This window comes from Myotis yumanensis, unplaced genomic scaffold, assembly GCF_028538775.1.
Source record: "Myotis yumanensis isolate MYYU_CA2020_CCGP unplaced genomic scaffold, mMyoYum1.0.hap1 SCAF_16, whole genome shotgun sequence".
NCBI classification, from domain to species: domain Eukaryota; kingdom Metazoa; phylum Chordata; class Mammalia; order Chiroptera; family Vespertilionidae; genus Myotis; species Myotis yumanensis.
Window position 1 is genome coordinate 51,072,816 of NW_027223767.1, and position 239,303 is coordinate 51,312,118.

Consider the following 239,303-nt stretch of genomic DNA (forward strand, 5'->3'; position numbering starts at 1 on the left):
CACGGGCCACCGTTGGAGGCGCAGTGACCCCTCGGGTGTGGGGGTGGAACTGCGTCCCCTCCTGCTTGTTCAGTTCTCTTCACTTCGGACTTCTCCTGAGCCTCTCCTGGCATGACTGCCATTCCAGACCACGGCCTGTTCCCCACCCACCCCAGCCTCTGAGCACAGGTGCTGGTCCCTTCCCAGCATCCATTGCAGGCGCAGGCTCGGGCGGAGCTTCTGCCCCATCACACCCCTGGCCCAGGCCCTGGCCGCCCAGGCCCGCAGGCCCCCGGCCCCCACCCATCAGTGCTTGTCCGTGTCCCTCCAGCTTCCAACCATCTCGGATCAACTGTGCACCCCGTGCAGCATGCCTGCCCCCGCCCAGGCCCCCAGAAACACTGCCACCCCATCCTGTGTACAACCCCCGCCCTCCCTGGGCCACCCGGCCGCCCTCCTGGGCTGCCCCGCCACCAGCCATGAAGGGGGCCCCGGGGCCCTGAGAGTCGGGAGGAGCGGCCTCTGGGCTGCCTCCCACCCGGACCCTCTCCCGGCCCGGCCGCCCTGCAGCCGCAGACACTCAAGTCACCAAGGACCTGACCTTCGGGGGAAAGCAATAGAGACTCTCTTCTCTCTCTTTTTTAAAGATTTATTTCTTGAAATAATAAATATTTTATTGGGATGTGAGGTGCAGAGGAGGAGCCTGCTGTTTCTCATCTTTTCTGGGATGCGAGGGGCTGGGGGAGTGAGGGGCTGGGAACGCCCAGCGGGAGCCCCGGGTCCCTGCTCCACATCGTAGAGGCTGGGGCTCCGTGGCAGGCTGCCCGGAGGAGGGCCCTGCCTCCTGTCTTAGACTCCGAATGAGGTGAGTGGGGTGCAGGGGCGGAGGGGGCAGAAGCAGGCTGGTTGCAGGAGAAAGAGAAGTCTGACCTGCGCCCAGATACAAGGCCAGAGGGTGGCGGGAGGGGTCCTCCATCCCTTCCTCCCGAAACCCAAGTGGCCGCCTCACTTCAGGCCCCCCAAACCGAGGAAACCACAGGCCCAGGAGCCTCCCCCTCCCGCTTACAGGTGAGGGAACAACCATGGCAAACACCTGGGAGCCTCGGCCATCCCCACCCCTGCCCTGACCCGTCCAGCCAGCGTCCGCGTGGGCCCGGGCGTCAGAGGCTCTGAAAAGCACGGAGTCAGGGTCTCTAGGGGCAGCGCCTGGCAGCACCTCTGACCCCAAGGATCTGGGGACCGGCTGCAGGGGGCCTTTGAGGCCTGTCCCTCCAACTCCCACTCCCACTCCCACTCCCACTCCCACTCAGGCCCCAGGCCAGAGGCGCTGCTCCCACAGCCCAGGAGGGGAGGCCGCAGCTGCTGATGAGCCCGGGGATGAGGAGGGAAGAGGCGGGCGCCAGCTGGGCCTGGGGCAAGGAACACACGCGCTCGCACACACACACACACACACGCACATGCACACACACGCACACACAGCTCTGTGGGAGCTCACGGGCAGGAGAGGGTGCGGAGGCTGTGGACAAGCACCCTTCCCAGAACCGGGAGGTGGGCGGGAGGGCTGCAGAGGCACGGGGCCTCCTGGGAGGCCAGGAGGCTGGGAGGCCTGGGCGGCCAGCAGACTCTGCTTTGTCTCTCAGCTGGACCCCCTCTTAGCTGGGGGGGCCTGGCGGACTTGCCCTCCCTCCCGCCTGGCACCGCAGCTGCCCCTCCCTTTGGTTGACTCCAAAGGCCCCTCAGAACCCCAACCTGCTCCGCGGGACCCCCCCTGTGGTTCTCGTGTTTCTCCTGTGAAATAAGGAAGGTGATCCCGGCACACGGGGCTGAGGGTGCATCGAGGTCAGCTGTGAAGTGTGGTGAGCTGGGGTGAATGTTCAGTAACGGAGCTACGGGCCGCGGTCCTCAGGTCTGCCCCCAGTGCCCCCAAGAACCTCCAGGGGCCTCCAGGGGCCTCCAGGTGCCCCCCAGTGTCCTCAGGGGCCTCCAGGGGCCTCCAGGTGGCCTCCAGGTGCCCCCCAGTGTCCTCAGGGGCCTCCAGGGGCCTCCAGGGGCCTCCCAGTGTCCCCAGGGGCCTCCAGGGGCCTCTAGGTGCCTCCAGGGGCCTCCAGGTGCCTCCAGGGGCCTCCAGGGGCCTCCGGGGGCCTCCAGGTGCCTCCAGGGGCCTCCGGGGGCCTCCAGGTGCCTCCAGGGGCCTCCAGGTGCCTCCAGGGGCCTCCGGGGGCCTCCAGGTGCCTCCAGGGGCCTCCAGGGGCCTCCGGGGGCCTCCGGGGGCCTCCAGGGGCCTCCAGGGGCCTCCGGGGGCCTCCGGGTGCCTCCAGGGGCCTCCGGGGGCCTCCAGGTCCAGGGGCTCCTGCCCCTTCCTGGCGGGTGAGATCAGTGAGGCTGCAGGGAGAGCAGTTCCCAGCCTGTCGCTGCCCAGACCGGACACCAGACATTCTGACCCCAGAGCCGGAGGCAGTCGTCCAGCCGAGCGGCTGGTGGGCGGCTTATCCTTGGGCAGCGGAGGTGGCAGGGTTGTGGTTGAACTGTGTCCCCTGCGGTGACCTGATACGGAAGAGCCTTTGCAGACGCAGTGAAGATGGGCCGCTGGGTGTGGGCAGACCCTGAGCCCGATGACTGGCGTCCTGGTAGGAGAGGGAGTGGGGCACAGACACACGGGGGAGGAGCCACGTGGAGACGCGGGCCGAGATTGGAGGGGTGCAGCCACGGGCAGGGGTCAGGGAGGATGCGGGCAGCACCAGGAGCTGGAAGAGGCGGGAAGGGGCCTCCCCTCCCCATACTGGGGAACTTGGCCAGCCCGCCCTCCATCTCAGACGTCTGGCCTCCAGAGCTGTGAGAGAATCATATCTGTAACTTCGAGCCCTCCGATTTGTGATTGTTTGTTGCAGGAGCCACAGGAACTAATGCAGGGGTCATGGGCCCCCTGCCTTTAAAGATAATAGCCCACAGGGCTCAGCTGTGTCCAGAGAGTCCCGAGCCCAGTGGCCCCCCGCCAGGCCACTGGCCTGCATGCAGCTCAGTCCACCTTTTCCCAGAAAAACGTGGAGACTTCTCAATAAAACCCCCAAGGAGACAGAACGCTGGGTCCCAGGGATTCAGACCCACTGGAGATCACATCGGTAACCCCACCCCTGCCCCCCAGATATCCTCCCAGGCACGGGCCCTCGGGGTACCCGGGAGCAGCACCAGGTGCTCCCAGCAGAAGGGGGTGCTCCCAGCAGAAGGGGGGACCGCACACCTCCCGCTGGATTCAGCCTTGATTGCCGCCTCTGCCTCGGCTAAAAATAGCCCAGCCCCGGCTTGACTTCTGCATATATTTGCATATTGGGCTTGAGACTCATGAATATGGAGAAACAGGGCAGCTGACTTGTTTGTGCAGCAAACCCAACAGAGGACACTTGCCCTCCTGGGGTCATTCCCGCTCCCCCAGCTGCCCTGGCTGCCCAGCCCGACCATCCGACCATCTGCCACCTCTCCCTTCAAGAGCCTTGGCGGTGGGGTGGTCTCCAGTGGGGGTCCCAGGGCTGGGGGGGACTGGGCTTGGGTTTTGGAGCGCTGGGAGTGCTTCCGGCTGGGGGCTGCATGAGACACCCTGAGGCTCTGTCCTCTGACCCTAGACCCGCCTGGTCCCTCAGAACCGCTCCCCGTGCCTGTGCATTGTGGGGACCTCAGCAGGGGAGGTGGAGGGGGGCAGATGGCAAACTCCCGACCTCGGCTAAAGCTGGATTCAGGGCTCCCCATGTCCCATCGTGTCGCCCACGGCCCCTCGTCCATCCCACAAACCCTCACTCAGCACAGCGCGTGGTGCAGCGCTTGGCAGAGGTACACAGTCTCCCCCTTCCCCCCTCCCGCCCTGGTGCCCGTGTCCTGAACACCAGTGTCCAGGGCCTGAGCCTGTGGGGACCCCCTGGCTTCCCGGGTCTGGTGACACTTGCTTTTCATCAATCCTGGAGCCTGCCCAGCCAGGATCCCCTCGAACTTCTCCTCGTCTCTGTGCCAAAAGGGGTTTCCTGCCCCATCCTGTCCCTGAGCCCAGGGTCCAGAAGAGGCCTGGCTGCAGGCAGGAGCCCAGCTCCCACCTCAGGCCCAAGGCCCCGCGTGTTAAATTCCCGGCAGTTTTTATAAGCGGGGGTTACAGTGTTGGTGTCTTGAACGGGGGTGGGGGGAGTGTTTGCGCCTCAGAAATTGGCATGTGCAACAAATCCAGGCTTTTGATGTCTCATGTGTGTTGTGTTTTGGGGAGACCTGCCACCGATGGGGGGCCCTCCACAGGGGCGTCTCACCCGCATGGCCCTCACCCCGCCCTCTGCTTCCTTTCTGCGCCCCCTCCCGGGCCCTCAGCGCCCCTTTCATCCTGGGTTTGGCAGCTGACTGGGGCTGCGCGGGGCCCTGCCTCCCCTCGCCGCTGCTCAAGGAAATAATTAATAATAATTAATGAATAAGCTGTGTTTATTGAGAGCCGTTTACACAGAAAGCCTCAGGGTACACGGCACTCAGACGTAATTAAAAGTGACACATTTTAAACTTTGAAGCGCAAAGCTGTGGCCCAGGGCAGGGCTCCCCGCAACTTCCTCGGACCCCCACTTTGCGGGTGGGGCCTGGGAAGGCGGGAAGAGGGGCCTCATCATGGGGCTTAGGGTACAGGCCGAAAATCACCCACCTACCTGTGTATCCACCCACCACCCATCCATCCACCCACCCACCACCCACCCATCCACCCATCCACCCATCCACCCATCCACCCATCCATCCATCCTCCCACCCACCCACCCACCCACCACCCATCCACCCACCCACCCACCCACCACCCATCCATCCATCTACCCACCCATTCATCCATCCACCCATCCATCCATCCATCCATCCATCTATTCATCCATCTATCCATCCATTCACCCACCCACCACCCATCCATCCATCCACCCACCCATTCATCCATCCACCCATCCATCCATCCACCCATCCATCCACCCATCCACCCACCCATCCATCCACCCATCCACCCATCCACCCATCCACCCATCCATCCACCCATCCATCCAAAAGCCCCACAGAGTGCACAGCCGAGCCAAGCACTGGCTCTGAGCCCCAGGATGTCGCTTCGTCCCCTCTGTCTCTGGGGAAGGAGGGCTCCCTCGCATGTTTAATGCTCCAGTGGAATGACAATTATGAAAAGTGCACATGTTGCAATTTGGGTTTAGGTTGAAAGTATTAATTTCCTGGTTTTAATTATTCAATAGAAATTAATGAAAATGTGAGAGGAACCTCACGGGAGCCTCTCTAAGCATCAGGGGCGGGGAAGGCAGGAGAGCTGCATCACATGGAGCCTAGGAGAGTGGGGTGAGTGAGAAGGCCAAGGGCCCCACCCCGCCCCCGCCCCCGCCCCCAGCCAGGCAGGGAGCCTCCTGCACCCACCCACCCGCCTGCCTGAGAGTCTGCCAAAGGAAAGGTGGGTGGGGGGGGGGGGGGACAGCACGCTTGAATAGTCTTAGCCTATTTCATTATTTCCATTGTCTTTTACAAAAACTTATGTAGCACTTGCTCTATACCAGGCACTGCGGGTGGATGAACTCATTTTGCGGAGAAAGGCCTGGACACGGGCAAAAAGCCAGCAGCAGGAGCAGCCGGCTCCCTCCTGGGGGCCCGCTGAGCTGAGGAGGTGTTAGCCAGGGAAGCAGGGGAGCAGGGGCCGCATTTGCAAGGGAAATGACGAGGGCCTGCAGTGGCTGGAGGTTTGGATTAGCTGCTGCGGAGGAAAAGGTCCCTCATGTTTTATGCATGAGGAGCTGGACCGGGACCCCAGGGGGCGCCCAGAGAAGCCAGGGGAAGCCGGAGGAGGCCAGGGGACCCGGCGGCCAGCAGCAGACTCCCACCCTCTCCTTCTCTTCTCCCAGACCAGGTTTCCCAGGGGGCAGGGTCGTCCAGGCCCACACCACCCCTCGATGGTGAGAATGGAAATTTCCCGAAGCGGGGCCCCTCGTCCTCTGTAAAGTGGAGGCTGTAAGGCCTGGTCCTGGTCGGAGGTGAGTTTACTGGGCTGGGCCTGCAGGTGCCTGACACCGAACCCGGCACCCAGCCTGGCACCCAGCCTGGCACCCAGCCTGGCAGGAGCAGGAGCTTTCAGCTTCCATCTACCCGCCCAGAAACCCACGGCACCCCAACCCCCTTCCTGCAGCCCCACAGTGTCTACTCGGGACTCGGGGACCCCCTGGGGCCCACACTTTTGCTAAGAAAGCAGTGGAGCGGGCATTGAACTAAAATCAGCGATTCTCAACCTGTGGGCCGCGACCCCTCTGGCGGTCGAACGACCCTTTCATAGGGGTCGCCTAAGACCATCCAGAATTGTCCCAATTCTGGGGACAATTCCCCTTTAAAACCGGGCCATCACTTCCTGTTTATGTTTTTGCCTTCCCATCACACCTTCCCCCTTTCCTTGCTTGTTATGTTTCCCACCTCCTGCTCTGCAAAGGTGATTGACGGCTGAATCAAGCCCAGCTGGCTGCGAGGGCTGGCGGCCACACCCCTGGCCGGGGCAGCAGCTCGGGGTCAAGGCCGAAGGGCCAGGCAGGTGATGGAGGACGGACCCAGGATCCTGACCGACAACGCTGGCTGTTTCTCTCTGACGGGGGTAAGGGAGCGGCACAGCCCGGAGGCCCTGGGACTCAGGCTTTGGGGCGTGGCTGGCCCTCGGGAAGGGGGGAACCGTCACGTGCGTGGGATGCTGTTGTGAGCACCTTCCAGACCCGGGATAAAGTCCGGCCCTGCCACTGACCAGCGGGTTGTCTCACAAGTTAAATTTTTATGTATATTTTTATTGGTTTCAGAGAGGAAGGGAGAGGGAGAGAGAGAGAAACATCAATGATGAGAGAGACTCGTTGATCGGTTGCCTCCTGCACGACCCCCAGTGGGGATGGAGCCCGCAACCCGGGCCTGTGCCCTGAGTGGGAATCAAACCATGACCTCCTGGTTCACAGGTCGACGCTCAACCACTGAGCCACGCCGGCCGGGCTCACAAGTTTCTTAACCCCTGAGCCTCAGCGTCCCCGTGAGCACGGAGGTGGCCGCCCCACCTGAAGGCCACTGGGAACTGGAGATGCTGGACTGAGTGCCCGGGCCGGGCAGGCTCACTCGGCGGCAGCAGCTGCAGACCAGGTGGGGGTGAGGAGCGGCTCCGCCTCCGGCTCAGGTGTCCCTGCCCCGCCAGGAGCATCTCACCTTCCCGCCAGCGGCCGCCAGAGCAGGGGGGTCCCCAGGGGTGTCACTGAGGGCAGCTGGTAAACATGGAGGGGGCTGCACATTAGAATCACCTGGGAATCTTTTTGAAATTCTGATTTCCGGGCCTCACCTCCGGAAATTCGGTTTCTTTGTTACTAATGTTGTGGCCTCACCCCATAACAAAGAAACAGAATTTCCAGAGGATGGGGCCCAGAAATCAGGATTTTAAAAAGATTCCCAGGTGGTTCTCATGTGCAGCCCAGGTTGAGAACCGCTGCTTTAGAGAAATCCGGTCCTGGGGGCTGGGCCCCAAGCCCTTTGCCCTGCCCTGTTACACCTGGAATATTGCCTCCGTCCTGGGCGCCCTCTCCCCTCCTGTCTACTTACATTGTATTCGTTAGCTTGTTGGGCTCAGCAAGACATGCAAATGATCCAAATTCCAAAGGTACAAACGTCCCGCAGGAAACCTGTCTCTTCCTGCCGCCCCTCTCCCAGCGAGGCCGTCTCCTCCTCAGAGGTAAACGTTGTAACTCTGATGGTTCCCAGCGTCCTGTGTGGGGTTCCAGAGATGCACCTCCCGTGTGTGTGTGTGTGTGTGTGTGTGTGTGTTTGCGTGTGCGTGTGCGTGTGCGTGCGTGTAGAGCTGGATACCCGTCTGTTTGTAGAGAGAGGAGGGTCTGCACCGCTGGTCCTCGGCCTGCTCCTGCTGCGTTTTATTTGAACGTGAAACCTCAGAGTGTGTCCCCACCACAAATCCGCAGCCGCCTCATCCCTGGGAACAGCTGCACCGCAATGGAGTCAGCCAGCTCCTTAGGGATCCACATTCGTTTCCAATGTGTTTCTCTCACCAGCAGCGAAGCGGCAATGCCTTTGTGCGCCTGTGTGCTCGGTGCCAAAGTTTAACTTCCAAAGGGTGGAGAGCATGCTCCCCCTACCAATGCCATGGAGCCGTGAGGCAGCCGAGACTCCGCGAGCCCATCCGGGAAGGGGCCGGGGGTGGGAGCGCTGGTCCGGAGAGAGCAGGAGAGGCTGGTGCGGGCAGGCTCTCCGGGACGGAGCGAGGCAGCTGTGCGAGGCACAAAGCCGGCTGATGGCTAGACGCCAGGGCAGCAACATGGTCACCGTTGGGATTGGCTGTTCTGCGGGAGGAAGTCATTTGCATCTCTCCCAGACAAAATTAATCTGAATTGTTATTAGACGAGAAGCATTTGCATAGCTAACAGTTCTCCGCGAGTTGACATCTGCCCTTCCGGGTGTACAGTACCCTGAGCCACAGCAAAAAGTAGGTCAGACGCAGGTGCATGTGTCTATGTAACTAGACGCCCCGGTGGGGGTCTGTCCGCGTCCCACCCACCACCCCTGTGGGTCCTCATTGCCAACCGGCTGGTGGATGGGCCAGCTCCAAACTCCAACCTGGCCGGGCATTGGGGGCACCTCTGTGCACCTGCTGCCACAGGTCGGGTTCCTGGGAGACAGGTGACAGGCAGCGATCGGCATCACAGGTTGATTGCTTGGGGGCCTGCCCAGGTGAAGGTATTAGGTGGGGCCTCTGGAAGGTGATTGGGTCTAAGGGCAGAGCCCTCGTGCAGGGGGAGGGGGAGGGGGAGGAGCCCAAGAGCGCACCCGCTTCCTGCCACAGGCAAGAGGCCCCCTGCCCTGGGCCCCACACTTGAGAAGCCCCCACTCCGGCCCTTCTCCGGGGACGCCCTCCCAGGGCAGGGGTCTACCTGGGGTTGAGCCACACCTCACAGGCTAAGGGCCCGTCCATGCCCCTGAGGGCAGCTAGCACACCAGGAAAGCCCTCCCAGGCCTACCCAGTCCCCCCTCCTCCCAGCCCTGCCCGGGGAGCTGTTTCCTCCCAGTGTGCCGCCGGGAGTTGGTGCACATCTATTTGTTTCAATGCACAGCCGCCGGGAGAGCGGGACAGACTGCACTGTGCAGTCACATTTGGAAAGACCCCGGCGCTGGGAGCATCACCAGGCAGGGCCCCCCGATTTTCTCATCCTGCACAGCCCCCACCGCCTGGTCTGCTTCTGCCCACGCGGAGCCGATGGGGGGAGAAGGCGAGGCCCTGTGGTCACTTCAGCCTCCGACTTCCTGCCGAGGCTTGGCGACATCCATCATGGTTCCTCTCCAAATTCATCGACTGGCCCGTCCCTGGTCGCCATAGCAACCACCCCCCCAGTGCTTTTGTGATCAAGACATGGAATTCATCACTGTGTCATTTGGTGAACTCTTCTCCAGACACATGGAGGGAGGAACAGTTACCGGAAGCCCAGCACCTACAAAAGGGCCTTTGTTCCAGGACAGTTCAATTGCCGAGAGGCTCAGACACCGCTCGGAAAAGGGCGGCTCCTGGTTAAGGAGAGCCGGGGGTTCTAGGGCGGCGGGGCTCCACACACAGCTCCCAGCCCCCGCCCCCCCCCCCCCCCCCGCAGGTAACCCCCGGCCGCAGGTAACCAGAGCCCTCCTGACAGCTCAAAGGCAGTGAGGCCTAATGCGTCTCTCCCACTGTCCTGGGTTCGGCTTCACTATTTCCCACGAGGGATGTGGGTGGGATGGGTTCCCTCTGCCCCCCTTGGTTCTTCTAGCTGCTCCAATGGTTAAAGTAACATAAGGCAGCTCAGCCGGCGGGGCTCAGGGGTTGAGCATCAACCTATGAACCAGGAGGTCACGGTTGTTCGATTCCCGGTCAGGGTACGTGCCAGGCTATGGGCTTGATCCCCAGGAGGGAGTGTGCAGGAGGCAGCCGATCAATGGTTCTCTCATCATGGATATTTCTCTCTCTCTTCCTCTCCCTTTCTCTCTGGACCAACAAAAATATTTAAAAAATAAAAGAAGGCAGACTAACCGAAGAACAGCAAGAACATAGCGCAGGGAAATTCGCAGAGCATGAGAATTCCAAAGGTTAGAAATGCAAGATGAGGTGTGTGCGTCCTTCCGGACGAAGGAGAAGGAAGGACAGGGCCGGGCCTTCAAAGGGAGTGAGGCAGTTCACAGGGAGATGGAGGAGCTAATGTTTAGTGAACAGATGCCCACTGGGCCGTCTAGAGACTGAGTCACAGAGGGACTTGGACCCCAGGCCTTGCTGGGCCCCCCTGGCCACCCCAGGTTCTGATCACACCATGGTTAGTGGCTCTGTGGTCCTAACAGGCCTCCATCTTCAGTTCTTTCCCAAAGTTTGGGGGAAGGTCAAGGGTTATTCCTGAGTCTTATTTCTTTTACTATAGATATAGATATAGATATAGATATAGATATAGTATAGGTATAGATATAGATATAGATATAGATGTAGATATAGATATAGATATAGATTTCAGAGAGGAAGGGAGAGGGAGACAGAGAAAATCATCGATGATGAGAGAGAATCATGGATCAGCTCCCTCCTGCATGCCCTGTACTGGGGATCAGGCCTGCAACCTGGGCATGTGCCCTGACCAGGAATCGAACCATGACCTCGTGGTGCATGGGATGACGCTCAACCACTGAGCCACACCAGCCAGGTCAGAGAGCTCTTCAGAGCAATGAAAAGAGCAGGAGAAATAATTTTGCACGCAACATTTTAAAAGATGATACAGAGAAATGCACAGGAAAAAAAAGGGAAATGATCAAGCTGTCTCAAACAGGAATAGAAAACCTGCGGCAGGAAGGACATCGGGCCGCAAACCAACCCACAGAAAATGCAGTCCAGTGGATGAAGGACAGGCCAGGCTTTCCGAGCCCTCACGGAGCACATGGCCCCTCCCCTCTCGGATACCAGCTGCTCTGAAGAATCTGGGACAATGGTAGCAGGACGGGCTCCCCACCCCCTTTCACAAGGACGGCAGGACTTTGATGCCAAACACAGGCAAGAGCAGCACCTACAAGGGAAATGCGAACTCAGATGCGCCAGCCCGAGGTCAGGATTAGCGAGCCCAATCCAGCGATCTATATATAAACACTTCACCCTGAGCGGCATCTCACTCGGGGACAGGAAACCGCTCAGCGCTGACACATCTGCGACAGGGACCCACCACACTAACAGGCCGCAGGGGAGCCCTGGCCGGCGGCTCGGTGGCTGGAGCATCATCCTGTTCACCAAAAGGTGGGCCCGCCAATTCGCCTTTGATGGTCCATTTAATGAATCACCTTTCCGAGCAGGATTGAGCCTGGACCATCGGGGGACGCTCTCTGGCCTGGATGGGGGAGAGGAGTGTTTGCAAGGGGCGGTTCCTGGGCGCCAGCTCTCTCCAGGCGCGCCCTCCACCCCGGGGTCAGGATTTCAGGGCTGCGTGTGCGCAGCAGCGTGCAGGGCTGGCTGTGAGCAATCCTCTCTCTGGGCTGTGAAGGGGAGAAATAATCGCCAGGGCCCCAGGGAAATCGCAGCCGGCAGCTGCTCTTTCACACCCACCGAGCCATTCTCCAGGGCAGATCTGGTGGAAGACTGATGGAGCCTCGCACAGTACAGAGGGGCGTCCCCTGCAGAGTCCTGTGGGGGCGCTGGGCTCCCGCCCCCTGTGCCAGGCAGAGGTGGAGCTGCAGAGGCCAGAAGGGGGTCAGGCAGCACCCCACTGGGGGCCTCAGAGCCACACATCACAGCATCCTCTTAGGTAGAAGGTTCGAGCCCATTGAATGCCTGGGCTCTGGGAAGTGGGTACGGAATGTCACTAGACCAGGGGCTGAGGTTCAAGGTCGCGTGGCTCGAAAATAGAGGAGGCAGGACTCAAACAGACTCCTAGACTGACCCTGGAGCTGAACACATGGCCCTGAACAGGCAGCACCCAGACTGCGGGTGGGGTGTCCGTCTCCTGCCAGGACAACAGCTTCTGGGGTCACGAGCTCCCCGTTATCCTGTGCGCAGCGTGCCTGGTCCACACGCCAGTGGGAAGGGAGCCCCAGCTCTGATGCCTTCCTAACTCCCCCCACCCCCACCGGCAGCCGCCGGCCAAGAGCCACCTCGTATGAATGGAGTTTAAGGAGAAAGAAACAAGGACCCACATGGCTCAGTGGTTGAGCATCGACCTATGAACCAGGAGGTCAAGGTTCGATTCCCAGTCAGGGCACATGCCTGGGTGCCTGGGCGGCGGGCTCCGTCCCCTGTGGGGTGTGCAGGAGGCAGCCGATCCATGATTCTCTCTCATCATGGATGTTTCTATCTCTCTCTCCCTCTCCCTTCCTCTCTGAAATCAGTTAAAAAGGAAAGAAACAGGGACCCAGCTTCAGACAAAGGGGCATCTTCAGAGGCGGACGGAGCAGCCAGGCCAGCGCGACACTGCTCCAGCCCCGCCATTTAGCGCGATTAACTGAAGCCGCAGCCCCAGTCGATAGAATAGCAGGCGCATTATCAGTTTTTCCACAACCGTTACTCATTATCCCCGGCTTCTGCTGGCTCGCCTGCAGCCGCTAGAGCGCGAGCCCTCCCTCCCCCGCCCCCGCCCCCCCACAGTCAGCTACGTTTTAATCAGCGATGGCACAGGAGACTGCCCCGGAGACAATCCTGGCATCACTCGGCGCGTCGCTGCTCACAGATCATCGGAATAGAGAGGTTCCAGGGTGCGTTCAGGTGGCCTGACACCGTGCAAGTTAATTTCTAGAAAAATTAAGCATCACTTGGAGATGAGCGGGGACTAGGGTGGTTTCCAGATGGCACATGGACGGCCCGGGGTGTTGATCCTGCAGGAAACCTTTGCAGAGACTCACCGTGGCCTCTGAACGTTTGTCCAGAATCCCCACCCTCAGCATAGGCGGGACAGAGGCTTGGAAAGCGAGAGCGGGCCCACATTTAAAAGCGTCTATTTGGTGCCGGAAGGAGGGGGTCAGCTCGGAGAGGGTGGCGTGGGGCCGGGAGGGGAAGGGACCATCAAGTCCACACACGTTTCCTGAGCCAATTCCATGGGCCAAGCCAGGTGCTGGGCCACCAAGGTGGGGCCACACTGTCCCTGACCTTGAGGCCCACTGGTGGGGAGGGAACCCCCCATTAAGCAGTAGTGGGTGGCTGAGCGCATGGCACCCGGTCCTGGGCGGGTGAGCTGGTCAGCAGTTTGCAGGTAACAGATGCTCACAGCCTGGGGGAGGGAGACTCCACGCGCCCTGTGAGGCCACACGGGGGTTGCAGAGGGAGAAACCAGGATCTGGGGGAGGCGGCTTTGTAGCAACAAGAGGGTGCGGTCACCCCAATTCCCATTGGAGGATGTAACTGAATGATTCTGCAGGTGGGAGGGAGGAGAAAGCCACAAGGTGGAGAACGGTAGGGGTGGGTAGGGCGAGTCTGGACGGCAGGTGGGGGAACCTTTCCTGCTGGGGGAGGGGACATCTGGCGAGAGGCGCTGAGCTCAGTTCGGCCTCTGGGGTCTTGGGGGGCTCCAAGGTCCAGGCGCGTTCAGTTCGGGCCGTACCCACGGGAGGTGAGGAGAGGAGAGGAGAGGCGGGAGCCATGGGCGGGAGGGCTCCCCTCTGGGGGGCGAGGTGCTGGAGGCTTCACGGAGCGGGTGGCATTGAAGGTTGGCCATGAAGGATGAGCAGCGGCTGCAAAGCTCGAGAAAGGGGCGCACGGTGTGGGGGCGTGGTGAATGAAGGGGAGGGGAGGCAGCCAGGGGCAGGGCCTGGAAGGGGGTGCAGGGCCCGCAGTGAGGAAAGGACCCAGGTGTGGAGAGGGGGTGGTGGCGAGGCGCTGGGAGTGGAGGAAGCCGAGGGCTGAGGCCAGGGGTGCCGCGCTGGGGGGAGGGGATTCTCCGTGTGAAGAAGAAAACGATTAGAAGGAAAACAGGAACCAGCAGTGGTGGCTGCAACGATGAGCCAGACCAGGAAGGAATGTCACAGCGAAGGGGTCCCCGGGTGTTGAGTGCCACTTGGACCTCAATGACCCCCAAATGGTGAGTCCAGGCCAGGATTCTCCCAGAATTCCAGGCTCAGATGCCCAGGCAGGTCTCCACCCACATTCACTGCCTGAGCATCTGGGGTACCAGGCACCGGGTGAGGCCAGAGAAGGCCCCACCCCCGGGCGCTCCTCAGTGGGGTTCCCGCTCCTTCAGGGCTGCGCTGATGCCTGGGTGTGTCCCCACTGAAACCAGCACAGTTGCTCCTTCTCCTTGGACCAGCACCTCCTCCTGAAGCCTCTGGCGGGGGCAGTGCCCGCGCTCCCCGCACCGGAACCCAGGAGGCCTGTCCTGGCTGCTCACTCACCTGGGCCACCACACCCACCAGTCACTTCCTCCCTTTCTTCCAGGAAGGAGCACGTCTCCCACCCCCGGAGGTGCAGCCACGGGACCAGCCGGGGCTCTCCGGGCCCCTGGGAGGGGCACCGACCGCGGACTCTGTGAGAGGCCAACATGCTTGCCTTCCCGGGTGCTGTGTCCGTCTCCAGACTGAGCCTGTGTGCTTGCTGCATAAGTAAAACGGAATCACATGCCGTTTCATGCTCTGCCGTTTCAACAGCTGCTAACACCTCCCCGAAAACATTGTATTTAGTAACTAGTGGGCCTGTGTTTTGGTTTCGGGCTCCTTGCTCTTCCCAGCCTCTACGATGCGCCAGCGATTTCTGTGCAAACACAACCACATCTTTGATATATTGTTGGCAGGCTTGGCAATCCCTTTGCCTTCTTTGCCTGGTGGTGATGGAGGCCCTACTTATCCCTGCCCCGCAACCCACCCCCGGAGTCTATAAATAGAGGGAGAGATACACACACACACACAGAGAATTTTTAATGCTGCATAACTGCTCAGCTCAAAAAAACTGCAGCCCTAGCCGGTTTGGCTCAGTGGGTAGAGCGTTGGCCTGTGGATTGAAGGGCCCTGGGTTGGATTCTGGTCAAGGGCACATGCCCCGGTTGTGGGCTTGGTACCCAGTAGGGGACATGCAGGAGGCAGCCAATCAATGAGTCTCTCTCATCATTGATGCTTCTATCTCTCTCCTCCCTTCCTCTCTGAAATCAGTATATATATCTGCCAGCATATTTTCCCAGCCTCCAGGGTTCCCTTAGCCCCTGTGATGGCAGCCATCAGCTTCTAGGTTCCTGTATCAGTTATCTATTTTGTACCTCCTTCAAGGACCTATGAAGGGCAGGAGGGCCGACCCTGCCTATGCAATTGCTAACTGGAACGAATGGGTGCTGTTGAGTTTTGCCCTCCCATCAATGTCTCTCTCAGGACTCTTCCCGTTAGAATACAGACCACCTTTCAGGTGTGTGTGTGGGGGGGGCGGGGGGAGGTGGTGATAAATGACTACCCAGTAAATATTCTCTATGCACACTGTGGGCACAGCACACTTCCCTGCCCCCCTGACATTGAGCTTGACCTTGGGATTTGTTTGGATCAATGAAAAGTTCGCAGACAGGAGAGGAGCAGTGGGTTGAAGTACACTTGTGTGAGTTGGCTTGCCCTCCTGCCCACCTGCCTTTCCTGATGACTAGGATGGGCCCTGGGTCACCCCCAGTCCAGTAAGGACGAGAGGACACAGAGCAGGTCCGACCCCACTCACACCTTGGAGCTGATGCCTGCTGAACAGAAACAAGATCCACCAAATTCCCACTGACCGACACATGCGTGAGCAATCAATGCCTTTGTTGCATGCCACTGAGTTCTGCAGCTGGTGGTTAAGCAAGAAGAGTTGACTACTTCAGAAGGGCAGGCTTCCTTTCCTTCCACCACCTCCCTAGTTGTCCTTTTGAATATAAACGTGTCATTGCTGGTCATCCCCGCCCCCCAAAGAAGAGTATGAACTTGGGGTAGATTTGCCAGGAGTGAAGGTCTGATTACACGGAGTCAGACCCATTATCTCAGGCTCCCCAGCAGACAGCCCCTGTTACTTATCAATATGGTTATAAATAGAGGGAAGCTAGCTCAGCTTCTCAAGCCAGTTGGTCGATGCCAAGCTCCAGGCTGGGGCCTTGGCCTCCTTAACATCATGTGCTAAGCAGCTGAACCTAACCCTAACCCTAACCCAAACCCTTTCCCCACACACACACACACACACACACGCTCAGGAAACCTGGCCTCCTGGGGCTCTGTCCAGTGGCGGAGGTGCTGAATCAAGATAGAGGTCCACCCTTGGGAACCTGGCCTCGAAGCGCTGTCCAGTGGCGGAGGTGCTGAATAGAGAGCAGGCCCTCTGTAGGGTCTTGGACAGCGGAGCTCAAGGGTCCAGTACTCAGCGGCCTTTCCTCCTACCCTGACCACTGTGGTTTCACTTGCCAGTGTCTTCATCCAATCTAGTCTCTTGCTCACCCCTTACCATTGCCCCAGGGGGGAAAATTGTTCATCCAGAGTCAAATCTCCAAATCACCCAGATAATCAATTTTTTACTACCATGCTACAGAGCAGGGGATGGATTTGCTGCCAGCCATTGCTAGGCAACTGGAAGCCTTCACACCTTCCTCATGCAGCTAAAGGAGCTGTGAAGAGCGAGGCAGCACCATGGGGCTCGTTCTTACGGAGCAGCAGCATGTAAAACTAGGGAATCAAATCGCAGGGTGAAGAGGGACTTGCCGCTTTCAAGACATTAGCGATGCTTCATCCCACACTCTGGCTTAGAGCAAGCCACTCACAAGTCCTTCTTATTGCAGAACATTTCAAATATTTATGGAGGGAGATGCTATAATGAATATCCGCGGACCCATCACTAAGCTCCCAGAATTATCAACTCTTGGCGAATTCAGTTTTATTTTATCTCCCACCTGCTACCCCACCCCTGCCATCAGATTGAATTAAAGCAAGTCCTCAGCATCATGTGTAAGTATTTCGGTAGGCATCTTTGAAAGGGAAGGACTCTTAAAAAGCAAAGAAAACCCCCCACGGCACTATTATCGCACTTTAAAGAAATTAACCTTCATTTCTTCAAAACATCACATAGCCAGTGTGTGTAACTGCCTCCATATGTCATAATTTTTTTTCACAGTTTTACTTTCATCAGGATCCAGATAAGTTTCAAACATTGTCATTGGTTGGGAGGGTCCTCTGGTTTCTTTTACTCTATCAGTTTCCCTGGCTGAGGGGAGGTTATTTGTGCTGTAGAGAGTCCCATGAGCTGAGTCACAGGCATGTGGTGCCATTTACCATGTTCCTCCATCCCCGATATTTCCTATTCATTAGTAGTTCGATCACAGCTTGGTCAGATTCAGGTTTGATGTGTTGGTAAAACTGCTTTCCAAGTAGTCCTTATCATCTTTATCAGTAGTCTCTAATGCTGGTCTCTCTCTCTCTCTCTCAAGGTTGGCAGCTCTTGATTGATTATTAGGGATTGGCAATCCACCGAGTGGAAGGAGATATGTTCAGTACATATCAGTGACAAAGGAGTCACGTCTGGACTGTATCAAGAGCCCTTAAGATGATGAAGGAGCGGGCAGACACCCCACGAGGGTGACACACCACTGTTTCTGATCCCTTTCTCCTGAAACCTAATATAAACATGAGCATCAAGTAACAGAAAAGGCCTGGATCGTATCTGGAGAGACCCGGGACACAGGAGGGACGTAATGACAAGTCATCTCCACTCAACCGTGGAAAGGAGCGGTCACGTGTTCGCTGCGGGGGGAGGAGGGCTGCTCCGGAGGAACCAGCCGACCCATTTTCCAAGCCCGACTCGCCAAGATGCTCGAGTTCCTGAGGGATTCATCCGATGACGAAGACCATCAATATCAATCATTAACGTCCCGTGCTGCAGGCAGTGGCGAGGGCGGCCCCGGAGTTCAGCATCTCCACACAGACCGCGCTGGGGCAGAAATGCGTAAACGTCAGTCGGTTGCCTCAGAAATTTTTTCTTTTTTAATTAACTGGAGTAATTTTGCAATGACCCCCACAGCCTTGTATCTTCCATTGGAAATTAGCTATGGATCGAATCCGTCTTTTGATACTGTTCCCCTCGCTCTGGGGCTCACAGGCGCAGGCTCAGCCCCACGGGTGGCGGGCACTGGAGGCCATGGTAAGGCCACGGGACTCACAGACTTCACTCCCACTCAGCAGCCGGGAGCGAGTGTCAGGAGCATTCAGTCAGGCCCTGCATTAGCCCCTGATTTACGGAGCCGTCTAGCTGCGTGTCTGGGATGTGAGAGGTGGAATGAGCGTCTGAAGGACTATAAAGAGCCTCTTGAGGACGACGGGTTTGAGCGGCTCACGTTCCCAGATGCCGTGAAAGGGCAAGGCCAGGCCCCGCGCCTCTTCACTGTGCACGCAGAGCAAATTGAACCTCCAAAGACAATGGATTCCACAGGCCCCAATTCCACGGAGGACCGTGGGCTGTGCACACAGCTTCACAGCCGCAGCGAGCCACAGGGCCTCGCCCTCTAATTCCTGCTGTTTGAACGGCCTTGCAAACGCTTTCCGAAGCCGAGTCACTCGGGTGCTCATGTTGGGGCTTCACAGAGTCCCGGTGGGGGGATGTTGTGACCCCACAGCATCCAGGGTGGGTAATAATTATTACCCCATTTGATAGGCGGGAACACCACCATCCGAAGTCTGAGGCCCACGGAGAGGGAGTGAAGGCGCTCACAGAATCCACTTGCCTCCTGCTGAGCCTGGTTCTGGCTCCAGCTGGCCTGGCACGGGGTGGGGGAGGGGTGGCAGAGCACAGGGTGGGGGAGGGGCAGGGCACCAGGGGGCAGGGAGGGGTGGTCCTAGCGGCCAGAATTGGGGTCTTCATCCATGAATTCTGGCAGCTCAGTGGTGCCTGGCACTTCTCTTGTTAATCCAGAGACAGCAAACCCAACAGGTCATGAGGCGGACAGTGTCGTCTTGATGGCCAGGAACTGAAGCCCGAACGGTGCTGTTGTGGGCGAGCCTCCGTCCTCGGTGGCCAGGACCCGGCTGGATTTACATCTTCCTCTTACATCCCTTCCTGAGGGCGCAGCGCTCTGTGCACCGGACGCCGCAGGCAGGTCAGTGCGGAACAACCGGCGAGCTCTCTTGGGGAGGACAACGCGGCCCCGTGGTCTCTCTCCAGGGAAAGGGGCCCGTCACTCAGTCACCGTTGTCCCATCGTGGCACAGTCAGAGGGGCGAGATGTCCCGGGTGCGGGCTCTCCGTGCCCCCAGACTCCAGGCTGACCTCTCGACCACAGCGGGCGAAAGGACACCCTCACTTCTCTTGCAGGCTCACGTGGGGCGCACCCTGCAGCCCTGCGCCTCCCGCTTTGCCCGTGGAGTGTCTGCAGTGGCTGGAAGGCTGCACCCCATCTCCCTGGGCTCACAGGGTCTGCTGTGCTGGCGGGGACGCCGGAGGAGACGCCGGGAAATGGTTTGGAAAGAAAGGCCGGCAGCAGCTGCCAAGGCAGAACCAGCCCACTCCCCTCGGCTCCTCCGGGCAGCAGCTCGCTTTACATCCCGGAGCTCCATGATCACACGCTCTCAGCCTCCACCTCCCGGGCCTCGGAGGAGGGCAAGGATGGCCTCAGAGCCTCAGCCTCCACCTGCCCGCAGGGCCCTCAGATCACCTGGCTGCTCCGCCCACAGCAAGTCAGCCAGGTCAGTGGACTCTCTCCGGGAGGTTCTAGCTGCTAGAACCTCCCCCCCACAGGGAGTCCGAATGCCCAGCCAGAGCAAGAACCATCCCCTTAAGGGGACCCTTCATGCCAGGGCTTCCCACCTCCCCTGTGATGGGAGCCTCTGGGAGCTTTAACCACCGGAAATCCTGTTTAATGGGCTCGGGAGCAGCCTGGGCAGCAGGATTTTTATTTTTAAAATATATTTTTATTGATTTCAGAGAGTGGAAGGGAGAGGGAGAGGGAGAGGGGGGAGAGAGAAAGAGAGAAACATCAGTGATGAGAGAGAATCATTGATTGGTCTCCTGCACTCCCCTACAGGGGATGGAGCCTGCAACCCGGGCATGCACCCTGACCAGGAATCGAACCCTGACCTCCTGATTCATAGGTCCACACTCAACCACTGAGCAGCACCGGCCAGGCGACAGCAGGATTTTGCGAGGCTCCCCGGTGAGTGTGATGTTCAGCCCTAGGTGAACCATTGCTCTAAAGCTTCTATCCTTTTGCTGTAAAGCGAGCCCGGGAGCTCCGGGCCCCCGGCTGGAAGGAGCCCTCAGTCTGGCACGGCATCTGCAGGCGGGGAAAGGGCCTGGGACTTAGCTGGCAGGTGGACCCCTAGGAACGGCTTCGTGTCCTTCAGGAGGAGCCAGAATCCCGGGCTCTGCAGTGCTTTCAACCCAAATGAGCCTTCCGTGAATGTTCTCGTTTGAACGTGGCCGTGGGGGAGCATTTGTGCTTCTTGGAATTTCTAGTTCCTCATCTGTAACCGGCTGAGTGGCGCGTGTGGTTGTTGGGCTCGGGGTTCAGGTCCTGAGCTCTGGGCCTTTCCGCCTGAGCTGCCTTACGGCACACAGTGGACGGCCAGGGGTGGGGGTGGGGGGCTGCAGGGGGCAGGCGCTGGTGTTCTCTCTGCAGAAACGGAGCATCCAGCGCCCTGGCCGGTTTGGCTCAGTGGATAGAGCATCGGCCTGTGGACTGAAGGGTCCGGGTCTGATTCTGGTCAAAGGGCATGAACCACAGTTGCAGGCTTGATCCCTGGTCCTGGTCCGGGCTAGTGTGGGAGGCAACCAGTGCACGTCTCTCTCTCTGTCTCTCCTCTCCCTTCCACTCTCTCTAAAAATATCCTTAGGTGACATTTCCAGAGGGTCCCTCGGAGGTTACAAATGATGACGTCAGGCTTTGGCATTTGAGCGTCGGGTTGGGAGGGCAGGGCTGCCTGCAAGGCCAGACCAGCTGGGTGGCGCCGGGCAGCTGCGGGAGGCTGGCTCCTCTGGAGGCCGGTGACCTTAGCTTGACCTCCTCGGTGACCCTGGAACACGCCTGGCCGGGCCTGGGCTTTGGCTCTGGAAGGCTCGGTCTCTCTGGGTCTGGGATGGAGCCCAGATGCGGAGTGAACCAAGCAGGTCCCTTTATGTAGAGGGATTTCAGAGTCAGCAGGAGCTCGCCTCCCACTCACCCTCCCCTGGAAGCTACTGGAAGATGTGCCCCAGCAACATGAGGATAGAAATCAGGTTAGAGAAAGCACAGGGTCCGGGAGCGGAGCTGCAACCCCAGGAAAACAGTGAGGGGGCCCGGAGTGACCGGGAGGAAAGCAGCATGGAAAGGAGGGCTCAGGCCAGAGCAGGAGAGGGGCCTCCAAAATATTAATAATAATAATAATAATAATAATAATAGCTCCTAACAAATGTACGAGGAGGGGGCCAGGACTTTGAAGGATCAGAGGGGAGAGGGAAGGACTTTGGGATGGGAAGGGGCAGAAAAGCCCGAAAGGGACAGAGCAGGGTGCTGAGGGGCCGGAGAGCAGGATTTGGGGGGGGGGGGGGGGGCAGTGGGGCTAAAGCTGGAGCAGGCTTTTCTCCAAAACCCCCCAGCCCAGGAGCCAGTGGGCACAGCAGCTCCCCCCCCCCAGCCCAGGAGCCAGTGGGCACAGCAGCTCCCCCCCCCCACAGCCCAGGAGCCGGAGGGCACAGCAGCCCCCCGGGGGGGGGGGGGGTGTTGTGACCCCACAGCATCCAGGATGGAAACAGAAAGCTCTCAGCTCTGCTTTCAAGGTCAAAGGGTCATGAAGCAGAACCAGGCAGAGGTCACAGCCCTGCAGGTGAGCAGGAGGGTCATGTTGCCTCTCTGTCACCTCCCTGGGCGGTGCCTGGATTTCACATTCAGCCTGGCCAAGCCCAGCCCCCTCCCTCCCGGGGACCACCCTCCGCCACCTCCGCTCCTTCTAGAAAAGCGCAGCTGCCCCACTCGGGAGCAATTGGCAGGCGGGCGCTTCCGCAGAACATGGAATCGGCAGGCCAGTCGCTGGGCTTCGGCCTCAGTCACCACTCAGATCCCGGGTGCCAGGAGCCTGGAGGGCGGCTGCACCAGCCTCCGGATTCTCTGTTAACCTGGAGAGTCTCATCACATCCTCTCCTGCTGGCAGAGGTGTGTGTGCGTATCTGTGTGTCAGCGTGTGCATGTGTGTGCAGTGCCTGTGTGTACTCATCTGTGTGTGTGTGTGTGTGTGTTCACATGATCTGGCTGTAGCCCGGGGATCTGATAGCAGGGATGAGATCAAGTTTCACCTCAAAAAGCCCAGGCCTGGGCTACCTCCCTGGCCGCCAGCCGGGCATTCGGTGGGTAGTCAGAGCTCATGCCAGTCACGCATGCACGTCCACACAGAGCCACAGGCTCACACACACACTCACACCCACACATGTGGCAGGTGGCCCTGGGAGCCCAGCAGACAGACCTCCACTCTGAGCAGACATTCAGGCCCCCCACACCCCTCCCAGCTGCGGCCCTCGGGGAGCCTCCCGCAGCCACTGCGAGGCTGGGAGGGCCAGCTCTGAACCTCTGGGCTCCCTGCAGCCCCTTTGGGCGCCCTGCCTCCGGCTCCCGCACCCGCACAGGCCTGCACCTCGGGAAGGGCCACGGTCCTTGGCGGAAAGCCAGGCCTCCGCCTCCAGGCCCTGCTCTGAGTGAACAAGGCAGAGACGTGACTCCAGACCTTCCCGTCAGCCCTGCTTGCACCACCGGGGTAGGAACGGTCCACTGTGTCCAACACATCGCCCCGCCCCGAAGGAGAGAATGATTTTTCTTTTCCAGGCAGCACGTCCACCTCCTGGAGGGTCCAGAGCTCCCCCTTGTGGCAAAGCCGCGCAGGTGCAGCGTCTGGACACCTGGGGTCCAGGTGCCTTCCTGACACCGCAGGAGGAGTGGGAGGCGGGAGAGGAGCCGGACCTCGGTCCCCGCGGCCCCCCTCCCGCCCCCGAGTCCTGGGTGATGGGGAAGAAACCTGCATTTGAGTGCTTTTCACCAGGCAGATGCCTTGGATGCCTGGAAACATACCTCCCCTGGGACACAAGCCATCCCCAGGTGTCACCTGGACTCAGCCAGGGGCTATCGCATACCTTTCTCAGCAACAATCTGCTGAGAGCGCGCCAAAGCCCTCTGCACAATGCCTAGAGCTGATGGGGACCTCAGTGGGGCGGGGGGGGGGGGGGGGGGGGGGGTGGGGGGAGACAGGGAATTCTCACCACATCTGCGACAATTGCCAGGACAGGAAGTAGCTGTCCTACCATGTCCCAGGGGCCCACCCACGCCCGCCCAGGCCCCGCTGCCCCCCCCTGCCCGCTCACCGGCACACGCTCCACTCCTGAGGAAGAAGGAAGAGTTGTTTCTTTAAACATTACCTGGTCGGAAGCAGAAATCATTGTAATGAGAGCAAATGCCCATAAATGCAGAGATTCCTGTTCTCAGTCATTTAGAAACATCGACTCAGTCAGCCGCCCAGCGTTTTCAATGTAGAAAATGTGTAAAATGCAAAATTACAAGGAAAGAAAACAGCCCGGGGATCTGATCGCAGGGATCGCAGGCGCATTCCCTCCGGCTCCTCACGGGCACGCGGGTTCTTCACCAGCCGGGGGCCAGGTGCCTGTTCTCTGGGCTCCGCTCAGGGCCCAGGCCAGCTGTCCTAGAGCGCAGCCTGACCGGCTGCGTTGAGTTCCCTCTGCGGGGACGCACCATCATGTCCTTGACCTCCTTGGTGGGGTGGGGGAGAATGCTGTCTCTACTGAGGGTGGGAGCCTGTGCGTTGCCTCCTCATGGGGTTGCCTCCTCTAGCAGCTCGGACATGGACTTGGGGGTGTCAGTGCAGTAACGTTCGCCCTCACCCCCGTCTGTGGGCATCTCAGATGGGTGTGCGGGCGCATGTGTGACCATGTGTGTGCTCACAGGCTTAGACTTACCCTGTGAGACGTCACAGGTTCTAGGAATATGTTCAAAAGAATGAAAAACAGGCACCCAAACAAATACATGTACTGGTATACGAATGCCCCATCATTAACTTCGAGATAACCCCAAGGCAGACCCAACCCCAAAGTCCATCAGCTGATGAGGAAACAGTGGCAGGGCTGCGGCCGTGAAGAGGCGAGAGGTCCTGCTGCGTGCTCTAACGTGAGCGAACCGTGAAAGCGTCATTATAAACGAATGAAGCCAGACCCGGAGGCCACCGGTTGCATGATTCCATTGATATGAAAGTCCAGGGCAGACCGGTGCGTGGTGCGGGGAGGAGGAGGGGGCAGCGGCTGCGTGAGGGACCGGGTTTGTTTTGGGTGATGAGAACGCTGGAACTCGATAGAGGTGGTGGTTGCACCACATGGTGGACGTACAAAATGCTGCCCAAATGTCCACTGATGTGAATTTTACCTCAATTTTTTGCAAATGTTGCACGAATGACTTCTTTTAAGCCTGACTCTCACAAATTACCCATTTGTGGTCAAATGCTGCTTCCTGGTTTGCTGCCCATTTCCCAGGGGCCTGCAGCTGAGGCTCTGACCCTGCACAGTGAGGCTCTGACCCTGTGCAGTGAGGCTCTGACCCTGTGCAGTGAGGCTCTGACCCGGCACAGTGAGGCTCTGAACCTGTGCAGTGAGGCTCTGACCCTGTGCAGTGAGGCTCTGACCCTGGACAGTGAGGCTCTGACCCTGTGCAGTGAGGCTCTGACCCGGCGCAGTGAGGCTCTGACCCTGTGCAGTGAGGCTCTGACCCTGCACAGTGAGGCTCTGACCCTGGACAGTGAGGCTCTGACCCTGCGCAGTGAGGCTCTGACCCTGCACAGTGAGGCTCTGACCCTGGACAGTGAGGCTCTGACCCTGTGCAGTGAGGCTCTGACTTGTGCAGTGAGGCTCTGACCCTGTGCAGTGAGGCTCTGACCCTGCGCAGTGAGGCTCTGACCCTGGACAGTGAGGCTCTGACCCTGCGCAGTGAGGCTCTGACCCTGTGCAGTGAGGCTCTGACTTGTGCAGTGAGGCTCTGACCCTGCGCAGTGAGGCTCTGACCCTGTGCAGTGAGGACTCTGCACCGCAGGCAGCGGCTCCATCGTCCTATTCTGCCCCTCACCTTCCCCTCTGTGCTGGGGCCTACATTTGCCGGAGAAAGGACGTCAGTCGGACGTGGGATGAGGACTGGGAACCTTCCTCTTATGTTTAGGCCGCGTCCAAAGAGACCAGCAGCGAGGCCAGGTTTGGACAGCGGCCAAGTCTGAGGGCGTCCCGCACTGGAAGCGCCGAGGGAAGGTGGGTACGTCGCCCAGTAACCGGAGGCTGTCTCCTTAAGCCGGCCCAGGAGCATGCACCCCTTTCCATTCGCGCAGACTGCAGTCTCCCCACGGCGGATTAGGATGCAGCCCCACCTCCCCGGCCCCTCCCTCAGGTCTCTTCATCGCTGGGGGCACTGGTTCCTGGGAAGACCTAAGGCTCCGGCTGGTCTGACTGCTGGCCCCGCAGGTGCACCCCACACGCCTAAGATTGCCTGCCAAGCGGCCCCTGTGTCTCGGCAGCCTGACCTTGACGTGGGGCTCAAGGAGACCGGTTAGCGGTTAGCGGTCTCTCCCGCCCTCACACGGCAGCTCCGACCATGAAAAGCGCCATGAAGCGCCTGTGGGCCCTGCTGGGCGCCCTGCACTGTTTGGGCAGCTGCCTGTCGGGGGTCGGAGTGGGTGCTTTTAGCCGCAGCGGCAGAGACCCTGATCCATTTGGCTTTATCATCGGGGTGCTGCTAACTGTGGGGGCAGGCCAGGGAGCAGGCGGTGTCAGCTGATGAGCGATGTCACAGGGACCCGGCTTCATTCTCTGGGGCTCCCTCTCCCCAGGTGCTGGCCTGGCCCCAGGCTGGCTCCCCTCGAGGGTGGAGGTTGGGGGCGGGGGGCTGCTGGGTGGCTGAGGCAGCTGCAGGCATCCAGCCCAGGGAACAGCAGTCGGAGGCAGAGTGAGCCAGGCAGCCCTCTCCTAGCGCTTCAGCAGCCTTCCTCTCACCCCCATTGGGCAGCGTGCAGTCACGTGCTCGTTCCTGAGCCAATCGCTGGCCCTGGGCATAGGATGACCTGGATCAAAATGACCAGTGGTTCTCAAAGTGGGGTCCCCCGACCAGCAGTGTCAGCAGCACCGGGGAGCTTGTTAGACATGCAGATTCTTGGGCCCCATCCCAGAACCGCCGGCTTGGAAACTCGGGGCGTGAGCCTCAGCCAACTGCAGCCTTTAAACTGTGCTTTATTGGTGACATTAACCGCCGTCCAACAGGAGATGAACTTAGCACCACATGTAATTGTCTCAGGGAAGGAAAGTTTCCTAAATAAAATTCCTGAGATTTGACAACATGAAAAGCACATGATTTATATAAAAGCATGTCATCCAATTACACCTGAAATGCTGTTGGTATCCGCCCCCCCCACCCCCCCAAATACATGTCCACAGGCTCTCGGGGTGGCGTAGATGGTTTAAAAGCTCCTGGGGGGGGGGGGGGTGTCAACTGGGCTGGGCTGGGCGCCGGGCACGGTGCTCCCTGCTGCACTGTCTGGGGGAGCCCTGCCAGGTAAGCACAGTCATTACCCACGATGCACAGGTGAGGGGGTGAGGCACCTGGTTCGGTTCACCTGCTGCTGGTGGGTCTCAGGCCTGTAGCTCCATCGGCCAGTGCTCTGCCCTGTGCTCCCCTCCCCACCCCTCCCTCTCCCTGGGTCTCCCTGATGGCCACCCTCTGGCCCTCTAACACCCACAGGGACAGCCTTGGGCGCTGGAAAGCCACTGCTTCTAAATGGGGGGCCAGGCGACTCCCCCAGGGACCTCCACACGTTGGGCTTCCGGCCCACTCTCACCGCACACTGCCCCTCTGGTCCCCCTTCCCATGGAGGCAGGGGCCCTCCCATCTCCTGCCTGGGCCTTGGGGGTCTCCCCCAGCCCCCCTCCCACGCCCTCCCCCTTAGCCTTGGTCTGGGCTCGGTCTCTACTGCCACCCAGTGGCTCCCAGACACAGCGCAGGGAGGAGTGGTCCAGAGCAGAGACCGGAATCCACCCGCCTTTCAGATGATGCTGAAGCTTCCAGCTGTTCTGTCAAGGAATATTCTGGAAAGCCAGGCCTTCCTGGGTCCAGGTGAGCCTTTCAGTCTGTTAAATAAATGTTTTTCCAGGTGGTCCCAGAGCCCCGGGGGGGATGGCAGCCTGGCGGTCAGGGGGTGGTGACCGGGGAAGATGTTGGAGCGTCCAGCCTCCAGGGCGGCCAGAGCAGGCCCCGCGGTCGGGGAGGCTGGTGGCCAGTGTGCAATACGGGGCGGCTCACTGCCCCCCACCCCGCCCCGTCCTGGCCTCCTGACCTCGGCCCAGTGCAGTCAGCTGGGTGAGGGCAAGCGAGTCCGGGCATGAGAATGAGTCTGTGCTCAGCCGCTCCGGGGAAACTGAGGCAACGTACTGTGGGGTTTTCCATGATATACGAGTTTCCTGCAGCTGCCGTCACAGCGTACTGTGAAGTGGGGACTTGAACGCGTCATTGAGCAGAGGGGGCCACCGTCTGTGGAGACCTGGTTCTCCAACCGGGGCCCCTGGGCAGTAACGCGGGGCGGACGCGTTGGGATAACCCAGCTGTGATGCCTTCGGAGCGCCCCTGCCAACCTTGCTCATTCCTTTCGTCACTCGTTCAAGAAGTATCTTCGTGCCCTGGCTGGTTTGGCTCAGTGGATAGAGCGTCGGCCTGCGGACTGAAGGGCCCCAGGTTCGATTCCAATCAAGGGCACATGCCGGGTTGTGGGCTCGATCCCCAGTAGGGGGTGTGCAGGAGGCAGCCAATCAATGATTCTCTCTCATCATTGATGTTTCTATCTCTCTCTCCTTCTCCCTTCCTCTCTGAAATCAGTAAAAATATATTTAAAAAAAATATCTTCAGTACCACTCTATGCCAGGCCCTGCTCTGACTTCTGATGATATAATAATTTTTATTTTATTATTATATTTAATAAATCTTTATTGTTGAAAGCATTACATACGTCCCCTTTTTTCCCCATTGACCCCTTATAGCTCCTCCGTCCCCCACCCCAGGCCTCCACCACCCTATCATGTGTGTCCATGGGTTATGCATATATACATACAAGTTCTCTGGTTGATCTCTTCCCATCTTCCCAGCCACCCCCACCTTCCCCTGATGATATAATAATTTTTAAAAATAATCTTCCCTACCCTCATGGAACCCAAACTCTATGGAAGTGAACAGACAGTAGACAAAGAAAATGTATACTGATCAGACTTGATCCGTCCGCGAGGTGTGGCCAGTGGATGAGAAATGGGTCCTGCTCACCCGTGTCAAGCCCAGCAGATACCGTCTCTCTGGGGCTGGTCCCCATCACGCTTCCCCCTCCTTCAACCCCGGTCGGTTGTGCTCGCTCCACCTCATGTGCCAGGATCTCCCCGCCCATCACTCTAGACACCCCTGGTTAGAGCCAGACGTCAGGGTGAGTACTGTCTATGTGTGACAGTCTCCAGGAGGGCTTGCAGCAGCCCACCTTGGAAGGAACCCCTAATTGCCTCCTTGTGGCCCCACCATTGCTGGGTGCTTATGTAGAGAGAGCCCTGGGTGGGAGGGACAGTATCATCTAGTGAATGGGTGTCTGGTTCTCCCCCCCACCCCGTCCCACTGCCTCTGTCCCAGGAGGCATGTCCAGCAGATGGGCAGAGATGGCGTGCTCGGCGGGGTGGGGGTTAAACATTCTGCCTCCTCCCCCCACGACCGATGGATGATGTGTGGCAGGAGCCTGGTCAGAAAGACACATGGGCGTCAGGTCACCCCGCTGGGCTGTCGCTGGGCCTGGCACTGCAGGGTCATGGGGCACCGCCTTCGCACGTGACATCCACTGACATCCCTGTGGCAGCTTGAAAGATGAGGACCTCCCGAGAGACACAAATTGGACTTTATTGTCTTGAGAGTCCTTCCTTAGTACTCCGTCTCTCTCTCTCTCTTTCTGTCTCTCTCTTGCATTAATGTCACGGTAACATGGGAACAGGTGTAACTGTTGTCCTTGTCGTGTACCAGGGTGATTTCCAGACCTGCCCTCGGACCCCTCTGGGCACTACGGACGCTGGCTGCTGAGTGACATTCCCGGGGCTGAGGGCGCCCAGCAAGGCCCAGCCCCACGCGGGGCCTCCTGGCTGCGAAGCAGGGAGCCTGGGGCAGGGGTGGCGGTGCTGGTGGTGCTGAGTGACAGCTGGAGCAGCGTGGGCCCAGGTGATGAATAAATGCCGAGCATTGTGGCAGCTGGAGCCTCTGACGCCCCGGCTGGTTCTCCCGTCATCGTAATGGATTGGACGCTCGCCAAGAAATCCAGGAGAGGGAGACAGCATTCATAAGACATGAGCCTGCGACTCATTCGGTAGCTGCTGTTGTGAAAGGAAGGCGCGAGGAGAAAAGAAATGTAGCGACTGATGGATGTGGCCACGTGGGTCGATTTCCTTTTCAAGCTCCACTGACCATCAGAGACGCCAGGACACAGCGCGCGGGGGTTCGAATAACCTCACGCCGGAGAGATTGCTCTTGACCAGATGCCTTCTGGGTTCCAATCCGGCGGTTATTGTCCTTCTGGACGGGGTTCCAGGTCGTCAGGTGCGTCCGGACAAGGGTCGTGACTCGCCTCTGCAGAGGAATAAAATCGCCATTCGTGGAGCCTCGTGTGTACCAGGCCCAGCTGTGCAGACAGCATCCCGCTGTCCCCATAGGCAAAGGCAGCCTCCCTGCAGGGACCCTTGCCCTGAGCTGCCTCCTGCTGCCACCTCGGGTGGTGCAAAGAGCACGCGCTGGGCTTGAACCTTGAACCTGGCGCTGCCCCTTCCTGGCGGGCGGAGCTGGGAAAAGGAACTCAACGTCTCTTTCTGGGAAAATAGGGGTGATCACTGTGCCCGCTCCCTTCACAGGGTGCATGAGGAGGAGGAAAGGGGATGCACGCTCAGCTACGTGCACCTGGCAGGCTTCTCCTGTCCCGGGGTTCTCCCCTCGGGCCTAGGCGCTCATTCGCTTTAACCAACATCTCGCCGGCTGCGGCCCCTTTAAGACGGCCTTGGAGGACCCAGTTTCAAAGCCGCGGGCGACCCTCTAGCTGCCGCCTCGATGGTAAGTCGTCACTTCCGGCCGGAAGTGCGCGTGTTCCCGGGTTTCGGCGCGAGGGTGGGAGTATGTGGATCCGCGTGCTCGCTCGTCTCCGAGGGGAGGGTCCCGCTCGGCCCCGGCGGTCGCCGGCCCTGGCCCCGGGGTGACGCGGTCCTGTCGCCGCCACCGGCGCTAGCGAAACCCCGCCGATGGCGGGAGGCCCCTGCTCGCGGCCCGGGACTTCAGGGACGGCTCCCCGCATAGCAACGGGGACTTGGACCGAGGAGGGAACTGGGCGGACGCAGGGCCCCCAAGTTGGAGGTGAGCGGTTGCAGGAGGCGCCGCAGACGCCGGCAAAGCCTCCGGTCCCCGGCTGGGCGGCCCGCGCCTTTTCGGGGAGCGTGTAGACCCCGAATGAATGGGACCCTCCTTGACTCTCTTCCCCAGGGTGTCCTCGGAAAATGAGGAGTCGCCAGTCCCGGCGGCTGGGGGAAGAAGGCGTGCGACGGCTGCCGCCTGCTCCTCGTGATGAGAACTTCCGGAGTGAGCGCCGCGTGGGGGATCCGGGTATGCCAGGCCCGGGACGGGGTGTCGGCGGGCCCGGGACGGGGTGCCGGCGGGCGCGTGGTCTGGGGAAAGGCTCCTGTGTTGCTGAACCTGCCCCGTTGCGGGTTCGGCCTCGTACCTGGGCAGCCCTACCCTGACCTAAAGCAAATTCCCGGGAGGAGTTCTTCCCGGGTTTTGAATTTGCAGTAACAGGTGTGAACATTCTAGAAGCAGTTTGATGATCATGTATGATACTGCAAACAAGACCTGCTGTGGTTATTAGTAACCAGAGAGCGGGTCGTTTTCAAAAACCTGTCAACAGTGTCGGTTCAATAAATATTTACTGTTCCTTTGGCCGGGCACCGCCCGGATGGTTAGGGGCACCGGCAAACGAAGCAGCCCTGGCCCTTGTTCTCAGGGCCTCCAGCCCAGCCGGAGAGACGAGATGGCCGCACTGAAGAGGGTGAGGGGGCTGCTGGGAAGGGAAGCAGGGTTTCCAGGAGAACGCGTATCCCCAGGAGCCTGAAGGAGGCTGGAAGGCATTCCTGAGGATGGGACCCTCGAGCTAGACCAGGGGTCCTCAAACTTTTTAAACAGGGGGCCAGTTCACTGTCCCTCAGACCGTTGGAGGGCCGGACTATAGTTTAAAAAAAAACTGTGAACAAATTCCTATGCACACTGCACATATCTTATTTTGAAGTAAAACAAAACAAAACGGGAGCAAATACAGTATTTGTATTTGCATGTGGCCCATGGGCCGTAGTTTGAGGACCCCTGAGCTAGACTCTGAAGGATGAGCAGGAGTTCGGTGGGCAGGCCAGGGGGCGGCATGTGCAAAGGCCCTGTGGTCTAGCAAGTGTGGCCGGTAGATGAACTGGAAGAAGGCCATGGTAGCCGAGAAAGCAAGGCGGAGAACGGGGTGGAACAAGCCGAGAAGGTGGGGAAGGGCCGGACCACACGGCCTGTGGCTCATGGGAGCATTGGGGTCTTTCCTAAGAATGTGGGGGTCGTCATGGGTTTTAAACATGGGTGATGGGCTGAAGTCTGTAATTTCAGAAGCACACTACTTGCAGAACAACACTGAGACCACTCTGCAGTGATGGACATGGTCCGTGTCCTCCCGGCCGGCAGAGCGGCCACAAGCTGCACGTGGCCCTTGAGCACCTGCAAGCGAGGCTGGTGCCGCTGAGGAACTGGCTTTGAAAATGGAGCAGCCACTGCTGGACAGGGCGGGGCTGGAGTGTATTGGAGGGCGTGGTGACACCCGTCTGGGAATCGTGACACGGGTGCCCTTCTCCATCTCCTGCTCCTCCTCCTCCTACTCCCTGGGGAAGGCCAAGATGGCTTTCGCTCTGGGGAGAGTCCGTGTTGACTTCTCCTGAGGATCCCACTTGGAGTGACGGCTGTGGACCCGCGAGTTTATTTTCCTGGCTGTCGGTCAGCCTGCTCCTTGGGAAGCGGCATTCTCTCTCCCATCTTTGCCTGGTTTGTTGCCAGCACAGAGGGGTGACATCTTCAGCACCCACAGTGGTCAGGGCGCTGTGTCTGAGCCAGGCGGGTGGGGGGAAGGAGAGTGGTCCCTGGTGGCCAGGGCTTAGATCTGGAGAGGTGGCGGCAGTGAGTGCTGGGACATGGGGAAGGGGCCCGTCAGGGTGTGGCCCTGTAAAGGCTGTTTGCAGCTGATGAAACTTGACAAAAGGCAGGAAGCACAGAAGTGCTTGAGGGTGTGGGGAGCTCAGAGCTGGGGATGGGGTGGGGAGACACGGCGTGAGGAAGGGACGAAAATGCAGGGATGAGAGGCTGGTGGGTGGTAGGGGCTGTGCAGTGCAGGCAGGTTCCCGAGGAAGGCCCAGGTGGCGGTGTGCACATGGCGGCCTGGAGAACATGAATGGGGAAGTCCACTGCCGGGAAGTAGGGGGGCACCAGCCCTTGAGGCCAGGGACCCCGAAGACTTGAAAAGAGGAGGGACTGATGGGAGCAGGGTCCCCACGGGGCACCTTCCACATCATATGGGTGGAGGGAGAGTTCGGATCTTGGAGGGCACTCCCTGGCACTGAGTTGTAGCTTCGCTGCATGCTGGCTGCTAAGGTAGAATGGAAACTGACGAAGCGCTCTCTACGCAGGTGAGCTTCCGGGAAGACGTGTGTGCTGCGCGGGAACCTGCTGATTGCACTCCTGCCTGCTTCTCGGGGCCTGAAATGTCGTTGTTCGTCTTAGGACCTGCCAGGTCTGCTGGGTTGAATCGCTGACCAAATCATTTTGAATGTTGACCCGCACAAGACCCCGTTTTGCATGGATGTGAATAAATGGAGACAGACTCCAAGGAGACTTTTCGCACTCTGTTTTCTGTGCCCAGTGACATGTGTCTGCGTCGCCTGTGCTTCTGAGATGCATGGATGGCAGCACTGTTCCCCAGGAAGGTGGCTCACAGAGCACTTACACAGGAGGTGTGAGCGCTGGGGGCCTGTCACCCTTGGGAGCATGAACTGTCCAGAAATGACCATCGCTCGCTGAGCTGATGGGCAGGGGTGGCTGGTGCGGGGCAGCGTGGTGGTCACCTTGTTCAGAGGAGCCACGTCCCTGTTTACCTTATTTCTTCGGTAAATGGGCCAACAGCCATGATGGTGACTCCTGCCAGGCGGGCCTGGCGAGGGTGCGACATGAGCAGGTCCAGTGACCCCTCGGGAGCACTTCGGACGCGTGCGTGATCGTCGCTCACCGTCAGTTACACACGCCTGGGATTTCAGCGCGTTGCCAGCTCTGACCGCCCAGGTGCTGCTGTGGGAGGGTTCGGGGTCTGGGCACTGCCTGCTCCCGAGGGGGTTTCTGTGGGCTCTTGGCCTTTCACCCTCATCGTGTTCACGTTTGGGCCACTGACTACTTACTTGTCTTTCGAGGGAGAAAGTGTAATGATTGCCTGTCACACACTGTGTTAGATGGGGTGGGTACTGGGTAATTGGTACATGACTGGTATTTCTGGAATAAATGTGGATGCCCGGTCGCTGCCTCTCGAGTGCAGATGTCGCTTCCTCACCGTGGCTGCGGGGCCGCCTGGCCTGTCTGGCCTGGGGTCAGCCTGGCCCAGCAGCTGGGGGCCCATGTCTGCAGTCTCGGGTGGGGAGCGGGTCAGCCTTTGGTTTGGCAGGTTAATCAGGAGCGTTAGGTCCTGATCAGCTTCCCCTGAGCTGTGCCTGGTATTTCTGGTGTGACACGGTGCATGGGGAGGCGGGCTCCTTCGCCTGCCTCTGCTTTCTCACTTGCTGGGACACTGATCGACCGAGGAGGGTGTGAGTATCCCCATTGGTCGGTCTGGGACTTAGGGTGGAAGAGCCTGTCGAGAAGAGGGAGGTGAGGACAGGAGTGACTATCCCACCAGTGGACACGGAAGGCCTGGAGTAAGGAGCAGTTACAGCAAGTCAAGGTCCTGCACTTCTCTCTCTGTCCACCAGGGGACGCAGCCTCACACCAGACTTCCCTTTTGTAACTATACAGCTTTTTGGGTTTTCTTTTGTAATTTAGCCAGGACCTTATTTCACTGGAAAGTTATGTAGGGAGTTCATCTGCAGGGCTGGGCTCTTTCTTTGGAATCTGCCAGGGTGCCCAGTGGCATACAGTGCCCGGGAGTGTTAGGGTGTCACGACGTGGACGCCCCCCCCAACCAGACGCAGTCATGGGACATGGCCGGGCTGTGCACTTGGGGATGAGAGCGCGTTCCAATGTGGCTTTTGGTCGAGATTCTCTGCGGGTGACGACGGCCGGTGTCACTCAGCGCAGCCTGAGGAAGGGTAGGGTGGGTGCAGCGCAGACCAGTGTCTGAAGTCCCGGCCAGCGTGTCGGGTGTAAAGGGGCTTACGAGCGGCCAGAGCATTGCTCAGACTTGGACTCGAAAGCTACTTGTCAAGACCGAACACAGGCTGTTGGAGCCGGTGTGGCTTAATGGCTGGCTGTCCCCGTCAGAAAGTGCTTTGACTTGGAGAAGGAGGCTACGGCTCTGCAAGTGCAATCCCCGTGCAGAGCTGAATGTTCTCTGGCTCCCAAGCCCGGAGACAGCTTTCTGATGGATTAGACATGTCAGATTGCACACTTGCCGCCGGCCACCTTGGGCTTCCCTTCCCGTGAGGGGAGATGAGACGCCGAGGGCTTTGGGAACAAGGAATCCACAGGGCGGGGGTGGGGGGGGAGTAGGGTGGTCAGGAAAGGCCCCAACCCTCAGGTCAGGGGGTAAGTCCTGTGACAGCCTGGAAGCGTATTCAAGGTCGAGGGACAGCCAGGGCACAGGTCGCCAGTCCAGCCAATATAGAGGAGCGCGAACAAGAGGCGTTACGGGGAGGCTGGGAGGAGGCGGGACCAGGTCTCGCAGGGCAGGTAGAAGGTTTGGCTTTTACAGTGAGTAGCATCAGTAGCCCATTTTCTCCTCATCTCTTAGGGACCTTTTTCCCCAGCGGCAGGCTGCGTTAGAAGTATTTCCTGTCTGTGCTGGCACATCTGCCCATTGAGCCGACCCCCGGTCTGCAGAGGGAGCGCTCTTCCCTGGCAGCTGTAGAGGCTTGCTCTTGGCTCTGCTGAATTCTGACGGGGCGAGGGACAGGGACAAACAACGTTTGGATGTGACAGGTAAGTTCCTGCAGCCAACCTGTGCCTTCACCTCGTAGGGGAAGCCAGAGAGGCCTGCGTGTCTGCTGCCTCCTCATGAAGCCACCACCTGTATTCCTGCCCGTTTGCACCTCGGGGAACAGCTTGCTTGCTGTTCCAACAAAGAGTAGGTGAGTTTTATTTAAATCACGTAAACTGCTATCCAGAGGGCTACCCAAGGGCGTTCTCCTGGCATCCTCACTAGCTAGAGGCCTGTTTGCTTTCACATGGTTGCACATAATGAATGCATTTAAAACAGTTACTCGTCCTAACACTTTTTCACATGAATTATGCAGCTACAGCAGAAAACTGTTCTTTCATTGCAAATTTAATTAGCGTGGAGCCGCATGAGCTGTCGGAGGGTCACGTGTCTTCCGGGCCGTCCCGTCCACTGTGCGGTGTGGTGGTTCGCAGCGCCGCTTCAGAAGGGCAGCCGCCCTCAGCAGGACATTGAGAAATCGCGTGGCATTAAAATAAGACTCTACCTCCTTTGCACCCCAAATTCCTTTGCACCCAAATTCCACGACTTGGGTTTTTGATACTGACCTGCCTGAGGCTGGCTGTCCCCAGTGGGTGCATTTCCTTAAGTCAAACCGACATGTGTGCCCACGTGAGTTATGGGCAAAGCTCCTGCAAATGGCCTTCACTAATGTGCTGTCTTTGTTCCAAATTCCTTCAGCCCTTTGAAGGTTAACGAGGGAGATAAAAAAGAAGATATTAAGTCAAAATGAAATAAAGCGTGCACTTCCTCTGGTCATTTGAACTATGTGTAACACTGCTTGGTGTTGGACTATAATTTTTCCCCTGAAGTAATAATAATGCGCTGTTGTTATTATCGTGGGATCAGAGGCTGAGAGGGAGCAGCCCCTGCCCCACCCACCCCTTCCCCCAGGCCTCCCTCCGGGATCGTCTTCAGGTCGCTTAGCTCGGTCTTCCAGACCCCCCCCCCCCAGTTCTGAGTAGCAGGTTGTGCTGCTCCTTTTGGCTCATTCTGCCTTTGCCTGCGGACTTGCTCTCCGGTGGATTCAGGCTGCGCCTCGCTGCGACCCCTCCCGTCCATCTTGTGTTGCTTGTTGCGGTTGCAGGCAGTGTGTGTGATGCACCCACCAGGGCTCCCCAGCACCTGGCGCGGCAGCTCTGCATTTCCTTCTTGTTCTCTCCTCGTGGTCTTGCTGTGTCTTGGCTGGGCTTTCTCTGAACCTCTCGCTAATTCTCCCCACATGTCCTGGTAGCCTCGGCATAACTTCACACGAGGTCAGCACAGTGAGTGCTCTGTCCGTTCCAATTTCATTAGATGAGGGAGAGGAGACTTCAGACCGTTTCGCTCTGAGTGTGTGTTAGTTTTGTTCTAGTCTCGGGTGCCAGGGGCGAGGTAGGGATATTTCATAGGAAATAGGCTGGATTATCGCCGTCAGGCTGAACACAGAACCGCTGGCTCCGGGTCCCGGCCGCCAGCTGGGCGGGTGACTGGTTTCCCCCAGGCCTTGCAGATGGTGTCAGGGATGCCAGCCTCACCCCAGAAGGAGGCTGTGCGTTACGTCGGGTTCAGAGGGCTCTGTCCCAAGCCTGGTCCAGACCAGGTTTTTATTTCACGAGCCCTCTCTGGGACCTCGGCGTCACGTCTGTCTTGGTTAGACGTGTGACTTGGTCAGGAAGGTCTGTACATAAACGCGTGTACGGCCTAGTTCAGCGCTTCCCAAGCAGTGAGCGCATGAACCCCCTGGTCTGTCGGGCAGGGTGTGGGCAGCGGCCGGGGCTGTGCCTGGGACCCTGCGTTTCTCGCCAGCCCAGCCGCTGGCCTGAGGCCACACCGCGGAGCCAGGGCGGGCACTGCCCCGGACACTTCTCCCAGGTGGTGGTGTGGTGCCGTGTCGTAGCCAGTGACAGGAGCCAGTCTCCCAGGCCGTGACTCAGCCTTGGAGGGGATTTATGACATCGAGTTCTGTGGGAGGTTCTGCTTTTAGGAAGACGGAGTTCAGAAAGCAAAACAAAAGAACTGGCATCCTTCACCTGCCTTTTTAGTCTGATTTTGCTAATAATCAAGGAAATCACCCTCGACTCCCTCCTCCAGGGAAGGGGAAATGGAAGTGACTCAGATCTGCCTGCGGTCAGGAGAGAAGTGGCTCCAGCCTCCGTCCTGAGCCTCCCCCTGCCCTCACCTCCCCGGCAGCCGAGGTCCCCTGGGAACACCGTGTCCAGCCAGCAGCTCCGCGAGCAATGGCTTGTGCGTCACCTGCAGGAGCTCATTCATCCCCCGGGGTGCAGTTTACATCAGGTCACTGTGTATTGGAGGGAAGCAGCCCCATGTCGAGTTTTAATGACTTCAGATCCGGGGCAGGAGGAAGGCTTTTAATTTATTCAGCCACCCTCGCTATGGACCCATGGAGGGTAGGGGGAGTTCCAGCTTCACTTGGGAGGTTCCAGCCCATCGGTGGCACTGGAAGTCCCTGTGACAAAGGGCCCCTGCTGATGGGTTTCATTCCACCGTCTCTGAATGTGATGGGATTGACCTTCATGCCATTGTTTTCAGCCCCTCTGCCCCACGCACTCCCACGTGCGTGCACACACACAGGTGAATGAAATGAGACAAGCCAGGGGGTGGGGCCCCAGGTTTTTGTTTTTTTAAAAAAATATATTTTACTGATTTTTTACAGAGAGGAGGGGAGAGGGATAGAGAGTTAGAAACACCGATGAGAGAGAAACATCGATCAGCTGCCTCCTGCACACCCCCTACTGGGGATGTGCCCGCAACCAAGGTACATGCCCTTGACCGGAATCCAACCTGGGACCCTTGAGTCTGCAGGCCGACGCTCTATCCACTGAGCCAAACCGGTTAGGGCTAGGGCTCCCAGTTTTAGAAGGTTATTGTATATAGGCGTCATTTCACTCGAAATGTTTATTTCATCTCCATTCTGTTCAAACTGTCTCAAGACAAAAATGATGAAATAAAGGATGTTTAATCAGATTGTTCAGCTGCCTTCCAGTGACTGACTGTTCTACTTCCTGTAGCATTTATTTTCATACCTGGCCCTGGAAGCGTTTACCGCTCCACGTGTTCTAAAAGGAGCAAAATAACCCACGAGTGCTTGGTATCTGCTGCTAAAGGACAGCGTTCGACCCAGTAAACTTGGAGGCCCGCTGGGCGCATCCCATTGGACAGCCGAGGAGCTCCGAGGGTCTTACAGCTGGAAGGGCGGGGCAGGGGAGTTACCAGCAAAAGGAGAGAAAGGACCCTTTCTCGCCAGGTCCCTGGGTGGAGGGGTGGCAGGGTCTTATCAGGCAGATCACCTCACTCTCAGACCCATTGGTTTGAAATTGCACTCCTGGGAGGAGCGGCAACTGCAGTTAGATCGGTTATAAGGTTTGGGTTTGCTGACGTGGCTGAGTAAAAGCGACTCTATTTTTGGCCTGTTTCTTCTTCTAACACCGCTCACCCCCAGCCATCAGAGTCCCCAGTTTCACGGTAGGTCAGCAGATAATCATCCACCACATTAACCAAGTCAGTAAAACATGAATATCCTAATCTGCACATTTTTGGAAAGTGGTATCATAATTCATCATTTGTCGGCTTACAAATATTTTCCTTGGAATACCCTGTGCTTCTCAGTTCTGAACTTCCCGTACAAACAACACAATAGTTGGAACCAACTGCAGGCAAACTGCCTCGCCTCTGACTTCTGCCTGTTCCCCAGAAGAGAGGAGGGGACTTGTTTACTGGGTGTTCACTGAGGAACATTCTTTGTCTTCCAAGGAGCACAAGAGGACAGTTCCTGCATGAGAACAGGAAGCCCAGTCCCTGCAGCCCTTGGACCCCTGACTGAGCTCCGAGAGGAAGTGCCCTTGGTGGCCAGGCTGCAGGGGGAGGAAGTGGCCTGCGTCGTGGGACTAAGAAGACAGTCGTCTTGGGAGGGGGCGGGGAGACAGTCCTCAGTTTCCCATCAGAGCCTGGCCTTGCACAACCAGTTACGGAAGTGGCTGGTGTGAGGACAGTGGGAGGAGCCAGAGGCAGACCTACACCCTCTCGGAGTGAAAGAGATTTAATTCTCAAAATTAGCCCAAACTGGAAGCAACCAGAGGCCAAAAGGGGAGATCAGTTACCTGAGGTACAGTGGAAAGGGCTTAGGAGCGAGGGGAAAGCAGGTGTCAGCGGACTGTGTGGTTTCATTTACACAAAGTCTAAAATCAGGCAGCAGGAATGCTGTGTGCGGCTCAGGAAACTGGTTATGGGGGCCTGGGACATGGGCTGGCAGGGGTAGGGGGCTTTTGGAACAGGTCTCTCTCTCTCTCTCTCTCTCTCTCTCTCTCTCTATATATATATATATATATATATGTTTTTTACAGAGAGGAAGGAAGAGGGATAGAGTTAGAAACATCGATGAGAGAGAAACGTTAATCAGCTGCCTCCTGTACACCCCCTACTGGGGTTGTGCCCGCAACCAAGGTACATGCCCTTGACCGGAATCCAACCTGGGACCCTTCAGTCTGCAGGCCGACGCTCTATCCACTGAGCCAAACTGGTTAGGGCAATCCTTATCTTTTTTAAATAAATATGTTTTTATTGATATCGGAGAGGAAGGAAGAGAGATAGAAGCATCGATGATGAGAGAGAATCATTGATCAGCTGCCTCCTGCATGCCTCACATGGGGGATCAAGCCTGCAACCCGGGCCTGTGCCCTGACCAGGAATGGAACCTTGACCTCCTGGTTTTATAGGTTGATGCTCAACCACTGAGCCACACTGGCTGCTAGGCAACGGGTCCTTATCTTAATCCATCCACAGGGTGGACGTAGGTGTCTCCTTGTGTATGTGAAAAACAGACCTAACGTGCTTTTCACTGTGTAAATATTTCCTCAATAAAAACGAAAACATTGTGTGCTTGTGTGATTCCAGTTACGAAGTTCACGAACAGGAAAACTAGGCTATGATGCAGATGTCAAGAGAGGTTGCCTTTGGGGAGGGAGGGGGGGACTAGGGTAAGGGTACCCGGGACCGGGGTGTAAGAGTTCGTGGTTGGTTGGAGCTGTGGTCTCTGACCTAGTTCAGCCGTGTGCTGAGGATTTGTGATTTCCCGCTTGGATGCTATGCTTTATAAGAGATTATTCAAAATGTTACATACAGTGTGGTCCCGGATTTTGGGTGAAAATATGTATGCAAAGAAAAAGAACTAAAAGAATTGTATTCGTTTCCTGTGGCTGCTGTAACAAAGTACCACGCGCTTAGTGGCCGAAAAGGACCCAGGAATATGACTTCATAGTTCGAGGCCCCCCTCTCACTGAGCTGCAATCCCGGTGTGGGCAGGACCCTTGGGGTGACCGGGCCACCTGGGCAACCCAGGCTAATCTCTCCCTATATTAAGGTCATCTGATTAGCACCCTGAATTCCATCTGCAGCCTTAATTCCTCTGTCGTGTGACCTAACATTCTTGTAGGTTCCAGTTTCGGAGGTGGGGGCCACAATGAAAAGTAAAGAAGTTGAATTTCTAAGTGTAAGGATCATCCCCCACCCCTTTTTTTCTTACCTGTATTTTCTGGGTTTCAAGAAGAACGCGTTGCTTTGGTTGCAACGACAGACAGGGTCACCAGAGGGGACAATGTCCCTTAGACGGGCAGCTGCAGCGAAGGACTGTAGGCCGCCCCCCGAGTGAAGGCCCCGGAGACCCCTGAAGTTGTCGTGGGCATACACATACCGCCTTTGAGACGAGAAGAACTAAAGCGCAGTTGTCTGTACGGATGGTGTCTTTCCGAGGCGTGTCAGCCCAGGGGCTGGGGCAGCCCTGAGCAGCTAACAGCTAACTTGGGCCTTGAGCAATCGCCACCTGTGGTCCTTGCCCTCGGAGACCTCTTTCCAGACATGCACGTGACCTTCTCGTCCAGAAAGACAGCTTTTCTGCTTAAACTTTGTTTGCATCACACTTTGAGGTTTAAATATTGCAATAGCAGGATCCTTTACTTCGGAATTTCAAAAATACGTGAAACAAACGGATTATGTGTGGGAACGGAATATGGGCGACTTGCCAGGGATACCTTCCCGTTCCTTGTCCCCGTGGGGTTTCCTGGTCACCTCCCCGTGTCCTTGAGAGGCCGCGCCACCCCTGCCCGCAGGACCGCAGCGTGTGAGGCTGGCACCAGCTGCTCGCTCTGCCCCTTCGCCTTCCCCTCCAGCCCCACTCCAGGGCGCTTTCAGGGTCACAGGCTGGATAATGAGGTGGAAGGAGAAAGTCCTGAGTGTTCCCGGCTCGCCCACCCCTGACACCGCCGGGGCCGAGGTGGTCACTGCGTTTGGGACAAACAACAATTCAAGAATGAGGATCCGTAAGGCCCCGTGTGTCCTGGGAGGGCGACCGAGAAACCTGAGACACATTCTTCTTACTGGATTCTTACTTTAGGCCACGGTTGCCCCTGACACCACTGTAAACAACCTCCTCCCAGGCCTGGGATGCTTCCTGCACAAGCCGCCTGGTCCCCAAGAGAGGCCCCTGGCTGCTAACTGTGGGTGCAGGCAACTCACAGGCCCTCGCAGGAAGGAGATGCAAGTGTCGGGGCCGCCTGAACATCTGTGGCGAGTGAGGCTGTCCCAGCACCCCACTAGCCCACCTGGGAATTCAGGGGTCAGGCTCGCACTCAGACACCGGGAGTCCCTGCAGCTCCCGGAGGCCAAGCCATCAGCCTCAGGGTGCAGAGTTGCTTTCTTGCTTTGCCTGTTGTAGTCTATGTTAGTCATTCACGCAAGAAAACTACCCCCTCCCGGCTCCTTCCTGCGTCTGACGTCCACTGGTTACAAATAAGCTGGTAAACGTGAATGTGGGTGTTTTCCACGGGGAATAGCAAGCAGGGTGTCTCCACAGCCGTGTGATTTCAGAGCTCCCTGGGGTGGCCCTGGCCAGCTGTGTTCGGGCCAGGGGGTTTCATCGGTGACCCCATTGCTTCAGGCTCTTTTGGGGACCAGACCCTGGTTCGCTGTGTGTGGGTGTCATGGAGGGGTCTTGGGCCTTCTCGCTGAAGGATGGTGTGCAGGGGGGCTCCCATCCTTCGCTGAGGCTGCCCCCCTCTAAGAAAAAGGACATTGTCCGCTCTGGTGACCCTGTCTGTCGTTGCAACCAAAGCAGCGAGTTCTCTTCTTGAAACCCAGAAAAATCAGCCCTTGTTTCCTAAGTCAGAAGGAACAGGATCCCGGCGGGGAGTTCACGGGAGACCTTTCCAAGGATCTGCGCGTCCTTGGCAGCAGCACAGGGCCCTGGGGCTGACACCCTCTTCCTCGGGCTGGAGGGCAGCTCGGTGGGGGCAGGGAACAGTCACAGAGAGGAAGGAAGTTCTGACTCCCATGATTTCAACCCCACAACAGCTCTCGTGGATGAAAGGTGCCTTGGGGCAGCGGTTCTCAACCTGGGGGTTGCGACCCCTTTGGGGGTCGAACGACCCTTTCACAGGGGTCGCCTAAGACCATCGGAAAACACATATATACTTACACAGTTTTTGTGATTAATCACTATGCTTTAATTATGTTCAATTTGTAACAATGAAATTGGGGGTCACCACAACAACATGAGGAACTGTATTGAAGGGTCGCGGCGTTAGGGAGGTTGAGAACCACTGCCTTGGGGGCTCTCTGCTGGGGGAGTTGGTGTGCAGGGAGTCCGCACCACGCAGGCGCACGGGCGTGTGCTGACATGAGCGGACCCGGGACCCGGGACCCGGGAAGGGACTCTGGCTGACCTTTCATCTGGTGCCACTTCGCCAGGCGGGAGGGGGCGTTTCAGAGACGGAGGCTGGGAAGAAGGCCTTCCAGGTGGAAGAGGCTTAAAGTTCTAGAGGCAACAGGGTGCGAGGTGCGTGTGCCCAGGACAGCGAGTCCTCGGGCGGCGGCGGGATGGGCCTGGTTTTCAGCCCGAGGCTCCTGGGCCCCAGGAACATTAAAATCTCATCTTTTTATCACTGTCCCACATGGTGTTCACAAGTCTGAGAACCGGCACAGCCACACATTTGCTAAAAGTCAGGGTTTTTGACTTAGAATTTGGAGAGAGATTTTTGTCAGTAACAGCGCGTTCTAACCACCTCGGCGTTCCGGGGCGTGTCCGCAGCCGCCTCGCGGGACCCTCAGGAGCTGAGAGTCTGCGTCCACCGCCGTGGGTGTGAGTGGCGTGGGCTGTGTGTGGGGGATTTCTGGAGTGATTCCTGGCCAGCACCCCGTCTTTACAAATAAAACCGGAAGCGTGCTTTCATCCCCCTAATGGTTACCTCGGCGTCTGTTGAATGCCGTCACCCTACAGCTTCCAGTCTTTGTTCTCTGCAGTAAATGCTGCTGAAGGAATCTGTGTGCAGAGGCACTTTTGGGGGTACGTGCAGAAACCCCATCAGCATCTTTACAAAAGGTTGGCCTTTGAAAAAGCCCCGGTAAGCTCTTCTCACCGGCTGGAAGACCGTTTTGACAGCCGGGTGGTGATCCGCGAGCTGATGAGTTACGGAGCAGCTTCCTCAGCAAGCCCAGTGAGCGCTCCCCCAGGAGAGGGCCTCTCACCACCCCAGCGGCTCAGGAGAACCCAGCCCCATAAAAACATACAACAATGAAACCCAGCCCGTGTGGCCCCCCATCTCCGCAGAAGGAACATGCAGCAGGGCTGAGGGATTCCGAAAGCCCCTGGTTACAGCGGGTCTTGGGGTGAGTGGGGAGGGTTTAGTTTGGGGCATTAGATCTTTGAGACTCAAGACCACGCCCCGTCCTCCCTCTCCACCCCCATCCTTAGGATGGCAGGGCGAACAGGCCTTACAACGGGCCTAGTGCCGTGAGAGGACCCTGAAAAGAGCCAGCCTGGCAGATGGTGAGGCCCCGCACGGGGCAGGGACGTTCTCTTGAACCCACGACCCGAAGGCCTGGGGCTTGGAGGCCAGCAGCAAGGTGAGGATCGGTCAGCTGCAGGGTCCACGATGCAGGAAGGGTTGGAATCTGTGAGCCTCGGCGCCCTGAGCAGGCCGACAGGTCCACCTGGCTCGGGCCAACCACCCAGAGCAGACCGCTCCTTCGAGGGTGTGGGCAGGGCCTCTCCCTATCCCTTCCCCCTTTGACACGGCACATCTCAGTCTGCACCTCCAGCAGGCTGTCCCCCTCCGTGTCCTCCAGGGTTTCAAACAGAGACCGTGGAATTCATCACCCAGCCGCCCCGTCCTGAGGGTGAAAAGGGTGTTATTAACAAGCACCGACCCAACAGGCATAAACCGAAACTGTCCGGGCGCGTCTGTTGCCGTAATTATAAGGGAGGCAGGAGGCAAAGGAAAGGAATGTGACTCAGGAATGAGGCCCATAAACCGTCTCCTGTGGGACTGCCCTTCGAGCCCACACCTTCCTCTGTTACATAACGCAGCCTGGGTGCCGCCGAGGCCAGAGGGAGGGAAGGGACCGCACGCACAGCCCAGCCGGCTGCTGTGCAGGTGTCCCTTCACTTAGGGAGCCGGGCCGGCGGCTGAGGTTACAATGACGCCTCCTTCCCGCCTTTGTTCTAGCCTTTGTTCTAAGGTGCGTGCGGGCGCTCCGCTCCGCTCTGCTCGGGAAGGGGCCGCTATACTTAGAACTTAGCTGCCGCCCCGCGCAGCATCCTGTCTCCTCCGCAGGGAGCGCCCTGACTGGCAGGCGGTCCCCGGGGCCCAGGCGGGAAGAGTGGTGCCTTCCAGAACGGACCCGCCACCTCCGGTGCAGGCAGCCGGCTCTGCGCCTTCCTCAGTGGGTCCCAGGGGCCGCCGAGCATCCAGGACAATGAGCCTTTGCATGTAGCCACGGGGAAGATCCCGCGGCCGCCGTCCAGAGGGGCTCTGGGCGAATCCCGGCCCTGCCTACCCTGTGGGCCCTACATCAAAGCCAGGCACGGGCGGCCATCTGCTCCCAGACGCTCCAGGAAACGCTGCAACGGGGCCAGTGTCCCCGAGAGAGCGGGCTGGGTGCTGGCAAGGACGCCTGCTCTCCGGTGGGGCAAGAAGCACCGGTTATTGTCCTTTTTGTTTGTTTTAACGTACAGCTTTTTATTGATTTTAGAGAGGGGGCACAGAGAGAGAGGGAAACACTGACTGGTTGTTCCACTTATTTCTGCATTCGTGGTATGTGCCCTGACCTGAGATCGAATCTGCGACCTTGGTCTATAGAAATGATGCTCTAACCAACTGAGCCACTGGCGAGGGCTTGTATCTGTCTCCGCATAGAGTGTTAGCACAGCAAGTGTCCACGGAATCGCGAGCGCAGAGTGACAGCAAGGGCACCTGCAACCGCAGGGCATTGGCATCTCCTCCGTAGGAGCGGGCCTTGCGCTCTAGTTCCCGCGTCTAGGATGCGTGTGACCCCGGACCTGACTCTCCAACCCGCGGCCCCTCACTTCAGCGCAAAGGCTGGGACTGTGAGCCAAACCAGAGCCTGTGCAGATGCGTTCAGCTCCTGCGGGGCAAACAGGCAGCAGCTTAGAAAAGCAGGGGCATCGGCCTGTGGACTGAAAGGTCCCAGGTTCGATTCCGGTCAAGGGCATGTACCTGGGTTGCGGGCACATCCCCAGTAGGATATGTGCAGGAGGCAGCTGATCGATGTTTCTCTCTCATCGATGTTTCTAACTCTCTATCTCTCTCCCTTCCTCTCTGTAAAAAATCAATAAAATACATTTAAAAAAAAAAGAAAAGCAGGGGCACCTTCCCAGGCTGCAGCCCTTCCTGACAACGTCTCCCTTTGCTGTACCTGAAACAATGTCGCTAGTTTATTGCGCTGCTCCGGCTGCTCAAGATTCCATCCGGAGGTGAGAGGGACACGCCCGGGAGGACAGGTTTCCCTCCGCCTGCTCGGGGTCCTTGCTGGACCTGAAAGTTACACTGACAAGGGCATGCGCAGGAGGCAGACATCCAGATGATGTAACCCAGTCTCGTGCCGGGAGCCTTCCTGAGGCGGAGGAGGCCCGAGGAGCAGTTAGCTGAGTGCTTTCCTGCGGCCAAGGAGGGTGAGGGTCAGGGTGAGGGTGAGGGTGAGGGTGAGGGTGAGGGTCAGGGTTAGGGTTAAAGTTAGGGTTAAGGGTTAGGGTCAGGGTCAGGGTCAGACAGCAGGAGTCCACGCAGCCAACGGGAAACCGAGCAAGGCCTGTTTGGGTTCTCCGTCCCTCTGTCTTCAGAAATGAGGATGCTCCTTTCTGGGGGTGTCGGGCGGGCACCGCTCCCTCAAGGGGTTTGTGGCCTGTTTCAGCGGAGGGAGTGGGGGTCAGAGTGGGCTTCCTGCCTCTGCTGTGGTCAGACTCCTTCAGCCGAGCACTCAGCATGCCGGTGCCATATTTGGGGGGAGCGTGCCCTGAACCCCATCCCAAGCATCTTCTTAAAAGTCAGATATGAAGGACACACCTCCCATGTGCCCCTAGGATGGGTGGCGGGCGTATCGCCTTGCTCTGCCTCCCGTCTGAGCCCAGCGAGGCGGTCACTGGAGCGTGTCACACTCCCCTCTGTCCGCTGGGCCAGGACTGAGGGACGCACCTTCCCGCCCGCACACCTGCCTGTGCCCCGTCCACATGCCGAGGCTGCCAGGGGTTTCACCCCTTCTCTCCCCACTCTGGGTGTAATCAGGGTTCCAGATCGCGGGTGTCCCCTTTACCCCGTGGAAGCAGAAGGCCTGCGGGGTCAGATGTGCGATGTAGATTCAGCGAATCCCACGCTCCTGCAGGAGCAGACTCCCCAGGCAGACGCAGGCAGCAGGGCGCCGTTTTTGTCAGCGTGGATTATGCCCAAGGGAGCTGGGCCTGGAGGCGGGAGCCAAGGCGGCAACTGACCTGGCAGCTTCCTGATCCTGGTGAGTTGGCAGGTCCCCCGGAACCAGTTCCGTCCCAGTTCCTGGAAGCCTGGCCAGGGCCCGCATCCGTGAGCTCTCTGTCTCCCCCTCCCCCCTGGCACCAGCTCACTCCAGTGGGTCCCACTGTCTGCAGCTGAGACGCCTGGCTGATACGAGGGAGCAGGACAGCAGTGGGCGGGGCAGGGCGCCAGGAAGTGGCAGAAGAGTCCAGACAGCGATGGGGGAAGCTGGCAAGTATTTTGAAGAACGATGACCATTTGTGGGGCCTACCAGGTGCATTATCTATAACCCTCACAGCAACTCCGTTAGCCGTCTTTCTTCCCACTTCACGGAGCAGGCAAGGCTTACCAGGTGTACCGGCTAATAATTCGGATTTTTTCCATAGATGGAGTTGATATATATGCGATTTGATATGTAAGCTATTTTGTTGTATTGACAACTGCTGGGGTCCAATCCCAGCAGGTCCAGGGGTCCCCAAAGGTGTGGACGGAGTCGGCGAAGAAGGAATGACACGAAGACAGCCTTCAGTTGGTCAGCAGCCTAGTCAGGACCTATAGCCAGGATCTCCAGCCAAAGTTCTGGTCGGAGTTCTGGTCAGGAACTGATGAGGATCTGACGTTTATTGTCTTGTTACATCCGTATTTATACCAGCCGATTTTAATCCTGTCAATTTCTATTACAAGGTGTTTCTCATCTTCATTCCAGGGAGTAAAGACCATGTAGCTTAACTACCCGCCTGGCACTTAATTAAGGGGTTATATCCCCTCCCTAACCTCAGGGAAAGATCCCCACCTGGGGAAACAACCTTTCTCGGAGAGGTGACCTTGGTTAAAACACATGGCGCTAAAGGGAGCAAACATATTAAAAACAGTATGCTACATACGCCAGGTCCCTTGAAACATATGCTGTGCAGATGTTTCTTTCCTGCAGCGACTGCGTCAAGCAGCAAGGATGGACCGGCCTCTGGCAGACAACAAGCTTCAAAACATCATATGTCAAATTTTCTGAAGGTGTTAATATCATATTTTTCATGCCAAAAAAAGAGCATTTGCAGGAAGTTTTAATTCATTATTTTGAAGAAAAGTGCTGTTGAAAGTGATCGTATACTTCTGGAAGCTTATGGTGAACATGCTTCATCTTAAGATCCTTGTGAAAGCTGGTTTAAACGCTTTAAAAGTGATGATTTCGATGTGAAAGACAAAGAACGTCCAGATCAATTTGAACCACGCTTTGATCATGAAACGACCAGAATGGGCCAGAAGACACGGCAAAGTAATTTTGCTTCATGATGACACACCATACACACTTCTGAACCAGTTAAAGACACGTGAAAAGATCTTGCCTGGGAAGTATGAACCCACCCGCCGTATTCACCAGCCCTCGCTCCTTCAGATCACCACTTGTTCTGATCGAGGGCACACGCGCTTTCTGAGCAGCACTTCAAAACGTACGAAGAATGGAAAATTGGGTCTCTGAATGGTCTGCCTCAAAATAGAAAAGTTCTATTGGGACGGTCTCCACAAATTACCTGAAAGATGGGGGAAATGTGTAGCTGGCGATGGACATGACTTTGAATAAAGCACTTTTGATGTTTCTCTTGAAATGATGGTGTTTTCTTTGATGACAAACTCTGCATTATTAGCCGGCACACCTAGTAGAATGGCTAGGGGACCTGCCCGAGCCCACGCAGCCCTCAGCGGGGATCAGGAATTCAAACCCAGAGGCCTTGCGCTCCAAGCCCAGCAGCTCTGCCCTTGGCACTCTCGGCCAGGCCCGCCCTGCTGGCGGCAGGAGTGGAGACCTTCCCCCACCCCCTGGCTTCCCTCGTCAGAGCCCAGGCGCCTCGCTGGCCTCAGTCACACCGCGGTTTACCTGCCTGTGGGCTGAGAGGTCATGGGGCTGGTCAGTCAGGAACAGCCCACGTGGCAGAAAACAGCGGGACAGCCGGGCAGTTTCCAGACCAGGTGAGCAGACGCATGGAGGCCGGGCTGTGGGGATGGGCCCCAGGGGCCATCTGCTCCACACGCGTGCGGGGTGCTGCTCGAATCCTTGCGGTGTATCCCCTGAGTGATTGTCTGTCACACTTAGCACCACCCCGGCAGAGGTTTAAAAGGGACGGAAAAGCAGCACACCCGGCCGTGATTATTGCTGGACGGGGGGATTAGAGGGATTTCCTCTTTCCGGGTGCTCCGCGTTCCTGCATTGCCTCCTCTCAGAGGCGGCACGTGCCCAGGTTGCCCTCAGCCACAGGGAACAGACAGTCCTTCCTCAAACTGGATTACGCAACGGGGACGTGAGTGCAGGTGACGGGAAGGCCCGAGAAGGAGGCCCCAGGTGTGGCGGGTCGGAGATGCCACTAAAGGCCCTCTCTCCTGGTCCCGCTCTCCTGCCTGGGCCCCAGCACACCCCTCATGGACGCCTGGTCCCCCCGCAGGCACCCACGTGCAGCAGTCCCGGGAGCCAGAGTGGGCACTGCAGCGTCCAGACACAGAAATGGTGCCTCCTTCTTCGGGGTCTCATTTTTTCAGAGTGCAGGACCCTCTAGAAACCCCTGCGGGTCTCCTGCCCACTCCTAAGTCTGAGCCTGGGAGAAGGGATGCCTTAGACGCCCCCGGCCGCCGGCTGGAGCTGGCACGGGGCCGGCTGTCTGGAGCCCCCCTCCCTCCTCTCTGCCGCCCCCCACTTCCCCCCCGCATGGAGCAGGTGGGTGCCTGAACAAAGTCGGGGCCTTGGGGAGGATGATGCCACGCAGACAGTCTGCTATGGTGTATATTATTTTATAATTTAAAATTTAAAAAATTACCCCATGTGGTTAGAACCTCAGGCGAGGCCTTTGATGGGGGCTGGGCCCCACGTGTGGGCCCCATGGTTCCTCCATTCACGAAAACTTCCTGCTCTTAATGGGAAATGTGGCCAAGCAGGAGCAAACCCTGCCCCATTTCTGCTGCAGGATATGGCTTTATCGCTGGGGACATCAGGAGCCCAAGGGGTCTCACCGGGCAGCTGTGGGGCCCACACGTCGTCAGGGCTGTCTGCCATACGGATCCCAGGAGCCAGGCCATGACCGGGCTCCCTTCTTGGCCAAGAAAGTCCTTTCTCTTTTTTTAAAAAATAGATTTTATTGATTTTTTACAGAGAGGAAGGGAGAGGGATAGAGAGTTAGAAACATCGATGAGAGAGAAACATCAATCAGCTGCCTCCTGCACACTCCCTACTGGGGATGTGCCTGCAACCAAGGTACATGCCCTTGACCAGAATCGAACCCGGGACCCTTGAGTCCGCAGGCCGATGCTCTATCCACTGAGCCAAACCGGTTAGGGCTCCTTTCTCTTTTTTAAAAAATAAATTTTTATTGATTTCAGAGAGGAAGGGAGAGGGAGAGGGAGATAGAAACATCAACGATGAGAGTGAATCATTAATTGGCTGCCTCCCGCACGCCCCACACTGGGGATCAAGCCTGCAACCCAGGCATGTGCCCCGACCAGGAATCAAACTGTGACTCCTGGTTCATAGGCGATGCTCAGCCCCTGAGCCACGCCGGCCGGGAAGAAGGTCCTCTCTTACGCTGTCGTGGCTCAAACGTAAGTGCTGTCCTTCCCCAGGACCAGGGCTGAGCTTTTATCAGACGGGACTTGATGGAGGCTCCTAACACGCAAGGGCTCGGCCACGATGAATGAGATGGCCCTGAGGGTGGCTCGGACCCCAGCCTTGCAAATCTGAGCGGGGGAGAGGGGGGCGCCACTGGGAGGACCCTTGGGTTCTCCTGACTCCCCAAACTTCCTCAGCTGCCTCCTGGCAAGTGGGGACCAGCTGCAGGGAGCTCAGGGCCTTTCAGCCGGTTGTACATGCGTAACTGTCTGAGGCGAGGGGCGCAGACACGAAGACGCCGGTTCAATGTCTTCATCAGAGAATAAGCTTCACTTTGTGTCTAGCAGCCGTCTGTGCTGCTAGGACAGAACCGTATGTGGATTTAAAGACAAAGAAAGAGCCGTAACGGGTTTGGCTCAGTGGATAGAGCGCCGGCCTGCGGACTGAAGGGTCACAGGTTCGATTCCGGTCAAGGGCATGTGCCTTGGTTGCGGGCACATCCCCAGTGAGGGGTGTGCAGGAGGCAGCTGATGGATGTTTCTCTTTCATCCATGTTTCTAGCTCTCTATCCCTTCCCCTTCCTCTCTGTAAAAAATCAATAAAATATATTAAAAAAAATAAAGACAAAGAAAGAAAAACCCCACTTTATGGTTTTCTCCGAGTTCAGGGTGTCTCTGACTTAATAAGCTGGAGTGACTTGGGCTGGACCCCTGGCTTTCGAGGCTGCGGGGTTCTTCCCTCCGTGAGGTCATGTGCCAGGCATTACTCTAAGTCTCAGAACAATAAGCGGATGAGAGCGTAAATGGGCCATTAAAGAGTCACTGGGGTTATTGCCACTTGCTATTTAAAGAATTTATGAGTCAGGCCAATGCACCCTTTCCGCAGGGGCCGTATGGAAATGTTTCAGGCCAGATCCGGTCCTGGTCGCCTGCTCAGCAGCGTGTCCGAGGGTGCGGGCACCTGCATGAATCAGCTGCTCCGCCCGGCCGGCTGGCGGGGTACCACCTGGGCATTCCGCACGGCTCTGTGCCTGTGGGCGAGGGGCTCTCACCACCGCACCTGCTCCTGCCGGAGAGATGCAGCCTGAGGCAAGGGATGCCTGGAGCCCCCAGAAGCTGGAGAGGCAGGAAGGACCTTCCCCTCCAGCCTCAGGAGGGAGCGTGGCCCTGCCCACACCTGGACTTCACCTCTATCACCTCTGGCCTCCAGAACTGGGAGAAAACCCATTTCTTTTTTCAAAAAAATATTTTTATTTATTTCCGAGAAGAAGTGACAGATAGAAGCGTCAATGATGTGATGAGAGAGAATCATTGATTGGCTGCCTCCTGCACAGCCCCCACTGGGGATCAAGCCTGCCACCTGAGCATGTGCCCTGACCAGAATTGAACCTGGGACCCTTCCGTCCACAGGCCAAGGCTCTATCCACTGAGCCAAACTGGCTAGGGTGAGAACCCATTTCTTTGTTAAGCTGTCCAGTTCCTGCAGTTTGTTATGGCGGCCCCAGGACATTAGCACGTCAGTGTGGGTGCTTCCTGAGCCTGAGGGGTGAAAAGCCCCCTCTCCCTGCCAGGTCCAGTTCAGAGGTGTGCCTGCGTCCCTGCGGGTGTGGATAAGGTCGTGCAGGCTCTTGGCTTTTCGTCAGAGAGGTGACTGATTTCTGAGAGCAGGAGCACCCCAGCTAATGTCCTGAGGGCAGCCGCCGGACACGCCTGGGCACTAGCACAGTCCCCGACAGAGGCACCCTGGGAGGGAGGCAGGGATCAGACCTGCAACCCAGGTACTTGCCCTTGACTGGGAATCGAACCTGCAACCCCCTGGTGGATAGGCCGATGCTCTAACCACTGAACCATGTCATCCGGGGCAAAAATCTACTCTTATACCTTGTGTCTTCCCACACTCCGAATTACAGGGCTGAGCGAATGTTTGCTGAGCTGACAATGGGATGAATCCATGAACAGATAACGTGGAGATGAAAAGAAAATCATTCTGACAAAGGAAAGCTGGGGGTGAGATTTAAAGCCGCCTCGGGCCGCCGGCCTGGGAGATTCACACACACTACTGCACACTCACACACACTACTGCACACTCACACTCACACACACACTACTGTACACTTACACACACTACTGCAACTCACACTCACACTTATACACACTACTGCACACTTACACACAGTACTGCACACACACTACTGCACTCACGCACACACTTCTGCACACTCACGCACACCACTGCACACTCACACTCATACTCACACACTACTGCACTCACGCACACACTACTGCACACTCACACATGCACACTACTGCACACTCACACTCATACTCACATACTACTGCACACACACTACTGCACACTCACACACACTACTGCATACACAAACACACACACTGCTGCGTGCACACACACATGCACACGTATGCTCACACACACACACCAAGGAAGGGGCACCCTGGAAGGACAATGTTTGTTCCTCCTCCTCTGTCCTCCTACTTGCTGGCTGGAGGTAGAGGACACATTGGTAACAGCCAAGCAGCCAGACACAAGGAACCTCTGTCCCTGGCGATGAGGCTGCGGGCTCCCTGCGGCCCCGCGGCCTAACCATCAGGCCTGAGCTCTAAGCCTCCTGTGTCAGCGCGCCTTGTTGTTTCCCCAGGAAATTCTTGGTTAGGAAGATCAGACTGTCAACCAATAAATAACTTCACTGTTTGCTGCAGGAAATCGTGAAAAATAATGTCTGGCTCATCTTGACAAACAACCCCCTTCTCAGGGTAACAGATTGCTCCCTTGGGCAAACAGCCCGTTTATCAAACAGCTGTTTCTACTCATCAAGACTCAAATATTCAAGGCTGCGTGCACCAGGCCCACACTGCTGCATCACCAACGCGGCTGCCCTGAGACCCCAGCCTTGGGAGACCCCACACCCCGAAAGGTCCACCTGGACCTGCCCCGCTGACCCGCCAGAGTGTGTGCGGGCGGGCAAGGCGGTGCTCTGCCGCCTGCAGCGGTTAATCCCCTGAGCTTGGGGTCATTGGCAGGTGTTTCTGCTGGTCTCTTGGGGAGGTTGACATTGATCATGGAGGCACCACCCCAGCCCTGGACTTCATCCCCGCGAGAGGGACATACATCTCCGTCTTATCAGGACACTTGTACTTTGGGGTTTTGGTCAATGGCGGCCAAAGGTGACCCAGTCCACTGTCCATTCCCCTCCATGCTGTACTACCCGGTGTGATGCCCTGCGCAGTATGGTGCGCAGGAGTTTCTTGTGGATTTTGGACACCTGCCCGATAAAACTATTTTAGAAACTATCAGACACACCATCACGTATACCTCTAAACAAGTGTTTCTTTCAAATTATCCACCTAGCGCCGCTGTTCATGTATCTCAATGATACGGCTACTGCTTGAGACACTTTCAAACGCTCTTTTTGTAATTACATCTTGATTTCCCCTCCTCAGTGGTGACAAACCATCTTTTTTTGTGTGAAAAACGTTTTATTATGGATAATTTCAAACATACACAAAAGTGGGCAGAATGATATACTGCACAACGACCAACTTAGGAGAAATCTTAGTTCATCTAGTCCTTCCCTTTTCCATTTGGATCACTTTGAAGCTAACCCTAGAGATCACATTTTTTCACTCAGGAATATTTCAGTTCATCCAAAAGGTGAGGCTTCTTGAAAAAATATTAGCCCACCTAAAATATTAATAGTAATTTCTTAATATTATATGATCAAATAGTATTTAAAATTTCCTAATGCATAATTTTTGTACTATTTTATTTGTTAAAATCAAGGTAGAAATAAAGTTCACATATTGGTTGATGCCTCAGGTGTGTTTTTCTTTAACATTTTTTTTTTAAAATATATATTTTATTGATTTTTTACAGAGAGGAAGGGAGAAAGATAGAGAGCTAGAAACATCAATGAGAGAGAAACATCAATCAGCTGCCTCCTGCACATCTCCCACTGGGGATGTGCCCGCAACCCAGGTACATGCCCTTGACCGGAATCGAACCCGGGACCCCTCAGTCCGCAAGCCGGCGCTCTATCCACTGAGCCAAACTGGTTTCGGCCTTTAACATTTTTTAAAAAATATATTTTATTGATTTTTTACAGCGAGGGAGAGGGATAGAGAGTTAGAAACATCGATGAGAGAGGAACATCGATCAGCTGCCTCCTGCATACCCCCCACTGGGGATGTGCCCGCAACCAAGGTACATGCCCTTGACCGGAATCGAACCTGGGACCCTTTGGTCCGCAGGCCGACGCTCTATCCACTGAGCCAAACCAGTCAGGGCTAACATTTTTTATTGAAGCAAACATAGGAAAAAAAGCATATGAACCTTATGTGTATGGCTCAATGAATTTCCCAATCTCTGTTACTCTCCCTTTGGAATTTACTTGGTCAAGAACATGTTTGTCCTATAGTTTTCCACGGCCCTTCTTGGCTGGTGGCCCATGGTTTCGTTTGGCATGTTCCTCGGTCTCTCTTCCCTGTAAATTGCTGGTTACATCCAGAGACTTATCAGATCAGCTCCGCTTTGGGCAAGACCATTGGTAGGTGCTGCTGTTGACTCCTAGCAGTGGGCTCATGGTTCCCGAGATGTCTCTTTCTGACAGCATCTTTTAAAAATATATATATTTTATTGATTTTTTACAGAGAGGAAGGGAGAGGGATAGAGAGTTAGAAACATCGATGAGAGAGAAACATCGATCAGCTGCCTCCTGCACACTCTCTACTGGGGATGTACCGGCAACCAAGGTACCTGCCCTTGACCGGAATCGAACGTGGGACCCATCAGTCCACAGGCCAACGCTCCACTGAGCCAAACCGGTCAGGGCCTGACAGCATCTTTTGAAGGTGGATGTGATGTTACCAATAGGCCAAAGCCAGGCCAAGCTGGCTGGTGAGCAGTGTGAGTGATCAAGCTGGAAAATGGTGGTTTGAGTTGAAAAGGTGTGATCAAGCCATGACTGACTTTCTTGTGAGGTTGGTGAACTGTCCCCCGAAGGAAATTCCAAAACAGTCCCCAAAACATCCTGTGCAGTAGCAGCAGCAAATGTACAGCCACCCAGGGTGACTAACGAGAACGGAACAACAGTGACATTGACGGAGAAATTGCACGTCGGTTATAGAACCAGCTTTGCTGTGGGGGCGGGCATCTGCGGTCCCTCTCTAGTCATTAGCTCCTCTCCAGGCCCCCACGTCACACCATGTGTCACACTTGTGCTGTGAAGTGGGAGCCGGGACCGCGCCTCTCCTGCTGAAATGCAGCCCTCAGCTCCCCGCAGGGCAGACCCTGGCTCTCGCCTCAGTCGCACCCCACAGCCTGGACGTATTGACGGGTTGCTGCTGGGTCCCACCCAGCCCCTCCCCAGCCCTGGCGTTTGCTTCATCGGCGAGAATGTGGGCAGGGCACTGCAGGGGAAGCCTGCCGCTGCTGAGCCGTCCACAAAAAATGAGGAAGCTCGAGGGGACCGGCAGCTCCGGCCGGCCGTCTGGGGGCAGGGGCTCGGAGCAGACGGGCGAGCCCGTCTTTTTGGAAACCATGCAGACTTCCCTATTCCGATTCAGCGGAACTGCTCTTCGCAAGAGCCCGCCACCCGCTTGGCGTTTCGCCCCGCCCCTCACCCCGGGCCCGCCCCCATGACGTGACTGGGCGGAGCCAGCGTCCTTCGGCGAGACCAGCCGAACTGCGGAGCCGACCCCGCTCGGAGCTCCTCCCACGCCCGCCGGCCCGGAGTTGGCGCCTGCGCACTCGGCCCGGCCGCGCTAGTCCCCACCCCCTCCCTAGCAACCGCGGCTACGCCCGCCTCCCCCGCCTCGGCCGCGTCCGCGCACGCGCGCCGCTTCCGGCCGCTCGGCCCCGCCCGCCCCGTCACCCGTAACAACCACTGGAGCCGCGCCACGCCCCGCCCGCTCCCGCCCACTCCCCCCGGAACCGGTGGCCGAGCTCCGGCCGCGGGCAGTGGAGCAGCGACGGCGCCGCGGAGCCGCCGAGATGAGCGCCTCCCGCCGCCCCGCGTCCTGGGCCCGGCCCTTCTGACAGAGGTAGGCGCGCGTCGCCGCGGCGGGTCCGAGAGCACCCCCGGCGCGGCCCCTCCGGCCGGCCGCCTCCGCGCCCGGCCCGCCCTTCCCGGCCCCCTCGGCTCCCCTCGGCTCCCCTCGGTCCGGGCCCTCGGCTCCTCTTAGCCCCTCTGGCCCCCCTGGGCCCCGAGCCGGCCCTCCTCCCGTCCCTGGCCCGCTACCCCTCGGCCCTCGCCGCCGTTCCCGTACCCGTCGCTGCCTCCCCGCCCCCACCCCGCCAGCCTGCCCACTCGGACACCCTCCTTGCGGGCAGCGCACCTCCCCGGTCGGCCGGGGCTGGGGGGCCCGCCGGAGCCGCAGCGCTGCGCCCCCTGCCCGGTGACCCAGGGCCCGGCCGCACCGCGAGCCTGCTCGGGACGGACCCCCTGGGTCTGGCCATTGGCTAATTCTTAGGGACCGATTGTCATGCAATAGAGGCTGCCGGGGCCTGGACGCCCTCGGCCGGGTAACTCCGATTCCCACGGAGGACGTTCCCCTGGACCGAGCATCCGACGCGGGGAACTGGCAGGAGCCTGTGAATTAGCAGGTTCCTCGGCGCGGCCCCTCGGGTCCCGCGGGGCAGTGGGTCCTGAGTGGGGGCACGGCGCCTCCACCGAGCACCCTGCTTTTCACGCCCCCCCCCCACCGCTTTTTACCCCCGACAGTCAGCCGCCTCCTTACCGGGAGGCGCCCTGAACTCACTTCCCCTGTTACATTTAAAAAGATGATGGGATCCCCCCTGCTGTGCACCCACTAAATGGAACGGGGGTCCCAGCATCGGAGAGAAACGACGCTTCCAGCCGAGCGTGGCTCTGAGTCTCATGATTGTAGAACTGGACGTCTTTCAAGGTTATCTCACCCGAAATCGCATCTTACCGAGGCGACCGGGTCCGAGGGAAGTCACGTGACTTGCCCGAGGTCGCCGCCGATCATCCTGAGCCGTTTTCAGGCTGTGGTCAGGGAGTGCGTGCCCTTTCCCACCGTCACCGCCTCACCGGCGAGGGATGCTGAGCAGAGGACCCGGGAAGCCCGGACCTGCCTGGCGGTAGCGCTGCCCACAGAGTCCCGGCGCAGCCTGTCTTTGTGATTGTGTTGTGTTGTGTTGTGTTGTTCGCATCTAGACTTCGGGCTCCTGGAGGATAGTCCACGTCTACTCTTGAGGATCCTCTCCCCGGACTCGGCGCACAGCAACACCCTTAATGATCATCCTCTGCAGGGCAGGTAGGCTCTTGGGATGTATTTTTCTTTCTCACGTTTAAATGAGGGGGTGGGGGGGTGGGGGGGGGGAGTACAGTGTGTTTTCAGAAAAACCCCTGTGGGCGGGGTCAGGAGCGTGAATTCCTTGCCGAGGGAAGGAGGCGCCAGCATTGAATTGATTGCTTACCGATATTACAGCTGTTTGAGGCTGGACACCTTCAGAGGAGCCTGTGGCCAGAGTTCTGGGTGGCGCTGCCATTGGAAGACAGGTGTCTGAAATGGTGCCTGTGCGCTTCCAAAGGGGGGGTGGGCCAGTTTCCTTTGAAGCTAGCTTTTTTTTTTTTTTTTTAAAAGAATATATTTTTATTGATTTCAGAGAGAGGAAGAGAAGGATAAAAACCCCAGTGATGAGAGAGAATCATTGATGTGCTGCCTCCTGCACGCCCCCTATTGGGGATAGAGCCCACAACCCAGGCATGTGCCCTGACCAGGAATCAAAGTGTGACCTCCTGGTTCATGAGTCCATGCCCAGCCATTGAGCCACACTGGCCAGGCCGAAGCCAGCTTTTGAGGAGTAGTCAGTCCATAATTTGAGATAACAGTGGTATTCCACCCCCCCCCCCTTTGTTCCCACTTTTAAATTTCTGTGTGGCCCTGCACTTAATATCTTACAGTGCCACCATTTTTACTTGGCTTCTAGTAGAAGTTGTCTAGGAGAAAACAATTCAGGAGCTGTTTGTATTGTTATCAGAATAATCAGATAGTAACGTTTCACTGCTGGAAAGGACTCTAACCCAGGGCTGCCCTGGGAAAGGCCCAGCAAGGCGGCTAGAGGCCTTCAGGCCAGGGCTGTTCCCCTCATTTTACTTGGGCTTCCCTCTCCCTCGCTCACTGTCCATTGCCTTCCCCTGCCCTTGGTGTCACCTTGGATTTCTGTGTGCATGGAGTTATGACCTGCTGTGGTTCCTTCCTACCCTCAGAGTGTAGTGTGATGTCCAAATCCAGGCTCAGTCTTTCCCATCCTGGCTATTTTTCACGTTTGTATTTTGCAGGTGTGAGAAGATTGCAGGTACATTACAATCATGGTGCAGAAATACCAGTCCCCCGTGAGGGTGTACAAACACCCCTTCGAGCTGATTATGGCCGTGAGTACTGCACTTGTCAGTTTCCTCTCTGGTTTCTTATGTTTTTTAAGTGTTTGGATTTGATGATCTATAAACGGATTTGTTGTTTGTCTCCATTGCTCCCTTTGTACTTTGTGTTTTATGCTTATGAACTGTATCTAGATTCTGTGAGATGTTTTTAAACTCTAAGTCTCTGGAAATCAAAATCTGCACGATTGTTTTTCAGACACGCCCCTCAGGGTAACGTCTGAATTTGAGTTGGTTCTCCCTTTGGAAACACAGAAGTGGGATTCTGACTAAACGCTTCTTCCTCTGGGTTTTGCTCTGTTTTTTGTTTGTTAAAGTGGAACAAGGATTCGGAGAGGGTTTCCCCCTCCGCTGCCCTTTCGGAAGAGCGCTGTGGTCATGGGTGAATTCTTTTACCTGCAACCGAGCACCATATGATGGAGTTGAATCGACATTATTCTGATTCCTCTGCTGAATTAGTGTTTGTCCCTAGTATCAAGTTTATGAGTCATATTAGAATTCCAACAATGGGGTTACTAGTCTTTGTGATTTACCTGAAGAGTGTGGCTGAAAATAAACATTTCGCTAGATGCAAAAAAACGCAGACCATTTCCAGTGCTTTCAGATCACTGTAGGTGTTCCTGCCCTTCTGTTCAGTGTTGCTGTTAAGGTCTAACACGCACACAGGAAATGCTTCTGGCCTGAACATGTGCTCTGAGGACCGTGTGAGCTTAAACCAAGGTCGGAACCACGGCATACCAGCCCCCTGATAAGCCCCACTGGGTCTCTCTCAGCCCCCCTCCCCCACCCCCCCACTGCAAGCACTCATCGAAAGTCAGGTGTTTAAGCTCCTCGATTCTGTTCTGCGTCGTCAGTGAGGTTTATCCAGATCAACCCAGTTTTGAAAAACAAAAATTCAAGCCCTCTCAAGGGAATAATTTAGGGTTAGGGAGTGAGATACCGTTTACTCGGCGTGAAGTGGTCACTGGTAGGTGTACAGTTTGATCAGTTTTGACAACAGAGTGGCCACACCTCTGCCAGGATCAGACCCTTTGCACCCGTTTATTCCCCCAGGAAGTGCCCTTGGGCCCCTCTGCCAGGTGTGAGGCTTTTGTTTGCTTCTCTTCTGGTCTGATTTTAGCTCCGTGTTGCCCTTAAGGGCCAGAGCTGTGCAGTGTTTATGGCAGCAGATTATTGAATGGCTCACTTCCTGCTTGCAGGTCTGTGTGCTGGTTTAGCTTTTGGTTGTAAGAGCAAAGAACCCACTCGAGGGAGCTCCAGGAGGAAGAGGAGGGGGGATGGGGAAGGGGAAGGGAGGGGAGGGAGGAGGGGGGCAGGATTGTTAGGCTGGTGATAGGAATGGTGCGGAAATGCAGGAATGCGAGCTGGGGGGGGGTTCCTGCAGTGCTGGGGCCTCAGCAACTGTCTCCCTGGAACTTCACCCGCCGTGGGCCTCTGTGTGCGGAGCCTCTCCCCACCACCAGCTGCTGCTCTGCCCACTCCGAGTGCTCCCTCCCCTGGGTGTCAGCCCACGTGCTGTGTCAGCTGCTCCAACCCTGCGGCCCCCATGCCGTGCTGTGGCCTTCCTTGCTGCCTTCTTTCAGTTTCTGAGTGGCCATTGCTTGTCATGCTTCCTAGTTGAGATTCTAGTGAGACTTGGCCTGGTCATCTTCCCCTGGACCGAGGCAGGGACCCAGGTCACTGGCTGCTTCTCACATCTTCTGTCCTGCAGGTCACCCTGCATTCTTCTGCAGACACTGTTTCCATTGGCCAGCCCTGTTCCAGCCATCTGTGCGCTGGCGTAACCTTCTGAACGCCTTCGCTGCTGCTTCAAGGTCCTCCGTGTCCTACCCTCTCTGCCCAACCTTATTTCACATATTATGCAAAGTTGGCAACACGGACACTAAAGTCTTCTCTGTGCTGGTTTGCCACTCACAATGTCATCTCCTGCCCGCCCCTCTCTTTTGATACTTCCTTCCTGTCTTCCGTGTTTGCCTTTCCCCATCTGTCTCTGGGAATCTTTTTTTTTTCTTAATCTTCACCCAATGATATTTTTTCTATTGATTTTCTAGAGAGAGTGGAAGGGGGGAGGGGAGAGACAGAGAGGGAGAAACACCGATGTGAGAGACACATCGATGATCAGTTGCCTCCTGCATGTGCTCCTGACTGGAATTGAACCCAAGACCCTTCCGTCTGCAGGCTGATGCTCCAACCACTGAGCTAACCGGCCAGGGCAGTCTGGGAATCTTAGTCTTCCTGACCCACCCCTTCCCTGCACCCTGAGAGGCCTCACGCTTCCCTCTGTGCCTCAGTGTAGGCAGCGTTGTCCTTTTACTTGTTAGTGGAGTTTCTTTTTTCTCAGAGGTTCCTGGCTTTCTTTCTTACACCTTTATAAATTATGCAAAACCCTGTTGACAGATACCATAACAGTAGGTTAAGCGATGTACTTCTATAGGTTGAATAACCAAAAAGACTATTTGCCAGTGTACCGTTGATTAAATGGCCCCAAGAAAGCGTGCCTTGTTGCTCTTTTCATTCTCTGGTTTTATTTTTGTTTGTTTCATTATCCGGTGCGATTTTGAGTTGCCAACAGGGTATAACATATTTTCTCCCCAATGGAACTGGGTCCCTTATTTATAGTTACTTTTAACCACTTTGCCAGTCCTGATGTGTATGCAGAAAGCACCCAAGGAGTTTATTGGCAGGTCTGACGCGGAGGCTCCTTATAGCGGCTGCGGGCGGGCGTGGGGCAGCCTGGCCTGGGGCTGGGAGCCCGAGGTGCTGCTCAGGCAGCCAGTGCTTTGTGCCTCGTCCGTCCGTCCGTCCGTCCGTCCGTCCGTCCGTCAGAGGCCCGATGGGGATGTGGGCTGGTGTGGAGGCTCCCACTCAAGTTCACTGAAGAGGAGGTCCTGGTGGCCACTGTTATCATTGGTCCTTCTTTCTTGGTTTTTAACCTGTACAAGAGTGAAGCAGACAGTTCCGTATATTTCTCCTGGAATAATTTTACATGTTGTAACAATGCTTATGATGCATTATAATCCTCGAGAGGTACATTTTGATGTTAGGGCTGCTAGCCTTTATTTTTTAGGAAAGTCTTTATGTGTATGTCATTAGCGCTGCATGTAAGATGGTTGCTATATGTATCTTGAGATGTGCTCAGCCCCCTCTCCACTCAGAAGGCTGCCATCTGTCCCTCTGAGATCTCCCGCCGGGCTGGGCGGCAGAGTCCACCAGGCACAGTGAGCCTCAGCTCTGGACGCCGTTCTCACCACCCGTTCTCTCTCGGCTGCTGCCCCAGGCGCTCTAATTGGAAATCTGAACATGCCACTTGCTAGTTGAAAATTCCTAAGTGGCTGCACCTCACCTTGAAGAAGTTCAGGTTCTTGAGCGTGGTCCCCAGAGCCCTTCCCATCTGTCCCCTCCTTTCTCTATTGCTCATGGCGCATGTAGGCCCCACACCCGCGCCACACCTCGCTCTTGGGGTCCGGGCAGTGTCCGAAGGTCACCTGTACACCAGCCTGCGGGATCCCTTTCCCTCTTGCTCGCCTGTCTGTCTGGCTGCTCAGGTGAACTGGCCGGGTTCCCTTCTAGTTGGAGTCCCGCTCTGTGCACCGCTGCTCACTGTCACCGCACTGCTCACTGTGCCTTGCCCTGGTCGCTGGGCTTTCTGGCTTCCCCTGCGGGCAGGTGTCTTGATGGTGCGAATCCAACCATCTTGCTTTTTATCCTGAGCACATAGGAAGCCCCCAGAAATAGATTTGAGTACCGACTAAAGGATCCTCGGAATGTCCCCATGGAAACCAAGTCCCATCCCCTCCCCAGCCCCTGGCGAACACCTCCCCTTCTCTACCTGGTCTCTGAATATGACGTGACTGTTCCCTCTGGGAGTGGCATCATATACAGTATTTGTCCTTGGTGACTTGCTTCCTTCACTCCGCACGGTGCCTTCAGTTATGTGGCAGTGCGTGTCAGAATTCCTTTTTAAGGCTGAATAGTTTATTTCACGTACAGACTACATTTTGTTTATTCATCCATCAGTGGACACTTGGGTTGCTTCCACTTGGGGCCATTATGTTTATTGTACAGTTTTAACATCTAGGTTTTAACTATAATGTCAACCAAAAATAATTGCGTACCTCTTTAGGTTTTTTTTTTTTTTTTAAATATATTTTTATTGATTTTTTACAGAGAGGAAGGGAGAGAGATAGAGAGTTAGAAACATCGATGAGAGAGAAACATCGATCAGCTGCCTCCCGCACATCTCCCACTGGGGATGTGCCCGCAACCCAGGTACATGCCCTTGACCGGAATCGAACCTGGGACCTTTCAGTCCGCAGGCCGACGCTCTATCCACTGAGCCAAACCGGTTTCGGCTCTTTAGGTTTTTTATTTGTCTTTTATATTTGATAGATTCCAGATCTAAAAGACAAGTTCCCAAGGAATTCACTCACTGTACCTTATTCCATGCAGTCTAAAGATATCTTTAATTTACATCTCATGATTGCCATGCTGTTAGTTTCTTAGCAAAGGAAGACCAGCAGCTAAAAGCAGGTAGAGGATGAGCTAGTGGTGACCGCTGGGCGCAGAGGGTGGGCCCCTGGGGCAGGGGAAGGAGAAGTAGACGCTTCAGGGCCTGTGCGGCACAGCTCGTGCGTGAGGCGTGGAACCAATAGGACGTGATGGATATCTTCCTGATGGGTGACACCAGCGCCTGCTCGCAGCCCCCTGACGAGGCAGTTCTATTCTGGCTCACGAAGCCAGATCGTATTTCCATCGCTCATCCCGTTCCTGTGTGTGGGCAAACACACGGCAGCTGTGAAGCTGGCAGCTGCGCTGCCCGGACACCACGTGCTCTTCTGAAGTTGCAGTTTATTTTTCACGCTCCGGGAAGGAAGACGCGCTCTTCCCAGTCCCCCGGGTCGGCAGAGGAGTGCGAAGCTGCTGTTTGTTGTCACGTAAAGTTTGCTCTTTATTAGACAAAAAATCGTATGGAAAATCAGGGCTTGTTGTGGATCCCGTTGGATCATGAGTCAGTCATGTGATTGCTTTAAAGACACAATTAAGCCCGTGAAAAACGATGAGAAGAGAGACCTTTCCTAGTACTGCAGATGCTCTTGTTTGCCTGGGGCTTTAAGAAACTGGCCAGTGAAACATTTGACCTTCCAGGCTTATTGACAGAAATAAGATATCTTAAGTATCTACTTAGAGATGTGGGTACTTCTAGTTTTTCCAGCTTGTATCCTTGAATTCTCTGACAGGGATGGGGGAATACTTTTATTTTGACCATCGAAAAAATACGTATTGCCCTAGCTGGTTTGGCTCAGTGGATAGAGCATTGGCCTGCGGACTGAAGAGTCCCAGGTTCGATTCCTATCAGGGCACATGCTTGGGTTTCGGGCTCGATCCCCCGTAGGGTGTGTGCAGGAGGCAGCCAATCATTGGTTCACTCTCATCATTGATGTTTCTATCTCTCTCTCCCTCTCCCTTCCTCTCTGAAATCAATAAAAACATAGTTAAAAAATACGTAGACACGTGGAGATAGCTGGATGCTGTCAGACAGTATGCGGTTTGTGTGTATGTTTATTTTTGGGGCACCAAATGATACTACTTTAACAGTTGGAAGCAAATTCGAGAAGAGTGGAGGTGGAACTAATATGTAAAAGGTGTGCTGGAGCCAGGTGTAGGCTAAGTTTCTTACACAGGAGCGGACAGACAAAGGTTTAATGGAGAGAAGCAGTGGGCGGGGAGTCAGCAGCCACCTCTCGGGCCTGGGGGGGGGGGCGGCGCAGCTGCGCCGGCCCATCATTTCCTCTTCATGCTGAGCGCCGATGGCGGCCACGAGGTCATCCTTCCCATTGAATGTGCCGCTAGTTTGGTTTGACCGTTGTATGAGTTTTCCCCGACTTTGTACATATTTGAGTAAAATTATAATAAAAACAACTGGTCAACTCTGAAGGATCACGGAACCTGTGCTCTTTTGAAAGGGGTTGTACTGCAGGCTGAGTGAGCAGTTTCTCCGAGTTAGAGATTTTGCTTGCTTTGATTAACCCCAGTCAGCCAGGCCCTCCGATCGGGTTTTGTTTGGAACCCAACCAGAGGCCGGGGAAGAGATAAAGGTTCTTGTGTTACTCTCTCTGCTTCTCCTGAGCGGCTGGTTGGCTCAGCTGTCTCAGTGGGCGTCCCTCCTTACAGTGAACCCGTAGTGATAGTCTTAATGTTACTTTAATTGAGTTTTGATGGGGAGGCTGAGGAGAGGGTGTCTGTTCCCAACTTCTGGGTCTGACGGATGTGCGGGATTAACACAGTGCAGCTTCCCGACTGCTCTGTCGCCCCCCGTGGGAAGGGGAGGAAATGCCCTTCTGTGTTTTCCGTTCTCCGGGTCATGCTGTTTCCCATGAAGGAGATTTTAGAGCCCTTTGTCTCCTGTCTTGAACAGGTTAGAACGTTCACAGCAACTGAGTTTGAGAATGTTGGCCGTGTCCACAGGAAGCAGAGCAGGGCTGGGTGCCGTGGGGAAATGATCTGACACAGGTTCTCCTGCAGGGTCCCACCTCCGGAGGGTGTGCTGGGCTCCCAGCCGGGCCCAGTGCAGGGGCAGCCGCACGCACCACCTCCGTGGGCTCTGCTCTCGCCCAGCGGGAGGCCATGGGAGGCCTGGTGGCCGGGGCCCTGGGGACGGGTCCTGCTGAGGAGCCACCATTCAGGAGACACTTGAAGAACATCTGAAGGTCTGAGGAGCACGGCGAGCGTCCCGGTTCCCGCTCACACTGGCTGGGCAGGCTTCTCCCCGCTGTCCTGAGTCACAGTCCACAGACAGCGCGGGGCAGTGTGAGGGGTGCAACACGATGCTGTGACAGGTGAAATGAGCGCCACAAATTAGTTCACATCCGTCACCCCACGGAGTTACACTTTTTTTCTTAGGATGATAACTTTTAAGTTAGTCTCTTAGCAACTTGACAGTGAATGTACGGAACAGTATTGTTCGCTGGTCACATGCTGTCCCTGACATCTCCAGGACCTACTTATCTTCCGACTGGCAGCTTGTCTTATCTATTTGACAAATGAGACAGGCTTCAGGTGCTGGCCAGGGACCGGCCCCGCCTGGCTGCCTCACCTGCTCTCGGTGCAGACTGCCCGGGTCCCACAGCTCGGAGCTGCCATGGGTCTGCACAGCCTGCCCGCGGCCGCCCACCTCCAGACAAACCGGCTTGCCAGGCAGCCAGCAGCACCCAGCCCGGCTTCCCTAGCTCCGGAGGCCCGCTGCAGTCCTTGCTGTACCCCTCCCCGTGGTCTCCCGCCTCCCTGGCCCTCTGGTCTCTGACCTGGTGCCCTGCGGGGAGTAGACTTCCCCCAGACTCCATCCTTGGTGGCCCACGGAGTGGCTGGTGGTGGCCCTGGCATTCAAGTCGAGGCCTGTTAACGCTCAGACTCTCCCGTGGCGCTGCTCTTCCCCTGGCTGTGTCTTACTTAGCCTAAGTGACAGGCCTCCAGGGCGGGGAGGGGGGACGCTAGGGAACACGGGGCACTGGAGGGCTGGGAGGCACCAGGGAAGTCAGAGGAGCTGTGCGCGGAACTGGCAGGGTGTGCGGGGCTGTCTCTGGTGAGAGTGATGTGAGAGAAGGAGAGGGCTTTGTCCTGGGAACAGTGGCTGAGCCCCCAGGCCTGTGGGAACCAGGCCGGTGTTTACATTCATTCAGACCCGGACTGAGCTGAGCGATTGGTTTCCTGCGTGAGCTCTTGCCCTTCCGAGTGTATTGTGTTTCCTCGTTCTGTGGAAAACGTGAATACCATGAGCATCAAGCTGGCCGGGCCGCTGTAACCCTAGCCTTTCCCAGGACGCCTTGTCATTCGGCCTCCCCGCCCGCCCTCTCAGGAGCTCTCCCAGCCCGGCATCTGCAGGTCACGGCTGCTCCAGCGCCAGCAGTTACATAACGCGCAGTCCATGTATTTCCTTCCTGTTACAAGGGGGATAGTTTACTCTTAACACCTGAATTGAAATAGGGTCATTTCTATCTTTACCTTCTTTTTCTTTTCCTTAGAGAAGGAAAGAGACCTATATGATATTATTTATAACTACTTCCTTTTTTTAAAAGTTGCTAATAATAAACAAAATAACTGGTTTCCAACAAAGCCTCATCGTGTGTTTTTAGGGCCATAGGGAATACAATTATCATTTTAGTCTGGTGAACACATGTGTTTTGGGGTGCATTTTCAAAGTAGAGTAAAAAAGATGAAATGAGAAGTGTTCCTTTCTAAAGCTGTTCGCGTGAGAAAGGTTCCCGTTCTGTGCTTCTGCGTCGCCGCCTTGCTTCCTGCTGTTAGTTGGCAGTGTCTCTACCCAGCACTTGCCCCTTTTTACTCTGAGACGTTCATGTGCAACATGGAACAGTAGCCACTTTGTTTTTAATCCTGACCTGAGGATATTTTTTCCATTGATTTTTAGAGAGAGTGGAAGGGAGGGAGAGGAAGAGGGAGAGGCAGAGGGAGAAAGAAACATGGATATGAGAGAGTCACATCGATTGGTTGCCCCTGCATGTACCCCAACCCGGGCCAGGGATCAAACCTGCAACTCAAGTATGTGCCCTTGACCAGAATCAGTGCGTGGGCTGGTGTTCTAACCACTGGTCCACATTGGCCAGGGCCACCCCACAATTCTTCCTGCCTTGTACTTTTCCTACGCACCCTAACAGACCTCTGCCCCCGGGCGACCATGGACTTGCTGGTAGATGCATTAGTTTCTCCTGGGATTTCACAGAAATAGAAGCATATGCTTCTTCCTTTGCCTCATCTCTTTGATTCACCATATTATCTTGGACTCATTCATGTGTGCATGAATAAATAGTTCATTACAATGTATTGCTAACGAGTGTTCTATTGGTGGGACATACCATGATTTGTTTATTTATATATATTGCAGCAGAAAACATTGCCATTTTTAAAAAGGTGGTACTTTTTTATTTCGTAGTACTTTTCTAAGATTTTGGATTTGTTAGAATCGAGTAAAGCCTATAATTTATTTTTAAATCTGTATTAATATGTGTAAACTAGAAAATAAAGAGATACTTCTCAGGCTGTCAGAAAAAAAAAAGGAAAGAAAAGCAGTTACTAAAGTTACATTCCAGAGAAACTATATGCCACCAAATTCAATAAACGAAAAGAAATGTAAAAAAAAAAAAAAGTGATATTCCAGGCAGAGGACAAACCTAGATCTGTGAATCTTGGAACCAAGACAGTGGAGGGATAAGTAGGTGAAGTTGGGGGAGAGTTGAGGAGGAAGGGAGTTGGGGTGGGGGCTTCCAGAGGCAGAGTGGGGGCTGGGGCCTGATGGTGGTGCCGCTGCCTCCGGAAGGTCTCCCGAGAGCCTTCCCTCGGGGAGCTGTCCTTGGGGACGGGACACGTGCTTACCGGCAAGTTCGCTGTGGGGGCGCGGGGCTCAGAGCCCGCTTGCTTTTTTACAGATTTACTTTGCCAGAAGCTTCTAACCGGGTGCAGCCTTCTATTCTGCATACAGACAAAAGGCTTTCAACAGCAGAGTCTGTGGATGAAACAGACTTGAAACTCCTGCCGTGTAATTAGTTTATCCGTGAGGATCAGCGACTCTGGGTTTTAGAAGAATTTATCTTAAGGCGTGTTCAGGGCATCTGCCCCCACAGCCAGGCCCCCGACATTCTTCTAAGGACAGGAGTTAGGACGAAGGTATGTGGTTGTCGGGTCAGAATGTTGGTTACAGAATCAAGTTATTCCTTGTGAGTCAGTCGAGAATATCAGAGCACCTTTTTGAACTTGAAGTGTGGCCAGTGACGCTAGGGAACGGAATTTTAATGGCTCCTTTTAACTAAATTTAAATAGCTGCTGGTTTAGACGCAGGAGCCATCTGCTCTCGAGTGGAAGAGTGGGCGCGCTCCTCCCTGCTTGCAGTCAGGTTCTCGTCCCCTCCTCCCCACTTCTTTTTGGGGTTCATGTCCACGGTCAGATTTGTGTCTAAGAGTGCATTGGTGGGGTCCCTGCTGTATAACGGAGAACAATTTAGTTAAATACAAATATGTTAAGTGACAATCTGTAGGCTGTATGGCTCTTTCTGTTCATATAAGGGTTTTTGTGCCTCACAGTTTTGACTGCTTGGCATCTGAAATAACTTGCATTTTTGTGAGAAAATAATTCAGTGGAACCCACTGCGGTTAATCCGTGCGATCAGGAGAGGACACTGTGACCTGCGGCCTGGTTTTGGGCTCGGGTAACAGTGGCCTTGCCATTTGGAATGGTTGGGGGAGATTCAGGCTAGTCATGACGTGAAGTGTATGAAGTTCAAGCATCAATGCTGTGAAGATGGTGCTAGCGGGCCCGGCTTTCTCCCTGGCTCGCTGGGTTTCTGAGGCTGCCCTGTCCTAGGAAGGCAGACTTGAGTGTTGTGACTGAGCCCATCTGGCCACAAAGCTGAAATGCTCACCGCCTGGCCCTTCGCTTACAGAAGAAGGTCACCCACCTCTCGGGTTTTTAAAGGCCTTTCTGCAGAAACGGGAAGTTTACTGGAACGCCGGCCCCTCTGCTTCAGTAGGAAGTGTGCCAGCAGAGGGTGACGGAGGGGGCTGGGGGCACTGGTGGGGAGTTTGGATGATGCACCTGTAGGCAGAGGGGTTTCTGGGTTCAGGCGTTCAGTTCAGAGCACTGCGTTCCCAGGCGCCAGAGCACCAAGGAGCTGAGGAAACACGGTGACGCTCGGCATTTCCTGGACACCGGCAGCTCCCAGTTCGTCGCCTTTGCACGAGTGCGTCGCTGTGTGCCTTGGGGGGGGTGTCCTGTGTCTGTGAAGCCGGGCTTGGGTGTCGCTGTGCAGCAGCACTTGAGGGAACGGGGCAGCAGCAATGCCCGGGCGTTGGCCCTGGCACACCCTGGAGAAGTGACCGAGGTGCTGACGTTCGGAAACCTCCGGCGTGGCAGCACGCGGCAGTGCTCAGGGCACTGTCCTCTCGCCAGTCACCAGTGTCACCAGCAGCCCGAGAGCAGGGCGCCCAGGCAGGTCAGAGAGGGCACCCGCGAGACCTTTCCCAAACGGGCCCAGTTGAACCGCGTGGGCCTGGGCTGCTCGTCTGAAGGAAACTTAGAAAACTCGCCGGCAGCCTCTCACGTGGCGCTGACAGGCCTGCAGGGGTCTGGCCTGGAAATCGAAGACCTTAGTTGCTCCTAGTCTCATGCTCGTGTGAAAATAGCCAGGCCGACTGGGTTGTCAGTACGTATTTGGATGAATAAGGCTTATCATGACTAACTGGATTTTAATTTTTCCTTTAAAGGGCTCAAATTTATACAAATTTTAATTTTTATGAATAGCTCATGAACACATTTGTGCAAAAACAGCAGGGATTGGGACCTCAGTTTAGGAGTGGACTGCATAGAGGTTTCTCTGAGAGAAGGGGGGATCGAGCCCACGGAGCACTGAATGGTGGGAACATGAGCGCCGGGGCCTGGTCCCTGGGTGGCTGTCACTCTGACATCTAGAATGAGCCTCGGGCGCACAGGCTCTGTGTCCGCAGCGGACCCAGGTGCCCGAAGCTGTTCATGGAGCAGCTGCAGCTCCAGCCAGCATCCCGTCCTTGGACGGTCTGGGCGGCTTCTCTGGAGCTCGGCCCTGCTTCACTCCCGTTTGGTTTTGCTCAGGTTCCTCCCCCAAGACGGTCCCCTCCTCCCGGGGCTGCTTCTCCGCCGCGGCCGCTCCTCAGGCCCTGGGAGGACGCCCTTCCTCAGCAGGGCCTTCGGCGCCAGCACCAAGGGATTGCCCCGAGGTCCTGAGCATTTTCTCGTCAGTGCATTCTAGAAGGTTCCGCCTCCTCGGTCTTCTCCCTTGTCCTCTACAGAGAAAGCTGTTTACGTCTTGCCTCTGCACAGCCCATTCCTGTGCCTTCCACTTTTGCATTCTCTAGAGCCCAGCACAGTGTCTGCATATGGCGCGCCCTCTGCATCCATCTGTAATTTTTAAAAATATATTTTTATTGATTTCAGAGAGGAAGGGAGAGGGAGAGAGAGGGAGAGAGGGAGAGAAACATCAACCATGAGAGAGAATCATTGATTGGCTGCCTCCTAAATCCCCCCTACTGGGGATCGAGCCTCAACCCGGGCATGTGCCCTTGACCGAAATCAAACCCGGGACCCTTCAGTCCACAGGCAGACACTCTGTCCGCTGAGCCAAACCGGCCAGGGCTCTGTCTGTAATTTTGATTGTGAATGAATTACAGAATTTTAGCTCTGAGGGACTTTGGTCAATTTACCACATTTGCTTGATATATTGTGTTTTGGGATTTTTTTTTCGAGCCACTGGCAACTTCTAAGAGAGACAAGGCATATTTCGTGTTTTCGTGTATGGATTTTCCAGAGCAAAACCAGAATTGCTCATAAGTGAGTCGACAGCCAGGCCTACTGCCATAGCCATCCAGGTGGGTACATGGAAAGCAGCTGGCTTAGCTGGTTGGCTAAATTGGATGTGAACATAGTTCAATTTAAAGGAAGGTTCTTTACATGGAATTTCTTTTAAATGGGTTTTCCTGGCAGGATGCAATATTAAGTTCATTAGTTCTCAAGTTAAAATGTCTTCGCTAAAATATGGTTTTCTTTCGCACAGTACAAGCTTTTAATGTCAAAACTGCATTCAGAGGTTGACGAAAAAGCTGAAGGCACTGTTGCCAAGCTCCCAAATTGCAGGTTCAGAATCCCTTTTGAAAGACGAAGAGTGGGCGAAGAAGGTGGGAGGAAGCCGAGTTACCCAGAAGGCAGCTCTCCTCTGGGGGCCGGTGGCGGAGGCCCTGGTCTTGTCTCGTTACTGGAACACTTGCTGCGTTGCCCAGAGAGACTGACAAATGGCTACAAGAGTTATCGCTCTCACAGAAGTCATGTTTCCTTTTCAGAGGAGACATCACAGACCATTTCGCCCTCCGCCAGATCACTTCTGGGAGAGTTCATTGTGTTTGGCATTTTCTTGATTTCATAAATGTGAGTGTGACGAGCAAATGACCTGGTGACATTGCAGATAATTGGTGGGAAAGGAGACACTTGGAAATGAGGGCCGCTCTTCTGAGCGTGGACAGGAGGCGCCTCCTGGGGGTTCTTCGTGCGGAGGGAGAGTGGGAGGCTGCGGGGTGGGCTCTGCGGCCCAGGCAGGGTTTGAAGATAGGGGAGCTTCTCCTAGAAACTGTGCGCTTTCGTTCCGTCGCCTGCACGGGTGGCGCCCAGTGAACTAGTCCGGTACCTGTGTGTATTTCCCACGAGTTTGGATGAATTATATATAGGGCAAGTCTTTCTTTCTTTAATTAAATAGTTTGTTCCAAGATAATTGTAGGTTCACAGTACACGAGCATTGTTCACAAGCAGGAATACGGAGAGGCCCACGCTCCCCCCCCCCCCCCCCCCCCCGGCCCCCCCGCCTCAGTGGAAGCATCTGGAGAAGCCCAGCACATCTCCACAACCAGGGCACTGGCGTAGGTGCCATCAAGATGCAGAGCCCTTCCCACCTGCGCCCCGCTGCCCTGTTACAGTCACGCCCGCCGCCCCCCCCCCCCCCCCCCCCCCCCCGTCCCGCCTTCACCCTGGCAGCCACCAGTATGTTCTCTGTTGCTATAATTTTATCACTTCAAGAATGTTACAAAAATGTTTAAAGCTGTGATCCATTTTGCCCTCGGCGGTTTGGCTCAGTGGATAGAGCCTTGGCCTAAAGACCAAAGGATCCTGGGTTCGATTCCGGTCAAGGGCACATACCTTGGTTACAGGCTCCTCCCCGGCCCGGGCCCTTACCTCGATGTTTCTGTCTGTCTTTCCCTCTCTCTTCTCCACACACACACACACACACACACACACACACAGAAATCTGTGATCCATTTTGAGTTAATTTTTATAGTTTCGGTGGAGGCCTGTTTTTTGCCTCTGGGTGTGCCGTTTCTCCAGTGATTTGTTGAAAGGCTAGGCTTCCTCCGTTGGATTGCTGTGCACCTTTGTCAAAAGTCATTCGGGCCTGTTCGTGTGGGTTAGTTTATGGCTGTCCGCTCTGTCCATTGAGCTGCGTGTCTGTCTCTCTACCAGTCTCAGACAGCCTGAGTACCGGGTCCAGCCATTCCTCCCAGCTCACTCCTTTTCAAAAGTGTTCCGTTCTTTTGCCTTTTCATGTACATTTTAAAATAATTAAGTGGGTAGCTACAAATAAAAACCTAGCTGGGGTTTGGATGGAATCCTGTGAAATTTCTGTGTCCATGTGGGGAGAATTGGCCTCTACCATGTTGAGCCTTCCAGGCCCTGAAGAGCAAACACAGAAAGTTTCTCCCTCTCAGTGGGAGCTGGAGAGGTGAAGACGCGGCCGCTCTGATGTCTGTGATCACCCCTTCACCCCTCTTTCTCCACATGTCTCCCCAGGCCTACGAAAGGAGGTTTCCCACGTGCCCGCTGATCCCGATGTTTGTGGACAGTGACACTGTGAATGAATTCAGGAGTGAGGACGGGGCCATTCACATCATAGAAAGACGCTGCAAACTGGACATAGACGCACCCCGGCTGCTGAAAAAGGTGACCGCAGGCCGAGGAGTTCCCCCGAACCTGAGCGAATCATGCACACCACCACTGCTGCTGCTGCTGCTGCTGCGATTGGGCGGTACTAAGCATCCTTCTCTCTGTTCTTTTTTACAGATTGCGGGAGTTGACTATGTTTATTTCGTCCAGAAAAACTCACTGAATTCCCGGGAGCGCACTTTGCACATTGAGGCTCATAATGAGACGTTCGCTAACCGGGTCATCATTAAGGAGCACTGCTGCTACACCGTGAGTACCGGCTGTCCTCTCCACGGCTGCCTCCCGGTGGGGTGGGGGCCAGGAGCAGGTGCGGTTACTCAGAGTGCAGGCGGCAAGTGCTGCCGGTCTGTGTGTGGATTTGCGTTACGTGCCTGCTTTGCTGGCCACTCTGACTTCAGATGTCTGTTGAAGGTCACGACACTGGGACCTCCGAGGGTGGTGCTGAGTGCATTGATTGCCCTAAGCTTCACGCTTACCACCGTTTCCAGAACTTTTCCTCCCAGGTCGCTAGAATAACCTCCTGGGTCTCCCGAGTCTCCCCACCCTCCTATAGAAGCAGCCCTGAGTCCCCAGCCACCCGCGACCGTGTGTCAGATCACGTCACGGGGTCCCGGAACCCAGCAGGGACTTGGCTTTGCACTCAGAGGTCGTACCTTTGCTGCCTGCCTGCCTCGTGCACAGCCCCGCTCCGTCTGCTGTCTGCTCCTAGACGGGCCTCACAGGGACCTTTGCTCCGGGGCTCCCTGCCAGGAGCCTCCGCCCCGTCCTCTGCGGGACGCCCGCCCTCTCCTCCTCCAGCCTTTGCTGACCACCCTCCCTGATGAAGCCAGCCCTGAATATTTTAGAAATAGTGCTTTGGTCTCCGTGATTTTGACCCTCTCTGTAATTTTTCCATCTGCAGCTTTCACGATAATCACATGATTAGTAAAATAGGTTTTTTCTTACGCTGACTAGTTGATTGAGGGGCAGACATGATAATCTCAGTTATCAGTTAGTTAATGCAATTCTTTCTCAATCTGAAGGTTCACCCTGAAAATGAAGATTGGACCTGTTTCGAACAGTCTGCAAGCTTAGATATTAAATCTTTCTTTGGTTTTGAAAGTACAGTGGAGAAAATTGCAATGAAACAATATACCAGCAACATTAAAAAAGTGAGTCTGTCCTGGAGTTTTATGGAAAAGGGTGGGCAGGCGTCCCTGGGATGATTGGTGCTGGCGGGCTTTCTGGGAGGCTGGGAAGGGGGTAGTCAGGGTCCCAGCCATTTCTCTGGGGGACTGCTCTGACCTTCCCCAGGCCTTGGATCCCTGGGAGTGGGAGGTAGGTTGGGGTGCACAGAATGCTGGTTGCCAATGAGGTGAGGAGGAGCATGTGGCCAGGGGGGCCGTGCGTTCTCGGCTGGGACTTGCCGGGAAGGTGAGAGTTGGGGTGAGGCAGGAGCAGCTCACTTGCAGCAGCAGCCCTGGTGCCTGCCAGGATCTGCGGCCGGAAGTGCTGCAGCCGGAAGAGGCACCTCCCAGGCGTGCTCAGGGGTCCACCTTGGGTCGTTGGCTCATCTACATGGAAGAACTTTCCTTCTCTTCTTTTTTATTTTTAGATATAATTTTTAAAAAACATATTGTTGTTGATTTCAGAGAGGAAGGGAGAGGGAGAGAGATATAGAAACATCAACGATAAGAGAGAATCATTGACCGGCTGCCTCCTGCATGCCCCCTACTGGGGATTGAGCCCACAACCTGGGCAGGTGCCGTTGGCTAGAATCGAACCTGGGACCCTTCAGTCCACAGGCTGATGCTCTATCCCCTGAGCCAAACCGGCTAGGGCTCCTTCTCGTTCTTTTGCTGCTGTTTATTATTGTGGGAGTTTGGTTTTGAACTTACCAATTTGGGGTTCTGAGTGCTTTTGAAGGCTTGCTTTATTTTGGGACTTTGGAAAGAATTTGGATTGAGACAGAAAGCACGTATTGAGTACAAGTGTGGTAAAACAGTGCTTCTAATTAGTCATAAAAATCCTGTCTCTTTAGATATTACTTCCTAGACCTTTGGAGAAGAGGAAGTAAAATGTGAAAAACAAAAATGCAGAGGCATTTGACTTCCCCCTGTTCATTCTGCAGCAGTTCAGTTTTTGTTAGTGTTACAAAGGCCTTTGAGGGACGAGCGATTTCAATGTTGAATGCGTGCTCACCTGACACTGGTTTTGTTTTAAAGGGAAAGGAAATAATTGAGTACTACCTTCACCAGCTGGAGGAGGAGGGCATCACCTTCGTGCCCCGCTGGACTCCGCCGCCCCTGGCGCCCTCTGCAGAGACAGCCGCGTCGTGCAGGAAGCGAGCCGCATCGCTGGCCTCGGTGGCCCCAGAGGCTGCGCAGAAGGAAGGGCTGAGCAGCGAGGCCCTCAGCAGCCCGAGCGGGGCCTCTGAGCCCGCCGCGGGGACCCCTGACGGTGGGTCGCTTCCTCTCCAGTGACTCCGCCTCTAGTTCTGTAGGACATTAGACGTCACGTAGGAGGAGACGCAGCTCGCGCAGGCCCCCTTCCTCCAGCTTACGAAGCACTTCATCGAGGTGTCTCTGAGTGAAGGCGCGCAGTCTGTCTTCAATGGGCGGAAGGGTCACGTCAAGTTATGACACCAGAAATGTCTTCCACTTACTGTAGCTGATCGCATCTTCAGTGAATGCAGGGTGGCACCTACGGCTTTAACACAGCTCTGCGTCGTCGCTTTGCGCTCACTGTGCCAGGCCCTGTCCTAAGCACTCTGTGAACCCCTTTCACGTGGGCCTGGTGGGTCGGGAGTGCTCCACGGGGCACCGAGGTGCGGAGGCACCTGCGTAGAATCACAGCTGTTGGTGGCAGCTGGCAGCAGAGCAGCGGCTGGCTCCGAGGCTGGTCAGCTGGGCTGTGCGTGTGCACACACTCACATACACACACATACACACACCTTTTTCATTTCTCAGAGTGAAGCCCATTGTAAAATAAGAAAATACAAGAAAACTCTACCACTCGGGAGCCTTGTAAAACTGTTGATATTTACCTTTCTCTGCAGCTGAACTAGGCCGTTTGCTGCTTTCAGCAGGTGGCAGGCGTTTCCCCGGTTGGGCCTATGTCCTGTTTTGCACCTTGTGAATTTTTCTTTGCTGTGCTTAATTTTCTACCTCATTTTTGCAGTTTATGCTGCCTTAGCATGAAAGAGACTTCTTGTCTTCTTGAACACAGCTCTGTTTAAAACAGGTTTAGATCCATTTGTTTCATTTCATAGTTTTAGATCATGTAAGTTCTCTTTATATAACTTTTAATGAAAAGTCATTAAATACCTGTAATGGCCATTATTCTGCCATGAATACTTGAGATTTTGCAAATCGAGGGGATGTGCTGGCAACTAGGGAACAGAATACATCCAGCTGGTCACCTGGGGCTGGGTCAGTGATTAGGTTTTAAAGGCTGCCCTCGAGGTGTCCTGGGGTGGCCCGGTTCCCTCTGGAGTCCCTGAGTCCCGAGACTGGACCACACGTGGCTTCACGGAGCAGGGCCCTGTGGTACCGAGGTTCCGGGGTGCTTGTTGTAACGGATGGCATGTGACTTCTGTTGCAGACAAGCTGGATGCAGACTACATTAAGAGGTACCTGGGCGACCTGACTCCACTGCAGGAGAGCTGCCTGATCCGGCTGCGCCAGTGGCTCCAGGAAACCCACAAGGGCAAAGTGAGCATTGGTCGCGTGTGCTGTGGGGAACCGTGGGCCTGGTCTCGCCCACCATTGCTCAGAGTCACTGTCCCGCCTACCACGGCGGGGGCTGCCCTTCCAACCTAAAGTCGTGCATCAGGGTCTCGTGGCACCAGTCCCCTGGCAGGCTGGGTGCCCTTTCCCAGGCTTCACAGAGAATGGTCTCCTACAAGGTTTGGAAGGAGTTCACAGGTTGTTCAGAGATGAGAAATGGTTGAGCTTTGGTTTTGAAGTTTTTGGTAGAATTTTAGCCTCATAAGGAATCAGGTTTTATAGTAAGCCTCAGACTAACGGGGTCTGGAGCGAGCAGAGGCATGTTTGTGTGTCTAGTCGTACTGGCATTACTTAGTAAAGGGAAACCAGAGACCCTTCAGTCCGTGGGCCGATGCTCTATCCACTGAGCCAAACCGGCTAGCGCCAGCCCATTCGTGATACGAAGTGAGCGTTTGAGAGTCTTGCCCAGGTAACTTGTGTTTCTCTGTAGCAACTTCCAGCATCGCTTGCTTACAGCACCTCCTCTCAGCAGATCCCCAAAGATGAGCACATTCTCCGGTTCTTACGCGCCCGGGACTTCAACATCGACAAAGCCAGAGAGATCATGTGCCAGTCGCTGACCTGGCGCAAGCAGCACCAGGTGGACTACATCCTGGACACCTGGAACCCGCCCCAGGTCCTGCAGGACTACTACGCGGGAGGCTGGCACCACCACGACAAAGGTAGCGAGGGACGTGCACGCAGGACGTGCTGGGAGGGAGACCTCCCACAGAGCGAAGTGGCCCTTGAGGGCCTCCTCCCTCCCCGCCCGCCGCCCGGACACATTGATGCCCATGTCATCACCGCAGCATCGAGCTCCTAAGCCACCGGGAAAGGCCCCGGAGTCTGAGGAAGGGCCGGGCCCTTTGCTTCCTCCTCAGGCCTCATGGAGGAATTACGTGGAGTTTTGGGACGTGAAGCCAGAGGCTGAGGGCAGCTGTGAGCAGCACAGTGCTGGTGGGGGCACGCCAGTGCCTGCGCCTGCGCGCGCCTGTGAGGGTGCACAGCCAGATTCCACCTCCGGGCAGGGGGGGTGGCAGCTCTGGCTGGGGGAGGAGCAAAAGCAAGCCGAGGACAGTGGCCACCTAAACGCGCGTGAGTGGGAGCCCCTCCTGGGCTGCTTTGCCTGTCACGCCTGTGGGAGAGCTGCGCTGTCACAGGCATGCGCCCTGTTCCCCGACCCAGACAGCGCCCAGAATGGAACCCCAGACGCGGCGCCGCCCCAGGCCGCCCGGAACTCCCCGCCCCCAGGCAGGTGCTTCTCACCCAAGCAGCTCAGGTGGCTCCCTTCCCTGACTTACCTTTCCTGCCTCTCCGGGCTACGTGTTGCTTTACTCATTTTACTGGAGTATATATTTATTCCATTTGTAACCCTCAAAGGTGGGAAGGTTTGGTAGAAGACACTGACAAATGTATCTAATTAGTCCTGGGAGGAGTTTTTATAAATCTTCCTTCAACAAGACCAGGAGCACAAAGCCCTCTTTGCTGCAGTAGATGCAGCAGATCGAGGCCACACCTCCCAGGAGGTGCAGTTCCGGGTGGCGATACAGGGAACGGTGGCCCCGGGTCGGGGGACAGCGCTGACCCTCCTGGACAGCAGGAGGCGTCTTGGTGTCTTCTCAGCAGCAGTGGCACCTTGTCCTCTCCGCTGCTGTCCTGCGGCCCCGAGCAGAGGGCTAGGACCGCTGGGGACACTGGCCATTAAGGCCATTTCCGTCTGTGTAGCGGCTCCTGGTGACCAGCCTGTCCCCAGGGCGTGAGTCCTCCCAGGTCCAGCCATGAGGCTCCAGCTGTGAAGAAGCAGAGCCGGCGTGTGCTGGTTGGTAGGGGTTTCTGATTCCACAAAGTGCTCAGTGACCCTGGTGTTCAGGGCGGGAAGGGAGGGAGCTGGCTCTCCCAGACCTTGACGTTGCGTTGTCGGTAGCCTGTGAAGGAAGCACAGGGCTGCTCACAGGAAAGCTGTCCGAGGGGGATGCCCTGCCGCTGAGGGCGGAGCTCTGCTCAGTCCTGGGTGTGAAGTGAGCCTAGTGGGTGCCCAGGGGGCACCCCTCGTCAGTGCAGACCTGTCGCCACCACCAGCTGAGCTGCTCTGTTGGCGGCTTTTGTTTTCCCTTTTGCCATCTTTTGGGAAGAGATTGGGCGGCTCCTGTACGCACGGAAGCTGCTCCTCAGTGGGACAGGGCTTGAAGCTCGTCCCGAGTACGAGGGCGCGTTCCTCATCGGCCTCGCACACCCAGCGCCGCGTGTAATCACCTGCCTTCCTCCTGCAGACGGGCGGCCCCTCTACGTGATCCGGCTGGGACAGATGGACACCAAAGGCCTGGTGAGGGCCCTCGGGGAGGAGGCCCTGCTCAGATACGTAAGTGCTCGGCCTGGGCTGTTACAGGCGTCCTGTGACAGCACGCATGTGTCGCTTTTGTCATCAGGAAGGAAAAGCCGTTAGTATATGTGAAAAATGTCAGAGGCGGGCACAGAAGTTATACAAACGTTTCTCACGGGGAAGCATTGACCAAAAGGTCACCATAAGCACTCGGATGTCACTCCCGACGCTTCACAATGGTCTTCCCACTGGCACCTCCTCGATCCGGGCTCCTGCATCTTTCACCTGAACCAGACAGTCTCCTTCCCTCCCCGACGCGGCTCGCCCTGCCTCTGCAGCCTCCACAGTGGGCAGTTATGAGGAGAGGAATACGATCTGTCAGTCAAAAAAACAAAACTTTACAGGCCACATCCACAATCCAGTGATCCTAAAACATCCACTGTTGGCATTTTATTGTGGACTCTTAGCCCGCCTGTGTGTGCTTATATGAGCGTGCAAGCACATCCACACGCGCGCACGCACAAAAAGATAGACCGTAAAGATGTGGTGGCCGCTTGTACGGGGGTAGGCTTGTTATCCAAACAGCGTTCCCTCTGGCCGTGCTTCCGGTCCGCCTGACGCCGCCCTTTCCCTGGGCTGGTAGGTGTGGTGTCGCCCCCCACTCGGCCGCCACTTCCCCCCACAGCAGGCACGCCCTCCTGTGACCCCACTCGGGGTTCTGTCCCCCGCCGCAGAGGACAGCGCTCACTCTCTCCAGAGGGAGACTCTGTCGGGGATAAGCTGTGTGTGTGCAGAAAGCCTAACAGTAGCGTCACCTCCTAGACCAGTGGTCGGCAAACCACGGCTCGAGAGCCACATGCGGCTCTTCAGCCCCTTGAGTGTGGCTCTTCCACAAAATACCACGTGCGGGCATGCACGTACAGTGCAATTAAAATTTCATGGCCCATGCGCAGAAGTTGGTTTTCGGCCTGGGCGAGTCTGTTTTGAAGACGAGGCGTTAGAAGAAGTGGGGGGTGTCAGTCAGTCGACGGGCGACGGGAGACACAGCGCAGGCGGGCCGCAGGATACGCAGTGCGGGGGAGGCGCGCTCGATTCATGCACGAGTTGAGGATGGGAGAGTTGGAAGGGGTTGACCTCAGCGAACGTACCTCAATCAGATTGAGAACGTTTTTAGCAAAGGCCAGCTTAGGAGTACCCTGATTAAGTTAATAACAATGTACCTACCTGTATAGTTTAAGTTTAAAAAATTTGGCTCTTAAAAGAAATTTCAATTGTTGTACTGTTGATGTTTGGCTCTGTTGACTAATGAGTTTGCCGACCACTGTCCTAGACTGACAGTTTTCGTGGTCTCCTATGCGTAGGTCCTCTCCATCAACGAGGAAGGGCTGAGACGCTGTGAAGAAAACACCAAAGTCTTCGGCCGGCCCATCAGGTAGACATGAGGCTTTGTTTTCCTTCCAGCTGATGGAGCCTCTGACCTAAATGTTCCCGGTTGATTCTTAGAACCAAGTCTAAATAGTGTCCTGAAAGTAGAAGACAGTGAGCATGTATGTGGCCGTCAGAAAGGTGGTGCTGGATTGGGTATTTCCAACCCCTGGGCGTTGCCGTCCCTCATCTCAGGGGCGTGGCCAGGCTGGCTAGTCTGCATGGTCCTTGAGAGCCCAGGGTTGCAGTTAGGGTTAGTCTGGGTTTTTTTTAATTTTTTTTTTTGGGTGGGGGGCGCGAGCTTCAAAAATTAGTGCATGCTCCTAAATCCTACTGCTAGTTCCGGTGAACTGTTACCTAAGTGCGGGATTGAGAGGCTGACCGGGTGCGGGCAGAGGGTCCACTGGAGGGAAGCTCCGAGGGCAGGGCTCCAAGGCTGGTTCCCGCCGCACCCTCAGCTCGGAGACGGCGCTGGGCTCCGGGACACTCGGAGAGCTCACCACAGCTCAGGCATGCTGCCGCCGCCCCAGTGCAGACCAGCCCAGGGTCATCGCAGCTGGTGCCCTACTTGCTGGTCTCTGAGCACGTTAGGCCGAGGGTTAGGCATTGGCCGTGAGCCACCGGTGCTTGGGAGTGCAGGGCTGGTGCCCCACACTGACCCGTATGCCTTTACAAGCAGGTGCAAGTCTAGTTCATAGCACTGTCATTCTGAAAATGGGTATTTTTTGGAAATGGATAGAAATGACTACGTTATAGTATCAAGAATACAGAACAATAGCTGTGGGAACCAGTGTGCCGAGGTGCGTCTGTGAAATAACGCATCTGCTCCCGCAGCTCGTGGACCTGCCTGGTGGACCTGGAGGGGCTGAACATGCGCCACCTGTGGAGGCCCGGCGTCAAGGCCCTGCTGCGCATCATCGAGGTGGTGGAGGCCAACTACCCCGAGACACTGGGCCGCCTGCTGATCCTGCGGGCCCCCCGGGTGTTTCCTGTGCTCTGGACGCTGGTGGGTGGATGCTGTTCCGGCAGCTGCTAGCATCTGCGAGACACACCACGCAGTCATATTCACGTGTCTGTGACTCCCAAGTCCTGGCGAGTTAGAAAAACCAAGTTGTGGAAAGACATAACATTTCTCAAATTGTTTAGGGGAAGAAAGGGTTCCTGAGTGTCCCAATGCCATGTAAACGGACTTTACTAAGTGTATCAGACTCACACTCCCTTCCCCCACTCATGGTGTCACCATATCACTCAGCCTCTGAAAGCCAGACGGCCCAGCAGAGGTGACTGCGCTTTCTCTCTGACAGGTCAGCCCGTTCATCGACGACAACACCAGGAGGAAGTTCCTCATCTACGCCGGGAACGACTACCAGGGCCCCGGGGGCCTGCTGGACTACATTGACAAGGAGGTCATCCCCGACTTCCTGGGCGGGGAGTGCATGGTACGTGCCGGCAAGTCCTGCCCATTCGGCTGCTTACCGGGAGGGGGCGTGGTCTGCACAAGTGGTTTTCAGAGTTTTAGTCTGGATTGTTGGTTTTGGGTTCTGTTATTTTTGGCTGGCATCTCTCTGATCCACCGTTTAGGTAATCTTTGGTAACGTGCACATTTCCTCACTGTAACACTAATGGGAACTTGCTGTAGAGTCTAATCTAATTGCAACTTGCTTATTCCCTCCGCTTTGTGTGAGTCAGATGTTCGTTCATTTTGTTCATTAGATTCCCCATATGAGTGAAATCATAAAGTACTTGTCTTTCTGAATCAGGTTTTTGAGCTGTTTTGGAGGAGCTATGTGTTTTCTTAAAACACTATTAACAAAATCAACGTTATTTTAAAAAAGATTTCCTTATTGATAATAAATCAGGATGACATTTTAAAGAGGACAAATCAAGGGAATTCCCACTCTTACATGTAATTTCGGATTTTTAATGCATTGAGTTGCTCCTCCCCTTCTATGCCCTGCGCTGTGAGGAGGAATCAGGATGTGTGATTCCCTGAGGACCTTGCAGCCGCTGGGGCTCCCTGCCTGCATGCAGGGGGGGGAGGGCACCGCAGCTGCAGAGGCCCAGGGACCAGGAGAGGGCGTGGCTTCGGGAGTCAGGCTCTTATTAGAGAAAGGCTCTCATCCTTCCTCGTGGAGAAAGTTGTCTTCAAGGTGGGTACACCTGGCCTTGACGCATGTGTTTAGCTAATGAGTTGGGGTCTAGGAAAATCTTTCTGGACGGTGAGAGGAATTTAAGCAGCATTCACATTCTGCTCCGAGTTCCTCAGTCCTACCGTAGGGAGTGGCAGGTGTACCCCGGTGCCGTGCAGGGGCATGTTGGTTACAGGGCCTGGACTTCCCCGGTGCCCGTGACCTCGTCCTGAGGTCAGACTCGCAGGAGCCCACCAGCGACCTGTGTTCCGTGAGAGGACCGTCAGGCGGTCGCTCCAATGAGGAGCTCGTGGGAGCAGAAGACGACTCACGGCCGGTGGGCCCTCGTGTCCCCTGACCACCGTGCTGCGTTCAGGTGGGAGGTCCTCGAAGCTGACAAGGACCGCCAACTGGCCTTCGAGCTTCCTCTCTGCGCTTCTGTCCAGGCTGGTGTGGAAGAGGCGGCACTCACCTCGTTCTACTGCACAAGAGGGTTTAACCGTCTCTAACGAGACGTCATGTCCGTCATGTTTGTTCCTGTGGTCGCCTCCCGGCGCCGATTACACAGGAAGCACGTGGGTTTTATGAGCTGCGGTGTGAAGCCATGGTATCGAGGTGAATTAGGAAGCTTGTGAAATGCACAACTTCCATTCAGGACAGCCTGTTGCAGGCAAATCCCAAAGAGGCGCCCTCCCCTCTCCCAGGAGGCGCCCTCCCCTCTCCCAGGAGGCGCCCTCTCCCAGGAAGCTGTCCACCATGAGCGTTTGGCTGATGTTCCGGCTAGTTGGCTAGTCGGCTAGTCATTTGACTTGCGGTAGACGCGGAGCTTTCGTCATTGGTCACGGTCTTGGCCGTAATTACATGAATAAAAGCAGTGCCTGTAGCTGCTGAGAGGAAACCCCTTTCCGTGGTCACTTTCCCTTTGGGTGCAGTGTAAACACTCGTCACCTCACATACACCCGCCGTAGTGAGTGAGTCCAGAACTCAGACACATTAGTGTGAATTCCGTGGTGGATCAGCTTCCGCTCGTTCTCATTTACTGAAAGCAGGACGGGTCTGTCAGGAGGTCGGGGAGTCCGTGGGCAGGTGCTGCGGCTCACGCACCGCCAGCTTCCGCTTCCCCCGCAGCTCCAGCTCCGAGGCGGTGCCAGGCGGCGGGCGGTACCGCCTGATGGTCGGGTCAGAGGTGTGTGTGCGCAGCTTCATCGGTGTTTGCTTCGCAGTGTGAAGTGCCGGAGGGCGGGCTGGTCCCCAAGTCCCTGTACCGGACCGCGGAGGAGCTGGAGAACGAAGACCTCAAGCTCTGGACCGAGACCATCTACCAGTCCGCCAGCGTCTTCAAAGGAGCCCCGCACGAGGTGCGCCCCCTCCCCGCAGGGGTCAGGGTCCTCCCCAGGCGCCTGTGGGAGCGGGGAGCGGGTGCTCTCGCGGGGCTTGGTCTCCACACTGTGGTGGAGCAGGCGCCGCAGCATCGAGGGGGCTGCGCGGTGGGTTCCCTCCGCTCGCTGGCCACACGGAGTTGGACTCCCGGGGTTAGTCTGTTTAGGATTACAGGTTCATTTCTTGTGTTTCGTTGGCTGAGTTTGGTTATTTATATTTTGAAAGGAATTTCCCCATTTTTGTTAGCCTAGTGGAGTGAGGAGAAATTTCCCCTCTTGCGTCGCGTTGCGCAGAAGCGGCCTGTCTCTCACACGCACTGTCCTGAGACGCTGCGGGTGTGCGGCCCTCACAGCCAGTCTCCCTCCCTGAGCCCCAGCGCGAGGCTGCTGGCTCGGCCACTTCACTTCCGCTTTGGATATGCAGTCACGCACACACCGAGGACAGCGCTGTGCCTGACATGAGGCTGATTAAGTGCCCACTGTGAAGGCAGGAGAGCGGCCCGTCAGCTGAGAGCTTCGCCCTGGGAGCCACTGGGGGGGGGGGGGGGGGCAAGTCGTTAGGGCCACCGCTGCTCTTAGACATGACCCTCCTGCTTTATGGATCTGCTCTTTAAGGAACTTCCAAAGTGGTGTTTTGGCAGCGAGAAGGGGCAGTGGTGCAATTGGGGGGGGGGCGGTAGGGGAAGGGGCGCGGGGGAGGAGCGCGGGCCTCGCTTCTGCTGGGGCTTCCAGTGAACACATACCTTCCCGCAGCTGCTTCTGATTCTCACGTCCTCCCACGGTAATCTTCTGAAACTAACTTTTTTTTTTTTAAGTTTTTGTTTTAAATATTTTTTTATTGATTTCAGAGAGTAAGAGAGAGGGAGAGATAGAAACATCAATTGTGAGAATCATTGATTGGCTGCCTCCTGCACGCCCCCCACTGGAGATCAAGCCCGCAACCCGGGCATGTGCCCTTGACCGGAATCGAACCTGGGACTCTTCAGTCTGCAGGCCGACGCTCTATCCACTGAGCCACACCGGCCAGGGCAGAAACTGTAACTTTGATCGTTCCCTGCTGGGAAGCTCTCTGTGGCGCCACATAAAATGCAGATTTTAGATCGGCCTCAACCCCGGGCTCGTCCCACCCCATGCCACGTGGCTCCCTCCTCCCGCCCAGCGGCTGCCGCTGTCCCACTGAGCAGAGGGGCTGCCTGTCAGAGCTGCCCCCTCCTCCGTGTGCTCTCTGTTTAGCTTCCACCTGCTCTGGGCCTTCCCTGAGCTCCCAGCCAGAGCAGTCATGGACCCCTGTGCCCCGTCTTGACTTACATCCGCTTTGTATTGTTGAGAGTTTTCTCAGCCGGGACCCAGTATTTCCGAGTAATGATCGTGTACTGGGAAGTCCTGGGCTGTAGGGTGGCTAACCAAGTGCCCAGCTCAGGGCCCCAGCCACGGAGCAGCACCAGGGGCTGAGGGGGAAGGCGGAGGGGGAACCGATGGCTGATTGGATCTTCTCGGAGCACACAACTGGCTGAGTGCCCGGGAGCCCCGCAGTGGGCACGGGCCTCGCTGCCCTGGAGTGACGCCTGTCCCCCTCCTCCAGATCCTCGTTCAGATCGTGGATGCCTCTTCAGTGATCACGTGGGATTTTGACGTGTGCAAAGGGGACATTGTGTTCAACATCTACCACTCCAAGCGGTCACCACAGCCGCCCAAGAAGGACTCCCTGGGGGCGCACAGCATCACGTCTCCCGGGGGGAACAACGTGCAGCTGATCGACAGGGCCTGGCAGCTGGGCCGGGACTACAGCATGGTGGAGTCGCCGCTGATCTGCAGAGAAGGGGAGAGCGTGCAGGTAAGACGTCGGCAACGCCCAGCTCGGTGGTGTGTCCTGAGGAGGAGGCTGCCGCCTCGCTCCCGCCCCGCATGGCCGGTGCTGTCTGTCTGTGGGCACAGGTGTGTCCGGCCTAGTCCGATCACAATGCCTTAGAGCAGAGGACTCGGGCCTGGTTTTGCACAGAGCCCAGGCCTTACCTCTAAAGGGCGTGAGTGGCTTTGGAAGTGTATTCACAGAGGTGACCCGGGAGGAGGGAAGGCACTGTGCGCACAGCTGGGGTTCAGGGACTCCACCACCGTGCCCCTGGCTGCGTTCCATGTGCTTCTGTCACCCTAAAGGAAGGGAGAGAAACGAGTGCTGCGGGGGCTGTTAAGTGTCTTACTGGGCGTTCCAGTTTATTTAAAACGAGTGGCCCGGTGCACGGATTCATGCACATTGAAAGGAAAGTAATTAGAAGAAATATTTTAATATCGCTCTCTGCCCTTTCTTTATAATAGAAGTGTCAGAGATGAAAAAAATTAGTAAAATGTATCTATACACATAAAAGGCCTAGTGATCAATAGTTGTGCCAATAGTTGGTCTTCAGATATATTCTGTCGACACTGCTGGCTTCTTTCAGCTTCAGAATGTCAACAAAAACAACCGAATTCATGACCGACAATGACAGAGCAAAACACACGTGTGCTATTGGCACCAGCAAGAGCTTTATATGTATCGCGCATGCGCAAGTCACTGTTTATTTTTATTTTTTATTTTTTTTTATTTTATTTTTTTTTTAATATATTTTATTGATTTTTTACAGAGAGGAAGGGAGAGAGATAGAGAGTCAGAAACATCGATGAGAGAGAAACATCGATCAGCTGCCTCCTGCACATCTCCTACTGGGGATGTGCCCGCAACCAAGGTACATGCCCCCGACCGGAATCGAACCCGGGACCCTCCAGTCCGCAGGCCGACGCTCTATCCACTGAGCCAAACCGGTTTCGGTCAATGTTTATTTTTAAATCGCCGGTGCACATCATATGTGCCAGTCGACGGTTAGATGGTCGGATGGATGGACGGACGGACGGACGGTTGGTCACTTAGCCTTTTATATACGTAGGTGCCCCGTCAGTTCCTCGGTAAGACTCGGCAGCTGCTTTGAGTGCCTGCTCAGAAGGTGTTCTCGGTGCTTCGGGCTCTCAGAGCAGATGCGTGGTTTTGCTGCCATTCGTTTTAGGGATGAGCCTGTCAGTGTCCTGGTGTCTTAGAAGCAGAGTACAAGGAAGTAGCTGCTTCAGTTTAAAAATCATGGGCATTTTAAGCTACATCACAGTCCAATTCCAGAATTAACGGAGGAGGTAATTTTCACAGATTGACATTTGGTTTGGGATGGACTTCCTGTTAACACGGAACACATTAGTAAGATCATGGAAGTGTGTCTGAGAGCATTGCCTGGTCCACACGACCTTCTTTGACCCCCTCAAGGCCGAGCGAAGGGCCCTCTTGAACGCTTATGTCCTGGTGTCCTCCCCCTGAGGCTGTGGCAGGTCCTGGGGGCAGACAAACTCAGTGTCACCCTCAGGGCCTTCCCAGCACCTAGCAGAGGCCTGGCTGGCAGCAGCCCTGGTAATGACCCAGAGCAGCAGGTCCTTCCCCTCCCGGTGGTCAGTGACCCCGCCGAATCCGGGTGGACGGGACGCTCCCCGGGCTCTGGCAGACCCCCTGCGGGCGGGGGCCTGGAAGGGAGACCTCAGCAGCTTGCCTGACTCGTTCCAGGGCTCCCACGTGACCCGGTGGCCGGGCTTCTACATCCTGCAGTGGAAATTCCACAGCATGCCCGCGTGCGCCGCCACCAACCTGCCCCGCGTGGACGACGTGCTGGCCTCCCTGCAGGTCTCCTCCCACAAGTGTAAAGTGATGTACTACACCGAGGTGATCGGCTCCGAGGACTTCAGGTACGGCCCCTGGGCAGGGAGCCCAGGGCAGCGGCTCTGTGCAGGCGGAGGTGGCTTCTGGGCCGTTGGCCATCGTCAGTTCACGAGGTTGTCTGTGTGCAGGGCAGCGGGGAACCTCATCCTGGGGACCCTGGCGGGAGGAGGGGGCTGCTGAGTGGGAGGCGTGGAGAGCAGGTGGGCACAGTGAGGGGAGCGGGCAGCTCGGGCCTCACGCCTCGCCCTCGCTGTGCTGTTTGCAGAGGCTCCATGACCAGCCTGGAGTCCAGCCACAGTGGATTCTCCCAGCTGAGCGCCGCCACCACCTCCTCCAGCCAGTCCCACTCCAGCTCCATGGCTTCCAGGTAGTGCCGCGCCGCCTCTCCTCGGACAGCCCAGCGCTCCACCAGCGGCCAGTGCTGAGCCTCTCGCCCCACCCTAGGTAGCAGGTAGCTCTCGTAGTCACTGATCCCGACTCTGGACAGGTAGCTTCACTCTAACTCACCAGTAGCCATAGGTGTTGTACGCAGCGCGCACAGGATCACCCGAGCGCAAGGGCTATCGCGCAGGAGCGCAGTTCATATGCCAGTTAAGAGGTAGGCTCTGCCTCCAATGTTGATGCAAAAAATGCCTGGACCACCTCCACACTGTCCACGCATCCCTCCCCACCCTCCTGCGGGGAGCAGCTGCGACTTGTCCCCCCACCGCAGCCCTCACCTCCCTGCTGCACCGGCCTGTCACGGACTGAGCGGCAGCCTGCGGCCTCCTTAGAACAGACGCCGCTTAAGCTGGAAGGACTGAGAGCCAGATGATCCACGGCTCTCCAGTGGGTGCTGGGTCCGGGCTCCTGTGACGCCAGGCACCCGCCATCATTAAACACGATTGTCTCTCTCCTTTCTCACCTTGCGGGCACTCAGAGCAGGGCTTCCTGTGCGGGCCCTGGGCTGCGGGCACTCTCCCTCTCCTGGCGCCGTGCCCTTCCTGCCCGCACATGGGGTCTGAGCTCATTCCAGGCGTAGCCCGCCTGCCCTCCCTCCCCGCCCCCCCGAGCCTCAGAGCAGCAGAGCCGGGCTACCCCTGGTCACCGGGGGACTTTGAGCAGTCGGTCACTTTGCCATTTTGAAACTGCCCGCTGTTCACTTTTGCCAACGAGCGCGCTCATGGTGTGGCGGCTCCCGCATAGCGGGGGCTGTAGGGGCCCTGGTCTCTGTGGAAGGCAGTGACTCGTGTGGGCATGGCAGTGGGGCTGGCGGGCCGGGCAAGGAGGACCTAGTCCCGTGTCAGGCTTCTCACAGAAGCGAAGCAGCTGTGAGCTTGGCTGGTCTTCTACGTTTTCTTTTTATTCCCATTTACAACGATGGGTCTGTCTTGCATCGGCCCTCGTTTTCCGCTTTTTACGGGGAAAGCAGTTATTTTGGAATCTGTCTGGACGACATGGGTCGCCTCCGATGGAGACGTTGTGGCTGTGGCTGTGGCTGTGGCTGGCGCGGCAGGTGCGCTGCTGGAGCTGAGCGCTGAAACCCACGCACCAGCGCCGCTGTGTGACGGCTCACAGTCCTGGCTGCGTGGGTTTCCGTCCGTGGGGATGGAGAGCTTCGTGGGCACGTGTGCGGCCCCAGGGGGGTGCCGGGGGGACTGGGGCAGTGCGCAGCCCTCCGCCTGGTCAGTGAGGAGCTTGGCCCGCCCGCACACTGACGCGGTGCTGGGCTCCCGTGACTGTGGCCCCCCTGGAACACGGCTGTGCATTCCTCCAGAAAGGGAAGCTCCTCACGGGCACCCCAAGGCTCCTTCTAGAAAGCACAGCAGGGTTAGTGCTGCTGCCAGTTGGCGCCTCCTGCTTCCAAGTCATAAGGACCTGAAGGTGGTCCCTTCTCTCTCTCCCCCTCTCTCCCTCTCTCTCTCCCTCCCTCTCTCTCTTTCCCTCTCTCTCTCTCCCTCCCTCCCTCCCTCCCCCCCTCCATCTCAGATGGCGACTTTGCTGACAGCTGCCAAGAAAACACTCCAGTCACCAGTGCACATCAGCCCAGGGATTTGTGTAGAGCTGTCTGGCTCTCAGCCCCGCCCCGCCCCCACCACCCCCAGTCTGAGGCTGTGTGCTTTTTAAGTTGGTTGGGAAGCGGCGCTGGTTCACCCAGAGAGTTGAATGCGTCTGTAGGGCCGGGGCACAGACAGCGCACGCACTCTCCTTGTGCGCCCGGTGCTCCTTGTGCAGGGTCTTGCCCAGCTCCGTGACACGGTCCCATCTCCCTGTGCCCTGCGCTCCCAGCGCTGCTGTCCCCCTGCCTTCCCCAGCACTAACCACTTGGTTTCCACTTTCCTCCCTGAATGCATTATTTGCATATCAACTTCTGTAAATGTTTTGTAAACCTATTACCTCACTCTTGGTAATACAATACTGATAGTCTTTACAAGATTTTTTATTGTTATCGATAATAAATGTGAGCTGTTTAAAGAAAAGTGTCTTTCTCTTACTGTGACGTCTCCTGGAAGAGCCTGTCCTTCTTAAGGGGCTGGAGACAGAGGAGGTGACACCCGGAGCGAGACTGCCTGTGCCACGCGTCACCGGCTCGCAGTGCCCACGGGCCGAAGGCTGCAGTTTTCCTTAAGCGCACGGCAGGGCCTGACACGGATGTGGCCCGAGGCCGATGCGATGTTTCTTTAGTAGAACAGCGGTTCGCAAGGCAGGTGGCTGCAGGGCGGAGCCGATGGGTAGGGGGTCTGCAGGGTGGCGGGGCTCACGTGGGCAGAGCAGCTCCTGCCTCCGCTGCTGCCAGGACCTCCAGGTGCGTGATGTGTTCTCGAGCAACAAGCAGGCTGCACCGCTCCGGGTGCGTGTGTGTGGAGAGGTTTAGGGGTGGTCAGACATACCCTAAGTTCTGAGTTTGGCTGTAACAAGCAGGTACAGGAATGCACCCATGCGTTTGATTTTGTCATCCCAGAGTTAGCAACTCCGGCGCACAGTATGCAGATCGGAGGGAAATGGGTGCCAATGAGCGGGACGTTGGTTCTGTTTGGGGCCTGTTCTGCCTCCCTGCGACGGCATCGGACAGCAGCAGGGTTTCTGTCTCCCTCCCGGCACGTCCCGAGCCCCGAGTCAGCGTGTGTCCTGCCCCTGGAGGGCTGTTGTCTTGGAAGCCGGGCTGGGTGTCTGCAGGCCCAGACGCAGGCGCCCCACTGCGCTGACTCCCCGCTCCAGGCCTCAGCTCTGCCCTTGACTCGTGGTGTGACCTCGGGGAAGCAGTCGGCCCCTTTAAATCTCAAGAGGTTATTCTCTGGTGGCAGGAGCTGGCATGCATGGTGTGTTGGCACTGAGCCTGGAACACGCGTGGCAAGTGTCCTATACACATTAGCCGCCGGGATGAGGCGGCAGTGACCGCAACTCAAGGCTGAGTCAGGCCCTTCCGATCACACGCTTGGGTTCAGCCCTTCCTGCGAGGCGGTCCGGCTGATCCATCCGCCAGGCCCGGAGCCGCTTCGCTTGGTCCTGCAGGCGCAGCCCAGCGGCGTGGCCATCGCTGTCGACTGTGCTTCCCGTCGCTCCACCTTCACGGCCGTGGCGGAGGGCAGAACCCCACACCAGGTGCTCAGCCAGGCCGTGCGTCCGAGTCCACTGGTCCTGCGGCCGTGGTCCTGGACGGGCCCCGGATGGGCACGGGGCCCAGAGCCCGGGTGCAGCCACACCGCCCCGGGGGCCAACTCAGGTGGGCTCCCCAGGCCGGGGCTCAGGCCGCCGTGAGGGTGGTGGTGGTTGAGAGACCAGCTGAAGCACCAAGAACAGTACCAGTCTGCACTCTCCGGCTGAATCTGGTGCTGAACTCCATTGAGTCATTAAAAGATGAATGAACCCGGCCCCGTAGTCCAGAACCCCTTGCCTTGGGATTTCACAACGCCCGCCTTGGGTGCTTCCCCAGGACCCAAGCCAGACCTCGGTCCCCAGCTCGTCCGAGCCTCCGGTAGGTAGGACTTCAGCAGAGGAACCGCCCTGAGCCACGGGGCCGCCCACGGGGCTTCTGCCTGTGAGCCGGGCCGGCGTGGCACCGCCCTCCGTGCCCCTGTGGACGAGGACTGCTGCTCACCAGCCCAGCGACCTTTCTCAGGCCACAGATTGTCAGACGGTCCTGGTGGGGCCCCCACACCTCGCCCTGTGTGACCTCACTGGGAGGGTAGACACCCCTTCCACGGAATTTGTGCTGGGAGCGTCTGCGGGGTTCGCACTGCGCCCCAGAAAGTCCCACGGCCTCAAACGACGGCTTCTTCCTGGGAAATGGAGCGAGTCCTCCAGGCTCATGGGAGGGTGCGTCCAGGTGGCGGACGGGGCGCAGGCTGGTCTGCAGGGCCTGGGACGTGAGGAACACCTTGAACGGGGCCAGAAGTCCTCACAGCGAGCGATGCAGGGCTCAGAGGTCTGGGGAGCGGGGGCGCTGTTGGCCAAGGGGGGGCCTCCCACAGTCCAGAATCCTCTGGGCGGCTCCCAGACCTGGGCCCCGCTCTGGCCGTCCAGGTCCCCGGTGGCTCTGTGGATCCTGGACGAGGAGAAAGTGGCCCCTGGGGTCTTGAGGGCTTGTGCTGAGAGCCCACGGCCCCCGGCACCACGGAACTTCAGGCAGCCCGCCCCCCCAACGGAAGGGCCCAGCTCACTCTGGTGGTGGCTGCCCACGTCCTCCATGGGCTCTGCGCTCGGCCCTGAGTAAAAGTTAAAAAAGCCGTGTTATGAACAACGTCAAACGCGTGGAAATGCACAGAAGCAGCGTCAGGAGGGCCGCGGACCATCGTCTTAACCAGCGTGAGCGTGTGCCATACTGACTTCATCTGGTTTCCCCTAATTTTAATTTTAAAGTACGTTTCCAACTTCATGACATTCGTGTGCCGTGTTCGGGGCTGTAGCTCCAGAGCCCAGAGGACCGTGGGGCAGTGGGAGCGGGCGAGCGGAGGAGTGGGGGGCCGGCACCGGGACGGCTGGCTGTGGGCCTGCGGGACTGCTGGGTGCTCTGGTCTGGGGTGCGGGGTGTGTGTGTGGGTGTGTGTGTGGGTGTGTGGCAGCAGGCGGCTTTGGTGACACAGGATAATTGTTCTCTGGTCCCCTTGCCGTCCCCCCCCCCCCCCAGTCCTGCTTGTCACTCTTCCTGCTTCTCTGGAATGGGGAACAGCAAATGGTCATTCCTCCCACTTTTCTGATGGGGACACGCACCCAACACCCATTCCGACGGGCGACAGTGCCACCTGCTGGAGCACCTGGGGTTCCGCGGCTTTTTCTGGGGTGTCTGGCAACTCCCGATGGAGGAACAGACTTTGCTGCCCTCTCTGAGTGCCTCGAGCGTCGCATGTGTGAGAACCCGTGTTTCAGCCGTCACGCGTGGTTTAGAAAACACAAGAGGAGACCCGACTGTCCTGTGACCTCACAGCTCGGCCCGAGTCAGCGTGGAAACACCTCCTCGGGGGCACCAGGGGGCGCTGGCGAGGCAGGCGACTTGGGAGATGGGAGCAGGAGGAAAGGGAGACCCCAGCGGCCAGTTGTTTTCTGTCTTAATCCTTTTCCTTCCGTAAACGTAGAAAAGGCTTCCCAGCCCAGCTCTGTGCTGGAGAAAGGGGGGCGGAGGGGAGCGGGGGGCACAGCCAGCCCAGACCCTCCGTGCGAGCCTCAGGTCCTTGGTCCAGAGCTCAGCCCAGGAGAGCTCAGCAGGCCTGGGCCTGGGGCCTGGGAGGGGTCAGAGGCAGCGTCTGTGGCGGGCGGTCTCCCTCTCAGCTGGCACCTGGCCAGGCGCGGGCGGGCGCTGCTCCCTTGTCACGGGGAGCTGAGGCTCGGAGGGGTCTCATGGGGCAGTTGCCCGGCACCCACCAGGCCTGTCCTGTGCCCCGACCCTCTCTTCCCTGCTGGGGCCTGTCTGTGGCTCCTGGAAGGCGTGACCTGGGTCGCCCTAAGCAGAGGCCCTGTCCCCACCCCCAGACCTCCGGCCTTGCTGCCAGCTCTGCCCAGCTCTCCTGCCCCCAACATGTCTACCAGGGGCCACTCCTCTGGCCGGCGCCCACCGTGCGTGGAAGCCTGTAATTTCCTAGGGCTGAGTCACTGCCGGCGGCTGGAGCGGGTCTGCTGCCGTGGGCCCCGGGCGGCCTGGAAGGGAGCTGCAGGCTGCACCCTGCAGTTAGCAGCCCAGGGACCTGCTTCCGGGAGCCTTGCCTGCGAATCCTTAAAACAGAGTCCACACAGGAGTAACCACTGGGCAACCCCGCACCCGCCCATGGCAGGCTGCGCTGGGCCCCGCACCCTTTCCCAGGGCTGACTCCTTCCTGAAGTCTTTACATCCACGATCGCACCCTCTTCACGACAGCGCTGGCGAGGCTTGCTGTCCCGCCTCCCGCCGTCCCCACGGGTTCTGCCCGCCTCCGCCGTCTGATGTCCTGTTTCCTAGCTGCCGCGGTTCTGTGTCCCCTTTTGCTCTCCTGCTGGGCCGGCGCGGGTTTCACCGTCCTCTTCCCTCTGTTGGTTCCCAAGCCGCAGGGTGCAGCCGTGGGCAGGCGTTGAAATACAGACACTAGACATGGTCCTCACCATGAAGCCCTTCAGGATGCCACGCGCCTTCCACCGAACATAACGCCCCACAGGCTGTTACCGTTGTTAGAATCCCGGCTCACTCTCCGTCACACACGAGGTTAGCTGTTCGCGCAGCCAGTGGTGAGGAGTCAGCCAGCGTTTCTGTGCGCACCCTCGTTCCCAAGTCCTCTCTCCCCTCCTGGGCCGGCTTTCTCCGCGCGATGTTCACCCTTTCGGGGTGAGCCTTTCGGGGATGGCTTGTCGGGGCCACTCTTTCCGAGACTGCGCGGCCCAAGACGCCGGCACCGCGTGCGCACCCCCCAGGATCGTTCAGCTGGCTGCGCAGTTCTCGGGGGACAGTTGTGTTCCTCGGGCCCTAGGAACTCCTGCCCCGGACCAGTCTGCTTTGTGGGTGATCGGTCGCCTTGTGTCGGACAGCTTCTCGGCTTTTCTCTCCTCCCTCCGATGTCGTACAGCGTCGCACCTCGGTTCTCGGACGGCTCCCATCGCTAACAATTCGCTTTTTAGCCTGACGCCCCTTTCACTTTTATCTGCTTCACGTGCTCATCTCTGGGCCCCTTTCTCAGTCACCTCCCAGCTCCCTGGCTCTGTTTTCCGTGTGTCCGACCCGGTGTATTCTGTCTGTCGAGCTGCGACTTTCAGGAAGCACACCGTTCAGTTCCAGGATTTCTCATCGACTCGTTCTCATGACGACCTGTTTTTGCTTCGTTTAAGCCAGTTTTGCTTTCCTAGGTTTTTCTGGTCTTCGGTGACCCTAAGCGTTTTATCTGAGAATTATTTCCGTTTCCTCTGGAGTGATGTCACCTCTCCATGGTGGCTTCTCTTGGTCGTCTTTATTAGCTTTAGCCTTGCTCACGTTTGGGGGATCAGGTGGGTAGGTTCGTCTCGAGTAGCTGATTCCCTTCAATCTCGTCTTCCTCTCCCTCCACCTCATTTCCAGCCGCCCCCACTGGGCCCCTGGTGGCTCCACTCCGGGAAAACGAAGTCATTTGTGTTGGCCCAGAGCACCCATCTCCTGGGGGGATAACGGGGGTGTTGGGGTCCCTTTCATTGAGTCCCTGGGGGGGGTCAAGGCCCGGGAGTTGTAGCTGTTCCCCCCACTCGCCCAGGTGCACAGCTGGGAGCCCCGCGGCCCCTTTGCAGAGCGTGGCTCTGGCTCCTGCCTCGTTCGGTGTCTGTTCTGAGGCGGAGGCTGTCTTTATTACAGCGATGTCTTTTAAGTTCCTCTTTTTATCATTTATTTGTCTATGCTACATGGGATGCCTTGAAAAATGAACTTTAAAGTGCCATCTATTTTTTACACTCTAAATATTTCCTTTTATTGTCAGTCCATTAAAAACAGAAAGCCAGTGTAAGCTTTCAGTTTCCTGGAATGTAATGGGTTTGGAGGTTAATCTTAAGAAATAAAACCTCATCAAACCGGCCCCCGTGTCAGCTCCGAGGAACATTTTCCCACAGCGGTGGGCCCTGCCAGCTGCTCGCAGGCAACGAACCGTAAATCGCTGTTCCCACGTTTCCTTGCAGATACAGTGTGTCCGCCTCTCTCTACTGAAGCCTCCTTGCCCGCTGATCCCAGTTGCTAATTGTTGATAAACTATTTTATTGATTTATGGCATCGACACAGAAAAGTGCACCTGTTAGAACATCCCACGTGGACACCCCGATCTCGGGCAACCCCGCGACCCGGGGAGGCCATTGTCTCCAGTCCCCGGGGGGAGAGAACGAGAGATCGGACAGGCTCAGTGCTTCCTCCCAGGTCCCCAGCTGGGAAGGGACTTAAGGGAGGCAAGGCCAGACCGCCCATCCCACGGTCAGGGAGCAGGTCTGAGAGGCTGGGGGTGGGGTGGGGGTGTGGAGGCTGGAAAGGTGGGAGGTGCCAGCTGGGAGCAGAGAACTGAGTGGCTGAGCCAGAGACACTGAGGGGAGATGGACCCGGGAGGGTGTGGAGCAGCCAGGCATGTGTCCTTTAAACTATATCTTTTTGGCAAAATGAAAACATAACCCCCGCGTCTTAAAATCTCCAGTTAAACTCGGCCGACGTGGCTCAGGGGTTGAGCGTGGACCTATGAACCAGGAGGTCACTGGTTCCATTCCCGGTCAGGGCACAGGCCTGGGTTACGGGCTTGATTCCCAGTAGGGGGTGTGCAGGAGGCAGCCGATCGATGATTCTCTCTCATCGTTGATGTTTCCATCTCCCCCTCTCCCTTCCTCTCTGAAATCAGTTTAAAAAGATAATAAAATAAAATATGCCAACATCGACCTCAAAAGCAGGCGTGCGTGGGCCAGAATAGTACAGGCCATCGCGACGTTCCTGCGCACATGTGTAAACATGGCACGTGTGTCTATTCTTTTTCAGATTGCGAAAGCAGCATGTGTTTATTGTGGGGAGCACAGAGAGATACAATAAAGAAAGTAGGTCGCCCGGCCGGCCGCCGCGCCGTGACATCTGGCGGAGCGCGTTCCCAGAGTTTATGTTTTTCCTTCGTTAGATGTTTTATGTGCCTGTTTTCTACACAAATAAAACCTTTAGTACAGAAAGCCTTTGTAGTCTCTCTTTTATTGATTTTTAAAAAATATATATTTTATTTATTTTTTACAGAGAGGAAGGGAGAGGGATAGAGAGTCAGAAACATCGGTGAGTGAGAAACATCGATCAGCTGCCTCCTGCACACCCCCCACCGGGGATGTGCCCACAGCCAAGGTACATGCCCTTGACCGGAATCGAACCCGGGACCTTTCAGTCCGCAGGCCGACGCTCTATCCACTGAGCCAGACTGGTTAGGGCTGTAGTCTCTCTTTTAGAAATACTTGGTGGAGGGGAAGTTCACATTCAAACGTGAGCCATTGGGCGGCACTTGGTGCCTTCGGGGTGCTGGGACCCGCCTGTCCCCACGCACTCCTCGCTCTGCACACGCTTCTCCCAAATGAGAGCTGTTACTGTTGGGCTCTCGAGCCACGGCCGAGTCCCAGCTCACTTTACGTGTCCTGGTCTTGCCCTTCGGCTGCTGCGAGCACCCTTTTACCTTTCCTCCTGGTGTCTGCCTGTTTCCTTATGGCAGGACCAGCTACCACGCCCCACCCACAGCTCCCACCCCGTCTCCCAGCTGGCTCAGGGAGCTGTATCTGCAGGGAGACCTCCCACACCCAACCGCTGGGCCTCCCACACCCGCCCGCCTGGGCCTCCCCTGGGTGCCTCAGAGCCTCCCCAGCGCCGTGTCGCCCCGGTGTGTGGTCCTCAGGCTTCCTTCTCTCTGCCATCCCGCTGTGCCCCCTCCCCAACCCCAGCCATCCTGCCACCTCCCGCCCGCCCACCCGCCTCCCAGGCAGCCCACCCCAGGTCCAGGGGACTTATCTCCAGGAATTCCTCTCACTCTGTCACTTGCTCCCATCTCCCCATCACCTCTGCTCCAGGCTCCCACCTGGGCTCTGCAGTTGATCTACAGCCGCATTTTCAGGATGCTGATCCGGTGTGTCAGCCCCACCCTCCCTCAGGCCTTCCGTGACTTCCCATTCTTTTAGGTTAAAGATCTGAGGCCTTGACGTGCCTGCAGGCCTGGTTCCTGCACCCTCGCTTCAGCGGCTGGGACTCCAGCCTCCTGGGTCCTCCTCCAGCTCCTGGTGCGCATTTGTTCTCCACCTCAGGGCCTTTGCACAAGCTGCTATCTGTCGGAATCTCTCTCCCCTCCTTTTGCCCTGACTAATCCTTGTTCATTTCTGGATCTCAGCCCAATCTCCCTTCTGCGGGAAAGGGAAGCCCTCCCTGGGCCCCGACCACCTGTGAACCTGTGAGTGCCCTTGGATGATCGCTTGGTTGCTGTCTGTTTTCCTACCAACGAGGGACCGTATTGACTAATCAAGAAATGTGTTGACTCAGCCGACAAAAAAACAATGTAGTTACTGGGACGAAGCCCATGGGCCGTTTAAAGCTCTTGCTATATACTGCCAACGCGCTTTCTGGAAAGGGGCGCAGTACACGCTCTTGCATATGAGGGTGTTGGCATAGCCACGCCTCCAACGTCAGTTCCATATGTTGTGGCCGAATGCACGGAGCACGATGAGCCAGCTCTGAGGGAGGGAGGTTTAACCTGTATCTCACAGATCTGCTAGTCCAGGGGGTTCCGGATCCAAAGCCTGCACTGAGCTTGTGGGGCGGCTCTGACCTCTGTATCTCCTCCTGTGGCGGCCCCTGAGGCCCCGCAGCCCACCAAGTCAGCTGTGGCGGGGCCCTGGGGTTAGGCTCTGCAGCTCCCCCAAGTCAGTCAGAGTGGGGAAGGAAGACTACAGTTTCAGGCCGAAACCGGTTTGGCTCAGTGGATAGAGCATCGGCCTGCGGACTCAAGGGTCCCAGGTTCGATTCCGGTCAAGGGCATGTACCTGGGTTGCGGGCACATCCCCAGTAGGAGATGTGCAGGGGGCAGCTGATCGATGTTTCTAACTCTCTATCTCTCTCCCTTCCTCTCTGTAAAAAATCAATAAAATATATTAAAAAAAAAAAGAGACTACAGTTTCAACCAGATATTGAACTAGGTTGCAAGCTCCCCGCCCCCCCCCCCCCCCCCATTTTCCTTTTCACATACACTCAGCAAGCCCTTGGTCATCTAACCGGTCCAGAGGACAGTCAGCAGCAGAGCCGCTGGGCCCCGCAGGGAGAGAGGCTGAGCATGCAGGTGGCCAGGGCCCTCTCGGGTCTGAGGGCAGGAGCCATTGCTTGGTTGGCCTGGCAAGGCCAAGTCTGACCACTCGGGCCTGGAAGCCTGGGGGGAAAGGCCTGGCAAAAAGTTGACAGAAGAGAGAGAGAAGAAAAGGTGAGTAGAGCCTTAGCTGGTTTGGCTCAGTGGATAGAGCGTCAGCCAGTGGAGCGAAGAGTCCTGGGTTCGAGTCCAGTCAAGGTCACATGCCCCATGCAGGAGGTAGCCGATCAGTGATTCTCTCTCATCATTGATGTTTCTCTCTCTCTCCCTCTCCCTTCCTCTCTGAAATCAATAAAAATATATTTAAAAATAATAATAGACTAAACCACTAAGTGTGGAGTAATTTGTTATGCAGCAGTAGATACCGAACACACTCCCCCAGTGTGGAGGTCTCAGGGTGGCCAGACTCCGAGTTCAAGGATCACAACCAAACAGGCCCTCTCAGATCCAAGGGGAGGGGACCAGGGAGGAGTGAATGGCAGGGCCATGCAGGAGGCTGGGAGAGAGCCCCGCACCGCCCGCCCACGGGCCACAATGCGCATCCCTCCCACGTGCAACATGTGCCCACCCAACCCTGGGGACCCTCAGGACCCATCCCTCGTGGTTTGGGGCTCAGATCCGAGGTGCAGGACGTGGTCATGGAGAGCGAGTCCTTGCAGAGGGGCCCTGGGAGAAGGGTCTCCAGTCCTGGCCGGGCTCTCCGTGCCCTCTGACCCTGTCTGCTGAGTCATCCTTCCTTTTCGCAGGAGAAGTCTGAGCTAGGACCAGCAGCGTTCCCAGCCTGCTTCCTCCCCTTCAGGAGGTCAGAGTGCAGCCGCCTCCTCTCATTCTCTTCTGTCCTCGTCCCATTTAGCCCGAGAAACTGAATCCTTGGAAAACGTGGGGGAGGGGGGTGCGCTGCCTATTAATTTAAAATCTCCATGAAATAAAACCGTACCCAGAGGCCTTTAAAAAGATTAACAGGCCGTAGCCGGTTTGGCTCAGTGGATAGAGCGTCTATCTGAAAAGTCTGGGACTGAAAGGTCCCAGGTTCGATTCCGGTCAAGGGCATGTACCTTGGTTGCGGGCACATCCCCAGTGGGAGGTGTGCAGGAAGCAGCTGATCGATGTTTCTCTCTCATCGATGTTTCTAACTCTCTATCTCTCTCCCTTCCTCTCTGTAAAAAATCAATAAAATATATTTTTTAAAAAAGATTAACAGGCTTAAAAATATATATATTATATATATATATATATTTTATTGATTTCAGAGAGGAAGGGAGAGGGGGAGAGAGAAACATCAATGATGAGAGGGAATCATTGATCGGCTGCCTCCTGCACACCCCACAACCCGGGCACGTGCCCTGACGGGGAATTGAACCATGACCTCCTGGTGCGTAGATCGATGCTCAATCACTGAGCCACACCAGCCGGGCTGCACAGACTTTGTTTTGAGCAGTTTCTGTTTACAGAAATAGTAACTGGAGCGTACAGAGTTCCCATATGCACCCCCAGCCCCTGTTCCCCTAAGGTCTCATTACCATGAGGAATCTTTGTTACAACTGAGGAGCCAATATTAATATATGGTTATTGCCCGGAGCCTGTCTCGCACATTAGGTTCGCTCTTGGGGATGCACATTCTATCTGACGAATGTCTAATGGCGTGTGCCCACCATTACAATGTCAGACAGGGTGGCTTCGCTGCCTGAGCCTCTGAGCTCCACCGGCCTCTGCCTCCTCCTCCCCCAGCTCCTGGCCCCTCTGCTTACCGTCTCCTTTTGCCTCGTGGACGAAAAAGGGGCCACACGCTCCCCCGACAAGCTCAGGGGAGGCGCAGTAACCCCACAGGGCGGTGGGAACATCAGTGTTCCTAACGCAAAGCGGGGCATCGTGGGTGGTCACGTCTAGGCCGGTAGCTTCCTGGGCAAAGGTCAGCCTTTACCTTGGAGCTGTCTGTTGTCTTCGGGCATCTGAGATAACATACCTGTAAATGTCGGCCGAATCTTCACTCCCAGACCCCGGAAGGCACACCCTCGGCACCAGGGCCGGAGCTGAGCCCACGTCACTATCTCTTCCCTCAGACCATCTCCGTGCGCCGAGTGTTCGCGGTAACGGTCCTGGACCCACGGAGGGGCCGACTCCAGGTCCCTCTCCTCCGCCCATGGGTGAGCACCAGGGCACCTCCGACATGAGCCAACGACGTGCCCATTCGCTGGATTCTTGAAAGGTGGTTGGGTGTGGGACCCACAGGATTAGCGTTAGGGTCGAATCATCACGCTACCGGCCAGAACCAGACACAGCTAAGCCTCTGGTGCAAGTGGCAATTGTGTGTGTGGGGTGTGTGCCCGTGGGGTGTGTGTGTAGGGGTGTGTGTGGGGTGTGTGTGTGTGGGGGGGGGGGGGGTGTGTGCATAGTGTGCGTGGGGTGTGTGCCCATGGGGTGTGTGTGGGGGTGTGTGTGGGGGTGTGTGCCCGTGGGGTGTGTGTGGGGGTGTGTGTGGGGGTGTGTGCCCATGGGGTGTGTGTGGGGGTGTGTGTGGGGGTGTGTGCCCATGGGGTGTGTGTGGGGGTGTGTGTGGGGGTGTGTGCCCATGGGGTGTGTGTGTGTGTGTGTGTGTGGTGTGTGTGTGTGGGGGGGTGTGCATAGTGTGCGTGGGGTGTGTGCCCATGGGGTGTGTGTGGGGGTGTGTGTGGGGGTGTGTGCCCATGGGGTGTGTGGGGGTGTGTGTGTGGGGGCGTGTGTGGCCATCCCAGAATCCAAGCACAGCTGTTCACAATTCAGCTCCCCTCCCAGGCCTGTGGTTGCTCCCTGCCGACCCCTTCCCTCCCTCAGCCTCTGACTGATCCCCAGATAAGGGTTTGGGGGTGCTCCAGGTGGAGTCTGCGTCCACTCAGCTCCCGCCAGGGGGGAAGGTCACCGGCCGGCTGCTCCTTTGCAGGGCTGTGGCTGGACAGATTTCTTCACAAGGGGGTGGGGCACCCACAGACCAGCTGGGCCACATGTGCCTCGGTTCCCAGTCACAAGTTCCCACGCTCTGGAGAGGGACAGGGAGGAGAGTTCTCGGTGCTATTTGCGGTGGAGGGCAGGGGCAGGGGAGCTGTGCTCAGCTGGTGTGTGCCCACGGAGTCGGGGCCTCGCTGGCAAACCCAGGAGTGCCCACGCGTGTGTATCCCTGGCACATTCCCTGACGCCCCGCCTCCCCGCGTGGCCCCGCCTCTACCCTTGGCTCCCTGGCATCACCTCAATAAAACTAGACAAAACTCAGCGCTTTCGCCTCTGGACACACAAGGCATTTACTAGGGAAACTATCCGGCACAAAAACAGCTTCCCGCTGCCGTGTCTGCCTGGGACGCACACCCCGACCCCGCACTACCCGCGTCGGAAGCACGCGAGTCCGTGCTGCGCTTCCATGGCGCTTACCGCGCACGGCACCCGGCGCAGAGCGGACGCGCCACGGGGCCCCACGCACCCACTTTCCAGGTGAGGCCCCGAGGCCCCGGCTCATCAGAGAGTCCGTGCCGCTGCCCTTGCCGGGAGGTAGCGGCGAAGGCGCGGAGCCTCGCCAGCCGGTCCGGTCCGACCCCGGGCTGTGCCCCGCGCCCGCTCGGCGGCTCCCGGCGCTCGTGGCCACCTGCAGGCCCGCCCCACCCGGGCTCCAAAGGGAAAGCGGCAGCGACGCCCGGGACGAACCCCTGGCGCCCGGGGAGGGATGCGCGCAGGGCTGCGCGGGGGCGGGCGCAGCGCCGGCAGCCGGGGGCGCACCTCCCGCACTTGGGGCGCGCGGGCCCGCGGGTCGGCCAGGTGCAGCGGGCGGGCGGGGCGGGGCGGGGCGGCCCGGGAAGGGGCGGGGTCGGGGCCGTCCCCCCCCCCGCCCCCGCGTCCAGCCTCCCGCCGCCGGGGATCAGCGAGCCGGGAGCCCGCCGGCCTGGCGCACACTGCGGAGCGCGGCGCGGAGCACCATGAAGAAGGTCTCAGGTGGGCGCCGCCGGGGCGGGAGGGGCGGGTCCGGGGCCGGCCCTTCTCACCTGAGCCCGGCGGTCGGCGGTCGGTCGCGGTGGGCGAGGCGTCCCGGGCGCCCAGCGAGTCCCGAACTCCCGGGGCGACCCGGGGCGCGGGGCCAAGTGACGCAGCGCCCCGTGGGGAGGGGGCCCGGCATCGCCGCCCTCGCGGAGTTAGCGCTCCCGTTCTCCCGGTGCGGGGTGGGGAGGCCGCGCGCCGAGCCCTCTGGCCTTGGCCTCGGGTCCCCCCCGCCCCCCCCGCCGCTGTCAGCCACTGCCCGCGTGGGGCCGCTGGGCTGGCCGTCCTGCACCGTGTGTGTGTGCGCGCGTGTGTGTGTCTGCGTGTGTACAGTGTGCGGGTGTGTGTGTGTGTGTGTGGTGTGTGTGTGTGTGTGTGCGCGCGGGTGTGTGTGTGTGTGCGTGCGGGTGTGTGTGTGTGTACAGTGTGCGTGTGTGTGTGTGTACAGTGTGCGGGTGTGTGTGTGTGTGGTGTGTGTGTGTACGGTGTGTGTGTGTGTGTGTGCGCGCGCAGGTGTGTGTGTGTGTACAGTGTGCGTGTGCGTGTGTGTGTGTACAGTGTGCGGTGTGTGTGTGTGTACAGTGTGCGGGTGTGTGTGTGTGTGGTGTGTGTGTGTACGGTGTGTGTGTGTGCGCGCGGGTGTGTGTATGTGTAGGTGTGTGTGTGTGTGTGGAGGGGTGTGTGTGTACTGTGTGTGTGTGTGGAGGGGTGTGTGTGTGTGTGGAGGGGTGTGTGTGTACTGTGTGTGTGTGTGTGTGTGTGTGTGTGGAGGTGTGTGTGTGTGTGTGTGTGGAGGGGTGTGTGTGTGTGTGTGGAGGGGTGTGTGTGTGTGTGTGTGTACGGTGTGTGTGTGTGGAGGGGTGTGTGTGTGTACTGTGTGTGTGTGTGTGTGTGTGGAGGGGTGTGTGTGTGTACTGTGTGTGTGTGTGTGTGTGTGTGTGTGTGGAGGGGGCAGCTGAGTGGAGGACTCTCTGGGCTCCGCCTCCTCGGTCTGGGCGCTGCATGCTTCCTTCGGGTAAATTCCTGCCCCCAATGGGACCAGGCCCCACTTGGGTGGCAGGTCTGAGTCCCGCAGGGGAGGAGGCCTCCCGGGCTCTCAGTGCGCCCAGGACCCTTCCCCGGGGTGGGGAGGGGGGTTCCCTGGAGTTCTCCAGGGCAGGTGCAGGTACCTCGGTGACCATTCTCCTCACCTGAGGGCTTTTCCCGCATTGATTTCCAGGTGCCGTGGGAGGGAGGGAGGGAGGGAGCAGGAACACGGACACAGGGGTTGGTGCTGGCCCTCCTGGCTGGGAAGCCTGCAGCTGAGGTGCCGGCCACCAGGTACTGCCCTTGACCGGGAGTCGAACCCGAGACCCTTCGGTCCGAGGGCCGATGCTCTAACCACCGAGCCAAACCCGCCAGGGCTCTTTCTTCGTCTTGTCTTTGTGGTTTTCCTCTGAGGAGCCAGGCGGGATCCTTTGTCCACTCAGCCGCCCAATAAACACATCTCCCTGCTCACCCTGCAGGCCATGCTCCTCCCTCGGGCTGCCAGGGACCAGGAATCAACTTCCATTGATAAGAGGTCTCTGATAAGAGGTTCCTCTGGGCGCCCCCTAAAACACCTTCTGGGTCAGTGGCTTCACATTTCAACCTTCGCCCCGCATCGAAAACAGCATGGCCCTCAGACAGCCCTGGACACAGCCCCGGACACAGCTCCGTCCCAGGCTCGGGGCGCTGGTGTGAGGGGGGGTTCCAGGTGGCAGGTGCTGGGGTTTGGCGCTCGGCCTCTCCTCCCCAGCATGCTCTGGACACGAGATGGTTGTGGGCATCGCTGCCAGGACGGCCCCTCCCCGACTGCCCGTGGCTCCCTGCGCTTCACCTCCTGCTGGACAGTGGGGGCCATCGGGGACCCCCAGGTCATAGGTCCTTGGCCTTTTCCTGGGGGGACCTTTGAGATGCCAGAGGGCCTGGGAAGCGGCTTGCTGTTCCCCTCCTCCAGCCCACTCCCTCCCCCAGTGAGGAAAAATGAGGCTTTCACAGTGGGTGGAAGTGGAGTTTATGGGGTGAGTAGGGACCCGCTCTTGAACGGGCAGCCTCCCAGCTCCTGTGTTTACCAACGGGGCGGGGCCTGGAGGATGAGGGGGGGAGGGCTTGGAGCACGTCCAGTCGGCCCCCCTCCTGGCAGGGGGCCAAGGGCGCAGGGCAGGCTGGTGTGGGCTGGCCGGGTGGGCAGGTGGCCTCCCGGCCTCAGTCTGAGCTTCTGCAGTTCTCTTGGTGGCCCGTCCGAATCAGGACACCTTGTAGATGATGATTCAGGACACCTTGTAGACGTCAGATCCACCCCCACAGAGCGTCGCGCGCGGGAAAGAAAGGAAGGCAGCGAGCGGTGTTAAAATGCCGCCTTGGGAATCCGAGGACCTTTGCTTGCACCTGGACTGGGTGGGGTTACTGTGCTGGACCTATTTACGGGCTCGAGACTAAATGGCATAATTACAATGTCCTCATGGAGCTGGGCTGAGCACGCATGAGTCTCTGAAAAGAGGGAAGTTTTAAAAATATGTGTTTTTTTGGGGGGGATCCCCAGTGCCTTGGGCCTATATACACTCACTGAACGCCAACCGTGGTGGGCAGGTGCCGCCAGGGCTGGCCGTGGCCCTCGTCTGCTGGGAACTTGCACCCTCACGCAGAGGCAGGACACGGGGGAGGCGTGGCTCTCACACCCCTCCCCCCTGAGCGTGGGCCCCGTGCTGCAGAATGCCCTAGAACAGCGGTTCTCAACCTGTGGGTCGCGACCCCTTTGGGGGTCGAACGACCCTTTCACAGGGGTCGCCTAAGACCATCGGAAAACACATATATAATTACATATTGTTTTTGTGATTAATCACTATGCTTTAATTATGTTCAATTTGTAACAATGAAAATACATCCTGCATATCAGATATTTACATGACGATTCATAACAGTAGCACCATTACAGTGATGAAGTAGCAACGAAAATAATTTTCTGGTTGGGGGTCACCACAGCATGAGGAACTGTATTAAAGGGTCGCGGCATCAGGAAGGTTGAGAACCACTGCCCTAGAAGGAGGCTGGGCCTGATGGGAGGTTTGGAGGCAGGCGAGATGGAACTGGGCCGTGAGGAGTGAGACCCGTTGAGTAGGTGGAGAATGAAAAGGGACTTTACAGGGGGGCACAAAGCGAAGGCCCAGCCCTGGCCGGTGTGGCTCAGTGGATAGAGCGTTGGCCCTCGGACTGAAGGGTCCCGGGTGCAGTTCCGGTCAAGGGCATGTACCTCAGTTGCAGGTTCCCCGGTGCTGGTTGGGGTCCGTGCAGGAGCCAACCAAGCGATGTGTCTCTCTCACATGGATGTTTCTCTCCGTCTCTTCCCTCTCCCTTCCACTCTCTCTAAAAATCAGTGGAAAAACATCGTTGGGTGAAAATTAACAAAAAAGCAAAACACAGGAAACCCCACGAAGGCCCAGGCGGGGCTGGAGGACCGCAGGTGGGTGCTGGGGGAGGGGAGCTCCAACGGGCCCTGCTTTTCCTGGACGCGCTTTGCCTGTCGTTCCCTGTCGTTCCCCCGGGGCCCAGCGGACAATGGCCGGCAGCAGTGCGGCCCACAGGGTGCGGGCTCCTGGGATTGGGTCCCAGGTCCCAGGTGCGCACCTGCTGGCTGTGGGGCAAGGCACTTATCTCGGCGCCTCATTTGTTGCTAATTTGCTGTGAAGATTAAATGAGTTCATACACAAAAGGCTGAGAAAGGCCTCTGTTGCCTTCATTCGTAGCAGCCGCAGGAAGGGGAGGAGGCCTGTGTGGCCGCCTTGGCCAGGGCGCCGGGGCTGCTGGCACCCTCCCCGCACCCCCACCCGTGCTGGTTTGGGGGCCAGGAGGGGAGCCCTTCGCTGTGGGAGCGGGCTGCAGGCTGAGCCCCTCGGTTGTCGGGTGTCTCGCTGCACGTGCTGGGTCCCACACAGCTTGCCCTTCAGTGCCCTGACTCCCCGGGGACCCTCAGTGGCATGGGGGGCACTTACCCGAGGCCAGAGCCACAGAAATGGGACACGGGGGATTGGTCCGCGTGTGCATGTATGTTATTGGTTTCAGAGAGGAAAGGAGAGGGAGAGAGAGAATCATCAATGATGAGAGAGAATCATGGATCAGCTGCCCCCTGCACACCCCACACTGGGGATGGAGCCCACAACCCGGGCATGTGTCCTGACCGGGACTCGAACTGTGACCTCCTGTTCATAGGTCGACGCTCAACCACTGAGCCACACCGGCCGGGCTATTCTGAGATGTTTTGTGGCTCTCAGGAGATTCCTGGCTACCTAAGGTTACAGAGCTCTGTGCCGTGGTGACAGCCCCCCCAACCGCCCCCACCCCCACCCCAGGCCCAGGGCAGGGCTGGAGGCTGCACTGGGGTCCCTGCTCCCTCCTCCACCACCCAGCGCTTCAGGGGCTGACTTAGGGGAAGGAAGAGGAACTTCCCCAGGGAGCTGCGGGCCCTCCCCCGCCCCCCCGGAGCAAGGGCAGGGTTTCTTCCTCTTCTTTGCCCTCTGCCCCCACCCACGTCCCTTCTCGTTGCCTCATGCCCAGGGTCATGGACCTTGTGGACCCCAAGGCCCCCCAATCCCGGGAGAGCTGGCTGAGCCTGTTTCCTGGGGCCCGCCTCCCCTTAGCCAGGTGCAGAGCAGGAGGCACCCCCAGACCACGGCCACCTGCCCGGCAGCCTCTCCGCAGCCTGCCCAGCGGGTTCCAAGGCGAGCTCCAGCACCTGGCCTCGCACCTGAGTGTGAGCCCGCCCACCCGCGTGGGTTCAGGCTGAGCCAGGTGTAGGGGGGAGTCCACGTCCAGGTGGAAATGGGGCGACCACGTGCGGGTGGGTGTCAGCAGAGGACACCTCACCCGAGGCCCCGGGAACCCCAACAGCAGCAGGGAGCCCTCCCTTCTCCACCGACGGTTCCCTCCTCCCAGACTCCCGGGCTGTTTGTCCATGGGCAGCCTGGCGTGGGCTCTGCAGTTTGCTTAAGATGGACTTGATACGGAGGGTTCAGCACCCCGGAGGCTCAGGGCCCAGCCCGGGCCCAGCCGGGGAGCCAGGAGCCAGGGCGGGTTGCTGGGCAGGCCTGCTGGTGGCCGTGGGGGAGGGGAGGCTGCGGAGAGCCCAGCGGAGGGGTGTGAGCCTGTGGGCGCTGACACGCTGGGCTCCTGTGCCTCTGCTTGTTGGGGCAGCGGCCTGGGAGCACCCGGGTTGAGCGTTGCCAGGGGGTTTAGGGGCATCCATGGGCACAAGTGGTGAGGGGAGGCCCCGGGACCACCATGGAGCCCACGGGTCACAGCCGCCACCAGGCCAGGATGGTCTCCTGCAGAGGCCAGTGTCCCCGGGGCAGCTGCCAAGGTCAGCTGGTCCAGAAGGGAGACTGGGGGCGTCTGCGGGGCGGGGGGGGGGGTGGGGAAGGGGGCGGCCACGGTCAGGCCTGGGGCCCTAGGGAGGGAGGGGGGACCACAGTCAGGCCGGGGCCCTGGGGAGGGAGGGGGGGGACCACAGTCAGGCCTGGGCCCTGGGGAGGGAGGGGGGACCACAGTCAGGCTGGGGCCCTGGGGAGGGAGGGGGGCCACAGTCAGGCCTGGGCCCTGGGGAGGGAGGGGGGCCACAGTCAGGCCGGGGCCCTGGGCCCACAGAGTCACTGCAGCCCCGCTGAGGGGGTGCCGGCTCCGGCCTGAGTCCACTCCCGGGGGCTCGGTCCTCATGCAGAGGCGCCTGCGGGACCCTGAGTCCGGCTTGGGGTCCCTCAGCACCGGGCAGCTCAGCACAGCACCGGGGGCGACCTGGCGGGCCCCAGGCTGAGCGAGGCCGCTCCCAGCCCAGTTCCCCGGCCTCATCTCCATCCGGGGCCCGGTCTCTCTCAGTCCTGGGTGAGGGGCACCAGCCGATGCCGATGCCGCGGGGCGGCTCCCGGGAGCTTTGCTCTCGGTGGCCTCTCGGAAGCTGCGAACAACTGAGCTTTGTTCAGGCGAATCTGACCTGGTTCTCCGAGCGAGCGAGCGGGCTGCGGGTGGCCCGAGCCTGCAGGATGAGACCGGCCGCCTGCGGCGTAAGATGATCCCGGGCCCAGGCTGCCGCCCTCCCGGCAGGAATGCCAGTCCCTGGGCCTCCTTGTCGGGGAGAGGAACCCTGAGCGGCCACTCCGGTGCCATGTGGGCCCAGCTTCCCCGGGGCCCCTCGCAGCACTGGGGAGCGGGGGAGGGGGCGAGGGGGGGCTGGAAAGGCCTCAGTCTCCCCCCCAACCGCGGGGGAATATCGTCCCCGCCCTCCTGGCCTGGGTTGCAGAGGGGGGCCAGCTAGGAGCCTTCTTTCCCGATGGATGGTGCGGGATGGCATTGCCCCCCCCGCCCCCCAGCAGCTCCGGGGTGTGCAGTGAGGCCTAGGCTGTGGCTGGGACCCTCTGCCCCTCAAGGCTGCACCTGGGAAATGGGGGGCCGCCATGGCAGCCGTGCCTGGGCCCCTCGTCCCGGCCAGGCCAGGCATGTCGGGGCAGCAGCTCGGATGCGGGCAGCGGTGACTGTGCACTGTGCTGTCGGAGAGGCTCGCAGGGAGCGGTTTCCAGGAAGGGCGGGCAGCAGGGCGGGCGGACGCCTGGGGCTTGTCCTTCAGAGGCATCTGACCCGCATCCCCGTCAGCTGGGCCTCCTGTTCCCACCAGATCCCAGCGGGAGAATGACTCGCCCGAAACCCGAAACCCCAGCCGCTTGGAAGTGGGTTAAATCCCAGCCCTGTTATCTTCCGCCCGACCGACCCGTTGAGGGCTGGGCTGGTCAACCTGGAGGGACTGGAGGCGGGGGTTGCAAAACTCGGTCATAAATGCTTGACGTTAGCTCTGTAGCCACAGGGTCAGGCGTGTGTTAAGGGTTAGGGGTTGGGCTGTTTGCAGAGGTGGCCCAGCACGGACGCCGTGGGGGCACCGTGTGTGGCATAGCCAGCGAGGGCAGGGGTGAGGTGGGGGGGTTCTTGTCAGCGCCAGCATCACCAGCGCTGCCTCGGGCGCCGGGGGCCCAGGCGTGGCAGACCTCCGCTGGGGAGTGAGTCAGCTGGGGGCTGAGGCTCAAGCTGCCATTCCTGGGCCTCACTTTATCCTCTAGAGCAGCGTTCTCGACCCTCCTAACGCCACGACCCTTTAATACAGTTCCTCACGTGGTGGTGACCCCCAATTTCATGGTTACAAATTGGACATAGTTAAAGCATAGGGATGAGTCACAAGAACAGTATGTAATTATAGATGTGTTTTCCGATGGTCTTAGGCGACCCCTGTGGAAGGGTCGTTCGCCCCCCAAAGGGATCGCGACCCACGGGTTGAGAACCGCTGGTCTAGAGGGAAGCTCTGAAACACCCTGCGCCTCTGCTCCTCCTCTTCTGCTTTTGTTGTTCGTTGTGCACGTTGCCCGTGACTTATTGCTCAACAATGTGAACAGGAAGTGAACGGGAGACGTTCTCCAGGCCGCTGGGTCACAGCTGCGCTGCGTGTGCTCCCGCAGGACGTGTCTCCACACGCGCCTTCCGTCGGATTATCAGAGGGCCACGGCGTGTTTTCAGAGCTGCGGTCCCCATAGCAACCTCTTTATTTTTTGTTAATCCTCACCGGAGGATATTTTTTTTTAAGTATATTTTTATTGATTTCAGAAAGAAAGGGAGCCCTGACCAGTTTGGCTCAGTGGATAGAGCGTCGGCCTGTGGACTGAAGGGTCCCGGGTTCGATTCCGGTCAAGGGCATGTACCTTGGTTGCGGGCACATCCCCAGTGGGGGGGGGGGGGGGTGTGCAGGAGGCAGCTGATCAATGTTTCTCATTGATATTTCTAACTCTCTATACCTCTCCCTTCCTCTCTGTAAAAAGTCAATAAAAATAAAAATAAAAAAGAAAGAAAGGGAGAGGGAGAGAGAGATAGGAACATCAGTGATGAGAGTGAATTGTCAATCGGCTGCCTCCTGTACGCCCCCTACTGGGGATTGGGCCTAAAACCCGGGCATGTGCCCTTGACCGGAATCAAACCTGGGACCCTTCAGTCCCCAGGCCGACCCTCTATTCGCTGAGCCAAACCGGCTAGGGCACCCCTATTGATTTTTAAAATTTTTTTTTTTTAATTGATTTCAGAAAGAAAGGGAGAGGGGGAGAGAGAGAGGAACATCAATGATGAGAGAGAATCATTGATCAGCTGCCCCCTACTGGGGATCGAGCCTGCAACCTTGGCATGTGCCCTTGACCGGGAATCGAACTGTGACCTCCTGGTTCACGGGTTGATGCTCAGCCACTGAGTCACACCGGCCGGGCCCCCTTGATTTTCAGAGAATGGAAGGGAGGGGAGGAGAGAGAGAAACACTGATGAGAGAGACACATCGATTGGTTGCCTCCCACATGCACCCCAACCGGTGCTGGGGATCAAACCTGCAACCCTGGCACATGCCCTTGACGGGGAAGGGAACCTGAGAGCCTTCGGTGCAGGCAGACGCGTGGAAACCGTTTTTCAATCCAGCTCCTTTCACTTGAAATCGGTCTCACCCGTTATAACTTGCATGGCTCCTCAGAGTGGCTGTCCCTTAAGTGACTTACCCGTCCTCTCCCCAGCTCACCGCGGCGCTCTGCCTGCGGCCGTGGCCCGGGACCCCGAGGCAGGGCTGCTGGGCGGCGGGCGGTCCAGTAGCCGCGCTCTGGGCAGTGGGATGGGGGCTGCTGGGACCCGGGGGTTCCTCCAGGTCATTCATTTGTAAAGCATGGCCCGTGATGCTCCCTGTCCCAGCATTCCTGGGATCGCCCCAAACCAGACACGAGTTCTGCTGCCGCGTTTTGTGAAGAGGTTTAAGGAACAGGAAATGCCCTGATTCCCCACCTGCTCATCGCCAGCCCCCTTGCCTGCAGGCTGGTCCCCCTCCCTGGCTGGGTGCGGAGCCCAGAGCCCGGGAGGAAGTCTCGCTCCCAGAGTCACCTGATGAGACCGGACCAAAGTGGGCCTGCCGGGCGGGAGCCGCAGCCTCAGAGGACAGACCTGAACCCTCTCCAGGCAGAGGGGGGAGGCCGGGCCTGGCCCTCCCTGCTTCCCCCTGCGGCTCCTGCGAAGCCTCCCATTGGTCCCTGAGCCGGGGGACCTGGGACGGCAGAGGTCAGCCCTCCTGCCAGTCAGAGGAGAGCCCGGGACGGTGCAGAGGGAGGGATGTGCTCAGGCTCAGAAGCATCCCTTGTTTGTCTGAAACGCAGATTTAACTGTCCCGTATTTTACACGGGGGACCCAGCGTCCAGGTGCCCGGCTGGTGACGAGGGGAGGCTCCGTGGGTCCGGGCTCAGCACAGGTGTCACGTGATGGACTTGGCCAGCTGGGGGTGAGCTCTCCATGTGCAGGAGCCGCTGGCACCTCCCCACTGTGGGCGGGGACCCGTGGGCAGGCTCCTTGCAGGGCCCTGAACGCCACCAGGAGAGCGGCCAGGTCCTGTCGGTGACCCTGTGTCCCAGCTCCTGGAATAGAGGTCGATGCTCAGTAAGTGTTTTCATGAGCCTGCGTTTTGTAGGTGAGGAAACGGAGGTTCAGAAAGAACTCGCCCCAAGAGCCAGAAGCGCTGGCGGTGGATCTGCCTCCTGATCGTTACTCCACACACAGCTCCGGCCCAGGACCTGGCGCTGCCCTAGCCTCCTCCAGCTTCCGGCCCTGCAGCTGGACCCCAACCCTGACCCCGACCCTGGCCACAACCCCCACCTAAACCCAGACAGAAGCCAAGGGCGCTGCCTCAGCCGGTGGCCCCCTTTGGTTGGCATTTTGTATCGGGGCACCTGCTCCTTGCACCGGCTGGCAGGCCAGGCGCAGCCCCTGCACTTGGCAGAGGGAGTGGCAGGGCAGGGGTGTCAGAGAAGGGGCTGGGACCCTGGCTGCAAGGCCCCAGGCTTTGCTGGGAGCAGAACTTGCTGCAGCGTCCAGCCTTTTGTGGGAGCCCGTTCCCACGGCCAGAGGTTCCATTTGTAGATGAATAGTCCACATCCGAGCTGCCGGCCTTGGGGTGGGGAAGGGGGCCCTGCACTGGGGGCGGGGGGCTTGGAGCATCACAGGAGCATCTGTCCGCCTCCCCAGTGCACACCCCACAGGCCCCCAGTGCGCACCCCGCAGGTCCCCAGTGCGCACCCCGCAGGCCCCCAGTGCGCACCCCACAGACCCCCAGTGCACACCCCACAGACCCCCAGTGCACACCCCACAGGTCCCCAGTGCACACCCCGCAGGCCCCCAGTGCGCACCCCACAGGCCCCCAGTGCACACCCCACAGGCCCCCAGTGCGCACCCCGCAGGCCCCCAGTGCGCACCCCGCAGGTCCCCAGTGCGCACCACACAGGCCCCCAGTGCTCACCCCACAGGCCCCCAGTGCACACCCCACAGGCCCCCAGTGCTCACCCCACAGGTCCCCAGTATGCACCCCACAGGCCTCCAGTATGCACCCCCCGCAGGTCCCCAGTATGCACCCCCCACAGGCCCCCAGTGCACACCCCGCAGGTCCCCAGTGCACACCCCACAGGCCCCCAGTGCGCACCCCACAGGCCCCCAGTGCGCACCCCACAGGGAGCAAAGGCCAAGGGCAGAGAGTAGAGAACAGAAGGAGGCTTATCTCCTTATCGGTTCCTCTGAAGATAAGCCTGGAATTCACTCTTCACTCCCCACCCAGCCCTTGACTTTGATTCAGCCCTCACCGCTCCTGTGAGCAAACGCTGCTGTGGAGGAGGGGGAAGGTGTGTCCTGGGGCCCCCTCCTGGGCTCACAGGGGAAGGGCCGGCAGAGAGAGGTGGGTCCTGAGGGACTCGCAAGGGTTTTAAGGAAAAAGGGAACTGATTTTCTGTAGATGAGCTCCTGTAGACCCGGTGTGTGTGCAGGATGTCCGAGCCTCTTCCTCACAGCCCTCTTTGGGGACAGAGGGACTCTGACTATTGGAGGACTGTCCAGCCCAGTCACTGTTGGTGCCCAGCGGTGGTGTGTGTGTGTGTGTGTGTGTGTGTGATCTCCCCCAGGGACGGGATAGCTCCTCCTCTGTCCTCTCCTCAGGTTAAGGTGTCGGGGCTGTGTGAGCCCCGAGGGGGGTGGGGAGCATGCCCGTGGGTGCAGACAGTGGCTCTGTGACCGGTGGGCGCAGGCGCAGTGCCTGGCAACACAATAATAACAGCGCATGAGCTCCAGTCTGTTTAGAGTCTCAGCCTGTTTAGCCATTTCAACCTCGTGATTGATCAGGTTCCATCATAACAACTTGGTTGAAAGGGAAGAAGAAAAGGCCTTCACTCCTCTGTGTCTTCTCTCTCCTGCCGGCTCCCCAAATTATGTACCCAGGGGAGAGCCAGGACACGTGGGCCAGCGCCTGTCTGCGGGCCTGGGGGACTGTGCCTGGTAGAACTGTATCCAGTGGGGCTGTGCCTGGGGGGACTGTGCCTGGGGTGCTGTGCCTGGTGAGCTGTACCTGGTGGGGCTGTACCTGGTAGAACTGTATCCAGTGGGGCTGTGCCGGGGGGGCTGTGCCTGGTGGGCTGTGCCTGGTGAGCTGTGCCTGGTGGGCTGTGCCTGGTAGAACTGTATCCAGTGGGGCTGTGCCTGGTGGGGCTGTGCCTGGGGGGCTGTGCCTGGTGGGCTGTACCTGGTGGGGCTGTACCTGGTAGAACTGTATCCAGTGGGGCTGTGCCTGGGGGGCTGTGCCTGGTGGGCTGTGCCTGGTGAGCTCTGCCTGGTGGGCTGTGCCTGGTAGAACTGTATCCAGTGGGGCTGTGCCTGGGGGGACTGTGCCTGGGGTGCTGTGCCTGGTGAGCTGTACCTGGTGGGGCTGTATCTGGTAGAACTGTATCCAGTGGGGCTGTGCCGGGGGGGCTGTGCCTGGTGGGCTGTACCTGGTGGGGCTGTACCTGGTAGAACTGTATCCAGTGGGGCTGTGCCGGGGGGGCTGTGCCTGGTGGGCTGTGCCTGGTGAGCTGTGCCTGGTGGGCTGTGCCTGGTAGAACTGTATCCAGTGGGGCTGTGCCTGGTGGGGCTGTGCCTGGGGGGCTGTGCCTGGTGGGCTGTACCTGGTGGGGCTGTACCTGGTAGAACTGTATCCAGTGGGGCTGTGCCTGGGGGGCTGTGCCTGGTGGGCTGTGCCTGGTGAGCTGTGCCTGGTGGGCTGTGCCTGGTAGAACTGTATCCAGTGGGGCTGTGCCTGGGGGGACTGTGCCTGGGGTGCTGTGCCTGGTGAGCTGTACCTGGTGGGGCTGTATCTGGTAGAACTGTATCCAGTGGGGCTGTGCCGGGGGGGCTGTGCCTGGTGGGCTGTGCCTGGTGAGCTGTGCCTGGTGGGCTGTGCCTGGTGAGCTGTGCCTGGTGGGCTGTGCCTGGTAGAACTGTATCCAGTGGGGCTGTGCCTGGTGGGGCTGTGCCTGGGGGGCTGTGCCTGGTGGGCTGTACCTGGTGGGGCTGTACCTGGTAGAACTGTATCCAGTGGGGCTGTGCCTGGGGGGCTGTGCCTGGTGGGCTGTGCCTGGTGAGCTGTGCCTGGTGGGCTGTGCCTGGTAGAACTGTATCCAGTGGGGCTATGCCTGGGGGGCTGTGCCTGGGGGGGCTGTGCCTGGGGGGGCTGTGCCTGGGGGGGCTTTGCCTGGAGGGCTGTGCCTGGGGGGGCTGTACCTGGTGGGGCTGTGCCGGGGGGGGGGGGCTGTACCTGGTGAGGCTGTACCTAGTGGGCTGTACCTGGTGGGGCTGTACCTGGTGGGGCTGTGCCTGGGGGGCTGTGCCTGGTGGGCTGTACCCAGTAGAACTGTACCTGGTGGGCTGTACCTGGTGGGGCTGTACCTGGTGGGGCTGTGCCTGGGGGGCTGTGCCTGGTGAGCTGTGCCTGGTGGGCTGTACCCAGTAGAACTGTACCTGGTGGTCTGGGATGATGCCAGCAGCTGAATCTCACATTGTCTCCTCTCTTTCCGAATGTTTTATTTTGAAATCACATAAAAATAAGTTCTCGGCTGGACCTCCTGAGCCCTTGGTGTCTGGGAGACGTTCCAGCTGCCCCTGCACCCTGGGGGCTTGGCCGCAGGCTGCATAACCAGGTCTGGGGATGGGGTGGCCGGGGGTCTCTGGGACATAGCAGCGTGTTAGGTGCAGGCACCGCGGCCACACAGCTCCCCCTTCATTCGCGGGGAGCATGCCCTGCACCTACTCGGTGCCACGTGTTCTGGGCAACTGGAAAAATGAACTAAATAAAATAAAAACTACCGTCCCCCATCAGTTTGGGAAGATGGGAGCCCTGCGGGTTCTTGGGGCTCAAATGCCTGCCGGTGGGGCGCGGGGGAGGGTATTCCGGACAGATCCTCTTCCTTTGCCGTTGCCCAGAGCCAGAGCAGGGCCCGGTGGGTGTCGGACAAGTGGGGCTGGGACGGCCCGCCTCCTCCTGGCCTCAGCCTCCTCGGGGCCAGCGCAGCCTCTCCTCCCAGCCCTCGGCGGCCACGGAGCCCGGGCCAGTGGCCGTGGCTGTGAGTGCGCAGTGACTGCCCGCCCCCCTTCAGGGTCGGCGTGGTCTGCTGGTCCCCCCATGGTGGTCCCTACCCGCCTGCCGGGGGCTCTGGGCCCTTTAGAGGCGCTGCTGGTAGCCTTCAGGCCCCGCGGGTCTCGGTTCGGGTTGTGTTTGTGGAACGAGTGAATGCAGGCTCGAACGAGACGACAGCCTGTCCGGAAGGCTGCGGGAGGGGCTGTCAGATGGGGGGCTGCAGCCTGGACCCCCCTGAGCAGCTTGCCTTGCTGTTGGCGGGAAAGGCCTTCGCTGGGCACAGCTTGCTGAAGGCGGGCCTGGTTACCCCGATGACACCCCCAGAGCACGCGACCTGGCAGCCGTGCGGGTGCACGCGGCTTAGCACCTCAGCAAATCTCTTCAAGTCGGGGCTTGCGGGCCATAAGCCTCCGAGGCTGCAGTGCTGGGCGAGGCGTGTGCACGGGGAGGGCGCCCTGCAGCTCGAGGCCACGGAATCCGGTTCTGTTCTTGTCTCCCGGGGGGTGGGGGAGAGGACGGCTCCAACCCAGCCCAGATCCAGCCCCGTGGCCCCTGTGGCAGCCCCGTCCCCAGGAAACCCCGTCCCAAGACAGGTAGACAGGGTCACACCTGGGGCTGCCTGGCGCCCCCTCCTCTCTCCATCCCGCCGACAGTCCCGGCGCCTGGCACACGTGCCCAACTCCAGATTTGGGCGTTTGATGGAGTTGGGTGTCTTCCGGCCTCAACTCCTCGTAGCCGTGCGGCCTTGACCAGTTACTCAACCCCGTGGAGGCCCAGCGCCCTCATCGGCAAAATGGCGAAGGGAGGGTTCGGTGGGAAAATGTGTGTGAAGGCTCTGCCCAGGGCCCGGCCAGCGCCGACGGTGGCGGCTGTCGCTGCAGATGGCTGCTGGGTCCAGGTGTCACCTGGGAGGACGAGGGCCTCTGGCCTGGCCAGGGACCACTTTCTGGTTCCGGAGCCCCCGCAGGGCCGGAGGGAGGAGGTGCCAGTGTTACCGCCTCCCGAGGCCTCTCGTGACCTCTGCCCTCTGCCTTTGCCTCTAGGAGTCACGCGGACACCCAGCGGCCGTCTCCGGAGGTTCGGTGACCCGGCGGGCCCAGGTAAGTGGCTGCTCGGCCTCTGCCCCTTCCTCTGGGGCAGCGGTGACCCCTCACAGGCTCGGACGGGCTCTGCCGACCTCGGGGCCCCGCCTGGGCAGGGCAGGGCAGGGCGGAGGGGGCGCTGCCTCCCAGCCTCGGCGCCCGGGTGAGTGTGGCAGCCTCTCCCCTGGGCCTCCAGGCCTCCCTGACCCGACCCCCGTGTGACCGTCACTGGAACCCACCTTGTCCTGCTGCTGCCGCGCCCAGCAGCCCGGCCCGGCCTGTGCGGCCCCTCCCCACGGTCGCTGAGCCAGAGGTGATGGGACTTGCCCCCCGAGGAGACAGCAAGCTCCTGGAGGCCCCGCTGGGTGCCAGACCGCAGGCGGGACCAGCGAGGGGACTGGTGTGTGTGGCAGGCGGCCGTGCCCTTACGGAGCGGCCGTCCTGGCGGAGGCCACGTGCCGCCGGAGCGCACTCCCACCTCCAGGCCCCCCGGCCACAGGCCCTGACGGTGGACACTTCCCGAGTCCGTACTGTCCCGTGTGGGAGCCGCCAGCCCCATGTGACTGTTGACGCCGGAAGTATCCGTCATTGGCTTTATTTTGTTTATTCCTTCATTTGTGTAGAGTTATTTCCACTGAATGTCTGCATGTGGCCCGTGGCTGTAAAATGTGACGGTCCCTGGCCACCTGGGCCCCGGGATTCCGCGCTCAATTCCGGAGCCTCCCTCTGGACCAGCGCAGACCCCTCCCCAAGTCCGTCCTCCAGAGGCCACACCTGCCGGGGGGCTGGGCACCCCAGACCCGTGGGGTGGCCGAGGGGCCGCTCTTTGGGAGGCGTGGGGGGGAGTGGGAGTGACGTGAGGTGGCGTGTGATGCGTTGATGACCGCACGGTGTGTGTATGAGGCCTTTGGCTGCAGGATGGGGCCGGGCTGGGAGGGAAGAGTGGCGTCCAGCTGGAGGCCCCCGGGCGGGTGAATGACTCACATCTTGGTTAAGCAAGGTCCCCACCCCCTCAGCCAGGCCACGTCGCTAACCACTGGACGCCTGGCCGCTGTTGTATGCGGGGGAGGGGGCATTCCTCTGGGGCCGCTCTGTCTCCCCCCACACCCCCCCCACCCCCGCACTCCGGTGAGCTGGCTGGGGCTGCCTGGGTGTGCCGGGCCGGGAGAGGCCTGCGCTTGGCAAGTGATGTCTCAGGAGGCGGGCGCCTTGGGCGGCGGGTGGACAGGCCCTGGCCACTGCCCTGGGCGCAGGCCGGCCAGTTCTGTGCCGTCAGCACTTGGCGGCGGCGACCACAGCTCCGCCTGGAAGCCTAAGGCATAATTTCCCAAGCCCAGAGCCGGGATCTGGGTTCGCATGGGGCCGCCTGCTGACACGCGCGATCCTCTCCGGGGGCGTGGGAGGCAGGACGCCCTTTCCTACCTTCCCGCCTCGCGTCTCTGCCTCCTCGCGGCTACGACCTTGGCCCAGGCCGGGCTCTCGCCTGGGTCCCAGCCTCTCAGCCCCTTCGCTCGACCCCGACCCGGCAAAGGGGCCGCCTCCCTCGCCGTGCTTCCTCCGTTATTTCAGTTTCCGCGGCTGCGGGTGGGACAGGCCCAGTGGCTGTGTCTGCCCTGAGCCCGGTCCCTCCGCTCACACGCACCCTCGGCCACCTTCCCACCAGCTCCCTCTTCTCTGTCTTCGTCTTCCATTAACAGCCGTTAGACATACGAGAAGGTAAAGAATAAACGAGGCACCTGTGCGCCCTCCCCTCCCGCCCGGCCACGCTGCCACGCCCGTTCCCGCCGAAGCCCCATCCACGTGCGTTCAGCGCCGGCCGCTGCGGCGTGTCTGGGCGGCGGGCTGCGTGTTGCAGGCGGCAGCATTGTGCGTGGGGCAGCGTCGTGCGTGGGGCGGCCCGCTGCTGCTCTTTGCCGCTTCACGCCGCGGGGCACTGAGGTTTGCCGCTGGATCCCTGCCGCTCGGTGCGGTTACGTAGGCCCAGGCCGGGGCTCCTCGGCGTGGGGGGCGGCGTTGTCTCCGCGCTGGGCGGCCCGGGGTCCGTGGAAGGGGTCCCCCGTGGCCAGCGCCGCTGACAATGCCCTCGCGGGGCTTCTTCGGGCGGATCGGCTGGGTTACGGGGTCGCCCAGCCTGAGCCCTGCCAAGTGGCCTTCCGGCGAGTCCCACACTCACCACTTCCTGGGCCTGCAGCAGCCACGCTGGGCAGCTGCCTCCCGGACCGCCGTCTCCGGCCACCCTCTGCCCCAGTTCCCAGGCACCGTCTGTGCCCGCCTCCCTGCGCCTGTCCCCGAGCTGCCTCCTCCTGCCCTGGCTTCCGGGGTGCTGCTGGGACCTGCTTTTCCCCCTCACACGCCTCTGGGGCAGGCGCCTCCTCTGCAGTCCCACCTCGTTCCTGCCGTAGTGGGCGGGCAGTGGCGACCTCCCCGAGTTTGTGGTCGCTCGTGGTCGCCCAGAAAGCGGCGGCTTCGGAAACAGGTTTTTTACAGACGCGGTGGGTTAAGGAGATGAGGTCGTAGGAGAGTGGGCCCCCCCGCCAACGGCTGGGGTCCCTATGAGAAGGGAAGAGACACAGACATGTGGGGGCAGGAGGAGCCCGGTGATGACAGGGGCAGGAAGGAGTGCTGAGCCGCCAGCCGGGAAGCGCCCGAGGCCCCAGAAGCTGGAAGAATCGGGGAGGGTTTTCCCAGAAGCTCTGACTCCCCGGCTTTGGACTCTGCCTCCGGGGCTGTGAGAGACCCATTACTACTGTTGTAAGCCCCTCGGCTATGGGGGTTCCTTACAGCAGCCCCAGGAGGCTAGTGCACCCTCCCACCCGGGCGTTGTGGGGGGACATGCACACACAGAAGGATTCCCTAAATGCTGCTTGTCTGGTCCGGCTCCCTCCCCGTCCTCCCCCCCCCATCCCACGTCCCTTCCTTAGGAAGGTGGCCCTGCTCCAGGCCCCGGGGCCCCGCCCAGTGAGTGCTCAGCAGACTCTCAGACACCACACTCATCCCCTCTCATCATAGACAGCAAGCGCCGGAAGGGCGGGCACAGGGCACAGGGCACGCTGCCTGGCACAGACCAGCTGCCCAGGGCATGTGCTGAATGGCCAGGTGCCCCGTATGAGGCCACGAGGGCAAACTGGAGGGAGCGGGCCTTTGTGGCGGGAGGAAGGGGCGCCGCGTTCTGGCTGCCCGCGTCCTGGCTGCCCTCCGACCTTGCGCCTGGGCTCCGGCACCTGGAGCTCCTCACTTCCCTCCGTCCTCTGACACCTGCTTCTCCATCCCCCGCGGCTCAGCCTCGCCGTCCACCCAGGTCCTCAAGCACGACCTCTCAGTGTGGTCCTTGACCTCTGCCCCCCACACCCCCAGGTCAACAGGTGGCCAAAGTCTTGTCAACTCACTCTACCCCCAAGCAGCCCTGGGAGGGGCTGCCCGTGGTCGGGGCCGCCTCGGTCAGGCTCTGCCCCTCTCCCCACCCCTTCTCCCCTCTGGCGCCCTCCGCACCCCGCAGTGGGAGTTTGCTGAGTCGCCCTGTGCCAAAGACGGGGTGACAGGCCCCGGACCTGCTGCTTACAGGGCCCCAGGAACAGCCCTAGCCTGAGTCTCAGCCATTCGCCTTCCTCCCCGAACAACGTGAGCTTCAGCGCCCACTGCAGCGTCTCCTCCCAGGCTCCCTGCAGGCACCGGGGGGCTCTGGCTCGGTCTCTGTCCTGCTCCACCTTGTCCAGGGCGGCTGGGGGCCCGGGGGCCTGGCCTCGGGGATGCCGGGTCTGGCTGGCACAGGGGCATCCAGAGCGAGAAGGACGCTGCGCAGCCCCTGAGTGACCGCCCGGGCTCCCGCCTGGACCTCCAGCAACACCGGAGCAGGCCCGGGCAGAGCGGGGGCATTGCTCCAAGACCAGGAGGGCCTGAGGGCTCAGACCGCCCTGAGCTCTGTGGACAGTGCCCGCATGGCTCGCAGGGGCAAGAGGGAGTGGCGCCGGCCGCACGAGTGCGTGGCGATGACATCAGCGGGCTCGGAAAGGTCACGGATGACCCCAGTGCCACGCAGCGGCCGCTGGAGAGGGGAGGAGCCTCACGGGGGTGCTGCTCCTGGAGCACCTGCAGGAGGAAGGCGCGGTCTGCACCAGCACCTGCCCCCTGGGCATCGGGCCGCTGTGACGGGCTGGCTCGGAAGAACCGAGGAGCTGGACGAGTGCCGGGCCCAGCGGGCTACGGGGGCCACGGCGTCACCTCGCCCACCAGTGGGACAGGAGCTGCCGCGGGGACGCTCCCGGAGCTGAGAGGCCCGTCAGCCCTTGGAGATGGGCCTGGGCTGGATGAGAAACCTGCAGGCCAGCGGGGAGAGCAGCCTGGGGACGGGGAGAGCAGTGGGGGGTGGACACGCGCTCTGCCAGGCAGACGGAGCAGCTGGGCAGGATCCTGCTGTGCTGGAGTCAGAGAGGCCCAGACGCGGGCAGGGGGGCAGCGCCAGGCCCAGGGCGGGAGGCCCGGCTGAGCATCAAGGTCAAGCTGGAGGCTGAGGCCGCCGTCTGCTGCCGCCCGCGGAAGAAGGCAAGGACTTGGGTCTTGGGGACGCCCTGGACAACAGCCACTCATACTCCGTCCTAAAGACCACCCCTGCGGGCCGCAGCGGGGTCACGTCAGCGACACAGCTCTGAGGTGTTAAAGGCAGCAGACGCGGGTATCCCTGCAGGGACGAGGCCGATAAAAGGCCCAGACATAAAAAAATCAGAGAGTCCGGCCGTCCTTCCCCACAGGGCGAACTGGAACCCGAGTACAGTGCTCATCCCCGCTCGGTCCTGCTCCCTCCCTCCCTGCTCCCAGGCGTAGGCTGTCCCGGGGTCACAGCCCCCCACTTTCTCACCGCTGAAGGCATTCTCCTTCCGGGGTACCCTGGACCCAAGCTGTCAGCCCCCCAGCAGCTCGGCCTTGGGGTTCCACTGCCTGCCCCATCGGCTGGGCGCTCCGTGGCCCTCAGCAGGCGGCGGGAGAAGCCGGGGGTGGGGTTAGGGGGCGGCCAACAATGAGTTTAGGTGGAAACGCCAGCCTTCTGTTGCCTCGACGGCAGCGCGGCCTATCTTTTCGTTTGCCTTCTGGGGAGAAGTCTATGGAGACCGTGAGTCTCCAGGTGGAGGAGGAGGAGAAGCAAGCCCGTCCGGCCGGGCAGTGGGCTCACGTTTAATTATTTGACCCAAATTAAAACCTCGTTCCTCAGCAGCACGGCCAGATGGCGAGCGCTCGCAGCCACACGTGGCGGCCGCCTTGGACCCAGGAGAGAGCGCTGACATCATCGCGGGGAGCGCTGGCCGGCAGTTTGCACGCACCGGACGCTGGAACTCACGGGCTCCCAGCGGGCAGTGAAAGAGCAGCTCAGGGCAGAGTTTTCAGTGTTCCGGGGGCCGTGTGCACGCAGGGGCCCCGGGCAGACTCCACCAGGCCCCGGGCCCTGCACCCCGAGCTCCCACGGCCTCCTGCCTTCGCCGGGAAAGATGTGCCAGCTCGCGGCTCGGGCCGGGCTGCAGCCCGGACGGATGGCTGCGCGAGAGGCCCTTCGCGGTGGAGCCCACCCGGCCTGGGCCGCTTCTCTCCGTTGTCTTGGTTCCCGCCCATCCTAACCTGGAAGGACTCCCAAGCAACAGTCCAGCCGGCCCGGATCCTAACACGTCAGCCCGCAGCAGTCCGGGGCAGAGTCCGCTGGGTTCTATTTATTTAGGAACAGCCGAATGGAGGGGCAATAAAAAGCAATGGAGGGGCAATAAAAAGCGGGGAGAAGGTTCCGGAGAGGAATGCAGCCGGCCCCAGGCCCGGAATCCGGAATCCGGAATCCCGAATCCGTCCTGCCCTGGAGGCTGCAGCAGCCAGACTGGCCGCCTGGTGGTCTCGGCCAGCTGCCTGCTGAGCTGGCAGGGACGGTAGCAGCGGCCACAGGAGGTCGGGGGGAGGGGGCTCCTTACTTATAACTCAGGGAAGCCAACCCCAGTGGTTGAGACTTTCAAAGGGAGAGGTTGCAGGGCCCTGGAGCTGGAGCTCTTGGAGGAGGAACGGTGGATGCCTGAGTGAGGGGAGGGGCGGGAGAGACAGCCTGAAATCCGAGCCCAGGCCCCAGAAAGTGCCCCTGCAGCCCCCCCCCCCCCCCCCGCCCTCCTCCTGCCTCCACAGGGCCCTCTCCCGCATGGCCACCCGGCGCAAGGCCATGTCCATCCTGCGACCCCTTCCCGAGGCCCCTGCTGCCCACGGCAGGCCCCCGGGTGCTCGCTCCTTTCCTCCGGGCCTGCAGTGGGAGCTCAGGGTCCCCTCCCGGGGGGTGCGGGAGGCACAGATGTGCTTCCTGGAAGGGGGCAGCCCTCACTCTTCCTCCCTCTGCCCCGGGCCCTCGAAGGTGATGGTGGCATTGCCAAGAAAGGGCCGGGAGTATGGAAACCCGGGGGCAGGTCTGCGGGCTGCAGGACAAGACGCCAGCTTGAGCGCCGCCTGGAAGGGGCTGGGGGGCAAGTGTGCCCACCCCAGGGCGTGGCCAGGCTGGGTGCGGGCGTGGGGCCCGGCTGGCTGGCACAAGCAGTTTCCCGCAGCTGTGGCCTCGGGCACAGGGACCCTGCCTCCCTGGGGCAGCATGTGTCGTGGGTTCGGCGTGGGGAGAGCTGTAGGAAGGGAGGGCGGCCCCCCGCTGGGACCACTCGGCCGTTTACTGGGCCTGCTGTGCCTGGCGCCCCTCAGACAGGGACAAAGCTCTGCAGAATCCAGAGCCCACCAGTGCTCTGGGGGCTGGAGCCACGTGGGAACCCGCTTTGGGGATGGGGACTGGCCTGACTCAGCGAACAGCCGGGGCCTGGCCCCCCTCCCTGCCTGGCCTCACCCCACCTCCCCGCAGGCCTCACCCCACCTCTGTGCTGGCTCCTGACTGACTCAGGTCTCATCCAAGCCCATCGGTGCTGCCAGGTTTTTGGTTTCAAATGATCCCCCGCATGGCCAGGATGCTTGGACTGTTAGGCACGGCGGCGGGGGGAGGACCTCGAGCCAAGCTCTGCCGAGGGAGACCGAGGGCCGAAGCCTCGCTCAGCAGCTGCCCCGACCGCAGCAGTGAGAGCTGGCGCGAGCTCGCCGGTGCCGGCAGGAGGTGGCCAGGAAGGGTGAGCCCGGCCACGGCGGCCCTCGTCCCGCCCACCACCGGCCGGGGCTGCCGCCGCCGCCTCCGGAATCGGTGCTGGAGAGACCCTTTGGCACCAAAGGGGTTTCTTTATAGGCCTCTGCAGTTTCTGAATTTAATACAAAGAACATGTTACCTTTATAATCAGAGAAACCAATAAGGAAGGTTTTTTAAAATCAGAAAAGAGATGAAGTAACCCCAAAAGTTCCCACGGTTCCCGTTGCTCTGACTTACTAACTGGTTTAACGTTGAGTTCTAGAAGGAACGGTCGTCAGCAGGAAACGTCACACGGGGGACGCCGGCTCTTCAGTCTGTGGCTCCCGCGCGCGTGGCTGTCCTGTGGCTGCGCTGACGCATGTCCACACGCTGGGGGCGTCTCGTCGTCTCACGTCTCACGGCGCCGGAGGCCGCGCTCCCTCCGCAGGCTCTAAGGCAGTGGTTCTCAACCTGTGGGTCACGACCCCTTTGGCGGTCGAACGATCCTTTCACAGGGGTCGCCTAAGACCATCCTGCATATCAGATATTTACATGACGATTCATAACAGTAGCAACATGACAGTTATGAAGAAGCAACGAAAAGAATTTTATGGTTGGGTCACAACATGAGGAGCTGTATTTAAAGGGCCAGAAGGTTGAGAACCGCTGCTCTAAGGAGTCCGTTCCCGCCCTCCTCCCGCTCTGGGGGCCGCCGGCACCCCTTGGCTGGTGGCCGCCTCCCTCCGGGCTCCAAGGCCAGCATCTTCCCATGGTCCCGTCTCTGCTCCGTCTCGCACCCCTTCCACTGCCTGGCTGTCAGGTCTCCCTCCGCCTCCCTCTTATGTGGGTCCATGGGATGCATTGAGGGTCCACCTGCAATCCAGGGTCGTGTCCCCCCTCAGGGTCCTTCGCTAAGTCCATCTGCAGCCACTCTTTCTCCACATGAGGCTCCGGGTTCCAGGGATGTGACATCGCGGGGCCGTCGTGCAGCTCACCACGGCGCCTGAGCCCGGCTCCCCTTGGCTGAGACACGGTCCCACCTTCTGTCCCCGTGCAGCTGCCTTTGGGGTGTCCTCCAGCTCTGCTGAGGGCGGGCGGGGGCTGTGCTTGTCTCCCAGAGTCTGAGAATTGCCGCCCCCCCCCCCCACACACACCCAGGAAGATGCCCTTGTTACTGGGCAGACTGCACTTGGGGTCTTGTCCTGGGCGGGAGGGGACGGGGGCTTGGTGCCACCCAGCTCGGGTGGCCATGGCGGGCAGGATCCGCGCACGCAGAGGCCGCCCGGGAGGGACGGGCAGCAAACAACGAAAATGAGCGAAGGGCAAACGGGGAGACGTGGTTTCATCTCAAAGGGGTGGCACCTCCGGCCCAGCCCACGTGGCCGGGCAGGGCTCAGGGCTGCGGCCACAGGCCCTCGCCGTCCCGGGAGAAGCGGAAAGTCTGGAGTTCCGGGTGAAATCGCTGAGCGGCCGGCATTGGCACGTCGCACATTTCTTTGAACAGGGCCGGGCGAACAAACCCGGCTCTGTCTGTCCCCAGGGCTGCCCGTTCCAGCCCTGGAGGTGCATGAAGCTTACAGAGCAGAAGGGGTGTCCCCAGCTCCCCGCGCCCCAGCCCCGGGGACCCCAGGCCCACAGCAGCAGCCCCCAGCTCGCCGGGGCCCTGCCCCCTGCCAGAGGCGCTGAGTCTGGGGAAATGGGCGGGCGGCTCCCCCAGGGGACAGCTGAGACTCACTGACTCATGCGTGTGGTAGGAATCTTCCAGGAAGTCTGTCCCGCTCTCCCGGGCGCTGGGCGGGGCGCTGCCTCTGCCACCGCGGACACCGGGCACCGGCGACGGCAGCTGCTGCGTGGGCTGCTCGGGCAGGTGCTCCTGCACGGCCTGCCTGGGGTGCGGCCGCCCTCCTTCCTTCCGGCCGAGCTGGGTCGGGGTGACGCCGGGCAGCCGCTGAGGGCAGGCGAGGCCGCCCAGGACCCCGCTGCTCAGACGCCGGGACCAGAGGAAGCCGTGGCGTCGGGGAGCTGGGGAATGAAAGGCGGTGGACGTCGCCAGGAATCTGACGCTGAGCTGGCTTCCAAGAGGCTCAGGGAAGCTGCTCCAAGTGGATATTAAAAGGGAGCCGAGCAGGACTCGCCGGGCCGAGTGGGTGGAGAGAGGCCGCCGGAAGCGCCGAGCCACCGCCGAGCCTGGACACGGTCCTCCCTCCGTGGTCCCGCCGCCTGCCCGCCCGTGGACCGGGACCTGGGCCGTGGGAGCCCTTCGAGGCCCACGGCTGCCCTCGCTCCTCCTCCTCCTCCTCCCCTCCACCCCCCCCTCCTCGCTTTCCTGCTCCCCGTCGCTCCGATTTAGAGGCAATGCTACGCGGAGCGGGGCACACATATGAGCAGCACATGGAGATGTGATCCGGGGTTCGCCATCGCAGCAGATTGAAGAAATTAGACCAGACAAAGGGTGTTTTGGAAGAGGAGGAGGAGGAGGCAGAGGAGGGAGGGCGACGGGGAGGAAGGGGAGGACGCCTCTGGAGAGGGGACCGGGACTCCGCCCGCTGCCAAGTCTGTCGAAGTGATGGAAAGAGACCGGATCTCAGGTAGGCGAGCCCCCCACCCCCAGCCTCCCTGATGCTTCGGGAGTCGTTGCCCAGGGGTCACTTGGGCTCATTCTTGTGGACGTGTTCCTCCTCCTGTTGACCGTTCCGAGGTCGTGGCAGGTCATGTTCCTAAAGCGAAGCCCCACTGAGTCCCTTCCCCGCCCCCCGTGCCACTCACTTCCGCACGGGGAGGCGGCCGGGACCGGGTGGGGGGACCTGGGCGGCAGCATTGGGCGGAGTTGGGGGCGCCGGTTGGTGGTTGTTTGCCCTCCGTGCGGTTTGTGTTGTCGCTGCCAGCCGGTCTGTCTGCAAGGCCGCCGCGGTGTCCTCCCCGAAATAGCATTTTGGTGCCTTCCTGGGGCTTGATTACAGGGAGGAGGTCCCAGTGCCCAGAGGAGATGGGCAGACGCGCGTGTGTGTGTGCGCGCGAGGCTTCGGGGGGATGAAGATGGATCGTGCTGGGGGGTGACAGTGTCATCGGGTCCCATGCTTACCTGGGAGCCCTGGGATGGAGAGGGGAACAGTGGCCACCGTTACGAGGGACATTTCAGGCCAGAAAGATGAGCAGATGTGGGCTCTGCTCAGAATCACGGTGTAAAACATCTGCCCACACTTCAGGGTCCGGAGGCAGGGCAGGCGGCTGGGTCTCGAGCTGTGAGCCCCCCGAGACAGGCCAAGTGGCCGTCCAGGTCGGCAGCCCCCACAGAGCAGGCCCAGACCGTGGGGCCGGGACCCTGAGGTGGGCGAGGGCGGCCGGAGGAAGGGGGGAGGCTGTCCTGCAGGGGTCCGGGAGGAGACCCCCGCTCCAGGTCAGGCCGGCCTCGTGTGCCGGGCTGTGTCAGCTCTGACCGCACCATGAGTGACTAACTCCCACTCATGTGGCGTCTGCCGCTGACCACGCACCCCTCGAGCCGGGTGCCGGGTCCCCGAGCAGGGCTGTGGCGTCCTCGGCAGCAGCCTCGTCTGCGCTCAGGTGTCCCGAGCTGACCCGTGGGTCACAGTGAGGCCGAGGGTGCCACCTCGCACTGCCGTGGCCTGGGCTGTTGTTTGCCACGGGGCATGTTGGATGAGGCCAGACGGAAGGAAGGCCTGTGTCCGTGGGCCGGCCACCAGAGCGGCTGGCGGAGCGTGTGTGTGTGTGTGGGTGCGTACGGGTGCCCAGGCCGCTGGGCACGCACACACTGGCACAGCGGGCTGACCACGGGAGGCGGGGCAGCCGTGGACTCGGGCGGAAGGCCACCCGTCCATGTCTGAACTTGGTGACGTGGGCCCGCGGGGGCAGACGGGGTTAAGGAGCTAGGGTTTCCTGTTCTCAGCGTGGCAGGGCCACGGGTCAGAGGCCACCTGAGAGGCCCGTGGGAGGCCTGGCAGGATGGCCACTGCCCTGGCCAGAAAGATGAGCAGATGTGGGCTCTGCTCAGGTCCTGGAGCAGATCACGGGGGAAACATCTGGTTAGCGCGCCAGGGCGGGGGGCGGGGGGGGCGGGGGGGGGGGAGGCAGACAGCCCGTGTTGGGGGCCTCGGTCCAGCCTTCGTTTTAGATGACCAAGCCCGGTCCAGATGGTGACCACAGGGGACCAGAGAGCTGGCACACAGAGGTGGCGGGGCGGGTCGCTGGGGGGACGCGGGAGTGACCGCCATGTCCTGGAACCTCCGGGCTCAGCAAACCCCAGGAACTCGGCAACGGCCGGCTCTGCGGCCTGACCACCGGGCCGAGGCCGCTCTCTGCTGGGGACGGCACGGGAAGGGGTGACGGGAGCCTCCTCCCCGGCTGTTTGAGGGAAAGGCATGGCTTTCTATGAAACCCTCATTCGGATGCATTTTTATTCAACAAACAAACAAAACAGTGTCCTGCCGGCCGTTGTGGCTCAGAGGTTGAGCATTGACCTATGAACCAGGAGGTCAGGGTTTGATCCCTGGTCAGCACAGGCCCGGGTTGTGGGCTGGACCCCCAGTGGGGGGCGTGCAGGAGGCAGCCGATCCGATTCTCTCTCCTCATTGATGCTTCTATCCCTCTCTCTCCCTTCCTCTCTGAAATCAATAAAAATGCTGCTTAAACAAACATGCACCCTCGCCGGTTCAGCTAAATGGTTAGAACGTTGGCCCAAAAACCAAAGGGTTGGGGGTTCGATTGCGGTCCAGGGCACGCGCCTCGGTTGCAGGTTCCATCCCCGGCCCAGGTCAGTGTGTCTCTCTCACGTCGACGTTCCTCTCTTTCTCCTCCTCCTCCCTCCCTTCTCCTCTCTCTAAAAACCAATGGGAAGATATCCTCAGGTGAGGATTAAACACAGCAACAAACACGAACAAACAAAACCTGAAACTCATTCTTTCAAAGCTGAAAAACTGGTTACAGAAGGAATGGGAACGAAAGCCCGAGCTGTTTCCCGACGTCCCTCGGGCCTGGTCGGACCCGACCTTGGCCTGACCTTGGTCTGTGATGGTAACGCCGCAGTCACCAGGCCCTGGGAAGCGAGTCCCCTGCGGCCCGGGCCTCCGTTTCCTCATCTGTAAAGGGAGAGGTTGGGCAGGCCCAGCCTGTGGCCTCTGAGCCTGTTCTGGGGGCCCCTTCCTGCTGGAGCTCTGTCCTTCTCGCCAGCACACCCCGCTGTCTCTTGGAACGGTGGCTGTGGCACCCCCACCCCCACACGGGCACAGGGGAGGTGAGCAGGGGCCGGGCTGCTGTGCACATGTGGAGGGGGCTGCCCCGCGAGACCCCCACTGCCCACTTCCACGGGGCTGTCCCCGCGCATGCCCACTGGGCTGGCGTTGAAGGCGTGTCCGGCCAGCTCTCAGCCACTGCCCCGCAGCTGTCCACGAAGGGCTGCGGGGACGGTGAGGTCTGCCTACCCTCGGGCGTGGGCGGCCTCAGGAGACCTTGGCTGCTGCCCAGGCTGTGAGCCGGGGCCTGGCCCCCTCACCCCGCCCCCCCACCCCCCCCATACACAGAAGGTGCCTGAGGGCTGGTCAGGGCGGGTGAGTCACGCAGGACTGGCTGCTGGGACCCGAGGCCGCTCCTGCAGCCCCGGTTCGTGTTTCTTCCCATTCGGTCCGGCCGGTGGGGAAGGTTCTGTGGCTTTTGCAAATTAAGCTGTTTTATCTGGTTCCAAGCGCTTGCATTTCAGCGGGAGAGTCTCCAGGAGGGAATTTCCACTGAGGCGCTGTCCTGGGCTCAGCGGGGCCGGGAGCGGGGGCGGGGGCGCTGCAGGCAGGGCGTGTGGACGTCCAGGCTGGGCCCTGACGGTGGCGTGGGGTCCAGGAGGGCCGGGCCACGGTCACTGGCCGCCCGCCCCTGGCTGGGCACCTGCCTGAGGCAGTGAGGCCCAGCGGCCACCAGCAGCAGAGCCGGCGCTCTCTCCTCTCCCTACAGTCCTCACCGTCCCCGTCCTCACTGTCCCCGTCCTCACTGTCCCCCTGTCCTCATTGTCCCTCTGTCCTCAGTGTCTCCCTGTCCTCACTGTCCCCCTGTCCTCACTGTCCCTCTGTCCTCAATGTCCCTCTCTCTGCTGTCCCCGCGTATTTCTGGGTCCCGGGCACTTCCACCCCAGCCTGGCTGGGGCTGTGGTCCTGGCTTCCTGGACCTGCTCTCGCCCCCTCGGCTTCACTTCTTGGGTCCGAGATGAGGGGCCTGGCCCGAAGCCCCGGCCCCCTGAGCCCTGACCGCAGGCCTGTGCACACCCTCTCCGCGCTCGGCTCCAGGCCCCTGCCCCTCTCTGCCCCTCTCGGTCCCGGTCCCTGAGCTCCTGGTGTTCACGCTGGGTGGCCCTGGGTCTGGACTCCCCCCCCTTCTGCCCAGCCCAGCCCTGGCCGTCCTGCCCTCCAGCCTGGTAGTGGGTCCCGCGGGGTCCAGGTGCCCCGAGGATGCAGGTCGCACAGCCATGCCCGCCGTGGGAGATGTCACTCGGGATATCGCTACTCGCCAACGACCACGGAACGCCGGCTTTAGAGCGGTCGGCTCGGTCAGATGCCCGAGTGAGCTCAGTGACTGCACAGGGCCTGGTCCCGATGGTGTCGCGTCCGCGTCCGTGGGAGAGGCAAGGGGTGGGGGCTCCTGTGCACCCAGAGAGGGCGGTCTTGGGCTGTGCCCTGTGATGTGTTTGGGGGGGCACAGAGCAGGCCCTGCAGCCCGTGCCCCCAGCTGGCAGAGAGCAGCGGAGGGAAGGGGGGCGCGCATCTCTCTGGGGAGGAGGCGGCCGGGTGCTGGACACGTGCATCTTCCCTGCATGGGCGCCACCCCCATTTACTGCGGCGAGGGGCCCCCCCACTCCCTACAGCCTCAAACTGACAGGAACCGGGTGCAGAAAGCCTTCGGACCAGCAGGTGGCGGTGCAAGCCCTCCGGAGCCCAGTTCCTCCTGGGCTCTATTTGCACTGAATTCCTGGGCGGAGGGTGGCCGCTCTGGTGGCAGGTGGGGGAATGGGAAACACGGTGAGGCCCCGAAGGCGTGGGGGCAGGAGCGTGGAGGGCGCCCCCCGACGTCCACCCTAAACAGTGGGGGCGGGAGCTGAGGGTTTCTGGCAGGGTCTCCCGCCACCTCTCTTTTCTTCCCTCTTTGTGGTTGGTGTGCCCCAATCTATTTTAAAATTTTCCAACTTTTACTGTGAAAACTGTCAAACACAGGGAAGATGGAAGACTGGTAGCGGGAGCCCCCTACGCCCGCCCCCTGGTTCCGCAGTGGGCACTGGGCTCAGGGCGTCACCACGCATCCGCATCCGCCCCGGCCGCCCCTGTGAGGTCCGGGTGCGCGTCAGAGTAAGTTACTGATGTGGGTGCCCACCACCCTCTGAAGCCTCAGCCTGCGTTGCATTAACTGGAGTCCAGGACGCTGCTCCCCAACTTACGATGGGGCGACGTCCCAATAAACCCTTCACCAGTTGAAAATCCCGTTAAGTTGAAAACGCAGATAACACACCTCACTTAGCCACACCCAGTTTGGCTCAGTGGGTAGAGCATCTACCTGTGGACTGAAGGGTCCCGGGTTGGATTCTGGTCTAGGGCACAGGCCCAGGTTGCGGGCTCCATCCCCAGTGTAGGACATGCAGGAGGCAGCCAATCAATGATTCCCTCTCATCATTGATGTTTCTCTCTCTCCTTCTCCCTTCCTCTCTGAAACCAATAATAATATGTTATATATATATATAGAGAGAGAGAGAGAGAGAGGCCCCGCCTACCAAGCACCGTGGTGTAGCCACGCCACTTTCCGCTGGGCGCACATGGCTTTGCCTCCCTGCGAAGTTGAAAAGTCCTAAGTCGGGGACAGTCTGCACTTGATTATGGTCCTTTTTCTCTCTTTGAAGCGAAATGTATGTGCAGATCTCAAGTGCGTTCTCTGTATCGAAGCTCCAATTGGAATATAGAACCCCACCATCGCGCCCCCTGCCCTTCCCAGCCAGTCTCTGCCCCCACCTCTGAATTTTCCACAATGGATGAATTTTGCCCGTTGGAACGTCCTTTAAATATATATTTTTTATTGATGTCAGAGAGGAAGGGAGAGGGAGAGAGAGAAACATCAATGATGAGAGAAAATCATGGATCGGCTGCCTCCTGCACACCCCGCACTTGGGATTGAGCCCGCAACCCGGGCCTGTGCCCTGACCAGGAATCGAACCGTGACCTCCTGGATCAGAGGTCGATGCTCAAACCACTGAGCCCCGCCGGCCGGGCTGAATGTCCTTCAGATCCACACGTGCTGCAGGTGCGGGTGGCTGGGGGCATGATTGCTGGTTCGTGGGGGGACGTGCTGTGGTTCTGTCCGTGGGCCCCGGGCTGTTTCCATGGGCTGCTCTGAGCCTCCTGTAGGTGTTTCATGGCACATGCCTCCCTGTCTCTTGGGCAAATACCGAGAACCAGAATCTGCCGGGTCTTTTCCCCGTGTGGCTGCACAGTTTTCACGCCCATCCCCGGGGCATGAGAGTTCCGGCTGCGCCCCGTCCTGGCCGACCTGGCGCTGCCACTCACGGGGTAGTGGTTCTGGTGGGCACGTGGGGGCGTGTCTTCCTGGCTTTAATTCGCATTCAACTGATGGCTAAGCTCGCCGAGCACACACTCCTGTACTCCTTGGCCATCCCTGTATGTCGCTTTGTGAAATGTCTTTTCGAAGTTTTAAGACTGGGTTGCTTGGCTTTTTCTCATCTTTTCCTGATACTGGGCTTCTGTCAGATGTATGGTTTGTAGATATCGTATTTCTTTTTTTTTTTTTTACCAATTTGCAGCTTGCCTATTCATTTCCTAATGGTATCTTTTGATGAGCAAACGTTTATGATTTTAACCCGGGCCGGTTTGGCTCAGTGGCTGGAGTGTCGGCCTGCTGACTGAGGGGTCCCCGGCTTGATTCTGATTGGGGGCACAGGCCTGGGTTGCGGTCTCGATCCCTGGTGGGGGGTGTGCAGGAGGCAGCCGATCAATGATTCTCTCTCATCATTGATGTCGCTCTCCCTCTCCTTCTCCCTCCCCCTCTCCCTTCCTCTCTGAAATCAATAAAACACACACATATATATATTTAATTTTGATGAGGTCTGATTTCACAGATTTCTTCCCTTTTGGTTGCCACATTCTGCCTTCTTATAAGAAAGCGTTGCCTACTCCCAAGTTGCAAAGATGTTTTTAATGTTGCTTCTAGAAGCTTTATAGCTGTAGCTTTTATTTTTGGTTTAGAGAGCATCTTGAATTAATTTAGCCTATGGCATGAGGTTAAGATTTCTTTGCTGTTCTGTATGGACTTTCAGCTGATTCTCCGCTGAGTCCCCGGCACCTTTGTGGGGCAGCAGGCCCTGTGCGCATGTGTTTTCATTTGGGGGCCCTATCGCGCTGGTCTGTCTCTGGAGAACCATATTGCCCTGATTGCTGTGGCCGCATCCTAAGTCTTAAAATAAGGTCTCCCAGTAGGTCCCGAACATGGCTTTGGATGGTCTCGTTTGAATTTCCTTATAAATTGTTTAAGTAGCGTGTCAACTCCTTCCAAAAGGCTCGATTGCAGGTCAATTTAGAATGGACATTTTAACAACATCGAGTCTTCTAATCTTAAAAGCCTGGTTTGTCTCCATTTCTAAGGCCTTTCCATATTTCTTTCTCTAATCTCTACAGAATTACATTTTCCCATAGTTTTCAATGAATCGATCTTCATGTCAATTGTTAAACTTACTCCTCTTTTTTTTTTTTGCTGCTATTGTAAATTGAATATCTATTTTAAATTTCATGTTGCGCTGTGTGCTGCTAGTATATAAAACTACAGTAGACTTTTGTGTATTAATCCTATATCCTGTGACCTTGTCAAAGTCATTTATGAATCTAGTGCTTGTTTTGTAGATATTTTGTGATTTACTAACCAAGCATGTCGTCTGAGAATCGGCCGTGTTACTTTTTCCTTCTGGACCCGGCGCCTTTCATTTCTGTTTCTTACCTTATTGCACCGGCTACAGTTGCTAGTCCAATCCTGTGGGAGAACTTACAATGTGAACTCTAGGTTTTCCGCATCGGCCTTTTGTCAGATGCGGAAATCCCCTTTTATCCTTTATTTGCTGGAGTTTTTAAAACATGAGTGATCGTTGACTTTGGTAAGTGCTTTTTCGTACAGCAGTCCCCCACACCCACACCCACCCTCGGGTGATACATCCCAGGATCCCCAGCGAGTGCCTGAAAACTTGAATCGTACAGAACCCTGTATAGACTATGTTTTTTCCCAACACATCCATACCTACGATAAAGTTTAATTTATAAAGCAGGCACAGTAGGCGATTAACTGCAATAATAAAAGAACTAGTGTAGCAACACACTGTAGCAGAAGTGAAGTAAATGGCTCTGGAGCCATAATCACTCAAAATAAAGGTTATGTGGACACAGGCGCTGTGATACCGACTCAGTCGATCTGCTAAGGGTCTGGCAGGCGCTGGACAGAAGGATGGTTCACATTCCGGGCGGGACAGAAGCATGCGGAGCGAGATTTTATCACGCTCCTCAGAAAGGCTCGCCATTTAAAACTTAAGGATTGTTTATTTCCGGAATTTTCCATGCAAGATTTTTGGGCTGCGGTTGCCTGTGGGTGACAGATGCCGGGGGAAGCAACGCCGGGGATAAGGGGGGACGACTGTGTCTGTGGGGGTGACCCTTTTTCTCCCTGATCCTATTAATGGGGCGAAGTACAATGACTGGGTTTGAATGTGAAACCAAGGTGCATTCTGGGAACACGTCCGACATGGCTAAGTTCCACCCTCTTCGTATTTTCTGGGTTTGACCTGTTAAGGATTTTGGGTGTGGATTCCAGGAGGGGAATGGGTATGGGATGTTCTTAGTCTTGGTGACGTCTTTGCCAGGGTTATTTTGGCTTCAGAAGATGGGTTTGGAAAAAAATAAAAATAAAAATAAAATGGGTTTGGAAGCGTTCCCCCTTCTCGATTTTCTGTAAAAGTCTGCATGAAATTGTTGTTATTTCTTCCTTAAATGTCTGATGGAATTCACCAACGAAGCCATCTGTCCCTAGCGTTGTTGTTTTTTTAAGTTTTTTACTTCCAAATTAAGTATTTGTGTTAAATATATTAAATGAACTTGCTATTTAAATATATGAGATCTATTTAACACTGAGAGACTCATTCAAGGCTTTTACTGCCTCTCCTGTCAGTGTTGGTAAGCTGTAGTTTGAAGGAATTTGCTCGTTTATTATTATTTTAATGTTTATAGGACTTTAGGGCTAACCCTTCATTTCTAATATTGGTAATCTGTGCTCTCCTTTCTCTCTCTCTCTCTCTCTCTCTCTCTCTCTCTCTCTCTCTCTCCCTTTCTCCCCCTGGTCTGCCCCTGAGTTTATCGACTGATAGATCTTTTCAAAGAACTCACTTCCGGCTTTCTTTTCCTTCCATTTCCCATGTTCTTGATTTCTGCCCTTATTTTTCCTCCCTCCCTCCCTCCCTCCCTCCCACTTACTTTGGTGTGTCCAGCGGCCCAGGCAGGAAACGGAGGCCACCCGGTAATCCGCACAGCAAAGTATAACATAAAGAATTGTTATCTGATAAGCCCAGCCAGCGTGGCTCAGTGGTTGAGCGTCAACTATGAACCAGGAGGTCACGGTTCGATTCCCGGTCAAGGGCACATGCCCGGGTTGGGGCTCAATCCCCAGTAGGGGGCGTGCAGGAGGCAGCCGATCAATGATTCTCTCTCATCATTGATATTCCTCTCTCTTTCTCTCCCTCTCCCTTCCTCTCTGGAATAAAATATATACGTATGTGTATTTTTTAAAGAATTACTATCTGATAGAGGGGGGTTAGCTCCTAAAAGGGCAAAAGCGGACCCAGAGGAACAGGAACCGCAGGGACAAGCAGCAGCCACGTTAGAAGAGAGGCGGGGGCTGTGGCTTCTCGGCCGGGACACCAGAGCTCAGGCCGCAGAGAAAGGACAGAGCCACTGGGCTCCATCGAAAGCAAAGGCCTGCGCGTCAGCAGCGTGGAAAGGAGCCCCGTAACGGGAGGAAGCGTTTGCAGATCCCACGTCTGCCTGATATCGGGGATGTAGAAGGAACTGCATGGGGACGGAAGGGCGACGCAGCTAATGCGCTCAACAGTAAAGAGCCTTTAACAATTAAAAAAAGACTCCGGCAACTTCATCACAAAAAACCAACAGCCCGATCGAAAAACTGGCCAAGGACGCTTCTCCAGGAGAGACGGAGCGGCCGGCGCCCCGAAGAGACCTCCACGCCGCTCTCGTCAAAGCCGCTGCGAGGCGCCCGCGCTCCGCACCGGGAGGCCGTCACCGCCGCAAACACAGCGCCAGGGTGTGGGGAGTCGGAGCGTCTGCCGCGGTGGGAACGCAGCCTCCGTGGAAATAGCTTGGCGGTTCCTCAGAGATTAAACATAGAGTCACCATGTGATTCAGCAGTTCCGCTTCGAGGTCTGTACCCGAAGAATTGGAAGCAGATGTGTGCGCATCCAGATGTGTGTGCGGCTGCGTGAGAGCAGGCGTGGCCCCGGGCCGGGGCGGGAAGCGGGAGCCGTGTGTTTAGTGTGTGTTCGTGGCACTGAAACACGCACCTAAGATGGTGAGAATGGCGACTTTTATGCCGTGGCTGTCACTGCGCACATGGAGCAGCAGCCACCCCCTGCGGGGCGGAGGGCGGGCACCTGAGAGGGAACGGGGGCTCCCTCCCGCCTGGCTGCGTCCTGGGGTCAGGCCTTGTTGGGGGGCGTGGCGGCCACGACACCCGCCACAGCTGGTGGGGAGACCCTGCCAGGGGCGCGGGCACGGCTGGTCCGTAGGGGCAGCTCCCTGGGTGGCAGATGGGCTGTAGGGAGGTGGCAGGTGGAGGTGGTCACAGGAACTGCCCGCCAGGGGTCTGAGCGGTGCCTGGGCTGGGGGTGCAAGCTGGTGCTCGGCCTGGCGGCTGTGCCCGAGGAGGACGGAGCGCAGAGAACCAGGAAGGCGGGCCAGACTGTGCGTGTGTGTGTCTGTGTGTGTCCGTGTCTGTGCGTGTGTCTATGCGTGTGTGTGTGTGTGTGTGTGTGTGTGTCTGCTGTCTCTGAGTGCGTGCAGAGGAAATGAGGCACGCCCAAGTGCAGAGGCGGGGGTCCGAGCAGGCAGCCCCAGGGTTAAGGGAGCCGAGAGGAGGAAGCGGGTGGGGTCCTGGGAACGGAGGTGCGGGGGAGCGGGGCGCAGGCCTGCCACACCCTGGAGGCCGTGGAGGCCGCCCGAACGCTCCCTGTCTTGCTTCATGAAGCCCAGGACCCTCGAGCTGAAAGACAAGCGAGGCTGTCCTCTGGGGTGTGCATGTGTGCGTGCACATGCGTGTGCATGCGTGTGTGCACGTGTGTTATGTGCACACACGCACATAGCTCTCATTTTCCTCTTTTCCTGACCACCAGAGAGAATTTCCGTGAGCCTCCACCCTCCCCAAGCTGCACTAGGAGGGACACGCACGCAGGCGCGCGCGCACACACACACACACACACACACACGTGCACATACAGTCGGGGCGAGCGCGCCTGTGACAGCACCTCGGCCTGGCAGGAAACGGGACTCCGGGAAACGCAGGCCCCACCTCTGGCACAGAGCCATGTTTTTGCTGCTCATTCAGGAGAGCAGAGTGGGGGTGGGGTGGGAACAGATTTTGCCGAAAGCGTCCGGGCCGTTGAGGGCCCGTCCTGGTGGCTCCGGTCCCAGCTCTAACGGGCTCAGGACAGACATCCGTGACGCAGGGTGTCCTCGAGGCCGGCAGCCACGCCCCGGGCTGGCCTTCTCCTGGGTCCTGGGCGAGATCTCGGCCGTCACCTGCTAAGCTGGCGGGTGCAGGCGGCTGGTTGGTGCCTGGGAAACCTGTTAAAATACAGGTTCCAGGCCAACCCCGGCACCTCGGGGTCAGCTGAGGGCACTGACCTGCTGGACTGAGGGCACCGAGCTGCCGGCTGAGGGCACCTCGGGGTCAGCTGAGGGCACTGACCTGCTGGACTGAGGGCACCGAGCTGCCAGCTGGGGGCACTGGGGGCACCGGGATGGCAGCGGCCCCAGCAGGTGCTGGGCGAACAGCGGGGCTGGCGGAGGGGGCGTGGGAAACCCGGGTGCGTGCTGACGGGCTCGGAGCCGGTGAACAGCAGGACTTTGCCCATGAGACACAGTAACAGATGTGGCCTTGGCTGGGGAGAGCGGGGACACCGTGCCACGGGGCCAGGCTTGCTCAGGCCCGGCCCGGCGGCTGCTGTGACAAATGACCACAAACCGGAGCCTCATACAACGGAAATCGATCCTCTCAGCTCTGGAGGCCAGAGGTCTGGGATCGGGTCAGGTTGGGTCGTCCGGAGGCTGGAAAGAGAATCTTCTCCAGCTGCGTCCCAGCGCCTGGCGGTGCCCGTGCCCTTGGCCCATGGCTGCCTCACCTCGGCCTCTGCCCACTCCTTTCTCTCACTGGATTAGGGCCCACCCTCCTCTGGATGCCCAAATCGCCCCCTGGTGACACCTGCAGAGACCTGATTTCCAAACAGGGTCACGGTCACAGGTTCTGGGCATTCGGGCTACGTATGTTTTGGGGGAGCACAGTTCAACCTACAGCAGGCCTGGGCTGCAGAGGGGTCCCCGGGGCTCGGCCCTGAAGGAGGATGAGGATGGACGGTCGAGGGCCCAGGGCAGGGGCCTGCATGGTGAGAGGCTTTGAGCGGAGTCAGGGAAGGGGTGGGTGGTCCCCGGACAGCAGGGGCAGGAAGAAGAGCAAGGCACGGTGTCACGTGATTGGAGGTGTGTCCTGTAGAAGGAGAGGACTTACTTCGAGTCCCTCCAACTACAGAACCAGTACCAGGTCCGTGGAAGGTACTGGAAAGTGGAGTTTGACCTATGACACCAGGAGACGCTTTTCTCACAAGTTTCACTTTCTGACCGGGGAGCAGGCTGCTTCGCCAAGTAGTGAGTTCCCCGGGCTTAGGAGCATTCAAGCAGGGGCTGAGGAGGCTGTTCAGGAATGCCATGGGAGGGGTCCCTGCCGATACCAGGCACCTGCTGTCCGATGAGAGCTTGAACTTCAAAGTGTCATGTTACTGGGCATATGGACAGGGACCCTCCGCCCTGGCCCTGCGCCCTCTGCCCTGTCTGTGGGGCGGGGCAGGCTGGGCTCGATCCCACCGCCCTTCCCCACCCCCCCCACCCCCCTTCGCTCTTCCTCTCTGGCTGCCGGTGCTGAGCTGCACAGCTCACTCGACGGGGCTATTTCTCCCGTGACGTGGAAGCAGGTCTCCTCTGGCCAGCGCCCGGGGCTGGGTCTCGCCGGGGCCCTGTTCTGCGGGGGGCACCCAGGGCCCTTCCGCAGCCTGTCCTCCGTCTGGCCCCGCTCCCGGGAACCGGATTTCCCCAAGGGCCCCTGCCAGCCGGAGGGACGGCTGAGTGACCCCTGATCCCTGGAGGTCACGGGCAGGTTCAAGCCCACTCCCACAAGCCCCTCCTGCCATGCGGCCGGTGGCCCCCACCCTCCTGCCTGTGGACCGAGGCTCCGGGCAGCTGTCAGGCGAGGAACTGACACTTGAGCTGACGGTTCCTCCCGGGGAAGCTCTGGGAGGAGCAGCTGAGGGACCTGCTGGCCCCCGGCCCCCCGGCCCCGGCCCCGGCCCCTCAGGACAGGCCTGGGTCAGTCGCTGCCTGAGCGTTGCCGCAGAGAGCGAGTGGAGGGAGGGACTGACCCAGGCCGGGCGGTGCCTGCAGAGGGCACCTCGCCGAGGCCCGGTGTGGCTGGCGGCACAAGCACTGCACTCTGCAGGGACATGGAGGCTCAGAGACGGCAGGGAGTGTGCCTGGACTCACCAGCTCATGATTCAGCCAAACCAGGAGGCGTGTCCAGGTCTGTGCGCCCCGGCCGCCCGGTTCTCCTGTTCCACCAGGAAGGGAAGGACCGAGATGGCTTCCCACGAGCCGCGTTATCCGCATGTGCGCGCCGCTTGGCTCACGTAGCTGCTCAATAAAAGTGCTGAACGGCCCGGCCGGCGTGGCTCAGTGGTTGAGCGTCGACCTATGAACCAGGAGGTCACGGTTCCATTCCGGTCAGGGTCCCTGTCCATGTGCCGGGGTTGCGGGCTCCATCCCCGGTGGGGGGGGTGCAGGAGGCAGCCGATCCATGATTCTCTCTCATCATTGATGTTTCTCTCTCTCTCTCTTCCTCTCCCTTCCTCTCTGAAATAAAACTGTATTCTTAAGAAATGCTGGATGAATGGGTGCCTGCGTCCCCATCCGCATGAATGACCGAGAGCTGATGGCTTTGGCCCAAACACCCGTCTCCATCCCCCGGCCCCACGTCCCCCTTTGGGGGGGTGACCTTGAAAACAGTGACCGCTCTGTCCTGCATTGGACGGCGTCTCCGAGCGGCTTCAGGGGAACAGCTGGGGATTACCAGCGCCCTGTGCTGGCGGGCCGCGCGCCAGGTCCCGGCGGGGATGTGGGGGTGATTGTCAGCTGCGTGTGTGAGAAGAGCTGCCCGTGGGGCTCTGCACCTCACCCCGCCCCGGCCTCCACCACTGGCCCCGAGGGTGGCAGCCAAGACTCAGCTCTGGAGCATGGGTCCCTGGGGGGGAGGTGTCAGCTGCTGTGGCTGTCGGTTTGTGTCCCAAGAGCCTGAACGTGAATCTAGGGACGTGGGCACCGACGCTCCTGCCTGGTGGGGGAGAGCCGCGTCCACGTGCAGCAGCCGCCACATCTGAAACGCCTCCCCGGGGAAGGACCTCAGTGGGACGCGGGCAAAGCCGCCACGGGGTCAGGGGTCACAGAAGCACCTGGCGTCTTCCTCCCGCGGCACTTCTGAGTTTCCATCCTCAGAAGAGAAGCCGCGTGGGAATCTTCGAGGAACTCGGGGCGGTGTGGGGGGGGTCCTCTCTGCAGGGAGGCGTTCCTGGACCTGGGACACCCAGCGCCCCCAGCAAGGACCCCGTCTTGGGGGACCAAGCCCAGGCCGCACACCAGGTCCGTGTGGGGAAGCTGGTCTGCATTGTGGCTCATTACTCGTCCGCTGCACAGACACCAGTGGGCGCCCACGCAGGAGCTGGCATCTGCCTCCAGCCTGGCCTCCCTGCCTCAGGGCCTCCCAGGGGCTCCCGGCCCGGCCCCGGCTGCCTGGAGCCGTTTAGGTCCCTGGGGATGGACGTGGGCAGGTTGAGCTCCCGTCGCAGCCCCACTGGCCCCTGGGGCCTGGCAGGCCTGGTGCACCGTGGAGACGCGGGGGCCGCGGGGAGGCCGCGCGGGGAGGGGAGGATTGAAGGAGGTAACGATATACTAGTCGGTGCTGCATGGCGTGGGGGCCGCTCACAGCCTCCGGAGAGCGCCGTTCCTCCTCCTTCTTCCTCTCATTCCCCCCGCGTCCCCCCCCCCCCCCCCCCCCCCGCCCCACCACGGGTGTTGCCATTGGTGCCTCATGGTCCCTCCAGGCCTCTCCTCTCTGGTTCTCTAAGTGGGGACTCCCTGCCCGGGGAGCCGGGGCAGCCTCAGGAGGCACAGCTCCCAGGAAGAGGCTCGAGGACCCCGGGACGGCATCAGGAGGGACCAGGGTGGGAGAGGGACGGCGCGAGGAGAGGAGAGGAGAGGAAGCTGTTGGGACGTGCGCTAGTGGCTGTTGATGACTTAGGGTGCTGGCGGGGTCGCCAGGGCATGGCCATTCGTCCAGAAGTGTCCGCTGGGTGGCTGGCTAGGCTGCCGGGCGGAGGGGCTGTCGTCCCCTCGGCATCTGTCCTGTGCCAGGCACCGTGCCCAGAAGGGCAGGGAGGAGCGCTGGCATCCGCCGTCCAGCCCTTGAAGCATCTCCCGGGTCCCCGTGGGGAGAGGTGGGCGGATGGAGAAGCGGGGACCTGCAACCTGTAAGGCGCACGTGCTCAGCTTGCATCCTCCGTGGGAGAGGGGAGCGGGGAGAGGGGGGAGGGGGGAGGGGGAGGGGAGATGGGAGAGGGGGAGGGAAGATGGGAGAGGGGGAGGGGAGTGGGAGGAGGGGAGAGGGGGGGGAGAGGGGAGAGGCACGTGGGCCGTGTTTGGGGGTCTGCCCTCGCTCCAGCAATGAGAGTGGCTGCCTGTTGCCTCTCTCCTCCCTGCGTTTTCTGAGAAAACATGCAGCCAAGTGGGGAACATTGTACCGCGCACACCCCGTGCCCGTCTCTTCGATTCCCCGTTCACACCGCGTCATGCTGGCTCGCCCGCCCGCCCGCCCGCCTCGCATCCTTCCATCCGGCCATGTGGCCGCCCTATTTTTATTCTCGGTGCATTTCAGAGTCGGTCGTGAGCTTTCTTTTCACCTGTGGAGTCGTTACCATAGAACACATTCCGGCCTCACTTTCCCGGCCTCCCACTGACAGCCGTGCTGAGCCGCAGCAGAGGGGTTCTGGAAGAATCCGTTCCATCCGCCTGCGTGTCCGCGGTGGAGTGCTCGTCCCTTCCCAGTCTGTCCGTGCGGCAGCTCGCGGGCGGTCGGCCACGTGAGTGTGTTGCCGCCCCAGCAGTGGGCAAACGGCGAGCTTCCCCGGCACCAGGCAGGCGCTGGCTGTTCCCAGGGCGCCCGTTCCCGCCTGTCCCTCACTCTTGCTCCGAGAGAACCTTCCTGATGGGCTGCGTGCCGACCTGTTTTCACAGGCGGTTCCCATGGGACAGGCTCCCCTCTGAGTGAAGACCTTGCTTTGTCCCCGGTCACCATTCTGGACGTCACTTCCTCCGGCTCAGCCCTGAGGATGTCAGGACGGATGGGGACACTCGGAGGCCTGCAGGCGGGGCAGCGGCCGTGGGTGTGTGGGGATCTGGCAACTGAAGCTTTGCTGGCAGACGGCACGAGAGGGTGGGCGCTAGGGGAGTGACACGCGGCTGCAGGAAGGGACATATGTCTGAGATTTTCGGGCCCCAGTGGGATATCCCTGCACTATTTCCTAGATAAATGCTCTGGATTATTCACAATCAAGTAGAACCTCTCAGTCGGCCCTTGCACACCCGGCTGGCCCTTGCACACCTGGCTGGCTTGCACACCCGGCTGGCCCTTGCACACCTGGCTGGCCCTTGCACACCCAGCTGGCCCTTGCACACCCGGATGGCTTGCACACCCGGCTGGCCCTTGCACACCCGGCTGGCCCAGCTGAGCACATGCACCAGGCGGCTCCTCTCCAGCGGCAGGCATGGCCCGGCCTCCCCGATGCCGACAGTGGTGATTCACGGCCTAGACCGCCCATGTGACCCACTTGGAAGTGATGCCGTGGCGCCACAGGCTGCACCGGGCTTGGGTGCGGGTCTGCTTCCCTCCGGTGCGGCGGCTGCAGCTCACCAGGCGGGTCCCCTGCCCGTCCTGCCCTCCGGCCGGCCTTGTGGCCACCGGGCCAGGTCTGTGGTCCGGTGGATGGGACAAGCCATGGAGACCTGGACTCCCTGGTCCCTGAGACCAGGAGCCGGGGCCCTGTCTGGAGTGTCCCCCTGTCCTGGCGGGGAGAGATGGCTCTCTCTGGAGAACACCTGTGCGAGGAGGTGGCATCGGCCGGCAGGGCTGCGGGGGCCCCGAGGGGTGACGTCCATCGTCCTTCCTCCTCTGGATGGGCGCCCCACACCGTGTCTGACTCGGGGGCTCCCCTGTGCAGGTGCGGTCCCAGGGGAAGGAAGGTGGTCCTTGGCCCCGGGGCCTGGGGTTGTCCTGTCCGTCTCACTGGCCAGTTTCCACGTTGCTTCCGGAGCCTTCCGGGAGCTTGCCTGTCCCCACACTCGAGACCTTGGCTGCCCGGGGCCTCGGGAACCAGAGAGACACCGAGGGGCCTTCCCTTGCTTAAGGGGCACCCCGATATAGACAGCCCATGGGGAGCTGTGTGGGCCCCCCGACCCCGGGGCTGGGCAGCCTTTGTCCTTTGTCCTGGCCCCTCTCCTCACAGGGCCCAGCCGGAGCAGGGGGAGCAGGCGGACTTCTGGCAAAGGCTGGGCCGAGTCACGGCCAGTGACTCATGCAGGGGGAAGGGGGGGAAGGGGGGGGAAGGGGGGTGAGTGCCTTAATAGCAAAGCCATCACATCCCCAGGCCACTTCACACGCAGGACAAACAGTGCATTGAGGCTGAGGCACTGCTGGCTGGCTCCCACCAGCTGGGAGGGGGGGGTTCATTATGCGGCAAAGCAATACCAGATTGTGGGGGGGCACCCCGCTTCCTGCCTCCTCCCACTCGGAGCTCTCTGTTCCCAAGGCTCCAGCCAAGGACCCGGGGCAGCTTCACAGGTGCCCGCTGCTGCTCTCCCTTGAGTACCTGCTCTCAGCTCCTGGTGGGCCCGGGCGTGGGAAAGCCCAGCCCCTGGGAGGCCACTTCCTCCTTCTCCATCCTTCCATGGGGCAGGGGACCGCCCCTCGATTCCCTCCCTAAACACCTGGGGCTGCCCTGGCTGGGAGGATGGCAGCTCGCCCAGCCCTCTCCCCTCCCCCTCGGACCCTGGACTGTGCTGGGGGGAATCCCTGGAGCACCCGGGGTCCCAGGCCACTGGCTGCGGAGGGGACAGAGCCCAGGTGGCCTAGTCACTTGCCACCTGCTCGAGCTCATGCTTCCAGAGCAGTCCGTGGCTCCATGGGCCGCTTTCCAGGGCTTTTCTCATAGTGACCTTCGACTGAAGACCAGCTCTCCTCCAGGGCCCAAGGCGGCTCCCGGGGCAGGTTTCTGTCTTTGCTGGGGACGCGTGGGCGATGCTGCCACCAACACTCCCGGGCCGGGGTCCCCCAACACTCCCGGGCCGGGGTCTCAGTCCTCTCCGCAGATGGAGGGGCCGATGTGTCAGTGCTGGCCCCGAGAACCAGCTGCAGTACCCACACAAGCCGCCACATCGCCCCCTTTCCAGCCCGGAAAAGAGCCAAGTGGATGCCCTTCCGTGGGCAAAGCTACAGTCAGGCTGACCTCAGGCTGACCTTCATTCATTCTCCCACCCCCTCCCCCTCTCCCTCCCTCTCCCTCTTCCCCTTTCCCTCTCTCCCTCTCCCCTCCCCCTTCTCTCTCTCTCTCTCTCTCTCTCTCTCTCTCTCTCTCTCTCTTTCTAGCTCTACCTTTATTTTCAATGGCCAAACTGGCCACAGATAGAGTGAGCAGCAGTGATAGGCGCTGAGCTCCCTGACACTGGAGGGATGCAAGGGCAGGGCAGATGGGTGTTTAGGGGCCTGGCATGGAGGTGGACTCCCACAGGCTGGGGGTGCAGGGTGACCCTTCTGAAAGGTGAGGAAGAGGGGGTTGGGGGGTTCCTGCCGCCTCGCCCTCCCGTGGTGACTGGCTGTCAGCCCCCTTTTCTCCCACTTGCTGGGCGTCGCCAGGGGCGTTGTGAGGTCACGTGGCTGAGGTCCAAGGGAGCTGGCGGGGCCAGCAGCTGCCCAGAGACGACGTCACCTTGGTCACTGCGGTGACTGTAGAGCGAAGTGTGGCCTCAGGGGCCGCTGGCTCCTTCTCTCCGCTGACGCTGACGTGGAGCTGGGGCAGCTGGTGACTCAGCCCTGGCCCCACTGCAGTGTGAGCGGCCTGCAGGGCCCGGGAGCAGGGTGTCTGCAGGGCACAGCGGCGGGGGGTGGGGGGGCCGTTACACAGGGACAGCCTGTCCTCCGGGTAGTGGCGCAGCCAAGCCTCCTGGCAGCCCGGGCAGGGCGCTGCGGGCTGGCACAGCCCCTGCTGCTCCGAGGCTGGTTGGTACCAGCCTGGCCGCTCCTCAGAGGCCCCCGGTGGGGCTTTGTGGAGCCTCTGGGAGGACCCGGGGTGTCAGCCGCGGTGTGTGGGGGCGCTGGGCGTCTCCTACCCATCCCTGTGTATCCAGCCTCAGATGGCCGCTGGGAGTGGGGGGACTTTAGCCCGTTCCAAAGCCCCGTGTGGGGGCCGGGGGAGGAACACGGGGTGGTGGGACTCCGTGAAGCGGGAATGATCAGGAGTAAAATATGAGTCTGAGTGCTCACTCCCCGAGCCCGTGGGGCCCAGACTTCTGAACCTGCTGATCACAGCCCGACGGACATGCCCATAGGCAGGTGATGCCAGCAGCCGGGAGCCAGGCCTTTCCTGGCCTCCTGAGCTCTGGGCGGAGGCCGGCGAGGAGGCTCCGCGGGAACGCGGGAGGGCGGCCCTGGGGCGAGGCCCCCGCTTCAGATGGAGGCGTTTTGTGAGCTGGCGGTTAAAGCACAGTCGTGATGAACATCTTAATGGCATATTATGTAAACTACATAATTTACATTTTATAAAGTAGACAACATTTAAAAACTACATGTTATTTTAAATGAGAGCATAGACTTACCACAGGATTCCACTTCTGGGTAAATGCTCAGAAGAATGAAAAGCAGAGACTCAAAGGGACGGGCATGCCCGTGTCCACAGCTGCCGACACCTGCCAGGATGCAGGGACCTGAGCGCGCCTCCTCCGGGACAGCGGCCACACGCAGGGGACGTACTGCCCGGGTGCACTTACAGGAGGAGTCAGACCCACAGAGAGGAAGTGGAGGGAGGTTGCCAGGGTCTAAGGGGGAGGGGGATGGGGAGTGAGTGTTTGACGGGGACAGAGTCTCAGTCTGGGAAGATGAGGAACATTCTGGACATGAGGGTGGTGACGGCTGCACAACAACATACATGGACTTAGCGCCACTTGGCTGTGCACTAAACGTGGTTAAAATGCCCGGCTGGCGTGGCTCAGCGAGGTTGGTTGAGGTCGACCTATGAACCAGGAAGTCACGGTTTGATTCCCAGTCAGGGCACAGGCCTGGGTTGCGGGCTCAGTCCCCAGTGTGGGAGGCAGCCGATCCGTGATTCTCTCTCATCATTGATGTTTCTTTCTCTCTCTCTCCCTCTCCCTTCCTCTCTGACATCAATAAAAATATATTTAGAAAAAAAAGTGGTAAAAATAAAAGAAAGCAAAGAATGGGAGGGATAAAACACACCCCAAAACGGTTAAAATGGCGACTTCTATATTTTTTTACCACCATAAGGAAATGCATTGCTCTGTTAGAGAAAATTAAATGACATATGAGGTTTACAGAATGGAGTTCACTAACGTACAGAGGTGACCAGGCACCGCCGTCCACCCCTCAGCGTTTTGCGTCCAGCCATCACCTGTGCCTGCCCCGAGCCCTGCCCCTGGTGCCTCTGGCCCCACCATGGGGCCTGCACAGCTCTCCCAGCGCCAGCCTCGGGGGGCACGCTGCTAGCTGGGCGGCGGCCAAGGGCATTTGCCCCACAGAAACGGCAGATGCTGCCAATCCCGTGGTGTTGGTGTGTGACCCCCAGAGTGCTGGTCTGCGGACCCCTGGAGGGGGGCTTGGACTGGGGGTGGCACCTCGAGGTCAGAGCAGACTGCTTCACACATGCGCTGGAGGTAGGAACTCACGGGTGGCTTGGATGAGGGGTGAGGGGCCAGGGCTGAGGGGGACACCTAGGCGTTTGGCGGTGCGGTCTGTGGAGGTGGAGGGCTGAGGGAGCCCGGGGGAAGGGGGAGGTCCAGCAGCCGATGGCTCCAAGGCTCTGGAGCTCAGGGAGGCCCTGCTGTGCGCCAGACCCTGGCAGAGCTGCGACCCCATGGCCCCTGCCCCCGGGGGGTGGGGGGGCTGGTCTGTGACAAAACAGATGAACCACTTAATGGGGTGTCCTGCCCCAAAGCCCCGAGTGGCTGGGCAAGCAGCCACCGCCCTCCCTCTGCTGCCCAAGCCGCCCCAAGTCCCCGGAGCGGGGGTCATGGATGCTGGTGTGCGTGCCAAAGGGCTGTTTCCGCCCACCGTTTCCTCCGCCGCCCTCTCCTCCCCAGGCTGCGAGCTTCCCTCCACCCCGGCCTGCTCCTTCCCTGCCCAGGAAGGCTGCCATGGACTTCAGGCTATACCTTAATGCCCCCCCGCCCCCCACTGCTTTCCCCCATTCCCCCACTGCCCTCGGGACTGCCGCGTGGACAGCCTGTGTCCTGGGGCCCGTTCTGTGGCCGATTAGACATCTTTGGGAGGTGCAGCTTTGACCTAAAGAAATGACTCAGACAGGCCCTAGCTTAGAGGTTCTCAGCCTGCGGGTCGAGACCCCTTTGGGGGTCGAACGACCCTTTCACAGGGGTCGCCTAAGACCATTGGAAAACACATCTATAATTACATATTGCTTTTGTGATTCATCACTATGCTTTCATTATGTTCAATTTATAACAATGAAAATACATCCTGCAGATCAGATATTTACATGACGATTCATAACAGTAGCAAAATTACAGTGATGAAGTAGCAACGAAAGTAATTTTATGGTTGGGGGTCACCACAACATGAGGAACTGTATTAAAGGGTCGCGGCATTAGGAAGGTTGAGAACCACTGCCCTAGCTGGTTTGGCTCAGTGCACAGAGCATCGGCCTGTGGACTGAAGGGTCCTGAGTTCGATTCCGGTCGAGGGCACGTCGGTTGGTTGCAGGCTCCTCCCCGGCTTGGGCCCTGCTCAAGGCCTGTGCAGGAGGCAACCAATCAATGTTTCTCTCTTTCCCTCTCTCTTCCACTCTCTAAAATCAATGGAAAAATATCCTTGGGTGAGGATTAGCAACAACAACAAAAGGAAGTGGCTCAGACGGGAGCCTGACATCTGTATTAGTGCGTGGAGGCGGGAGGGGGGGCATTGCTATGACAAAGGACCACAAACCGGGGGGCTGAACAGAGCAGAAGCGGACTCTCCCCGTCCTGGAGGCCCGAGCCCCCCCTCAGGGCGTGGCGGGGCCCACTCCCTCGAAGGCTCGGGAGGACCCTTCCTGTCTCTTCCAGCTTCTGGGTCCCCGGTGGTCCTGGGCGTGTGGCCGCCTCACTCCAGTCTCTGCCGCCGCCTCCCGTGGCCTCTCTCTGCATCGGAGTGTCCTCCGTCCTGCAGGACACTCGCCTGGGGTTTAGGGCCCACCCTCTCCAGGGAGACTGACCCTGCAGCTCCTTGTCTAAACCGCATCTGCAAAGGTCCTCCCGCCAATCAGGTCGCATTCTGAGGTTCGGGTGGATCTATCTTTTGGGGGCCACCCTTCACCCCACGACAAGTCATGGTGGACCTGGAGGTAGGCGGCCCCTCTGGTGCCCCTCTAATCCCACCTTCCCCAGGGCCAGGCCTACGGATGGCCTTCCCTTCTCCGTGGCCTGGCGGGGGGTGGGGGTGGGGGGGGGTTGGCGGTGGTGCTGTGTGTATGTGTGCGCCATCCCAGAAGGCAAGGGCCTCGCTATTGTCTTTTTCTTGCCAAATTGAAGCTCTTTTTCCTCTCTTTCTGCTGCTGCTGCTCATTTTATCTGCTCGGGGCACTGCCAAGACCCTTCAGTCAGCCCCCTGGCCTGGCGGCTCAGGCCCCAGGAAAGGGGGTGGGGCCTTATTAAGGTCCTGGAGCCCCAGATTGGACAGGGCCATTGAAGTGATCAAAGGCGGGGGATGATTACAGGGCTGGCGGGTGGCTGCGGCCCAGAGGGAAGGCTGAGCGGCGACTGGACTGTGTCCCCCAGTCGGAGGAGTAATTATTCCTTGACGGGTGGCGCCCAGCTGTTTCCCATCTCCTCGAGGACAGGGGAAGAAGAGGAAGTGAGTGATGTACAATTAGAGCAGTTGGTTAGCTACGAGGGTGAACTTCCTGGCGGGAGGAGCGTGGCTAAGTGCTGGGTGGGGTTTCCTGGGGGGCGGGGGGGGGCGTAGGAAACGCCTCCCCTGGGGGTGTCTGGGCCTGGCAGCGGTGGCCCAGTGGCTCCAGTGCAAAGGGCTACAGGCAGGGGGTGGAGTGGATGGGCTCTGGAGCAGTCAGGCCAACAGGGGGCGCCTTCTGGCCTCGAAGGGCGACTCCTTCCTGCCATTGTCCGTTGGGCTCCCACAGGGGAGCATGTGGGAGAGGCGTGCACCCTGGCCGGGTCCCCAAGGAGATAAGCCACGTATATTTAGCTCCACCGAGAGCGGCAGGGAGCCGCGCACAATGCGCTGACCCGAGGCGTCTCGGGGAGCCAGGCCAGCTCTCTGCGAGGACAATCGCATGGGCGGGCCTGCCCTCCCAGGTGCTTTTTATGAAAACACTGGAGAATAGCGCGGTGGCCCAGGCTGGATGCCGTCCAGGGCACCCACATCTTCCCAGGCGGCTGGGTGACGAGGCTGTTCTTGGTTAGGGGCAGGGGACCCCAAAACTCCCTAATACGGGGGACAGGTTTCCCAGCCGGTTGGACCGTGGAGCAGGCCCAGGTGCTGGTGTTGAGACCAGCAGTGCCCGGCCGGTGGGGATGCATCAGGGGGCCGTTCATGGCAGCGGCGACCCGTTTCAGAAACCTGGGCTCCCGGGCAGACGACGAGGGTGTGTACGAATCTGAGATGTCTGTGGTTTTGCAGCTCCCTGTCCACAAACTCACTGGGTTGAAAATAGTTCAAAATATCCAAAGCATGAGGGAGGGAGCGGCTGCCTTCCTTAAAAAGGAAGGACTCGGTTTTATCGGCTGAGAAAAGCCCCCTGGAGCCAGCGCAGGCTCAGCAAGAGGCCCCCCCCTCACCTGGGGAGGTGCTCAGACCTCAGCATCCCCTGCGCATCAGACCTGGGGTGGAGGGCCGGGTAGTGGCAGTGACCAACCTGAGAGCTAGGGGGCGCTGTGGGGCACTCGGGTGCCCACCTAGAGGAGCTGTGGCAGAGTGGCCCAGCAGCACGGAGGGCTCACTCCATGCCGTGGATTCTCCCTCGGCCCCCTCTTTAGGCAGAGACAGTGGGTCTAAGCTGGTGAGGGGACCAGGAGCAGACAGACAGGAGCGTCTAACAGGCTCAGCCAATGGAGGGGGAAGAAGCCAGTCCCCCAAGCCCTCCCCTCCTCCCCCAGCTGTCAGTGCCAGACCCAGATGGCCTTCCTGGGGGCTTGATCCTGGTGCTTCTCAAGTTCCAACTCATCCTCTCCTCCCAGCCCCTAGGACCTGCCTGCCCAGTAGGTACCAGGGTTAATGGATGTTTGCTGAAGGGGTTGAAGGGATGGAGAGGCGTAGAGGTTCCTGCCCCCTGGCAGCCTCCTGTCTCCCCATCCTTCACTCGCATCTAATAACTAGGGCAGGACCGGGTCTGTACTCCTTTCGTTGGGGACGGGGGGAGCACCCCTCTGGCATCCCTGCCCCAGGCCCCTGCTGGGCCAGCGCCCCCTCCCAGAGAGCACAGGAGCGACCCGGGTGGAAGGGTGGGGGCGGGGGGAGTCGCTGGAGGGGGGTCCCCCTCCGGGCCATGTGAGTCCTTCTTGCGCTTGCCCGCTGGCTCTCCGCCAGCCGGCCAGGATCCTGCGGGCAGCCAGCCCGAGCATTAACCTTGTCGACGCCGAGAGCGAGGGGAGGCGGTGGCCAACTTTGTTTGCTTGCAGCCAACTTTGTTTGCTCGCGTCAATGCAGCTCCCGCAGCAGGAGCCCTGCGCCCCAGGGAAGGGGAGTCCGCTCCCCCTGGCACCGCCCCCGCGTCCGCCGCCCGCCTCCACATCCGCCCACATCTGGCCGCAGCGGGCGCGGGGTGGGGGAGGAGGGGGCCGGCCTCGTCCGTCGCCGTCCCCTGGGCGTGAGCCAGGCGGGGAGAAGGGGGCCCTCGGGTCGAGCGCCCGGGACTCAGCCGGTCCCGGTGGCAGCGCACGCCCCAGCCCCCCAGGCCCCAGGTCCCAGCCTTGACAGGCGGGCGGAGCAGCCAGTGCGAGCCCGGAGGCCGGGCCAGGGTGCGGGAACCTGATCCGCCCGGGAGGCGGGGGCGGAGCGGGGCGGGGGCGCCAGGAGCGGGAGGCCGGCGCCCGCCCTCCTCCCCCATTCATTCAGCAGAGCCCGCGGGCCGAGGGGCTCCGCCGCCAGCGCTGCACGGCGGGAGCGGGAGCGGGAGGCGGGCGGGCGCCCCAGCAGCTCGCCGGCCCGGCGCTTCCTCCTCGCCGCCCTCCGCCAGCCACCATGTCCGACCCCGCGGTCAACGCGCAGCTGGACGGCATCATTTCGGACTTCGAAGGTGGGTGGGTGCCGCCGGCGGTGGGAGCGCTCGGGCCCCTCGGACTGCAGGGTTGCGTGGAGGGGGAGGCGGGACCCCGATGGGGCGCCCTCCCGCCGCGCGCCCCCGCCCCGCCCCGCGTCGCTTACGTGGAGGACCCGGTGCGGGGACCCCTGCCGCCCGGTTTCCTTCCTTTTATTGTTGTTTGTGGGTGCCGCGCCGACAGCCTCCTGGAGGGCGCGGGCTTCCTCGGGACCCGGCGCGCAGTGCCCTCTCCGCCGCTCAGCCCCTCCTCGGGCTCCGGCTCCGGCTCCCGCTCCCGGGGCGCTCCGGGTGGGCCCTCGAAGTCCCCTCGGCCCTGCGCCCCGCAGGCGGGTCGGGGGAGTTGGCTACCCGCCCCCGCGCTCTCCGGGGAGGACGGCCCCCTCCCCCATCCCGGTGCTGGCCTGGGCTGAGCAGAGTCCGGGCTGCGGAAGGCCGCCCAGCGGACCCGGAGCGGTCTTGGGGGCGCCCCATCGCCCCCCATCCGCGCCTGGGACGTCCTCGGCCGCCCCCCCCACCTCCCGCCCAGTCGGGCTGTGTGGGGAGGGGGGGTCCTGCCTGCAGGGACGGGGAGTGCATTTTGGCCCCTCCCCCCTCCGGGGTTTACGAAGTATGGAGAGACTTGGGGGGCAGGGGGGCTTCTCCCTGCGAGTGTGACCGGCCTCCTGGCTTTGGGCCTGCGTGTGTGAGTGTGTGAGTGAGTGTGTGTGTCTGTCTGCGTGCGCGCGCTTTCGTGCGTCCTCGTGACGCCCGTGGCCCTGCGTCCTGGGGAGTAAATAAAGTGCTGGAAGGGAAGCGCACACAATAGTCCCGCACTCGGCGGATTTCTGAGGGCGGGTCTGCCTCTGTGGGGACCAGGAGCCCCGCCCCTCGGAGGGGCTCCCCGGCAGCCCAGGGCAGAGCCTTCTGGTGGGCTGGGGCAGGGGAGGCTGGGCTGGAGGCCAAGCCCGGAGGGCCTCCACCCGTCACGGGCAGACCCGGGGCTGGGACCTGGCTGTCCGGAGCCCAGCGGACTCCGGAGGTTACGTCTGGGAACCAGAGACTGGCTGGACCCACGCAGGGCCCGGCCGTGGCGATTCTGGGCGGGGCCTGCCCTGGCGGCTCAGAGGGTGCTCGTTGCCCCGTGGCCCGCCCGCCCTGTGCCCCGCCCTGTGCCCCTGTGCGGACGATGAGGGTGCCGGGGGCTGGCCTGGCGGTGGGAACACTCAGACGCCGGCAGGAGCTGTGAGACCACCAGAGAGGTCAGGGGCTGCGGAGCTGGATGGCTGGACACCTTGGCGCATGCTCGTCCCCGGGGGCTCCGGGATTGACCTGCCTGCTCCCCTGCCCTGCGCCCCTACTGCTCCTCTGCCGCTGCCCCTCAGGGCCTTTGCATGTCCCAAATATCCGAGGGCGCCCCCTTCAGGTCGCGTAGAGGGCGCGCTCTCCCAGGACTGGGTCAGCTGGCAGTCCCTGCCCCAAAGCACTGCGCTGCGATTTCGGGGGAGGGATGGTTTGATGCGCTCTGAGGCAGGATGGGGAGGTGGAGCTTTGGGGGTCGTGTGGTCCAACAGCTGTCGCAGTTCATGAGTTCATGCCACGTAGGTTGCGAGGGCCTCTGCCTCGAATCCCTCCTCACCCGCCGGCTGTCCCATCTGAAGATGCCGGCAGCCGCTGCGCTGCCTCCCGGCGGCTTCTTGACCCTTTAATTTAGTCGGAGACAATGGCCTCATTGAGACCATCCTAGGGCAGCAGTTGGCAGCCTTGTGACTCCAGGGGAGACCTCCTGAGGGTTGGGGCGCGGGGCCTCGAACCCTCCAGTTCCCCGTGTGCGTCAGTCTCTCCATGTGTGCCCTGAGCAGTCGGACGTGCTCTGAGGATGGGGGTTCAGGCATTTGAGCCCCGGCTTCCTGCATGTGTGTGAGACCAGAAAGCCGGCCTCCCTGCACGTCCCAGGAGCTTGGTGTGGCGCTGGGCGTGGGGGCTGGCAGCCTTGGATGGAAGGATCTGGGCAAGGAGAAGAGGGCACGACCCAGTGCAACAGTGGGGGACACAGGGCAGGGGAAAGCCACTCTGGCTGACCACTGGAGTTCTTATTGGAGGAGGCCGACCTTGAGTGAAAGTCAGACCTTGACTGTGGAGGCAGGACAGCCTCCGGTCAGGGCAACCGTGCAGGCAGGGGAGGCCAGAGCGAGCTGGTCTGTCGGGGCCGGGGCATGAGGAGGGGCCGGCTGTGGCTGTGGAGGGCCAGGCATGCCCGCCCAGAGCCAGGGCCATCTGGGGAGGCAGCTGGACGAACTGAGGTCCATCCGGAAGAGCGAGGGTCTGTTCTGGGGGCCTTGGCCGCGGTCACCCACGTGGAGTCGCTTTCTGCAGGACAGGGTGGAAGGGGCCAGGAGGGAGCTGCCAGCTCGGCCTCGGCTGCGGGACGTTAGGCGCCACCACCTAAGCAAGGCGAGTCCTGAGACCCGTGTCCCCGGGGGCAAGTTTCAACCCGAGCAGCCTGGCATCCTGCCACGGGGCCAAAGGGTGTTCCCGGGATGCCGGCGGGAGTGGTGTTACCCCTGCAGGGCGGCTCCCTGGCATGGGGGTGAGTGGGTGCTGGGGGCAGACAGGAAGCTGCCCTGGTGTGTGTGTGTGGGGGGAGGGGGGTGACCTGAGTTAAAATTCAGCTTTGCCCCACGTTCTGGGCACATCTGCCCCCTGCCCTGTGGAGCTCCCACCTCTTTTTGTCACCTGATTCCTCGCCTGTCCCCCGCCCTGGAGGGCCCAGGCGTGACGGTTCCCGGGGGTGACATCAGCCCCGTCTCCAGGCAGCAGGGATGAAGCCTGTTTGCTGTGTTGCACGTGTCTGTTGGGAGCAGGTCGCCCGGGACTGGGAGGGTGGCGGCACCCTCCGGGGTCATGAACCTCTGGCCCCGCCGTGGCCTCCCCCACACAGTGGCCCCCGGGCTCTGCGGGAGCCCCCCATGCGGGGCAAGAAGAGGAGTTTGTATTTTCCTGATGTGATTTTTAGTTTCATTTCCCACCTTTCCCGGCACAAACGGGCCTAGGGGTGGCCTTGGTCCCTGGCACTCCCCGTGCGAGGGGGTGGCAGGAGACGTGACCCCTCCCCTATCTGCTCTGGGCTGTGGACGGTGTGTTCCTTAGAGAGCGCGGGCCCCGTCCTCCCTGAAGTGTTTGCTGTCACCAGATCTGCACGCGGAGAAAGAATCCGGGAAGTCCTGGACGTCAGTGGGCAGCAGACCAGCGCTGGCCCCAGAGCTCTCGCTGGAGGACCCTGCCCTCTGAACCCCTGGGGGGCCGGCAGATGCCCCCGGGCCCAGGAGCCGGGCGGTGCCACACTCTCCCTGTCACAGGAGGCTGGCCGTGTGGGCTGCAGGGTCCCTTCTCCGGGAGGGGGACTCAGCCTCCTCTCACCCCTGCCTCCCGGGCATCGCAGCTGGTGGGCCACAGGCCACCCTGCAGGCCGCTGTGGACAGTGACAGGGCACGTGCTGGACGACTGGACTGTGAAGACAGATGGGTGTGGGGGGGCCGCCTGCCTAAGGCTCTGCCGCCCCAGCCTTCCCGAGGGGCGGTCAGGGCGGAGCGGGGTCCGAGCCTGGGAGGGGCGTCCTTGCCAGCAGCCTCTGCCCGTCCTGGTCGTGTGGGCGCTGAGCCTGGCCCCAGCGTGGGGAGCAGTCCGTCTCACGGCGGGGAGCCGGGGGAGCCGGGAGAGCCGTGTGTCTCCTGCTCCCCTCCGGGGCCAGTTAGCTCTGCACCACTCCCCCCCCCCCCAAGGGCATGGGAAGTCTGGTCACAGGTGGGGGCCTCGGGGCCTCTGTGCCTGGAAAAACAATCCCACCAGAGTTCGAGCCCCTGGGTGGGCAGCAGGCACATGGTGGGCACTTGCTTGGGCCACGTCTGTGGATGGGGCTGTCCTGCTGGGCAGGAGCGGTGGCCTGTGGCCTCTGTGACGGGGCGTCCTCAGGGACACACCGATGTGTGGGCTGCATGCTTGCCGGGTGGGAGCCAGGGCTCCTCCGCCTGCCCGGCCGCTGTGGCCCAGCCCACCTGTGGGCGCTGTGGCCCTCAGGCCCTGGTGCTGGCCGAGCAGAACAGGGTCCCTCCTCTTCCTCCTGGCACTCCCAGAGGCCAGGGGAGCCACACCCAGAGGTCAGGGGCCCCCTGGGTTCCCCAGCTGCACGCCTGGGGGTGGGCTGGCCTGCTGCTCCGAGTCTCCTGAGGTACACACTCCTGGGGTACAGACGCCTGGGGTACAGACTCCTGGGGTACAGACGCCTGGGTACAGATGGGAGCACAGGGCCCCAGTGAGGAGGGGGGGTTAAGGAATCCATGTTGGCCTCCAAACCCAGGAAGGAGCCCCCTTGCTGCATGGCGACCCCCAAGGGCAGGGCCATGTGTGTAGAAAGGTGGGGTGGGTGGGGGCCTCTGGGCAGCTGGGGGCCTCTGGGCAGCTGGGGGGCAGGCCTCATTTTTTGGATTCATCCCAGAAGCCCAGCCAGGAGACGCGTTCCCGCGCTTTGTCGTGACAGAGCCGCCGAGGGAAATGGGCACACAGTGGCTTTCTTTCCAAATCCCTCGGTTTTTTCCCAAATTTGGAGGCTCTCTGCGTTGCTTATGAGGCAGGAACTCTCTGGAACACAGTCCCAGAGCCTGAGGATTTGTCATCCCTCTGGCCACTCAGGCCCCCAGACACCCCTGGCGCCGGGGCATTTGGGGCTCAGGCTGTTTAGTTTGGTCTGGACAGAGCCCGGAGGCCGTGCGGCCGGACAGGAGACGTCCTGGAAACATCAAGTTCGTTGTCACGTTTAAAGTGTTGCGAGTGTCCAGAGTTGAGGGGGAGGGACAAGAGCAGGGCCTTGGCTTAGAAGAGGGACCTGCCCCCTCAGCCCCCACCGCCTGGACCAGGCTCTGACCTGCCTCTCGCCTCCCTGTCTCCCCTCTTCCCTGTGTCCCCGTCCCGTGCCGTCAAGCACAGAACAGCACCCTGGGTGCCAGGTGAGGTGGGGGAGGGAGGCAGGCCAGGTGTCCCCCCGCCCCCTCCATCCGCACCGCTGGCTGTAGCATCGAGGGACCATCTGATGGGGGTTGGACAACAGTTATTACCTGAGTACAAAGCGGGCAGGGGTACCCCAAGGCCTCAGGCCAGGTCCTGCGGGGATGGGGTGGGTGTGTCTTGCGTCCTGGGTCTTGCTTAGACTGAGTTGGGGCTCCTGGGGGCTGTCTCCCCCAACCCCTGACCCCAGTGTCCTCGCTCTGCAGGGGAGGCTAGAACTGGGCTCCGGGCAGCTGTGTCTGCTTTCCTGTCCCCACACCCACAGCCTCCTGACCCTCTCTGCTGCTGGGCTTCCCGCTGGGCCTGGGGTCCGCACCCCCTGGGGGGAGGCTGCAGTGAGGAGTGGGGAAGGAAGCCACGGCCAGACAGCCCCCTCTCTGCCTGCAGGAGGTTAAGGGATGGGCTCGCTCATCTTTCTTTTTGGCGGGAAGGGAGACAAGTCCCCGGCCGGCCGGCGAGTGGGTCTGACTCGGATCCAGGCCTTTGCCGCCACCCCTCCCCCAGGCCCGGCCCAGGTGGTGGACCGTCCAGGGCAGCCGCCTGGTTCCCCTGCTCTCCCGGTGCCCGCTGGCCCCTCCCTGGGTGGCGGGTACAGGAAGCCGCCTCTGAGCAGAGCTCGCTGGCCCTCCTGCCACGTGGGTGGCCTTTCCCTGCGAGGCCAGGCCCTGCCCCGTGTCCCCTGCAGATCCCTGTCATCTCCAGGGAGAGCTGCACGTCGGCTCCAGGCCACGCCGGCCTCTGTGCTGCCCCTGCCTCCTGCCCCCACTGAGGTCTGAGGTCGGGCAGGCGCCTGTGAAGTAGCGGGTGTGTGTTTCCCTGCTGGCCCCGCCGTCTGTCCTGGGTGCAAGAGCAGTGGCGCTCACTCATTTGTTTACTCAGCAGCTGCCTGCGGGCGCCAGCTGACAGCCAGCTCTGTGCTGGGTGCTCGGGGCCAGGCATGAGCCCAGGAGCGGATCGGCTCAGGAGGGCTTCCTGGAGGAAGGGGCACCTCAGCAGAGGCCTGGGCAGGAGTTTACCAGGCAGGGTCTCCAGGCAGGTGATGCTGCTGACAGGGCCCTGGGCACTGAGACAAGAGGTGGGGGACAGGGCTGTGTTGTGCATCTGTGAGGGGCCTGAGGGGGCTCCAGGCTCCCCTGGCCTCTGGGAGGGACTTGGGTGATGGATTGCGCAGGTGGGATCGAGGCGCCCGGTGTGTTGCAGGCTCCGCGAGTCTCGCCTTCGCTCTGGCCTCCGTCAGCAAACTTCAGAGGGCAGCTGTGCCTTTTTGTTGAGCTGCTAAGGAAGCCCGCCGCAGGCCTGGGCCCTGGGGTGCGATGGGAAGGTGATCATTCCTTGCACCTTTGCAGGCCCCGAGCAGGGAAGAGGAGGGAGGCGGAGCTGGGTCCCCTCCCTCCCTCGTTGCCGCCCCCACCCAAGTCCTGGCTCGGGAAGCACCCGTGTTGGGGCAGAGGGAGGGATGGAGACTCTGGCAAGGGAGGGAGTCCTGCGTCTGCTCTGGCTGCAGCCCCAGCGAGGCTGGGCTGGGGGCGGGGGGGTGGGGAGGGCTCGGATATTTACATCTCTCCTAATATTTAAATGATGGAGCCAGGCTCGGCACACAGCTGCCCCGAGCCAGCTGTCAGGCTCTGGCCTCCCCCCCTCCCTTCGCATTCTTCTTCTCTGACCCAAGTCCAGGCCCTTCCAGCTGTTCCCCCTTCGCTCCGAGGCACTTCCTCTGACCAAGCTGGTTCTCATTATTTCCATAACCATCGCCTTTATTGAGCACCTACTATATGCCAGGCGGTGGGCTGGGCACTGGGTCCTCTGGAGCCCAGCAAGGTGGCCGGGCCGCTAGGCTCACTCCGGGTCACAGCTGGCCCGAGGCCACACTGGAAGGCGGACTCCGGTCCTCCTGCCCCTATGCCTGCATCTTCCGTCACTCCCTCCTGCCCAGACCTGCCCCCTGGCCCTCTGCTGCCACAATGCCAGTCTCCGTCTACTTGTCGGGAGTCGGGGTGGGGGGTGGGGACAGCTGGCGGCCCAGAGCCTGGATCTGTGGGGGCTGCCTCTGCTCCCATCCCAGCCTCGATGCTCTCCAGCTGGATGACAGAGCCCAGCTTGCAGGGGGCGGGGGCTTGCAGGGGGGTGTGCACAGGGCTCAGTGGTGCTCTCTGCCTTGAGAGCTTAGCTTTTAGGGGCCCTGGGGTGGGGTGGGGGCAATGGTCTAGTGTGCTGGCTCCCAGCGGCTTCCCCTTGCCCACTGTCATACTGGGTGAGCCCGTAGCCTCTCTGCCTGGGGTTCCCACCTGTAAATGGGGATGAGGGTGAAATACTCCTCAGGTGGCCATGGCAGCCGACGAGCTAATGTAATAGACGCCCTGAGAACAGGCGGCAGGTGGTGAGCGCTCACTGTGCGTCGACTAGCGGAGTCGGTGAAGCAGACGCTGTGTCGGTGGACAGGGGAGGGGACCATCTTAGTCTGCCCGGGCTGCTGTGACAGGTGCTCTGACAGGTACCACAGACTAGACATTGATTTCCCAGGTCTGGAGGCTGCAAGTCCAAGATCCAGGTGCCGGTAGGTTGGCGTTTGGTGAGGCATCTCCTGGCTCATACGCGGTGTCTTCTCACTGTCCTCACAGGGCAGAAGGGGTCTCTGTCATAAGGGCACTAATCCATTCCCAAGGGCCCCACCCTCATCTAATCACCTCCCCAAGGCCCCCCCTCCCGATACCATCACATGGGGGTTAGGATTCAGCATAGGAGTTTGTGGGACCCAGACAGTCCATCTGTGGCTGGTGGGGGGCCTGGTGGGCTCCCAGATGCCCACGGCCCGCCTCTGTCCTGCCCCGTTTCCTGTGGCAGGTGAGGGCAACCTTATTTCCCATGGAGGCCCTGGCACATTGGCTCTTCTCTGCCGAAGGTAAACCAGTGTAGGCCCTGGGCAGGTTGGGGCCTTGTGACCGACACGCCGCCCTCGTCACCTGGGCCTCCGCCCCCAGCACTGCCCAGTGTGCCCTCCGTGTGTGCCTGCCCTGGGCGCTGACCGGGGAGCGGTGGGGGCTGAGGCTGGGTGTTGGCCCTGGTGCCTCTGCAGAGGGAGAGGGTGTGGGGCTGCTGAGCTGCGCTCCTGGTGTCAGGGGCGGTGCTAGGGTTTCCTTCTTACAGGATTCTCAGTGGTGGGGTGGGGACAAGCTTTGTGAGCCCTGGGGGGCGGGCAGGGGTTCCCGCGCTGCCCCTCAGACACGCCCTGGGGTGCCTGGCCCACCCAGAACCTCCGGGAGGTGGGCACCAGCATCTGCTTTCTTCTGAGCTGCAGGCATGGTTCTGGTCGGCAGAGCTGAGAAAGGTTTGGAAGCAGCAGGTTCGAGTCCCGGGAACTTAGGGGCGAGTGCAGGGTGCGGGGAGGTGTGAGCTGCTAGTGCTACGGAGAGATGCACACGGCGGAGCCGCCACCGGAGCCTCACGTGGAAATACAGGGCACACGCGCTGGAGGGGCTGGAGGGGCATTTGCCAGATACAGCCGGGGTGCGGGGGTCTCCCGTAGCTTTCTCTGGGTTTCGCACATAAGTTGCTTTTATATTCAGGGAAAGAGCAAGATGTCATTGTTTTTAGAAGTTCATTGTCAAGCCCTGGCCGGTTGGGCTCAGTGGATAGAGCTTCGGCTTGCGGAACGAAGGGTCCCGGGTTTGAGTCTGGTCAAGGGCATGTATCTCGGTTGCAGGCTCGATGCCCAGGCCCTGGTCTGGGTGTTTGCAGGAGGCAACCAATCCATGTGTCTCTCTCACATCGATGTTTCTCTCTCTCTCTCTCTCTCTCTGCCTCTCCCCCTTCCTTCCACTCTCTCTCAAAAATCAATGGAAAGATTTCCTCGGGTGAGGATTAACGAAAATAAAAAAAAGTTCATTGTCAAATTGAAAGAGCGTGCCCAGCCCAGCCCCCACCCCGGTTTGAGACTCCGGGTCCCTGCAGCTTGGCTTCCCGAGCTCCGGGCTGGGGCGCTGAGTGGAGAGCAGGCTGCACGGACCAGACCGAGTCTGCAGGCACTGCTGGCGGCTGCATTTTTGGCCGCAGAGGAATGTGACCAGAGCTGAGGCCCCTGACCTCTGCCGGGAGGGGAGGGGGCCGCCGCCCTGTCCACCCTGGCCAGGCCCCTGCGGCTCTGCGGGCGTTGGAATGGCCGGGCCTGGTTGTTCAGGACCAATGAGCGCACCTCGGAGCTGGTGGCCGATTGCAGAAGGGCCTTCACGGGGTCATCCTGTGTCCGAGCTGGGAGGGGCCTTGCAGTTCAGCCCCTTCCTGGACTTTTCCAGGAAACTGAGGCCGCAGGGGTCATCTGCCTGGGCCGGGTGGGGCATAGATGGCGCTTGTGACAACTCGATGCCCCGCCCCGCGGCTCTGGGCCGTCTGCAGAGCTTCCTACCCGCCCACACCGAGCACTTCGCTGGGGACAACGCGGTGAAAAGTCCCCATTTTCAGTGAAGAAAGGATGACTCCGTTCTGCAGTTTCATTTCCTGCAGCTCGCTCTCTCCTGCGCCAGCACTTCCCACGAGGGCCTTGACGGCTGGCTGGGTGGGTGGGTGGGGGGTGGGGACCGTGGACAGCTTCTGGGTGGGCGAGGGCTGGGGCCTCTCCCTGCCCGTGTCCCCTGCAGCTGGTGGCGGGAAGGGCCTGGCTCCTCAGGGCTTCCCAAGGTGGGAGGTGGAGATTGGCAGCCAGGGCCTGTGTGTCTGGCAGGCGGGTCAGAGGTTACGGGCTGCGTGGGGGCGCTGGGCAGGGGGCAGGCGGGGGGCCTCCCAGGGGCTCTGGCAGGAGGTTCGGAGCTCCCTGTCAATAGCTTGCATTTTGCCTCCTCCCACGGCCATGAGCAGAGTTGGGGGTTGTCTGTGGGACCTGGTCCTGGAGGTAGGTGTCTGTGCACCTCAGCCCCGCAGGCAGGTGGCAGAAGGACCCCCCGAGACCTGCCCCCGAGGCCTTCCCCTTGGGACAGCTCGCAGGGTCCCCGTCAGTCTCTGCTCCCCCACTTCTTTGCCAAACCCCTCGTGTCCTGAGGACACAGAGCAGGCCCAGACCCTCAGGGTCAGCAGATGTGAACCCGAAGTCACCAGGGTTCTGCAGGGCGTGGGGTCGCCGAGGCTCCGCCCTCATCAGCCCAGCGTGGCCGCCTTGGGCCCTGCTGTGGGGAGCCCGCCCTCTACTCCCCCCTCCCGCCCCCGCCCCGCCATTCCTCTGGAGGCCTGGGCGCACCTGGACTCCTGGGTGCTGCCCTGAGCTGGTCCTGGCCGGGGCTTGAACTCTGCCCCCGGGGTCACTGTCCCCTGTAATTAGGCCGCTGCTCATACTGGCCTGGGCAGCGCCCACCGGCTGGCCACCCCCGGGCCACTACACAGCCTGTCGGTCCCTCCGTGTGATGGATGGAGGCTCCCACCTGGCCTGTGGCCCCTGGCGTTGGTTTCTTTTACATTTTCATTGCTTCAGCCATTCCCGCGGGGGTGGAGGGGGGCGCAGTGGTTCTGCATCCCGGGCCCATTGGGAGTGGCCACTACCGGTGTGCGCGGCCACGGGGCTGGGAACAGCTGCCGGCCACAGGGGGCCTGGCCGTCCGTCCCTGAGGGTCTCTGGTCAGTCCTGGTTTCCCCTGGTCGGTCCTGGGCCGCAGGCAGCTCGGGCCGACAGCCATGCGCGGAGGCTTGTCTGCAGGGTCCGATGACCCCTCTCCCTGGTCGGGGGGCGGGGCTCTCAGGGAGCAGCTCTCGCGGGGCCTGGCCATCCGGGAAGAGGTGTGTTTGGGGGAGCAGTGGGCGGGGAGGGAAGAGGCGGAAAGGAGGCTGGGGGGTCAGTGGGGACCCTCTGGTGGGGGGAGGAGCTCCCTAACGTTTGAGACCCTGGGAGCTGGGCCTGCAATTGGTGGTCAGTCACCTCCCAGGGGCTGCCATTTATCAGGCGACCTTTGACCCACAGAGGCCTGAAAGGTCACCTTCCCCCCCTTCCCCCGACCCCCCTGCTCTCCTGCAGCCTGGCTGCACCCAGGCCGCCTCCCGCCGCCTGCCGCCCTGCCCGGCTCAGGAAGCCCTCCTCTTATCTAACCCACATCTCTCTCTCTATCTCTATCTCTGCTTCTCTCTCTCTCTCTCTCTCTCTCTATCTCTATCTCTATCTCTGCCCGCCCCCCCCCTCCCTGTGCTGTCCGGTGTAGGCCGCCAACAGTGCGCTTGCGGGAAGGCGGCGATAAGACTGGTCCACACACATCCTTCCAAACACGCTCACGCTCCGTCACTTCATTTAGTCAAAAAACAAGGAAGCCCAGCATCTTGGGGCGACTTTTGAAGGGTGCCCGGAATGACCCCGGTGCTGCCAGACCCGGGCAGGGGCAGGGACAAGCACCCCGAGGCCTGTGCCCAGGGGGTGCCCTCTGTGGGGGGCTTTCCAGGAAGAGGCCCCACTCAGGGACGTGGCCGTGCACGGAGAGACTTCTCGAAGCGAGGTCGCCACGGCGCCCACGTGCCTGCGGGAGTCTCACTGTGAGGCGGCTCCCGGGCCCCAGCACCGTCGCCCAGGACCCTCCTCTGGCACGAGGGGGTGGGGAGGGGAGGGGGGGCGGGCGACTCCAGGAGTTAACCGGCTGCTGGTAGGTGGCAGTAACTTACTGCCCCAGTTGGGACACTCCTGGGAGTGGAACTGGGCGCCCTGAGTAATGACGGGGGACAGCAGGAGTGGGCGGGGCTGCGTGCCTGGGCCCCTGTCCCAGCCAGGGTGGGGCGGGGGGGCTCCAGGGCCAGCAGGGAGCGAACAGCAGGAGGGGCCCTGTGTCGACCGGGCTGGGGGCTGATGGGCTGGGGGCTGATGCGGGCGGGCAGGGGGCAGGCTCCTTCCGGCTGGGCCACGCCGGGTCCAGGGCAGCCGTGGCGCCACATCCACGAAGGCGAGTGGGGGGGGGGGGAGTGCGACCGGCCCTCCCTCCCGTGTTCTGGTGGCGCAGTAACTGTAGGGCTGGCGTCGCGAACTGCCACCAACCAGGGCTTCAGACCGGAGGGGTGTAGTGTCTCAGTCCCCGCGGCCAGGCTGGCGGGCTCAGGGGTTGAGGTCGACCTGTGAACCAGGAGGTCAGGGTTCGATTCCCGGTCAGGGCACGTGCACTGGTTGTGGGCTCCATCCCCGGTGTGGGGCGGGCAGGAGGCAGCTGATCCATGATTCTCTCTCATCAGTGATGTTTCTCTCTCTCCCTCTCCCTTCCTCTCTTTGAAATCAATAAAAATGTATTTTAAAAAAATAATAAATCAAGGTGTGGGCAGGGCTGGCTCCTGCTGGAGGCTCCGAGCGAGGGGGCCTGCTCCAGGCCTCTCCGGCTCTGGGGGCTCCGCTCCCCTGGGTGGTGGACGCATCACGGGGGTCTCTGCTCCGCCTCCCCGTGGCCCCCCCCGTGGCCTCCCCCGTGGCCTCCCCCGTGGCCTCCCCGTGTGTCTTCTCCTTTGCTGTCCCCGAGGACACCGGCCATTGGATCTCGGGCCCACCCAGGACAGTCTCATCTCCAGACCCGTCTGCCCTTAATGACACCCGCAGAGCCCCTTCTCCCAAACAAGGTCACTTCCCGGTTCCAGAATTAGGACTCGGACATACTATGCTGGGGGCCACTGCTGGACCGTGTCTGCAGGCAGCACGGCAGGTTCCGGAAGGACCAGGCCGTGTGGTGGGGCCGGGAGGGCTGTGGGGAGCTGGGGCGGGGTCCGCCTGTGTCCTCACCTGCCAGGCTGCTGGAGAGCTGTCCCAGGGAGAAAGGAACGTAATGAGTTTGGGGAATAAGGCGAGGTCTGGGGTCCTGAGGCCTCGGGGCTCCCCGCCCAGCGCTGAGGCCCTGTCGGAGTGGGGGCCCACGGCACCCACTCCCGGATTGTGCTCTTTAATGACTGCACACGTTGCTGTGCCCGCAGGCTGCATGGAGAGCGGCCCAGCCCTGCCTGCAGCTGGGGAGGGAGGCGGGGCCGGTGTGTTTGGTGGCCCCGGCAGGCTGGTCAGACCGTCTGTTCTCCAGAGCCCGGCGGCCGGGGCCAGGGAGCGGGCCAGCCTCCCGGTGGGAGCGTGGGGAGCAGGACGGCCCCTCGGAGCACCCTGTCTTCCGGCCAGGACACCCGAGACGAGAGGAAGCCGCTCCTCCTAACACCCAAAGCCTAAGGCCATCATTAGAATCAGTGTGCGGGGGGCGGGGGGGTTCCCCTGGGTGGAGAGACCTCCTGGGGACCCTCGGGACATGGCTGGCTCCGTGGCGCATCCCCCGGGACCGCGGGGAAGTGGGTCAGCTGGTTCCTCCTTGGCCAGGGGCGAGGCAGACCCTCAGGGAGACTGTGCCAGGGGCCGCACCGCTGGCCGGCGTCTGGTCGGAGGGCCGGGGACAAGGGCTGTGTGACACTGCCCACGCCCAGGCCACCTCAGCCGGCCATGGCCACCCTGTCCCCTGGGCCCAGGACTGGAGCCGGCGGAGGGGCCTGGCACCGGTGGGGTGCGGAGGGAGGGGCCGAGGGAGGGTTGAGCTGGGGGTGCTGGCTCCGCACCCTCCAGCCTCTTCTTTATATGGACTTGGCTGTTGTTGCACAAGCGCCGGGGCCGCGCTGACAGCTCAGCGTTCCCTCCCTTGGGGACTGTTTTGCTTTCTGAGGGCCCCGCCCCCACTTCTCCCATCCGCATGGGCCTCTGTTCCCAGCCTTCCTCCCCCACCCGCCTCCTCAGCCGTGCCCTCCTCCGCGGAGCCCCAGGGGCCCCGAGACGGGGTTCCCTGAGGGGAACGGGGCAGGGAGGCCAGCGGCCGCTGAGGTGCATCACCGGCACGTGACTGCGCGGCAGCCGTGGGCACCCCTAGCTCTGCACCCACACCCCGGAGCTGGCCCACCAGGTGGGGTTGGGGTGTCGACTCCAGTTACAGCCCAGAGCTGCTGGTGTGGGGAACAGGGTGACCCCTTCCCGTCTTCCCGTCTGGGGCACCAGGTGCCACCAGGAGAGGCTCTGGGCGGAGGGGCAGGGACTGGCCGTGGGGGTGATGGACGTGGGGAAGGGCCGTGCAGTCTTGGCCACCTGTGGGGGGTGACCACACGCACACGCACACGCACACACGGTGCACACGTGCAGGTCGCACACACGCGCACATACACGGTGCAGATGGCACCCACACCGACAGCTGTAAACGTTGTTGCACAGTCACCACCTGGCGCCTCTCCTGTCTTCCCTGCAGCCTCGGAGGGAGCCCCCCGCTCTGCCCCCCCTAGAGCCCGCCCTGAGCCCCACCCCCTCTGACCATTGTAGCCCAGAGGGTTCAGCCTTCGAATGGCCCGTAACATGACCCCAGGTCCGCACAGCTCCCCCTCCGAGAACTTTGCCGTCCCTGCCGGGCCTTGGTGGGGGGGCTGAGCTTTGCCACCCAGGGTTCTGTGCCATGTGTCCGCCAAGAAGGAGGTGTGCCCAGGGCTCGGAGAGGGCCTGCCGGGAGCGCCAGGGCTGGGGGACGGGAATTCAGGGGGCAGGCATCAGGGACGGGGCTCCAGCCTTTTCTCTCTGCCCCATGATCGCTGTGCCTCTGAGGCTCCTGGTAGAGGGGGGCTGTCCCTTCCCCCTTCTGAGAGGTGAAGCCGCACGTGGGATGTTCCGGGGTTCCCGAGCCCCCACTCATCCCGCCCTGCTCTCTGTCTTTCAGCCTTGAAAAGATCTTTCGAGGTCGAAGAGGTAGACACGCCCAACTCCACGCCACCCCGGAGGGTCCAGACGCCCCTGCTCCGGGCCACCGTGGCCAGCTCCACCCAGAAGTTCCAGGACCTGGGGGCGAAGAACTCGGAGCCGCCCGCCCGCCATGTGGACGCCCTCAGCCAGCGGTCCCCCAAGGCCGCCCTGCGAAGGGTCGAGCTGTCGGGGCCCAAGTCCGAGCCCATGTCCCGGCGCACCGAGATCTCCATCGACATCTCGTCCAAGCAGGTGGAGACCGCCGGCACCCCCGGGCCCTCGCGGTTCGGGCTGAAGCGGGCCGAGGCGCTGGGCCACAAGACGCCGGAGCCCACGCCCCGGAGGACGGAGATCACCATCGTCAAACCCCAGGAGCCAGCCCACCGGAGAATGGAGACCCCCGCCGCCAAGGTCTCCGAGGTGTCCACCGCCCCCACGGCCGACCCCGCCCCCAGGAGGGTGGAGATCCAGGTGCCCAAGTCGGCCGAGGTGCCCGCCGCCCCCGTCCCGTCCCTGGAGAATTCAGAGCCCACCCCGCTGTCTCAGCTGCAGAGCAGGCTGGAGCCCAAGCCCCTGCCTCCCTCGGCCGAGGCCCCACCCAGGAGCCAGGAAGGTGAGCAGCCAAGTGCCCGGTGTGGCCAGGGGTGGTGATGATTGGGGGCGGGAACTGGCTTTGCCGCGGAGTCTTGGAGAAAGAAGCTGAATGGGGGGGTGGGGGCTGTGCTTCCGTGGGAACCTGGAACACAGGGGCCAGCGGCCGCGGGCTCAGGGAGCAGGCTGTCCAGGGAGGATGGGCCAGATGCAGCAGGTGGCACTGAGCTGGGCTTTGGGAAGAACCCCTCATGGCCAGCATGGACCGTGCCTCCGAACCGCTGCTGTGTGAGCCGGGACAGCGGGGCTGGAGCCTGGAGCCTGGAAATGAAAGGCAGGGGCGTTTGCACCTCGAGGACGGGCTTTCACGTTCTGTGGTCACGGGGCCCTGGGCAGGAATAGCAGGCGGCCCTGGGAGTGCCCGGCAGAGGCCGAGGTCCCGGGGTGGGGGCTGGGGGGTTTTGGGGGTCCTGCCCCCCCTGAGGTTTTGCATTGGAGGTTTTCCACTGGCTCCCCCAGGAGGGAGCTTGTGAGCAGAGGCCAGGAGAACATAAGAACCTCATCTCTGCACCCTCAGACTCTCTGAGCTGCTGGGGAGGGGCCCGGGCCAGGCGTCCCCATGATACCTGCCCACAGCTACGTTTGGGGGTGCTCTTCTGATGAGGGGAGGGGGAGGGAAGCAAGGGGCTTGGGCACTGTCCTCAGAGGACCCGAACCCAGACTCAGGCTCGCTCGGGGAGCTTCCAGGGGAGGCAGTAGGGATCCCCGTGCGACCCTGGGCCCCTGGGCTGTGCGGGTGCCGGCTGCGCTGTGAGCCGCGTGGCCGCCGGGTCCATTCTGATCGCCGGACTCGGACCCGTGAATGTTCAGTAGGTGTTGTGTGCGTTGGACGGACAGAACATTCTCGGGTTTTGATTTACCTTTTCGAAGTGACTGTTTTTAATTGTGGTTATAATGCACATAACATAAAACCCTTTTAACTGCGTTCAAGTGCACAGCTCAGTGGCATCAGTGGCATTCACATCGCTGTGCAGCCGTCCCCACCACCATCTCCAGGACTTCCTCTTCGCCCCCATTGCAGTCACTCCGACCCCCAGTCCTGACCCCGCCCTCCCCGCCCCGTCTCTGCCTTTGGCTGCTTTAGGTCCGAATGTAAGTGGGGTCACACAGTGCTTGTCCTGTGTCTGGCTGTCACTGAGCGTCACGTCCTCACGGTCTGCCTGTGCTGGAGCAGGTGTCGGGGTTCCTTCCTGTTTGAGGCCGGGGTTCCTGGGTGTGTCCGTCGCCTTTGACGGACCTCGGCGGCTTCTGCCCCGTGGGGCTCGTGAGCTGTGACCGTGGGCGCACGCCTCTCTCCCCTCCCTGCTTGCACTTCCTCTTGCTTTTCCTTGTTGAGGGAGACTTTCCAGTGGTCAGTGGACTTGGACCGGAGGGCCCTGGGCTGGCGATGGAGGGGGTGTGGGGTGAGCTGCTGTGTTCTGTGTAAGCGAACGTTTGAGCAGGTGGGGCCGGGGCTGAGGGGCTGGGGGAACTTCCCCCGGCGCCGGCCACTCTGAGCAGCCGCCTGTGTGGGTCTGTTCTCGCTCCCACGTCCATGTCCCTAAACGTGACCCTGCAGAGCCACTTCCTGGTGTGCTGTGAGGACAGCCCGGCCAGTGTTCGGGGCGTGTCCGGGAGGCCATTTCCTCGTAATCCTCGGGTGATCTTCGGTTGGTCCAGGGCCTCTGGCACCGGATACGTCCCCCTCCAGGGGGTGAGGTGTTCACACGCGGCCCAATCAAACAGGATGTGGCCGGGAGATGGCCGTGCCAGGCCGGCCCGGTCTTGGTGACAGCTGGTGTTGGATGCACAAGGAGATGGTCCCGGCTCTGGGGGGACAGGCAAGGGGGTGCCAGCTCAAGTGGCAGGGCCCTGGGTCGGCGGGCGGGCGGGCGGGCGGGGCACAGCCTCCGGGTGTGCAGGGACGGTCAGGCGGGCTGGGGCTAAGCAGTGGGACCCCCCAGGGGAGGACGGGGTAGGGGGACCAGGAGCAGTAGGGGTGGCTTCCCAGGAGCGTGGCCCCGCCCCCTAAGGCTTGGACCCCGTGGGATTAACCCGGCAAAGGAGGGGCGAGACAAGCGTTTCCAGCGGAGGCCTGAAGCGAGGGACCCGCCGCATTTCTCCGTGGAAATGAATGTGGATATTCCGGTGGGAGTGAACACATTCGGCAGCCCCCCAGACCCGGCGGCCCCCAGAGGAGTGTCCAGCCCCCCTTGCAGGGGCCATCACCTGGCACGACTGTGCTGGTTGTGTGTGTACACGTGTGTGAGCTCACATGTGTGCCCGTGCCCCGACCCCGGGTTAGCGGCTGGGGGCGGGCTCTCTGAGCCAGGGCTCACCTGCGGAGCCCCTTTAGGCTGGGCATGTGCACTGACTGGGGGTGGGGCGGGCTGGATGGCCGCTGGGAGAGGAAGATGCTCTGTGGGGGAGGGGCTGGGATGACTCACTTTGGGAGGATCTTTCCTCTTCCAGCAGGTTCTGGAAGGAGCCCGGGTCAGGAGGGGGCGAGGCCCACTGAGGGCCGGGGAATGTGGCCTCGACCTGCTCGGCCCTGGACGTGAGGCCAGAGGTCCTGGCATCTGCTGGGAGGGCAGGGTTTTCCTGGTGGAGGGCGTTCCCGGAATGCGTTGCCGTGGCTTCTGGGGGCCCAGGTCTGCGTTCCCACCCAGCCCCTGCCCCGCCCACCTCTTCCTCTCCCCTCCTCTGGTCCTGGTCCTCCCAGTTCTCCCAGATGCACATCCTGCCTGTGCATCGACCCCACGTCCTGTCCATCTCTCCTGCAGCCGGGCACTCCCGTCCCTTCCGCCCTTCCGTTGGGGGCTGGGCGGAGCGCGGCAGGAAGCCTCCCACCCTTCGTGGCACCCTGCCCCTTGCACCTGAGGCCCAGCTGGCACCGCAGGGGCAAGGATCAGGGAGGGAGTGAGTCCTGCACTCTCTGTTCAGATTCTCGCCCTCTGCCTCTGCCTCCAGGAAGCCTTCCAGCTGGCTTTGGTGCTGGACAGTCTCCTGGGACCCCAGCTGAGTTGCTCCCAGATTGACCTCCCTGAACACAGCACCGATGAAATCTTTGCCCACTCGGAGCCTCCCACTCAGCCCGGGGCCTCCACAACCCAGTCTCCCTCTTGTCCAGCTGCCACCTCCCTGCCCCACAGCTCCTCCCGCCCCGTCCTTTCCTGGCCTCCCATGGGCCTCCTTTCCTCACAGCTGATCTGCTCTGACCTTCTGACCTCCGACTTGGCTCCTCCTCACATCACTGCTCTTTGAACTCCTATGCATCCTCCAAAGCCCAGCTCAAGTGGCACCTCTTCCGTGAAGCCCTCCCATGAGCTGGAAGTAGCCTCACTTCCTCTGACTCCCAGGCCTTTTTGCATCTTTCTCGTGTGTCATGTCTCATGTTTGGCTTGGGATGTGAATTATTTGTACGTGAGCCTTCTTTCCTCTGCCAGGATTTTTAACGTAGCAAGTGGTTTAGCATAGTACCTTTCCTTTAAAATTCAGAAAATATAGAAATTAGAAAGAAATGAAAATTTACCAGTAGCTAAACTCTTAATGTTTGCTGTATATTCTTCGGAATTCCCTCCGGGCCCCCCAGGATTCTAGGTTACTCCAGGGTGGGGGTTTTATCTTTGTTTTTGGTTTGTTTTGTTTTTAAGAATCCTGTAAGATACTGAGTCAGTGATGTGGGCGCAGCAGGTGCTCAGTAAAGTCACGTTGGAGGAGCGAGGTGAGAAGCTGTTTTGTCACCCTCGCCAGCAGATACTTTCTGGTCAAATAGGAACTCACAGACCTGCCCCGCTCCCCTCTGGCACCTGGGTTCTGAGGCTGCTGCCCGTCCCTGCACCTGGCACCTTCCGCGTCATCCCTCGGGCATCGCTGCCCCTCTCCCGGCCTCCGGGTGGGAGTGGCCTCGCCTCCTCTCCAGGTCCTGCTCTTCCCCTGTCCCTGCCGGGGTGGCTCTGGGTGGGGCCGGGCTGCAGAACCCGGAATCCCGTCTGTGCGGCGGCTGCGGGCTCTGCCTCCTTGGGAGTCTGTCACCCCCGCCCCCCCCCCCCCCCCGGCTCCGCGCTGACAGCAGCCAAGTTTCCCGAGGCTGCCTTATAAGGCGGCACTGCCACTCACCAGGGCCCGGCTCTTTGCTGCTGCTGGGTGCTCGCAGGCAGCCCTGGGGGAGGCCATGGCGACAGGGCCGGGTGGCGAGTGGGGCGTCCCACCTGGAACCCAGCTGAGTTCCTGGGCGTGTCCTGGCTTTACCCTGTGGGACTTCGCTTTGCCCCCGCCCCCCCCCCCCCCCCCCCGCACCCGACTCAGTTTCTCTGTCCGTCAAATGGGCGAGGGTTGGGTCTGCTGGCCCCAGGTGGCCTGAGCTTTCCAGGTGTCCGTTCCATGGTGTGCCGGGTGCCACGCGTGACAGTGAGCATGAGATTGGGGTGCGGCAAACTGAGCGAGTGTCTCCATAGGGTTTCTCTCCGACTGAAACTACCAGAAATGCCTGGCTGGTGTTGCTCAGTGGTTGAGCATCGACCTCCTGAGCCAGGAGGTCAGGGCTCGATTCCTGGTCAGGGCACATGCCCGGGTTGCGGGCTCCATCCCCAGTGTGGGCGTGCAGGAGGCAGCCGATTGATGACTCTCTTTTATCGTTGATGTTTCTATCTCTCTCTCCCTCTCCCTTCCTCTCTGAAATTAATAAAAATATATTTAAAAAATAATAATAAAACCACCTGGAAACATTGTTTGTTGTGGGGAAGGCGGACCCTCCTCTGAGCTGTCCCTGAGGCCCTCTCACACGTGGTTGGAAGCAGAAAGGCCCCCCTATGGGGGGACAGGGGACAGGAGGACCTGTGGGAGGAGTGGCCAGGCCCAGGTGCGGCCTTCCAGAGGACAGAGTAGGGACAGCAAGTAGAAAGAACCACCTCCCGCCGCCAGCCCGCCCCGCCGCCTGCCGAGCCCGGCCCAGGGGTGAGGATGGGGGACCATCCGGGAATGCAGCCCCGGCAGCTGCCGGATGCCTTAAATAGAGCGGGCACAGCTGCGGGAGAGGGCTGGGCAGGCGGGCGGGCCCGGAGGCGGGTCTCCGCTCTGCGGCTCTGACCACCCAGCCCGGCCCCAGGACGGAGCCGGCCCGACACATGGCACTGGGCGAGGCCGCCCGCGGTGCTCATCCCCGGAAGCCGGAGCAGCTGCTACAAGAGCTGCTGTGTCTGCGCCCACAGCCGGCCAGGCCCAGGGCAGCTGCCGGGAAGCGGGTTGGCACAATGGGGCCGCTGTCCGGGGGTGCGCCAGGCCAGACAGCCCCGCTCTGTGCCCCGTGGACAGAGGGCACATTCAGCCCCAGGGGATGCGCCCAGACCCCCCTGCGCCCTGGAGTGTGGGCAGCTCTGCTCAGACCCTGGGATCCGACTGTCGCCTGGAGGATGCTGCGTGGTGCACGCGGGCCTGACGTGGCTGCATGTGGCTGTGTGTGGCCTCCCTCTCCTGTGTGGTCTCCGATCGGGCTGTCTCTGACCTGGGCTGCCTGTGGGTATCACTGTTGCCCCTGGCGTCCCAGCTGGGCTGTAGGTCCGAGCGTCCGTTCTCTGAGCGGGCGAGGGGAAAAAGGCGGACATGCTCTGAGGAAGGGGCCTCCCCTCCCCTTTCCCTCTGCTGTTATGGGGCAACTTCTGTGGCACCCTGGGGTTCTAGGGAACCCGCTTTGGGAACCCCTGGCCTGTGAGTCCAATGTAGCTCAGTGAGACCAGGAGGACTCGGGACGGGAAGTGGCCCTAGAGGTCACCTGGTCCTCTGCTTCCTTCCAAAATGACCCACAGAGGTTCCGACTTGGAAGTGGACGGTGTGAGAGCCGGGGCCCACCTGGGACGCCTTGCCCCCTTGTTTGTGGGGGAAATGGTCCCAGACCCTCTCCTGCCCTGCCCAGGCCTGGTCCCGGAGGCCGGGTCCACTTTCTCGTCGCCGGGTGGCGTCCTCCCTCTGGCTCGGCCGCCTTGGAAGGATAGTGACGCCAGGTGAGGCTTCCTGGGCGGGTCGGCGCCCGGAGGCCTGGGAACCGTGCCCACAAAGGAACCGGACCGCAGCCCCGGCTTCATGGCCGCCCGGCTCGCGCCCTCTGTGTCCCCAGCTCCCGCTTCCCCACGCCTTTAACTCTCAAAAGCAACGCATGGCCATTGTCCGGGAGAAAAGGCCAAGGTCCCAGGGAATCCGACAGGAAACCCGCCTCTCCCGGCCGACCCTTTCCCCAGGGCCGCGCTCACGGCCGGGCCTGCGTCCTGGATTGTGCAAGTGTGGACAGTCCCGAAGTCACGTGCCGGGAGGTCTGTGTAAATACAGAGGCTTTTTGCGAACACAGATGGACTCAGACCTCTGCACTGGCTGTGCTTTTCCATTTCCCATCCCTGCAGCGTCTCTGCTCTGCTCTCGTTCCTCTAGCAGCCGCGTCCCCGGCCGCCACGCGGTCCCACCATCGCCTGCTTTTCACAGTGACGAATGGGGCTCCCACGACACCTCTCATTTCCATCCGTGCAGGTTCGAGTGTCGGATCGACCTCCGGAGTGGACTTTCTGCACCGAGGGTGTGTGCGTTTTAAAACGTTGAGCCCTGGCCCTGGCCGGGTGACTCCGTTGGTTAGAGCATCATCCCGATCATCCAAGGTTGTGGGTTCGATCCCCGGTTGGGGCACATACAAGAAGCAGTCAGTGACGTGGGACAACAACTCGATGTTTCTCTCTCTCTTTCTGTCCCTGCTTCTCTCTCCAAAATCAATCAGTACAAACTTAAAAAACAAGCACAGTGTGGAGCCGTGTTGGGCCTCTAAGGCGTTACACCAGCCTTCAGCCCAAGCAGCCAAGGCTGAGACGGCAGGGAGATGTCGGCGGTGCTGACTCTGTGCCTCTCTCAGGGAGGGAAGTGCCTTTTCCGGGGAGGGCCCTCGGCTCCCTGTAACCGCTTATCTTGTCCCCAGTTGGGTGGTTAATCCTTTTCTTGTTGTTGTTGTTTTAAAATCTGAGAGAGAAACATCAGTGATGAGAGAGAATCGTTGACTGGCTGCCTCCTGCACACCCCCCCACCTGGGATCGAGCCCGCAACCCGGGCATGTACCCTTGACCAGAATCGAACCTGGGACCCTTTGGTCTGCAGGCCGACGCTCTATCCACTGGGCCACACCGGCCAGGGCCCAAACAAGGATTTTCAACCCTCAGGCCGTCCAGCGGATTCTTTCCTCTTGGCTTTTGGGGTTACGTTCTGCGTAGAGGCCTCCGCATTCTGAAATCACAGAAAAGGCATTCTGGCCCTGTTTTCAGCTAGAGCAGAGGTTCTCAACCTGTGGGTCGCGACCCCTCTGGCGGTCGAACGACCCTTTCACAGGGGTCGCCTAAGACCATCCTGCATATCAGATATTTACATGACGGTTCATAACAGCGGCAACATGACAGTGACGAAGTAGCAACGAAAATAATTTTATGGTTGGGTCACAACGTGAGGAACTGTATTTAAAGGGCCAGAAGGTTGAGAACCACTGATGTAGTACGTTTACGGTTTCGTTTCTGTGCACTGACAGCAACCCACTGGAATGCATTTGGGTTGCACAGCGAGCGGGGCCTGAGGTCTTCTGCACGAATGTATGCCAGCGGCTGGGTCTGCAGCGGCGGGGTGGGCGTGTGGCGGGCTCCGTGTTTATCAGGTGGGCGTCGGTGCGGAGCTGGCGGAGCAGGAGTTGTTCCCTGCGTTTCTCGTTCCCTCTGTTCTGGAACACGGTTCGCAGCCACACAGTCATCTCTGGGTTAAAACGTTTCAAGAACTCGCGAGTGAAACCATCTGAGTCTGATACTTTTGTGGGAGCCTCATATGTTAAAAATGGAAAAAATGTTCCGTGTGAGGTTTTTCCCTCATATTTTATATCCTTTTTCTAGAGAAGCATCCGGAAAGCTATTTAAAGTCCCTCCGATGGTTCAGGGGCGGTGGCGTGTGGAGCGGGTGGGGAGGGCCCGGCCCCACAGCTGCCCTGCGTCCCGCTCTGTCCGCAGAGGTGGGCTGGGCGAGGCGATGTCCGTGGGACGCGGTGTCCCTCTGCGACACACGTGCAGTTCCGCGTGATGAATGTTCTGGGGGGCTGGAGTCCAGAGCCCCAGCCCCGCAGGTGGCGCCCCCTTGGGGGCGGTGGTGGGCGGGGCTTGCAGGGGACAGAGTGGTCCAGGCGGGTTGGGTTTCAGGAATCGTGAGGTTTCAGGTCTGAGTCCAGAAGTCGCTCGGTCCCTCTGACACCGCCCGTCGCATCATCGGTGAGGCCAGGGGAAGCTGGGGGACCCCAACGCAGAGCCCCCAGGTGCTACGGTCCACGCGCTCCAAGATCCACTGGGTTTGCCTCCTGGCCCCGGGGCTGACCGGCCTCAGTTTCCCCATCTGTGAAAGGAGGGTGACAACAGGGCCCCCTTCTCGAGGTGTTGCAGGATGACCGTCCTGTTAAAGGCCGGGATTTGGAGGCAGGCCGCCTGGATTCAGCTCTGGCCCTGCCTCGCCGCTCTGTGCCTCAGTTTCCCCATTTGTAGAGCTGTCTCTTCGAGGCGCTGGGAGGCTGTCGGTGAGGAGGGGCACAGAATGGCGCCTGGAGCATGACTGAGCCTCGAGCGGCAGGCGCTGGCTCCGTTCTGGGCTCATTTGGACTGACTCCGTGCGCCTGGGGCAGCCCAGCAGCCAGGCTCCGCCAGGGGAAAGCCCTCAATGATTCCCAGATGGGGTTCGAGGGGACGGGAGGGTGTGGGGGACAGTGGGCGGTGCTTCGGGATGGCGAGAGGCAGGAAGGCTAGGTCGGCTCTCAGAGCCTGTCCCTGGAATGGGGGGCAGCGGGCCCCGACAGTCCGTCTCCTCCAGGTTCCCCGGGGCCAGCGGAGGCAGGGACCTGCGGGTTCCAGGTCCTGACGCGGGAAGGCATCGGCCGCTGGTGTGGCGACCAGAAACGGCAGTGCGGCTCGGCGTGCGGGGAATTTTCCACAAACGTGCATGTTTCCAGTCGAAGCTTCGGGGCCTGAGGACTTCTGACCAGACAGGGTGGCTGATGGAAATGCATGACACAGCCGTTCTTCTTACTCACAGATGTTTACCGTCTGAAACACAGATATGCGCATATTCGTTCACGGTCGTGGGGGCTCTTGTAGGGATGCCCCCATGCTTGGCTTCCTGCCTCCAACTGTCGGGAAGTGCCTCGGTCCCAGACCCCCCTCCTGGGCCCCAGGAGCCCAGCCTTCGGTGGGGCTGGCCCCCGAGCACACCTGGGGCGCAGGTGGTCAGGGGTTGGCCTCAGAGATGAACGGGAATGTCAGCGAGTGCAGGTCACGGAGCCTGGTGCTGGGGGTTAGCCGATGGGCTTGTCCTGGGTCAGGAACCCCGAGAGGGGTGCTCAGGGGCAGGGACCCCCGGGCACACATTCCAGCCGTGACCTCCCGCCCGTCGGACTGGCAGGTGGGGGCGGCCGCTTTCTTCACTCCTGTTTCCTGTGGGTGGCGAGGTGCCCTGAGATCACACATCTAGGAGCCCCCCGACTCACAGGTTGGGGTGCCCATGGCACCTCAGTGGCCTCTCAGTTGGCTGGACAGACCAGTGCCTGAGAGTTCCTGGGGAGGGTGGACTGGCCCTGGGCGGTGACCCAGTAGCCGTGGCCTCTGGGAGTCCTGCTGCAGGTCGTTGTCTCCTGGGTCCAGAGCTCGGTCCGGCCGCCCCTCCTGTTGACAGTGGACGGCAGCCCTGCCCGTGCCTCCTGAGCCGCTTGCTCTGCAGGCCGCCCTCCAGCCAGGCCCGGGGGCAGCTGGGCCTCCTCTTTCCTCACTGACCCAGCCCGGCTCCAGGGGCATCCTCCCTGGGGGCTCCCTGGGCTGGCAAAATGGCACGGTTGTGCCTTCCAGGCGGGCTCAATCAGCCAGGCCTCCCCAGAGTGGCATTTGAGACCGTGGGCCCTGCTTCCCCTGCTGGACCCTGGGACCTAGCTCCTGGGGCCTCAGCTCTGAGATGAGGCCCCTGTGGTGCAGGGGAGACAGCCAGGACACGGGAGGGCTGCGGTCATGTGGGTGGCGGCCCCCCCTGCCCCCGAGCCCCCAGTTGCCTGTTCCAGCCGGAAGCCTGCTCTCAGTAGTCACTGTCCCAGGCCCCTTCATCTCACCCATCCCCATGTCCATAGCAACACCTCACGACTCACCTCTTGCAGCAGAAATGGGGGGACCCACGGGGAGGGGTGCTGTGTGACAGGGCACCTGGGCTGTGTGGTTCCCCCCCGCCTTCCCCGCCAGGCCGATCACACTGACAGACACAGCCTCCTCCTCTGGCAGAACTTGGGGCGTCGGCTCCCTCCTGTGCCCAGGGATGGGGAGCACGTTACAGACAGGGAACCGAGCTAGAGGGGTGGTGAGCCCAGAGCAGGCCTGAATGGTGGCCTGAGCCCTGCCCACTCCCCGGGCGGCGTCCGCCTCCTGCACACCCAGTAGTCCAGCGGGGGTGGGTGGGGGTGGGACAGGGGCCCCTGTTTCATGCTCAGGATCCCCCCAGACTCTGGTCTAAGGTCAGGCCTCCCCGAGGTGGCAGCTCCCCGCCTGCCCGCTGACTAATGCATCTGTGCCAATGGGAAGCGGGCCTGTCACTCAGGCTCAGGTTACAGAGCGCTGGGCACCTCCCGGAGCAAGGCCTGAAGCCTCCGTCCGCTGCCCGCCTGCATGTTAGGCGCCGGCCCCCACCCGCAAGCAGGTGAGTTCAGGCCCCACGGTGGGTTTCCGGTGTGGGCGTGGCTGGGAGGCCAGCCCCTGGTTCAGGAAGAAGGCGGACCCTCCGTGCCCACCCCAGTCCCCAGGCCTGGTCCATCGGGGCCTCACTTCTTCCTGCAGCCGCCCAGGTGGTGGGGGCTTGGCCACGCCTGCGTCTCTAGGGAGGGTGATGGGCAGCCGGTCCCCCTGCAGGTGCACAAACAGGGTCGGACCTCGAATCCAAACCCCAGTTTGCTGGCAGTTCATGTAAATAGCTATTCTGTTCGGACGGGAGAGCCAGCTCAGCACGTTAGAACCCAAGTCCCCGATGATTAATTCAGGAGGAGGCTTGCTGTGCCCAGGTCCTCGCTTGTTTACTGTGCGTGCGCGTTCTTGGCGGGCATTTGCGCCCTGGTCTCTGGGCGAGGTGGGGCCCTGGCCACCCTGGCTACCTTGATCACCTGCACAGCCCCTCCTGTGCCTTCAGGCCGGAGAGAGCCAGGCTGCAGTGGCGGAGGTGGGATGGGGGGGTTCTGTCTGGGCCTGGAAGCCCGGGCGCCTGGGGCCGGGAGCCATGTCCTGTTGAATGGCCCTCGGGACCATGGTTGGTTCCTTCCTCCTGCACGTCCCTGCTGTCCCTGCCTTTGTCCCTCTGCCCCGCGGCTCACAGCTGGCACGGGCACCTCCCCCTCATATTGGGAGGGCTTACTGGTTCTTCCAGTTCCAGATTCCTGCGGCCACAATGAGTGAGATGATGAGTGAGATCCTTATCTCGGCCAGGTGGCCAGGGCTGAGCTACCCGGCTGGCCGCTCTGGCAGGGTAAGGCTAGCTTCCAGGCACAGTAGCTGCTCTCATGGTCCCATTTCCCGGATTAGGAAATCTAGGCACAGACTGCTGCAGCCAGTGGCCGACAGCCCCACAGCTGTGGACAGCCTGGAAGTGAACCCTGGGGAGGCCTGGCCGCTGCTGTCCTGGGCGGCCGCAGCAGCAGGGCGTGGAGCTCTCCACGGCCGTCCAGGGCTGGGGACTGGCCAATGCATGAGGCCGGGTCCCCGCCGAGCTCTGGCTGGGATGCTGAGGAGCCGCCGCCAGCGCCCTCCTGCTTTCTCAAGGCGCCGCGAGTGATGCAATGAAAGAAAACCCCAGTTCGCAAGGAGACACCGGTATTCCCCTGCTGCCCCCGGCCCCCCGCGGCCCTGGATTTTTGAAATTAGATCCAGCTTGTCAGGGGGTGAGTGGGAACAGATCGGAAGCCCCATGTCTCTCCCCTGATCACCAGGGCAGAGAGCCCGCTGGGGCTGCTCACTGTCACCCCCGGCCGCCCCGCCCCACCAGCTGTCTTTCTCCTGCCTCTCACAGACGAGCCTGACTTCTGGTGGAAGAACCAGCAGATGTTTGGGCTGGCGGTGGGGGCGGGCCTTCTGCTGCGGGGAGGGGGCTGGATTAGCATCCCCTGTGGCCTCCTGCCTCCCAGGTCTGCGCCCTGGCCCCGGAGCAGGACCCCGAGGTCCCCCCACACTCTGTCCCTGGGTGCAGGGACGGCTCCTGCAGGCTCGCCGGAGGTTTTTGGTCTTTCTGCCTGGAGCTCGGGCAGCTCCCCCACCCGCCGGCTTGGGTGCGGAGCCCACCAGGGTGAGGTCGGAAGTGGGCACGCCTTGCCCCCCAGGCTGGCAGCTTCCTCTCTATCCCCCACCAGGAGGCCCTGGCCTGAGGTCCTGCCCCACTCCCTGGGGCGCCGGGCTCAGCTCTCGATGTGTGGGTACCTTGACCAGCACAGGGGCCTGTCCACGCGTCCTGGATGCCGCCCGTGGTTGGGGCCCTCGGGACATCAGAGAGAAGGTCAGGTGCGAGGCCAGTGGACAGGCAGTGTCTCCACTCTTGTCAACGCTCCGCCTCGGCCAGGCAGGGCGGCCAGGACAGTAGCGGCCACCACGTGGCTTTCTGGGAGGCCAGCCCGTCCGCGTGGCCTGGGGGCCGGCGAGAGGAGCTTCCTCGAGTCCCCGACCCCTGTGGGCGGGACCCCGTGGCAGAGGTCGCTCCGGGGCAGACCCTCTGGGACCCTGCTTCTGCCCACCAGGCTCCCGTTTCCAGGGCACAGCTCCAGAAGGTTCTGACCCTGAAATGCAGCTTCCTGGGCCCAAACCGCCCTTCGGAACTAGGGTCTCTTCAGGGGCCAGCGCTGCAAAAGGGAGGTTATGACACCCGCTCAGATGCCCCTCCCCTGGGAGCTGGGCCAGGACTCAGTGCCGTGTCACCTGGTGAGACCTGTGGGTGCTGAGGTTGTGCCTGCACCTCGGGCTGTGGGTGAGGGTGAGACACCTCCGCCGCTGAATGCCCGCAGACTCCCCACCTCCGACAACGGCAGACTCGATGCAGTGTGACCCTGTGACCGGGGTGGAGAGTCTCTCGTCTCCTGGACGTTAGCGATGTGGCCCCGGGCTGGGTCCTGATTGGGGAGTAGCGCCCGTGACCCCGTCTCAACCCGCAGCCCCCTTCTGCTCTCGGTGAGCAACCCTCCCCAGGGCCGCCCCTCCCCGAAGCGCAGCCTCCTTCCGCAGGCCAGGTCCCGGAGGGAGCGGCTGACACATTGGCTGGGCTGTTTGTTTTGGGGCAGGAATGAAAGGAGAGAGTGAGTAAGAAGAGTGGGGGGGAGGGGGGGGCTGAGTTGGAGGAAGGTCAGGGGGAGGGGAGGAAAGATCTGGAAAAGTCCAGCATGTGCTTTCGAGGCAGGTGCCAGCCCTGAGATAGTCCGAGGGCGGCCTGGCCGCGCCCTGCCTGCGGCCTAGGGAATGTTCTTGGGGCTGGTGTGTGCGCGGGGAGCCGGCTGGGAGCCTGCCCTTGGCTCGCCGGCTGCTGGGAGAGTGGAGAGCGATTTGTTTCCATTTTGGGGACACCGCGGGGCGGCTGTCATCCCCTCCCCGACTTCATTAATATTTCATTAATCACAGGGGCCGCTTGCCCGGACTCCGAGCTCCGAGCGCTGGGCTCCAGGCTTCACGGCTTCCTGGGATGTATTCCCACAGCCCACTCAGGAAATAGTTAGTTCCTGTTGTGGGGAGGCGGGGACGGGGCCCAGAGAGGTTGAGGAACCTGCCCCAGGTGGCACAGCTAGAAGTGGCCGCCCCGGCGTCGTGTTTGAACACAAGGCCCTTGGACTCTAGAGTCCCAGCTGGCGGGTCCCTGGGCACAGGGTCTCTGTGCCGCTGTGCCAGCCTCTGGTTGGGCGCCCTGGGGTTCCATCAGGTGATAGGGACACCTCCTGACCCCCCTGGGTCGTGGCTCCCCCCCCCCCCGCCCCCCCCCGTGGCCCATCTGGGTCGTAGGGAGGGGGCATCAGGAGTGGAGGCCCAGCAAGCAGCGTCCAGCCTGCCTGACCGTCCAGATGCCCCTCAAGGGGGCCCTGAGGCGGTCCCTCAGCTGCTGGGCCACAGAGAAGCCTGTGAGCTGCTGGGTGCCTCTTGTTGGCTTTGTCATGTGAATGAAAGGAAGGCCTCTCCTCTCTGCCTTTGGCAGATCACTTTAGGACTCAGTTTCTTTGTATGTAAAATGGGTTGAAGGGCATCCTGCTCCCTCAGAGGGTTTTTGGGAGAATCAAGGAGAAGCGTGGCACGGAAGCCCTTCGTATTGCGATGACCCAGCACTTGGCTGTACCCCTGAATGAACGGGCCCCGGGGCCTTCTGAGCCCAGCCCCTGAAGGGCACTCCCATCTCACAGCCTGGGTGTCGGGAGGAGGGAGCTGGGGGAGAGGAGAGTAGGGTAGCAGCAGGCAGGGCCTGGGCGGAGGGGCTTGGCCCCAGTGAGCAATCTTCCTCCTGGAGTGTGAGCCCCTCCCCCGTGCCTCCCTTCCCCCATCCCCCCCAGCTGTTCCCGGTCCCTGCCCCTCCCCTCCCCCCAGCACAGCTCTGACCTCCACCATGTGCTGGGCCTGGGAAGATGGACCAGCGGTGGGAGGTCCTGCTGACAGGGACTGAGTGTGCAGGGCCCAGCTGCACAGGAAGCCAGGCTGGTGGCCCTGGAGGCCTCTGGGCTTGGTGGCTGGACTCCCAGCGAGCGCTGTGGGCCCTCCTGCCTGCGGCCCAGAGCCCTTGACCCCCACCCACCCGCTCCAGGGGCCCAGGAGGGGGCCATGGCCGTGTCCCCACGGAGGCTGCCCACCGGATGCAGCTCTGGCCGCAATCCCTGCCTCTCCTGGCGCTGCCTTAGCCGTGGGATGTGGGGCCGCCCATACTGCCCTTCACTCCTGAGGCCGCCTGGGACCTGGGGCCGAGTCTGCGTTCAGTGGCTGAGGGATCCCAGGGACCCAGTGCGTCCATGTTGGAGGCTGAAAAGAGGAATTCACTCATCCACCCACCCGGCATGTACACGTGTGCGCAGGGTGTGTGTGTGTGTGTGTGTGTATGTGTGTGTGTGGCTTGGAGCCGGAAGTCGAAGGGTCAGCCCACTATGCCCCACCAGCCATGTGATCCTGCACAGACGCAGGCCCACCGCCTGCGGGTCCTGACCTGCAGGAGGTGGTGTGACGTGAGCCACGTGGGGCTGTGTGACCTGCTGGGGACGTGTTCACCTGGGAGAAGGTCGTCTGGTCACACGGGGTGTGTGTGTGTGTGTGTGTGTGTGTGTGTGTGTGACCCAGAGCAGGGAATCAGGATGAGCCGAGGGGTCTGGTAGGGTGGGAGGAGGGGGGTGGGGAGTGGCCTTCATAGGCCCAGCTATGCAGCCAGCCGTTTCCTCCCGTGTCCACGCTCCAGGCCTCCTGCTTAGGAACCAGCACCCCATCCACCCAGAGTGGCCAGGCCCTAAGAAATGTGAGAAGCACCTGCGGCACGCAGCTGCTTCCAGCAGATTCCCGAGTCTGAGCATTCTCCGAGCCTTGCTCTGGCCCCAGGCCATCTCCCTCCAGAACAAATGGCCTGTTCTGTGCTGGTCCTCGCAGTCTGACCCTCCTGTGGCCTGCAAGGCTCCCACACCTTCCTCAGGAGCACTGACTGAGTACCACCAGGGCAGCAGGAGGGGAAGTGCCATCTAACTGGAGCAATCAGGGAAGGCTTCCTGGAGGAAGTGGCGTCTGGTGGACCTTTGAAAGCAGGAGGTTTGTCTGGTGATTAGGATAGAGAGCAAAGTGGCATCACCACACCTCCGCAGAGAGCCATGGGCAGTGAAGATACTGCTGATAGATGAATTGCGGCTGCTGGCACCTGGTGGGCTCAAGGAAGATGGAGGGAGGAGGTTGGAACTGGACCTGGGTTCAAATTCTGATCCTGCCACTTACTCAGCCACTCTGACTCTGTCTTGTTGGTATGTTGGGACAAATGTGGGGATTCGATGGGATAATGTGAGAAATGGAGGTGGCACAGCCCTGGGCATAGTGAGTGTATAATAAGCAACGCTGCCACTGAGGAGAGCATCAGCATTTCGGCAGCCCTCCCCCCGCCTTGTCCCCCCCCCCCCCCCCGTGCCACGGGGACTGAGGACCAGCATGCGGGCTGTGGCGTCACCTGTGTCCTTCGGCTTGCGTGTGGCTGGGAGCCCCCGGGCCAGCTGGGCAGGGCGAGTTGGTGCGTGTGCAGGAGGCGAGGCGGCTGCCTGGTGATGCCGTCCGCTCTCACAGGCCTCCCCTGCTGGCCACCAGCAGCCGTGACGTGGAAGTTACTGGTCGCCCGGGCTGCCACTGATGGAGGGGCTGGGCTCGGAGGCCTCGTGGGGGCGATGACAGAGGATCACAGGGGACACCTGGGTGCGGATGGGCTGCCGGGGTGTCAGGCACCCAGTGGTGTCTGTCTTTAAGGAGAGGCCTGTGAGGGGAGGGCCGGAGCCGTGTCTTAGTTTTTGTGATCCAAGAGGTGGCCGCTCAGGGGGCATGTTTAGGGACAGTGTCCTTCTGGGGGAGGAGGGTTCGAGGATGCTGGGTGTGAAGGAGGCGACAGGAGCCGGGGAAGGGAGTGGCCGAGGGAGGTGCGGGCAGGCTCTGGTTTGCGAGTTGGCAGCCTAGGCCGCAGCGGTCGCAGAGACCTTGAGCGCCGAGGGGACCCGGTCCAGAGAGGGAGGGTGTGCTGGGCTCCTGGCGCCCGCTCTGTGCTACCCGGTTGGGGTTCGCCCAGGAGCTGTTGGCGGTCCTGGCGCAGTGCCAGCCGCTGGTGGCGTGGGGACCACTTACTTGGTGGCGGGGCCCAGCCCCGAACATGAACGCATGGGCACCCACATTCTCTTCCTGCGGCCACAGCAGACCCTGGGGGCTGGCCCTGGTGGAAGGGGTCGTGGGACGCCCTGTCGGCCCAGCCCAGCTTGCTCACCTGGAAGCAGGTGTGTGGTCCCAGGCCAGCTCATTCCGTGGCCAGCGGTGGAGGCACAGGGATGGTTTAGAGCCAGGAGCCGGCCTGGGTAAGAGGATGCCCTCCCGGTCCCGTGTGCCCCCAACGCCACTCCCCGCCTGGCTGTGCCCGCCGCCCTCCCGCCTCGGCCTCGCTGGACACTGTCCCTCTGCCTCTCCGAGCCGCCGCTCAGCAGGGGGCAGTGGAGGGCTCACGTCCTTGGAGAGGACTGGGTGGACGTTTTCACGCTTCTGTCCCTGGAACGTGTCTCCTGTCCCCCCCCCCCCCTCCCCCCCCCCGCAGCGGCTTCCCTCCTGGCTAACATCTTCCCTGGAGTTGTGGTGCTGGGCCGGGGTGGGGGGCGGAGCAGGGGTGCAGGCCCCCACCAGGCTGGGACGGAGCAGAGCTGTGTTGACACAAACTCAGGCTGACCCCACATCCTCCCCGCAGCCCAACGGGAAGTGGCCTCACGGCAGCCGCCTTGGTGGGCCCGGGACGGCTCTGCGCTCGGAGAGGAGAAGGGCCCCTCCCCGCCTGCCAGGGGAGGACCCAGTGCAGTGCCCGGCCCACAGCGCCTGGGAGCCTTCCATCTGCGTGGCGGGCAATGCCGGCCGCGATGCTAGGCCTGCGGAGGCGAAGAAGCGTGTGCCTTCCTGAGTTAAAAAGCACCCTTTACTTTTCGTGATTTAGAAAACCACGCCTACTCGTGACAAAAAGTGTTTTAAATGAGAAAACGATAGAGAAGACGATCGATCATAATCGCACGTGAGTCCCACAGAAATGAGCCACGGCCACGTGTCGGGGTTTCCTTCCCAGGGTTTTCGCACACGTGCGCCTGACACCAACGATTTAAGAAAAACAAACAAAAACCCGCGGCTCAGGCCCTTCTCCTGCCTCGCACGCACGCGGCGCCCCGTCACTGGGATGTTCTTCCCTCGCGCTTTGTCCGAGTCTCGCCTGGAGAAGGGCCGGGCCACATGGGTCCACATCTGAGAGGTGAACCCGCTGGTGGCCCAGGGGCTGGGGCACAGGCTGGGCAGCGCCGCAGAGGGTGGCCTGGGCCGGGGCGGGGGCAGGCGGGGGCCCCTGGCCGTGCGTTTGACTCCGTGGGGTTGCCTGCGAGGCCGTGTGAGTGGGAGATGATACTTTCACTGTGTTTTGTCCTGGTCCCTGTTGCTCTCATTCATTTGCTCACACACTCACTCGCCTGCTGAGGCCGCCTCTTGCCGAGCTGGAGCTGAGAGCCGAGGACAGGGGGGACGACGCCGGCTCTCGACCCCGGGTGTCTGATGAGAATGTGAGATTCTCGGATACGGAACTCCTGGGCTGCCCCTCCGTGGAGGGCGCAGGAAGGCGAGTGGGGAAGGGGGCCAGCTCCTACCCCTTGTGGTGTGGCCTGGGGCGAGTTGCTTAACCTCTCTGTGTCCGTTTCCTGACGGAGGAGAGGGCCGATGGGCAGGCTCCCACGGCTGTGTGAGGACCTGGGAGGGTGCGCATGGAGCTCTGGGCGCAGCGCCCGCACTGTCAGCACTTCCTCCGTCGTAGCTTGCAGTTGGGGTTCTGGGGGTCTCCTGGGATCTCGGGGACCACAGATGGAATGCATGCTTCTCTGGAAGCCATCCAGGGGCCTGCAGCGGCTGCAGGGACAGCGGCTGACTCGTGAGCCGCTGCCCAGAGCAGTCACAGTTCTCTGAAGCCCCCCTCGTGTACCGACACCCGGGAGCTTTGCCTCCCGGGCCTGGTCATTGGCCGAAGCACGAGGGGGCCCCTTGCAGGGCAGGACGCAGGGTGACCCCTGAACCAGCTCGGGTGGCTGGGCAGAGGGGCAGGCCACCACGTCTGCTACGGCGACCTCCTGTGGCAGAGGCGGCAGGGACGGGGTGAGCCCCCCCCACCCCCACCTCGGCGGGGGGCAGGCTGGCGTCCGAGTGGAGAAGGGGCCAGTCCTTCCTGCCTGCGGCCGGCCACTGCGAGGCTGTGACAGGACCCTCCATGCCTGGAACAGCAGTCGTGTCCCTGGCTTTCTGGGGGCGCAGAGAGGGTTGGTGGGAGCTGGAGCCTGACCTCTGACCTGTGGCTAAGGAAGCCGGGAGGAAGCTGCGGAGGAGGGGCGAGGCCCGTTGCAGCCCCGCACCCCTCCCCTGCAGGCCTGGCCCTGGCGCCCCGCTCCTCCTCGTCCCCCACCCCCTCCCACCCCCTCGTGTTCTGTGCTGTTTCCTTTCCCGTCCCTCCCTCCCTTCGGCACCGTCTGGTCCTCATTAAGGCCTTCCGCCCGCCGCTCAGCGCTCGGCCCAGAGGGGAGCTCGTGTGGGGCCTCCCCGACCGGGGGGTGGGGGCTCCCAGCACAGAGCCCTCGCCTCGGGCCTCCCCAAAGCAGACGTGTTGTGTGCTGGGGTGTGCGCGGGGACGTGGCTGCAGCCAGCTGCGTGTGTAAGTGTCTCGCCTTCCCACCTGCTGAGTGTCCCTTGGCTTGGCGTCTGCAGGCCGTGCCCCCGACGGTTGCGGGGGGAGGCAGGGCCCAGGCACCCACCCAGGCAGCTGCCCTGGGCCTGCTTCCTGCAGGCGGTCCCCCTGGGCGGGACCAGGCAGTGCGGAGGCCCCACTCCAGCCCCTGGTCGCTGTCTGGCCGCCCCGCACTTCACCCACCCAGGCCACAAGCACCCCGACCTCCCGGCTGCTGGAGGGAGGGGCAAGGGGGGGGTGATCAAGGGATACCCACCGCAGGGGTGCTGGGCCCCGTCCACCTGCATGGGGACTCTCCATGGGCTGCAGGGAGCCCCCTGGCGTCCCGGGGTGCCCCAGCAGCCCCTGAAACATGACTCCCTCGTTCCGTCCACCCGGAGTCTGAGGTTCCTCGATGCACCGCCCCTTCCCACAGCCACAGGCTGGGAAGAGGTATGTGCCCTCTCACATGGAGCGGCGGGGGAGGGGGGAGCGCAGGGTGTGGGTTTGATGACGCCCAGGGGAGACGCGCCCCTCTGCGTGTGGACTGAGGGGGTGGCCTGGGCCTCTGCTCACTCACAGGGCGGTGGGTTCCTGGAGGCGGGGGCTGGGCTCCTGCTCTGGCCAGGCCATGGACGGGAGGGACAGGCGAGGAGGCAGCACCCTCTGCTGGCTGGGCCTGGCGGCCAGGCCGGGGCGGTGACAGCAGGCTCAGGAACCTGCCCCCCCCACCCCCCCTCCGTGGGTGCGGCAGAGGGAGGGTTTGAATTCGGGAAGCGGACTCCAGCGCCCGTTCCTACACCCCTCGGTCCCCGATGTAGCTCTCTCGTCTCTGCGGCCCAGAGAGGGGCGGTCCCTCGGCCAGGGTCACGCAGCTGGCCAGGGGCAGCGTGGGAGTCGTGACCCCCCCGGGCCCAGCTTCTGTGGCATTTCAAGGGGTGGTGGCTGCTGGTGAGGCCGGAGGAGCCGCCTGCTGTGCCCGGGGCTGAGGGCTGGTCCTTGGGTGGGCGGAGGTGCCATGTGCCTGGCCAGCGAGACTGCTCACGCAGCCTGTGCCTCTCAGTTCTTACCCGCCCCCCAACCCCCGCCCCCCCAACCCCGCCCCGTCTGGCATGTGGTCAGCCTGCGTCTGAGGCAGCGTGTCGCCTTCACTGCAGGTGTGCTGTGTGTGACTGAGCAACACATGCGTGTCAGGGCGGTGGCGTGGGTACGGAACACGTGTGTCCTGGGCCCTGCCGTGTGTGTCGGTGAGACGGGCCCCCAAGGGGCCTTCGTGCTGCCACATCTGGGCGCCGTGTGCTCGCCCGGCCCCAGCTAGGCATCGTGGCTGCAGGAAAGCGGTCACCAGCGTCCGTGTTCACACAGCCTGACCCTGTGTCTGTGCCGCCGTCCACCCGTCCACCTCGCTTCTGCGCAGCCTGGGGGGCAGGATGCGAGGGGCACCTGGCTCCCCCCGCCCCCCCACAGGGTGCCCGCAGGCTGCTGGGCAGGAAGGGGTGATGGCGCCTCGGCCAGGCCGCCTTCCCCAGCTTTCCCAGGGAAGGGGGGTGAGAGGCCTGCTCTCAGAGGAAGGGGTGGGGGTGCAGCCCAGCTCTGCAGGCACCTCGAGCCCTCACTTCTGGGGGCCAGCTGTGCAGTGCAGCGGGGGCGGGGCGGGGCCTCAATAGGCCACGGAATGAATGTGGGATTCATTACTGGAATCTGGCAACCGGAGAGCCTCGCTGCTCCCCTGAGATGCGATGGGGGCGGGTCCTCCTGGAGGCCCAGGGTGGGAGCTGTGGGTGGGGGTGCAGGCCGAGCCCCTCCCCTCCCCCACCACTGAGCCGGGGCCCCTGCTTCCTCCGCCCTGAGCTGGAATCCCCGGCCTTCCTCTCTCCTCCTCTGCCCTCGGCCCTGGGGAGAGGGGCCCAGTGGCTGCGCAGCCCTGCCCCCTCCGGCCTCCTTGTTGCTGCGCTGGCCTCTCTCGATGGAGGCTGGGGCAGGCGTGGGCTCAGGCCACCTCCCGGCAGCCGGCCCCTCCTGCGAGTGACTGACAGCTCCCACCGCCCCTGCGGGGCGGGCTGGCTGTGCTGGTTTTGGGGGGACACCAGGGAGAAGGTTAGGGTGCTGCCGGCTCTGCCAAGTGGGGTCGGAGCTCCCCGTTGGTGTTCTGTGCGGCAGGAGGCGCGTCCCGATGTAGATTCTTGGACCCCCGGCCCCGCTCGCGGTTTGCAGAGAGGAAGAGCTCGGCCGTGAGGCTGGGTGCCGTCCCCCAGGCCGCGCAGCCCGCCGGCCGCTGGGACCCTGTGATGCGGGGCAGGGGCTCTCAGGTGGCTCGGCGCCCGCGGGGCCACCACGAGGCCGGCAGGACGCCTGGGGGAGAAGCGAGGCCTGAGGTTTGCCTGAGTCTGGGAGCCCATCACTGACCCCTGCACCCCACGACCCTGTGACCCCAGGGGAGCGGGAATGACCTGGGCTCCCCTGGACAGTAAGGGCAGGTGAGGGGTTGTGGGCCGCCCGTGGTTCTGGCCTTGGCCTGCGCGGCGGCAGGAGAGCCCGTGAGCCCGGGATTGTCCCGGGGAATCGCCGGCCAATGAGCCGAGGGCGGCGTTTCTGGGAGGACCTTCTGCTCCCCCAGCCCCTTCCGTTACATTGTCCCATTTCACAGACGGGATAATGGTCCCTCCGCTGAGCGCTGGCGTGTGAACCCAAGCAGGCCGTCTCCTGGGCTTGTGACCCTTCCTCTCACCCCCTCAGGACCTGGGTTAGGGGTCGTCGGAGTGATGGCCCAGGGATGGCCACACCCTCGTCCCCAGAACCTGGGCGTTGGTGCTGGGTCGTGGAGTCTAGCGGCGAATGGAAACAGGTGGCTGATCAGCTGGCCTTGGGGGCGATCACCAGGGAAAACCCACCCCGGCCCGTGGACTCACCAGGTTCTCAGAACTGGGCGAGGTGGCGGGAGGTCAGGGACGTGTCAGGGACTGGATGGTGAGCGACCCCGCGGCACCGCTGACTCGGAAGATGCAGGGGGCGTGGCGGCCTCCGGGGGGCTGTGGAAGGCTTGTTCCTAGAGCCTCCAGCCTCCGGGGCACCTGCCCTGCCGACCCACACCCCGACTTTAGCTCAGTGAACCGTGTTGGACTTCTCACCTCGAAAACTGTAAGAGGACGCGCTTGTGTCTAAGTCGCTGCCTGCGGTGATTTGCTGCAGCTGCAGCGGGAAGTGAGAGCAGGGGGAAGTGGCGTGCCCTCTGGACGACTTCGGGAATGTGTCCTGAGCCTCAGGGATCCTGGGCTCCCCTCCCCCCGCCCCCCAGTGCACAGGGAGGCCCCCCAAGTGGGCAGGAGAGAAACCAGGGAGACGGTCCCCTTTTCACAAGTGAAGGCAGATTCCCGCCCTGTCCCTGCCGTGATAGACCTTTCCTGGGGCCTGAAGCCCAACCTGCAGCCTCATGTGCCTGCCCCCGGGGCTCCGCCTGCAGGGCCTGCTTGTCCAGGGCAGGGCCCCCAGGACTCGTTCAGGATGGCCTCGGGACTGCTGTCAGATGCCCAGGCTCTTGACAAGTGTTGCCCAATCAAGGGGGTTCCCCCAGCCACTGCCACCTCTTTGAACTTTGTCCCTGACTCTAAGGCCTGACACGGGGCCCTCATCTGTGGACCCCCCCCCCCCCCCCCGCCCCCGCCGCCGGGTGCCGTCCCTGCCTCCGTGGCTGCCGGGGTGGGGGGGGGGGGGGGGACGGTACGGAGGCCCCACGTGAAGGACGAACAGATGCCTGTGAATCACCAGTTCCCTTTGCTGACGCGTACACCGTGACGAACGATCTTGGCATTTTAATGAACTTTAAGAAAACTTTTTATTTCCAAGTAAATGTTAGGCTCACCAGATGGTGCAGAGCCGCCCCATGCGGGGGGGGCGGGGGGGGGGGGCGGCTGCCTGCTCATCACCTACTTCCTCCCCGGGGCCGGGACAGCCGGGCTCAGCTCAGAGCCAGGAGCCCGCAGGTGCAGGAGCAGAAGCGGCCACGGGCGGGGCCGGCTGTCCCAAGGTCACCGGTTGTCCCCACGTGTTTTGCGTGTGATTCAATGAAACGCTCCCTGTGCGGAGGTTCCAGTACCCCCCGCGTGGGCGCAGACCTGCCCGGCCCTGAGGGTCTGGCCGGGTTGGACTTCATCTCAGCAGTGCCCTCCCGTGGATGTCATGTTTGCAGGGTTCCCTTCCTGCTTTTTCAGACGTGCTTTCCCCGGCCAGCACGGGCTTCCCAGGCCGATGCGGGGAGACCATCGTAATCAGAGCCCTTCCTGTCAGTCAGCAGCTTCTGCTTCTTCTCCTTTCACTTCCAGCTGGGCCTGCAACCGGGAAGCTGGCAGGGGAAGCTGGCAGGTGCTCGCTTCCCTGGGCCGTCTCCCCCCACACACACCCCACCCCCAGAGTGCGGGAGGGGGAGCAGCCACACGAGGGAGCGTCTGCTTGGGTGCCGGGCGCCACGCCAGCCCGCCACATGCCATCTCTCCTCCTCGTTCTCCAATTCCGGTGACGGGCTCCCCTCTGACAAACGAGGAGGCCGCTGCCCAGAGGTTCAGACCTTTGCCCGGCCCGGCCCGCATGGCTCCAGGACTGAGCATCGACCTCGGAACCAGGAGATCGCGGTTCGATTCCCGGACAGGGCTCATGCCCGGGTGGCAGACTCCCTCCCCAGTGGGGTGCGTGCAGGAGGCAGCCGGTCCATCTCTCGTTGATGCTTCTAGCTCTCTCTCCCTTCCTCTCTGAAATAATACATATATATATGTCTATATATTTAAAAAGAAAAAGAAACTTGCCCAAAGCCCTCAGCTCCTACGTGGAGGTGGATCTGAACTCCCTTCCTTCTGCCCACGTCTCCGAGTTGGAATGGGGAGTTTGGTGGCGCACCTGAGACCCCGAGGCCCCAGTGGCTCGCGGACGGGGTCACGGGCCCCAGGGCAGCGAGGTGTGGCATGGGGACGCCAGGCTGGTGAAGGGCAGGAGGCCAGGGTCCCCTCTCTGAGTCAACAGACTGGGCTGATGTCCCACCGCCCCACCACCTGGAATTTCCTGAGCCCCCGGCGCTGGGAGAGGAGAAAGGAGGAGAGAGCTGGTCGGGGCGAGTTTGGGGCCAATTCAAACCAGCTTCCTTGTTTCCAGGGGTGGGGTGTGACCTGCGCCAGTGTCTCTGCTAAAGGGTTGAGGGGTTTCAGGCACCCCTCCCCCCAAAAGCAGGCCCGGCGGACAGGCGGCTGCCACATATCCTGAGCCCTGAAAACCCTCAGCCCCCGGGCCTGGACAAGGCCGCCGCCCTGCAGGACAAAGCGAGTCCAAGCTGCCTGAGGCTGCGCGCTCTGTCAGCTCGCATCACCCTCCCCCACGCCCGAGGGGAGAGCGGGAAGTGTGCGCAGCCTCCTCTCTGGCAGCTGGGCGGTGGCCTTCGGTTTACAGGTGAGTAAACTGAGGCTCCGGGAGGTTATGGCCCGTCTCCTGGGTCACCCAGCAGGTTAGACGCAGGAAAGCTCTCGGCTTGTTGCTCCCAGTGCCTCTGAGATTTCTTTCTTTTCTTTTTTTTTTTTTTTAATATATTTTTATTGATTTCAGAGAGGAAGGGAGAGGGAGAGAATGATAGAAATATCAACAATGAGAGAGAATCATTGATCGGCTGCCTCCTGCAGCAGGGGCCCTTGACCGGAATCGAACCCGGGACCTTCCAGTCCTCAGGCTGACGCTCTATCCACTGAGCCAAACCACCTAGGGCTGAAGATTTCTTCTGTTTTTAAAAAACGAGTACCAGCCCAGCTGGCGTGGCTCCGTGGTTGAGCGTTGACCTATGAACCAGGAGGTCACAGTTCGATTCCCTGTCAGGGAACATGCAGGGTTGCAGGCTCGGTCCCCAGTGTGGGGCGTGCAGGAGGCAGCCGATCCATGATTCTCTCTCATCATTGGTGTTTCTCCCTCTCCCTCTCCCTTCCTCTCTGAGATCAATAAAAATATGTTTAAAAACAAACAACAGAAGCGTGTGCCATCTCAGACAGCGGACACCGGGGCCTGGCGAGCCGAGAAGCAGACGCCGGGCCATCCGTTTCCTTCCTGTCGTGCGGCGTCGCCACGGACCCGAGAACATCTGCCACGGGCCACGCTTCTCTCGGCCGCGCTCAGGCCGTCTCGCATGTGGCAAAGCTGTAGAGACAGGAGCGCGTTGTGGTGAGCTTGCTCCTGCCGCCTCCATTCCGTCCACGCTGAGGTCCTGGGTCCGACGCCTGTGGTGTGGGCTGGGGTGGTGGCACCATCGCTTTCTCTCTCTCTCTCCTCCGTGGGCATTCGGGTTGTTGGCAGGTCTTTGCCGTGGTAAACAACGTGCCCTGGTCGTTCTTGTGGCCCCTGGTAACTTAGGACTTGGATTAAGACCAGGGTTTCCCCCCGCCCCCGCCCCCGTGGCTGTCTCGGGTTAGCATCCGACCTGGGGGCCTGGGCTCTCCACCCCTAACCCCCTCGGACCCATGTCCCGAGAGGCGGGCGTGGTCTGATGTCTGGCCTAGAGCAGGAGCTGAGCTGATGGCCTTTTAAGTTTAAACCAGTGTTTCCCAAACTGTTCTCTGTGGGACCATTCATAAGCATTATAGAGGCAAAGGGGTTCCACCGTCCCATGAGTCTGAGAAACAGTGTGAACTTAAAGATTAACACACACTGACTTTGCAGAGGTGAATAGAGCGGCACACGGACAGCTGCTTGTAAACCTCTAAGAGGGGCTGCCCGGGCAGCCATGGCCAGGTCTGTTCGCCCGCGGAAACCTTCGGGGGTGGCACCTGGCGGCGGTGAGAGTGCAGGGACACGAGTGCCTTGAGCTCAAGATGATCCTTATGCCACAGCGGAGTATGCTGGACCCCCCTCGGGGTCGCCCTGTTCTCTTCCCAGTCCCAGCCGGGCAGCGGGCGGCGTGGAGACCCAGAGCCAAAGCCCGAGTCCCCCCCTTCCCCCCAAGTGGGCCAGGACCCCCTGTCGCTGTTCAGTAGCAAAAACTGCCCCCACCGTCTGCATCGCAACCTGTCCGAGCTAAGGACTGACGGTCTGAGAGCTAAGGACTGACTGTGTGAGAGCTAGGGACTGACGGTCTGAGAGCTAAGGACTGACGGTCTGAGAGCTAAGTAAGGACTGACTGTGTGAGAGCTAAGTAAGGACTGACTGTGAGAGCTAGGGACTGACTGTGTGAGAGCTAAGGACTGACGGTCTGAGAGCTAAGGACTGACTGTGTGAGAGCTAGGGACTGACTGTGTGAGAGCTGAGGACTGACTGTGTGAGAGCTAAGGACTGACGGTCTGAGAGCTAAGGACTGACTGTGTGAGAGCTAAGTAAGGACTGACTGTGTGAGAGCTAAGTAAGGACTGACTGTGAGAGCTAGGGACTGACTGTGTGAGAGCTAAGGACTGACGGTCTGAGAGCTAAGGACTGACTGTGTGAGAGCTAAGGACTGACTGTGAGAGCTAAGTAAGGACTGACTGTGTGAGAGCTAAGGACTGACGGTCTGAGAGCTAAGGACTGACTGTGTGAGAGCTAAGGACTGACGGTCTGAGAGCTAAGGACTGACTGTGTGAGAGCTAAGGACTGACTGTGAGAGCTAAGTAAGGACTGACTGTGAGAGCTAGGGACTGACTGTGTGAGAGCTAAGGACTGACGGTATGAGAGCTAGGGACTGACTGTGTGAGAGCTAAGGACTGACTGTGTGAGAGCTAAGGACTGACGGTCTGAGAGCTAAGGACTGACTGTGTGAGAGCTAGGGACTGACTGTGTGAGAGCTAGGGTCTGACTGTGTGAGAGCTAGGGACTGACTGTGTGAGAGCTAAGGACTGACTGTGTGAGAGCTAAGGACTGACAGTGTGAGAGCTGAGGACTGACTGTGTGAGAGCTAGGGTCTGACTGTGTGAGAGCTAAGGACTGACTGTGTGAGAGCTAAGGACTGACTGTGTGAGAGCTAAGGACTGACTGTGAGAGCTAAGTAAGGACTGACTGTGAGAGCTAGGGACTGACTGTGTGAGAGCTAAGGACTGACTGTGTGAGAGCTAAGGACTGACGGTCTGAGAGCTAAGGACTGACTGTGTGAGAGCTAGGGACTGACTGTGTGAGAGCTAGGGTCTGACTGTGTGAGAGCTAGGGACTGACTGTGTGAGAGCTAAGGACTGACAGTGTGAGAGCTGAGGACTGACTGTGTGAGAGCTAGGGTCTGACTGTGTGAGAGCTAAGGACTGACTGTGTGAGAGCTGAGGACTGACTGTGTGAGAGCTAAGGACTGACGGTATGAGAGCCAGGGACTGACTGTGTGAGAGCTGAGGACTGACGGTATGAGAGCCAGGGACTGACTGTGTGAGAGCCAGGGACTGACTGTGTGAGAGCTAGGGACTGACTGTGTGACGGACACGCTGGCTGAGGCAGGCAAACCCCTGGGGGCAGCACCTCTGTGGGCGGTGGAAGGACTGCTGGCCTGAGCCCCGCTCACCCGCCTGTGTGTCTTGGGCACATTCTGCTCGTTGTATCACGATCCTGTAAATCTCAGAGTGTGGGTCGGTCTGTCCGTCCGTCCTAAGCGGTAGACCTCAGCCCCGACCTCACATGGGAGCCCCTTGAGGAACTTTTTACAGACACCCTGGGTGAGCTACCTCAGAATCGCTGAGGTGGGGCCCAGGCCCCTGCACTTAGCCGGACCAGGCGCCCTGAGGACGTCCCCGGGATTGAGCACCGACCCCGCCCTTTCTGCTCCTCCCAACCCCCCCATCTCATCTCAGGACCCCAGTCCCGTCTCAGTCCCAAACCATTGATTGTTTGACTCAAAATCCTACCATTTTAGCTGCTGAGCTTTCTGTTCTGGGCCTGGTTTCCCTGAAGGGTGAGGAGGCTTGGAGGATCGCACCTAACGCCAACCTGGAGCGCCCCCACCTGGCCAGCTCCCCTCCTGACACCCCTGGGCGAGCGCCAGGAGGGACACACTGGGTTTATACTTGTCCTTGAAATCAGTGCGAGGGCTGATGGTTCTGTCGCCTGGTGAGTAGGATTCTGGCTTGGAGACTGCAGCCCCAGGATCGCTGGTTGGAGTGGAAGTGTGCCTGGGCCAGTGGTCAGCAAACCGCGGCTTGCGAGCCACATGCGGCTCTTTGGCCCCTTGAGTGTGGCTCTTCCACAAAATACCACGTGCGGGCGCGCACGTACAGTGCGATTGAAACTTCGTGGCCCATGCGCAGAAGTCGGTTTTCCGAAAGGAAATAGACGAAACAAGTATACAAGACGAGTGGATGGGAGAGTTGGAAGGGGTCGACCTCAGCGAACGTACCTCAATCAGATGGAGGACCTTTTTAGCAAAGGCCAGCTTAGGAGGACCCTAATTAAGTGAATAACAATGTACCTACCTATATAGCTTAAGTTTAAAAAATTTGGCTCTCAAAAGAAATTTCAATCGTTGTACTGTTGATATTTGGCTCTGTTGACTGATGAGTTTGCCGACCACTGGCCTGGGCTGCTGTGAGCTGCACAGTGGCCTTCACCCCTGAACAACAGAGCTGGCTACGGGCGGGCGAGAGCTATGCCACAGTGTGCTGAGCTAGGGTACCATCAGTTCATTTCTAAGGGACATTGTGGATACAATGGTAGCTTTTCAGGAGGAAAAAGAAATGTGTATCAAAGGTGCCTGGGAGGGAAGAGTGCCTGACAGTGCGGTGGGAGGGAGGGAGGAGCCCTTCTGAGAAAGGAGGAAGTGGGGCCTCCTCGCCACTGAGGCTCACAAATGATCGATCTTGATCTTGAGGCCGCTGCCTGGGAGACTCAGGAGGCGGTGAGTAAGTCCGCCTGGCTGGGGCTCCAGGTTGAACAGGAAAGGTGGAGGGGGGGGACTGGTCCTATCTGATGGAGGACATCCGGAGGGCTTCCTGGAGGCGGTGACTTAACAGAGGGGATTTTAGATGGGGGCTGGGAGACAACAGGCCCTGAATGAAGGCTGCAGGGTCCTCAGAAAAGAGCATGCTGTGGAGATGTGACTGAGCTGGGAAGGGGGTCAGGACCAGCGACGAAGGTGCAGACTCGGAGATGAGGGGAGAGGAGGCTGTCCACACCCCTGCCTTGGGAGAAGAGGGGAGGAGGGAGGGTGGTTAATGCATGCCCCATGCTGCCCTGAGGTCGGTGGCGGGGGTGGGACTGGGTGTTGGCGAGGAGGGTGTTTTCAGGAGCTGGGGTTCAGCCGTGCGATGGGCAGTATCCAGACAGCAGAGGTCCCGCGGCGAGTGGGTGGTGGGAGCTGGAGACGCAGGCCATCTGCTGGGAGGCTGGGTTGTTCCGTGATGGAGAGAGGAGTGAGCGTGTGAGCGGCTGCGGGGGGGGGGGGGGGGGGGGGGGCCGGCTGGGCCAGGGCCAGGGGCGTTGTTTGTGGAGATGAGGGGGAGCCCAACTGCTCTCCTAGGTCAAGTTGAAAAGGAACCAGAAGAAAGAGGAAGATTTCAGCCGAATGTGGCAACTCCCAACCCCCCGCCCCTCGCACTGCAGGGTTTGGGCAGCGCCAGCACCTCAGGCTGCCAGCCTGGGGCTCCCCTTGGGGGTGTGGCTGCTCACCTCTGCCCGGAGCCTGCAGGTTCACGCTGCAACCCGCCGGGCCTCCCCCTGCGCCCTGTGTTCTCCCGGGCCTCCCCCTGCGCCCTGTGCCCATTCAGGCCTCCCCCTGCGCCCTGTGCAGAGCAGCCACAGGCCCCCGTGAGAGGGAGGGTGTTTTTCATGGTGTTTGGTGGGAAGCATTGGCTACATCCGTGAGGTTTGCCGGGTGGGTGGGTGGGAAGATTGGCGGGGGAGCTGGGCTTTGCACTCGCACCCAGGCTTCGGGCTCCGAAGGAGGGAGCGGCCTGGGGACCCGGGACCGGGACGGGCAGGTGTGTGCCATGTGAGTGCGAGGGCGCGTGTGTGAGGGGGAGGGAGGAGGACGCAGTGCATCGCCGTCGCGTGGGTGGGGACACCTCACAGTCTGTGCTCCTCTCCCAGTGGGTCCCAGGGAGGGGGGACCCGAACTGCCCCCCCGCCTCCCCCGTGGCTTCCAGGGCAGGACCGGCTGCTGGACCGCTGACCAGTGGGGCTGCTCACGGGCAGGTCAGTGGCCTACAGCATCCTTGTTAAGGACGCCGTGGGACCCCTTCCCGCCTCATGTCAGCCTCTGACCCGTGAGGGGGCTTCCTCTGTTTGGGGATGAAGGTCCAGCCCAGACTGACAGCCTTGGGAAACCCCGCATAGGCCCGTCGGGGCTGGGGGGGACGCCGGCCCGGAGACCTGGTCCTCTGCTCTGAGCGTGGGTTGCCCCGTCTGTACAGCAGAGGCCCAGCTTACGCGGCTGAGGCCAGACCGTGGGCCGCACAGTTTCCTGTGGCCGCCTGACACACAAGCTATTCTCTTTCAGCTCTGGGGGCTCCATGTCTGAGACCAGGGTCCCGGGCTAAGGCAAGGTGTCGCAGGCCTGGCCCATCCTTGCCTTGCCCGGCGTCCGGCAGCTGCTGGCAGTCCTGGGCGTACGGCCACATCACTCCCACTATTGCTCTCCTCCATCACTTCTTCGCTACACTCTTCAGATTCCCCTCCGGTCCCTCTCAGGACACGGTTAGGGCCTCCTCGGTGAGCCAGGTGATGCCCGTGTCCCCAGGCCTGGTCCCACCTGCGGATGGAGGCAGCACCTGCTGTGGGAGGTAACACACAGCCCAGGACCAGGCCCGGGACTCACGTCTCGTCTTAGGGCCCTCTGGTTGTTTGTATTTTTATTGATTTCAGAGAGGAAGGGAGAGAGAGAGAGAAACATCAATGATGAGAGAGAATCATCGATCGGCTGCCTCCTGCACGCCCCACACTGGGATCGAGCCTGCAACCCAGGCCTGTGCTCTGACCGGGAATCGAATCATGACCTCCTGGTTCGTAGGTCGACGCTCAACCACTGAGCCCCGCCGGCCGGGCACGTTTTAAACTATAAAACAAAATCCACTGGCGCAAGCGGGGAAAGGACACATGAAGTTCTCGTTTCCTATGCGCACACACGGTGGTAAGCGCACACACGAGCGTAGAGTCTGCCGTGAGCGGCGGGTGTTACGTGCTCACGGTTGTGCAGCCATCACCGCCGTCCAGTCCAGAACGTGTTCGTCCCCCGAAAAGGACCCTCTGTGGCCCTTAGCATCACCCCGCTTCCTCCTGCCCCTTGGCAGTCACCTGCCTGCTTGCTGTCTCTGTAGACTCTCTCTTCATGGGTGCGGTTCTGTGTGACTGGCAAGTAACTGGGCCGGAGCGCGGTGAGCTGGTTGTTGGAAGGACACGCATGCGGGGAAGCCGGTGCCCGGGACACCAGCTCCGTAAGGGCCGATTGCAGTAGCCCGGGTGCCGGCCACACGCCCTGTCCGGGCCCGGGACGGAGAAAGTTCCCGTGGCCGCGCTGCTGGGGAGAGTCCAGCCGCCCGCCATCCCTCTCGCCCAGGCCTCACGCGTCCAGTCGCTGGGCAGCCGTGGCCGCTGCCTCGGAGTGGGGTTCATCCCGGCCCGAGCACCCCGGGCCAGGTGGGCGGGGACCCCCGGGAAGGCTGGGTCGGCAGCGGCCGGAGCTGAGATCTCTGGCACCGTCTGATTCCTGCTCCAGGAAAGGAGTTCGTAGGGGCAGCTCCGTTCTTCCTGGTGGTGGAATCTGAGAGAAATGCCCCAGGACGTCCCCTGCAGGGGGCGCTGTGCGTAAGGATCGGCGGCTTGGGCAGCAGATGCCACTGTTCCGAGGCGCGTGTCCCGCCCCCGCCTCCGTGTGGCTGCCCCTGCTGCTGGGGGGGTGCGTGGCCCACGTAGGGAGCTCTCCAAGCATCTGGCCTAAACCCGGGTCACCTTGACTGCCGGGAGCTGTGCTGTCCAGGCCATGGCCTCCGGCCCCATGTGGCCCCTGTGGGTCCCAGTCAGAGGTGCGGTCAGTGTCACACGCTGCCGAGCACAGAAAGGAAACAGCGGCAGGTCTCTCGGTGTCCACGCTGTTGAGTTGACAATATGTGGGCTCCCTGAGGCTAAGGGAACTGTGGGAAAGTGAATTCTCCTGCTTCTCCTGACCGTTCTAATGTGGCTACTGGAGCCTTTAAAATTACGGACGGGCTCGCCTTGCTTCTGCCGGAGGTTGGCGAGCAGCTGCCCTGGCTCAGGGCGCCCCCGTGGGGGCAGGGACGTGGGATAGCAGGGCCCCGAAGGCCTGTACGGGAAACCTGCAGATCCTCCGGGAGGGCTGGGGGTCGGGGGGCTGGTGGGCAGCAGGGTGGGCAGTGCCTGCGTTGGATGAGCCACGGCCTCTGTGGGGAGCAGCCGGCTTCTGAAGACCCGGAAGGCAGACCCGCTGGACGAAGTCAGCCGGCCTGTGTGGGTGCCCTGGGGCCTCACCCACCAGCCACATGGGGGAGCTGGGCGTGGGGAACCTGAGCGTGGCCCTGGCCGTGGCCGTGGGGGCTGGGCTGGCGTTAATCCTCCAGGAGGCGGGAGGACCGCCGCTGGCCCTGAAACAGCCTTCCCAGGTGCCACTCTGGGCTCCGGCCCCAGGCAAGTCCCCCAAACCAGCCCCCAGGAACTCCTAGTGCGAGAGTCAGCCGAGGCCACTTGGCCACGCCTACGCCTGGGAGTGACTCACTCACGGGTCAAAGGTCATGGCAGGGGGTGGGCCGGGCCCTTCCCAGCGTGCAGGCCCAGCCCAGCAGGGTTGCTCCCTCGCTCCCTCCTCTGGGACCCCCAGCCCTTCCTCCCAGGGGTCCCGCTCCGCGCAGGGCCTGCAGGGAGGGAGGAAGGAGGCGGCTGACTCACCGCCCGCCCTGAGGGGTTGGAGGAGCCGAGCTGAGCTGGACTGGGATCCGGGTTCTGAGGCTCCAGGAAGAAGAAAGCTCAGGGTGAGCTGGCCCCCCTCCCTGCTTCCCCATTCCCGTTCCTCTCCCTGGCAGGGTGCCCTCCCCCGCGGCACCCCTCAGCAGTCGGGGGGCAGCCGGCTGGCTGTGCTCTGACCCCTGGAAGCCTGGAGCAGCTCGGGCCGCGGGTCTGGACTTCATTCCCGGGGAGTCCTGCAGCCCCGGGGAGGCCCTGAGTGCTGAGGGGTGTCATAGGGACTGGTGGGGTCGGGACCGGGTGTGGGCACATCTGGGGTGCACCTGGCCCAGGGGAGGCACGGGGCGGGGCGGCAGGGAGGGAGGGTGCCCAAGGGCATGTCAGATTCTTGGCAGCACCCTGCACCCAGCAGGGGCCGGGCCGGGAGGCGGGGCCGTGGCTGCAGGCACCGGCTCCTGGCAGGGCCGCCCGGCTGGGCTCCAGGTGAGCCACCTTCCCTCGCTCCTTCCGGGAGCTCTCCCTGCGGCCACAGCACCGTCCTCCTGGGGTGACGGGCTGGCTTGGGGACCCTGCTCCTTGGTGCTTCTTATGCAGAAATAACACACCCGGGGCCCCTTCTCCCCGCCGCCCCCTCCCCCCCTCCCCTCCCTGCCCCTCGGAGCCGTTTCTCCCTCGAAGGCAGTCGCAGTCCCTCCTACCTCTGCCCGCGCTCTGGGAGGCTCCTTGTTCCGAGGCCACAAAGCCCCTTTGATCCTCTGCTCGGCTCGGAGCCATGTGACCCGGTGGGCGGGCCGCACTCGCAGGCAGCAGCCGGCGCAGCCCGACTCGGCCGCTGGGTGAGTCCTCCGCTCCCTTTGTTCCCCCAGCCTCGCACCGGGCGCCTGGCCCTCAGGTGTCCCGGCCGTCGGGCAGCCCCGGTGGCCGGTGGTGGGGCCAGGAGCCGCGTCTGCCTGCCCCCCTCCCACCCCGGCCCAGCCCGGTGGGACAGCTCCCGCCCGGAGAGAGTGGCGGCAGGAGCTCAGCCTCCATGCGGGGCCCAGATTTTCGGTCTCGGGGAGAAGAAAGGGGCTTTGTGCGCACAGCTATCTCTCTGTAAATATTTGGCCAGCAGAGCCGAGGGCCCAGGTCCTCCCCGGCGGGACTTTCTTGGAGGAGCCGATTTCCCTTCTGCAAGGGGCTTCCCTGGACTCGGGGGGGGGGGGGGGGGGGGGGAGGTGGTGGCGGGAACTGGGCTGGCCACCGCCGCCTCCTACAGGCAGCCCTTAGGGCTTGAGGACTGGCTGGGATCGGCTTCCACCAACACCCGAGATGCGATGCGGGACTCGTATGCCCACGGCCGGCATTGTGCTGGGGCGGCTTCTGCTGCCGCTTGTCTGGGTCCCCAGGGGGTTGGGGTGTGCGATGGCGCTGGGGGCGGGCGGGCGGGGGGGGGGGCGGCAGGGGCTGGAATGCATGTCTTTGCTGGAGGACCTGGTGGGAGGGTGTCCCCCTCCATGTCTGGAGCAGGGGAAGGACCAGCTCTTGGGGACATGCCCGCCGAGCTGAGCTGTTGGGGGAACCCCCAGCGTCCAGTCCCACAGGCAATGCCTGCGCCTGCAACTTCGCCCCGGACGGACGGGCCCGGCGTGCGGCTGCGGCCTCATCCTCCTCCTCCCTCCCTCGCGGCCCCAAATCGTGCCGGCATTTTTGTCGGAGGTTTGGGGGATCATCTCCACTCGCCAGAGAGAAGTTTGAAATTCTTTCGCTGGAGAAAAATGTGCCGCCCGCAGCGGCGCCCTGGTCGTGGGGACGGCACCCTGGGTGGGATCCAGTTGGGCTCCTGCAGGGAGGGTTGTTGGCGGGGAGGCCGGAGGAGCCCGCTCTTCCGTTCCCTCTGACTCCTGTGGGTCCCCCGCTTCATTCATTGTTGCTTTGCCTCGGAACTTAGGGGCCCCCACAGTGTTTACAGAAATGTCATCGCTCTGGGGCACTTGGGGGGGGGCTCCTGGGCAGGATATGGGAGGAACTCATTTGTTTAACATTTGGGGGGGCAGCATCCATGGGAGGCCTGTGCCCGGTGGGGGTCTCTCCTGGTTGAGGATGTGGCTGGGGAAGGGGGCTGGGTTGTCGCTGAGCCCTCGCCCACCCTCCGGGGGCCCCCTTGGCCTCCCGCTCATGCCCGTGTAGTGGCAGAACTGTGGTGTCTGCTGGTGTGTGTCTGTTTCCGTCCGCCGCTGCTCCTTGGGGCTGGCACCGTGACGGCCGGGACAGTGGCCGGTTCAGCGGGCACGTGGGGAGGACCTACTGTGCACCAGGCAGGAGCCTTCTGAGATGGAGGCGACAGAGCCTGTTCTGAGGGGAGGGGGCAAGCCCAGGCCCGCCGCCCGGCCCGAGGTCAGGGTTCACAGGGCCTTCGCCGCAGAAACCGTGGGCCCACTGGGCAGCCCCAGTCTCTGGTCCGACTTCCTCCCCACCCCCTCCCTCTTCCCCTGCCACCGTGCCCTCCCCACTTCCTGTTGTCACCGCAGCCGAGCTGCTCCCTCGGATAGGACGCTGTGCAGGGCCCACAGCTTTCAGCAGCTGGAGACCCTGGCCTTGGCCGCCGCCCACCCGCCTGGAGCGGCCGAGCTTCCTGCCGGGTCAGAGGGCTCCGGCTTTTTGGAAGCCGGGCACCAGGGCTGAGGCCCCCAGGGCTGGCTCCTTCCCGCCACTGCGGGTTCTCGGCTCCCTCCCTCCCCCATTGGCTGGGAGCTTGGGGAGAATGACTGTTGTGCGTGAGGGAGAGGATGCAGGCTTCTGTCCACCCCTTGCCCTGGTTCCTGGCCGGGGTCACCTGCTGGGTGGCCATCAGCCTCCCCGTCTGTGGCTCCGTCCACCCCTCTCCTCGCCTCCCCCAGCTGTGGCTTAGGCCGTCGATGCCACCTGGGCTTCGTAAGGGTGGGGGGTCGGGTATGGCCGGGCTGGTGACCTTGGAGGCCCAGCTCCCGACCGCGGGGTCCTGGGAAGATGCTTCCCACAAAATCCATCGCCCTTGGCTGGGCGGGACTCCGCCCCCAGACGCCTGCCCCCCAGCGCCGCTTGGATTTGCTTACTGGGTGCCAGGCTGGCTCCCGGGACAGGCAGGGGCTTGCCCCCCGAGCTCGGTGGAGCCTGGGAGGCCTCCCCAGGAGCCGCGAGGGTGGCGGCCAGGAGCCAGCGCTGCGGTGAGCCCTGCCTGTGTGGCGCTGCTGGGAGCCCGGGGAAGGCGCAGGTCAAGGACAGGCCGAAGGGTGTCCGCCCCAGCTGGGAGCCCTCTGCCTGCTCCCCTGGAGGGGCGGGGGGCAGGGGGCAGGGGCGTGCTGAGCCTGGTTCTGGGGCTGCAGGTGGGGGTGGAGCTGCTCCCCGCCTCAGCTCCTCCCTGGGGTGTGGGTGGGTGGGTGGGGTTCTCCTCTTTCTTTTCTCTCTTCTCACCGCTGGGATCCACACTGGCCGGCTCAGGGTCAGCAGGAGGGGGCTTGGTCCTTCCAGGTAGGGAGTTGCAAGGCCTGATTCCCACGCTCCGCAGGGGTGCTGCTGGCGCCCTGGTCTGGGCTCACCTGTCCTGTCACCGAGCAGTTTCCTGGGGGAGGGGCGGCCTCGGCTTGGGGGTGGGGGCAGCTCCGCGCGAGGCCCTGGAAGAGGAGGCAGCCCATCCGCTCATGCCCCTTCCTTGCTGTTTCTGCCTAAACACGATGCTAAACGCTTTAGTTGGGGTTCAGTAGCTAGATCGTGGCACAAGTGCCCCCAAGTTTCTCGTCACTCTCCTGAAGAGGGGGTGGGGGACACCCTCTGGGAATGTGGGCCCCTGAGCACCCCAAGCTGCACTTTGAACCCCAGCTCCTGGTTGGGGTTGAGTTGCCAACAGTGCCCCCTCCCCCACATGGCTGTCAGGCAAGAGGTTCCCCAGCCTTGAGGGCGCCCCTACTCTGTCCCGTCGCACTGCCTTGCGGGGCCCGTGCCCCGAGGGCCGGCCAGCCCTGCGCTGCCCTGAGATGCCAGGCCCGATGCCCAGTGGTGCGGTCACCCGGAGGTCACCACACGGCCATCGGAAGAGTGTCCTTGTGTCCCCGGAGGAATGTGACTCCCAGGTCCTTATCTCTTATCTCCCAGGCCCTGGTCCAGGTGTCTGTCACCGGCAGCGCGGGGTGGGGTGTGTTTGTCCGTCCGTCTGTCCTTCACTACACCGCAGGGACTGTGTTATCGATCGCTGTCCCGGGCCCTGGGTGTCCCGGGTGGTTGCTCAGTTAATGTTGGGATGAATTCTCAGTGCCGACTGCAGCTGCGGGTCTCTTGTCCCAACGCTGCGCGGTTCCCGTGAGCCCGGCCCGGAGCCGCATCGGAAGGGCCTGAGTCTTGCTCCTACTCGGGGTCTCCTCGGGGGCCCTTTTTAAGGGAAAGGGGCGGGGGCAGCATTTCTTCAGAGACCTGAATACATTCTCCCTGGGGGATGGGGGGCTGGACCAACCAGATGGCACCCCCCACCCCCCACCCCACACACACACCCTGGTGCTAGGGGAGCAAGGACGGCATCTGTGTCTTTTGTCCCTTGTCTGCCGAGACCAGAGGAAAGGCTGCCCATTGCCTGGTGACAGTCGTGGGCCCCGAAGACTAATGACAGGTTGGACAGCGGCCCCATTGTAGCTGGGGCACGGGGGTGGGGGGGTGGGCAGGAACCAGCAGATCTGGGCTCAGAGGCGTGGAGGGGGCTCACCCACCCAGAGGAGCAGGGAGGGTCCTCCTCTTGGCCTCTCACCTGCACAGCCCAGCGGTGAGGCCCTGGGCTGGCCAGGCCTCAGCCCGCACGCACGCACGCGCGCTCCTCGGATGAGCGCTGTCCTCGCTCGGTGGCCTGGCTGTCCGTGGGCCAGGCTGGAACCCCGAGCCGGCGCTGGCCTGACCACCATTTACTCTGGGCCCGATGCCCAGAGCCCCGCAGCCTGCATCGCGGGGAATTTCATTTAATCAAACTCTGTCACCCGCTGGCGGTGGGGCCGCCTCCCTCCTCACGTGACAGGGGTGGAAACTGAGGCAGAGAAGGGAATGATGGGTCAGAAGGTTTCCACGGCAAAAGTCATCCTCCCAGACTTGCTCATGGAAAAAGAACACGTTTTCGAGGGCTCCCCCCTCTCTCCCCTCCTTCCCCGTGGGTGGGGCTCCGTGGTCTGTCGTAGTCCCAGGCACCAAGGGGTCATGGGCTGATTCCCGGTCAAGGGCACATGCCCGGGTTGCGGGCTCCATCCCCAGTCGGGGGGACAGCTGATCCATGATTCTCATCACTAATGTTTGTATTTCTCTTCCTAAATCAATTTCTAAAAAGTGGGAAAACAACTGTCCAGTGTGCCGCCCCCTCTGCCTGGAGGAGCTGACAGGGACCACCCCCCCCCACCCCCCCCCCGTCCCCACGGCCATGGTCACCTCTGTGGACCCCGTGGCTGGGAGTGCCTCACACCTCCCCCCACAGCGGGTCTCGGGTCTGCGTCCATGCCCTTTGCCAGGGTCCTTTTTCTCCGGGAGCCCAGGGCCAGCTCAGTGGACTAGGATAAGCAATGCCTGGGCGGGGCAGGGCGGGGCGGGGCGCCCGGGAGCCCTTGGGTCTGCAGCTGGGCCTTGGCCCCACTTGCAGTTCCCTTCGCTGCACCAGGCCCAGGGCAGCAGAAGGGGAAGTGGAGGGAGGTGGGGAGTGGGCTGCAGGGGCTGCTGCAGTGAGAGAGAGGAAGTGGGTGTTGGGAGGGGCTGGCTCCCCTCCCCAGGAGGAACGTGGGGGGGGGGGGCGCACTGGGATGCCGGGAGCTGCTGCTTTTCCTGAGAGAACACGTCCAGCCCCCCAGCAGTCTTGGACTGGGGGGGTGTTGGGGGGAGGATGATACTGTTTCCTTCCTGGGACAGTGGCTGTGGGGGTTCTGCCTCAGGGACCCAGGGAGGGGGCAGGGGCGGCCCACGGTCTCCCGGCGCCAAGCTCTGCCTGTTCTAGACCATTCTGTGCATTACACACACACACACACACACACACACACACACAGCTTGAGCTGTAAGACAAAGGCATGTCCGTCGTCATCTTAATCCACCGAGAGCGAAGCCCTCACCACATCTGGGTGCCTGCTGTCCCCGCCGCCGAGTGGGGCCTCCTGGGCGGCCCCTCGGAGTCCACGCCACAGCGTGGCGGCCCGAGCGCCCGGGAAGGACCCACTTGGCGCAGTCTTGTCTTGGGAAGGCGGCCAGCGGTCCGGCCAGGCCAGGCCCCCTCCCTCCCCCTCCGGGCAGGGCTACTGCTGGGCTCCTCGGGCGGAGATTACCATATGAATGCGCCTCCTTCCCAGTGCCGCTGGAGGGACCTGGGAGGGGGACCGGCTCCCAGGCTCCCACTCGGGGCTGCAGGGTCTGTGCTGACCGAGGGCCACGGACGAGACCGGGCGTTTTCCACCCACAGTAGGTCGCCCCAGGGAGCCGGGGGGGGGGTGCCAGGGTGGCTTGGGGTGTTTCCGTGGGGAGCGGAGGGCACTCCGGGTCCCAGCAAATGGAGGGAGGACCTTGTGGCGTGACTCCCAAGTGTAACTTTCCTGTAAGGCCACATGGTTACTGTAGCCATTTTGGTCTGGTTTCAAAAGTTGCAGCTAATTAGGCAGGAAATGTAGGCTCTCTTAGAAAGAAAAGATTTTAGATAGAGGGAGGGGAAGAGAGACAGACGGACGTCGCTCTGTCATTCCACTTATTGATGTGTTCATCGGTTGATGCTTGTATGTGCCCCGCCCCGGGGTCGAACCCCCACCCTTGGCACATGGAGCTGATGGTCTAACCAACTGAACCACCCGGCCAGGGCAGGAAGTGGGGACCCGTAAGGAAGGAGGTGAAAGCGTGGAGACGGCTCGATGAGATAAAGCAAATGGGAGCCCTTTGTAAACGGTCAAGGGCTGTGCGCCGGCCAGCGCGCTGATGCCCGGCCCGGTCCCTGTGTCGCTAGGTCTTAGCCGAGCCCCTGGGAGCCAGGATGAGATCCTGGACGTGTTGCAGCTCCTCCCCTGGCTGTGCCTTGGTTAATCAGTTCTCTTTGCCGGCTGCCGAGTCACGCCGAGTCCGGGCTGGTGGTACGTTGTGTTTAACTGGACACATAACTAGCTGTGTCCAACCGCAAGTGAGGGGGCGCCAGGGAAAGCCTGACTCCCAGGTACCAGCTCTCAGTGCATTTCTCCCGGGGACGCCTGGTCCCTCCGCGTAGGGGACCCACTCCTTGCTGTGGGGGGAGTGGGTGTGCAGCCTGGGGAGCAGCCTGGCTGAGGGGCAGAGTCTGGGGTGAGTGGAGGCCTCCTGCCCAGCAGCCCTGCCTACCCCACCTTTCCCTCTGCTGTGCCTGTGGGAGAGCCCCTAGCGCCCTGAGCCGCCACTCCCAGCCCTGATCCCCGCCCCCAGCCCTGAGCCCCCGCCCCCAGCAGGGGTAGGTGGAGATGGGCGTGGGATTCGGGCGCCATCACAGGCTGGCCAGTCTCCGCCCACATCCCCTCCCTGGTGGGTGCCCCCAGCCCCCCGCTGGCCATTTCCTGAGCAAACTTTTCTGAATGGGCAGGAGCTGTCCCGGGAAGTCCCTCCATCCTTCCTCCTCCCTGCTTCTAGGCTCCAGGAGGAGGATGGAAACCGGAAATTGTTAATATCTCGTTCACAGGCTGCCACGCACTGAACCGGGAAGCCCGTGGGAAAGGATGCAGCCAGCGCTGCACGCGGGAACCTCATGGGGGCCGGGCACCACATGGGTTAGCGGGCAGCGGGGAGCAGTGGCTGCCCCCGGGATGCTCTGGGAAGAGAGGAGGGTGGAGGAAAGGGCGGGGAGCTCACCATTCATTCATTCATTCATTCAGCCAGCAGCACCTTACGGGTGCTGTGCTGTGTCAGGGTTTGGGACCGTGAATGAGAGACCCAGCTCCCACTTGGGGGGTGGACCCCGCAGGTACAAGCTGTAATCAGGGCCGTTTGGGACAAGCTTCGAGGGGCTGCTGCAGGGTAGCACCTGGGAGGACTGGGCAGCTCCTGGGACAGCAGGGAGAGAGCTTCCAGGCCGGAGACCTATGAGGAGCCTCGCTTGAAGCTTTTGGGAGGCGGGGAGACAGACGGACAGGTACTGGCCTGGAGCCTGGGTGGCCTTCGCGTCATTAACAGACGCTCAGCAGGACTGTGTGCTCTGCCTACCGCGCTCGGTCCTCAGCCTCAGGAGGAAGCCCTGCTATCACCTCCTTGTCCATAAGGGAGTGGAGGCACAGAGAGGTGAAGGTACTTGCTCGGGGTCACACAGCGAGGGGAAGGGGACGGGACCCGCTGGGATTCTGGGGCCTCGGGACTCTGTTATCGCAGCCGCAGTGGGAGCCGCTTGGGGTCTCAGGCGGGGAATGAGGAGGGTGATTCCCGTTTTGTCAGCCCATCCTGGTGCCTGAGGAGGATGGAGTGAGGGCTGGGCAGGTCCTGGCGGTGGCCTGGCTGTGTGGCCGCGGCGGTGGGAGGCAGGGTGATGCCTGCAGATGTGCTGGGTTAGAGTGGCTAGGGCTTTGGGGTGGGTGGTTTGATTTGGGGTGCTGGAAAGGGAGGGGGCAAGGCTGGGCCCTGGGTTTCTAGCTGGCAGAACTGGGTTGTGGGTGTGGTGGGGGGGCTGGTGGGGGGTCCAGAGCTCAGATTGGGGCGTGTTCCGATTGAGACATCCAGACCTCACTAGGCAGGGACCCGATACCCAGGACTGGGCAGAGGGCCTGGCACGGGGCGTCTCGGCTGAGCCAGGGTGGACTCCTCGGGACTGTCCACCTGGCACTGGTGTCCAGTCCTGGACAGAGCTTGGAAGGGGTGCAGTTCCTGGGGCAGAGGCTGCCCAGAAGCAGAGAGAAGACAGCGTTCCGGGCATGCAGGGTCTGAGCCCGGTGTGAGGGGCCTGGCAGCTGCCCAGACCCCCTGCTCTCCTGAGGTGGGAGCACCACGGGTGGGGAGAGGAGATGACCGACCCATGTTACAGGCCAGAGGTGGAGCGGCCAGTGGGTGGATGACACCCATTGGCTGCATGTGGTGCTGACCGCTCCCCATCCCTCAACAGATAGGAGGTGCCCTCTGCTCCGGCCCCCCCACCCCCCGCCTTTCTGGGCACGGGGAGCCAGCCTTCGGCAGCGTCCCTGCCTGAGATCTGAACAGAGAAGGAAATCGCTCTATATTCTTGGGTTAAAGCTCCTTTCTGCTCAGCCCCCCAGGACCGGTCTCCTTGGTCATTTCAGATGATTTCATCGGTCGGGGGAGGCAGAGCCCCGTGCCCAGCCTCAGACAGCTCTGGTGAGCATCTGCTGACAGCCCTGCTGATAGGAGAGGGGCCGGGGCCGGGCCGGAGGCTGCCCCCCCTCAGGGGGACATCCCCGATAAGAGGAAATTCCACCCAGTGACAAACGGCCAGCGTCCACCCATCGGCGGGGGAGGACCTTTTCTCGCTCTTTTTAACTTTGCGAGCATTTGCCAAGAACTAACGGAATCTCTGTGGTTGGCGGGCCACTTGGACTCCGTGGGCGGCCTGGCTGGGCCCGGGCTGGGCCAGGGCTGGGTTCTGGGTTGGCTCTGGGTGAGGGGCCTGTCTTGCTGGAAGGTTCCCTGGGCTGGGAGAAGCCTTGAGCATGGTCCCCGATCCTGCGAGGGGAGTGGGCCGTGGACACGAAATACGAAGTCAGTCCGGAGCCAGGCGGTGGCCCCTCCCTGGCCTTCTCCCTGCGCGGGAATTCTGCGCAGCGTGTTCAGCAGCGAGTGAGGACCTGGCAGGTTGGAGCCTGCTCTGCCCAGAGATTGATGTCTCAATGGGCCCTGAGCCCAGGATCTCGGCTACGAATGAAGGAGCAGAGGGGGGCGGGGAGGCTGGCCCGGCTCCAAACCTGACTCTCCCAACGGGCCATTGAGACCGTGTTGGCAGCAATGAAGACCTTCTTGAGATTCCTGCCCGGACAATGGCGGAGAGGCTCGCTTTAAGGGTTTGGTGAGAGAAAGGCTGAGCGGGAGGGGGGCGAGCAGTCAAAGGGGGTCCTCCGACTTCGGGGCGCCTGGCCCCCTGAATGAATGAAGGCGTGGGGGGGGCGGTGGAGCTGGTCCTGCCCTGTCCCCTCCCAGGTCCTGCAGAGGGCACGGGTCGTGGGAGATGGATTCATTCCACCCACACGGAGACCATGCGACTGCGGTTTGGGGTCAGGTTTCCTCTGGGAAAGGGCAGGCGGAGGGGGAGAGGGGCGCAGCCTTGGAGGGGGCAGAGCCCGCCTGTCCCGGGAGCGCTGTGTGCGGGTCTCTGAGCGGAGCTGCAGGCCGAGGCCCAGGGCTCCGGTTTCTGGCAGCGCGTTCCTGACCAGGCTGTGATGAGATGCTTCCTGCCCGAGACAAAGTGTGAAGTGTAATTCGATTTGGAATTACTTATCGAATTAAACGAGCCCTGTGCGCCTTTAAAATTCAGCCCTTGATCCCACTGCACCATTTGCAAAAGTTGGCCGTTTATATTCAATGTTTGCATCTTTAGAAGGAACAGGAAGTTCCCCGGTGACATTTACGAGGCGTTTGTAGAGGCTGGGGTGGGTTCATGGGGACACCGGAAAAGAGCCTCTGTTCAAAGCCCTGCCGCCGCCGGGTCTCTACTGCCCACTCCCCCCCGGCAGCCCCGCCCACCGCCGCAGCTCCGCCCCCAGCGGCCCCGCCCACCCCCAGCAGCAGGACTCAGCCCTTGTGCTCAGGGACAGGCCAGCTGTTCACAACCTCCTCTCTTTCCTTCTCTTCCCCTCGGCTTCTCCGATGAATTTTCCACATTTGATCATTTTAAACTTTTCCTCACCCTTCTCTGGCCGCAGAGCCCTGAACTTCTTTGTATGTTGTTGATAAAAGTTCAGTGAAGAGACAACGCAAATAAGTTCTAAGTTCCCATTAGACTAAGTTATTTTTTTTCAATGGAGATCCACGGACCTAGGGGTTCTTTGATGGCCACCCCTCCCCCCAAATTGTCCAAATTTATTGGTGGTTGTGTCCCTTGATGGATATTGTTTTGAGGGAGGGAGTCCTTTGACAGCTTTTTAAAAAGGTTTGTGACAGGCACACAGCAGTCTTGGGCTGTTTACCGATTAAGTTCCTTACAGAAAGGGTGCTACCGTGACTCTGGAAGTGCTGGGTAATGAGTATTTGAGTCAATGGACTTTGCGTTCCTCTGTGCTACCGCTGTTTTCATTCACACTCATCTCGAGCCTGTAGTGTCTTCTCTCTTCTTACTTTGTGGTAGGCCCTCAAGGAATATTTGTGGAATGAATCGATCTTGTGGTCCTGGTCCACTAGGACCCCAGGATCTTTTTCTATCACGATTGTGTACAGCCATTTCTGTAACATCTCTTTCCAGGGCAGTTCCCTCTCAACTCTATGTGCAGAGTTGGTGAGCACCAGCTTCTCCCTCCACCAGCCACTGATACCAGAAGTGGGGAGTCACCTTTGAGACCCCGGTGATGATGTTAGCTCAACCGGGCAGCCTCCTGGAGGTGGTGTTAGGATGCGGAGGGGCATGTGGATCATCTGTTCCGCGTGGGTCTGCCCGGGAGCTTTGGCCGGGGCGGCAGGTGTGACAGGCTCTGCCCACATCAGCACAGTGTCCTGGGAGAGCTGCGGCTGACCCTGAGGGGGCCTGGAATCCGGGACCCCGCGCTGAGCCTGGTGGCTGGTGGGGAAGAGCTGCAGCCAGGCTTGGTCTCAGCTGCCTTTCCTCAGAGGTCGTGGAGAGTAAAATGTGAGTGTCCCTTCACAGGCCTAGACGCACTGGCCCGCAGTTCCTTTCCTGCTGGCTGGGCCACCTCTCCTGAGAGCACCTGAGAGGAGGGGGCCTGGAGCCAGCCCTGCACCACGTCCAGTGCCTCCTGGTCTTGGCTATGGGGCCCTGCGCTTCCTTCGGCCTTTTCTCTGGTGCTGCAGGGCCTGCCTGGCTGCCCGTCCCTGGCTTAGAGCCGAGTCCGGCAGAGCTGCGTCCGATGTTTGCAAGGATGGGCTTTCAGGGATGTTTCTGCGGTGCAGATGGGCAGGGCCAGGGCAGGCAGAGAGGGTGACCTGGTGTGGGCTTCCGAGCCCGGCCCTGCGCCGAGCCCTCCCCACGGCTGCCCGGGGCTGTGTGATGAAGTGTGAGCTCCCCGAGAGGCGTCCCCCCCCCGTAGCCGGCTCCTTCCTGGGGCTGCATCCCACAGCCCCAGGCCCAGCGGTCCACAGGCGGCGATCGATCCTGTCACCCTTGGCAGCCGGGTGGGGAGAATGTGTCCCTCGTGCAGACGCCCTCAGGTGGTGCTGGCCGGGCTGTGAATGACAGCCCGCGGAGGCACCCAGAACAGCAAGGTCACCCCGTCCCTTCCCGCCCCCGCTTCCCGCCCCGCTTCCTGCCACACTCTGGGGACCCCTCCCTCGCCCCGAATCCTGAGAAAAGGCCCCGCAGATGCCTGTGGTGAGGGGGACAGGTCCCCAAGACAGGCAGAGCTAGAGCAGCCGCAGCCCCGGCCGGGACCAGCTGCCCCCAGCCTGCGGGTGGCGAGGGCTCTCCCGCCAGGAGAGGCGAATGGGCGATGGGTGCTGCGGAGAGAAACTGGCTGGTCTGGCGGCCCCAGAACCGCCTGCGGGCGCTGAAGGGGCTGTTCCCTTGGGCACTGCCTGGCAGCCCTGGGCACTGGTCTGCAGCCCTGAGTGTGGCATCGGGGCCTCCGCTGTGCCCGCGGCTCACGGCACTCGGGCACCGAGGGCTCCTTTTGGTCCACGCCACTCCGGGGGGGGGGGGGGGCTGACCCGGGGAGCAGGCGTGAGGCTCCCATGGGGGCCCAGCCCCCAGGCACAGTTTATTCCCTCTCCAGGTCCCCTTCCCCAGGGCTTTCCCACGCTGGGTTCATAGCGGCCAGGAGCCGTGAGAAGAGGCAGAAGATGCTGTGTGAGTTTGGATCAGTGACTTGACTTCTCTGAGCACCAGTGTCCCCTGAGAAAAAGCGGGGCTGCTTCTGCTCTGTTATTGATGAGGGTGCAGCGATCTTGGACGTGAATGTGAAACCTCTTATTTCTCTGTTAAGAACTTCCCTTTCCTATTAATAACGTTTGATGAAATGTGGGTGTGACCAACAGTCAGGTGGCAGGGCCTTGGGAAAGAGGGGGCCCCAGTCCCAGGCAGGGGTCACAGGGGGCGGTGGGGACACAGGTCTGGAGGGGGCAGCTGTGGACAGTGGTCTGCCCATTACCGTGGAGGGGGCTGCAGGCCAGCTGGGGTGGCAGAGCCCTCGCCCCTTCCCATCCCCCCCTCCTCCCCGGGGAGACTCTCAGGGCCCCATTCATTCCACGAGTCTTGATCGAGTGCCCCCTCACCATAGGGCTCTGGGGGTCACCCCACCCCCACCCCCCACCGGAGCTCACAGTCTGTAGAGGGGACCCCGACAGATATTAATCAAAGGTCACAGAAGCGAGTATGAAATTACAGGGTTACACTCAAAGAAGGCCTCGTGTCGGCCTGACCCATTCCAGGGGCGTTTCAGGAAAAACCACTCTGAGGACCTCAGTTTCCCCGTTTGCGAAAGGAGTTGCAGTCGGACTAGAATTTGGGGCTGTGTCGCCGCGTCCTGCCTGTAGCGATGTAAATGTTCATGAAAATGAGGTAAACATTTCCGTGCTTCGGTTGGCGCGCTGCCTTTCCAGGACTCAGAAGTCACATGTGATGATAGTTGTCGGTTTCTCAAAAAATTGAAAGTGCTGTGGCCGTGTGACCCGGCCGGGCCACTTCTGGGCTCACTCCCCGCGGAGAGCAGGGCTTCGAGGCGGCCTAGCAGCAGCCCAGCGTCCTCGGCGGGTGGACGGACAGAGAGCGCTGAGCCACGCCGCCCGGTCACTCAGGCTTCACCAGGAGGGACACCCGGGTTCTGCTTATGGGAGGCACCTAGCTTGTCAGATTCACGGGGCGGAACGTAGGAGGGAGGTTGCCAGGGGCGGGGGGCAGGGGCAGGGAGGGTGTGTTTAATGGGACAGAGTCTGTTTGGGAAGATGAAAAAGCTCAGGAGATGGTGGTGGAGACGGTGTGAATGTGCCCAAGGCCACGGAGCAGCGCGCTTGGTCATGGCTGAGGGGGACGTGTTACCGTTAAGTGCAGTTTAACACAACTTTTTTTTAAAGCCCCATGTGGCCGCCATGTTGGACAGGGAGGCAGAGGGATTTTCATCGTAGAAGGAAAGGCTGGTCTCTCCCGTCCTGCGCGGTGGCTTCCGTGGGGAGAAGGCTGTCCAGCGGGTCTGGGCCGGTCTGCCTGCTGGGCTCCTCTTCTTCCCACGGGCCCCGGGGTCAGACCCCATGGTTTGCCCCGTGAAAGGCAGGGGGAGGAGCACTCGTGTCACTGTGCCTGGTGGCCATCAGCGTGGACAGAATCGAGGGGCCTGCCAGGGGCTCCCCGAGGAGGCAGGAGTGGGCCCCACCTGCGCAGAAGGCTGGCTTTGTTCTCATTTCTCCAGCACGGCCTGGGGGCGGGATGTGTGCTTGGGTTCAGGTTTCTGTCGTGGATGGCGGTGCCTTTGGCGGGCCAGCCGGAGCCCTGCTCCCGGGGACATGCAGGGGGACATGCAGGGCAGTGAGGGTTCAGGCCCCCACCCCCAGTCCCCCAGGGAGGGGGAGGGGCGGAGGGACATGTGGGGGTGGGGTGGAGCATGGCTCCCAGACCCACAGACAGATGGAAGCAATTTCCAGTCACGTGGGCGGGGCGGAGCGGCCGCCCCATAAGACAGGCCCCAAAGCCACACGTGGCCCAGATGCTGCTCTTGTCTTTGTTTATTTAAAGGTGCAGGGCCGGGGAGGGCTTTTCTGAAGAGGGAGCGGAGCCTGCCCGGCGGGCCAGGTGGTGGGAGGAGGCCCCGGCAGGGTTGGGCCTCGGCCTTACCCTGGGGCCCGGGTGGCCTTTCCCGGGCTGGGCTAGGGTGGGCAGCGGGGACCCGTGGGCCCCTGGCTTTTCATATGCATCGTGTTACTTTCTCATCCCTCAGTCCCCTGAAGTGGGGATTCTTGTGAAGCGGGGACGGGAGTGCCTGACTCCTGAGATAAACCGCCCACGGCCGGTTTCTGGAGTCGGTCAGCCAGTGGCCCTTGTCACCTTCCTGCCTCTGTGGCCCCGTGCAACCCGGGTGCGGGGGAGGGCCCCGGCCCTGACCTCAGCTCTCCAATGCCCGTCACAGCGTGTGGGGCTGAGGGCATCCGCTGCGGGGGGGGGGGAGGGGGGGGCGCTGGTCCGCCGCAGGGGGGTCGCTGAGGGCGCACAGTGTGGGGTAGGGTTGGTTATTGCATCAGGAAGTGGGAACGCAGTTTACGGAAAACTGGGCACTGGCCTGGCACCGGTCCTGGGCTCCTGGGGCTGGCGAGGAGTGGGTGGCCGGAGGGCGGGGCTGGGGGCTGCTTGCCCACCCTGGCGGCGGCCACAGGGGCAGCGGGCGGCTGGCTGAGGGGAAGTGGGGGGGGCACTGAGACACAGACCCTGGTGGGAACCCGAACTAGACGGTGTACCTCACGTGCCCAGTGGGCACCTTCCGGGCACCCTCCCCCAGCCTCTGACCCGGGCACGTGGCGGGCAGCAGGGGAGGGGCTGTGGGAAGGAGGGTCTGACCGGCGGGCCGCAGAGCACGAGTTATTTTGAGAAGCTCAGCCTCACCTGCCCGCCTGGCTGCCGCCCTGGAAGCAGAACCTCCTCCTGGCCGCGGGCGAGGGGCACTCAGTGCTGGGCTCAGAGAGAAGGTGGCCGCTGGGGTCCAGCCCAGGGGCGGCAGGGGCAGGGGGACCGTGGCTCTACCTCCAAAGGGCACTCCGCCCGCCCGGGGGTTGAGCAGGCCTCCCCAGGAGTGGCAGGCGGATGGTGGTGCCTCCCTCCATGTTCATGAGGCTGCCCTCTCCTGGCCGGTGGAGGGGATGGAGCCCCAGCTGGGCTCTCCCTGCCCTCGGTTCTGGGGGGGGGCCGGGGGGCTCAGGGGGAGCAGGTGGGCGGGGCCGGCGGGCGGAGAGGAGATGGAGGTGGAGACAGATCTGAGGGTCCCGGTGGCGCCCTGCGGGCCTGGCCACCTGCGTGGCTGCCAACAGTGGGTGCCTTTTATGTGGCACCGTGACGAGGGCTTGGGGCCAGGTTTTCCTCAGGGGTCTCAGGGCAGCTGAGCCTCAGTTTCCCCGCCTGAGAAATGGAGCCGATGGTGTTGCTGCCGGAGGATGTAGGGGCCTGGGGGCACCTGCGGTTGACCCGTCACCCCTAACGCCTCTGCCCTTCTTTCCGCAGCCACCGAGGCAGCTCCCGGCTGCGCTGGCGACATGGCTGACACCCCCAGGGACGCCGGGCTCAAGCCGGCACCGGCGCCGCGGAACGAGAAGGCCCCCGTGGACTTCGGCTACGTGGGCATCGACTCCATCCTGGAGCAGATGCGCAGGAAGGCCATGAAGCAGGGCTTCGAGTTCAACATCATGGTGGTCGGTGAGTCCCACCCCCAAGGCGCCACTCAGCCCCGGCCGGCCGGCTCCGGGGGCGGCTCTCACGCCAGCCCCGCCCGGCCTCTCTCTGTAACGGGGGGCCACAGCCTGGCCTGCGGGACGGGGTGCAGGTGGCCCTGTAATGGGTCCAGCTCCTCAGAGCGACCACTGCCCCCATTGGAGCCCCCGGGAGGGCTGGCCGGGCGGGCTCTCGGGAAACTGGGACTCTGACCCGCGGCCTCCCCGTCGAGCTTCTGCCGCAGCGTCCCCCCGGCTCCCACTCGAACCCTGGCCTTCAGTCCCACGGGGCTGCCCCCCATGCCCAACAGGCCCAGGCCTTTGGCACAAGGAAGAAGTGACCCAGTGACCTTTCGCCGAGGCTGGCGGTCAAGGCTGCATGCTGGGCCCGCCAGCCTTTCCCTAGATAACCCGGAGGCTGGGAGCCCGGCCCCGGGTTGGACCGGAGCCCAGCAGTGTGGGCGGCCGGCCGTGGCTGGACTGTGGCCGGTTCACAGACCTCCCTCCGTGGGGGACGCGGACCCTCTCTCTGGGGTCCTGGGTGGGGGGTCTGGGAGCTTTTCCTCTGACCCTCACATGCTCTGGGTCTCGGCCCTTCTCGGGAGGGAGCCGTGGGACCCGCAGGGGGTGGTTGGACCCCTGTGCTCAGAGGCGAGGGGTCCAACCATGCGCTGGGGGAGCGTGACCGCTGCCTGGCTCTCCCTGACCGGAGCCCCCACAGAGGGGTGCTGGGGTGATGCCCAGACATTGCTGAGTCGCTGGCCTGTGAACCCCCTGACCGGATGCCCGCCGATGGCACCTTCTCCCCCCAGGGCAGAGCGGCTTGGGGAAGTCCACCTTGATCAACACCCTCTTCAAATCCAAGATCAGCCGGAAGTCAGTGCAGCCGCCCAGCTCAGAGGAACGCATCCCCAAGACCATCGAGATCAAGTCCATCACGCACGGTGAGCGGCGGGGCCGGTCCTGCCTCCCTCCCCCCTGAAGCAGGGTGCAGGGTGCGGAGCCAGGACCCGGGCCCTGCCCTGGGGACCTGCGGCAGCTCCCCCGTCTCGTTAACTCTGGGTCGGGGTGAGGGTCGGCTCTTGGGACCCCCGTGGTCCCCGTCAGGCCCAGCTCAGAGGTCCAGTTCCTACCAGAGACCCTGGGCGGGGCCTCCAGGGGAAGACCAGGCCCCGCTGGGCATCCGCTGGTGCAGGCTCCGTGTCGCTGGTGTAGCTGGGGTGTCATTGCAGGTCACCCTGGGGCGCCCCACGTGGGCCATGTTGGGCCGGGGCTGGCCAGGCGGGCGGCGAGGGGGGGGCACCAGGTGTGAGGTCCCGGCGCCTGCTGAGCTCGGTGCTGTGGTCCTCGCAGATATCGAGGAGAAGGGCGTCCGCATGAAGCTGACGGTCATCGACACGCCGGGCTTCGGGGACCACATCAACAATGAGAACTGGTGAGGGGGAGGGCAGGGCCTGTGGGGTGGGGCTCCTCCAGGCTGCTGCCAACCCCGGGGTCCCAGGTCTGCCCTCCCCCTCCCCCCCCCCCACCCCCCACCCTGAGGTCACGTCTAAGATGAGGCTGTGGTCCCTGCTCAGAGAGTCACGTGCGCCGGGGACCAGGCTGGGCCCTGGGAATGGGTGACCTGCCGTGGGGACCGGGGGGCTGCCCCGAGCTGGGGCGGGAGGAGCCTGAGGCTGACCCCCCGCCCGCCCCCCGCAGCTGGCAGCCCATCATGAAGTTCATCAACGACCAGTACGAGAAGTACCTGCAGGAGGAGGTGAACATCAACCGGAAGAAGCGCATCCCCGACACGCGCGTGCACTGCTGCCTGTACTTCATCCCGGCCACCGGCCACTCGTACGTGCGGCGCCCCTGGGGCTGGGCCTGGGGTGCCCCCCGAGCTCCCTCCGGCCGGAGGCGGGTGACCCTCCCTCACTCCTGTCCCCGGCCCACCGACCACGCTCTCACCCACCTGTTCCGTTCCAGCCTCAGGCCCCTGGACATCGAGTTCATGAAGCGCCTGAGCAAGGTGGTCAACATCGTGCCGGTCATCGCCAAGGCCGACACGCTGACCCTGGAGGAGAGGGTCTACTTCAAACAGCGGGTAGGGCTCCGCTCCCCCGCCCCGCCCCCCCCCACCCCCACCCCCGGGCAGCCACAGGTCTCCTGGCAGGCAGGCCCCCCCCCGCCACTCCAGAGGCAAAAGAACTGGAAAATATCAAGGTCACCAGCCCCCAGAGGTCATGGCAAAGGCAGATACTATGGGGCAGGGCCAGCTTGCCACGTGGATGGTGCCCATATCTCTCCCACCTGAACCCCCAGATCACCGCCGACCTGCTGTCCAATGGCATCGACGTGTACCCCCAGAAGGAGTTTGACGAGGACGCGGAGGACCGGCTGGTGAACGAGAAGTTCCGAGTGAGTGATGGCCCCGGACGCTGTGCCCGCGGAGGGTGTGGGCGGGCCTCCTGCCCATCCAGGTCTAAGGAAAACGGGGCGGGTGGCCTTGAGCCCTGAGAACGCCCTCTCTGGCTGGGTGGGGGTCAGAGCCTGAGTGCCCACAGTGGCCCCAGCTCAGGGCGGCTCCTCCCAGGCCCACGTGTGACCACGCCCTGCCCTCCCCCAGGAGATGATCCCGTTCGCCGTGGTGGGCAGTGACCACGAGTACCAAGTGAACGGGAAGAGGATCCTCGGCAGGAAAACCAAATGGGGCACCATCGAAGGTAGCTGCCCGCTGGCGTGCGGGGCACCGGACAGATCAGCAAACCACGCCGCCGCTGCCCCCCCTCCGCCCCCCACCCCCGCCCCCAGAGCTGCCAGCCAGGCGTGAGCTGGGCGCTTGGAACCTCATCCCTTGCGTTGCCCCCCAGGAGGGGCTCACTGGGGAAACGGGGGACAAGCAGCCATGAGCTGATAGAGCCGGGCCTCCTGGACGCCCCCCCCCCCCCCGCCCCCCAGATGGGGAGGGAAGGCCAGGCGTGCAGGGGTCACTGTACAGGGTCATCACTCAGCCCTGCAGCGCCCGCCCTGTGGCCGTGGCTGCCCCTCCTCGCAGAGGCCGACAGCCTGCCCGGCTCTGGAATGCACGGGCCACCCGCCCTGGCAGCTGCCGGGAGAGGCTGGGAGAAGGGTGCAGAGGCACGTGACCTTTCTGGGGTGCCCACGCAGGGGCTGGCGGTGGGTGCAGGCTGGGTGTTTGCCACGTCTGCCCTGCAGGCTGCATCGCCTTCAGCTCCTCCCTTGTCCAGGGGTCTTGACCCTGGAGGTGTCTCGAGGGCCGCTCACCTCCCTGTCCTTCTCAGGCAGACTTTGCCCTGGGCCTGCCCTGTCCTGGCCCCTCCTCTTCCATCTCCTCTCTTCCTGAGATCTTGCTGTTTAGGGACCATTTTATGGAGGCGTGTTTGGGGGCTGGGGGTAGGAGGGGAACCTTTGAGATAAGACCAGGGCAGTGGGGACATGGGAGGGGCCAGGAGGGCGGTGTGATGATTGACATCCTCTGCTGCCCCCTGGTGGTCGGCTCGGCCCTGCAGGCAGCCGGAGTGGAGAGCGAGGCTGGTTCCCTGTCCCTATGCCCCTGTTCCTGCCGCTGTGCGTTGTGTGGTGCCACCGGCTCACGCTGAGGGTCCTCAGGAAGCAGCCCCGTCCGTGGGACTATGGGGTGGTGTTGAGGTGGCAGTGCCTGCACCCCACAGCTTCTGGGAGGACCCAGCTTAGAGCCGCCCGCTGTGCTCGTCCTGGGCCAGCGGGTTAAGTGCTTTGCCTCATTCTTGTGCGCCCCCCGTACTGTCCTTTGTCCCCCACCATCCGGGCATTTACCTGTCCCTTGAAAAGCGCCCGACGGGCTGTCCAGAGGCAGGCGGGTGTAACGGCACACGGGTAGCTCACTCCATCCTCACATCCCAGAGAGCTGGGCGGCGTCCTTATCCCCATTTTCCAGAGGCGGGAACAGGGTCAGAGAGGCTCGCTCTTGCTGTTTCCTAGCCTGGTTCCTGTGCCATCTCCTTGCTCTTCCAGAACCTTCTGGGGAGCAGGAGCCGAGCCAGTCCCGTCGCCCGGTATCCGCAGCGCCAGGTGCCTGTGAGGTGCCAGTGCTCACCCTCTCCCCGCCCACCTGCCCGGGGTTCCTCTGGGCACCCGAGCTGCTGGGGGAGGGACGGGCAGGGCTGGGGGAGGGGCTTCGGGCGGCGTTAAAGCCCCTCTTCCCTCCTCAGTGGAGAACATCCTGCACTGTGAGTTTGCTTACCTGCGGGACCTCCTCATCAGGTGAGACCTGGGGTGGGGGACCCAGATCGGGGTGTGGGCGGTGGGCTAATCCCCCGCCGGGCAGCCGGGCAGTGGGGTTGGGGGTGGGGAGGGCGGCGGTGGGAGTCCAGGCGGTGGGGGGGGGGGGGGCGGGGGGGAGGGTCAGCGCCCGCCTCTGCGCCCTGCACCCGGCGGCCCTGCCACCTGGCCTGTCCCTGCGCCAGGACGCACATGCAGAACATCAAGGACATCACCAGCAGCATCCACTTTGAGGCCTACCGCGTGAAGCGCCTGCACGAGAGCAACATGGCCAACGGCGTGGAGGACCAGGAGCCGGGCGCCCAGGAGATGTAGACGCCGCCCCTAGACCCAGCCCCCAGCCCCCCACGCCCTCTCCCAGCCCCAGCCCGCCCTCGCCCCATTCATTTTATATCCTCCCCTCCATCGGCATCGCTGTCCGCCCCTCCCCGTGATGCCAGGACCGACTCCCGAGTGCCCCCGGGTATGATTGTTACTGGCCCACCCACGGGGGGCCGGGCGTGGAGGCCGGCGCTCTGGCTGCCCCTGAGGTCCAGGGACGCTGGACCCCAGGCCTCCTGCTCTTGCTCTTGGTCCCCCCACCCCCGTGCCCCCACTGTCTCAGCCCCGGGAGCCTGCGGGGCTGTGCCCAGGACGGGTAGAGCCCCCTGCTGCCTCCACCCCCCTGACATGGCGTGGGCCATAACTCAGACCACATAACTCAGAGAGCCCCTTAATCCCAGTACCCCCGTGGGGAGACTAGTTAATTCCACGAGACGCAAGTTGCCAATTGCTTAGACGTGGCGAGCCCGTCCGCCCGCCCACCTGCGAACCCGCCCTGGAGCAGGAAGTGAGTGCCTTTACCCAGCCGCCCCCTCGAGCCCACACTCCCCGCGGTCCCCTCGGAAGGGAGCGGGAGCGGAGACGGGCTGGAGAGGGAGGCGTGTCCTCGTCAGCCTGTGGTGCCCTTGTCGTCCCCACTGGCTGGGATTTGATTGAGGAATCAAAGGAGGAAAAGATGCACCCCCCCCGCCCCCCAAATTTTAGGAAGGTCAAGCAAGTGAGTCTGGTGGGGAGCTAAGTGAGGAAGTGATGGCTAGTGCCCTGGAAGGGGCCTCTGGACCGTGGCTGGGCTGCTCAGTGGCCCGAGGGGCCTTGGTCCCTGCGCCCCCCGCCCGTGGGCTGAACAAGTGTGCAGGTCTGTCTGTCTGTCTGTCTGGACACCCATTTGGCCCTGGTGCTCTGGTTAAATGAAGGCCCAGGCCACCCCAGGTGCCCGCTCAGCCCCCCCTGGCCACGCCCTTGCTGGCTGGGAGGTGGGAGACCTTGACTCTGTGGCCCTGAGTGTGCCTGGGGCCTGCACCCCAGGACCCATTGTAAAGACCCCCCAAGAGGGGAAGGCCAGGCTTTCCCACCAGCACGGCCCAGGGACCCCCATGCTCCCTCAGCCTCTCTCCACAAGGGGATCAGCAGGGACCACGCATGGGTGTGCAGCGGGCTTCCTCCTGCCTCAGGATGGGTGCGGGGGCGCCTGCAGACCCCAGGGTGCAGCGGGAGACGCGGGGTGCAGACAGACCCGGCTGCGGGCGTTGGCTCCCCACTCACCAGAGGAAGGACCCCTCGGTGAAAGTTTACTTGCCGATTTGCCATGTTTTTGCCAAAACTACCATGTTGAAGGACGTGTCCGCTTCCAGCATCAGAGCCGGCCGTGGGGCACCTCCCGGGCGCCCCCCGCCTCCAGCCCCGAGCCCGAAGCCCTCCCTCACAGGGACGCGTTCCGCAGTGGCCTTTCGCTAGGTGCCTCCTGAGAATCCGCCTCTTTTTGTATAAATAACAAAGTGTTGGAAATGTATTTCCTGAAATAAATGTTGCAAATGCAAACCTGGGAGGCTCCGGGTGGGTCCTTCCCCGACGGCTGGGGCGCGGGCCCGGGAAGGGTGCGGGGCACGGGGCGCAGGGCGCGGCATGGGTGAGCAGGGTGAGCAGTGCGCGTGCGGGGAGCTCTTTGCTCTTTCGGGGCCTTAAAAGCGCTCATTTTCGGGGATGACTGAAGAGAGAACAGCAGCCGGGCGGGTGGCCCATCGGTTCAGGGTCCACCTGTGAACCCGGAGGCCATGGTTCAAGTCGGTCAGGGCACCTGCCCAGGTTGCAGGCTCAGTCCCATTGTGGGGCAGCCGATCAATGATCTCTCACCATTGATGTTTCTCCCTCTCTCTTCCTCTCTGAAATCACAAAAAATACATTAAAAAAAAAAAGCGAACAGCAAACCTATTTAAGGGGAAGGAGCGTTTGCGAGGTCTCCGTGGGGAGGAGCTGGGGGTGTTCGCCCTCGGAAAGAAGTTGTGCTTGAAATTTGACGCCCAGGAACTGGCCCGCGTTCGCAGTGACTTGGTGCCCATGTCGTGTTCAGGAGAACTGGGCTCCCCGGAGATGGGGCCAGGGGCCGCCCCACTGCCTTTCTCTGCACCTGCGCTGGGCACACCTGGTCCCTGTGCCTGGGGCTCCCCGCTGGGCTGCAGGGTCCAAACAGCAAGAGAAATAGAACCACAGGCTCTGCGCCCATTCCCTCCACTGGTCCCTCGGCCAGCCCACGCCTGTCTCCCTTCCCTCTGCCAGGCCTTGTTTGTTAGCTGTCAGGCTGGTTTCAGGGGACCAGGCCTCCCTCCCGGTCTGTCCTCCTGGGGTCAGGAGCCTTGTCCAGCTGCCCAGCAGCGACTCCTCTGGGGCCTCAGAGAAGCTGCCGTGGGATAGAGCCCCTCGGAAAAGGCGTCTTCCCTCCTGGCTGAGAAGACGTTGTAATGAATGAGGATCAAGAGTATAAATAATTAGAGCTGCCCAGCATGCGGGCCTGGACCATCTGGATTCAAAAACTAAATACCGGAGAGTTGTCATGCGAGGGAGCCGCTGCACGTTACCTCCTCCCCTGCCTGCCCCCCAGCCTCTCCACCTCCCCATGAGTAACTTCATCAGAGTCTGTCCCAGGAAGGGCTGCGTGGGGTGTCGGAGTGGGGTGTGCACACATGAGACTCCAATACACATGCATGACCCCAAGGCACACGACGTAGGGGTGCACAGGGCCCTCACAGCCATGGGCGGGCTTTGGGTTTAGGGACGGGCCCTGGGGGAGGAGGGCAGAGGATGCCAACATTGCAACTGTACCGAGACAGGCCATGAGCTGTGCCCTCTGCTGCCACGCTGGCAGGATCACAGCCAGTGTTGTGACACCCAGCATTGCAAAACCCAGTAATGAAAAGCAGAGCTGCCCTTGCAACACGTCAGCATGGCCAGAGGAGAGCCCGGAGTGTCTGCAAACTGCGCTTACGCTCCGCTCGGCGAGTCGGCCCTGAGGAGGCACGAGGAGGGCAGAGGAGCTCAGCTCCAGGCTCCCGGAGTCTTCTCTGACCTGATTTTCCTAAAGGCTGAGGCTCTGGGAGGTGCATGCCCTCCCCCCCCCCCCCCCCCCCCCCACTGCCCTTAGTGTTTTGCAGGTCCGTGGACCAGGTTCATTTGCAAAGATCATCAAAGGGCAGCGAGTCCTGGTCCTTCCACTTACCAGCTGGGTGACTGGGTGACGTACATAGTTCCCTGCCTCGGTTTCTCCTTCTGTAAAGGGATGGTAAACTACCTAACACATGGGACTGTTGTGATTAAGTGACTGGGTTCCTGTGAAGCACTTACAGTCACATCTGGTGAGTAATGACAGACAGTTCCACGGATGTTAGCCATCATCACCATCATCATCACCATCACCACCATCATCACCATCACCACCACCATCATCATTATCACCACCACCACCATCACTACCATCATCACCACTACCATCATCATCATCACCACCACCACCATCATCACCACCGTCATCATCCCCATCACCATCATCATCACCATCACCACCATCATCTTCATCCCCATCACCACCACTATCATCATCCCCATCACCACCATCATCACCACCATCACCATCATCTTCATCCCCATCACCACCGTCACCACCACCACCATCATCACCAACATCCTGAAGCTAAAAGAAAGAAAAAAGATTCTGCTTTAGCCTCATCTTGCTCCTCGGCCCTGGAGCCAAAAGGAACAAAAACTAACCGGAAGGTTGAGGGCAGAGCTGACATCAAAGAAGCAGCTGGGCGTTGCGCAGCCCCTTCTGCCGCACTCCGCTGTCCGGGCCTGTTCACACGTGATGCCTGCCTTTCCCACTAGATCCTTCAATGCCTTTAATATACGTAAAGTCCTTGTCCCATAATTCCGATGTCTCGGCCATCTGTGGGTCTACTTCTATTGATGATTTTTCTCTTGACTGTGGGTCCCGTTTTCCTGCTTCTTTGCATGTCTTACAATGATTTTATTTACCTCAAATGTGTGTAGAAAACTGGTGTGTAAAATAAATACATTTCTCTTGGAAAAACAACCTGCTCCCTTTTCCTTTGGGCCATTCCCGGGAGGGGCTGTCGCTCTAAAATGCAGGTGAGCTGGGTCAGGGCTTTGATTCACTTCACCACAGCCGGCGGGGTCATGGGGTCAGGTGCTCGGAGAGCAGAGGCCAGCATGAGAAACGTAATGTGTGTGTATATGCAAAAGGCAGGTGGCACACGCCTGCGCGTAGCTGGCCTGTCCGGAGGCACGGAGGGTGTGAACCGGCGTGTGTGTGGAGGGTGGGAGTTACAGGACAGGGACCACCAGTGTGCAGAGGTGGGACGTAATTCTCACAGACGAGGCATGTGCTCTCGGAGCTGAAGGTGCTGCAGCTGCGAACGGTGAAAGTAAGGAAGAACGGTAGCCTGGTGAAGGCCCTCTCCACGGAGTCCAGTGACGCGGCACAGCCCACTGCGCTTCCGCACGTTCGGAAAATGCTACCATCCCAGCTACCCAATCACCTGCGGCTTTGGTTCTCCGGGGGGAATTCGCCAGATCTCGGCTCCCAGCCTCACCTGCAAGGAGGGGAGGGGCTCCCTTGGCCCCACTCAGCTCCCTGCCAGGCTTTGCACAGAGCTTGGGGGCTTCTGTCAGCTCAGCACAGCCTCTGAGAACCGGGGGAGCGGAGGGGGCGTGTGTCTGATAAAGTTGGAGCTCTGCAATTTAGCAATTACTGTAACCCACACTTGTAATTTAGGGAGGTTCTCGGAGTTCTTTGTTCTCTCTCTCTCTCTCTTAAAAACGACACAGCTTCGCTAGCTTTGTCTGAATGCTCCGAAGGCTGGTATTTACCCCACCCCCACCCCCAGCCCTCCAGTCTGCTGCGGAGCGCAGAAAAGTGTGAGGACTGAGACTCGTGGTTCCTCTGGCCGGCGCTCTAACCACTGAGCCAGTCGGCCAGGGCACTTGCTCTCTTCCTGAGCGGCCCTTTTGCTGACGGCTTTGCCTTTTTCTTCCTAAGTGCCGGGTACGCGTGGGGCAGTTCTCTGGAAAGAGCACCGAGGCGCCGAGGACTCTGACATGTTTCGGAAGGAGGCGGGTCCCGGGACCACCCGCAATTGTCTGGAAGACGTGGTGTCCCCGCCCCCATGGATGGACATTTGTTTTCCTCCGGGGAAGCCCTGCAGACGTTCGAAAGGACGCCAGGCCCCGAGTCAGAGCAGCGGCGTGAACTGAGAAGCGACGGAGGCCACCCTCGCTGTGGGGGTGACTCGGGGAGCTGATACGGGGCGGCTTCCATGCGGCAGCAGGCACCGCCTGCTTATCTCAGCCAATCCTCCCGCAGCCCTGTAGAGCCCCAGAATTGTTCCCATTTTGCAGACAGGGAAACTGAGGTTCCTTTCAAGTGCCCGAGCTCACAAAGCCCAGGCTATCGAGCCACTGACCCCGTAGGCCACACTCCACTGCCTTCCAGAAAAAGCCGGGCAGCCTCGGAAGGCCAGTTCCCGACCTCTAGGCTCCCGGAGCCCTTATGTGACCTTGAGCTCCAACCAGCAATTCCCCGCGATGCAGTACAGCTGTGCGGTCCGAGTGGGGGACGAGCTGCTTCCTCCTGAGGGTGGAACAGAGCCCAGGGGCACTGGGTCTTTGCGCTGCAGGATGGCTGGGCCTCCTGGAGGGGGTGGTCACCTGGAGGGTGGGTGGGTCACGTGGAGGGGGTGAATCACGTGGAGGGGGCTGGGTCACCTGGAGGGTGGGCGGGTCACGTGGAGGGTGGGTGAATCCCGTGGAGGGTGGGCGGGTCACGTGGGTGGTCCCGGGGGCACCAGGTGGGAGCCCCGCCCCTCCCTCCTGGTCTCCAGCAGCTTTCAGCCGGGGGAGGTAAAGCTGCCGCTGTCTCTGAGGCCGCGCCCGCCAAGGGGAATGGGTTTGCGAGGACGGGGATGAGGAGATGTGACTTCAAGGTAAAAACCTCAGGGGTCTGGACAGCCCGTGAGGCCTCGGGGACCCCGGTGGAGCCCTGAACGCGGGCGCTGAGCGGCGCGCTGACCCCTGACCCGGGAAGCACCCGCGGGACCAATTGGACGCCCGCGCTGTGGGCTGGGTCATTTGCACAAACTCGGGTCCCCGGGAAATCGGTCCCCAAAGGCCGCCTGTTCTTTGCCGGATGAAACGGTCCCGGTTCTCGCCTCAGCGGTCAGGTCAGCTCATGCGGCGGCCGGACAAGCTGCTGCCGTCCCGGCCAGGCCCCGTGTGGCCGCCCTCCTGGGGCGCTGCCCTCCCGCACCACCCTGCACCCCACCCCACCCCGGCATTGCTTCCTCCCAGGCTCCAGCACCAAGGACAGGGGCTCCGCATTGTGTTGTCACCGTCGTCCAGCCAGTGCTGGTGCACAGTGGGCGTTGCTGGCTCCGGGGACCAAGGCATTTCCTTCCCGACACCAGGCTGCCCCCTGGGAGCCAGGCCTTGTATGAGGGCCACTCGGGGCCATGGACGGCTGGCCAGGGCCGTTTCTGTAGCTCTGCCCGGGTTACATCCCTCTGCTGGGGTCTCGGCCCGCCCCTGAGGAGCTTACAGCTGAGCCGGGGAGAGAGGATGCACGCACAGGAAAGATTATTTTTATTTTTGGAAAGCTGAGCGTGGCAAGCCAGCATCCCAGGAGGCTGCGGGCTAGGCAGGGGGCGGAGCATGCCTCCTCCAAGCGGAGTCGCTGAAGGGTTCCAGGAAAGGCTTAGCTCTGCGCCCCTTTTGTATGTTAATATTCTGCAGAGGTTCCGAGGCGCCGAGGTCAGGGTTTGGAGAAAAGCACGTGTTGAAATGTCAGACGACATGTTGGAAAGACAGCAAGTGGGACCTTCCCCGGTCACGCCAGAGGGGCTGGCTTTCGGGGCCCTGGCGGGGTGTCTCCGGGCCTGGGCAATGCGTTTGCGCAGAACACGTTCATGATAGGCCGTGTGCACGTCTGTCTCCTGTTCCATAGCTGATGGTGCAACCAGCTGCCGGAATTGGTGACGTAAGTGGCACGCAGGTGACAGGGTCTCAGGTGCTACCTTTGTTCCAGGGAGCTTGGCAGAAGGTGCTAGAATGTCGAACGAGGAGCAGAGCCCCCCCCCCCCCCCAAGCTGGAGGAGCATGAAGACAGAGCCTCCAGTGAGGGGGAGAATGCAGCCGGCCCGCCTGGGAACCTGAAGTCACAAGCTTACCTGTCCCCAAACTCTCACCTCCTCCCAGGGAATCCGAAGCCCCAAAGGAACTGGGGCAGTTGCGCCGAGTGGCCACGGGGTGGCAGTGTGGACCCACATCCCTACGTTAGATGCTCCCGAGGCCCGGTGCAGGCTGGGAGCTGGGGCGGGAGCCAGGAGGGTCCCCCCTTAATTGAATCCACCTGTCAGCACCGAGCCGCGCACGTGCCTGCGTTGGTCTCGGGCTGGGCAGCTCCCCGGGCACGGAGTCTTCGGGGCGCCTATTCGCTGGGCTGGGAACACGCTGATAAAAAGTTAATTTCTAGTTGCTGTTGCTCGCTAATTGGATGAACACGAAAGCAATTAAATATTAAAACATACAAACAAATGACTAAGTCACTGTAATTAGTCAAAGTTTGATCGCTGTCATTTATTTAGGAAGAGGTGATACGTCTCAGCAGGTGACATTTGGTGTCTTTGGAGAGTGCGGGATCATGTGCGGAGAATTTAATTAAACCCTGTTGTAAATCAGCTCTGATGACAGGGAAATGACAGCCACATGTTGAAATGAGAATTAGTCCACAGCAAGGGATATTAATTAACTCCTTCTCTGAAGGCTTTTGGCACAGAGTGGCATTTAAAAAAAAAAAGAAGAGGCCGCGACCAGTGCTATGACACGGAGGGCCGGTGCCTGTTATAATTGTTACTAGAGGCCCGATGCACGAAATTAGTGCAAAGGGGCTCAGCCCTCTCAGCCCCAGCTGGCCCTCACAGCCCCGGCTTCGTCCGGACGGTCGCTCTGCTGTTTGGTCTAATTAGCATATTAGCTCTTAATTATGTAGGATAATCCACCTTATTACTTACAGCTGGAATTTCTTCCACAGCCAAGCGCAGCCAATAATCACCTGCTGTACAATGAGGTTAAACAATAATTTATTTAAAGGTATTTTTATTGATTTCAGAAAGGAAGGAAGAGGGAGCATGAGATAGAAGCATCAATGATGAGAGAGAATCATGGACCGGCTGCCTCCTGCATGCCCCACAGTGGGGATCGAGCCGGAAACCCGGGCCTGTGCCCTGACGGGGAATGGAACCCTGGTTCATAGGTCGACGCTCAGCCACTGAGCCACTGGCTGGGCTAAACAATTCTTTCCCAGGAGCCACGAGATTCAGATAGAAATGAGCAGACTACAGGATGCCCTTCGGAAACACGGGCATTTGATGGGCAGTGGCTTGATCTCGTGCAGGTGGGACTCAGGGAGAAGGTACAGAGAGTGAGTGACGGAGCTTGGAGCTCGGGGCCGGGAGAGACCAGCCAACCGCCTCGCCTAAGCCCAGGCCTGGGATCTGCCCAGGTCACAGGCCTCCCGGGCAGAGGCATGTCCTGCCTGACCCCAGGTCCGGTCAGTGAAGTTTCCATGACGGGCCTCCCCGAGTTCTGAAATGGAAACCGCCGAGGACACAGGTGTGCCCCGTCCCACGGCAGAAGCTGCTGTGATAGGCCGCTCAGGGCCTGCTGGCTGGCCCAGGGCTATCCCCACCAGTGCCAACGGAGCCGAGGTGGCCACACCCGAGGGCGGCCTGAGGTCCCCACCTGCCTCCCCGGCCTCAGCCCGGAAAGTGTAGATGTCACTGAGACGCCCGTGCATCCCCCCAGCAACTCTGAGGACCTCTGGGAGCCACGGGCTCAACCCTTTGAGGATGGGAGCCGGGCCAGGGGACTTCCCGCGCTCGCCCTCCCAGGAAGCATGGTCACGATGACTGAGTCTAGGTCTGTGGGCGCCGTCTGCGACTGAGTCCTGGGCCCGTGCTGGGGTAGCCATCAGCCCAGGCAGCCTGGAGCCTCTGCGGGAATGGAGACTCGGCCAGTGTCAGGTGCAGGTGGGCTGGGCAGGGTGCGTCCAGAGGCCCGGCTGACCAGGGCTCCGCTGGCTGAGAATCTGCCTTGGGCCCTGCCCCGCCCCCCTCCCCTCCCAGGGCTGTTCTGTGGGGTGGGGTCTAGGTCCTGCCTTTTCCAAGATCTGCAGTTGATCTGACGGCAGCCAGGCTGAGGACGCTAGGGAAGGTTCTGGAAAAGCATTGGCCGGTTCACTGGCTAGCACAGTCCATGGGCCACAGCACCGAGGAGCAGAGCTGGTGGTGGAGGGAGGGGAGAGGAGGCGAGAGGAGGGGAGCTGTCCTTTGTGTACCCGATGTAGCAGCCGCTGATAAAAATAGACCCGTCCTTATGGAGTCTCAAATGGCTCCCACCAAGTGCCCATTAGCTCATCAGAGCGGTGATTCCGAATTGATTATTTCGAGTGGAAGACGTAATAACATGTTCGCGTGGAAAGTAATTAGCAGTGAAGTGGGCCCGGGGCGGCGGCTCCCTGCGGGGAGGGCGGGGAGAGGGTGGGCTCAGAGGCTGAGCTTCTGGCTTTCCGGGGAGCAGGGGCGTAGGGGGTGAGTGGGAGAGGGTGGGGGGTGTCCCTGTTCTGCAGCCCTGGGCCTCAGGGGGTGCTCCCAGCCACGGTGCAGGCTGCACTGGTGTAGGCCTCGGGCAAGTGGGCAGTGACAGGCTGGGCTCCTGGGGGCTGGGCTCCATGACGGGCATTTCTCACTGGCTCAGGGGGCAGCTGCCACGCACCTCACGCTGTTTCCTTGGAAACCAAATTGCCTTTGCAGCATTCTGCAGTGCCACACACACACTTGTACATGCACATACACTCACACACACATACAGACGCATATACACACTCACACAGACACACACACATATACATACTCATTCACACTCATTTGCACACACGCTTGCACACATATACACGTGCATACTCACGTATACACACATATACATACACTCATACACTCACGCATATACATACTCATTTACACACACCACACACACATATACATACCCACTCACACACATACACACGCACTCACACTCACACAGTCCCTGCGAGGCTGAGTAACTCGCAGTGTGGATGGGCCCACTGTGTTCATCTGCGACATGTGTGGCTGCTGTGAGCGACGCTGTGTGAACATGGGGACGTCACGGGGGCTCCAAGGCTGGACGGAGCGGTGGGGACCGGCTGTGTCTGGGCTGTCTGTTTTGGGCGGATCTCTCCCCAGAGGAGGGTGGAGGGAGGGAACCAGTCAGGAGGCCGGGACAGCTGGTGGGGGCTGGGCAGGAGGTCACCCTGCTCCCCTGGGCTGGCCCCTCGGGGTGTGCCTGGGCCCAGGGGGCTATGGGCCCACATGGGCAGGGTTTTCCTGGCCGCCTCATGCGCCTCCTCCCGAAGCAGCTCGTGGCGCATAGTAGGCCTGGTATACACCTCAGGGGACCCGGACTGGAGGAAGCTCCGTGACCCCTCCTTCCCTCTCTCTGCACCCCCTCTCCCCGACCCCGTGGACTCGCAGTGTAACCGAGGTGGAGATGGGGTGAACCTGGGCGCAGGAGGGTCCAGACCTTTGCTTCCAGAAACCTGAGCAGCTCCGGGACCAGCCCAGCGGGAGCCTCATGGCGGCGGGGGGTGGGGGGGGGTGGGACGGACTGCCGGGGCCCTGGCTGGCGAGATAGCGGCTGATGGACGGCGGCGTGTGGCCTCCTCGCGTGATGGCTGCGCTCAGGTGGGCCCCGCGTGGCCGTAAATCTCCTTATCTCGGGCTTTTCCAATTACAGCCACAGGACAGCAGTGGCTCCGAAAGGTCAGGGAGATGGAGCCGCGCGGGAGGGAGTGACTTACAGCAGCGCAGGGGGGCGGGGGGGGGATGGGGGGCGGGGGGGGGGTTGGAGGTTGATGCACGAGTCGGACACGGGGGGATAAGTGAGCGTCAAAGGTCCGGGAGGATGGATGGCGCCTCGGCCGGTGACCGCCTCTCCCCTGGCTGTTTGCGTGGGGATGACTGGTTCTTCCCAGTGTTTCACCCCCGGCTCGGAGCGGCCATGGTTAGTGTTGGCATCTCCGAAGGCGGGATGTCCCACCAGCTGGTCGGGGCCTCACTCCCCCAAGTGCAGGGCCAGGACCCGTGGGCTTGGGGGGTTTTGAGACCCAGGGCGGTTCCCAGCCTCCTCCCGGGGGGTTGGGGCTGGGGCTGGGGCCTGGCACCTGCGTTTGGAGCTGGGGGCCCAGGTGTTGGTTGACGTCGCCCTTTGCCCTCCTGTCCGTGGACCAGGAATGAAGGTCCAGGAAGTGGAGGCCCAGCCGGGACCCGCTGCCTTCAGGGATGGAGGCTCCCGAGGAGAGAGAGACGGGGAAGTCCACAGCCGGAGGGTCGAACACGTGTGTCCACACGGACCCGGGCCCAGCTCGTTCACAGCAGCCTCGTGTCCGTCAGCGGGGGAAGGAGTACGAGCAGGCCCGGCGCACAGCGGACTCCTCTGCAGCCGTGAAAAGGACGCGTTCCGCTGCAGCTGCCCCGTGGATGCCGCTCAGAAACACGAAGCCAGAGCAAAGGCTCACGTGTTGTTTCGTTCCCCTTACACACAATAGCCAGAGCCGGGCAGCCCACCGAGCCGAGGGACAGAGGTTGCCGGGATGGGGTGAGGGGCGGGGGTGACCTGGTGGGGGGGGGGCCCTCTAGGGGCGGCAGAGCGCCTGGACCTGGGAGAGGTGGAGGTGGCGCAGACTGAAGGCACTCAGCGCCGGTAGCTGTCCCTACGGCCTCCCGTCTGTTTGGAAATGGAGGGGAGCTGCCGTGACTGGGCGGACAGGGCAGAGCTTTGTCCAGTTTCCTCCTCCAGCTCAGGAGCGAGGGTTTGGGGAGGACGCCGGGCAGTGGGAGGGCCTTGGGAACCACCCTGAACAGGGCCAAGAACCGAGGGGGACACTGACGGGCCACCCCACCTCCTACCCACCTCCCGGCTATGCCACCTCCCCACACACACCCCCTGTTCACACACCCCCTGCTCACACCCCCTGCTCACCCCCTGCTCATACACCCCCTGCTCACACCCCCCCTGCTCACACACCCCCTGCTCACACACCCCCTGCTTACCTGCTCACACACCCCCTGCTCACACACCCCCTGCTTACCTGCTCACACATCCCCTGCTCACACCCCCCCCGCCCCAACCGCCTGCTCACACACCCCCTGCTCACACACCCTGCTCACACACCTCCTCACACACACCCTGCTCACACACACCCTGCCCCAACCGCCTGCTCACACACTCCCTGCTCACACACCCCCTGCTCATACACACCCTGCTCACACACCCCCTGCTCACACCCCCCCTGCTCATACACACCCTGCTCACACACCCCCTGCTCACACACCCCTGCTCACACACCCCCCTGTCCCAACCGCCTGCTCACACCCCCCCTGCTCACACCCCCCCTGCTCACACCCCCCCTGCTCACACCCCCCCTGCTCCAACCGCCTGCTCACACCTCCTGCTCACACACGCCCTGCTCACACCCCCTGCTCACACACCCCCTGCTCCAACCGCCTGCTCACACCCCCTGCTCACACACGCCCTGCTCACACCCCCCCTGCTCACACACGCCCTGCTCACACCCCCCCTGCTCACACCCCCTGCTCACACACCCCCTGCCCCAACCGCCAGCCCTCCCACCTGGGCCAACCCCAACAGGAGAACCAGCACAGCCCGGCATGGCTCAGGGGCTGAGCATGGACCTAGGAACCAGGAGGTCAGGGTTCGATTCGGTCAGGGCACATGACTGGCTGTGGGCTCCATCCCCAGTGTGGGGCGTGCAGGAGGCAGCCGACCACTGATTCTCTCTTATTGATGATTCTCTCCCCCCCCCCCCCAATCCCTTCCTCTAAAACCAATAAAAACATATTTGAAGAAAAGAAACCCCTGGGAACGGAAGTAGCGCCCAGGGGTGGAGCCAAGAGCGCTCCTCCCCGTGAGCCAGGGGGGCCCCTTCCCTCCCCCACCCCGGAGGCGGCGGGATGGGTGGGGATGAAGACCCCCTCCCGCTCCACCTGCCCCGACCCCAGGAATCCGGGCTGGGGGCGGGGGTAGTGAATCCACAAAGGCCCACAGCCCGGCCCCCGCTTCAGCCCTGGGCCAGAGAGGGGGGTGGCGGGGCGGGGAGCTGCGGTCCGGGCAGGACCCCCTCGGGCAGGTCTGTGCGGCGCTGATGAGACCCACGAGGCCGGGAGAGGGCGAGGCGATGGACTTGTGAGCTCGGACGGCCTGGCATCCGCCGCCCCGCATGAGTCGTGTGGAGCCGCTTGCGATCTCCGGGCGCAGCGGGGCCGTGTCGCTGCGGTTGTGATGCGGCCGTTTCTGAGCTGCGCCTGGAAGGAGCGATAGGAACACGCAGCCGTGTGTGTGTGTGGGGGGGGGGGGGGGGGGGGGCTGGTTGCCAGGGCAACAAGGAAGCTATTCCGGTCGCGGGGTTTGCGGGGCTGAAACGGTGGCGGTGCTGGGACGCCCTCCCGCCCTCCTGCGGCCTGACGTCTTCATTAAAAGCGCTGCCGGTCCCCCTCCAGCCCCTGGGAAAGGGGTGCAGACGCGGGGCGGGGTGGGGCGGTGCGCACGGTCGGGCGGAAGGCGGCTTTGTCTGGGGAAGGCGATGAGTGAATTATCTACTGACCCTCCGATCCCGCCGCCTCCCCCACCGCCTCTCTCCCCGCAGCCCCTGGCGCTGAGCCGCCCCGGGCGACATCCCGGGCCCTGGGCGCCGCGGAACCGGCCCCTGCGGAGGCTGTGGGCAGCTGCTGCCACGGACCCGGCGGGCGGACTGCGCTCCCCAAGGCCCCCCCGGCTAAGCTTCCCTGAGGAGGGCCGGTCCCCCTGGGCGCTGCGCCCCTAACCCCAGGGCGGCCAGGCTGGTGCCCTGGCACTGGGCCCACGCTCTGTCCATTTTCCAGGGACCGGGTGCCGATGGGCACGTCTGTCTACCTCCCTGCGGCTGCCTCGGTGGTTCCCAAAGTGGACCCTGGACAGCAGCAGAGCAGCGTGTTGCCCGGGGACGTGTTGCCCGTGTGAGTTTGGGGGCCCCACCCCTGCCTTGCTGAGTCAGGACCTGGAGGTGGGCTCAGCCCCCAGGTGACGCTGAGGCCTGTCCAGTGGGAGAACCGCTTGCACAAAGGCAGCGACCAGGGCCTGCCCCCACCCCCCCACGCACCCGCCAGTATTCGTAGATGCCCTGTGCAAGGTGTTGAGTGAATGGAGCTGGGAATCGGTCTTGGGATGGACCTGGCCCTCCCGCTGGGGCCTCAGCTGTCCTCCGCCCCCTGCCTGCTCGCCACGCTCTGCGTGTGCACAGTGGAGGTGTGCATGGTGAGGGTGTGCATGGTGGGGGTGTGCACAGTGGGGGTGTGCATAATGAGGTGTGCACAGTGAAGGTGTGTATGATGAGGTGTGCACGGTGGAGGTGTGCATGGTGAGGTGTGCACAGTGAAGGTGTGCACGGTGAGGTGTGCACGGTGAGGTGTGCACAGTGAGATATGCATAGTGAGGGTGTGCATGGTGTGATTGCACGGTGGGGGTGTGCATGTGGGGGTGTGCATAATGAGGTGTGCACAGTGAAGGTGTGTATGATGAGGTGTGCACGGGGGCGAGGGTGGTGGACACACAGCAGGTGGATTTCCGCACTCGAGGCCCGGATCTGGGAGGGGAGAGCTGGCCCAAGGCTGACTCTTTCTGACCTCGGTGGTCCCACCGTCCCGCTCTCGATGGCCAGGCACGCCTCCCCCTCTGCCCTGGGGCCGGGGGCTGGTCCCCACAGACACCCATGAAGTGGGACACCCAGATATGTCCCCTGTGCCTGCTGAGCTCTGGTGTCAGATCCGAGCTATGTTCTGGGCTCGGGGAGCATCTTGAAGGGCCAGCTGGGTTCTGGAAGATTCCATAGGTGTCAAAGTTGGGGGGGTGGGGGAGTGGTGGTCAGAGAGGGATTGTGCCGTTAGTGTGCCTCCTCTGTGCTGCTGGCACCGTGACAAAGCTGTGCCGGGGTCTCCCAGTGGCCTCTGCCCTCCGCACCCCCAGGAAGCCCCCGAGTGCCCTTTGTGGGCTGCTGTTGGGGTGGGTCTTCGTGATAAATTAGGGGAGACGGGGCTGTTGGCTTCAGGTGGGCCCTTCCTACCGGGGTGTCACCTGTTACAGCGCCGTTGCCCTGACAGTGAAGAGAGAAAGAATTTACTTCCTTTAAAAAGTGAGCTGTTAATGACACAGCACCCACTCGTGCGGAGGAGCCGGAAACCACAGGGCAGCACGAAGTGAGCGCTCCTTCCAGACTTTTCTGCCTGAAGATAAAGTATAACCTGTTTCTGCTTTTTGCCCCCCCCCCCCCCCCCGGCTTATTTTATAAACTTGAGATCCTATCGTATTCTGCTTTTTTCCAGCTAACATCGTAATGCAGTGTTTCCCCCATTAAATACAGTCTCTGATGCACGTGCGTGTCTCTCAGAGGCCCTGCAGCGTGTATGTGGGTGTGCCGTGGCGACGCTTCTTCGGGGAGTGCAGGTGCACCGGTTAATAATGCGGATTTTTTTCACAGATGGAGTTACACGTATGTTGATATATATGCGATTTGATATGTAAGCTATTTTGTTGTATTGACAACAAGCTTCAAAACTTCACATGTCAAATTTGCTGAAGGTGTTAACATCATAGATATTTTTATGCTTAAAAATGTCGAATTTCATGCCAAGAAAAAGAGCATTGGCGGGAAGTTTTAATTCATTACTTTATGTTGAAGAAAAGTGCTGCTGAAAGTGATCGTATACTTTGGGAAGCTTATGGTGAACCTGCTCCATCTCAAGATACCTGTGACGCTGGTTTAAACGCTTTAAAAGTGACGATTTCGATGTGAAAGACAAAGAACGTCCAGGTCAACTGAAAAAGTTTGAAGACCAGCAATGACAAGCATTATTGGATGAAGATGCGTGTCAAACTCAAAAACAACTTGCAGAAAGATGAAACGTTGCTCAGCAAACAATTTCCGACCGTTTACAAGCAATGGGAATGATTTTAAAGGAAGGAAAATGGGTGCCACATCAACTGAATGAAAGACAAATGGAAAACCGAAAAGTCATCAGTAAAATGTTGCTTCAACAGCACGAAAGAAAGTCTTTTTTGCATCGAATTGTGGCTGGCGACGAAAAGTGGATTTATTTTGAGAATCCCAAACGCACAAAATCCCGGGACGATTCAGGTCAACCGTCAACATGGACTGCAAGGCCAAATGGCTTCGGGAAGAAGACAATGCTCCGTGTTTGGTGGGATCAGGAAGGTGTGGTGTATTATGAGCTTCTAAAACCAGGTGAAACTGTTAATACTGATCGCCACTGACAACAGATAATCAATCTGAACCACACTT

The 239,303-nt window shown here is 60.8% G+C and overlaps 2 protein-coding genes, 1 long non-coding RNA gene and 1 other non-coding gene across 9 annotated transcripts; all 4 read left to right on the forward strand.

The window, feature by feature from the left end:
- The first annotated feature begins 30,090 nt into the window (after positions 1-30,090).
- On the forward strand, positions 30,091-40,062 carry LOC138994088 (uncharacterized). Its single transcript, XR_011468385.1, has 5 exons — positions 30,091-30,346; positions 30,473-30,592; positions 32,695-33,343; positions 35,224-35,334; positions 38,955-40,062. It is a non-coding gene; the product is annotated as an uncharacterized lncRNA (long non-coding RNA).
- Positions 30,650-30,837, forward strand: LOC138995246 (small Cajal body-specific RNA 16). The gene has a single exon (XR_011468570.1). It is a non-coding gene; the product is annotated as a small Cajal body-specific RNA 16 (non-coding RNA).
- A 16,452-nt stretch (positions 40,063-56,514) lies between the features above and the next one.
- On the forward strand, positions 56,515-90,703 carry SEC14L1 (SEC14 like lipid binding 1). The gene is made up of 18 exons (XM_070395442.1): positions 56,515-56,641; positions 57,778-57,877; positions 58,906-58,998; positions 73,372-73,521; positions 73,642-73,773; positions 74,547-74,675; positions 75,729-75,963; positions 77,107-77,216; positions 77,764-77,953; positions 79,541-79,629; positions 80,952-81,022; positions 81,850-82,021; positions 82,320-82,454; positions 84,368-84,502; positions 86,106-86,357; positions 88,098-88,276; positions 88,516-88,617; positions 90,219-90,703. Exons 3-18 carry the CDS (start codon positions 58,936-58,938, stop codon positions 90,232-90,234), a joined length of 2,160 nt encoding a protein of 719 aa, XP_070251543.1. The 5' UTR covers positions 56,515-56,641; positions 57,778-57,877; positions 58,906-58,935; the 3' UTR covers positions 90,235-90,703.
- A 12,677-nt stretch (positions 90,704-103,380) lies between these two features.
- On the forward strand, positions 103,381-224,353 carry SEPTIN9 (septin 9). Of its 6 annotated transcripts, XM_070393431.1 has the most exons (12): positions 103,381-103,447; positions 118,022-118,078; positions 167,826-168,461; positions 218,025-218,216; positions 219,043-219,174; positions 219,584-219,665; positions 219,932-220,069; positions 220,199-220,316; positions 220,535-220,630; positions 220,839-220,935; positions 222,424-222,475; positions 222,679-224,353. In XM_070393431.1, exons 1-12 carry the CDS (start codon positions 103,432-103,434, stop codon positions 222,806-222,808), a joined length of 1,746 nt encoding a protein of 581 aa, XP_070249532.1. In that variant the 5' UTR covers positions 103,381-103,431; the 3' UTR covers positions 222,809-224,353. The 6 variants fall into 6 exon arrangements, with proteins under 6 accessions (XP_070249532.1, XP_070249534.1, XP_070249533.1 ...); XM_070393433.1 differs by lacking the exons at positions 103,381-103,447; positions 118,022-118,078 and adding an exon at positions 127,176-127,756; XM_070393432.1 differs by lacking the exons at positions 103,381-103,447; positions 118,022-118,078 and adding an exon at positions 152,904-153,108.
- The last annotated feature ends 14,950 nt before the right edge of the window (positions 224,354-239,303 follow it).

Excerpts from the sequence above, each read along its gene's own strand:
- SEC14L1 (XM_070395442.1), top strand. The coding sequence starts at position 58,936 with ATGGTGCAGAAATACCAGTCCCCCGTGAGGGTGTACAAACACCCCTTC. Across the intron at positions 58,999-73,371 it reads CCTTCGAGCTGATTATGGCC|GCCTACGAAAGGAGGTTTCC; the intron begins GTGAGTACTGCA and ends ATGTCTCCCCAG. Across the intron at positions 74,676-75,728 it reads ATACCAGCAACATTAAAAAA|GGAAAGGAAATAATTGAGTA; the intron begins GTGAGTCTGTCC and ends TTTGTTTTAAAG.
- SEPTIN9 (XM_070393431.1), top strand. Across the intron at positions 219,175-219,583 it reads GATCAAGTCCATCACGCACG|ATATCGAGGAGAAGGGCGTC; the intron begins GTGAGCGGCGGG and ends TGGTCCTCGCAG. Across the intron at positions 220,070-220,198 it reads ATCCCGGCCACCGGCCACTC|CCTCAGGCCCCTGGACATCG; the intron begins GTACGTGCGGCG and ends GTTCCGTTCCAG.